The sequence below is a fragment of the Gymnodraco acuticeps genome, unplaced genomic scaffold (assembly GCF_902827175.1).
Source record: "Gymnodraco acuticeps unplaced genomic scaffold, fGymAcu1.1, whole genome shotgun sequence".
Classification (NCBI taxonomy): Eukaryota; Metazoa; Chordata; class Actinopteri; order Perciformes; family Bathydraconidae; genus Gymnodraco; species Gymnodraco acuticeps.
Genome location: NW_022989982.1, coordinates 1,010,967 through 1,227,351, shown reverse-complemented (window position 1 = coordinate 1,227,351; position 216,385 = coordinate 1,010,967). Strand labels below are relative to the sequence as shown.

At 41.9% G+C, this 216,385-nt stretch overlaps 9 protein-coding genes across 17 annotated transcripts; 4 read left to right on the top strand and 5 right to left on the bottom strand.

Annotated features, from left to right (window-relative positions):
• The first annotated feature begins 1,320 nt into the window (after positions 1 to 1,320).
• ipo4 (importin 4) lies at positions 1,321 to 12,058 on the top strand. The gene is made up of 30 exons (XM_034212092.1): positions 1,321 to 1,700; positions 2,010 to 2,096; positions 2,861 to 2,940; positions 3,042 to 3,083; positions 3,247 to 3,376; positions 3,535 to 3,714; positions 3,833 to 3,898; positions 3,998 to 4,099; positions 4,225 to 4,308; positions 4,559 to 4,714; positions 4,840 to 4,893; positions 5,054 to 5,163; positions 5,303 to 5,411; positions 5,643 to 5,772; positions 6,035 to 6,148; positions 6,369 to 6,482; positions 6,563 to 6,686; positions 6,843 to 6,954; positions 7,059 to 7,186; positions 8,470 to 8,547; positions 8,642 to 8,699; positions 8,839 to 8,944; positions 9,117 to 9,310; positions 9,438 to 9,488; positions 9,780 to 9,905; positions 10,173 to 10,399; positions 10,486 to 10,618; positions 10,706 to 10,810; positions 11,399 to 11,468; positions 11,574 to 12,058. Exons 1-30 carry the CDS (start codon positions 1,635 to 1,637, stop codon positions 11,696 to 11,698), a joined length of 3,261 nt encoding a protein of 1,086 aa, XP_034067983.1. The 5' UTR covers positions 1,321 to 1,634; the 3' UTR covers positions 11,699 to 12,058.
• si:ch211-196f5.2 (uncharacterized protein LOC556372 homolog) lies at positions 11,145 to 14,142 on the bottom strand. Its single transcript, XM_034212104.1, has 4 exons — positions 13,805 to 14,142; positions 13,631 to 13,730; positions 13,422 to 13,551; positions 11,145 to 12,646 (listed from the first exon to the last, which is right to left on the bottom strand). Exons 1-4 carry the CDS (start codon positions 13,930 to 13,932, stop codon positions 12,555 to 12,557), a joined length of 450 nt encoding a protein of 149 aa, XP_034067995.1. The 5' UTR covers positions 13,933 to 14,142; the 3' UTR covers positions 11,145 to 12,554.
• A 2,286-nt stretch (positions 14,143 to 16,428) lies between these two features.
• rec8b (REC8 meiotic recombination protein b) lies at positions 16,429 to 32,112 on the bottom strand. Its single transcript, XM_034211917.1, has 18 exons — positions 32,057 to 32,112; positions 31,828 to 31,896; positions 31,085 to 31,227; positions 26,341 to 26,416; positions 25,740 to 25,857; positions 23,896 to 23,971; positions 22,884 to 22,951; positions 22,135 to 22,216; positions 21,597 to 21,660; positions 21,108 to 21,282; positions 20,516 to 20,644; positions 19,957 to 20,032; positions 19,194 to 19,366; positions 18,893 to 18,932; positions 18,493 to 18,568; positions 18,238 to 18,339; positions 17,200 to 17,306; positions 16,429 to 17,047 (listed from the first exon to the last, which is right to left on the bottom strand). The coding sequence occupies exons 1-18, from the start codon at positions 32,110 to 32,112 to the stop codon at positions 16,971 to 16,973; spliced, it is 1,707 nt and encodes a 568-aa protein (XP_034067808.1). The 3' UTR covers positions 16,429 to 16,970.
• Positions 32,113 to 32,834: 722 nt separating this feature from the next.
• On the top strand, positions 32,835 to 50,511 carry pdcd6 (programmed cell death 6). Of its 2 annotated transcripts, none has more exons than XM_034211929.1 (6): positions 32,835 to 33,042; positions 37,487 to 37,548; positions 46,518 to 46,562; positions 48,070 to 48,228; positions 48,843 to 48,952; positions 49,621 to 50,511. In XM_034211929.1, the coding sequence occupies exons 1-6, from the start codon at positions 32,960 to 32,962 to the stop codon at positions 49,717 to 49,719; spliced, it is 558 nt and encodes a 185-aa protein (XP_034067820.1). In that variant the 5' UTR covers positions 32,835 to 32,959; the 3' UTR covers positions 49,720 to 50,511. The 2 variants fall into 2 exon arrangements, with proteins under 2 accessions (XP_034067820.1, XP_034067819.1); XM_034211928.1 differs by having other exon boundaries at positions 48,070 to 48,240.
• A 122-nt stretch (positions 50,512 to 50,633) lies between these two features.
• On the top strand, positions 50,634 to 70,604 carry zgc:101569 (uncharacterized protein LOC449822 homolog). Of its 6 annotated transcripts, none has more exons than XM_034211926.1 (8): positions 50,634 to 50,955; positions 52,320 to 52,490; positions 55,623 to 55,720; positions 56,370 to 56,514; positions 65,391 to 65,540; positions 67,309 to 67,424; positions 67,937 to 68,030; positions 70,484 to 70,604. In XM_034211926.1, exons 1-7 carry the CDS (start codon positions 50,814 to 50,816, stop codon positions 68,021 to 68,023), a joined length of 909 nt encoding a protein of 302 aa, XP_034067817.1. In that variant the 5' UTR covers positions 50,634 to 50,813; the 3' UTR covers positions 68,024 to 68,030; positions 70,484 to 70,604. The 6 variants fall into 6 exon arrangements, with proteins under 6 accessions (XP_034067817.1, XP_034067813.1, XP_034067818.1 ...); XM_034211922.1 differs by having other exon boundaries at positions 67,891 to 68,030; XM_034211927.1 differs by lacking the exon at positions 70,484 to 70,604 and having other exon boundaries at positions 67,940 to 68,246.
• An 848-nt stretch (positions 70,605 to 71,452) lies between these two features.
• bmp6 (bone morphogenetic protein 6) lies at positions 71,453 to 112,558 on the top strand. 2 transcript variants are annotated; one of them, XM_034211918.1, is made up of 8 exons: positions 71,453 to 72,345; positions 92,872 to 92,952; positions 97,172 to 97,364; positions 100,665 to 100,813; positions 100,990 to 101,184; positions 109,409 to 109,485; positions 110,387 to 110,497; positions 110,796 to 112,558. In XM_034211918.1, the coding sequence occupies exons 1-8, from the start codon at positions 71,937 to 71,939 to the stop codon at positions 110,943 to 110,945; spliced, it is 1,365 nt and encodes a 454-aa protein (XP_034067809.1). In that variant the 5' UTR covers positions 71,453 to 71,936; the 3' UTR covers positions 110,946 to 112,558. The 2 variants fall into 2 exon arrangements, with proteins under 2 accessions (XP_034067809.1, XP_034067810.1); XM_034211919.1 differs by lacking the exon at positions 92,872 to 92,952.
• On the bottom strand, positions 112,386 to 119,094 carry txndc5 (thioredoxin domain containing 5). The gene is made up of 10 exons (XM_034211920.1): positions 118,810 to 119,094; positions 117,445 to 117,597; positions 117,020 to 117,125; positions 116,832 to 116,928; positions 115,936 to 116,051; positions 115,533 to 115,619; positions 114,695 to 114,904; positions 114,458 to 114,540; positions 114,067 to 114,196; positions 112,386 to 113,383 (listed from the first exon to the last, which is right to left on the bottom strand). The coding sequence occupies exons 1-10, from the start codon at positions 118,980 to 118,982 to the stop codon at positions 113,261 to 113,263; spliced, it is 1,278 nt and encodes a 425-aa protein (XP_034067811.1). The 5' UTR covers positions 118,983 to 119,094; the 3' UTR covers positions 112,386 to 113,260.
• Positions 119,095 to 143,914: 24,820 nt separating this feature from the next.
• Positions 143,915 to 146,817, bottom strand: bloc1s5 (biogenesis of lysosomal organelles complex-1, subunit 5, muted). 2 transcript variants are annotated; one of them, XM_034212037.1, is made up of 5 exons: positions 146,515 to 146,817; positions 145,967 to 146,058; positions 145,472 to 145,592; positions 144,940 to 144,998; positions 143,915 to 144,720 (listed from the first exon to the last, which is right to left on the bottom strand). In XM_034212037.1, the coding sequence occupies exons 1-5, from the start codon at positions 146,531 to 146,533 to the stop codon at positions 144,547 to 144,549; spliced, it is 465 nt and encodes a 154-aa protein (XP_034067928.1). In that variant the 5' UTR covers positions 146,534 to 146,817; the 3' UTR covers positions 143,915 to 144,546. The 2 variants fall into 2 exon arrangements, with proteins under 2 accessions (XP_034067928.1, XP_034067929.1); XM_034212038.1 differs by having other exon boundaries at positions 145,967 to 146,049.
• A 25,651-nt stretch (positions 146,818 to 172,468) lies between these two features.
• On the bottom strand, positions 172,469 to 179,825 carry eef1e1 (eukaryotic translation elongation factor 1 epsilon 1). The gene is made up of 4 exons (XM_034212130.1): positions 179,718 to 179,825; positions 178,846 to 179,043; positions 176,381 to 176,476; positions 172,469 to 173,388 (listed from the first exon to the last, which is right to left on the bottom strand). Exons 1-4 carry the CDS (start codon positions 179,799 to 179,801, stop codon positions 173,245 to 173,247), a joined length of 522 nt encoding a protein of 173 aa, XP_034068021.1. The 5' UTR covers positions 179,802 to 179,825; the 3' UTR covers positions 172,469 to 173,244.
• Between the last annotated feature and the right edge of the window lie 36,560 nt (positions 179,826 to 216,385).

The following is a 216,385-nucleotide window of genomic DNA, read 5'->3' as shown; positions in this document are numbered from 1 at the left end:
ATAGCATTTGGATACCCTCTTCCAGGTGCAAACACAAGTCACCTTTTATTGTCCTCCTTCAAGAAGTTCAATCAGTAATCTTGTTTTGATTGATATCATTGCTGGGGAATGTACTTTGAGGTCCTTAACCTCAGTTAAAGTAGTTATACCCTGCACAGAATAAAAACATGGTTACAACAAGTACGTCCTGTGCTAATAATTTGAAATACGCAAAAATATACAAGTATTTCAGACACAATGTTACTAAATATCCAAAGTAAAAGTACTGGTATTGTCTAATTCAGTGTTATATTTTCATATCTGATGTGTGTAAGCATTAGTTTAATGTTGTAGGTGGTGAAAAAAACAACAACAACTCTAACCAGGGTATTTTCATAGTTTGGCCTTTGAGCGTATGTTTCATATTCAAAAATGTGTAAAAACTAGCAATGGTATATTTACAAGTACTGTGCAGTGATATTTTGAACTACTCTTACCTAACTTTAGTTAGTTAATGCATCTTTAAACTTCTACTGCATACATCTTTGCAGATTACATAAAACCAACTGATACATGTTAATTTATTAATAAGGATCACACTTCCAGAAAGTAGATACAATAATTAAAAATACCTAAATCTTTACCAGCTGCAACATCAAAAGTGAAACACTTTGATGAATCAATACTTTGTAAAATATTACTTATTATTCTTAAAAAAGCTTAAGTATATATTAATACCAAAATTGTTTCTTTTAATTTTTTGATTTTAGGACTTATAGGCCTTCTGGTATAATGTACTACAGGGGTGGGTATTGCTACTTTAGTAACATACCTGACTCTTCAAATACAAAGGAATAGTTAATATAGCTGGCTTATAAATGTAGTGGAATACAAATAAATATATTTTTAACTTGTAGTGCAGAAGAACTATAAAATAGTGTAGCAGTGTGCAATTACCTAAAAGTTGCAGAAGTATATTAGATGTACTTTTTCCCTTATCAGCATTGATTTATATTTGTTGCACAGGATTATTTTAGCAAAAGATCTAATCCACAAATGATGCTTTCTCAAAATGTCTCAAGTATTTCGTTTTCTGAAGGACATGATGGAACTATCTTCATTCCTGATTGATCACTTGTGGGGTTTTTTGTTCATAATGCCGTAAGTTTGAATTCATTTAATAAACGCTGATGTGATTTGCGTTTTTTCTGATGTATTTGAAAATAAATTCTATATAGTTGAACAAAAGTATATATATATTTGCTGAACATGCCCTCCTCTCCGGTGGGGACGCTGTTAGTTTCTGCCTGCAGGCTCACTCACAGCAGCATGTCCCTTTAACACATCTCACATGGAGCTCCTGGCCGGTTCTGTCCCGCGTGCTGGCAGTTGAGCCCTAACGGACCAGCCCGAGCTAGGGACTCAATTCTGCCGGACTCGCCTTTTCGGCTTTGACAGCTTCACACGTATCCGACGTTTTCTCTAATTTAACCTTTACGGGAAACTTGACAGCTAACACACAGAGTTTCTATTTACATATTTAACAGCTGTAACGCACTTGGTAACTACACCGGGGAACTCTTTTATTCAACCCGGTTTATTATAAATATTTCCGTTAACGGTTTCAGCAGAAGTGATAGCTCTAAACCGTCAAGATGACAGAGGAACTTGAGCTAATTCTTTCGCAGCTGACACAGCCGGATAATGCTGTAATTCAGCAGGTAAAGTCACACATAACTTTGTCCCTGTTAGCATTAGCGTTATTAAGTTTGTTAAACGAAGAAAAAGTTGGGAAAACTAAGTGTAACGGTTTACTAACGGTTAACGAATTATGCTAGCTAACAAGTAACGTCCGGCCAACTGTCCAACAGTTGGTCATGATATTCATCACCATTATGTCCCAGCTTTAAGAGATGTGCATTGTGACTGTGGCCCACTCACAACTTTATTTAAAAAGAAACCAAAGGCTTGGGTTGTGTGTCATTTGGCAGCCAGTCTAACATGGTGAGACCTCTTTTGTCCCCTTTTAGGCCACCGTCCAGCTGAAACAGGCTTTCAAAGACCCAGCCATTATCCCAGCCCTCTGTGCTGTCATGAGTGGCTCCCAAAACCCTCAGGTATTGTGTGTGGGTGTGATTTTGTTTGGGATAAGTAACATTTTCCGAATCATTTTGTGCAAGTCAAATGTTGAGTGAGTGTGCCATCTACTAGATAACATTTCTTTAAATCAGTGGAAACCAATTAATAGAAAAAGTGCTTTTACAATGGTGTCCTTCTGATACATAATGAAAAATAAGTTATGCAATAAAAAGTGTGAACTCAACATAATAATACATATAAATGTAACACAACAGTAAAAGAGTTACATTTCACATGGACACATGCATTAAGTAAAACAGGTCCTTACATTATATAAACTATCATTCAATAAAAGCATCAACACTACTGAGGTAAACATTTCTCTTTTTTAAGAGAGCTTATTCCATTTCCATGCTCATACATGGGCTTTTTTGTGTGCTTACAAGTATAGTATTCAATAAGTCTAGTTAGTGATGAACAATAACATTGTTAATTTTTAAGGATGGCTTTTTATGTAAAGGAGAGACAGCATTATTCTGTTCCGATGGTACGTGATGAACAGTGCACCTTCCCTCATGACAGACAGGTGCAGGACTCATGGGACACCGAGCAATTTAGATTAGTTTCACTTATCTACAAATGTAACAGTTAATTGTACTCTTACAGTAGGACCTTCAACTGATTGTTAATCTGAAGTCTAATGTTTAAATAAGATACCTTTTTTAAATTAAAGCGTATACGTTTTTCAACATGAGATTTGGAAGATCATTTCCCCCTGTGTGCTTTCACCTATGTAAACTAGATTCGTCAGTCAGCTGCAGTGATGCTGAGGTTGAGAGTGAAGAAACACTGGAAGAAGATTAACCCTAATGATAGAGAGAGGTTTGCTTTTTTGCCTTTTTCATTGAAGACTTTCACACAATTATGACACTAAACCCTGTTGAATACAAGTTGTAATGTGATGTATTTCTTTATTCATGCAGCCTTAAGACAGTGGTGTTGCAGGCCTTCATGCAGGAAACTGAGTAAGCTATTCAGTTTATCCACTTTCACTAAGTGTATCCAGTTTCTAGAGTTATAACCCACTCTTTCCTAAATGACACTGACTGAGGTATAGCAATGTGTATCCCTGCACTGGTGAAATATATATATTAATGAGCCCTTACTCAATGTATCTTTATTTTGCAGGCACACAGTGCAGCACTCACTCTCCCAACTGTGCGCAATGATGGTTAAGCATGAGACACCAGATCGCTGGCCTGACCTGCTGCAGCTCCTAAACCAAGCCACCAAGAGCAGCAACCCTCATGACAGACAGGTACAGGCGTCATGGAACACCTAAACATTTAGATAAGGTTCAAATATCTAAATTAAACTGTATCTTAATGTTAGGGCTTAACATCTCTGTGGCAACTGTGGTAAGTGATCTCTTGTCCATATCAAATTGGGAATATCAACTGTCTTTTGTCCTAACAGGTTGGCCTCCTGCTGCTGAATAAGGTGATGGAGTCTAATCCTGAGCCTTTCAAGCCTCACTACTGCCAGCTGCTACAGCTGTTTACTGTTGTCCTGCAGGACCTCCAAAACCCAACAGCCCTGTACTACTGCATCCTCACCCTCACAGCCATAACTGCATACACTGGCACTGAAGAGATGGTGAGTCGGTCTTACACTTTGAATTATTGCATTTAGCAGGAACAATTCAAAAGCCTGAATAGCCTGTACAGGTGGGATAGATTTGTTATTGACTGATGTGCATTTTTCTTTCCGATAGAACGTCATGCGTTCTATCATCCCACACCTGATTGTTGCTCTGAAACACCTCATCAAGGCAGACCAGGTACATTTTCATCACACACCTGTTTTCTGATGCCTGTAGTATTTATTGGTATGGATAAATCAGGTCCCTTAATTATTGTGTTTATCTGTGTCTGCACAGAGCCAAGCCAGCGAGGCCATGGAGGTTTTCAATGAGCTCATGGAGAGTGAGGTGTCCATCATCGTCCCTCATATTGCTGACATTGTCCGCTTGTGCTTGGAGGTGGGAGCTGCTGAATGTCTAAATGATCTCCTTACTTAATCCCAAACAAATATGTTTGAATATTTGAAATATTTTGAAGGATTTTAATTATGATAACATATGTTAAATATCTGTTTTTTTGTCAGGTGGGCAGTGACACCACTCTGAACGACTCAGTGCGGGTGAAAGCACTGTCTTGTATTGCTTTCCTCATCAAGCTGAAGAGCAAGGTAACGTCACCTGTCAGCGACTTTAAATAAATTACCTATATCTCTATTCTAGTCTTGATAAGATAAATGAATGTGGGATAATTGATTGAAAGAGAGAATGTGCACGTCCCCACGTTTTATACTAATTGTTTTTCGGCTCATTATATGCAGTGACAGCTTGCGTGTCATAAACAACGTTTTTGTTTTGAATTATGAATACACATTACATTGACTTAATAAAAACAATCCTTATTATTCCTCTACTTTATAGACTGTGCTGAAGCAGAAGCTGCTGACCCCCATCCTGCAGGCCATTTTCCCTATTTTGATTGCAGCCCCCCCGCCTGGCGAGCAGGACCCAGAGGACCAGGAGGATGACAGCGGAGATGGAGCAGACAATGACAATCCCAAGCATTGCTCTGCTCAGGTAGGGACACATCATGTGGATATCAAATGTGTTCTGTTGTGTAAGAACAATGACTTTTCAACAGCCCTTGTAGATTCACTGTTGAGCAATGAAGATTAAACCTATCTATTTCCTTGTATTTACAGATTATTGACACTATGGCCCTCCATATGCCCCCAGAGAAACTGTTTCAACAACTGGTAAGTCATGTGAATAAAGCTGTAAAGAATAACAGATATGTTGCGTTCAGTTGAACATTTTAAAACTGCATTGAGCGTTTAAGTAACTTGCGTTGAGTTAGAACCTTGACACGGGTACCTGCACCCTTCACACTGTATTACGCTGTGTGTTGTGCTTTAGATGCCCATGACCCAGACCTGCCTGGCCAGTGAAAACCCCTACGAGAGGAAGGGGGGGCTGATGTGTCTCGCTGTGCTGGCTGAAGGATGTGCTGACCATATACGCACCAAGTAAGTCTGGTTGACAGGAAAACAGTTCTCCATATACTCTTTATATTTTCACATGAATGTATTTTATTATGACTGTTAGCTAAATAATACCAAGCGTGGGGATTTGAGTGTAATCACCGTTGGTCTGTATCCATGTTAGGATGCTGTCATCAGTGCTGCAGACGGTGTGCCAGAGTCTCTCTGACAGCAACCAGGTGGTGCGCAGTGCCAGCCTGTTTGCCCTGGGACAGTTCTCTGAACATTTACAGGTGAGTTAGCACTGTGATGTGTTTCCTTTGCTCATACAGCTCAGACCGTAGAGTACTAATCTATAGTACAATATCAAATCCCTTTATATTGACTCACTTTGATACAAAATACTCCTTACTTCGTATAGTTAAACAAGTGCACCATTATATTTATAGTTCTACAGATACATTTTATATGATTGGAATATACTTTACACAGTTGTTCACTTTGTTTCCCCCTCTTCCCCACAGCCTGAAGTGAGCAAGTACTGTGCAGAGTTGATGCCGTTGCTGCTGGGCTACCTTTCGTCATTGAACCAGGCAAAGGTCGGCCATGTAACTAAGGCCTTTTATGCCCTTGAGAACTTCATGGAGAACCTAGGTAAGCTGAGAAAAAGACTGACACGGTACAAGTGGATCACTGCATGAGGAAACATGAAAATATAAAACGCATAAACCTTTCAGACAGGATTTAATAAAAATCCAATGAACCAAAAAAACATGTTATGTGAAAATGTCATGATTAAGTATTCAAAAGGATCCACCATTTTAGTAGTAGTTAGAATCATCCAAATCTATCTATCACTGGGTCTACATGCTCTATCTGGGTCTACATGCGCTATCCATTTCTTCACGCTAACCAGGAGCAGATATTGAGCCCTACCTGCCCACCCTGATGGAAACCATGTTGTCTGCTCTTAACAACGCTGAGAGCCTCAAGATCAAAGAGCTTGCCGTGTCTGCAATAGGTGCCATAGGTAAGAAGCTGTCAAAGGTTTATCAGTTGCAATTAAAAACACTTTTTGACCTTACAATTTAAGCTGAATTTTAAGCTTACCTCCTGAAATCTCTCTTTAGCAGTGTTATTCATTTTGTTGACTTCAAACACTAACTAGCAACCTTTTTAGAAATACGTTACTATGACACAAGCTTGGCTCAAAGTAACCCAAGCCCCATTGTAAATGACTTTCTTATCAGCCAATGCTGCCAAGGAGCTGCTGGTTCCCTACTTCCCCCCAGTCATTGAAAGCCTGAAGGGGTTCCTGACCACCACCTCTGAGGAAATGAGGTCTCTGCAGACTCAGTCTTTGGGTAGGTCAACCACAGAGACTTTACACCACACTCGACAGCATCATGGATGGAGGTTAATCATCTGTTTATGTTGCTGTTAGATACTCTCTCTGTGCTGGCCCGTGCCATCGGCAAAGATGTCTTCAGTCCTCTCGCTGCAGAGTGTGTCCGTCTGGGCCTCAACCTCACAGACACTATTGATGACCCTGACCTGAGACGCTGCACGTATGTAGCTTAGTGTCTGAACATGCTTTTTTTTACCACAGGATTCCCAGTTTCTAACATAATCTGAACAGATGTATTTGAAGACAAAAAAAGTGTTTATAATATCTTATATCCTGTAGTATTTACTCAACCTCTCTCTTTGCTTCCCTCCCTCAGGTACAGTCTGTACTCGGCTGTATCCACAGTCAGCCCCGACTGCCTCACTCCTCACCTCCCTGCCATCACTACCATCATGCTGCTCGCTCTCAAGTCCAATGAAGGCATCACGGTACTTAGCACACAGCCAGCACTCTGAGACCCACGGGCCTTTCATCAAATACACTATATTTAATACAGCATTTCACTTTGTATCCTCTCCTATTCTCTCTTCAGGCACACATCGAGGAGGACAAGACCTTTGTCCTGCTGGATGATGACGATGATGACGACGATGTGGAAGTCAAAGATTCAGTTGAGTTTCTGGAAGATGAGCCGGACACAGATCTCCATGATGTTGCAGGGTAGGAGTCACACACATACACACAAGTACAAATGCATTTACATTTAATACCCTTAAAGAGCAACTTGCAGGTTAGAGACCCCAGTGAATGAATGTGTAGTAAAATGATGTATACACTAGATTAAAAAAAATATATACATAAATATACACTACAGTGACATCTGGCGTCGTTTTTTGTAAGACATTTTTACTTCCGCATAAAAAAAAGACCACCCGCGTGTGACGTCACATCAGGGAGAGCGGCCGGTCTAACGTATTAATAAACATCACAATGCTAGTTTTGACACAGAAGAGGTTAAAAATGTATATTCGTATGCATATGACGGACCACAACCTTATAATTATGAGCCAGGAGCAGCCAAGGATTAGAATAAATAACGGCCATCGGAGAGAAATGGAGCTGTGTTGTGAGGAGAACCAGTGGAGAACAGGGCAGCTGTCTTGGTGAGTGACCGGCATTAGCTACAGTTAATGTTAGCTAACGTCGGTCACATCACAACATTATAAAGTTAGCTATCATATATCAGGCTATAACTAAAGTGGTATTGATAATATAGTAAAGTTACTGGCAGGACTGTTGATACTGATCCATAACCGAAACTAATGCGCAAGTGTCAGCCGTATCTCGCGTTACCTAATGCAATTCCACACTACGTCTACGGTGCTGTGTACCGGAGAGGAGAGAGAGAGGAGCGAAGGGGAGAGAGAGAGAGGAGCAAAGGGGAGAGAGAGAGAAGAGCAAAGGGGAGAGAGAGGAGCGAAGGGGGGGAGAGAGAGAGGAACGAATAGGGGAGAGAGAGAGAGAGCAGCAAAGGGGGGGAGAGAGATGTAATACGGTTTCCTGATAAACGTTTTGTTTGATAGGCCTCAGCTGTGGAGAGTATGTGCTGCAGGGAGGTAGATGCACCCAGGAACGAAAGCTAGCTCCGGCCCTTTTCCTGGGGGGGGGAAACTGGACTCGATGTCCTAACAGGCTGGAGTTTGTGCAACCTGCACAAACTCATGATTACAATTTTTGAAATGCAATGTGAAATTACTGAAAAAATACCAGCTCACTAAATCACAACCGCTCAAACCAACTAGCAACTACTACCGTGAATCGGGCAGAGAAGGAGTCCGAGAAAGTTGCTCCCCCGTGTGACGTGATATGACGCTAAAAAAACTTTTTTAATTGTAGTTTTCAGGCAAGGTTAGGCATAAATGTAGAAGAAAAAAAACCCTGCAAGTTGCTCCTTAAGCAAAATCTGTTCTCACTACGTCTGATACAATGTCTCCATCTCTCAGGTTTAGTGTGGAGAACGCATACATCGATGAGAAAGAGGATGCCTGCGATGCGCTGGGAGAGATTGCCTTCAGCATTGGGTAACAGATATTTACAAAAAAGCTTTTTGTAATAAAATCTCAGACATTTCTTGTGGCATGCTTTACCTTGCGTTGCTATGGTTTCCCCTGACAGTGCTGCCTTCCAGCCCTTCTTGGAGTCCAGCTTCCAGCAGGTTTACGAGATGAGAGATGTAAGTCCCTCTGGCTGCTCAGACCCATTATCCTCCTCCTCGGTCTAAAGTCATGTGAAGCTCCCTTTGTGCATGCATACTTCAACTTGACCTTCCATGCTGTTGACTTGATGCTTTTATCTGTATCCTCCCTCCCTAGTTTCCCCATGAGGACGTCCGCAGGGCAGCATTTGGAGCTATGGGCCAGTTCTGCAGAGCTCAGCATCTAGTGTGGAAGGAGATTCCCACTGAAGCCAACCACCAGGGTAAAGCCTCTCTTCTCACCAACTCCACACTACTGTCATTTCTTCAGGAAATACATAAATGGGCAGTGCTGCTTTCTGCTTAAAACACAAGTGTTCTCTAAGCATTTCTACTAGCTTCAACTCCTTTTGAACTTGCTTCCTCCCTCCTGTACATGTCGTCTCCCTCCACCAGCCTTACTGAAGTTGCTGGATGTGGTGCTTCCCTGCTTTGTGGAAAGCGTTCGAACAGAGCACGAGCGCCAGGTAGTGATGGGCATCCTGGAAACAATGAACAACGTCATGAAGTCCTGCAAGGAGGAGGCTTTCAAGAACCCTGCACGCCTAAAGGAGATCAGCCATGTCATCCGTGACGTGCTCAAGAAGAAGGTGAGAACACTGACAATCATCCCACGACGGCTTTATTTACTTTTCACTCAAATCATTTCACATTCATTATATTTGACTGTTGGGAGTTATTCTTCTAACCCTCCACTATGGATGTGTTTCTGCTCAGACGGTTTGTCAGGACGGTGGTGGGGATGAAGCTGATGATGAAGAACAACAGGTTGGTTTTCCTCTGGTTGCATATTAAGTGAGATCTACTCCTAAGTTACAGCCGTTTCCTTTCTATAAAGGATGTGTTAATACTAATGAATATTAATCAGCATTGTTGTGGACATATTGATTTGTTAGTTTTAAAATGAATGGATAAAACGTGGGACTGATAATTCAAGAATTTCAATTTCTTCTGCAGCTATGCCATCAAACCGCTTCAGTCAAAATAAATAGCATCCATCGTACTCTCTGTGTGTGAGCTGCTTCACTGCCCAGTGACTCATTGTGCTTCCTGGTTCAGGCGGAGTACGATGCCATGCTCCAGGAGTTTGCTGGGGAGGGGATTCCTCTGGTGGCGTCGTCCGTGCCTGCAGACAAATTCTCCCCTTTCCTCAACGACCTGCTGCCTCTGCTCATGAACAAAACTGTGAGTGTGGACCGACTGACAAAGAACCTCAGTTTAACATATCCTTTACTCGATCACATTTATTATCCTAGTCCTATTTCATTATGATGCTAGAACTCCTGACAGTGCAGCTACTTGCTTTTTATATTTGTTAGTCACTAGTAAATGACAATCACAATATTATAATGTTTCAAAGCGTTGATGATTTTAATCAACGGTGCATTTAATGCCTTTGATGTTTCCTTTTTGGCCAGTATCACACTAATGATTGTGTTCCTCCCTCAAAAGAAATCCTCTTGCACGGTGGCAGACCGCTCCTTCTCTGTGGGAACAATCGGAGAAATCCTGCAAGCCTTTGTGACCGCACCTGGGGGCGCGGGAGTGGCGGGCCGGCTGTCCAATCGCTTGCTCCCCGTGCTGGTAGCTGGGGCGAGGGACAGTGATGCCGAGGTCCGCAACAACAGCGTTTTTGGGCTGGGGTGTCTGGCCCAGGCTGCCGGACCCATCTGTGTCACGTATCCTTCTGCGCGTTGATGTGTCCAATACATATGAATTACATAAAGCATCACATGCAGCTGTTCCTTAATGAAGCGTTCTCCAGAGACTATCCCATGATGCTGTCTGTCTTCTCCAGCATGCTGACCAAAGAGTCAGACCTCAGGGTGATTGACAATCTGTGTGGAGCGCTCTGCAGGATGATCCACAGCAACGTGGACGCTGTCCCTCTCGAGCAGGTGCTGATTGTATATCATACATGCTGACACACATTCACAAACTGGTGATCTACCGGTAACCTGAATAATCTTTGTGCTCGCTAACAGGTTGTGCCCGCTCTGGTGGGTCGTCTTCCCCTCAAAGAGGACATGGATGAGAACAAGACCGTGTACAGCTGCCTGGCCATGCTCTACACACACAGCCCTGCTCTGGTACTGCACACACACACACACACACACACACACACACACACACACACACACACACACACACACACACATGTTACACCTGGTGTTATAGTCTGTGTGTAGAGGATTGTGTTGACATTCAGTCTCCATCGGCATACAACACACTCGGTAACTCATTCAGACACATTCTACAGTTTGTCTTCAAGACTTTTAGATGCCCGCCTCGTGCCTATATCAAGACACAGAGAAATTGGTAGCATACAAAAGCAGAAATGTATAATAATTATACATGATTGGAGCAGCTGTTGAAATGTTTCCCATGATCCCAACAAATATATTGACAAATCTCAGGCCAATCTTTTAAACATCTTTATTACATTTTGTTATGTTTTATAAAGTAGTTCAACAACACTTTGTGCATACAGGACATGTTAACTCTCTAGCTCACGCAGACTTTAGACATAGTCATTTAAAGACAACAGTCTCTCCCAATCTGTTCCAACGAGCTTCAATGATACATGGTGATGAATCTTTTCAGACATTGTGTGATGGACTTGGACCCTGATGTTGAACATTGTGACAACAATTTTTTAATCTGTTTTTCCCTTTCAGGTTTTGGGGCTAATGAAGCCCATCGTGGCCGCTTCCAGTCAGGTCCTCGGCAACGGCAAAGTGGATCAAGGTGAATTTAGACATTGTCCCTCATTAAGCTTCCTCAGTCACCACAGATTAATATTGCTGTGTTTTTGAGTCATCCCGTAACTCTTATTGTGTCTCTCCCCCTCAGAAACCCAGAGCACGTTGGCGCTGCTGATGAGAGACTTTGCTCAGCAGCACTCTGCAGCCTTCCAAGCAGCTGTGAGCTCACTTCCTGGAGAGCAGCAGGCAGCACTCAGCGCAGCCCTCTCGTAGCGCACTCACGTCCTTCCACTCGGGTCAAAAGCCAGCAAAAAAAAGACGTGGGGACAGTTTGTGACTTCTCCCAAAAATAATCTAAATATAGCACTTCAACCATTGTTGTTATCATTTCATTTGACATTTACACCTAGGAGGATTCACTTTTAATGTATTTGCTCAAACGCATGATATGTTTAAGTTTTATTATTTTAAGAGTTACCCTCCCGTGTTGTTCCCATTGTATTCTGTTTCCCTGTTGTTACTGTAAAGTGCTTCTACTATAGTCGACCTTTCTGACACGGTTTGGACTTCTGGCTTCTGCTGTCTGAGTGTGAAGCATTGATCTGCTGATAAATGTCATTATTTGTTCCAATCTCCCAGTGTAATTCAATTCACTTTAAACTCTTGATGCTTATTCTTTCTCCTAGGGTTGCCTTACTTACAGATATATCAACTGATGGGGAATTCTGGCAGAAACACAGTGGTTAAAACAACTTCAAATACTTTATAGTTCACACTATATAAACACTACTTTATCCGTATAATAGCTCATCCTATGACTGTTTGCAGCCGCCTCTATTGGTGCTATTTCTAGTCAGCCTGTTCAAACTATTTAACAGTATACTACAACATATATTTGACAAGTGCAAGATATTTTTTACAAATGCTACAAAGATTTAACATGATGCTACAATGCATGCCGTGCAGTTAATCGCCTTGCTCTAAAAACAACACTTGTTGAGTCCTATAATAAATGCAAACTTGCATCTTAGGCTAAAAGCGCAGTTAACAAAGTGATTTCTCGTGGAGTAGTTGCCGGTATATTGACATTAATTTGCTCTCTGGTTGGATGATGGCGACTCATCGTTCCTCAGATCTCCCGTTGCTCCTCAGTCATTTCAGGCTGCTGGTTTTCCCTGTCCAATGCCAAAGCCATCTGCACCGGGGTCAGCCCGTTCTCCCCTGACAGACAGAGAGGTCTTATTTTAAATGCATGTGCCACCTGAACCACATAGATATATCCGTATGTGCTAATAGTGGTAAATGCCACACATTCGTAGCGAGTGGAACCAGCCCTATGAAGCGTTTCACACAACTCAACTGAGAGGACACGTCGGGTCTATGATTATTAATATTATGAGTGTCTAAATCTGCCTGTTTTAACACAGTTGTTGACATCAGGCATCTTTGCAGTTCCTCATACACGAATGAACATCTACGATTGGACAGTTGAACAGATTTGTAAGCGAGATAAAGGCCAAGTTGATCATTAAAGTAATTATTCATTTTAAAATGGCTTAGCTTTAGAAATGTCCGGCTTTTCTGTTGTGAATCATAATTAACTGACATTTTTGGGATTTGAGACATTTAAATTAATTTCTGTATAATCTGATTAATTGAGAAAATAATTGGCAGATAAACCGATAATGTAAATAGTCTTTAGTAACAACTTTAACAAATTCCCGATGGAGGGTCCACGGCTTTCTCTGGACTCTGATGTATGATCTCATTGCAATGCCTCAATCTTTAGCAATGTGCTGTAATCTCAATCACTGACAGTTCCCCTCTCTGTAGGGCCGCTGCAGCCTGAGGCCGGCTCAGGGACTTGTGGGGCAGGGTTGTGCACAAACAGAAAATAACTTGGATAAACTGAGCTAACACAGATAATGACAATCCATAAACCCTGAGAGCTGGAACGGCAACCTAAGATACCGTATTGAATGAAGTGCTTACAGACCTGTGCCTCCGCTTTTCCAAGGCAGGATATTCATCCCTGTGCGACAGAAGGAGCGGTCAGTGTGGGCCTCGGTGCTGTACAGCACCTCCTGCATCTGTTTCTCTCCGGGCTTCTGGGCTTTCACTCTCACCTAGAAGAGCAAACAAATCATTTTGTAATCCAGATACACATTTGTTTTTTTCCATTCATATCTGGACAAAAAGTCATACCTCGAGGATGGTGACCTCTTTCTCCTTCAGCTTCCCTGCTTTGTTCTTAACCTGGGTCTTCTTGGTGTCCACCCAGACCACCCTCTCCTTCACCTCTGACCTGCACGCAGACACACATGTTAACACATGTACATGAAATATCTTTTTAAGACCTCTCACATGAAGCAAACTCACTCTTCGATGCCCAGGTCGGCCAGTGTGGTGTCCAGGAAGGGGAACGGCTGGTGTGCCGGGTCGGGCTGCACCTCTATGGGCAGATCCACAGACATGGGGAGGTCCCACTCCAGCTCCACCCGCACCATGGTTCCCCGTGGGGTCTCCCTGCCCACTGGTTCTCCATTGGCCTGCTCCACATCGGCCTCTTCCTCCTCCAGCAAGGTTTGTGTCTCGTCTGCTGCCAGCTTGACTTTGTGATCTCAAACAAAAATGAAGTTTTCCTCTCCCTCTCTGTGACAGATGCTGTTTCTGTTCTGCTGCAGGAACAGGCTGCCGCTGGTGATTCAGAGCTCAGCCTCTTGTGATGATGGAGGAAAGTGTGAGTCTGATGCGTACAGACTTGTGCCCTCTGATTTAAGCAGCCGGTGTGAATGTGTGTTATGTGCCACTCAGATGTTAGGTTTATTATACTGTCAGGGTGGTGATGGACGGGCGGTCTTTGCACTGCCAGGTGTCGTTGTTCATCAGTCTGGGTGAAGTCAGTGGCCTTAAGCACTTTTATCGTATCACTATTATTGTGATGAAACAACTGAAAACATAATGCTTTTTAAACTACACTTCATATTTGTTTTTAAATGGGCTTTATAACAATATTCCAGAGGTGACATCAAGTTTATTTATGTGTTATGAGGTGATTCTCTCCACCATACATCTACACCTCCACTCATCATTCACAGCACAGCGTCACATTTTCAGCTTTTGAAAAATGTGTTCTTGTTCTTACTTTACAGGGGGACACAAACATGGGAACGTGTGGATCCATGCATGTGTGGCCTAGCATTACTATACTTGTGGGGACCTAAATCTGTTTACAGTCACGTGTGGGGACTCGCCACCCTTATGGGGACATTCATTTTAGGGTGAAGACTTGGTTAGGATTAGGGTTAGGTTTAGGCATGTGTTGGTTATGGTTAAGGTTAGGATAAGTCTCCAGGAAATGCATGTAAGTCAATGTAATGTCCCCTGAAGTGATGTATACATGGTATGTGTGTGTGTGTGTGTGTGTATGTGTGGTGCTGTGCTGTAGTAAGTAAGCCATCTTTTTACCACTAAACTAGTACTCTGGGCCCAGCATGCCACATTCCAGGGACAGAGGACTCGATAAATCCTCTTCACGTCAGCACTGCGGACGGATACCGATGATGTAAAGGCTGGGGAATGTATAGAGCCAAAGGCAGAACTAAGCATCAGGGTATGGTAGCTGATTAAAGCAGTGTATTTCCACTAATAATGTACTTTGTTAGCACTTGATTATGTAAAGGGTCCCCATTTTGTATTCCCCTTAGCACCCTCCATATATTCTGACCACAATCCAGGCCAAATGCTAATGTTTTTTGAGCTCAACCGGATATTTTAAAGATAAAATGACAGGTTGAATCATTTCCAACAATAACACATTTTTCGACAAGGTATTTGTACCACCTTTTTTGTTCCATGCGAATAACATGATATTTTGGCCTCAGTAGTGACCCTGCTTTCCCAGCAGTGTAAACAAACACTCACATTTTGTCCTTCAGTGCCACTGATTAATTAATAGTGGAGGAGGTGGCCATGACTAACCGGCAAGCTGTTTCAAAGCAAGGCATTTAGCCCTTAACCATGTGGCTTTGTTGTTCACTTGATCACAATTAGGCGTTCCTTCAGTCAAAACCTTAAGTAGGGTATATGCAGGTATCCTGAAGTCAAATGTAATACCTTTTAAGACCTTTTTTAAGACCCTTTCCATGCATTTTAAGACCTCATCGCCACTTTGAGTTTTAACCGTTTACATTGGCGACACTTTACCTCACATTTACTACTACACAGAATCACACTACACACCTACTACACAATGCTTACATTCAGGCAAACCGTAGAATACAACCTCTTTGGACACTTTATATACTTATTGAAAACAAGCTACAAAATGTAATACCTTGGAAAATACCGTTTAATAGGCTACTTCTTAATAGCCTTAATTTTCGCTAAATTGATTTATCAACTTGTAATACTTTTTAAGACCCCGCGGACACCCTGCTTAAGGGACAGTGTATTTCCTGGCAGAGCAACCAGAATGTATCACAAGTAGTATCAACACAATCCCCATTCTGCTGTGTTGATGTGAGTGAGGGTTTCTGCGGCACTGACCTCAGCTCAGTCGCAGCGAGGTGCCACATGGATCCGCTCTACATGCAGTGCATTTAACAGGCAAACACTTTAATTGTGTGGAGTTATTGGAGCATGAGGTCAGGCAGGAGTTTTCTGCCAGAGCGGCACAATATGCTGCTGTTGGAGGGGGGCAGTGCTGATGTACTTACAAGTCACAATTCACTGGTTTCTGTATGTGTTTCTGCACCATAAGCTTAAATACGAGTGATGCTTTTCATTCCAGTACAAGCTAGATTCATGCCATTATTCTGGGATTTATCTCAGAAGATCAATATCTGTAAAAAAGAAACACGCTCATTTTTATCCAATTAGGGCGTAACCTGATTAAAAAATGTTTCCAGTTATCCTACTGTTAATGTAAGATGACAACATCATATGGAACATGAAAGAATGAAGTAATTTTCTTAAAAAACTGCAAAGTTTATTAGGCCTGAATGTGGAAAAACAATTCAACATCTTAAAAAATATTTGTTATTAAGTTAATTATTAAATATCATTCACAGAGCAAATACAAAATGCATAAAAGCTTAATTTAAAATCATTAAAAAAGTTAAAAATCCATTCAGAATTTACAAACTGTATAACATGTTCAGATGTTAAACACTTTAACAACAATAGATACAATTAATTTAGTAACACTAATACATTCAGTTGGTATAAATATCTTTAAATACAACTATATGAACAATAAAAACCAGATTAAAATGGTTAAAAATATCTTTTCACCAGTGAAAAGCAAATAATGCAGTTCAATGTTTCACCCTTATGAGTATTTTAACAATTAATATAAAAACATTTAACTTGTGTGATGTGTAAAATGAACACTATCATGAGTGGCTCTGATAATCTCATGTGTTACCGAAAGCCAAAGGTTCTCATTCATGCATTACATCCATCAATATAAAAAACTGTTCCTCAGCAGGTCGAGTAACAACTGTGTGTGAGTGTGTGTGTGAGAGTGTGTGTGTGTGTGTGTTCAGGCTGCAGGGCTTATGGTGATGCCACTGTAGGGCTCAGTCTGTTGTATGGTCACATGTCCAGCAGACAGCAGCTCTGAAGAACAGGAACATCACAGAATCATCAACATTTTCGTCCAGCCATCTTAAAATTGCATATTTAACTGTCAATCACTGTTTGTATGAAATTCATTATTAGGTCATCGATGCTTGTCAATATCTTAATTGTCATTAAACGTGCGTGCTCACCCAGCAGTTTGTAGAGTGTGTGAGCTGCAGTGGCGCGGTCGGCCTCTCGGGACACCAGAGAGTCAAAAGTAACTTCTCCAAATCTTTGCAGTCTGGAGGAGATCCAGCTGGGAAACACAAGCAAGGTGAGCAGTGCATCATGGGATCCAACCTCGAGGACTTGTATGGACACATTACGGGTTATACCCAATGAACTACATAGGTAACAGTTACACATCTAATGTAAAAATCTGTATGAGACTTGTAAGTTACTTTATTGTGTATACAGGCTTTATTACTGCTATGGAATTACACTTTTAGACATCACAGACAACCCTACTTTTATACAACAAATACTGATCGCACAAACTCCTTCAAATCTAATCTCTGAGTGGCCTCTGCGTGATATTTACTCAAAGTCTATGGACGTTTTAATGTGTAACCCTGTGCGGAGTTTAATATGCAAGTGTAGTGTTGCGCAGGTTCGTCCCTCGGGCTTGTTGCTCGTCTAATTTGAATTTCAAAGCAAATGTCCAACAAAGTAGGAAGTGGTCCACCTGTGATGCTGGGGGCAAGTGTTTGTCCGAAAATAAGCAACGTCACGAGGGAAGACGCAAATAGCTTTTTATATATGTATGAGCTGGTTTACCCTCCACAGCCACAGTCTACCTTTATTCAAATGAGCACTCACAAAACATTCATCACCTCAGGATGACGCTGACAACAATGCTGGAGTCAGGTTGAGGTTACTTTATTTGCACCCGTAGGTAGATTAAAAGCTTCTAGATGTCAACTCAAGCACCGGTGCAATTAAGTGGAACTGCAGTTTTTCAGCATGAATACAGAGAGGAAAAAGTAACTCAGGAGTCAGGATGGAAAACAATCTCAAAGGAAAGTCACACAGACAGAATACCAACCACCAATCAGGGCTTCGCTAACATTGAAAATTATATATTTCTTCTATTTTTCATTCAACAACATCTTGGCTTCAGGAAAACCTCAAAGCTGAAAGGCTTTTGCTAAATTCTTGAGTGTGTGTGTGTGTGTTGTAAGGAGTACCTCAGCATGTCCCTGCTCTCTGTGCTAGTCTGAGCCTCGGGCATCTCGATGTTCTCCTCTGCTATTGGCTCCATTTGTGGCTGGGACTCCATATGTGGAGACCTAAACACACACACACACACACACACACACACACACACACACACACACACACACACACACACACACACACACACACACACACACACACACACTCACAGTGATCTCTTTCTATATCCATGGAGCTGTGCATCTGTCTATACCCCTGAGACTCACCATCTGCTGACGGGAGTGATCACATCGGTGATGGATCTGTCGTCCCGTGACATGTCTATCAACGTATCTAATGCAGCTGTAGACACACAAACATATAGAAACACAAAGTCATGTGACCGTAATGTAGTTCCTTTATAACATAAAGCTCTTGGGAGTGCATTTACGCTTCAAAAAGCAGGACAGTGTGTGTGTGTGTTTGCCACCGAGCTATTTCCCGCAATATTCTAAAATAATGAAAACTGCTTTCTGCGTGGGGAGCCCTTGCGACGCTACCTTCCAGGTCGGCTTCCAAAAAAGACGTCATCACTGCACCAGTCTTTTGTGCTGCCAAAACATGATTTAAAATACCGACATATTGTGTGAGAGGGGGAGAGAGGAGGGAGAGAGGAGGGATGCTTACATGAGCCGTCGGCGGGTTGCAGTCCTGACTCACTGGATATCTGAGAGAGGGTCAGAGCTTCATGAAAGAGAATATTGTAATTTGTCTCACCACTGAGCTGAACACTCAGCCTGTGACCGCAGGCTAGCTGGCTAACCTTTATTATTACAGACACATCTTCACAAATACCCTCAGATTTTAGCATGGCACTAAAGCTTAATAAGAAATGCCATATTTTATTTTCACAGGTAAAACTTCAGGACATTATAGAGTAGCAGGAGCTGTAAAACAAGACTGCTCTAAACATACCACCTTCACACACCTCTCTCATGCTCGATTGCCTCCTCTTCCTCTCTGCCCTCAGTATTTCTCTGTCCTGCTCTGACCCCCCTCTCGCCCTCTCCTCCTCCTCCTCCTCTCCTCCCCCGAGTCCAGGCAGGGAGGTGAGCAAGGCACACTGTTTCCATAGTGACAGGAGGTCAGCATTGACGAGGGCTGTGGAGGGGTCAAAGGGCAGGTCAGGGTCAGTATTCGATCATTTCTTCACTAAAGCTGATGTTATGAATTTGTGAAAAGGTACAAAGGAATGTGTTCCAAAACAATGGATGAGTGTGTGGGGAGTTATACCTTCAGGCGCCTCAGTTTCTACAAGTCACTCTTACTATGTTTTACTATCAAGTTCGAATCTCACCTAAAAATGTTGATTCTATAATTGATAGCCGTTGAGAATTATTTAACTTACTAAAACATGGAAAATGTTTTCTTAGGACATTCATTTATCGGGTTATTTTCCTAAATATTTCCATGTATATTTCCCCAGCCAGCTTTCAGGCGACTGAAAAAACGTTTTAGCATCATTGTTGCAATATTACTGTACGTGATTCAGAAAGTGTTATTTCTCTTGGATCATGACACTGAATATTCATTTATTTAGTAAGGGTTAAGATTTCACAACAGAACTGTTCACTTGTTTTCTCTTTGAAATGCTTTTAAAATCCTGTCTTGATTTGTATTGTGAAAGATAGGAGTGAAGGGATAGTTGTTAATATGAAATAGAATGGCTAGGGGTGAAGTGTGGCGCTGACCTCCACAGGGGGCGCTGAAGAGCTGGGCAGGAGAGGCATGCTTTGTCACAGAGGGAAAATCCAACAATACCTCCGACTGAGAGGAAGAGAGAAAACATTAGCTTGATGGTACAGTGTCAGGTAGGAGTAGTTTGCGTAGTACACAGTGAAGAGAGGGTTAAAGTCAATGATAGTGTCTCAAAGGTAATTCAAGAAATGAGGGAAGGAAAGAAAGCAAAACACAATCGATGAGGTCTGCCCCAAAGGGCTCAGAGAGCAGGAGTTTAATGAACCCTCACTCGGATGAATACACACTTTGATGGCAGCTCTCTCTTACAGAATTGCAAAAGCTGAAAATCCAATGGTGTCAGTGAACGGTTGGCCCTCCTCAGTGTATGTTTATGTCTCTGCATATACAGCTTTGGTATGGTGTGTTGAGAGGCAGGAAAAGGGCTGTTTTTAGTGTGCCAGTATGTATGTTAGATCTCAGGAAAACCCAAGTGAACTAAGCGGAAGAACAGTGTGGTGCAGATGGGAAATCTCAATAGACTGAAGTCAGTTGATCCACTTGTGTGTGTACCATGCTCAGTGTCTCGGCGTGCGGGTTTACGATCTGTTCCTTCATTGCTCGCTCAGATATCTGGACCTCAGGATCTGCAAAGACCAGCTGACGCCTGCGCCCCCCACCGGGCTTCCTGAGCAGAGGAACCTGGTGGCAGAGAAAGTCAAACACACCTTTATTGTTGACTTCTTGGTTCTAAAAAAAGACATCAAACTTCTGATCTCTAACTGTAAATGATGAGACTGTGTCGACACACCCACGCCTCCATTCCATCCAGTTATGTTCCAACTTTGTGGAATGTAAATGAAAGTTGATCTGCCACGACAGCAAATGATTTATCACTTCCATCACTGTATTTTAGGGGTGCAATGGGTGTAAGGCCCTTCACTTGGAATTTTCTATTTAGTCCCGGTATAAAAGACACAGTACATTTTAATCAGAGAAAATGTATGCCTCTGGAAATCACACGGTATCTCCAATATATTTCTAGTCGTCATGTATGCTCTTAATTGATTGGTCAACACACACGGTTTCACCATTTCAGTTAGAATTTGGAAAAATACAAATCTATTACTTAACAACTGACTAATTTGATAACACTATTTCTCACCCTTGTACAAGAACTTTCTGTCCCCTCTTTCCCAGCGGGTGGAGTTGGCATGGCAACCTGCGGAGGGGTCATCTCTCGGGAAATAGATGACAGAGGAGCGTCCGCAAGGTGTCCCGCCTCCTGGTCCAGCTGCCACACACTGCTCTGCTCCGCTCTCAGCAGCGTCTCCTTCAGCCTGGTACAATCACACACACACACACACACACACACACACACACACACACACACACACACACACACTGCAAATTAGGAGCTAAATATACTGACTGATGACACAATATTCAGTCGCTGCTGTTTATGTTTGAAGTCTTTCTTGAAACTACAGCATGTGACGTGTTGTTGTTGTTGTTGTTGTTGTTCGTTTGCCTCTGTGTTAACATGTTGTAGCATTCACACAAAGGCTGACTGATAGTATCACTATGAAGTTCACATTGCTCTGAAGGTCATCAGAGCTAAAGTAGAGTTTTCTTTTAAGTGACTAAGACTCACTGATCAAATGGAGACATGCCTCCCTCACGTGCAACAGTCTGGTCGCCTGTCTGCCTCTCCGTGTCTGTTTAGTGGCACAATGTCACAATTACATCACACACCGACACGTATAAGACGTTCAGGTGAACACATTTCACCCACATCTTACCCCAATAGCATTCAAATCAAGTGCTTTATTAAAGACACTTGTTTTCATTGTTGTATATGAACAAATCCCTTTCCACTCTCCGCTGTTTGAATGCAGGAAGTGAATCAGAAGCGTGCCATGCACACGCTGCATGACCTTGGGCTGTCTTTGCTAAGAACAGGGAGCAGTTTTTAAGAGATGTTACTTCTCTGAAATAAAACAACCTTCTGAAAATAAAGCTTATCTTTGGGGCAGCAAAAGCACTTACAGTGGGGCCACACAGAGTTTGACCTGGTAGGGTGGTGTGCACACATTACACACTGTGGGCCTGATACAAACACACAGTAGGGACATCAGACTGAATAACTCAAACACAAAGATAGAAATGCTTTTGATACACAAAGCACGCACCTCTACGGAACTGGTCTGGTTGATCCAACAACAAGTCCAACTCTCTGGCTGTGACTTCAGGAAGGTCGTCCCCCTCGTAATTCTGAGAGAGAGAAAAGTAAACAGATGGAGATAGGAATAAAACAGCAACACAATACAGAAACAGACATTGGTAACTCCCTGACAGGCAGACAAAGAGAAAAGTCCAAACTGTGAGTGCAGACTGATGAAGTTAAGTCATATCCTATCAAGCCACAATGAGCTTCATCAGCGGATGGTGCTTCAGGAGGAGCATTATCAGTCGCTAAGTGACACCATGAGGAGGGTAATGGTGTGTGAAGGATGTACCGTTGGACATTTATGACTGACATGATTTAGCTCTGCTTTATTTTAAGCACTGAGAGGTCATTCAGGAAAGTCGGTTAGGCATCAGGTATTTTACGTCCACAATCCACTACACCATTAACTCCACTGCATTATTCACATTCAGAAAATTGATGTCATTTTTAAACATCTAAAAATAGCCCCTCCCATAAATACTGTCTGTTCTTTTTTTAGCATTATTGTCACTGGATAATATTCTGTTCTGCTCCAATGCTTCTTTCTCATGACAGCAAAGACTAACATAGAGCAGCTAGCTTGTGACAAAGAGCTTAACTAGAGCTGCTGTGAGCACACGGTTCACATCCAATGATTCACCAGGACACCTGATGTTCTTCAATATGATGACTGGGATGTTTGCTGTCCCTGCACTGTGACAGAGAGTTTACCTCGGCAGTCGGGATGACAAACGGCTCCTTCTCCTTCAGGGAGATGGCAGCCGGAGGTGACCTGAACCCTGGGGGAGCACAGGAGGACGAGGAGCAGGGATGAGGAACATGTTTGCAGACCAACAGGAATGTGAGGTTGGCTGAGGATGATCAAGTGTTTGTGCCTGATGCATTCACATACAGGGTTCATACACTTCTTCACCAATGATTTACAATGACTTCTCCATGACCAAAAACGACTCTTTCTCAGCGGTACCACAGAAAATGGTCCATTTGAACATGGAACAGGAAAATAAGGTCTGCATATGAAACATGTTGTGCCTATCTAAAACAAATCAAATAGTAGGCTGACTAGCTTCTACAGGCTAAAGCAACTAACATCTCTCACCAGCTAAATGCCATTTTACGTTTCATTACTATACGCTACAGCATGTATTATCATTATAGTATTACTATTTCGGCGATTAGATAACATATCAATTACATTTGATGCAACATTAGTTACATTTCCATGACTTTTCCAAAACTTTGGGAAAAATATTGTTTTCCATAACTTTTCCAGGGCCTGGAATTAGCATTTTGAATTTCCATGACTTTTCCAGGTCTTTAATGACCGTAAGAACCCTGGTAATATGTGTGGATACATGAAGATGAATTCACTGATTAGAGAACATGTATTCACTATGTTCAGGAGTGGAAAAAGCGATAAGTGGGCCAACATCCTCTTTTGGAATCTCAGCTAATGAACTGACCCAATTATAAATCCTCTGAAGATTATTTGATTATCTTGACTGGAAACATATAAAATGTTACCGAAGCGACTATCACAAATCATGAGAATTCTAATTCCTAAATAATGTGGGTATTTACACAAAGTGTCACAAAGCAGGGTGGAAGCATGCAGAGAAATCCTCTCATTGCCGTTATAAACATCGTTATAAAGTCGGTTATGTTCAGGTGAGGCTGCTTCCAAAGGATTTATGATATGTTTGTTTATAACATTTCGTCTCACCCTGATGGTCCAGTGTGGCGTTGGGACCGGTCAGCAGGGAGTGCTGTGAAGCTGCCTCTCCATTCACACACATTTGCTAGAAATATATAACAAATGTATCATAACAAGGCAGAATACTAACACAAAGGTATTTATCATAAGTGTGGACTGAGTCTGAAGAACACAGTAACAAACACAATGTGTAAGGAAACATGATACAGAGGTTATAGTAGGGCTGTCCCGAATACTATTTTTCGGGCTCCGGATATTCGGTTGTAATCAGCAGCGAATATTCGGCCCGCGGGGGGGGGGGGGGGTAGTAATCAGCAGCGAACCGCTTCAACACGTGTATTTCGGTTTATTCACGGCATTCATTTTGTTATCCAGTATTGTTGTTTTATAGTTATTTGTTAATGTTACCCAATTTGTGTTCTTTGAAATTGAAAAAGATATTTCATTGTGTTTGTCACTTTTGTTGCAGTTGTATAATGTCTTAAGTGTAATTTGGCTTGGCGTCTTATTTTGTATGGACATGCTTTTATTTTGAAGGAGAGTTAGCGCTGTTAATAATAATAATTCATTTATTTTATATAGGCGCCTTTCAAGGCTCTCAAGGTCGCCGTACAAACACATAAGAAACAAGATCCACAATACCTAACACCAGCATAAGAGACATAAACAAGACAATGCAGTTTATAAATCAATCAAATAACCAAATAAATTCCTGTTGACAGGAAGTTGTTGTTGCTATGGAAACAACGTGACGGAGATTAAGGGAGAAAAGTAATATCTACATATAAAGACGGAGAAAGTAAACGATACAGTTTATGGTTAAGTGTTAGCACCCCCCGAAGAGGCACAAGCTCTTACGTTGATGTTGGAGATTTCAATCAATTCAATAAAAAACGGAAAAAAACAACAAAAAACGAACATCCGAATAACGACATTGAAACCCGAATAGTACTCCAACGAACGAATATTCGGGTACAGCCCTAGTTATTAGTATTGTTTTCTTCCTCCTGTCTGATACCTGATGCACTTCCATATTTTTTAAAAGTTGAAATTCAAAAGCCAAACATACAGCTGTTTCTATTGTGCATTGTTAAAGGCACAGTCCAGTTAAGGGATCCTTTACAATTTATGAGAGAGTCCAATCAATTATTTTCACATCATGTCATCCACCATGTTATGTTCTGGTACACTTTGACTCTTCTGTGATTTAAGTCCCTCACGGTATTCCTACGATGAACGATTACAGGGAGGACAAAGTCCAGCCGTGTGTGCCAGATTGACAGACGAGCAGTAATAGGTTTACAAAGTGATTCACTGTTCCCCTTACGATAATACCGATGGACAGTATGGAGGGAAATTGCACATATGTTGCTAGAATGGGAATGACCTCCATAAAACAACGCCTCAGTTAAAGTAGTTCATGGTTTATCAATGATTGATAATAAACACTGGGAGATTGTCAGTTTGTAATGTCTGAGGTGGGGTCGAAAAACAAATAATGTTTGACACCACCAACAGGTAACATCACAAGAGCATATCTTTAAGCCTATATGGCCGTGTAGAGGCTAAATACAGTATGTTTACTTTAGATAGGTGTGGCATTGACGGTGTGTGTGTGTGTGTGAGCCAAAGCCTCAATTTGACTTACGGGCAAAGAGGGCTTGCCTTACCGTCATTAAGATGCGGGAATATTTCAGTTTGTCTTAGACATTATTGTTATACATGAGTACAGGATACATGAGCGTCTTTGGGTTCAAGAAAAGCGCTATAGAAATCAAATATATTATTATTATGAGACAGACATCAGATTATTGTGGGATATGCACTTCAGGGTGTAGATATTCTTGTTGTACCTGGTGTGTTTTATAGGGGCTGGGCAGTTGGTGTGATGCCATGAGGCCGAAGAAAGGGTCCTGAGCTCCCTCCGCATCCTCCATAATATACAGGTTTTCAGGCACATCCAAGGCCAACCTGCCAGAAAAGAGTGAATATGACTTATCAAACTATTGAAAATCACACATGTTTTGGGCTGTGCAGGCTAATGTAATGCTATGCATACTTTTATCAGTCTGTTGGTTTCATGACATGATAAAATAATACTAGAGTAAGGTTCATGCACAGCATCTATAGAGTGCAGAATGTAGGAAGATATATTACATCTGCAGGAGAGCTCATGCATTACCGCCGCTAAATGACACAGCTTATTAAACATTTACGAGCCATTCTTCACATGAAAGAAGCTCAATTTGTCCATCACTCACGCGATAAAACTCTACCATCTCTTCACAGGCTTTATTCCCCAAAACAATCCCCCTTCATAAATATTCCACTACATGCTTATGAGCTCAGATTTCTCTAACACATATAAAACCTCTGCACAGCTTCACATGTTAGATGCCCTAGGATACAAAACAGTCTTCCACTGCGCATGTGTGTGTGTGTGTGTGTGCAGACCTGTCAGACTCAGCCATGTCAATGTAAGTGCATCTTTTAGAGCGCAGCAGGCGGTCTATGGTCTGTTGAATCTCCCCTGGAAAACAGGAAGACAAATATGAAAAGTTTCAAACACACCTTTTAAGAAGTGCAGGTACTTCCTGCAGAAACAGAAGCAGAGGTCATATTGAGGTCAGGGTCTTACATATCTGACCTGGCAAATCTAATGAAGGTCATGTGACCATTCTTTCGCCTCCACAAACAAGAGGAGTGGGCAATGCATCCTAGAAATACATTGTTATAATTATCTAAGGTAATTTATAAAAGATTATTATGTATAAACTCAGGGTTTATTGAAATCCACCTACTAGTCTGGACTAATACAATAGTGGTATCATTTTCAAAGATCATATTAGGAAACTGGGAAGCCATGCTTTTGAAATACAACATAAACACATCATGCTCTCTACATTATATGTGACAGTTTTGCAGGTTCCTATTTTATTCTACTGATTGTAGAAATGAAATACCGTCGCTGAAACAGAAGGTGGATGCTTTCTTGGCATCTCCTGCGCTTATCATTATGCATTGTATTTCACTGTTATCATCCTCCGTGACAACAGCATGATTGTGAATCTGTCGGGCGCAATATCGATGTCGGGGTGTAATTTAAGACCAGATGAATAGGAACTGTTCAGCTGTGTTTGATGATATTGCATTCATTAGTGCTATATTGGCTTCTTAATGAGACTTGCAAGGGAGGATCTGAGAAAATTCATTGTGTAGATGTTTTGGTTTTATACCAACACAGCTGAGATTCTGCATTTAGAACTGACAGAGACAACTGGTGTACTGTGTTTTCATATTTTGGCTGAGCTTATCTTGGAAAGCCGCCTGAAAAAAAACCTGTTCGTGTTAAAATAAAGATTATTGCTGCTTGACTGCATTTTTTAACATCTAAATGCTGGCACAGTAACGGCCCGTCCACACACAGGCATGAAACAAATCTTGAAAAATCTTGATGCTGGGCGTGTCTGAAGCTTGGCGATTTTTTGCGAGCAACGCGACCAACAACCAATCACATGAATCTCCCGCCCCCGACATACAAAGCAATAGCAATGTTAAAACGAAGTAAACTGGATATAAAATCCCCAAACAGGTGAAAACCTACCAGTTTCACCCACTGTCTCTGCCACCTCCCTCCATGCCTGGTTCTTCCGGTTTGTATCCCGGTAAATAGTTCTGGTCGTAAAGAACCGGGTGATTTGCTACCGGAAATGAACTGCGGTCTGGCTCTCCCAGCTTGCACGCGGTTTGATTGGCTAGAGCTTGTACTGGCGGGATTTGCATAAACGGGATTTGATTGGCTGATGCCAGCTTCGAAAGCATCGGGAGCATCAAAAGTTGAACATTGCTCAACTTTTGATGCTCACGATGCTTGCAAAGCCATGCTCCACTCCCCACAATGCAGTTCGGCGAAGATTCAAAATCTTCTACGTCACCCCATTCAAGTGAATGGGCGAAGCTTTGAAAGATTTTTTTCATGCCTGTGTGTGGACGGGCCGTAACTGAACAAACCATATTTTTTTGCTATGTCTTATCTTGCAAAAGTAAGTCAAACATTTTTTCTTTTCACTTTTACTATGCCTTAAGTCAGTGCTTCTTAAAGTGTGGTCCGTGGACCACTGGTGGTCCGTGAGCGCCCCCTAGTGGTCCGTGAGTATATTGGTAAAATTTCACATTTGAAATAAATAAATACATTTAAGTTTTCCGCACTCTCGCGGGAATATCTCCGCAATGGAGCGAGCTTCAGTTTCACTTTCGATTGCATGATATAGCCCAGATAAACACCTTCATCACACATGTTGCCACTTGTTAGTACCATTTTCAGGCGATTTGTAAAAAACGATGTGTTTTTGGATATTTGTGGAGTTAGGTGGTCTGCGAGTGTTTTTTTATTGGTTAAGTGGTCCTTGGTATGAAAAAGTTTGAGAAACACTGCCTTAAGTGAACGTTAGTGTGCAGTGTTTCACACAGAATTTGATTCTATTTGTGGGGGCACTGCACCGCACCCCCCGGCAAGGAAATCCAAAGGCCCCTTAACCTATTCGGGTGGTCCACGCATCCAACCCCCCCCTCAAATAAGATAATATATGCGAGTTCATGGCTACTGCAGACAACGTTCTTGTTGCTCTGTGTTGCGTTGTTAATGAGTGAGACACACCGGAGTTGAGGATCTGTGGGGTTTTTTTCTCCCAAAAATATAATTTACAATTTAGGCATTTAGCAGACGCCTTATTCCAAAGCGACTTACAATGACCGATTACAGGGACATTCTCCCTGGAGTAACCGAGGGCTAAGTGCCTTACTCAAGGGCAAGTGGTGTTCCAGGCAGGATTTGAACTCGCATCCTTCCGATAATCAGGCCCACCTCACTATCCAGACCACCAAAAAAAAAAATAAAAAATAATATTAATATATATTTTTTTTTAATGAAATCCATTTGTGGCGGACGATATTTAATTGTGGCGGCCCGCCACAAATAAATCAATGTATGGGAAACACTGGTGTGTGTAGATAATGTAGCTTGGACAATGATTATTTTACTCTTTTTTTAAACGCTTGTTCCAACCAAGCGGCAAACTCTGGGGAAGAGCCGGGACGCCAATACGGAAGTGCCACACACTGCAGTTCATCTAGTGGCCAGTAGGAGCAGGCTGCAGAAGGGAGCAATTTCCATAGACCCCCATGTTAAAATGCCCAACTTTACAGCAGAAATAAACATGTTTACATCGTGGTTCAAAAAAACATATTCTCTGTATAGTTAGATTCCCCCTTCATGACTACTGTGTGCGGGGTGAATTTTTTCTCAACTCATCTGTTTAATTAATATTAAGCCTTAAAGCTTTTGCATAAATTAGGGCGTGGTCACTTTGATGGACATGTACATGCCTCACTGTCAGCTAACAGCAACTTGTCAGGGTTTCCCACACATAGACTATACTTGGGCGGGCCGCCCAGGTATATTAACGGCCGCCCAAGTCTATTTCGCGACCCATTTAGGTTTATTTTTTTATTCGTCCGTGACCACGACGCCATCTGCGATCGATTAACTTGTGGACAATGATCCCTTGCTCTGATCTCGCCTCCTTCTGGCCTGTTAAGTGGCCTGCCTCACACAGGGTGACTGACTGTCCACATGATGTGGCCTGCCGACATGGCCACTGTCATACAGATCATAAATCAAAGCCCTTGATTGGTCTCTGTGTGTCATTCAAGCTCGGGATAACCTTAGCTCAGGTGAGGTAAAGGACTCTCTGAGTGTTTAGATAGTTAACTTAGTCTAAGTTCTCAGTGGGTCTCAAACGGTGTGGTGCACCAGATTGATGCATTTAACTCCAAAATAAAAAGTTAAATTTTACGGGGGGGGGGGGGGGGCACATGCCCTTGGACCCCCCTAGAGGATTTGAGGTCGACCCCCACTAAAAATCACATGGATAGGTTCCTAAATACATTTATAAATACATTTATTTTTTTAAATAGTAACCCATTTCCATATGTTCATGTGTAGATTTAAACTATAGGGCTATCATTATGGGCCCTGCCTGTACCTGTACCTGTCCGCTCTGCCATCGCGTGAAGGGTCTGCTAACAAGCGACCAACAGAGAGGTTAATGTTGTTGCACGTCACCTCAACCCCCCCCCCCCCCCCCCCCCAATGAGCTGTTCTTCATGAAATCCCAGAAGGATGAAGTGCTCTGACAAACAGTGCCATCTTTGCGCAAAATGATTATACAGGAATGAAAAGTCAATAAATAAACATGTTGTTGCTGCCACCACCCGCCCAAGTATATTTATTTCAGATCTGTGGGAAACACTCTGCTAGGCTACAACCATAGAGGCTACAACGTTAGTTAGTTGTAGTTACTGTACTTGACCCTTTAGCCGTGTTCGTGGTGATTGTGCCTTTTAGGGAATATTGTTAAAAATACCAGACAATTAAAATGTCGTGCTGTGCGCTTGAATGTACTAACAGAAATTCCAAGAAGTCTAAAATTATACATGTTAACCCCGTTCGCAGGTGTTTGTGTGCTTGGTAGCTTAGCTTGCTACTTATTAGCCAGCTAAGGACGTAACCCTTTATACATACATATACATTTTAGTTTATGATTCAGCCTTGGGTAAGACTTTTATAGTCTATGGCTATGACGCCCATAATGCTAAACGGGAGCAAATGTCAATAGGGGACCCAATTATCCCAGTGGTGGCCGCCGGAGCTAACGGAGCCGCAGGGGGCTAGCTCCAGCCGGCGTCCCGGAGCTAGCCCACTGTGGCTCCGTTAGGTCCGGGCGGTGGAGTCCGTCTTTTCTCAACGTGTGAATGACAAGCATTAAGAATAACAAAATATAGCTAATTCTCTTGCAGATTGTCTCATTTAATTATGAATGTAATGTTTGTATAGGGGAACTACACTGTTAGCAGTAACTTGGTATGCATGTATTTCATGTTAGCTTAGCTTCTTAGCCTGAGCTAGCTCTGTTTACTTCCAGTTCGGAGGCAGCAGGTCCCGTCTCGGCTCCGCCTCTTTGCCCTTATTTGGAGCAGGCGGGATTAGACTCTGACGTCACAGTCGAGCCGTTAGTGGCCGACTCCGCCTACTAAGGGCTTCTCTGCAACTCTGCAGAATCCTATGGGTGACGTCACGGACACTACGTCCATTTATATATACAGTCTATGGTTCCAACTGGTCTTCTTCTCCTCTTACCCAGCAAGTAGCCACACTGCCGGTGGTAGACGACGACCACCCCGTACTGCAGCTGAGAGGACAGGTAGAGGGAGAAGCGAGGCCTCGGGAGGGTCGGCTGCAGTGGAGGAACCTGAGCTGTCACATAGTCCAGAATGTCCCCACTGTATTGTTGAGACATTTAACAAAATCAATGATGCAATTTAACATTGTATGTCAAGTCAAACTGGATGTAGGGCCACACCTAATGATTATTTTCATTTTCGTTTAATTTAGATTTTGTCCATCCCAGTTTCTGAAGATCCAAGGTGATGCCTCTAAATGTCTTGTATGGTAATTCCAAAACTAAAAGATATTCAGTTTAACATGATATAAAACAAAAAAGCAGAACATCTCCATAATTGAGGCTGAAAACAGCATTACTTTCTAACACATTATCATATAGATGGCGATTATTTCTATCCCTAACCCTCTATCAATTGTTCGATTTATATTGTATGAATTTAGGTTCAAACTCTGGTAGGATTAGCTTTACAGCTAACTATGCTAACCTAGCAGATTGCTGGATAGCAAGCTGCTAAAGATGCATTGTAGCACAATGATACACTTTAACCTGATTTAATGCTGTTTTACAAATTAATATGACGTTGAGATTGGCAAAAGTGAGATATGGGTAGCTGGTGGTAACAACAATGACTATACTTCTATCATTCACAAATCAAACACATATTTGATATTACTTAATTGCTTGCGAGCATTCTTACCATGTTCTCCCAACATTGACTTTGAGAAGCTCTCTGCGGGTGATCTTGATGCCTCTGGTTGCTGCTAACCTGAATAAGACAAACACATTTAGTTAGAAGACAATATAAAAAATAACATATTGTTGACAGTCTATTCTGTCATGTAATTGAGTTAGCTTAAGACTCCTTAGTTTCGTAATATAGTATATTTCATACTAAAAGCTAATGAGCTAGCTTCTTAAACACTCACCAAACTGTGGAAAAACATCCAGTGTGGCGCTTGAGGACATCTGGGTAGAAAAACATTTTTTTTTTAGATCAGGCTGAGTATTTGAAGGAAAGAGTTAAAAGGGTGTAGGAATTTATTAAGCTACTGTAAAATATAACAAAGAATTCTAACTTTCACCGCGATTTTGTTCCCGCTTCAGATCGCACTGGACCAATCAGGTTGAAGATCCATCACATTCGAAAAGAAACACTCCCGATCTATGCTCCCGATGCGTTCAATGACCTCATGAAAGTCGTACACTTGACTGTTAGGTGTCTGTTTTCTCTCTGATCGGTATGAAAAGAGTCACCTGGTTCAATGCTGCTGTCTCATATTCCAGAAATTAGCTTTTCCTTGTAAACTGATGCGTGCACAGTTTTTTTTTAATTTAAATATCTTGTTTTTATTAATATATTCCTTATCGTGTTTGGATGTATTTTATTTTTGCTTTAATCTTTATTACTAGGATATTATTTTATTCAGTTTTTTATTAATTTTTACAACACAATTTTCTCATATGTCTGTAAATGTCTCATTCACACAGTGACATTGACACATAGCATTGGCATTTAACTTGGCTGATGTTCCATGCATGTGCCAAGTATTTTAAAATACATTTATTGAATTGATTTGGGCAAGTAGAAATATAAGTTATGTGTAATTTTAGTTTTTGTAACTATTACAGTTTCTATTTTTACCCAGTTAAATGCAGAGGAAAGCGTGACGTCACCCTCCTTATGGGTAGTGGTGAGTGATTGGCCACTCCTCTGGCAGTGAACGTCGGGTGGTGGAGCCTGATTGAAGCGGCTCACAGAAGAAACTACAGCAGAAGGAAACACACTGTTGGCGTTAGTTGCTCAATTTTAGCAGAGCAATCCCTTTGAAATGGCGTACAACAGTCCGTACCGAGCTGCGCCGCAAGTCAACGCGCCTCCGGACCAGACTTTTCTGTGGAATATCTTCCAGAGGTGAGTGGGGGAAAGCGGGTTTGTCCGACCGCCTCTCACTCAGCCCCGCAGTGAGAACCGCTGTCGTGTGGCGCGGAGAGGAAGACAGGAGCGCTAGAGGGACATCTTTAATTCAAAGCTCGTTGTTTTTTACTCCAATGTCCTTATAACTATTTTTGCACCGCATTCAAATTAGTGTTTTGTGAGGTCTAAAGCTACCCTTCAGTTCCTGGTCATAACATGCACAGTGTAGCTACAACACATAGCTCATATAGCTATCACCCCGCTTGTGTGTCAGTGTCACAGAGCTTTATAATCGACTTTTAAGGAAGTGCCAGGCAATCAGTGAGTCTCCTACAGCAAGGCGAGTTGGCAAACTGGGGTCCAAAGACCTCCAGGAGTCCTTGAAATCCTTTCTTCTGGGTTCTTCCAGCTAAATTAAATTTGAGTATATCCATTTATACATACAGATGTGAGAGAATATTTCATGAATGGGTCTTTGAACTGCATGTGTCTGCACCATATCTGCAGCAGTCAAATCAAATCCTCTCAAGATGGGGTTTCCTCAAATATTCTGACAGTTGTGTGTCTTTATGACGCCACTTTGTATGGGAGGCTGCCATAAAGAGAGTGGAAAGCTCTCTCACACAATACATAACCATACTATATATTGTTTTTTCTTGAGCTGATGTAACAGTATCAGTGGCACTGAAATGCATCAATTTCACTACAGCCTGTGTCAAAAGTGTGTCAGCAGCTGAGAAGGTCGCAGTAGTAGGCAGAGAGGGAATTACTTGATATGCTATGACCCCTGGTAATAGTAAGCTATAGAGTTATGTAATACTGCAGTTTTCTGCTGCTTTGCTTCTCACAACATTGAGATTGCATGCATTGCAAGGTTTGTAGCAGCCTTAACAAATTATTAATGTATGGCTCAAAACCTCTGAGAAATCAGGTTGCATACACATTTTGTCTCATATCTTTTAACATCTCTCTTACATTCCTACTCTTGAATTCACAGGCACGCAAACAGGACCTAACATGACATCGCTTTACGCCATATATGTATAAGATAATGTGAACAAACACAAGTCACCTCTCACATGACAGGCATTGTGCAGCCTGATCTGCTGCCTCCTGGAAAATATCCATCAGAGCGGTGCTGGAGTTCCCTCAGTCATGTGAACAGAGTCAATAGAGCATAGTTGAAGTGGGAGGACTCTCATCTGTGTCACACACACACAGAAACACACACATTCAGCAATGTATGACTCACCGTCCAACTGTTGCACCGTCTTCTGGTATCCATTTAGTTGAAGCCTTACTTTTGAACTCCCTTATTCTTTCTAATCATAATGACAGTGGGACAAACATGAGTCATTCAATCTCTGTGGGTTTCAATGTAGACTAGTCGTGCTGTATTTGTCATCTAAATGTTGTCTATTTTTAAATGTATTAAAGTCCATGACTTGCCACTTTATGAATCATGAGGTAGTCATTTTGTACTTGCTTTTGAATGAGTGACGTTGGTATGTCTATACCCAACGCTTCAAGAGTCAAAAACAACTTCAGTTGGATTTAGATCACAACACAGATTTGTTTGCTGTCTTTATATATACAGTCTATGGTTGCTATGCAGGTAAAACACATTGTCTAATACTGCTTGATGAATACTGATCATTTTTTAAATGACAGCATATTAAACTTGTTAGTAACAGATTACAACATGTAGGAAGAACATGTGGCTTGTCTAGAATGAATTGAAAGTACAGTAAAGTTGATGTGATCACTGTCTCACCTGAAAACAGACTCATTATTTAATCCACAACTTCAACCATGGATCAAAAACGTTATTACAAAAAGTAGGAATGGAAACTGACTGGTGTTCAGCAGGATTTCCCTGGAAGGGTTTGCAAATGCGGCTTTAATTTTCTCCGCTGTGTGAGCCAGAAGGACATCGTTTAAAATGTGGAAAGTAGGGCAAGCTTTGTTCGCGAGCCTTATTCCAACGTGGTTGCCCAATGGGAAACAGTGAAACATGGCAAAATCTGAGCCATGGTGTTTGATGTCCTCCTGCTGTTTCACCTACAAGTTCTGTGTCTGACAGCGTGAAGATGGACACACCAGATGTCTGTGCTTCCCGGCACGAGGGAGATTTAATGATGTTTCACTTTTTAGGGTCTCTTACGTTAAGTCTGGCGAGGTTACTTCACCTCAGGCTGGATGAGATGGGAGGGAGAGAAGGGGAGAGTTTATTCTACATAGTACACATACTTCTTTGAGTTAATCAATCAGTGTTTGGTGAAGGCAGGGTACCCCCACTGCCTTCACCAACCCAACCACTCCTCACCTTCAGCGTGACAAAGCTCTCATTTATGGAGGCATGTTTGGAGCTGTTTTTCTCCCTGATGAGAGCAGTCAGGTCACTTGTGTTTGTTTTTCTTTATTTAAGTATGGAAAGTAAAGCGAGGAGTACACATAGGCTTATAGCTGATCACTGTAGAGACATGGAGATATATAACCGCATGTAAAGAATCACAGCTGGCAGCGGAAACCCAGCCCACAAAGTCAGCACTGGGCCGGGTCTGAGGTCTTATTTTGTAGGCCGGGGTTCCCCATCCCCCTCTGCCTTCTTCTTCTCTGCTGGTATTTGGTGTGTGTGTGTGTGTGTGTGTGTGTGTGTGTCAGGTTGGGCCAGGCTGGGCCAGGCAGCTTGCTGAGGACCAACTGAGTCACTGGAAGTTTGACTGAGCTACGTTTCATAACTTCAAGGCTTGTTACAGCCTGCTGCGACACAAGATTTCCATCAGCATAACTACACTCTAGCTATGTTCGTCTGACTAAATAAAGAACCTTAACCTTGTTATTTATGACACAGTCACAGTTGTTACTCTGTTCTATGAGTTTTGTAAGTGTATCTTAATAGCTAACTTTCGTGTACTAAAAGACATAGTTTAACACTTAAAGACACACATATTTCAAAAGTAATGTAGCTGTTGTTCATTTTTGAAACTAGATGCTCTTACAGTTTTCTTATATCTTCGTCATACATGTTTTAACTGAAGGGTTTCCCTCATGCTGGCTCATTCCTGGATGTTCAGAACACTTTTTAAAGCTCTATTCTGACTGATCAAACGCAAGCAGATAAACTAAACTCCTGGAGGTTATTGAAATGTATACACGACATTGCATCATCTCACTAATCTACATGTTTATTTGCTTTCATTCAACTCATGGATAAGAGGTGTTTAATGATCCTTTTCAGACAATGGAGACTACAAATAGAAGCCTCTCAGATTTTTCCATACCTTCACAGCCTACTCATATGTTCCTCTGACCTTCCTTTAGACACTTAAGTGTGGCTTTGCCGTCATCTGTTGGATTTTCTTCAGCCCCTCCCTGGAATATATTTAGTTGTACACTTAAGCCCCTTTTCAGTTCTTCCTTGAAATACTGACACAGAATTGAAAATGATCTCTGTGATAATAAACGAGTCATTGAATTCATTTATCTTGCAGAAATGCCAAACATGTTCTGAGGAGGCGTGTGGCGCAGTGGCTAGAGCGTTGGTGTTCGGATCAAGGGAGCACAGGTTCAAACCCCACTGCAGTCAGCATGTCGTTGTGTCCCTGAGACACTTCACCCCAAATTGCTCCTGTGGGGATTGTCCACAGTATTGAGTATGTAAGTCGCTTTGGATAAAAGCGTCTAACAAGTGACATGTAATGTTCTGGTTCTAGCCTCTATAATGTATTTGAGTGTTATCGGTAACTTTAAACTGAATGACTTTGATTTTAAGTCTGACTTCCCCTTTTCTAATGAATCTTTTTATACATTATTTGAAAAGAAACATACATTAAGGAATACTCAACAATGAAGATAATCTTTAGGTATATTGTAGCCCTATTAAATAAACTGCCACTTATTGGTTTTCATTACTGGTTGGTCTATAAAATGTCACACTGAAATGATTCGTATAATAAATTATAATTTCCCAAAGCCCAAATGAAAGGGTTTAAATGTCAACAAAGACCCATGCCCAGAATCGAACTGGGGACATTGTCGGCTAAGTGTTTAAGACTATGTTAACTCGTACGCTCTTTTTATATAATGTTCAGCTTGCCCATCTGAACCTTCTTTAAAAAATATGTAAGATTGTCTGAGATAATTGCATTCTGTCTGCTGGTAGCACTTTATCATTCCCCTCAGTTGCCAACATTCAGTTTCACTTTTTGCTATCTCATGATGAACACACACACACAGGTCCCAGGGGAGCCACGAGTGTACAAGCTGCCTTGTGTGTCCCGATCAGTGAGCTCCATTCATTCTCAGTGGGCTGTTGACAGGCAAGCACACACTCAGGAGGATAACGTTTCCACCGGCGAGTGTTTATGCTCGCTGCTATTGTGTGTGGGTGTGTGAAGTAGTTAATACACCGGTATCTAATCTTTGATTTCTTCCCCAGGGTGGACAAGGACCGGAGTGGAACGATATCAGACTCAGAGCTTCAGCAGGCCTTATCGAATGGTATGCATCAGTGGTGCCACTCCCTTTTTTTGTTTCCTTCTCCTTATTTCTGATCATTTCTGCTCCGTCTCCCACTCTCTTTCCACTTTCTTCTTTATTCCTCCATCCCTCTCGTCTCCTCGCTACACACCATTGCTCTCTGTCACTCTTTGATTTAAGCAGCTGCCACGCCTAAGGAGAGAAATGGATTGTGATTTTATTTGTATCCCAGGTTTGTCTGGTGAACTCTGTTAAAATGAATGGGAGTTTTATTTTTGTCTCAGGATAGCAGAGACGCAGGTGGAAAGTTGATCAGCTTCTAAGAGAATACATCACTGTAGCTCAGTGTCCCTGAGAAGACAGCCGACTCAACGCTGTGATGTCACTGTCAGGATAAATGACACTGCTTGTGGAAGAAAGTACCAATAAGTCAATATGGCAAGCACTGAGGATTTTTCCGATTACCGCCATCAACACAAATCCCAAATCTACATTACAGTGGCTGATTATCTTTTTAAAATGTAGAAAAAGGCATTCTCCTTATCGCTTTACACAGATCTGATGTAACCTTACTCACATTCTTACATGAAACACACCCATATGGCATATTTCCATTACGTTTTCCACATTGTTTTTCCATTTGAGGTGCATCTTGTTGCGCCCTCTTGAATAATAGTTATCCGACTGATTAATGGGCGTCAATATCCACTCATTTCGTTTCAAATGATCGCATAATAATAATAATGCATTTTATTTATATAGCGCTTTTCACAACTCAAAGACGCTTTACAGTATGAGGGAGGGTAGACAAACAAGGACAGGCAAACAAGTAAGTATAGTAAAATAAATAAAAAGGCAGTCAAGAGGAAGTTGATTGAGAGGGGGAGGGGGCTTATGGGTAGACAGAGTTGAAAAGATGTGTTTTGAGGCGGGACTGAAAGACTGTGAGGGACTCAGAGTCACTGAGATCTTGGGGGAGGGAAGTCCAGAGCCTAGGAGCTGCCACTGAGAAGGCTCTGTCCCCAAAGCTGCAGAGTGTGGATGTGGGAATGGATAGGAGTCCGGCTGCGGTGGATCTGAGGGACCGTGGGGGTTGATAAGGAGTGAGAAGGTTTGTGAGATAAGGGGGGGCCAGATGGTGGAGTGCTTTGTAGGTGAGGACCAGAACTTTGTAGTTGATGCGATGGGAGACAGGAAGCCAGTGCAGGTCTTTGAGGACTGGGGTGATGTGATGCCATGATTTGGTATGTGTCAGGAGACGTGCAGCTGCATTTTTGCATAATGGTAGTGGAAACACCAAGCTTTCATTTGCGTGGTGATCTTCCCAAAATCCTGCATTTTAAACTGTGTATGTACTGTGTGAGAACCGAAAGCTTGATTGGTACGAGTCGAGATAGTGATCTGTCAATTAAAAATTAAAAAAATCTTGTGACTCAGCGAGAAGTGTTTTCTGTGCTGCGGACTGGGAGTTGATCCGAGGAAATAATCAGCATGAAGAGGGAGTAGGGAGAACATGAGAATTACAGCCGCCTGTGATGGAAGTTCGATCTCTGTTCCTGTGTGTGTAGCTCAGGAGGAGGAGGAGGATTCAAACAGGATTAAGGGTTCAGTTCCCACCAGGGCCCTCTGAACAGCAGAAAGAGGGATACTTGTGATTCAGCAAGGCTGTTTGGGGAGAAGTGTTGAATTAATGATACCCGGTCATCTTCTCTACTCAAATCCTGCCGGTGTTACACTTTCACAGAGTGAGGAAAGTAACAGACTGATCACATGTCTGTTTTCATCCTGCCCACACACAACACTGCATCAGCAGCATCGCCTCCGTCTTGACCTTCCTCGCATCGAAACAGATGGGTTGACATATGGTAATGGTACATTTCTGAGCTTTGTAGAAATTAAAGCACAGGTGTAGTTTTTCCTCTTGTTATATAATTCCTTTTGAGCTGATGGCTTTTCAAAGACTTCTGAGCAGATGACTCTCCTCAGAAGGTCCTTTTTTCTGGGCACTACAGAGTAAAAAAAAAAGCGAAGTGTTGAAGCCAGCAGCAGTGAGAGAAGCTGTTATCAGGCTGCACAGTGGCTCTGGTTCAGCATACTGATTAGTGTGTGTTTGTGTATGCATGCATGAGCAAGTTTGATTATCTCGAGTGTTGAACATTTTGTCTGCATTTACAGCCAAGGGTCAGTACTGAACAGGCTTTGCGTCGTTTGTTTCCCAGTGTTGTGCGCCTCGCTGTGTACGTGGGAGAGAACGGCAGGTTTCCCGGTCCAGATTGCGCCGGTTCATTATTCTCACTGTGACATGAAACTGAGCCACTGAAGCTGAACACACACATCACTGCATCCTGTCCCCGCTGAAGCCACCAACCCTGTCACTGTCCGCACGTCTGTCAGGGCTCCACAGACCCTGCAAATAGTATACTGCTTTCATTTACATCACACAGTAGAGTGGTGCAGTGGTGACGTATTTTTTTAGGTGGACCCTGAAGCTAGCATCACAAGGGCTCCCTCAAAAAAAAGAATTTGGGGATAAAAAGAGCTCTGTGGCAAAAACATGTGTATGATACTTACACATTTTGTCCAGCAGGATAATCTCCACATATTAACACCACTTTATGATTTTTGAGGCGTAAATGCAATCACCAGATGTAAAAACGCTAGGCTATAAACATGCGTCCCCACCGCTAAGCTAACGCGGCTAATGTTTTTGCGTGCTAGTTGTCTCATTTAGTCACTTGTTAGCAACGGATCTTTTACGACACATAGACACTTTGGATACTCATGAGTGGGGTATTAACTGATGCATTTATGCTGCAGATCAAAACCTGAAAATCTTGAAAGCTTGTGCTAACTGCAGATTTTATTTTAGGCATCTAACGACAAACGCGTAAAAAATAACTTGAGTGAACCGGAAGTGTTAAAATACTAACTTGTTTCCAGGTTTTAGGACTCATTTCTGCCCCGCTCTCTGAAACAAGCTTTGTTTCCCATCCTGCTGTTGACCTCTGTCTATATCATTTATCTCTTCTATTCTCCTCCCCCTCCTCCCTCAGGAGAGCACAGTGTGAGGGAGGCAGGCTTGTTGGGGATGTTGCAGTTTACACTCCTCCATCCTCTCCGCTTTCTGCACCACACTATCTCTCTTATTCTTATCTCATCTCTTCCGTACTTGACTTTTTACACTTGTGAAATCTGTCAGCTCCCCCGCGGGTTATTTTCAATCGATTTTGACTAGTCTGTTTTTAAGTGTTTTGATGCTTTTGAGGCTCTCTGTTCTCTGTCAACATGAGTCCACCATTTCTAGTAATAACAGATTAGAGTATAAGCATGGCATTGCCCGTGGTGGATACAAATGTGACTTGTGTTAATCACAAACCAACAAAATGACATGACTACTCTACGTGAGACGTAGATGTAGCATTCGTCCTCTCCTCTCAGTCTCACGTACTTATTTCCTGCTGTGTCCCCTGTCTGTCTGTCCTCCCTTTTTCCTACTTTCTCTCCCTTTTCCTTGCTTATGCTACCTTAGTTAGCATAAGCTCTGTTATTTCTCTCCTCCCTCACTCCATCCCTCCATCAGTCCGTTTGGGTGTGACAATATAACCCCTGTTGAGACACTAATATGGCCGTCTTGTATCCGTGCCATTTGATATAAATATAGAGTTCCCTCCGCTCAGCAGTGAGTAGACATCATACCGACTTTCCGTCATGCTCTCCCACTCTCCTGCGCACACAGATTTATACTCCTCCTTGAGTTATGTATTCAGTGTGTAGGAGCGGTAATAGCCACTCAAATTGTTTATACGATTGAGAGAGCACAGGCTTGCAGGGCAGAATGCAGAGTTGGCTGAATAGCAAGACTCATTCAACTACTCTTCCCTTTACACATCTACATTTGTAGCATTTTGTAGAGCTTGGTTACACTGCAGTTGAGGTAAATGGCAGTGGGCATTTGTTTTAGATAGCCGGTAGGGCTGCATAATTAATGGACTATGATACAAATTGCAATATTCAAATAAGAGCAATATTTGGTGTTGGCAAAATGTGTAAAAATATCTGAATGAGGTATTGTGAAGCTGCACAGAAGTCCCAGCTTGGTTTAGGATGTTTTACAGACTAAAAATCCTTGTTTTGTACAGATCGTCCTAAACTCACCCTCATCCTTTTAATATGTGAATAATGTTTTATAAATTGACATTCTCTCTAATGTATCGAATCGTCATTGCAATAACAGTATATATGTTTTTTTTTCTTCAAATCTTACAGCCCTTATAGCTTATTTCAATATTCCCGTTCTCAATTCTCAGACCTCAGAATCAGAATACCTTTATTAGAAAAAGAGCCGAAGACAGCTTAATGATGTTACATATGTTACATGCATAAAAAAGTATTAAAGTGAATATATATAATACAAAATTGAATAAAATAAAAAGTTACACAATTTAGAAAATACACATCCTGTAACAGTTCTCAGGATTTAGCAGCCAGGTATATATTGCACAGTTATTGACGGCATATTGCACAAATGGCACATATTGCACATAGTTGGTTGGTATTTAACAGCAAGCAACTTGTTTATGTCTGTTATAGTTAATAGAGGATGAGAGGATTCATCCATTCACTAACTGGTTTACACTGTTTTTGTTTCCTTACAGTCTGAGGCGTTTATTAGTGACTAGATTCACGATCCCATCCTGTTGGTTTGTCTCACACATGACATGCTGTGCAATAATTAGTGTTGTCACGATACCAACATTTTGGTTTCGATACCAAGTCAAGAATTGCGATTCCGATTCTTTTTCGATACTTTTCTTAAAAAAAGGGAAACAGTCTTAAATGTAATTATTGTGCTTTATTTCACACCAGAACCATAACACACACTTTTAAACAATGAGAACAATAAACAAAATAAATGACAATAATTCATATTAAATAAAATTAAGCATCATCTCAAACAACTTTTTTGTTTTATAAAATATATATTTTTTTATATTTTATTAACATGTAATAGTACAGTAATATAAATAATTATTGACAAAATGTATATTGCAGATGTTGCCATATTAGACAGTTATCATTGCCATTAATTGCCTCGTCAAACTATGAAAACGTTCGTTTGTCACAATAAATTACACTTGTTTGACTTAGATTTGAGGGCATGGCTTGAGCATGATGTAATTACGTTATCTATCACATTCGCTAACCTGTCTGTCTTTAAATTCTTTAAACAGCTCTGGATGCCGGTCGGCGAGGTGCTTAGCCAAGTCTGATGTGTTGGCTCCCTTGGTTTGCAGGGATCTAAAACATGTCTGACAGACAGGCCTGGTGGTGTCCGTAGACTTGCCCTCACTGTCAGAGATATCGCTCAAATACTTCCAAATTTCGCTTCTGGCGTCTTTTTTGTCAACAAGCCGAGGCGCCGCGGCAGGTGCACTCCCACTTGCAGCCATGCTTCTCGTTTTCTCACTTGCTCTGGCAGCTAGCGCGTGCACGAGAGAGGGGAGGCACTTGGAGCGTGCTTGAGAGGGGCGGGACTGCAGGCATGGCTGCAGTGCAGGGAGTGGCTGAACACACACAGCTCTTATTAAAACAGCGCTTTCTCACCGGCGTACTTTTCCCCGTCATTCTTAAAGTACCCATACTAATGAAACAGAGGAATCGTACCGTTTTTAACGGCAGGGTATCGCGGTACCTTTCAAGTATCGGTACACCGTGCAACACTACTGTGCATCAAACACAAACTGAGAATGACTATAGCTGACTGATCCAATTGGTTAGTTACTATTCCTAAGAGGTATGACGCATGAGTGAACTGGTGATTCCAAAGTTCTGGACATCATTTTTCCTCCCACTTTGTCCAAATATAAATGTCAGCAGCAGAAAGACAAGGTGATGATGATTTGGTACAGATGATGCACGTCCCTTGATTCATCCTACCTTAAAGTTCATTATTGTAAAGTATAATTCATTATTTTTCTTTTACATCTGAAAGTCAAACCGTTACCTTGGGAAAAGTCTGAGAATCGACTTAAGATGTGTAGCTGAGAATGTGTTTGTGTTTAAAGTCAAGCGTGTGTGTACAAGTGTGTCACTGAGCTCCAGCACAGCCGTTATATGTGTTAGTATACGCTGCGGTCTGTCCACCCTGTTTTTCCAGCAGCCTCCCTCTCTCCTCACCTCCTATATTCCCTCTCTCCCCTCCTCCCTCTCACTTCTCTCTCTCAACCTCACCCCCAGTGAGAGAGCGCAGTGTGTGGACGGGACAGAGGGTGTATTGTGCCAGTTTGCAAATGCAGACGCACACACACATCTCAACCAGTACGACCACCTCACACTGGGCAGTCGCATTCTGTCTGGCATACATTGGTGACCTCACAGCTTGGTGTGTGTGTGTGTGTGTTTCAGTGAGGCTGAGAAGGTCACAGCTTGTTCTCTGCCTTTGGTCATTTTGCTGATGGTGCTAATGCTAGAGCAATGTATTCAGACATGACAAGCAGATTTGTGATGTCTCTTTTTCTGTTTAATCTGTGGGTATTGTTGCAGATGTTATCTTATAACTGTCTTTATTAAAATACATATGCTAATAAGTAACAAGCATTTGCAGTAGAAAAACATGCTCATGTTTGTTTGTAGCCTTTATTTAACCAGGTGAAAGCCCCTTGAGATCAAAATATCTCTTTTTCAAGGGTGACCTGCAGGACATTAGTTACACATGTAACATAGTTACCTTGTGTTACACTCTGTGTGCTAACACTGGCTAATTAGCATTAAACAAAAGAGAGCAAAACTAGGTCCGGTGGGCATATCATTGGTTTTGCAGTTATTCGGTCATTAACCAAGTACCAGACAAATTAATAAAAAACACCTGAATGCAGCACTAGTGTCTGGCAAAGTTTATGTCATTAAATCTGTGTTTATAGACCTAACTAATAATGCATCCCAAATGAGAAGACGTTTAAAATTCATGAAAGTCATTCCATAGTTACTGTATAGTTTCTAAAAAACTTTTTTTGTTTTCATTTGGTCAGAAAATGGTAAAAATAAAAAAAACTTGTGGGAGACGTGAGGTTTTCATCAGACTGCACTTCTAATACTTCATTTGTGTTGCTTTAGATCCCCACTCCAATAGAGAGGATAGGAATATAGATTTTGGCCCAAGCCCCAGCGTCAGTGTGAGCCTTGGGGCCCGGTCCCAGACAGCCTCGCTCATCAATAAAACAAAACCCAGGAAGAGGAAGGAAATGTTGAGTGCCTTCTTTGAACATTCAAATACAAAATCTGGAGTATATATTTAGCATCGTAAAATCCTGAGGCGTCTTAAAGCCATTCCTGCCTCTTTTTATAATTTATTTGGGCACTTTTACAGACTTTTTGAGGGGATTTAAAAAAGCCAATCATATCGCAAAGTATGGCAATATATTGATTCCTAACAATTTGATACGTATCCTATGCCCAGATTCTGGCCAAAACATGGCCATAAAAGCCACACAGTGTGAATAAGAATCTAAAAGTCTGCCGTTGTTTGGGGGGGTTTGCAGATAGAGTTTTAGTGATGAATCTTAGGTCAGCAGAAGTAGACTGAAGTGTTCAGGTTACTGCAACAGAAACTAAACGGCAAAGCTTTTGTGCTCCTTCCCGTCTCCTGGTGTCTTCTCTTTTGTTGCCGTTGCCATCTCTCCTCCGTCTTCTCTGTATTGTTCTCTCCTCTTGTGTCTTCCCATCTTCCTCACTCGTCTTTATTTCTGCTCCTGAACTGTCGGGCCTCTGTAATAAAGTGAGATGGTGAGTCAGCAAGGATCCCGACGGCTAGATAAATCTCAGCGTCTTGAGAGTGTGAAGAGAAAGCTATAAAGTATAAAACCCTGCAGAGCTAAAGCCCAGTCAGTCTTTTCCTGGTCATATAAATGACACTATATTCACATTCACAAGATTAAAGAGTTTTCCCCATGCGTAAAAAAAGACATACAATGTGGCAGACTGCTTTTGAGTCATTTGTTTTAATAACTTCCACTTGCGTTTTATTTCTGTTGTGATAAGATCTTAGGATGTCACTGGATTTAAACTTCCTGGTGAGATTAGATTCATATCTCACTCTCTCCTATGTGTTTTTGACATCTGGGCTGCATTATCAGTGTGTGTGTCTCCTGTGGGAACTGAACACGACCCACTGTGCACCATCAGTATGATTGTTTCTTCACTGACGGTGTCAACCAATACAAGACCAATGCCTCAATTGGACTCCGTTGTTTACTTCCACAAGATAGTGACATCTATATGTAGGACTCGCACTTCTATTGGCTAGCACTTCAACACATCGCACGTAAGGGGCGGGACATCTCTAAGCCGTTGACCAATCACACCAGAGCCAACCAGCTAACCAATCAGAGCAGACTGGGCTCTGGTTTCAGACAGAGGGAGAAAATAGCTTTTTGAACATAAAAGCATGGAAACATGTCGGGCACAAAATACAAATATGAAACAGAAAACGATCATATTGGGGCCCCTTTAAAGATGGATCATGATGTCTGCAGTCTTGCACTGGCTTCCATTGGATATCAAGTTATTATATATTTGTAATATTACTACTAAATGTCCTTTTCACTTATCTAACTTTGTCTGAAGAGACTTTATTGTCTTTACTAAACTGAAGACCAAAAGATGGATCGTTCCTGATCAAAACTCTGCTTTTATGCTATAGTTTAGCCGAGAGGTGTCATATGTCAGATAATATTGGCAACACCAGCTGCTCTCAGTTTCTGTGCTTGTCAGTCTTTGTGCAATCTTACAAATCTCTTCTGAAAACGTTTTATATGACCTTTTTTTCCATCATAATTCTCACCTGTGAGGCTGGATTATCTGTTGTATCACCTTCTTCTGTCTTTAATCTCAAGAAGTCATTTTATATCTGTTCTTACATTGGATACTAATGAACCCACTAGTCTGTCTTACTGTGTTGTTGTTTCTAACCTTGTATTTTGTTTGTCTCACAGGCACATGGACTCCATTCAACCCAGTGACGGTGCGCTCCATCATCTGTAAGTAGCCGCTGACCGTGACACGGCCAAATTCTACACAACCCCTCGTTGTTCTTTGTTATTTATTTGCCTCCTCTCCATGACAACTGGATACATTCATTACTGTTTGAGTAATCTGGAGGCATACACACACTTATCTCTGGCTCCAGTCACTGCTGCTGTAGTGGAAACCTGCAGACATTAATAACAGGAGGAAAGAGCATCAGCAAGAACAGGGAAAGTTTGTCTCGAAATGGAGCAGCCAATTCCCTCTCACTCCAAATATCGATCTGTGTGCAGTCCTAAAACAGTTGTCATGTGCTGACTGTGCCTCAACACATCTCAATAGGCTATGTAATAAAATCCTGGCTCATTTTCTGCTATTGCTTTTAAAATATCTTAAAGGGGACCTATCATGCAAAATGCACTTTTTTATGTCTTTTATACATAAAGATGTGTCCCCGGTGTGTCGGGGAACTCACGCAGCGTGAGAAAATAAAACCCTCTCTCTTTTCCTCCGTACCCAAATCTCTAAAAACGGGGCTACAACGGAGCTGATCCAGATTTGCGTCCGATATGACGTAATATCTGAAATGTGGATCCACGGCCCAATCAGAAACGTTGCTATCAGAAACAATGCCCGACTGTTTTGGACGTAATATGGTCGGTGTTTACATTAGCATCGCTAACACTCAGAGCTAACCTGTACTGGAGAGCATGTGTGTGAAGAAGCAGGAAGTAAAAAGGAACTCACCTTGTGGTATAACCGGCAAGAGAGAAAGCCTTTGAGCTCCAAACTGTTTCAGAGATAATCCTTGATAATCCATGATATGGCTTTTCATCACGGCAGAATCTGCCGGTAGAATCTCCCGTATGAGCTCAGCCCCCTCCTTTTTTTAATCATTTCTTTTTTATTTTTGTAAAGCTTTATACCCCAAATCAGCACTTTTGAAACAGGAAGTGAAATAGAGGGAGATGAGGCATGGCTAGAATGGGTGATCTGTTTGGTATTTGGAGCAAAACACTTCATAGACATGTTTTTTATATATTTGTATATATCTGAGACCTGTGCTATTGCCTAAAAATAGCATGATCTCTCCCCAGGTCTTATATGCACTGTTCCCTTTTTGTTGTGTGACTTGCAGAGTAAATTCCTCTAATCCCATCGCCTCCCCTTCCTACTCTTCCATACTCAGTAAAGCCATTGTTTAATAGTCCCCCAGCAAGGAGCATACCCCGTGATAACACTCCCTTTGTTGGGAGGTAATTGGATTGAACCGCATGAGGGTGAGGAGTAAAGTACTGGTGGAGCCAATGGAGCAGTTTTCTCTGTTCTAAAGTAGTTTTATGAGGCAGGAGTAAGTGAAGTGTGAGACCCACAGATTACACTTTTCAGCTCTGTGACAGCTCTTCAAAACTATATGTGGTGCTATTTCTGCTTTCTGGTCACACAATCTGCCCTAACTGCACTTTGCTGTGTATTGTTATAAGAGACAGAGAGTGAATAATGTCTTATTCTCTCCCACAGCAATGTTCGACAGGGAAAATAAAGGCGGGGTGAGCTTCAACGAGTTTGCCGGCGTGTGGAAGTACATCACAGACTGGCAGAACATCTTCCGGAACTACGACAGGGACAACTCGGGCTTCATCGATAAGAACGAGCTCAAGCAGGCGCTCTCTGGATTTGGTGAGACACAAAGTATGCTGGGATATTTACTTGGGGGTGAATGTGGTGAAGGGCTCTGAAGCTGTCTCTAGGAGTGTCTTTCCTTGGGGTCAAAAGGTCAGATTCTGTCTTTTTATTAGCTCTGTGTAAGTTTGAGTGAACCAGCATGCCGTTGGAAACGTTTATTAAAGAAATAGTGTGGAATTTCGCTCATGTAGTTTTACGACACAGACCTGCAGCTCCAGCTTGCTATTTACAATGCAGAACAAACTGTTGGGGACAAATCCAAATGTGTGATTGAGCGCAAAAACAATCATGTTTAAGACAACTTATTCAACAGAAATGTGTCATTTATTTTTGATATCCCATGATTTGTGTTTGTCTTTGTTTTTTCCAGGCTTTTGTTTATCTTCAGTAAATACAAGTCAGCCAAAATCAATACGTTGCTGAATATACATTTCAGTTACAGCGAGGGTAACTGCTCAGTAATAAGAATGTATCATATTAATGGTGGCAATTACAGAGGGGCCTCGGGTGTTTGGAGCTTGGGACTGTGTGGGTGTTTAAAATGCAGACTCAAATGAGTTCCAATCTATATGTAGTTCATTGTTAATGTCTTGTTTTCTTGTGTGCAGGTTATCGTCTATCAGAACAGTTCTACTGCACGCTGATAGAGAAGTTCGACCGCCAGAGGAAGGGACAGGTTGCCTTCGATGACTTCATCCAGTGCTGCATCGTACTACAGGTAACACATTCACATTAAATACAAATGTCACTCTTTATTACATGATGTATTAATTTATTTTCTCCACACATATGCATAAGTATAGGTTGTCTGTCGGTGTACTACCTGCAACACAATGAGGCTGCTCTGCAATTCAAAGGATTCAAAAGGGAGTTTTAATTATGCATACTTAAGAAACGCATTACAGTCCTCCCTTTTAGATTATAAATCTCCCGTTGAAGTTCCTCTTGATCCTTTATGTTCCGTTTCAGTGATTTCACACAGAGTGGTAATGGAAGCTGCCAAGCATAACTATAACCTTTCATTAATACAGAAGTTTCCCTTTCACCAGGATATAAAGTATCACCTGAGGTTTCAAAATAGCTCTAGAGGTGTCAACCATTCACTTTTTCGGCTCTCTACTCAGACCTAGATTTCAATGGATATCCTTGAGTTAAAAAATCTGCCTCTCCAGAAGTAAAGAGTAAAACCCTAAAACACTTCATATTTAGTCACCCAGTATTGAATCTATGTTAACTATAGTAGGAAATTAATGAAATGTGATAATGATACTGTTGTCAAATATTGATTTTAACATGTAATATGATACTTCATGCATTGGAGACTTTGGGGAGGAATTGAGATACAAACGATCATTTAACTCACTATTTCCCCCCTTCTTTCCGCAGAGGTTGACCGACGTGTTCAGGCGATACGATACAGACCAGGATGGCTGGATCCAGGTTTCATATGAACAGTATCTTTCCATGGTCTTCAACATTGTATAACGCACACGGATCGCCACAAAAGAGCACAACTGGACACAACTGTGCCAAAGCTACCCGGCAACTCCCAGATCTTTGTCTACGGTGGAAACTACAAGATTTTTTTAAACAACATTTGAAGCCCTAGTTACAGGTTAATTTCATACAAAACTTTATGAAATGAATACGGAAAAACTTAAAGCAGCCTTCAGTTCTTTTATGGGTGCAATACTCCCAGTATTTGGAGGTATGTCTACAATTCTTCATTTATTAAAAAAATCTTGTAGTGTTTTATTTGATGACGTATCGGATCTGTGTTGGTGTTGGGGAACATTATGGACACATTCTTTCTGTCTGTCTGTCAGTCTGTCTGTAATTGTCGGAATACTTTTTATCGTCTTAACTTTAATTGATTCAATTTAATAAAAAAAATTCTGTTGACAGGAAAATAATGCATTGTAAATATGATTTAAGATGCATTGCATGCTTTTCAGGGAAATGTATCCCCACGTTGAAGCATGCTTTCCCTTTCTCTTGTCTTTTCCTCAGCCCTATTTTGCTCCAAGCCATGTTTACAAAAACAGTGAAAGCAGTTGACGTTCTGCCTCGAGATTCACTGACATGCCAGCTTACATGCCATATTTGTACAAACTTATTTTTAACTGCAAAATCTTAAACTGTTAGGACATATCATTTTTGGTAGAGGGTAAGCATAATGCCTTTACTTTAGCTTACTTTGTTTGTGCATGATGCCTTAAAATGTGTATAAATAACACGAAAGATAAATCTTTTATTAAAAAAATGAAAGAAAAGTTATTACGAGTTTGTATTCATCATTTATATGACCACAGAGCTACGTAGCATTGCAGAGGTAACTGCAAAGTGGCTCAATGTCGCCATCTGCTGGACGTTTGGAGTGTGTACCACCGCATTGCACCAACACGGAACCTTTGTTTCCTTGTTGTGGGGAGTAAAACACTGTTACACCCATATAGTTGTGTTGAAAGTTAGGATACTGCGTTTGAATAAAAAGTAATGCTAAATTGTTGTCAGCCAATGCGTTTAACGTGTTAATGTATTAAGCTAGAGCTTCTAGTGTTTAATGAGTGAGTTAGCAAATGGCGCTAAAACACTTTTCGACATTGACGTCAATGTTAACGGCTTCTTTTCGCAGTAAAACATTTGGACATGCGATAAAAACGAGTTTGTTTCCAGTTAAGTCCTACAGCAGTGCAACGGGAGGTGAACACTCAGAAACAGGTATGTGTGGAAACATGCAGTTACTCAACAATGTCAATGGGAGGCACCAGAGCCTGCAATAATATCAGTATAGATATTGGCACACTCAATTTCAACTATAGATCTTAAAAGCAATATTTTATCTAAAACTACTCAATTTAGAGCTTACTTATGGTACATAATGTCCACACTTGTATAGTTAAACAGAGAGGCTTACATTTCCACTCCCCTGAACTCAACCTTAAAATGACGTCTAAGATACTGAGGAACAAGCTCAGGTTTAATTAATTTACTTAATGAGGTCGTTAGTCCCACATGTGGAGTTTCTGCCATTTTAAAACAATGGTTGCTTTCCTAACAAAGGTTGGTGTTATTGTTGTTATTGTGATACATTTAATGTTTATATTTAATGTATTATTAGTGTTTCATATATATATATATATATATATATATATATAATGTATCTACATTATTTATTATTATGTTAGTGTTTTGTCTTTGGAGGAAGTGAAATATTGTGACATGTTGAATTGTTGAATGTAGTATATTCAAACCCCCACTCATCAAGAACAATTGTTCAATAAATCAATATAGGGAAAGCAGTTTATTAGTTTATATTTTGAAAAGGCGAAACCAAATAATGATTGTCTTTCTTTTGCTTCTAAAATTAATGCCTTAACTACATTTTCAAAATAGTTGAGAACACGTTTTAGATTGACGAAATAGTTTGGTGCTAATTTTGCTAATAAGTGACAATTATTCGACTAACATGTTATCTGCTCTGCCCTCCAATGCATGTTGCTTAAACTTGGTGCTAAAGTATAACTGTAATGTTAAAAAAGCAAAACGACCCTACACACAGGTAGTAAACATGGTTCCACTGCTTTGCACACAATACACTGTGATAATTAGTTTGAGGTGTAGCAGAGTAGAAAGGCCTGCCTGAGACAAATTGCCTTTTCCCTCTCCATCACTTCACTGGCTTTTGTTTAGCGCTCCATTCTTCTAGAATAGCAGTGTGAGCGAGGTTAATGCGTTTTGTAGCTTAGTTCCTTTGGTTGACAGTTGGATTCCTTCGGAGGAGCCTAAACAATGTCAGGTCAAATGCCTGCTGCAACTTCAAGCCACAGCCACTGGCAAACTCACACACACTTACAGTATAAACACACACTGAGACAGAGCAAGAGCCAAGGTCTTCACATCAATCCAAACCATCTCTTCTCATTGTTTCACTGCCTGTCAGAGATATCTGTCCACATGAACCAATTTACATTCCATCTGCATGCCTCCTACAGTGGACGACGTTAAACCTTTTATGTCTCTGGGTCTGAGTGTTGTGGTCCATGTTGGTCTGTGTCTCTATCTTTCTCATTCTTTGTCATCAGTTGTGGGACAGACCGTGGTCACAGAGCGCAGAGGGGCTGTGGTTTCCGTGGCAATAAACCGTCCCGAGGTGCGTAATGCGGTGAACCAGGAAACGGCAAGGCGTCTGCTGGAGGAGCTGGAGGCCTTCGACCGGAACCCAGACTTAAACGTGGCTGTCCTGCATGGGAAAGGTAAGATATTGTAAGAAAGGAAGGATGAAACAGTTGCAGTATCTTACTCAGAGGTACTTGACTTCACAGATAACTTACTGACATGCTCCAGAGGGGTTCATCTTGTTGAGGGGCTTTCTCTCCTCAGCATCAGTCATTTTCTTCTAGGGTTTCTTATCCCTTCCTGTATTCATTTGAACCTAATTCTTTAAGATTTCAGATCCACAAATGGAGAGGTTCTCGGTATATCATGACACTCGAGAGCCTTATACCTGCAAGTAATAGTTTTGGTAAAATATGCTTATTCCCTTAAATGCAAAGCGATTGACGAGATGATCGAACACCTTGTTAAGTCTACATTTGAAACTACTGCCAGCAATGAGTTAGCTGAGCTTAGCTTAGCTTAGCAGAAAGACTGGAATCATTATAAAATAACAGCTTCTGGCCAGTTAGCAGAACGTCTAAACCTCACTGCTTCTTGTTTGTTCTCAAAACAAGTTGTGGTTTAATGGAGTATTACATGCCGGACTGTGGCCGTTTCTCAATCGCAAGTAAAACTGCTGCAGAGCAACTATTTCAAGTATACGACGTCATCGAGTGGCGCCGAAGGACTGTTTAAATGCATGTTAAATGCCCAGCATTCTGCGCCACTCTATGACGTGTATACTCGCGATTGAGAAACGGCCGGTATTTCTTGGCCAGGAGCAGTCACTTCCTGGAGTCTCCGCTGATTGTTCGGCAGCATTGCAGTGATGACAATCCTCATACTCTAGCCTCACATTGACCGTGTGGTATTGATCTAATCACATAACTCTGGGCAAGGAAAGTGAAAAAGCATATTTTCTAAAACTATGTCTAAAGAGAAAATCAGGGAACGGAAGTTATTGTATTTTATGTTAGAGAATTTGTTTTTGCCAAAATGTATTGCACCTAACTTCCTGGTTTTATAAGTGAAGGAAACCAGACTTTTAACCCCTTTTTTAGAATATTATTTTTGTCAAGTCAAACGTTATTATCCAACCAGCGGAAATGTTGTTGCAGCCCGGTATACTAGCACATCCATGGGCCAAAAATACTTTCAAACCAGAGGGGGAGAACATTGTGGCTCATGTTCTGACGCAGTTATGGAAAGTCACAGGATTGTCACTGAAGCTTCTCAGCTCTTCATCTCTTCCTCTCCTCTGCCTTCAAACCTTCCCTGCGTCACATTCTTCCTCTGCGTCTTTTTTTCCAGCCTTTGCTCCTTGAAGTCCTTAGATCTAACCAAAGTGCCGAAGTGACCAAACCGAGTGCACACACACAAAAAACATACACACCTGCGAGGTGGCCTGCACTGTGTCAGCCGCCCACAGCCAGAATCATGCCAGGGCTCCTAATACCTCTCAAAATAATCATCACACACACTGAATGACCTCCTTCCCCCAGTGGAAATAATGTCTTCAACCTGGATCAACCTGCTGTATGAAGTGCACCGTGGCCTACAGAGACAAGTATATACTTTGTTTGGTACTTCAGAGGTTGGAGCCTCTCCAGATGCCGGCTGCAGGGTGCCACTAGTCTCAGCTGTGAACAGAAAACAGTGTGGGGGTTGGAGAGTAATTAGCTTGTGTTAAATGGGTTAGCAATGAGCTGCACAGTAGGTCGCTCCAGCTAAAAGGGCTCTTCTGTGATTCCCACTATGTCTGTAATGTGCTTTTAATCGTCTCCCCACAAATTCCTGTCAGCAGGTTGTCCTGTGTTGCAGCCCCACTATAGCCAGGAGACTGACCTTCAGAGGTGATTAGCCGTCTGTCTGTGCTATAAGATGACAAGCAGGGAGGTTCTATTTTGGCTATACCCTCTGAAAACATAAGGGATCCATTTTGTTCAAATTAGCGCCAACACAATCACACTCTCGGCTCTCGTTTTTCAGTGTCGATATGTTTTTTTTAACCCGTGAAATTAAGAGTAATTGCTTTCTGCAGGTTTTTCTGAATATGCTGGCACATATTTGGAGCGTTTGGGATTCGGATTTCAGTGGGCGTTAGTGGTCAGGTACGATCAGAAGTCAAGCTAGCTGCGTCACTACGGCACATGTTCATCTGAAGTGAGAGGAAGCCAATATTGTGTTGTCTGTAAAGCATCACTAGTTTCATAAAACACATTGAATCTAACATCTTTCAGAGGTCAAAGAAATTAAAAACGGCAACATGCATGTAGTTGTATTAGTCCATTTGAGAAATACAATCAAATCTCTTAGTATTAGAGAACAGGACATTTGAAAACATTTATATATTTCATATTTGCATACTATTATCTAAATAATCACTTCAATGCAGGCTTTTTAACAGTTACAATGATCCGTTCTATTCAACATTTAGAGCCTGAAACTGAAGCGGCTTAATAGAATTCAGCTATCACTCATTTCAATTAACTACTTTTATTTGGAAATGTGTGTCATGCTTTTTTAAAATATATTTTGGATAAAAGGATCTTGAACCCGTATAACAACAGCCTCGTTTCACAATCATTGCCCATATATCTCAGTTTGGCCCCTCAGTTCATTCACAAACCTCCTTCAAAGTGTAAATGATGCTTTAAGATCTTCCATGAATTGACCAGCTCTTCACAGCTCTCTTTTTTCTCGATCAAGGTTTATGGAGCTGTGTCACATCGCTGCTCCCATAAACAGCATGACGCACAGTTTCTCTATAATTGCCCTGTGTTGACCCACAGCTGTAATCAAAGCTCCCAGTCGATGGGTGTCGCTGGCACATGCGTTCGTTATAATCATTTTCATTACTGCAACATTACGGAGAGAGGAGAATTGTATGAGTCCCTGCCTGAGACTGTGACATAGTGTTTGTAGGCCTCATGGGTAATGTTGTAATTACCACATGAATCCAACGGAAGGGGCTGTGGTCGGAGTATGTTAGTCTTTCATTAATGAGGATATTGTGTATGTGCACATGTGTTGGAGCACATGCGTGATTTGTGACTATGGCCTCTTTAGGGAAGAGAAGCTTTTGTGTGCCAGCCTGCCAAAAGCGAGCAGCTATCCAAATTGCAGCCCGCGGACTCCAGCTCAACTTGTTGTTTTTTTCATCCTCATCATTTTCCCTTCCTCTCTGACTTTCCATCTGCCATACTTTGTAATTTTGTGGTCTCCTCCAGGAGGGAATTTCTGCGCTGGTTATGATCTGAAAGAGCTGGCCAATCACACAGCCTCCCTCAAATTGGAGCAAGATGTCACCAAGGGTCCCGGTCCGATGGTGAGCGCTGTTTGTGTGTGTGTGCTAGTCGGGGTCACATCTATATTTCCTTACACTCTTACAGGAGGGCTCGTGTTTTACTATTAAAATATAAAACCAGAAGATGTGATGACTGGTGATTGAGAATACCTTTAAGAGTTTGTGAAGACAGGTAGTGGTGAAAATGGTGGTTTGGGAAATGCCTCCATATCTACAGCTGTGTGTGTGCAGGAAGTCCTCATCTCCAGCACACTGCTATCACTTGACAACAAATGAGGATTATGGTGTAATATATTTCCTGCAAGCTACAAAAACTGCAGCTTTGATTGCGTGTAAAGTCTTTGGGATGGAGAGGACCTCCTGTGCAGAAAATGATAGCGCTGGATCCCTCACAGAGTACACTGGGCTTCATTTGTTCAGCAACAGCCAGAACTCAGATCATTTGTTACTCCTTTGTTTGACAGTTTGGAATCTAGATTTTTTTTGTGTATAAACCATGGAAATCCGAGAGGTCCAAAAGCATCAAATAAAAGAAAACATGCCTTCATATATATATAGATGGTTCAAATATACCTTACAGTGTATATTTTCTACAGGAAGCAGTGTTAACAAGGTGTATTCCTCCTCTGCAGTGTGTGCTTTGATGGACTAATCTGTTATTTTGTTCCAGGGTCCGTCCCGCCTGCAGCTGTCGAAGCCGCTGATAGCAGCCATCAGTGGCTTCGCGGTGGCTGGAGGCCTGGAGCTGGCTCTGCTGGCAGACCTGAGGCTGGTGGAGGAGAGCGCCGTCATGGGGGTGTTCTGTCGCAGGTTTGGTAAGTCTGCCACCTCACGCTGCTGCGGACCTTACTGCTGCTACTATACTAACTGCACTGATCTTCTATAAGCAGTTGTGGTGGTTGGACAATAGTACTACTTTTTTGTTCATAACTTTTATTCACGGTAGTTTCACTGAACGCAGCAGCATATTTTTAAGAACGCCTTCTGGCATAGACACAGTTACACACATACAAACCCAAAAGCTGATCAATACAACCACAGTGTGATCTGTTTGCCCCTGAGAAGCTACACTGGATCTGCTGAGGGGTTTAGGGACTTGCTTAAGGGCAACTCACTGGTGATAATGAAGGATGTGCAAGCACTGCTTTTTCCCTTTCTCTGCCCAGGTTTATGTTGCTTGTCCAGCATGAAGTCCCTCAGGTCACAAGCCTGCTTCAGCCAGTTTTCAACTATAAATACATGTGTCTATTGCTGCAGGCTCCTGTACTAGTAGGACCATTTCACTACTACTGTCTCAGATTTTATTTTTTCGCAAATATTACTTCTTAAAATGTCTCAATTTTTGTTGGATATTTTTCTCTTTAAAGAAACCGATTGATAACATAAACTTGTCAGGAAAATGATAATTGCTATACATCCACAACTACTTAAATACATCTCTCTACTTGTCTACTCAGTGCCTCTTTCATTTAATGTATTGGTTTATTTTAATTGGGGAAATGATAATTCCACATTATTAAATACACCTAGAACATATATCAAGCCTTATCACAACATGACTGACTGAATAAACTCATACACTCTTACAGTATACATTGTTGCTTCTTCCACTATTACTACTATCACTGTAGTAACGGGCATAGTGCCCCCCCCATTCTCTGTTTTGCTGCTCCTTAAGCCTTTGTGTATCTGCTCATATAATTATATCTGTCCATGAAAATATGGTTGTGTTTTTCTTTGCATGCATCATCTGTCTCCTAATGCCAGGAAGTCGACACTGTTTCTATTTTCTAACTTCGTTACTCCGTCCTCTGTTATCAGCCTAGCCTTCTTGTTTGTGTCCGAGCGCGGCGTCGTAGTGCGATAACACCGGTGACCGTGACCTTTTGGCATCGCGGCCCCAGTCTGCTGGGCAGTCTTGATAAGTAGGAGAGGAAGCGACCCACTGCCAGGTTTCCACTGCGGGGCCGAACATGGCTCGCATATTATTTATGTGTCACAATTTCCTCATAAACAACATTTTCCTTTCCTCGCAGCTTACTGGCATGGCCTGCCCGCTGACTCGGCTATAGTTTCAAAAGAACAAGTAGTACTTTGCATCTTCTGCTGTAAACACTTCAAGCTAATCCTGATCCCAGGACGTCGTGGCTGACTTCACTTTGTAAAAGTAGCTCGTGTTGGACTGTTGCTCATCGCTTTAGCCATGGTTCTGGAGGGTTTGAAATACAACCATGGTGTTTATAAATAAAACTGTTGTACTATAATTTACTGGCTGTTCTAGATTTAGAGTGTAAACATGCAGGGCTTATCTTCTCAGGCCTGTAATTTACAGGAGAGCATCCTAGCAGTGCCCGTGTCTGTCTGTCTGTCTGTCTGTCTGTCTGTCTGTCTGTCTGTCTGTCTGTCTGTCTGTCTGTCTGTCTGTCTGTCTGTCTGTCTGTCTGTCTGTCTGTCTGTCTGTCTGTCTGTCTGTCTGTCTGTCTGTCTGTCTGTCTGTCTGTCTGTCTGTCTCTCTGTCTGTCTCTCTGCTGTCTCTGCCTGTCTGTCTCTCTGCCTCTCTGTCTGTCTCTCTCTCTGTCTGTCTGTCTCTGTCTGTCTGCCTGTCTGTCTCTCTGCCTGTCTGTCTCTCTGCCTCTCTGTCTCTCTGCCTGTGTGTCTGTCTGTCTCTCTGCCTGTCTGTGTCTCTCTGTCCGTCTGTCTGTCTCTCTCTGTCTGTCTGTCTCTGTCTGTCTGTCTCTCTGTCTGTCTGTCTCTCTCTCTGTCTGTCTGTCTCTCTGCCTGTCTGTGTCTCTCTGTCCGTCTGTCTGTCTCTCTCTGTCTGTCTCTCTCTCTGTCTGTCTGTCTCTCTCTCTGTCTGTCCGTCTGTCTGTCTCTCTGCCTGTCTGTCTGTCTGTCTCTCTGCCTGTCTGTCTCTCTGTCTGTCTGTCTGTCTGTCTGTCTGTCTGTCTGTCTGTCTGTCTGTCTGTCTGTCTGTCTGTCTGTCTGTCTGTCTGTCTGTCTGTCTGTCTGTCTGTCTGTCTGTCTGTCTGTCTGTCTGTCTGTCTGTCTGTCTGTCTCTCTCTCTGGTGGCATGGCTTCGGGGCCAGGCCACGCTCCATTCTCTCTGCTTAGTCGCTCCTCAGTGTAGGAGCTGTTTGACTATATCTAAGACAAATATGTTTATATTTATAAAAATTATGAATAAATACTTTTGGTGACAGTCCTGAGATGCTGGTATTATAACAGCACTTGTAAAAAAAGATTCAAAAATATAACCAGCTTTATTTATTACAATGCTTCCCCCTATACATTCTTTGTTACCTGCTGATATGTTTACGGCATCTTAGCTCTTTGCCAGAAACCAAAAGAGAAGCAGGAATACACCAGGATTGCAGATAACAGTTCAGATTAGTTGACACTGGAGAAGATGTATAGTGACACACTTCTTTTAACAGATTTTAAGGACCTCAGTCTAAACTCTGCATGTCCCATTAGGGAGCCTGCACTTCTTCCATCAGCTCAAAACTATGTTTGGGAGGCAGAAATTAGCGTTACTGTGGTTTCGACACATTGAGTTGCACATTTCCTCCCAGTCATTAATTATCTGCCTGTTGATGGCCACATATCTTTTGGCTTGTTTGTCAACACATTTGACTCGTTTCCCCCAGCTTAGTTGAAACCACTGTGGTCTTTCAGATGTGCATTGAGCAGAGTGAGTATAACTTAGACTGCTGGTTTTCAGCATTTATATACACATACACTACCTAGCTGTATGATACACAACCATCACCTTCCTGAAGCTGTAGTTAGTGAAGTCTCAATACTTACTTACCAGATTTAATGAAGGCTGCATTCCACAATGAGACAATATACATAAGACCTAAAGTAAGTTTGAAAAAAACATATTAACAGTGGAAATAAAGTGCATTTTCCAAACATTAATCAATTGAAAAACCGAACTTCCCTCCCATTTACATCAAAAGTAGCACTGCTCCGTGGGTAGCACAGTTTATTTAAAGATCCCGTGTTTCTTACAGATTGTTTCCTTTTAATGGTTGAATTCTGTAACCGTTTTGGGGTCGGGCACAGATGGCAGCAGCCGGAGGGAATCCCTGGTGGCTTTGGAGTCAAAAAACCTAGAGGCTCTCTGCACCGCTCTGATGTGGGCCAATAGCAACCAGAAGGATCTGACAGCTTTCTGGCATGTGATTGGCTGCCGAACCTGCGGCTTCCTGTCTGGGGCCCCTCTGCCTCGCCGAGGAGGAAATGAGAAGGAGGAGATGGTTGCGTCACGGGAGTCTGGTATTAGTGTCTAGTGCTCGTTGGATTTTGAGAGACCTGAATGAAAAACCACCGTGCTTACCTAATTCCCTGGTGTTATTCTGGTTCCTGAACCCAGAGGAACATTACAAAGCAAAAAAAAATAGTTGGCACCGGAAAAGGAAACTTAAAATAGTTCACTAATACTTCATTCAAGGATCTTTCTTTGGTGGTGAGGCTAAATCAGGCGAGCATGGAGGTTGTCCAGGATTGTTAGGATAGCGCTCCTCTGATTTTCCAGTTTGAAGTCAACCGCCAAATAAAGACCCCTCAAGCAAGTACAGCAATAAGTCATAGCAGTGTGTCCTCCATTTCTCTTCTTCTTCACAGTTATAAGTCCTGTCTCATACCTGGACGAGGGACAGACGTAGAGTGCCAAATAAGAAGAAGCCACATGTTGAATCGAAGTCAAACCTCCGTCCAAAGCCGACATACCATCGGCCAATTCAAACACCGCTCCGTGAGTTTGAAACTGAGTGACATAGTCCAGTGACTACATCGTCTCTCTTCAAAACCGACCTTTTGAAACGTTTTAATAAGGAGTGAATGGATAGAGCAGTTGTTTGTAGTGATAACATTTTAAGTGGATACACTGATGTGGACATTGTTTTTGACATTTACAAATAGCTTCATATTAATTTAAAGACAAATCATGGATAGAATAATTACAAACATTGTGCCTCACCTAAAGTTACTTGGGAACAGCCTGGGTTCATGATATGGGATGTTTAAACTATGATGTAATTTTCTTCTGTCTTATGATTTGATAGATCTGTTCCCCAGCCATTTTCCTGTTTTAAGGTGCTGTTTGCTGCCATGGTGGTCTCGTATGATGCTGCTCTGCAAACTAGAGAATGCACAGCCCTGGTGTTCACTCAGTGGGCTAAATACATGAAATCAAGTTAACTGTGTGGCGCTCGTGTTTGACCCAGCCCAGTGCAGCTATTTTCCTTAATTTTTTGTGAGGATTTCAAAGTAAGCTTCCGTTTGAAAGTCTGCTTTTTTCCCCTTTTATCCATTTAGTCTGGAATTGTCCGGAAATTGTTAATCCACATCAAACTTAATCGCATTACCCTCATCATGGGAGGTCATTGTAGTGGTTTTACTTTGATGTGGTGAGGATGCCAGCAGCACACGGGAACACCTCACTGCACCGTGTTTCACACTCTTGTTCTCAGGTTATTAGAAGCTGTAGATGTCGGATGTGATCTCTCCTTTCGTAAGACTTGGCACTAAAATCGCGTAGTAAAAATTATACTGTTACGCTTTGGCTTCCTAATTTTACAAGAGGTCAGCTACAGAGAAGCAAGGTTCAGCTGCTAGAGAGTCAATGTTTTGATTTGAAATACTGAGCAACGCTTGTCATTTTACAACAAGAATGGTTATGTTTGTACCAAACAGACCTGATCTGCAGCATTTATTCCTGCAGTTAAAACCCATCGATTAACCTCTTTCCCAGCCGCAGCAGTGAGGTATTGTTTTCATCTTGTGAGTCTGAGAATGTGTGTCATCGTGACAAAATGTGCTCCTGGAGACACCTACTCCAGCGAGAAAATAAGTGAAGCCGTTTTGAGTGGTTTGCCAGGTGTTTATATTTGTCTTAGATTTCAAAACTTCACAAGTATAACATTTAGATTAAAATGAAGGCCCCCGCATAATGCCCCATCGTGTCTGTGCGTCACTGCTGGTTTCATCTCTTATCACAAGATTGTGTCTCATGTCTTTTGATACCAATTTAAGCACAGTTAAAAACCTTAACTTTAATAAAAGGTAGTAATGTTTTTTTTAGAAAGCCACTGTGCATAAACTGTCTTTCAGAAGTGGTAGTATTTATATCTTTTATAACATTTAATATTGAACGTTTGCGGTTCTGTGGGTTTGTTTGGATGAGGATCAGCACCTCCAAATCTGAGGCCATGGTTCTCAGCAGGAAACCGATGGACTGTCCACTCCAAGTAGAGAATGAGTCCTTACCCCAAGTGAAGGAGTTAAAGTATCTCGTGGACTTGTTCTCGAGTGAGGGAACAATGGAGCGTGAGATGGGCCGGAGAATCGGAGCAGCGGGAGCGGTACTGCAGTCACTTTACCGCACCGTTGTGACGAAAAGGGAGCTGAGCCAGAAGGCAAAGCTCTCTGTCTACAGGGCCATTTTCGTTCCTACCCTCACCTATTGTCATGAAGGATGGGTCATGACCGAAAGAACGAGATCGCGGATACAAGCGGCCGAGATGGGTTTTCTCCGCAGGGTGGCTGGTGTCTCCCTTAGGGATAAGGTGAGAAGTTCGGTCATCCGGGAGGGACTCGGAGTTTAACCGCTCCTCCTTCGTGTCAAAAGGAGCCAGTTGAGGTGGTTCGGGCACCTAGTTAGGATGCCACCTGGGCGCCTCCCTAGGGAGGTGTTCCAGACACGTCCAGCTGGGAAGAGACCAAGGGGTAGACCTAGGACCAGGTGGAGGGATTATATCTCTTCGCTGGCCTGGGAGCGCCTTGGCATCCCCAGTCAGAGCTGGTTGATGTGGCCAGGGAAAGGAAAGTTTGGGGCTCTCTGCTAGAACTGCTACCCCCGCGACCCGACCACGGATAAGCGGGGGAAGATGGATGGATGGATGGATGGGTTTGTTTGCATTTTTGCCTCTTGCTAAACGTGACTGAAGAATAGACAAATATTTTAAATAAAAGGAATGGAAACCAAAATACCTAATTTTCTAATTGAAACAATTTGTCGTGACTCATAGTATTCAAAAGAACTGAGCTGCTATCACAGAAAAACACATTACATCCAACTCTGTAGCAACTAGATAAAACACAAGGTTCCTTCTTCCCCCCCCAGACCTCTCCAACACGTCAGTCAGATAAGCTGTGATGGCACTGTGATGCAGGAAGATAGCCACCTCTGATATCTAGTTATTAAACAATAGGCTTTGCTGACTCATGTTCAACCTTGTTAATAACAAGCCTTAGTCTTGACATTGGGCTTATCTACTTTAAAGTAAGGCAGAGGGCTCATTTCCAAATGTTCCGAGCATTACTGAAGAACAACAATGACAAATCCCCCCCAAAAAACCTTACTGATTATCTAGCATCAGGATCACCGCCAGACATTTTCCTCTATGGATCTTGGAATAGGGGATCAGAAGCCACCGCTCCGCCTCAGCCATCTTCTTTCAAGCCAAACATGCCTTTTGAGTTAAAACGACTTCAATGAGTTGCTTCCAGCCTCTCAGCTCCCATTCATGTGGGACAAAGCGCAGGTCTCTGTAAATTCCCGCAAACAGGACACATCAGAGACGGGACTATCAGACGGAGAGGAGGGTGAGGGCTGGAGGTGCTGGAGACGAGTGCTGCGGATAAGAAGGGAGATCCTTCCGGTTGCTGATAGCGATGGTGCCAACAGACTGGAGGTCAACCTGGCTCTTTATCTATCCTTTTAGAGTCGGCTCTGTCTTCCTCTCACTGTTTTAGATCCAGCCTCCTGTCTCCCGCTTCCTCTTTCTGGCTTTTGCTGTGACGGGTGATAGTGTTGGACCCAACACGTAGAAGCTCTTTGCACTAGTCACTGAGAAGTAGAACAATGATTTCTAACCAGAGCTACAAGTGCTTTTGCAAATGCTTACGTGGCAGAACAATTGTGATTTGGCAACTTTTATAGATATTAATGCAGTTAAATTTAGTGCGAGACGGAGCTCCATCAAAACCCTGGAAACACTCTTTTTTTTCTAGTAGTTGTCTGATTCAATATTGAAAATACCTTGAACCTCTCACACAAACCCAGACACACACCTGTGCAGCAAGGGTCCATGCTATTCTTAAAATTAAATTGCAGCAAAAATAATTTGTCATTTATGTGGCATTTAATCGTCTCAAGGTGCTCAGCACAGAAAAAATGAGTAAAATCTAGTTCATGGAGACAGTGTAACACCGTCCTCCCCCACATAATCACAATCTTCTGTCTTTCGGAGAACCATATGTGCCGACGGTTTGAGCCCCAACCAGGCCCCTGGAGAGGTCGCACTTGCATTAACACTGGTATTCCATGTATTCCGATTTAATTTATTTGAACGACACGGAGCAAGAGTCGAAGTCCCAGAGTATGAATAGAATCACAGTATTTCCACGACTCCCCACAGAATGAGAGAGGGCGGAGAAAAAAAGAAAAGAAAGCTAGCTTGATGATTTGGGGTTATGAAAACATGTCCGACACATGTGCTCTCAATAAGGGGCGGTCAAATAGAATCAGCGACTCTGAGGAATTAGGGAGTCGGGATCGTGGCGTGGAACTTGGGAGCCCCTAACAGTAGAACGCATGCCGGTTCCAGCTGGTGCTCTTTAGAAATTAGGACAGATGCCAGAAGCTTACTGTACCTCGCAGTGGACTCTCTCTGCTCTCCTTTCTCCCCCTCTCCCCCATCCCTCTCTCTCTCTAGTGTAGACGGTAATAATGCAAATGTGTCCAGTGAGACTGAGAGTTAGGAGGAGTTGGAGTTTACGCACTCACTGAAAGAAAGCAGAGTTACAGTTGAGGAGTAAAATTGTTTCTAAACTTTTTTCCCCTGCCAGCTGTAACCTAGATTAATGCCAGCGATATATTATGTCTTTCCAAGTGTTTCTATGACTGTTTTCACACGGTGACCTAAGCCAAATACACTGGCACAGTGCCTCACATTTCCTCTCACCTTTTACAGTTAAGAAATCCACATTTAGGTCTAAATGTAATTTTATAGAAAACCTCCAATTCCACTTTCTGGAAATATTCTTTACTTGGGCAGCAATCTCCCAATGTGAGAATTGTAAAGTCAAAAAGATTGCAACTCAGTTATTTTCATCTTTAGACTATCATTTTTTTCTGAATTAGTGGTTCTTATTTATCGGATGTGGCAGAATTAAGCTGACCAATGAAATCAGAAACAGGTTTATTGCCAGGTAGGTTCACACATACTAGGAATTTGACTTGATGTCACGGTGCATACATAAAATATAAAAAACAAGAAATCTAATATAAAACACAAAATCTTTTACACCGTAATAAAATACAGTTAAATAGCAAAAATAAAGCAGTAATTTACATGGAAATAGAATGCTATGAATGAATTTTAGAATATAAACTATGAAATGTGAAATATGAATATGTGCAGAAAGGAGTATGAACATTGTGTGCATTAATGTAATGCATATAGTCTATGATGTGGCAGAGGTCAAGTGTCAGCGCGGGGGCCGGTAGCGGAGGGGAAGAAACTGTTCAGGTGGCGAGAGGTTTTAGTCCCGATGGAGCGCAGCCTCAGGACATCAGGTACACCACCTGATGTTTGATTTGCAGTGGGAGAGGACTTTTAGTATAAATATCAAAAATGCAAGAAAGAAAGATGCATTTCATACTTCTTCTCTTTCTTTTCAGGAGTTCCCCTGATCGATGGAGGCACAGTGCGGCTCCCGCGTCTCATTGGACTGTCTCGAGCACTCGACTTGATTCTGACTGGACGACCAATCGGAGCGCAGGAGGCTCTCGCCTACGGATTGGCTAACAGAGTTGTTCCTGATGGCCAAGGTATTGGACCTGGTCTAGATTCTGTGTAATGTGTGCAGTTCCATGGATAGGACTTGGTGTCGCACCTGAATATGTGTCACGAGTATAGAAAATCTTTAGAAGATCTTAAACATTGGTATTGAATGCTTGGTCACATTCTTATTCTTTTGACCTCACCTTTGACTATATATATACTTTTTTTCTTTTTTTGATCATAACAAAAACAGAACAGGATCTCACCCAAATCCTCCCAACCAATCAGATTAATGAACAAGCTCTTCAAACCTGTGGACAATATCTCCCACTTCTTCACAGTTGATAAATGTATCTCCTTTCTGGCATTCTACCGAGCAAACATTGAGAATATCTACAACTTACTGGCCCCCCCCAACCTCCTCATTCTCCCCCAACTCCCCTTCAGACCTCAACAAATCACTGCCTGGCATGAAGACTCCCACTTGCCCCTAGGACCCCATCCCCTCCACATTACTCACATCTCATCCCCCTGCTCTCTGCCCGCTCATCCTCTCTGTAATCATCTCCTCCCTGTCTGTCTCAGCCCCCCCTCCTGTCAAAATGCCTCTGTTACACCTATCCTCAAAAAACCTGGCCTTGACCCTGAGATCCCAACAGATACAAACCAATCTACTATCTCCCTTTTCTGCCTAATATACTTTAACGCACCTTCGCCTCCCAAGTCAAATCCCTCACTCCCCTCTTTTTAAACTGCACTCAAAACCCACTTCCTTAAAGCCTTTTGATATGGGACCCCACCCCTGCTTTGTTCATTGTTATTATTAATGTAATTAATTGGTGTATAAGCTGCAACTGCGGTTTCCTTTGCGGTTTACTCCTTTTAAAGTGCCTTTTAAGTACCTTTTTAAACTCTATAAAATAAAATGTATTATCATTGTAGTTAGTATTATAGGACATTTGTTGGCAAAAAGAAGCGATGTGAAGAGCAGATATTGGGGAGGCTGGAAGCCCTCCATCTGTCTGGGGGAAGTAGAAAGTAGAAAAGATCGTTATTCACTTTGAAGACATGTCGACACCACCGAGAAAAAAGGCCTGTGACACATTTTTATTCAGGAAACATAGTTTTTAAGAAACTCTATTGTAGTGAAGATCAGACAAAATCCTATATAACGTACTTATTTTCCAGAGAATCTGTTTTCATTATTTGGCTTAAAAAACAACTCTGCAGCCATAACTCAGCATTAGCACTGCCCTCCTCACTCATCCCAGCAGCAGTCTGAGGATTTAGCTGTGCATGCATTTCAATGCAGCATTTCCTGTATTAAATTAAAGCATGAACGCCCCCGTATCCTTACAATCCCAAAAAAGCCTTTCCATGTGCAAATCTTTGACTCCCCCCTACTCCCCTTAGACATTAAAAGAAGATTAGCTTAATTCTTTTAGGAAGTTCCTCTTCCCACATTCAAGCCTCGGTCTAATTGGCCTCTCTGAAGGATGATGATCTAGCGGGTTTAACATCAGAGGGAAGCTAAGAAGTAGCAGCTTACTAAAACACACACACACATAGGGCATCAAAGTGTGGCATCATGATGCTTAGTTTTTCTCCATACGACCGATGGGGATGTAGTCCTGTGCTTCATGTTCGTGAGCAGCAACAGCAGGGACACGCAGAATAGAAAGGCTGCCGCTGAGAGAAAGGGTTATTAACACATTCACCTGTATGGATTGTCCCATATTATGAATGCATTTCCTTGTATATGCTGTGTGTGTTAATCTGTGTCACTGTTGGACTGACTTCATGTTGTAACCACAGCTTTGCAGGCAGCGCTGCAGTTAGCAGAAGAGATCAGCTGCTTCCCTCAGCAGTGTCTGCGGGCCGACCGCTCCTCAGCCGTCTACAGCTGCTACGATGCGCCCTCTTTCACTCAGGTACACGTGATATAAGAATATATATATATATATATATCCTTTATTTAACCAGGTAAAAGACTCATTGAGATTAAAATCTCTTTTCCAAGAGTGACCTGGCCAAGAAGGGCAGCATGAACAAAGATACTAGATAAAACACAGACAATACAGGCAGACAAATACAGCTGTAAAACACAAATAAAATGGCACATTAGCCAGTCAATATGCAAAATAAAAGAAACTATTAAAAATCATTAAAAACTGGCAACATTTCAAACGACTTCAATTTTTGGATATACGAGCACTCACATCTACCAATGGTGTCGTGTTCTCTGTCACAATACACATTAGCATACCAATATTTCAGCTTTATATGACGTACTGACACATTTAGTTGTTTCTAAGCCTTTTCTGCATGGAGATGATTTATGATATCTGGTCATAGAAGTTAGTTTGCAATGAGTTTAATCTGTGTTGCTCTGTGTAGGCCATGCAGTATGAGATGGACCACGGAATTCCTGTCATCCAATCAGAAGCTGTCAGTGGGGCAGCCAGGTTCACGACGGGAACAGGAAGAGGAGGACAATTCTCCTAGGATTCAGTTTGAAGAGGCCTTGTGACTCTCAGGTGATCTCTCACAACTCGCTGCTGCTCCACTGCTCTCCACAAATGTTTTACGTGTCTGATCGATGCTGCATTCAGATAGCGTGTTATCTTAGCATTCTTCCTACATTTCAAATATAGTGAGGTGAATTTGTGTGTATTTAAAATGTTTATCATACTACTATTTAGGTTCTGTGTGAGTTTAAACTGTGATCAATAAGCATAGAAAAAGCAAATAGATAAGCCTAACGTATGTACTTCTTAATATAAAAATGTATAATATAGAAATATAAACATGTATTGTTAATATATCAGACACATTTTGAAAAGGAAAAGAGCTCCATGTACAGCACACACTGGTTTTCACTTTTATTTTCTTGATGCAAAACACAAAGGTATTTCTGTTTAACTAAAAGGTTGAACCAAGCTGTCATTTTGTTGTTCAGTCTGTTCCTCTGGTTTCTTGTGAACTATATAAATACACATACTTAAAGATGAGATCTTGCACCTTTTTTATTTTTTCCAAAGCAAATCATCAAGGAGAATCACAGATATCTTTATGTTCTGCGCGATGCAGCGCTTTAGGAAGTCTTTGACCACAAAACTAATCCAACACAAAAGAGTAAAAAGGCATCAAAAGCACAACCTGCAGCAGCTCGCCATTGTTCCTTTGAAAAAACACTTGATTACTGGGATAAGACTTGTGTTCACGAACGTGTGCATGTGCGTGTGAGCAAGTAACCATAGCAATATACTGTAATTATTGCAGAAGATTCAGCACTTCTTGTCAGATCTGTCCCAGGTGTAAGCATTCCTTTTGGAGAACGCTTCATTGTGTGTGTGTGTGTGTGTGTGTGTGTGTGTTGTGTGTGTGGTGTGTGTGTGTGGTGTGTGTGTGTGTGTGTGTGTGTGTGTGTGTGTGTGTGTGTGTGTGTGTGTGTGTGTGTGTGTGTGTGTGTGTGTGTGTGTGTGTGTGTGTGTGTGTGTGTGTGTGTGTGTGTGTGTGTGTGTGTGTGTGAAATCATTAATTTTAGGGTGAAGACTTGGTTAGGGTAAGGGTTAGGCATGTGTTGGTTATGGTTAAGGTTAGGATAAGTCTCCAGGAAATGCATGTAAGTCAATGTAATGTCCCCTGAAGTGATGTATACATGGTGTGTGTGTGTGTCAAAACACGCGTTCAAGAATCTCTGTGTGCGCAATTTTCTGTGAATTCTTTTCTGACCTTTTAATGCTCTTTAATAAAAAATGTCTCACAGGAAAAGGGAGAACTAAAACCAAGATGTATGGGGATGTGTGAGTAAAAGAGATAGATACAGACAGACAAAGACCTCATTAGGTTTAGGAGGTGTCCTGTCTAGACAGTGTGATGACAGGACACAGAACCTCTGTTTAATGTTTCCTCCTCCCCCCTCGACTTCCAATTCACCCAGCGCACACACACACACATATACACACACATACACACACACATATACACACACACATCACCTGCTCTGCCTCCGGGGATCCACACACACGGTTGCTTAATGTCAAGCAAAATGTTAAGGACATATAGAAGTGTTTAAGTGCTTTTTCTGTGACAAAGTCCTGCAGCCTCTTTATCACAGGAATGTCGTGATAGCACTGACGAGCACCAACGAAGAAGAAGCTGTGGATGTTTTTGTGCTAGCTTGTTTGTTTAATATGAGGCATGCCCAAAAGTTAATGCCCAATTATGTGTTTAAAACATGGATTTAGTGCTTTTTTTTGTCAATGTGAGTTGTTAAAAAAGTACTCTTTTTCTTTTTTATCTGCAAAATTACAATTTCCCTCTGAGTTTGTTTCCAAAAAGGAACTTGAGGAAACGAACCATTCACTCTATATTTTGCCAATAGAAGAAGCTTGAACTTGTAGGGTAACTGAATATGTGTTCTACATTAGGAATAATCTCTCATTAAAGTAAATGGGTGTTTTGAGTCCAAGAAAAACTAAAGAATATGATAAATGACATCCTGGAGATATCTTATTCTAGTTAGGCCTCTTCAGTTTCTGTTATTTTAGAGTTTAATCTTTCGCTTACCTCTCCAACACACACACGGGCAAACAGGTAAATGCATTATTCTTCCCAAAACTCTTTATTATCATCTTCTTGTACTGACAGGATTTCTGCTTGGTAGATAGGGAAAACAACGTTTTAAAATCTAAATCTCATCTGCTTTGCTACGCCCTACAAAATACTTGCCAGAATTTTAAATAAAAGCCTACATGTGTTTTTAAATGAATGGACAAAAACATGCAAAACAACAGCTGTTCCTTTTTTTGACATGCTGTTCAGTTATTTATGTAAAGTTGCATGACATTTGGTTTTAGCTTTATGAGAGTGAGATGTTTATAGTTGGGGCTACCCGGCTGTGTGTGTCTGTGTGTCTCTGTGTGTGTGTGTGTGTTTGGTGCTGGTATGTGTAGCTTTGATGCTGGTTCTCACTCTTCACATGCAGATAAGATAGGCTCCGGCAGCGGCAGCAGTAACAGAGACACCAAGAGATATGGACACCTTTGGACCTTATCACCAGGACCATCACTGTCTGAAGGGCCATGAAGACACAACACAGGTTAGGGTGAGAGGAATGATGGGAGGAAGAGGGAGGAGAAAGGGACATGAGCATTTCATGAAGAGGATTCTAGGACATATGTTCTTCCTTCTATTATAATTATTTTAAAATATGTTTAAACCTGTAGCATGCATGGCGTTTAACAGCAGGCATTTTACTAATTGTTGCAATCTGTTCATATTCAACAAAAGTAGTGACTTCAAGGTGCAGCTGGTTTAGATTTAAAATGTGATGTTATTCAATGAATTAGAATACTTAAGACCGTTTATTTCTATAGTGTTTAAAGGAGATTGAATCACTTCTCCGTGAGTTGCTGTGCGTAATTGCCTGCTGTTTCCAACTCCATCGTCAGGGGTCGTGCCTCAACTGGGCAACATTTATTCTGCTTCAGCGGACACGCACCTTCATTCTGGACGTGTGTGAAGATGTAATTCACGCCTCATTTAAGCTGAAGTCATTAAATTAGCCCACGTTATTGTAAATCACTTGAAATACTTCCTGTAAAGTGCAACTACAAAACCTTATGAAACAAATGAAGTTATACCCAAATACTACTCATAAGGTGCAAACGTAAATTGAGAAATATCACAACTAGTTTTAACTATGTCTGAGAGGCTGTAAAATCATGTTAGAGGAACATTATGATGAATTAATGCAAAGGTATTTTATTAGAGTAGACAGGCTGTCATTCTGACGCGAACAAAATATGGAAATGTGATGTTAAGTTGTCCTTTGTAGCTGAAGAGCTCCACCTCTGGCTCAGTGCGCGCGGAGTGGGCGGTTTCAGAACATACACACGTACGTACACGCGCGCGCACGCATAATATGGACTGCAACCTGCTGATTCCAGTTAGACTTTCATACAGCCTGTAGGAGCACCGTCACTGAGAACACTTCCATTATTAAAGGGCAAATCTAATCAGTGCGCAACATTGGAAACTTTTATATTTCGGAGTAAATAATCCTCTAAAGTGAAATGGCTTCTTTCAGAGGACTTATGTTGGTGAACTGTGTATCAAACGGTGTCTTTTAACCGACTAACCGGAGCGCTCAGAATAAAGTTTCTCATGGTGCATTTTATCCTGAGGCAGCACAGCGCGCTACGGGACTCAGAAATGAAAGCAGCAGCGACACTATTCTGCCCATTTCTCTTTAGGAAGTATTTCAAATGGCTTGATTCACGAGTCTTTCCTCGCTTTTGATCTGTGGCTGCGACAGATAACCGCGCGCTTCGGACGGACTTTGGTTACCATTACGCCTATATTTCACATTTGGATAAGCGACTGAAGCTCCAAGCCAGACACACTTGGGACTCGGGACAGCAACGCGGGACTACACGATGAGCAGCTGCTGGCTTGCCTTGGTCGGATTGTGGTGGAGCGCTTGTTACTGCATGTTCCTGGTCTCGGGGAGTAATTATTCACTGGATGGAAACAACGAGGTGCACCAGGGTTTCATCCACCGGCGGCTGCGGACGCACGAGAAGAGGGAGATGCAGAAGGAGATCCTGTCCATCCTCGGGCTGCCGCACAGACCGAGACCGCATCTGTCACACGGGAAGTACAACTCCGCTCCACTTTTCATGTTGGACTTATACAACACCATATCTAACGAAGAGAAAAACCAGGTGGAAGGCATGTTGGACCGATACCAGTCCATGCGAACCACCCAGAGTCCTCCACTGGCCACATATCAAGAAACTGCCTTTCTAAACGATGCAGATATGGTGATGAGCTTCGTAAATCTAGGTGAGTTCCTTGAAACTATTTTTACTTTAACTTTTTGTTGGTGCTTATTAAGGCTCTCAATGTTTTTTTATTGGTCAAGTTGTTAGACAGATACATTCAATATTAAAATCTAAATTGTCCACATGAAATTAAGCCTGAACAGGTGTTTGGCACAAGCAAGATTAAAGTGCAGGCTCACTATAGGAACAATATTATTACGACAAAAAGTTGTAAATAATGGGATGATGGCGCATGAATACGGAATTATTTTTCACCTGTGCCCTTAGACCCCTGGAGTTTATTTGAAACCAAACTTACATTTTATTCCAAACACGGGCCGCTATCACACCAGACGCAGTATGCACGTTCAGTAAGGGATCCAGAACTTGCTCATTGCGTGAACCACACAGGCTCCCTCTTCTCCTCTCTGCCTAAGACAATCTGATGAGGCTTGTATTGTTTAGGAGTGATTTATTGTTACACGTCGTCCTCTCTCCGGGTAGATTGGCCCTCCTCAGCTCATTTAGAGGACTGACATTCTGTGGTCAGTGTTCCTGTTCAATCTACTCCATGATTTATGTGTTCGCGGGAAAAATAGACCTATCCTCAACAAAACATCAACCAACACCGCTGGTATTTGTATATAGGCGCTATTCCTGCTGTTGACCTCCAGCTCAGAGAGCTGCGGTTTCTGTGCGTAAACTGCGTCGCATTGTTTGTGTTACCCAAACTGATTTGTCTTTAATTAGCTCCAGTGACGATAAAGAGGGACACTTTAATCATAACGAGTTTGGAACATAAAAGCCAAAAGGCCTTCCTTCCATTAGCAGCTCCAGTGTTTACTGGGAGACTCTAAACAGAGCGCCTGAAGATAAACAGAGGCGCTGCCAGAGTCAGGCTCTGCCGGACAAGGAGGCTTAAATCCAGATGGATTGTCATTCTTCTTGGGAACTAAGGGCATTGTCATGATCTGAACAGTGAGGATGTTTCACTGCTGAAGAATGCAGTTTTCTATTACTCAGGCAGGCTCCTATTGAAACAGTAAATCCTTCACATATTTTATCCCTCACCTTTATAAACAATGTAACAGTGTCTCAGTACCACACATGAAGAGGAACATTAATATTTGGAGGAAAAGAAGGCAAATGGTTCTCTACTTATTGGTCCTGTGAGTATTGGTGTTGCAACATGCAGTGATGAAAACCAGATACTCAGACAGAAGGAGGCAGAGGCTTTGGTCTCAAATATCGAAGCCCCTCTGTTGGCTTCTGTGTGGGAGTGTGATGGTGGCGGCGTGGTGTTTGTGTGTCTGTGGTTTTGCTATTCCTGTGCTGTGTCAGTTTGGGTTTGTTGCACATCTGGCTCTCCACTTTGATTAATCGCGTCCTGTGCATCTTTTGCCGATTCCCTCAGATTTCTGCGGTGACCAGGGATTAGGTTGCCATCTCCTCCAGCCGTACACAGAGTCCTAACCGCCCTGGAGGAGGGACGGCTTCCTCCCTGAATGTGATTGTAATTAATGTTGGACAGGCCAAGGCTTTCCATCTGCTTTGCAAATAAGGCCTTGCACGACTACCGTGTGTCATCGCCATCCGATTAGTTTTGATTGCATCTCCTGCTCGATTGGAGCGGTTTGTGCGGATCGACAAAGCTACAGTAGAAAAAGGCCAGAAGCCCTCCTGGGTGGTCCTCTTGTTTTTAAAACCAGCCTAAAAATCTGGATATCATGTGTGGCCAAAGTGAAACTACAAATTAGAATCAAGGTACATGAAAGGAAGCGAAGCGAAAAAGCCAAACAATCTGTCTGAAACTATTTGAAAAATATGCGGCAGGATGAACAGACGGCACCTTAACTGCGTAATCTGTGTTTGTGAAGCCAAATCAAAGAAGAATGCAGCAGCTCCGTTCACAATGATGATCTCATTAAAACGTCTCACAGTTTTACATCGGCAAATCCTCCCTGTGTTGTAGATGTGAGAATCTTGGACTTTAAAACTGACCCACGGCAAATAAAACGATGACAGTGATTTAAGTTTCGGCGTGAACTGATGTCTTTCACAGCCAGCTGCAGCAGTAGCACAGATAGAGAGCTCATTTTCTGAGGGGATTCCCTTGGGGTTCGGACAGATTTAAGAGCCCCTGTGTTACATCCAGTCTCAAGTGCTCTCTGCGAACCATATGCCTCTTTCCCCCCCTCTGCATGATTCATGAAGACCTCTTGTTCAGGCATCCATTCTCCTTAGCTTTCATCGCTAAGGAGCAAGTGGTGGAAAACTTCACATCGGGACACGAGAAGCATATTTTCCAGTTCCTTTTTTTATCTTCTTTCCTATAAAAGCACCTTCATCACTGTTTGCCTTGCGGACGTCCTGCTTTCCACTGAGGTCTATTGAAGTGACACTGTGTGCTGAATGACTCATGCTGTCTGACACACTGCAGCTCCAAACATGTCCTGTTGCACTGCAGGGTCCCCTGGTAATGGCAGCGGTCACTGTTAGAAGTTTTAGACCTCTAGCAGTGCTATGGAGTGTTTTTTCTATGAGTCCCTGTTTTGATTATCTCATGCGTACGCCACGTGAGTGATGCCATACACATTCCTGTCAATGGTTTCACACTATTCCACTGATAAACAGGTTGCGGTAATTTTCCGAGATCTGTGCGACTAGCAAAAGCCGCAGGAAGACTGCAAGGTATAAACATGGATGTAAACAATACAGGGTTTACATTTTGGGAATTCTGTTTTGTGAGAAATTAAATGAAAAGCATGTGTTTTCATGAGAAACACTGGATATTTTGGTTGTTTACAAGAAATCTGGTAAAGAAGACTGTGTGCAGTTTTAAGTACAAATGCATCTTTTTTAATATTTATATTTGGTGAGAACTCCAGTTAAAACATCTTTAGTGGAAAAAGGATGACCTATCCTCTTTGCCAGTTGTCAGTCTCTGGTCACAGACCTATACATCTCTCACAAGGTAATATATTGCTGAGTGAGTGGCCAGACACTGCAAATATTGGTAAGGTGCATCCCAGTGGAAAACAAATAAATGACTTCATTACTCTCTCAATTAATGAGAGTTGACATATTGCTGAAAAAATATCTACCGCCACCGCGAGGGCTATAATAACCAGCAAGGGAAAATGTGCTATTCCTATCAGGCCTGGTTCTTGTGGTTGTGTCAAGGATGCACAGAAATGGCTTCGGTTTCACGGGTCAGAGAACAGGAACTCAAAATGTTGTTCCTGTGTCATCTGCATTTAACTGTGACGAGTTTGCTTGCTGCTGCTCTCCAGTGCCAGCCAGAGAGACAGGTGTGGAGGCCTCCCTGAGCCTGGCTAAAGCTCACATTGCTCGTTGGCTCTCATTTAAATCCATTCATTATTTAAAGTCAATCTTTATTCTACTGTTCATGCAGATTGAAATACCTTTCATGATTAACAGGTGGTCCTTGTGTTTTCCCAGGCTGTATGCATTAATATGGGTGTCTACTCCAATCAATAACATGGGTTTTATAGACCTGAAGCTGTTTGTTAATGACTTAAAAGTAGGGGTGTAACGGTACACGTACCCGTACCGAAATTATTCGGTACGGGCCCTTCGGTTCGATACAGGTGTGTACCGAAGTGTACCGAACGAATATAACGTTAAACGTAAACAATTGAGAACGTGAATAACTTTTTGGAAGTAATCTCAGGTACTGCGTCGCAGCAATAGGCGCTTTCACACTGCGGTACTTTTCCCACAAAGGTTCATGTGAATTTAGTTCATGAGAACTCTTTAGTTCTCATGAACTAAGTACAGATCGCGTTCACACTGGAAAAAGTCCCTGGGGGTGGATTAGGCAAATGAAGCCGCTGACGTCACTTGTTCTTCTTCTGCTTTGGGTTTACTGGCAGGCCGCAAACCACTTCACGGCGTATACTGCCGCCCAAAGTCCCCGGCCGGAAGTCCCCGGAGTTAGGGACTGGCTTCAGTAGAAGCTGCTGGGACTCCCAGCAGCTTCTACTGAAGCCTTCCGAGTAAATCGCCAGAACGCCGACACCTCCTCATCTCCACCACTCCCATGTTTTATTTTGTGTTGCCATAAGTTAGTCTATCTGCGTTTATGCGCTGGGTTAATGCTAGTGCTAATAATGCTAATGCGAGGATAATAAAATGGCGGCTTCACAAAACTTTTTGGGAGTTTTACGGGGCGTGGTTTGCAATCCTTCCAGCCAATCAGAAATTTAGCTCTTTTCTCACAAAAGAGCCGTTCGAAAGTCCCTGCTCTCTAGCAGGGACTTTCGAGGGGGTAAAAAGGTTCACATGAACTAATTTTAGTACCGGCTCTTTTTGGTGTGAACGCGATAAAAGAGTTCACATGAACTAAGTTTACATGAACCTTTGTGGGAAAATTACCGCAGTGTGAAAGTGCCTATTCAGAGTAATTTGCTCACATTGGGTTCAACGCGTCATAGAGCGAGCAAGTCATTTCATTGGATGAGAGGCATAGGTCAGAGGGATGCGTTCAAATGTAGTCAGTAATTTGAGGAACTGTCAAAAATTAATGGCGAACGCAGATAAAGTTGAGCTCGAAAATCCTCCAGCATCATTGAAGCCTCCGGTTTGGGAACATTTTGGTTTCGCAGTTACGTACAAGGATGACGGACAAAGACAGGTGGACCGAACCAAAGCTGTTTGTCGGCATTGTTCAACTAAAATTGGTTACGCGGCTGGCAATACATCAAACTTGCACACTCTTGAAAAGGCATCACCCGAACGTGAATATCACCGGTACCAAAAGAAAAAAGACTGAAGTGCAAACCCAACTCCCAATAGCATTTAATAGTGATGGGAATTCCGGCTCTTCTTGGTGAGCCGGATCATTTGGCTCGGCTCACCAAGAAGAGCCGGCTCTTTCGGCTCCCAAACGGCTCTTCAGTTTACCACTTATTATACCTTTTAATTAAATCAAATGTAGCCCTGTTTTGACTAATGATTTATATTTGTACACATATATCACTTAAATTATTCAATACATCCTTTGTACTGAAGTATTCAAAAGTAAAAATTACATGTTTAATATAAATGATTTGCTGTGGCCAATTGTTTTCATTGCATTTACAGACCCGTGCAACTCTCTGATACCACCCAATGAATGCATTGACTTGCTTGTAGAACCACACTACACAAAACAGATAGCAACACCCATAAAAACTATTTAAAAAAAGGGGCTACTGTATCGACCTATATAAAGTATATAAATATAGGTTTTTTTTCAAAATACCAAAAAGATCCTGCATTTTAGCCATGCCTCATTTCGCTCTATTTGCTCCATCCAGCGCTGTTTTTGCAGGGGGCTGATTCTGTGAGCTGCAGCTGACCACGCCCCCCTGCAGGAGAGGGGAGCGTGCTCTGAGATCAGCTGCTGGGCTGTCAGAAGAGGGGGAGAAAAAGAGATCTCCGTCCTCCGTGTTTTATTCTTATAGAAGTAAGAAGAGAAGTAATGGGGCAGAAACCCTCCTTTTTACGCAGCGGTTCAGACATAGACATCAAACGGCGACACATATTCAGTTGCCAGTTACTTTAGCATTAGGGCAGGGATATCTAGATACTTTCCAAGGTTTGACATAATGAATTGTGCTACTTTTAAAGCAAGCAACGATGTTTTAAAATCTGTAATCAAAAACACTATCGAAGCAGTTCCTGCCGTTGCTACGTTAGTTCAAACAGTAACAACGGACTACTTTTCTTAGCGGATGCATGTCAATTTAAATCGATACATAAAACTATTTTTTAAATCAATAAAATCATTTTCTAAATCCATAAAAGCATTTCCATTACTATTGGGAGTCATGTCGTTACTTTGTTGAGAATGTGGCCATGTAATAAGCGGGATAATGTGCACATTGCACATTGCATAATGTGCCTTCATGCCGATCTAGATCCCTCCGCAAAAATGGCTCGTTCGCGGGCGAGAGCCGGCTCCCGTCGTTCGCGTCCGACATATCACTAGCATTTAAGCCTCCACCACTCGCAGAGAGTTCAGACCGAGCCAAAGCTATTACAAACACCAAATATCCTTATGTTGCCATGTTAGCAAAGCGCTACCTGGCTGTATCTGCTACCTCTGTCCCTAGCGAGAGGGTTTTCTCCACATCAGGAGACATTGTTAGTGCCAGCAGATCTGCCCTTTCGGCAAGCAATGTGGACAAGTACATTTTTCTTTAAAAAAACATGAAAATACAATGACAAGCCAGTCCTAATGTCAAGCTGGCTGCTTAGGTGCTAGTACAGTAGGCTGCTACAGTTCAAATACAGATTATTTCAGTTCATCGAAATGCTGCACCTTAATGTTCATTTGATTATATTTTGTATTTATTTGAGTGAATATTCACAGTTTAATAATAATTAAAAACCCAAAACTAATAGTTTATGTTTTGTGAGTACTAGTACAGTAAAGTTCAAATACAGATTATTTCAGTTCATCGAAATGCTGCACCTTAATGTTTATTTTATTATATTTTGTATTTATTTGAGTGAATACATTATTCACAGTTTAATAATAATAATAAAAAAATATATATATATGTTTTTGTTTTGTGAAAAAAAATTCTGCTGTACCGAAAACGTACCGAACCGAACCGTGACCAAAAAACCGAGGTACGTACCGAACCGAAATGTTTGTGAACCGTTACACCCCTACTTAAAAGCCTTTTCAAGTTTGCAATTTATATATAAATCTAACCGTGACTACAATTTAGCTGTGTTGACTATGATCAAGACAAAATGTTTGTTTGTTTTAACAGCCCCTCACTTTGTTCTCACTCATACAGATCATTCAGTAGCTGAACTAACCAGGGATCAGAAACGCTTTATGTTAAGAAGAGAATGGCGGCTGATTTCAGGGTCACTTCAATTGTTGTAATCACAGTCAACAGGTGCTTTCCACACAGAGATTTACATTTTAAGCCGTCCCAAATGCTTTTTTGTTACCAGAAAGCCAAAAACAACATAAAAAAACTGCTCCAGTGTCTTAAAGGTTAATCACACATGCCTTCTAGCTCAAATATTATACGGTTATGTTGTGCTTTCTTTCACTTGTCTGTCATCACTGCTGCTCTCCTCTTCTTATTCTCTTGTCTGTCTCTGCACACCTCATTGCATAGCTATAGCTGGGCTGTCACTACAGCTCTTACCTAAGTCAACAGCCAAGCTTTCTACTAGCCTACCTCCCACACGTTAAAGGCAAACAAGCCAGAGAGCCTTAAGAAGTGGGTTTTCAGGAGATTAGCCGGGTCCAGACAGCCCTGGGCTTATTCTGAAAATAAGTGCCCTTATTAAGCGGCTGTTTTCCCTGTCTTATGATGCATGGCTGCATTTCTCAGCGCCTTAGCTCAGGTAAGCCACTTCCTTTGCTGCAAAACGTGTCCCAAAGCCCCAGCATGATCAAATAATTAGTCGGCCTCCATCAAAGAGTCAGTTGTTTGATGCAGAAGGGAGCTTTGGAAAAATGTCACTAAACCGCTTTAAAACACTTCCTGCAAAGATTTGGAGAACAGAACAGAGGACCACCCGTCACTTTCAGCATATCGTAAACAATATTAGCAAGAATTTTAAGTGAGGAATTCAAGTTATGCTGCAGCGGAATAAAGAAACTTTTCAGAGACATAAACTTGGCAGTTGAAACCCACTTGCGATGGTGAGAAAAATGATATTAACAAACCTCTGTGTTTGTTTTCATCTGTTTACAGAATCAGATATTTCACTGCTGCTACAAGCACACTTGAACTTGCAGTGATGTTCAAGAACGGCCCAAGATATACAAATAATTCTGCTTATTGGGTTACAGTGTTTTAAAGTGCTTCCTTTTTCTCCTGTTTTGATTGTATTGGTTGTCAAGCCTTTTGGCAAAACACACAGCCGCCTCGAGAAACAAACTGTGTTGATGGTGGAAACATCTCCGGTTAACCTGATTATGCTTTTTCCAGTCCAGCTTCATGTCTGCCGTAAAAGACGAGGTGTTACAGGACAACTCTATTGTCCATCTTAGTTTTCGCCACAGACCTTACATTGTGTATGAGTGTGTATATCCTTGGCAGCTAGCTTTTTTTGTGAGTGTGTATACATAGATGGAGATGTACACACACTGTTGGTCCACCCTAGGGTCAGAAGATAACCATTTATAAGAAAGCATTCCATTTACACTTGAAGTCGTCTCTGTCACACACCCTGCTCTTAACACCCCGCTACGCACACACACACACACACACACACACACACGCATCACTCCTCCACCCCAGCGCCCACCCACCCTGATGATATCTCTCCCTCTCACGCCATAACTCCCTGACTTGACGAGATGGCAGCAGAGATTGGGGCTAAGAACAGAGATTACCCCTCTTGCCTTGTTTGTACTCTCTGTCCTCATTTCTTCTCCTGTCCAGTCCCATGTCTCCATCCGACATTCCAGTTGGGAGCGATGGTTGCGTGGGATGGAGTGTGACGAGATAAGGAGGTGAAGTGCGGCACACTCGCGGCTGGTAACGATCTATCGAAGGGAGCAGATAACTCTGGCGGAACATCTGATTAGGGCCCACTGCTCCCATTTATCACCTCTGGGCAAGGAATTTGGTCCTTTGGCTGTGCTTCAAGCAGGATGAGGCAAAGCTTCACTGTCCTTTCACACATCTGTTGTTTTCTTTGTATCTATCTGTCTTTACATATCTCTTTCTCTCGTCTTTGCAATGCGTCAAATTATTGCTCAAAACCTCAGAGTCTTGAACGCACGCTATGCAACAAGAAGCAGACAGACATTGCATGATATTAGGCCAATGGCTCGGTAACCATTGATTATAGTGTTGGTTTCACCAGAGAATCATGGTCCAAATGCAGTTTTAAATACGTTTCAAGCCCTAAAAGAAAAAATGATTATAGTGAGAAAAGGCACAATTTAAGTCTGGCAAAAAGTTGAAACAAATGGCAAAGTCAATATGAATTCACATATATTTGTACTGGTAATCATTGCTTTTCACTGTGATCTTGTTGTAGTGTTCAGAAAGCCTTTTAAAAAGTCACAGTGATTGTTTTACTCCGTGCAAGTATGTCTTAATATTAGACAAAGAGAAAGAGTGTGTGTGCATGTTTACTTCTCCATTGCTCTTCCCTGCTATGAGCGCCGTAAAGCTGTCAGCCTTGTCTTGTGTTTAACTGTCTGAGGAGGCCAGGCAGACGAGATCATTAACCTGGGATTAGACTGTGTGCTCGTGTGAGGATGTTTGTATATACCAAGTTTGTATATGTGAACGAAAGAGACAAAGAAGGAAACGGAGAAGAAAATATGCAAACAAATTCATCTTTGTTTTGATTTCTGCATTTTTGCAAGATCTTTGCATAACCCAAGCCTCAACACCCGTTGTGTTGAAAGTTAAAACACCTGCTGTTTAGGTGGATGTGATGAGGTTTGGATTGACTGTATGAAGAGTTACATGTGGATGCCATCAGTGGCATGAGGGCAAACTGCATCAACATGTAGCTGTTTTGATTTGACTTAGTTACCACACACATCTGGTTGAACCTTAAATGTATCTTCTGTTTTCAAAGATGATATCGATGATGCATAGGTGTCAACTTTAGTGATAAGGTACGTAATCGCTAACAGATTTTTAAGGATCAAGTTCACAGAAGTTCGAATTAGAACCTGTTAAAGTGATTGAAACCTTTGTAAACACAGCTCAAGAAAATGCTGATAAGAGTGGGACACGATACAAAAAGTATCATGGTGCGTATAACCAATACAAAATAAACAAATGTATATGCTAAAGTTTAAAAACTATTAAAAACTGGCAGCTTTCACTGGTTTATAGGTACACGCTTATTTTCTACTCGCCTAATATTTTTGTTCAGGAGTGATGTTTCGAATAATTATTGCATTTATTTCAATGAAATTGCGTTTATTTATTGGAGATTAGTTCATTGACGTTTTGAAAATCTCTACAATGATACATTTTATGGAACATTTGATGTTACGCAGCACGGGACATGAGCTCTTTAAGTAAACACTGGTTGGTATGTCTTTGGAATTTCTCGTCCAATCCGGTGTTAAAAAGGTTGTGAACCGCTGAACTCGGCATGTCCTTGTATGCCCAGTAAACTCCATCCATTATCATAATGACCCCATCGTTTGCCCTGCCCGAGGACTCGCTCTGGTAATGGAGATGAACACAGCCAACAGGAATGGCGTAAATGTCACAGTAAACATTCCTGCAGTCGCATTCTTCAGTGAAGCCACCGGGAAGCCCACAGGGATTTATCTCTAGTAAATAAAAAAGCAGAGGAAGAAAGAGAAAGGGGGGAAGAAAGGAAAAAAAGTGGTGAGAAACTCTGGGACAGATGAAGGGTGATTTAAAGCCCTGGGTGACCTTGAATGAGCAGAGGAAAAAGGGTGTGAGTGTGTGTTTGCTCTGGGAGCCACATATACACTTTTATGTGAACACAAATGTCTTCATGAAGATAGTTTATAGTCAAAACAAGTACAAATATGATGGGAATCCTTTTTTAGCCATACATGCAGTATGTCGAGCGATCTCTCCAATACTTGGTCCAGATATTAATGCTGTCATTTAGGATACATAGTTTGGTGATCTTCTGACTTTTCCTCTTGCACTACCATGAGCTTACTATATTCAATTTGTATTTGCTAGCATTGCCCAGTTTGTTGGTTCATTGTTGCTAGCATCAGGACATTGCTTTAGGTCTTATGTTTAGAGGATAAAGTTGCTCTAACACATCACACAGCAGTGATGATATTGTGTTTGATTGTGTCATTGCTTTGCAAGAACCTTCTGCACAGATGTGAACCTGTTGCATTGAGTCTGACGTGTGGATGCTGGTGTCAAATCTGAGATGGTTTCGACACTGCATTTTGGTCCAGTGTATTTCTTCTGGAATGTTTAAACAGGCAGTGATTATTAAAGTCTGTTTCACATGTGTTGGAAATAAATACTCACCCAATCTAATCATTAGAAAAACACACCTCAATAAACATGATGAACCCAGGTAGGTCCACAATAGCTCCTCATTTGACGGTGATAAGTGTGTTAAGGGGGAGCTTTCCCTCAAAGGTCAGGGTCAAGGGTTAGGGAATGAATGTAATCACTCAATTTCATAAAGTCTACACAAATAGAGACGTATGCAGCCCCGTTTGTGTGTATTTGAATGAACTTGTTAGACGACAAGAACTCCCACCTCGTTATACGAGTCAAGTCTCCATCACATACCGGTGAAATAGAGAAAGCTGCACCCCTCGGCCCCTCACAAGTTCCCAGGCTGGTCTTCTCTCTAAAGAGGACATGCCTGAAACAACAACCCTAGGTCCACAGTGAGAAAAAGGCCCCATGTGAGCGCAGATGCTCCTGACCCTGCCGACCAAGTAGCCTCCCTTTCAACTGCGCTGCTGCTGACAAATTTACGAGCCCTAGGCTGACCCGCGGGATGACTTTCCAAACATGACACTGACAGGAAAACAGTCAGTCGGTTGGGATGGAGGGAGGCAGGGTGGAAGAGAGCGGAGAAGGGGGAGAGTGGCAAGACATGTAGATGCTGTGTTTTATTTTTCATTTTGCATGATTTCCATTAGGCTTTCCTATTTTGAAAAAACAACATGGAGAGAGTAGTTTAATTTGTTTGTCAGTGTGGTTACAACAGTGCAGCAATATGACCAGGGGTTAGGGGTTTGACTCCTAAAGAAGCCACCCATAACAAAAATGTACCTACTCCCAGTACTGTGAGGCTTTCTGGATGAAAGGATCTTATCACTAAGGATGTGCAGGGGAAACTCTACCCAGTCCTTCCTCCTGTACGGACACTTTCCACACCTCCTGGATACCTTATCTGACTGACTGAGAGTTTAAAAGTCCTACATAAATCATTTTCCAACAGGAAGTCGAGCATTTTTAGTAATATTATATATATCTCGATGTTTCAGTATCGGCACCTTATTCATTGTTATTTTCATACTGTACAATATGGTCAGTATTTGGATAACTCTTCTTCTTGCATTGCACACGCATGTACTGTATAACATCTCAGATGAGCTGCTGTCCACTTTCAAAGGAATGTATCTGTGACATTCATCGAAGTAGATAGCTTCTGTTTGCTTACTTTTCTCAGGCCTTTGAAGTGGACAGACAGTTTAGTTGGTTTACCACTTGTGTGATCGCATGTTGGTGTTAATCTACATCTGAGCTAGAGTCATTTGGGTTATTGTATCTATCTGTTGCTGTTTTATATGTATGAATAGAGTAGATAAACACACCTTCTTCCACACATTTCTGCAATTTTCACATCTATATATTCAAATACTCTTATTTTTAAAGTACGCTTTAGAAACACACTGCACTATTTCACAGCATTGTGTCTTTCGAGAAAGTTCCTTCTGCTGTATCTCGTTCTTAAATAACACATTTTAAAATGTAGTTTGGATTTGCATTTCTAGCTTTCAGCAAAAACTCAAGAATCATGAAGAAAGCCAAGTTCTCTGCACCTTCATCCCACCTATACTGTGTTGACATATTGGGCATATTATTAGAAACATTGATTATTATTTTCTTGATTTTCCTCAAGGCCCACCTGCTTTATGAATATCCAGGTATCTGGTTACCGTCGCTGTTTTTGGAGCTGTGCCCGTGTGTAAAACAAGCAGTAGGTCTTACATGTAAGTCAGCCCAGAGGGAAGATTGAGGCCGGCCCAGACTGATTTATCAGTGGATCATATGCTCTGCCTTTAAGCCACTGAAATGCGTTGTGGTTACCACTGACTTTCCAAAGGGAATCACACTGCGGCTCGGCTGTCTTCATGACAGAGAGAGTGTAGGAGAAAGAAAGGCAGACCGAGGTGAGGATAAGGAAATATAGTAGTAAAGAGGGAAGAAAAGATGTGCAGGGGCATAGAAAAGGAGGTGTTCAGAGAGGGAGGAAAGTAGGCCCAACATCAGCATCACAGAGTGAGCTGGCCTTCTACCTTGTGGCTGTGGAATGCAAAGCCACCAATATTTTGACTTCCCCATTTTGAAACAGCTGCGTTTCCCTTTTTCAAAGATATTTTTTCCTTATTTATCGGATCCCTCAGGAGAGATCCATCTCCTGGCCCTGACACCGGCTTCCTCCTCTAAATCTCGGACCAGACCGGCGTAGCTCAGACACACACGTATACACACACTCACACACCTGCTGCCTGAAAGCACATACTAACCACAGATCACTTTAGCAGGCCTCTTTACTGCCTGCACTGCTGCACTTTCATAAAGGCATACTAAAATACGTGCGATCAGACAAATAAAGACACACACATACAGGCAAAACAGATAAAGACACCTGAAAATAACTGATAAACCCCCTACATAGTAAAACCACTAACACTTACACATATACATATCTCTGTGTGAATACACTTCAGATGGTTTCCCACAACTCCTGACAGGCCAATAAAAGGAGATTCTTGATGACCATCATCACTGAATTGACACACCGTAAATAAAACGAGGCCTGGTAACATTTTCAAACCCACAGAAATGTTTTGTTTTGCTCAAAATGGACTCGCATCAAAAACTACGCGAGTTCATCTCTGTTTGTGGAATATTCACTTAGTTTTGAATGGGGGCGAAGCTCTAAAGCAGTCGAGGGAGCCGTTTCTGAGAGGGCCTGTGGTCACGACCCAGGAGGAAAGCAGTAAAGCAGTAAGTAACCATTAGGGATGGGTATCGTTTGAAATTTATCGATTCCGATTTCGATTCCGGTTCTGCTTATCGATTCCGGTTCTTATCGATCCCCCGTTTCGATTCCAAAATTGTAAAATAAAGAGGTCAAACGTTTAGATAACAAAAATGTATTTATTCTTAAAAGCTTTAACTGAAATTGTTACTAAAAAATATACATGCAATACAAATGTATTGCACAATAGCTGTGCTTTATTTTAACTGAGCTATGCCTGTGGCAAGCTATTAACAGGCATTACACTTTGCCTTTTCTTTTTCTTTTTTAGTGTAGTGGAGCCTCACTTCAGAGTGTTTACCGCGACCTATCTTTGGTGTTATGAAGTGACTGAGCTCGTGAAATGTCTACGGGAGGGCGGGGGAGCATCGCTGCGGGGCAACTGTGGACCTCTGTCGCCTGTCAGCGCAATTTATATGATGCCGTTTAAAAAAATGAAGGGCGGTGCCGGCCGTCAGCGAACCGAGCCGGCCGTCAACGGCCCGCTGACGACCGGCCGTTCTGTGATTCTCCAGGTCCGCCCTGTATTCCACCGGGTCACCGCAGCACCGCGGTGCAGACGGACCCGCTGGAATACAGGGTCTACCGCGTTTAGGAACCGTTAAGCAGAACCGAAATTGTGTATTTTGTATGGGTATCCGGTACCCGGCATTTTCTTATCGGTTCTCATCTGGAACCGAGTTTCGGTTCCCAACCCTAGTAACCATCATCAGTCATATAAATCGCAGAGGAATGGAGCCCAACGTCAAGGACAGAGAATATCGCAGGATGAAGGAACAAGATCAGAAGTTTTTTCTTTTCAAACGATCAAACCCCCTTTATGCCATGGTCAATGATTTCCCTAATAAATACTGACTTTTATGCATCTTAGAAAACTATTATGACTCCACTTGTTATCCTACATTTGGTTATTACATTTTGTGACCAAGCAACAGTCAAAGATTGCGTTATTTTCGTACATCGCTGACAGATTTGCTGCAACGTCTATTTTATAGCAGAGCATCATAGACCCAGACAAACCCTCCCCTGCTGGCCACCCGACTTTTTCCCCTGATTCTTTTGGCAACCAAAGGACAGTAAATCCAGACAATCTGATCAACTCTAAACAGTGTATCTTTTAGTGTGCAGTGTTTCGCAAGATTAATGATTCTGGTTTTGGGATTGTTGTTGTTAGTCACATACGTTAGACAGTGAAGTGTTTGGTGATGCTGGTTTTGTTTATGACTGCGGTGTTTGGTTGCGTTTATTTTCTTCTTCGTGTCTATATGAAACAGCCACTAGGATCTCGGCCAAATCGGCCTCCAAAGCAAACAAGATGTTGGAGAATGAACCAAAATACCTTATGCAACAAACTCCAGTAGAGATGTTGTGTTTTGTATCCAAAGCCAACAAGCACCATGGCTCAATTGAGTTTAATATTTTTCAAATTGTTATCGTAGCGTTCTTTCTCATGCGACAGAATCCTTTGTTTTGTCCGTCGCTGAAGGTTGTAAAGACTAGAAATAATTTGTTACATTTACCCCTCTTACAATTATTGTGTGGCTTTTTATTAAACTGGGAAATAAGTCGTGCTCTTTCCTTCCACTGAGTATTCGAGAAGTTATCTGGCTCTTCCGTCTACACGTCCTGTGTGAGGACTGCCGATCTAAGATGAAGTCGGCCATTAATCTGACCAGAGGCTGTTATGACAGCTGCTCTCCTGTTGAATTACATTTTTATTAACATCCCACAAAGGGGAAACAAAAAAATCTACTTTGTATATTTTCCAGCTCATTTCTTTCCTGATTTCATGGAATTTCCTTATAAATGTGAAAAAGATGTTGCACCGTCTTTTGTTGACAGCTTGTTGGCACGAATTGGTGTCCAATGAAACCAACACTTGTTTTTACAGGGACTTTTGGGGAAATCACAACTGGCCATTAATGTCAATGAGGGTTTCTCTGTGGCCATTTAGACTTGTAAGTGTTCAAAGAGACACAAATGGTGTATGAAGATTGATTATAGACATGGGTGTAAAGGTTGAATATGTTCCTGCACTCACAAGGCTACTCCCTTACACACACACATTTGACTTGTTAATCCTGTGAGGTCCCTGATCCTTGTCTCCAAACTGGGGTCTCAGCAATTGAGCAAAACTCAAGCTGCACCTGCAACATTATATTTTGACAGGTTTTATTTATTAAAAAACAAAGCCATATATGCGAGCCAATCATAAGCAAGACTTTCCAATGGACCTGCAGTTTGCAAGCAAGAACCATCACCTGAACTTTTGACACACTTGTGCAATTTTGGCATGTGGTACTTTGTTGCATTTCCTTTAGTTATATATGAAAATGCAGGCTTTGTAAATACAACTTTTTTGTTTGTCTGTCATAAAACAGTGCGTCACATTACATTGTTTCTTCTTTGTGGTGTCCCTACTGTGTTTGTTCTGAGCCTTAATGACAATTGTAATTTATTTTTTTCACATTTCCTTTTTTATGTATTGCAACATTTATTCTCCTATTTTTGCTCTACATGACCTGCACGTACGTGATACTTTATTGTAGTGGATAAGGAGCACAACTAAATCAGGAAAAACATTAACATGCCCTCCTTGTTTAAATGCCCCCTGCAGCCGAGTTAGTGGGTCCACATCTTAATCCTTAGTAATAGTGCTTGAAGAGATGGAATAAAATCTCCTATTGACACACAGGTATGGCACGTCCAGCTACCTGGAGGCCAACTGGAGACTCAGCAGAGAGCTGATGACTGCTACCACTCAGCTGTCAGTCTACCGAAGGCAACAAACTGAGACTATTCAGTCCAACAGCCATACCTTGGATATCTATCTGTTAGCAAAGCCCCAACAGAGGAGCAATTACAGCAAATTATCTGCCTACCCACGGGGTTAGACACACACGCACACAAAAACCCACACACATTGCACACTAGCTAAAAATCTCAAAATGACAAAAGATAGATGTGTGTCCAGACTTCATTTTATCATCTTGTATGGAATGCAGCACGGTGGTGATAGAGCTTTGGTAGATGGGAACAAAAATCTGATTTCCCCGCTGTGTGGATGTGTTTGAGTTTGTGTATGTGTGTGTGTCCTGGGACAGCACTCCTGACATTATGTGTGATGGTTTTGGATGGGTCTTCCGAAAAACCCAAATGGTTTTTCAAGGATTATATGGTGGACGATGACTGTAGAAAAATGTGATTATATGGTTCAAATGGGGCCTTTGTTTCTTGGGGATGCCTGTTCAGTGAGTTCATTGTGTACTGTAACCTGTGGGAGGTAATGGAAGAAGAGCAGGCTGGGTATCCAGGCCATTGATGAATGTGTGTGTGTCTGTGGAAATGGTCAAGCTCTCAGGAAGTTATGTGTTATTTGAACAGGTCACATTCAACAAGCTTAGGTGGAAGAAAAACTTACTCTAACTAATGCCACATTTTGTTATCTGTGCTACAGACAATCATTGTCTTGTTGTGACGTAAGGAATTAAGGGACAATAAGCCAATATTTAAAAGTGCTGTAATGTATCTGCAATGCATTTCCCTAGAGATCTGATGGTTATATATTTTGTAATATATATATAATGTTATCTATATATAAATATTATGTTATTTTTGTCTATTTAATTCAACCTGCTTGACAGATTAAACGCTTATTGCACCGGAGGAATTGTCCCAGGAAGATAAATCCCATACTGTACATACCATTTTGAGAAAATGCGAAGGCGTTCATGAACCGACTGTGGTTGAATAATTGTCTCCGTGGCAAAAATGGCAATCATTCATATACAATTGTTACAAAACGTTATATAGTACTAACTTTACAAGTACCTGGCTTGCTGACAATGAAGCTCATATCTTGGCTGTCTGTCAGGAAGTCATAACATAAATTAGTAATGTGCTTAAATCCCTGTACTGATTTTGCTGGACACAGAGTAAAGCTGTCCACTGCTGTTCTGTGTTTGCTAATGGGGCTTGACAGTCTGCAAAAGGGCTGGTCTCACTGCCTCATATCCTTGCTATGGAATGATGCTCCGGTCTGGCCTTGAATTCTCACACCACTGACATCTGGGACTGTGTGTGCATCACAAGGTGTGTGTGGGAATGTGTCAGTACACCCCTCTGTCCTCCTTTGCTCACATTCTTGGCTTGGACAGTTACATCTGTACCTGTGCATATGTCATGCTGATGTGTATTTGTGTGACTACATGCATCGGACATAAACTCTCGCGCCTGCCAGTGGCCCTTGGTTGGTCCTGTGGAGCTCAGTGTGTCGGCTTTGATGCTGGGTCAGGGGAGAAGATCAGAGCACAGGATGAGTCTCCAAAGGCCCACATACACCACACACCCTTGCTCAAAGTTAATGATGACTCCCAGCGGACTCCCAGCCCTGCGGGTTGTACCCTAACCCCAGGATCTGCCCTACCAGCTGCCTTACTACAAAGATCCAAAACACTCAGCAGAAGGTGGAAACAGCTCCTGATGGCAGCCAAGCATAGTGGCAACACAGGCAGCTCACACCACTGCAGGGGGGAAAAACTCAATATCTGTCTCAGTTGTTTTATCTTTCAACACGGCATCAATGCCAAACGTTTGAAGCATAGATTCTGGCTTGAGCCTCTTCAAAAAGACTGGTGTTTACAGCATAACGATTTCAACTAAATTAGATGTTTTTCTTTTTGAGGGAAAAAGTGGCTCAAGAGTTGTGATTGTATCAACTGCAAGAATTCCCTATGACATCTAACTGTCCAAACTTTTTATTACATGAGAGGAATTAAAGATTAATGAAACACAAGAAAGTATCCAACCTATCATCAGAAACCATCAAGCCTGAGATAAACCAGGCAGGTAATGGGCTGTTATTACACTATTACATAAACACTGATGGATTCTTGTCATACCTTGGATATCCAGAACATGTGTAATGGTTATCAATCTGCAAATTCTTTAACAATGTTGACAGGTTCTTGGTTTACATACTTTTAATTAAAGGGTGTTTGTGGAAATGTTTATTATTTCCCTCAATCTCTCATAACCTCTTCTTTCAGTGAGATGCATTATGGGTCAGATGAAATGGTAAATCACATATTTAATTAGATTCCAGAGATTTTAACGAGGGACTTCGGAATTCATATTTGGCATGGTCATAAAACTCCCACAAAACATGGTTATTGGGAAAATACTGGAATATTTGCTGTTATAAGGAGGCAACCTTAGCCATACTGTAATTGTCATGACTGTGTTGAAGAGAGACTTTGTAAAAGGTTGGCATTGAAAGTAGTTTGCAGAATCATCTAATATCTGTCATTTTCCTCAGAAAAATAGTCAGAAGTACAGTGCAAGACGCTTTTTCAACCCCTTGAAAAATCCCTCCAAGCTGTCCTTTGTGGACGGCATTTAACTTGTGAATGCTCCAGAGTTTTTCCCCAAAGCTCAGTGGATGGGTCAATTCTGTGTCTTTGGAAACCTTCCAAGGCAATGCATTAGCTTGCTACATAACCTCTAGTAAGACTTACTTGTATCTTTAAAGCAACTGACTCAGAAATTAAGGGCAGTTAAAGGCACCACTATCCTGTCACTTGTGGCTACAGTGGCAGCCCTTGAACAAAAGTTACATATTCCTGTTTAAAAAATGGTGTTGCAAAAAATACCACAGAACTGGTTCAGCATGGGTCTCTGTGTTATACATATCTGCAAATGTAGATGGATAAAAAACTCTTGTTTAATTGGCAGAATGTAGCTAATCTGTCATCAAACTGGAACCTAGTACAATCTTACTGACAGATCTAATAAGAGCTCCATACATAATCTAGACAGGTACTCTGTTCTCTGTTATCTACATTGCAGCACTTGATAATACAGGAAAGTGTACAACAGTTACACGTAAGAATTAAGATGTCTTCAGAAGCTTTTTCCTTAAGATTGTCTACAAGCACTGTCACGGGCCGGTTCTTGTCGTTCCTCAGTCTCACCACCATAGTGGAAAAGTTAATTGCTGATGTAGCTTTGAGGCTAAAAGCTTTCACTAATCGCCTCTCAAAAATAGATACATATCTGACAACATAATTAACTTTGAGAAACCCATCCGTAACTTTCCTTTTAGTTAATTTTACCAACTGAGTGTTGATGGAGGGCGAAAAAGTATTTTGGTGCGAGAAGGTGGTTGTTGGTTGTTTTCTCTGTGGTTGTGGGACGTGTGAGAGAAAGCTGGAGGGATTTGATGCAGGCGACTGCTCCCCGGCTGTGCCTCTGAGGGATTGACTGGACAGCGTTAGGAGTGTGAGCAAACTCGCTGACCACTGACCACGGACCAGTCAGCCCATCAACAGGGCCTCTGCTGCACAGTGCTGCTTCACGTTAAGAACACTGCTCCTCTCCTATCCAGTTTATTTTCCTGTTTTTAAATGGGTCTGTCTTCCTATTTTCCTTCTTTATCAAAGTATTTAAACATATTACCGGCAGTTGCTTTCCTTTAGTTTTACTCCAGAGGTTGTGTTGATAAATCACTGTCGGATTCATATCTGTCTGTTCTTCTATCTCATATTTGTCCACTCTGTTGTCGGCCTCCAGCATTCTGTCAGCACCTTTTTTTCCCGTTTTCTTTTTTCCATAATTCAGTTATCATAGTTTGTCCAACACTAATATACATTCTTAATTATTTTGAATTTGAAAAGCATTTTTAGAACCCATGAGCATGTGCAGGCTGTGAATATAATAACCCTATGAATTCAGTCCATATGATACTAACAGATTCTCAGGGTCATGGTAAATGTGTGTGTTTGTGTGTGTGTTGCCTTAGTACTTCCAGCAGCAGGACAGCAGCGACAGATGTTGCGCAGGTGGAAACAGGAATCAAAGCGTCCAAGAGAATCTGCCAATGGTCCGTCTCACTCTCTTTCTGTCACCAACTGTCTTCTTTCATCCGTTCTGTCTGTTCCCCTTTCTCCCACCTCTATCTCCCTCTTCGTAAGACAACCTACTTTGTCTTTCCTTCCTTGTCTGGTCTTGTCATCTCGTCCACTTCTCCCACAGTCATCTTCTTCTCCTGTGTTATTATAATAGACAAACGTTTTCTATTGACACACATTTAGCTGTATTGCTGTTTCCCTGCAGACTATCCATTTTGACACATAAATATTCATTACATCTTTTGTTTTCCCAAACTTTGTTTCATTGATGCGTTTGTTTTTCTCTACCTATATTACCATTACAACAGTCATCATTTATTCTCCTTTCCTCACGCCCCATTTCTTCCTTTTGTGTCTTTTGTTTTATAGCAGATTTAATCACACATGGTTTAGGTGAATCATCAGAGACATGTCCCATGTTTTCTGGTTACAGTTGGCTGCCTCTCTGTGTTCAAGTAAATGAAAATTAAAGAGAAACATTGACTTAGTAATTATGTGTATTCTGTTTGTGTATATTTTCTCATGAACTGGTGACCAAAGCTGGGAGTGCGGTAATAAAATAAAGCCATAAATTACACACAACATATACAGACGAGTATTCACACACCACACTTTCCATAGAGCACTGTTTGCACCAAATCACTAATATAATCACTCTTTCCCCATCTTTAGAATCACTCTGAATGAATTCCTCCCTGAATCATCCGAATCTAAATCCCTTTTCCCTTCTGTGTGTTCCTGTCTCAAAGCTCACGTCATGGTACAGTAGATTAGCACAAAGGTTACGCTCTCTGTAGACGTCGTGTGAAGACCTCGCTTTGATTTTAGATGTGAAATCTCAGTGGATTTCAATCGAATTTCAAGCCGAGAAGGTGGAGAAGCAGCTGGAATGCTACTTAGCCACTGTGGCTCTCAGGCAATCTTGCAGAGGACTGCGGTGATAAAGTGTATGATAATGTGAGACTGTGGCTGTCTTCATATTTCATAGTTTTAATTGTTTGTCTTCATCTGGAAGCTGCTTAAAACTACTCCCCACTCTGAGTTAAGAAAGAAAAGATTAATTGAACAGGCCAGTGAGTTGTTCGTGGAGCTTTAAGAGTGCCTTGAGATTTTGTTAGGATGTGAGGGGAATAAATTCAAGAATAAATGCGTCCTGTGAATTTCATTAAAGCTGAATGAAATTAGTGGATACATTTTTCCACCTCAAAGAAAACATTTTTCTGCTTTGGCACAATGTCTTTCACTTGTCGTGTATGATTGTAGTGTATTTTGTTGCATATTTGCAGGAAATACAAAGTTTAAAAAGTTGCTGATTGAATTCTCGGACAAGGCTGTTGACGCCCTTTTAGTTTCCCTTGCTGCTTCACTGCTTACTGGAAGAACAAAGCTAAACTGGATATCTATGTTTGTGTTGTGTTAAGAAGTCAAAGGAGTGTATTAATGCTGCATTAACAACAACTTAAAATAGTTGTTATTAACAGCTTGGCTAGCATACTGGTTGGGAATTGGGAATTTCTCTCTAACTTGTTGACAAGAACAACAGAGGTGGCAATGCACTCGGGCCTGGATGTGACTTTTGAATAATTCCAATATGAAGGGGAGCTCTAGCAATTCCTTTTTTGGTTTCCATAAAATGGGGGTAATGAGTGATAATAAAAAGTTCAAAATTGAAGCAACAGAGGCCGAGATATACTGACTTTAGTCCCTAGTATTGGCCAAGATCCAAAACCATTGTATTCTATACTCCCCATACAGCAACCAATAGTAGATTCCTCCTAATAAATAACCAATCTGATAAAGATTTATGATTGCCAGTAATGTCAAGTGCCTGATATATTGTACATTTACCATACAGTGCATTGCAGCAGATGTAATAAACATTTGATACTTGTGAAACTCTTTCTGACCTTCTCACCACCTACAGTCCGTTTATCAAAGAGCTTTCGTGCCAAAGAGTCAGTAGATTCTTAAACGGGGAATATTAAATGTCAAGCTGCTGGTCTTTACGCCCGGGGCTGTTGAAGGGAGTGTTGTAAAGTCATTTAGAGTACCATGACCTCTGCTTAAAGCCTCCACACACAGACACACAAGCTTAGCTGATGTATCTACCCTTCAACACAAGAGCAGACGCCTTATCACACACACTTACTGCGACATCTGTGTGTGTGTATGTTGTGGGTGGGCAGCTTGTGGAGTACGATGAGGAGATGGTCACTGTCAAATCTGATAGAAGTCACAGGGATACTGATGTGAATAACATCTCATTCTTTATATACAGTAAGATGGAAAGCATTTGAAATGCAGAGAGACAGCACTGGCTCAGACGTAAACTGAGAGGCTTCAATTATTGTAATTTGTTTTGACCAAGCCACAGCAATATGCTTCAGGATTAGACTGGATTGGGGCTAGAACGACACGCCTTCACTCCAAGTCTTTTCTGTGCTGTTTCTTACTTAACTTCAGCATTTATGTAACTTGGAAATGTCGGGGGATGAGGGGAGCTTTAACCTTCCTGGGTGTGGGGCTGGCACTTTTGGGAGAGTCTGATTGGTTCCAGTGTTCTCACATCAACACAATTTTCTCTTCGCATATGACTCTGGGAACTAAATGTGTCATTGGTCCATTTTGGGTGGGTCCCGACATCATAAAATTACCAGAATGTTTTAACAAGCCTGGCTCAGGTACAAAACTTCTTACCAAACCTTTGGACTCTCAAAGTATTCAAATGAATCTTCAAAATAAATGAAATAAAGTAAAAAAGTATTGGATTCAACCACTTCCTCCTTTACAGTTACGTTGTCTTAAATATACTGTATATGAAACTGCTGTACAGTAGTGCTGTTATCTGTAGTCGGGAAGAATCTTAATATTAGCTCTTACTCGTATAGTTATGTTGAAAATATTGTTTTAGCTTCGACTAACTACACTTATATGTCTTGCTGTCTGAATATGTCACAAAACCCCTGGTATGTGGTGCAACTTGATGTTTCACTTTACCATCGTCTAGCTACATATTTAGCATACTTATAATTTGAACTCTTGGCAAAAGCTAAAAATTGTTTCCTAAAATGTCAAACTATTTATTCAACCAAAATCGTGCAGGCTAGTAGAAGTAAATATGTGGGAAAATGCAATGCCTGTACACGTTGCTGCTGCAACAAAATCATTTCCCAATTTGAGATTAATAAAGTACATATCTATCGATCCATCTATCATCTTAGTTTGGTCCCACTGCAGGGGATACAACTGAAGTAGCTTTAACATCTAGCTTTGGTTCCCAGTGAGTCTACTCTTACAGTGATGGTGAAACCACCGCCTGTAAAACCACTCTGGTGGTGGAGGATAAAGTGTGTAGCATAGGGCAAACTTAAAATTGGTAAGATCCAATCATGGACTAAGAATAGTATGAATGTGCTGATGTATGTTTAAGTAGATACTATTTCAATGTTTGTAGGGTTAGCCTTTACGGTGTGTTTCTGCCTGGGTATTTCTGTAGACTTTCTAATTGCTCTTCCCATAATGCTCTTTATTCACTTCCCTCTTCTCACTCTGTGTGTGGGAGAGAAACCTCCAGCTGAGACAGGAACTGAATCCCCAGAGAGCACATTATCATTATGGCGCATATTGCACTTAAAAGTATAGGAGGGAGAACATTTGTTGGTTTTTGTCATTTCACGCCGTCAGAAGTGGTCGCAGAATGACTCTTAAGTTTGCTGCCGCCATGGGCTTTTGCTCCGGACTGATGATAACAGGGCTTTATTTAGGGAAACTGGAAGCCACACAAACCTATTAGACCTTAAGGATAAATCACATGTGAGCGTTTTAAAGGCTTTTATGGTCGACTCAGTGTCTGTGAGGATATCCGCTTATCACCCACTGTATGTTTACACTTAAATCCTGTTTGTAAATATGAAATTTGATCCCATTTATAGAAAATACAAGATAAACGCCAAGACAAGCCGCTAGAAAGGCATTAAAGGTCAAAGAAGGCCATGATGTCCATAGGAAAAGAATGTAGATAATACTTTATTGATCTGATAGTATAAACAAAATCAAAGCAGGATTTCTTCTGAAGAACAGGAAGAAGGTTTTAGGCAAAAGAAGTCGTGATTTTCTCTATGTATAATCTTTCCTGTCCATTTCTCTTTGTGCACAATGTAATGATCCCATGTGTGTGTTTCTATCCCACAGTGGAGTACGACAGGGAGCTCTCTCCGCAGCGGCGTCACCACAAAGAGTTTAAGTTCAACCTCTCTCAGATCCCAGAGGGCGAGGCCATCACCGCAGCGGAGTTTCGCCTCTACAAGGAGTGCGTGAGCCGCGCCTTCCGCAACGACACCTTGCTACTCAAAGTCTACCAGGTGGTCAAGGAGCACCCTGACAGGTAACACACACACACACACACACACACACACACACACACACACACACACACACACACACACACACACACACACACACACACAATCACTCTGTAAATTAGTTTTTGATTCGATTGTCCTCATCAAACTATTTTTCTTGTCGTCTTTGAAACTAGCGGTTCAGATTCACCATTGACTGTGCAAATAAAAGTCTTTGTTTATAAAATAAGTTATGATCAAATGATCTGTAACATACTCATACTTCTAAATGGACGCAGCTGTATTTGGTATCTTACAAAGCTTTAGCATATTGAGTGAAATCTTAAGTATATTTCTGAAGATTCATGTTCCAGTTCATTATTTGAGAAAAAAGCTGAAGAATATGAAAATAATAAAGTTGCGTCTCCCTGTGTTTCTCTCTATCTCTCTAACATTCTCCCTGCGTTACACAGACTCGGCCCTCGCTATGTTTATGTTGTAAAATCAAGCAAAACCACGTGGAACCGAAATAGCACAGCTTCAAAATCCTCCCGTCCCCCAAATGTGCGCAGCTAATACATGCCAAACATTTACATTACATCTGCAGGGGCAGATAAACATCCAGAAAGATTTCTGAATGATATTTGTGTTTTACCAAGCCCGCCCAGCGAGAACCAGCTCCAACATGAAGAGAATTCCTGATATACAACTTTAGACTAACATCTGTATATTGTGTTTCTCAATGAATACACATCAAAGTATCTTTCTCCATTAAATCTTTGAGTATGAAGAGCTATTTAACTTGATTAATATATTATTTTGAGCTGAATATCATCAAGAAACAAAACACCTTAAGGTGGGGTCTCTCAAACCAAATGTTCTCAGACTATAGTCCTCGGCTAAAGCTGATCCTCTGTAAGGTCCGTAGCTACAAAAAGTAGCTTTAGATGTTGGCAATGTATATTTATCTGTCTGTCAAAAAGTTTCTATGGGTATCAAGAGCTACTTTTCAGCTGCATTCCTTCATCCCTACAATGGGTGGTTTGTGCTCTCCAGCCTGGAGGTAAAGCCTTTTATTTTGGGAGATATTTGGAGATTAAAGGGCGCATATATCTCCGATTTCTGTATTATTGCAGGACTGTTTTTTTTTACCTTGAAGTAAATTATAGCCTGGATGGTGTGCTATCAGGTGGAGAACATTTGCGGCTGCTTTGTTTGTGCTTTGAATTCAAGATGCATCCACTGACAAAATCAGTAGTTTTTATACGACATTAAAGTTAGAAGTGTTCTCATTTTCCATTCTTATGTTCGCATCTTCTTGTCCTCGATACTGGAATGTAACGTCCACGGTTTGACGGTTTCTCTTCTGTTGAGTCAATTGTTGTAGTTTGTCCCCATTTTCTGCCTTTTTGCAAAACTGTACCTTCTGCAATGGCCCAGCTGGGAGCCTATTAACTCTCTGGTGCCCCTCCTTCCAGTAAAAACCCGACTCCTGTTTTGACTCTAAGCCATAATGATAGAGCGCTTAATTAGCCTGACACCCTTTGTACTTTTCACTTGATTGGGGCGGTTTTGGTAAATGCAGGCTAGGAATGTGAGAGATTACAATGCCAGAAATGTGTCAGGCCTGTCATCGTATTGAGAAAAGGCAGGTTTTTGCAAAGGCTGTTTTCACTGACCCATCCCCATTTAGCAGCATTTTAGCAGCTATTATACCGTCTGTAACCAGATGATTTAATTCCTTTTTTTCCCTTCTATAAGTATGCCTTCATTCTGATTCTCAAAAATTAACAAAAATTGAATATCCTAATTTTTCTGAAAACCTGTGCATCCTTTCCCTCCAGATGTCTGATGTGCATATTCTTTTTACAATCGTACACATTTTTCAGGTGTTAAAAGATGAAAGCACAAAGAATAACCCGGCCAGCTGTGAGCTACACTCTTCCATCTTGCGTTACATTTTTAACAGCATTCACTGACATGACTTATAAAGGAGATTTATTGTAGCAAAAAGGTTAACTTTCACCTCTAACCTTATTATTCCAGTTCATTTAAGCAGTCAGTCAATAACAAGTTTTACAGTGGGCTCCCGGTCGCCTTCGCCCTGCAGGCGGCTCTCTGATGGACCCCTGCCGTTCTTCGTCAGCCTATAGCGATATATAGCGATGAGGCGGAAACACGGGAACACGGACTCCTGCTGGGACAAACGTGTGAACTTAGCAGTGGGGGAGAGTGTGTTTGTGTGTGTGCGTGAGGGAAAATAGTGGCTCATACGGAAACTGTCAGAAACACTCTCATTAATGCCCAATAAAGAAGGGCTGCTGATGCATGACTGCAGGGGCATTCTCCGAACACCTGGATGATTGCGCTGCTTTGATGTCGGCTGTGGAGGACGGCCGACAGACCCGACGCTGTGTCATTACTACTGTAATGGGACAGTGGGAGGACAGGCCCTCTTATCACTCACACTCTGTCTGTTCTTTGCAACTCCCGTGCTCTCTTCTCACTCACTCGTCCACAATTGGGTTACGCGAGTCGCGTTTTTTCCCCTGCACGACACATTCTTCAATTATGTAGCTTGATCTGTTTACACAAAATATTGTAAATGATACAAACATACATGTAGCCTGATACCAAAGATGTAATACCTTCCTTATCTCCTGTCCCTCAAAGAGGTAGAGTGTATGGTCAGACTCAAAGTGGAGTGTGATTCAGTGTATCTCAGCATTTTCTGTTAAGTGCAGCTATCCATCTTTCTGTCATGTTGTTATGATACTGTTACCCTGATACAAACCATCAGCTCCTGTGTGTCCTCTGGTTTCTTAAAGAGATAGATCCGTCGTCTAGTGAGCTACAGTAACACCGCTGTACCGTACCACAGTTTATGCTATAGAGTGTAGATTAATGAATTTAAGCAATAAAATAGGATGCGCCAACCTACATTTCCTACATTCTTGTTTATTTGCCAGCATTAACTAGTATTTTCATGTGGATCCACCCTTCATGTCTCTTAGGGTTATTTTTTTGTTTTGTTGTTTGTTGCCTGCAACTTTATAGTTTTAACTGCGAGTGAATCAAAAGTTAAAGTCTTAAAAACCTAAAATAATTCTTAACCTGGTTAGCAAAACTCCAGCTTTGGATAAACTAGTTAATCTAACTCTTCTACTCTCTATTAGTCGGTGCTTAAATAGTATTCTTGGTAACGTTGACTTCTTTCCTACTTACTTGTTCATGTGATTCCCAAAACAACTTTCCTTGACAGTATCACCAGGTCACAAAACACATTTCTATTGTTATCTTGTATTAGTTGTTTATCTTTTGTGTCATCTCCTGTGTTCTCCCAGAGAGGCAGACCTGTTCCTGCTGGAGTCCCGCAAGCTGTGGGCGGCGGAGGAGGGCTGGCTGGAGTTTGACATCACTGCCACCAGCAACCTGTGGGTGATGAACCCGGGACACAATCTGGGCCTGCAGGTCAGCGTGGAGACCAGCAGTGGTAAGGGCCGCAGATCACAACAAAATACACATTTTAAAGAAACTTTTAGGATTGACCTCCCCCTAATCGTCAAAATAACCACGAAAACATAATGTAATTTGGGCAACTTCTGCTAATCAACACAACCACTTTGGTAAAGATAAAATTAGTTTTAAGCACTTTGTCTTCTGAAACAGGGCAGTTCATCAGCACCAAGGAGGCGGGCCTCGTAGGACGGGACGATGCTCTGGAGAAGCAGCCTTTCATGGTGGCATTCTTCAAAGTCAGTGAAGTCCATATACGCAACTCCCGCTCCACTGGCAGAAAAAGTCGCCAGCAGAACCGAAACCGATCCACGCAACCGCAGGAGGGATCCAGACTGGGCCCAGCAGGTCAGTCACTGAACCTTCACCGACCTCATCAAAGAATCCAACCATGAACACAATGAGACACCAAACTGCCCTCATACGTAACTGATGTCCGGCCTGTTGAGATGAATAGATGCGTAGCATATGTTTGAAGTATTCCTTTCCGAGACACTTGATGAATTGGATGTGACTTCATCCGGATCTCTCTCTAATCAGCCCGTCACATGAAAATCCTAGCCCAGGGAAGGATGTCCAAAATCAGTTTTTACTGTACTTTCTCTGTTAAGATGGAGGGTAGTGAAGTTTTTCCCAAAACCTGCATCTTAAGCAAGGACTATAGTGTTTTTCAGAAATATATTCAATGTTTACTTATGAAGGGGATTTCTGTGGCACACCTTCAGGCTGAGATTGTATCTAAAAATACAAAGAAATAGAGTATGAGATGCATGGGTGGTGTTAGGGAGAGAGTATAGAGGAAAACGTTTAAAAAGAGAAATAATGTGTGTATGATAAGAACTGAAGACGTTTTGATCACTTGCTTTGTGGAATAATTTAAATACTAGTAGAGTTTTGGACAGCTGCGTGATGGCACGGGCACAATGAGTGGACTTGAGAAGTTCAATAATTTAGGACGAATGAAGCTAATCCATCTTGACAGATTACCTCATCCTCTGAACTTCCTCATTAGTACTCCCCTACTCGACAGATGATGTAATGAGCAGGTATAAGCCCGATGTTATGAACTCTGCAAGCTTTTCAAATTAAATCAAACCCTAATCCGCCCACCTTTCACCTGCTGTGTAATTCTGGCCAGACTTTACAGTGCTTGAAGCTAAGCTGCTCCTGTGAGGCGTCTTTGTGTGACTAGCTCAGTACATAAAGCTAACGCTCAGGGAGCCTGCTCTTAATATTGGCCTGGTCCTTTGCTAATATGACAGATGAAGCATTATGTTAATATTAAGCTTTAGTGGCTTAAAGCTTAGACTCCACTGTATATCAGACCCTTGAATGCAGCCGTAAATAAAACGTTTAGTGCAGACCCCTTTTTATTTTAAGTACTACACCTAAATCAGTCTACCTAGATTTATGTAAGAAACCCATAGACTGGATTCCATAAACAGAAAGATGTGTAAATGCTACATGCGGTATCATAGTACACATAGTATTGTTGTATCTGCTGATCTTCAGGTAGCCAAAATGGCCCAGAACAGCCTAAGATCTGCACACCTGCTTGTTGGTCCCAAGGGAGACTTGTGATAGATGATGTGCAAGAATATATTTGATCTGACTGCAGAGGCTGAGACTGGCCCAAAATAAGTCGCTAACTGGAACTGATTTTCAGTCCAAAACGACTGAAGTCCGACCCGAAATAAACTGGCTAAATCTAGTCCAGAGCCGGCTTACATTTGGATCTCTTGTGCCAAAACACAGCTTAGTGCTCTGACACACAGCTGCAAACGGCCCCACTTGGCGGGGAAGCGATTTACCTTTGCTTCTTCTGCTGCCCCGTTTAATGGCTCTACCATCTGCGTGGTGTACAGAAGTATTTGTGGGACAAGTTGGGTTTGTTCTCGCTACCGCTCTGAAAAACCCTCGCTGAGGTTTCTTGGCTCTACTTCCTGTTTGTTCAGAGCATCTCCTTCGCTTACTCAGTAGGTTACTGTGCGCTGCGGTTAACACAACAGGTTGCAAGTAAAATTCCTGTGGGGCTGGTGCTCAGTAATTGCATTAGATGAAAGCTCTGGCAGAGAACAAAGACTCATCATTTGTTATGCTACAGGACAGCTAGAGTCTACCACATGTTCAGTTTTGGCCCGGACCTGTACTCTCTTCCACCCAGCTGTCTTTGGCTTGAGATGTCTTCAGACTTTAAGTCAAGATGTCTTAAAGAAGATTCTGATTGTGGGTTGCAAAGTGAATCAGAGGGCTAAGGTGCAAACAATGTGCTCATGATGTGGATTAGCGTTGTGCTAACGAATATCGTCTCTGCTCGCTTTAAGTATATAAAGGCACGTGTTTGTTAAATGGAAATAAAGTCATAAGTAAATTTAAGTAAATAAAAAAGCGAATTTACCTTCTCTTTAGCGAGTAGCATGCTTTTGTGTCCTGGATTAGATCAGGATTAAAAAACTTTCTCTGGAGTGAATCTGCTTGAAAATCTGCTCTAACAAGGACAAACTGTTAAATATGCGTCCTGGAAGATTGGACTTTACATAACCCAAAACATCAAGACCTCCCCGCCTCGCCACTCGGGACGACGGGGAGTGTAAATATTTAGATCCAACACAGGAAGCCGGGAGGCCCCCCTCGCGACAGCCGAGTGGCCGTGGCCAGCAGAGGATGGCTGGGATTGGACGGGATGGGAGGATCCGTGAGGAATTCAGGAGGGCATATGGTTTCAATACCGCATCACTCACTCCAGAGACAGGGAGGAGGACAGGATGGATGGGGAGAGCATCCGTCTTGTGGAGCGCTCATGGGGAGAAACAAAATGTGGACGTTGTCCCCTAGTTTCTGTTTGACACAGCGCTACAGTACATCAGTTCAGGCCACCACAGCTCCATCTAAAAGGAGTTTTTCACCCATAATTCACCCTGATATTTGTTTCCTGTGAAAACACGATATCTAAGGCAGGAAGGCAGCAATGTGTTTCTTTTTAATTGCTCTAGTGTGCACAACTTTCACATAGAGGCTTTTTTAAAAACGGTTTCTTTTGAAAAAGTTTCCCATCTCTGCCCAAATTGCACACTCCTGAACTGAGCAGTAAATCAATGCAGTGGATCTAGCTATTTTTGTCAAGTTTCATTTAGATTTTAAACATTTGGCCGCGCTACTTTGCTTTGTCATAAAGTACTAAAATGCCTACTTCAATCTGTTAAGGATAGTTAACAACCTTTTAACTTGAAATCTTTATTTCCCCTACTGTACTTCCTGTGAGGCCATGGGCCTTGTTATTTTCAAATTTTCACAATCTAAGCAAGCTGGATTTGAAAGGACATGTGATATTAAATGTCTTCCAGATGACAAAATAAGACTTATTCAGCCAAATACATTTCTGCAGCATTAGTTTTAAGATAATAGTTGTATAATACGTGTAATAAATCATCTTTGTTTTTACATTTTGGTCACAAAAGCAGACTACTTGCAAGCCAACGTCTTGGTTTCTTAATTATTGAGTAAATTGGTCTTTTTAGTATTGTTTTTTGTTCCATTTTGTATTCTGGACAGATGAGTAGTTTTGTCAGAACATGCTTCCGCCCCCTCTGGGTGTGCCTGATGTGGAAAATGCTTATTTGTAGCTCGCCAAAAGAACAATACAACACCTTTAAAGGTAATTTGGGGTTTTGTGGGTTGAAGAAGGTCGGGAGGTAATGGGAGTCGGGTTGGGCTTTGGCTGTGGGGGAAGTTAACAACCATCCGGGGAAGGAATATCACGTCCCGGCACAGCACAGGAGGCCTGTAATTAGACCTAGCCAGTCATTAGCCGCGCAGCTAAAAGACTGACCACGCTAACAGTATCGCTTAAAAAATTATAATAACACGGCGCTCGGCCAGCAATGTTTTTTCATCTGTCGCTCCTCTCCTCCCTCCACCTCCTCATTCTCCTCGCTCCCTCCCCACCCGACCTCCTTTGTTTACCGTTGGAGTAATTAGACATGGCGGAGCTCCCTCGCAGGGTTTAATAACCTCTGTGATGAAAGACAGGAAGAAAGATAAACTTCAGTGGTAGTGGTTTGTGGGAGGGGAAAGAGAGGAGAAACGTCAGCGACAACAGTGACATTCTCCTTTCATGTCACTGTTCATGGCCTCTCTCCTCTTGGGACTCTCCCCCTCCTTCTTCTGGGTTACTGATCCAGATTTTATGTTAAACTTCAGGCATATATAACTTTTCTGTCACCACCACCTCTATGGGACTATATGTAATCGATACTGTGAAAGCTGCAATCTTTCTCCCAAACTTTATTATACACAGTGAGGCGGTTTGATATATTGTGGCCCGCTGGGGTTGAAATGACTCTTTAAAAAAACACATACGCAGCGGCACACAGTTCCTACACCAAACACTCTGACTATAAAGCCTGAATCTGCACCAGTTCATTCTTGTGTTTTTGGAATAACGTGATAAATATAACTTATAGCCTTTTCCTTCTGACATAAGGGCTGGGGGAAGTGTTTTTCAGGGCTTAATGAATGGCAGGTAGTGTGGTGAGGGGTTAATATCAGGCCAGTACAGTATATCGAAAGTCTTGGTGTTAAAGAGCTACAGTGCTTACGTTCAGTAAGGAGCAGTGTTTCCCCTGCGGCCACCTCAATGAATTCAATGTGAATTGGCTTTATTGGAGAGTTTTAGTGTCACTTGGTGAAATGGATGCTTGTCTACTCACAGAGAAACATTTCCAGGTTAAAAACTGTTAGGTAAACTGTAATATGAAAGTATGGCTCAGTGCCACTGGCTCCATTCACATTACTGTGTTAGTAAAGGAAATCCTGCTTCATGTTGAAATTCAAAGTCCTAATAATGCACGTCACTATGCTATCTGCCTGCTAGCTTTAGCTTATATAGAGTAGAGACAGTAGAGTGGTATCTAGTTATTATATTTCCCAAAATGTGTAGTATAGTTGTCAGTAGTAGTATACAAATAAGAACTACAAGCATAATATGTAGAGCGTGTTCTCCTTCCCACCCCTGTTTTCTGTCCATGAAGGAAAAATATATGAATGGAAGTCTCCTGGGAGCCGGCGCTCAGCAGTAGCTGTGTGGCATTACGTTTTACAGGCAGGAAGGAGAGATGTGGTTTATGGGCACCACAAATCTGGGCCTCTACAGTCAATGAAAGCCCACAGTAAATATCAGCTTTATTCCTCCTAAAGAGCCCACAGACGGTTAATGCCGAGGGCTTTGAAGGCCAAGAGGTGCAATGAAAATGAGTTGTGTATCTGTGGGTGTGAGATAAGAGGAAACATAAATATGAGGCTAAATAATACACCTTATGCTGTACATATGGCAAATACAAATATTATTTTAATGCGTGTAACATTACAATATTTTAGTAAACATTATTCATTCAAAAGCAAGCAAATGTAACCAGTGAGCAGGCAGTTCATTCCCCCTGCGTTGTATTTGACCCGAAGCTGAATGTCACGCACCATAAACTTGGTGTGTGTGTGTGTGTGTGTGTGTGTGTGTGTGTGTGTGTGTGTGTGTGTGTGTGTGTGTGTGTGTGTGTGTGTGTGTGTGTGTGTGTGTGTGTGTGTGTGTGTTGTGTGTGTGTGTGTGTGTGTGTGTGTGTGTGTGTGTGTGTGTGTGTGTGTGTGTGTGTGTGTGTGTGTGTGTGTGTGTGTGTGTGTGTGTGTGTGTGTGTGTGTGTGTGTGTGTGTGTGTGTGAAGCATAACAAGCTCAAAGATATTAAAACCCCAGCGATCCATATTCCATTATAAATAAATAAACACGTTGAATAAGTGCAAGCCCTGTCTTCCTATTATCTTAATTTTGTAATGTGTCCATTCCTCTTTTTATAAACACACCTCAAGTTCATATCAGGTCAGCCAATCAGAATAGTCTTTTCAATCGCATGTGTTTTCGCCTTTTTCTGTCCTTGGATGTTTCCTGTATAAACATACTGTAAACACGGCAAATATGCCTGACAATGCACGGAAAAAAGTGGATTTCTTTCTTTATTTAAAAGATTATAGGATAAGTCAGTGCAAGCCTACAGCAACTGGTTCAGGGCCAGCCTGTTTCCTCATTTGTGGAGGTCTGCATACAGTAAATCTGTGAGATCTGAATGCTGTTGGAGACTCTGGCAGATCAGTCCGTCCACAGGGAGGCAGGACGAGCACATGTGGTCCGGTATCCATGGGTAGCATCAGTACAGAAACATGCGTGTCTGAATGCATAGCACAAACACAGACACACACATATATAAACTCTGTATTTCCACATTGGCAGACACCCAGTGAATTTCCCTTCCTATTGTAAAGGAAGGAACCTTAAACTGGGGAAACACCTGACTGTATTTGATGGTTACTGGCGAACATTTAACCTCCCTCTGCAGCCGTTTGTCGTGACCAGTCTCAGCTTCCATTTCCTGTCTTTTACAGAATCAAACCGTCTAATCAGATGACACATTTATGTTCTGTTGCCATAAAAATAAACTATTGTTATTGTATTCTACGACACATGCACATTTTGGGTGCGGGTGGTAGAAACTGAAGCCCGAACTCAGACAGCATTAGTGCTCCTCTCTTCTCTTTTACTTCAATCTGAGCTGAACCCAAGTGACAAATCCAACTTGCTCTCCCTCCCTCTGTCTGTCTCTTTTACTTACTTGAGACAAATCCAGCTCAAACACTCTGTCTGGACAGGGCGGTCAGTGCGTCTGTTCAACATGACATTTGATTTGATGATGAAATCTTTATGCAACTAGCTCTGGTTAATTTCAATTACAACTCTTGGGCAAAGTGGATTTGGCTGTTAAACAGATACACATCAGGGTGTGTGTGTGTGTGTGTGTGTGTGTGTGTGTGTGTGTGTGTGTGTGTGTGTGTGTGTGTGTGTGTGTGTGTGTGTGTGTGTGTGTGTGTGTGTGTGTGTGTGTGTGTGTGTGTGTGTGTGTGTGTGTGTGTGTGTGTGTGGTGTGTGTGTGTGTGTGTGTGTGTGTGTGTGTGTGTGTGTGTGTGTGTGTGTGTGTGGTGTGTGTGTGTGTGTGTGTGTGTGTGTGTGTGTGTGTGTGTGTGTGTGTGTGTGTGTGTGTGTGTGTGTGTGTGTGTGTGTGTGTGTGTGTGCGCGCATGTACACGTACGCACGCAAGTGCAGCTGACTAAACAAGGCTGCTGTAGGTGAGCTGGTGAGGTGAGTGGCTGTGACTGAGTGACAAACCTCCGTCTGCAGTCTGACTCACTCGCTCGTTCCTCTGACACATTGACTCAAAGCTGTAAATTGTTTTTTTTCCTTGCAGTGTGGATTGTAGCTTTAATATCCAAAGGGTTAACCGGACTAGGCTAAACATGCGGTTGAATGGTCAAAGAAATACGTCCCATTTCCTTTCCTAACCGCTCTTCCTTGACCTTGGTGGAAAATGACATGAGGTCAGGGAAAGATGTGAAGGAGAACCCTTTATGATTCAGGAAAATATTTGACATGACATTTGTAGAGTGCTTTGTTTAAATGTAGCTGCCACAAGGAATTGAGGGACAGTATTATCTCTTTCATTTAGTAAAGGATGGTCAGGTGTTCCCTAAGCATTGAAGCGCCTCTCCTGACAGTCAACCGTATTCGACTAGTTCTTATTATGCCACTTAGAAACTTCCGGTACATTTCCTTCCTAAGCAAAATAGACAATTTGACCGCAGCCTGGGGATCACAAACCAGTATGGTAACCTTAATAACAAGTGACACAAAAAACCCAACAAAAATAGGCAACTACTATAAGGTTTTAGTTGCTTAACAGTTTTATATCTAACCTCGCAATGAAAGAATGTGCAACCAACTACAATTTAAATCACTTACAGGCTTAAGGCTGAAGTGTTGCTTAAGGCATCGTGGGGACACTAAAAAGCCAAACTTAGTATGTCATAGGATGGTTGTTATGGAACAACACCACAGGGGTCATATGTTAGCTCTTTTGAGAATACAGCACTCATACCAGGGCTATAGCATTTCCCCGTGTCTTTGTCTGGGAGGTTTTTGAAGAAAAAATAATCACAACAATTAAATCAGTGAGGCGGGACAGAGAGAGTGAGCGTCAGTGGAAAGTCAGTGTCACCGTCTGGACTTCAGCGTGGTGACCGGTGCCAGCAATGACCTCCCTGTGAAAACCCAACCTATACCTGGGACTGTCTGCAGAATAGAACAGAGATAATTGAGAACGAACGGCAGGGCAGGAGGGCCCGTAAACACAGTTGTCACTCGGTCACCACTTGTGCTCGAGCCAAGCAATATTTGAATGCTGATGAATTCAATTAGGCATGCGTCCAGACCGATTTAAGAGTGGCTGAATGTGAGGCACGTACAGCGCAGAGACCGCTGTAATGAGCCTGAGCTCCGGTCTCCACCCTGAGCATTACATGAGGCGCACGGTGTTGTCCTTTTGCTCTCATTCTGAATGCCATGAGTCACTTTGGTATGGTTTAATTGGGTATCATTTACCCAGGGAAGGGTGTCAGCTGAGTGTGTTTTACCATCTCATCAGTCATGCAGTGAGACGTTTTGGGAAATTACAATATTCCTGATGATTTCTGTTGCAGATTACAACAGCAGCGACCAGAAGACGGCATGCAGAAGACATGAGCTCTACGTCAGCTTCAGAGAGCTCGGCTGGCAGGTAACAACACTTTTCTTATTTAAAACATTATTACATGTCCTAATACTTGTCTAGTAAACATTCAGCACTTGCCTAACTTCGCTACACTTCACTATGTTGATGACACTTAGGCAAAAAAAATAATCCTTATTACAAGGCAGAGGTGTGTGTGTGTGTGTGTGTGTGTGTGTGTGTGTGTGTGTGTGTGTGTGTGTGTGTGTGTGTGTGTGTGTGTGTGTGTGTGTGTGTGTGTGTGTGTGTGTGTGTGTGTGTGTGTGTGTGTGTGTGTGTGTGTGTGTGTGTGTGTGTTTTATAAGGAGACAGACTGAGGAAGAAAATAGAAGGCCAGTTACGTATATCCTTCTAACACAGTACTGACATCTAGAGGGAGACTGCCAACACTCACACACACACACACACACACACACACACACACACACACACACACACACACACACACACACACACACACACACACAGGAAAGGGAGCTGGACAGACAGAGCAGAGATAGACGTAGAGAGATTATTAACACAGACAGGAAGGTACACTAGATAAAAACACAAAAACAAGTTAAATGGAGGTAAGACATGCAGAGAATTTGACGGAGCAAAACAGTGAGTTGCAGAGAGGAAGGAAGGAAGGAGGGGAGAAGTATTGCTTCCCTGAGCGATTCCACAGACAGGAATCACAAACAGGAGCAGCAGCGTCCTCAACTCCAGATTAACACTGCATTTACCAACTCGTGTCAAGTATACTCTTTAAGATATAACTACCTGTTCTCATTAACGGATCATTCAGTTGTTTACAATGATGCAAACATAAGACAACTTTCCAACAAAGTGTCTGACCTCATTAACAGATCTGACAATATTATAATTAGGATGTTTATTTTCCTTCATTCCTTACATGTGTTTCTCTCAGGACTGGATCATCGCCCCTGAAGGCTACGCAGCAAACTACTGTGATGGAGAATGCTCCTTCCCCCTCAACGCCCACATGAACGCCACCAACCACGCCATCGTTCAGACCCTGGTAAACCCACTACAGTGCACCATGCTCACAAATCCAGGCTTCTGCTGCTGCATACAAAAAAAGAAAGAAGAAGCTGTGTCTTATTAGTTCCTTATCTTAATGAAAGTGTTGTGATTAATTACTAATGCTATCTTTAACAAAATAATATGTTGTGCCACAGCTGACATCATCAGAATAATTAGTTTTACGCAGCTACTCAAATGAAAAATGAAGGACCATTAATCAATCACATAAAACTAAAAGTGACTTTCTGGCTATTGCAGATTAAAATGGCTTAAAGTATATCTTTGATTTCTAGGTGCACCTGATGAATCCAGAGAACGTACCAAAGCCCTGCTGCGCCCCCACCAAGCTACACGCCATCTCAGTGCTCTACTTCGACGACAACTCAAACGTGATTCTGAAGAAATATAAGAACATGGTGGTGCGGGCCTGCGGCTGCCACTGACACCGGCCTCCAGGGCTCATGATGCTCGATTCAAAGTCGGGTTGGCAGAGGGCTGCAGCTTCACCAGTGACTCCTGGGTGATGCTGACCTCAACTAGACACCAGCTTCCTGCCCGAATCCTCCACCTGCAGGGAGGCTACACCCTGAAAGATCTTTTACATGTTCTACTCAAATCATCCATCTAATAACAGGAACATTTGTCTATAAACTAAGAGGGGACCATTATGGGTGTCACCCTGAGGCAACTTCCCCCTCCAGTGTCACCCCGATGTCAATGACCTTCTCTACTCTCTATGGAGTCTTCACTTCATGGGTCTGCAACTGAGTGAATGTCTGTGTGTTTGTGGAGGATGTAGTTTGTATATTATGTGTTTATGGAAGTGTGTGTGTGAACGCCTAGGAGGCTACTGCACCTTCTCCCTCAGTGAGAGGGAGAGGGCTAAACTGAACTGTTGTGGGACCGGTCCGAGTGCTGCTTTCTTTCCCCTCTCCGACAACGGAACCATGGATCAGTTCTCTGAGAGGCTCCATAAATGACTCATGAAAAACTTCTCAGCATGACCCTGGGGAGACGACTCGGTGTTATCACAGCTCTGAAAGCCAACAGTAGTCAGTGACATTGCATGGTCAAGTGACTGAACATTTCCTTTACAGCGCTAATGTTAACTTAATACTAAATGAATGACACTTTGGAGTCAGATTCATATTTCCTTTTTTCCTAAATGTACTTTTCTCCGTAAGCCATATTTGCCCTCCAAAAATATAATATGGACTGAACCAAAGTGACCGCAGGCTATTTTAGAACTCCGCTGCTCCAAATAACCCCTCCGTGTCAATATTTGCCGGGCTCACGCTGAGCTGCGATTCACCACGCTGCTCCGACATGATGCATGTTGTGGCTAAACTGATGTTTTTCTCCAAAGAACCGAAGAATACGGCCTTATCCCCTGGACATGCCGCAATTTGCCATTTCCATGTTGCTGCACTCTCAAAGTTAACTAACGCTTCCACCCCTGACAACCCATCAAGAGATTGTGGAAAAACATTTATGGAGTCAAAAACAGCGAGCAGAACGGCGCCTGTGCCAGCTTTCTGAAATTAGCCCGTTGCTTTTTCAACCCTGAGGGTCAAATGATGATGTTGAGTTTTGTGTCCAGTGGCAACATCTTTCCAATTGAACATGTTACTGTGAGCTTTGAATGACATGGAGCTTTTTTAGAGAACATATTTTTATGAAAAACTAATAAGATTTTAAATACCTTACGTGCCTAACCAATCATTAATTACAAAATATACCTCTGGTAAGCTGCTGTTTACATTTGTGATCATGTTTAGACTGTTTGTAAATACTTGTACATTCTCAGCTTATTTATTGCACCTTTTATTAAAAAGAAAAAAATCACATACCTTATTAACAGACCGATGCAAGAACAAAAAGTGTATTTTTTAATCTTTTTTTATTATGAAATCTCATGTTACAACTTGCCATTATTCACTCTTTTTGTACAAAATCCATGGGTAGTGCACCCATGACTCGCAAGGAAAAAAATACTTCTGTCACTGGAGTTCCTTAGACCATGTGCTATCCATAAAAACTTTTACTGACAAAAGAACTGCTGTGTTTGACTGTTTATACCTGGGTTAGACAATAAAAGATGCCCGATACTCTTCACATAACCTGGGTCAACGTGGTCCAGGCCTGAGACCCTGAAGGAGAGGAGAGAGGGAAGCTGGGGGGAGGTTCCCTGAGAGTTAAGTCAGATAGGCCATCACTGGCTTGAAAATAAAAACCCTCAATTCAACACTTAACTTCACATTTAGGTGACAGTACCATAATTGTGATTTTACAACAGATCCCATTTATAACATTTAGCATTTGCAAAAAGTCCAATGGCTTTAGAGGTTCATCAGAAACAATTACTTTTAAACAGCAGAAACTTGGACATCTGTCCTGTTGTGAAACCATTTCATTAAGACATGTATCTGTGTGAATATTGGTTCTGATTGATGGAGCAGTGCTTGCAAAGTGGTTGTCCGAAATACTTCATTTGCAAACCCAACAAATATTATGGTACTCTCCATATGAGGAGATTAAAGTTGGGTCACAGCAATGAGGCATACATTCACGTCCCAAACACTCCACTGAATCATTCTGTCTTTAACACTGGAGAAAGAACAGACTGCAGTCCGTCGTTGGCCGACTCCTGTCTGAAGAGAACCGAGTGGAGAGAAAGATAGAGAGGTTGGGCTACTGTAGGAGAGAGAGTGGAGTCCTACTGGCCAGATATGCAGAGTGGTGAGAGTCTTCACTGTTCCTACAGCTCGTCTCTCGCCTGCCGCATCACGAAGCTGTGCAGGCTCTCCAGGTCCCGCCCACCGTTATGCTCTTCTCCCTGCTCCCCCGCCTTGAACATGATCAAAGAGGGGTAACCCTGAACCTGAAAAACAGGATTATTCTATGAGCTTTGTCATCCTTCAAAAAACACCACATTTCTATGAAGCGCAGAAATATGTCATTTATATCTGTTAGTTACACAGTTGAGGATAACTTCCCTTCAGAATACTCTCTGGGGCGGAGAGTCATGATTTTGAGATATTTTGCTGACTGATGGACAAAAAAACATTGTTTGATGAAAGGTATCTAATCTCTAAAGTGAATTACTGGGGCGATATAAAAACCAATCAGATATTTAGGGATGTTTGGTATGCAAACATATCTTGGATATAAAAACACAACATAAAGGGCACATTCTATCTAAAGATAACTGATCTGTTGAACCCTGACGCAGCAATTCTGCAGGGTGAACAACTTATATTGTACACAATGCTAATTATCTTAGTGATCAAGCTGATACAGAGTGATGTGTGTCAACACTCTTTATCACCTGACTGTGTTAAAACTGCTTTAGGATTACAGTGTGCATCTAATTAAAGTATGTGGCAGTTATAAGTGTTTTATGGCTCTGTGATAAAACCTCTGTTTGCTTTATTACATCTTATACAACACATTATCTCGAGGAAATTAAAAAGCTGATTGAAAGGTACGTGAAGTAAAGAGTGCTGCGTGTTTAGTGTAGATGGAATCTTCAGTGTAATTTGTGGAAGACGCCCATATACTTACAGAGTACTTGTTGCAGATTGTGCGCTCAATAGTGCAGTCCACTTTGGCTATCTTGACGTCAGTGAGGCCGGGAAACTCCTTCTTGGAAAGATCCTCCCATGTTGGAACCAGGTTCTTGCAGTGGCCACACCTACAGCAGACACAGGACAACAGGGATGACATCACTCAAAGGGACTGAGACTGGGAGTAGGCGCTGGACAAGATTAACATTTCCATGACTAGGACTTTTCTTTCTGATATTTATACTTAGTATGACCTACGATATCATGACATGTTTAATGGCATACCATACTGTCTGATCCTTGGCCAGAACAATGTAGAGGCAGTGTTTGACTGAAATGCGAGTGCTACTACAAACAGGATGTTAAAATAAATAAAAAGAGGATCTTACCATGGAGCATAGAATTTAATGAAGGTGAGTCCTTTGGCGACTGACTCTTCAAAGGTGCTCTCTGTGAGGTCCAACACACTGGACTACAGAGGAGAGAAACAGGCAGAATAACTTTACTACCTTAGAGCAAATGAAGAAGAGTTTTTAAATAAGTTTAGACAGTTATGTAGTGACAGTTGGCACCGAGGCATATATTTCTTGTGTGTGGCATTTCTTCTTTGTGTCGTTCACACCCACCTTCACCTCCTCCTGGGCTGGCTCCTCAGTGGGGATCTCGTTTGCTTTTTCTTCCTCACTGCCTTGCTCCTTTTCTTTCTCACTGCCTTGCTCCTTTTCTTGCTCACTGCCTTGCTCCTTTTCTTGCTCCTGAGCGACGACAGCCTTCAGTTGGTTGTCCACAAAGTCTTTGAAGGAGTCCAGGTCTCTTTTTCCTTTGAACTGATCTACCTACAAGAACACATTCAGGCTAGAATTAATACCGTATAGATTTTGCCATATTTACTTAGGCTTATTGGATCATTTCTTATTATAGTGAACTACTTTTTTTTCACAGCAAGACAGTTTATTTTGGACGGTTGATTGATGACTATTAATCATTGTTTAAAGGTGGGGTAGGTAATTTTGGAGAAACCAGCTCGAGTGCGCTAGAATTTGAAAATACACAACCGGAAAAAATCTGCCACTTCCTTACAGAGCCCCTCCTCCAACACACACGAACGCGCACATGACCAATGAGGGCACGAGATAAGTTTGTGCACAGATGGAAGGCTAACAGGCAGGTAGGCCATCCAGTTACTTTAGCCGGGCCGGCTAAAATGATTGGTCGTGCTTTTTACAGTGCTACGGCTTCCACAGATTTTATGGATTTTTTGTCAAAGCACTTCAGATATTCATTGCTATCAGGGATGTTAAGAGCATTCCATGGAGTATAACAAAAAGTGTATCTCGAGCCGGTTTCTCAAACTTATCTACCCCACCTTTAACTCAGATCTATAATGGCCAATGTAATGATGGCTGTTGTGATTAACATGTCAGGTTTATCAGGTCAGATGCAGATCAAAAACACCTTTCTTACCTTCTGTCCGTTGTAGAAGAAGAGCAGTGTGGGATATCCCCGCACGCCGTGGTCAGAGCACGCCTCGTACTGCTGAGTGCAGTCCACCTAGAGCAAACATATGAAGATGGGTTATTAAACTAGAGTGAAACATAAATGCAAACACTGACTCTGCAAATTTGCTTAGGTGTGTCTAATAAAGAAGTATGCAAATAGGCAGCTTCTCATGTGACCAGCATCCTGTTCTGTCAAACAGGATGACTGCGTTTGTAGTGGAAAGACCTCAAAGAGAAACCTGGTGTGCTTCATGGCTGCCCTGTTTTTACTCGTGTCACAATCTGTTGAGTTTTATTGTTGTAGTTGTTTTTTTTACGAGTACTTGGATCAATAAACTGTGATCATGTACACAATCTGAAGGACCCACCTTTCCTATCTTGACGTCTTCAGAGTGCTCGAAGGAGGTGGCCAGCTGCTCCCAGGTGGGGGCTATGGCTTTGCAGTGACCGCACCATGGGGCAAAGAACTTAATAAAATGGGCACCTAAAGAAAGAGAACAAATATTTTAGAGAAGGAAACCAATAAGAAATGCAACACAAATACAAAAAGAAATAACGGACATATTAAAGACAACTGCACAATTATGTACTTTACTGAAGTCTATGCGTTTAGACTTTGATTTAATGAAGCAATGTAAAAAGTTGATTCCACAACAAACTCAACCCATAATGAAAATATACACGTCTTATACAGAGTTTATACGCCACCTATTATACAATGTTTATTGGAGCTCTGTTGCCAAGATGTGAAGGTGGGGCCTATAAACACTGTTTAAAAATACATATGTCATATCCTGCCTTTTTTAGAGAATTTATTTTTCCTCAAAACCAAAACAGTTGACTTCAGCCGAGCTTAAAAGCCACAATTCTAACGAGACAATTATCGTAAGCACTGTTTATTTTTGCAGGCGATTTCAGAAAAATCTAGAAGCGTGAGGTGACAGGAGACAAGTGTTGTACAGTCAGTTCGGGTTGACCGACGTTGTGGATTGTGGCTCTGGTGCTCGTGTTGAAATGTCAGTTATGTCAATCAAGGCAATGTTTCCATTCTCTAAGGAGGGGTCCGAAACACTACTGACTGTGGCTGAGAAGAGAACTGAAAGTGTGTTTTAAATACAGGGCCAAACAAGTTATCGGTTGTAGACTGGGTGCAGCTGCAGAAATACACAAGAATATGCCAACTACTCATTACCTAGGTTAAGTGGTAGAGCAGCATTCTTTTTGAAGTGTTATAATCAGCATATCTTCTACTCTGGATCTTTACCTTTGGCTATGTGTGCCTTGAAGTTGAGAACAGTCAGGTCGTACAGGCCCTGTTTGGGCTCGGGGATTTTAGGAGGCTCTGGTTCACTCTCTGGTTCCTGGAGGACACACAACAAGAAGCATGTATGAACACAACTGTGGGTGAATGGTTTATAAACCTGAGGTGCTAACTGAATGACCACAACTCACCGAAGGCTCCTCCTGGAGTGTCTTCAGCATCCAGGTCTCCAGAGACTCTAGATCTCTGGACCCCTGGTACTTCACTGCCTCCTGGTCTGGCCTGAACAACTTCAGCCTAAGCGTAAAACAAATGTATTTTTAATGCATGAATTGTGGCCTGACAATTCAATTATACAGCTTAACAAGATAGTGTACTAAAACTTCTGTCACTCATTATCCAGGGATTGCTGTGTTAGCAGGTGTAGCATGAAGTCAGCAGCCTTCAAGATTTAAGAGGATGTCATTAAGATACTGGCAGAATATTTAACTAAATATAGGCTGATGTATCACCTCTCTGTCAATCAGTGATGAAAACCGTTTACAACTTTGTTGTAAGCAGGCAGGTACAAATCAATGCTACATAATGAATATGAAAATATGAATCAAGTACTTACGTGGGGTAGCCCCTGACCCCGTGGACATTTGAGCAGAACTTGGTGTCCGGGACGCAGTCTACTTTCACCACATACACAGGGGGGTCCTCCATGCTGTTGTATTTGTCCCCCAGTTCATTCCATGCTGGCTGCAACCTCTGGCAATGCCCGCACCTAGAAACAACAGTGCAATTCAGTCAGTGTGCAATGTAATGTATGTTGGTCTGGTCTAAAACATGTTTTGTCCAAACTAATCTGTGATTCAAGTCAAAATCCACATGTGCCCACATTGTATCTAACTTTGCTACATTAGGGCCTATGAGAAAGAGATGATGGTGTAGAAAATGCATTCTTATAAATACCATGATGGTAGGCTACTACTGTTAGAATAATTATAAAAGGAACTCTTACTTTCTAGTTATGACATGTGTATTTCTTGCACTGAAGATCTTTTGTTTAATGCAACATTTAAAAAATAAATGAATACAAGTATCCTGTTATTGTGCAAACTGTCCTCTGATGAAAACAGACACAATAAATGTGCATCCTTGTCAATGAAAAATAAAAGTAAAGTCAGTGACAAAGTCAGAAATTAGAGTTTGAAACCTGTTGGTAATAGTGAGCTATTTGGGTCAATCTCAGAGAAGCCAGAGACTTTGCATGCAGCAGGAATACTCTGGGTTAGGACAAAGGTTTGGGCCTGGAAGAAATACCAAGGGAAGATATTTGAAACTTTTGCAGTCATCCTTTGACAACACTTTTGATCTTATCTTCAGACACATCTTACTCTCTCCCCTTCGAGTTATTCTACTTCACACTACAGTAAATTGATCGATGTTTTAACCGCTCTTTTAATGTAGCGTCCCCTTCCTTAGACCTCACCAAGTACCTCTGAGGGTCCGTGGACCCCATTTTCGGAACCGCCGACATAGCATCAGTCAATCAGTGTGTGCCACGTAAGCAGCAGAGTTCCAAAAACTATGACCTGCTTTCTGCACAAACTGCAAATAAGCATAGCGCCACAAAGAGTGTTTAACTATGTTGTGAGTCTCCCTTTCAACATTCACTAAACCGATTTTAATAAATATGTCGTGGACTGTGATATAACAGCAGTCTTAGCACCGAGGCCACTGTGAAAAGTACAGTAGCGGCTAACGGTTTGGCTAGTTAGCAGATAAGCTAACCTCTCCTGCTATCCAAATGAACGGGAAGGTAGCAAACTAGCATACCGGCTAACTTGCCGGTTAGCTCTAATCCCATTATTCAAACCCTCCCAACGTATTTCAGGTGAGTGTATCTAATTAAAAAAAGAAAATACAAAGTGCATTGCCAAAGAATGTATTTGACTTCGTCTGAAGAAAACTTAAGAACTAAGTGTTCACTTACCATGGGGCGTAAAACATGACAAAGTGGGGTGCAGTGGGCACCGCCTCGTTGAACATCTCCACTGTGTATGTATGCTTGGCATGCTCATCTTCTTCTGCATCAGCGTCGCAAAATACAGAAGTAAACAGTAACGAAAAATAAATAAAACACAACATAAAAGGTGCTGAGGCCATGGTGAATCTCTCGGTGGGTGCTCGGTGTCCCTGCTGGTGTGAAAAGACCAGCTCTGTGCGTGCACGCCCCTCTGCTCTGGCTGGTTAAAGTTGTATAGACTGTGGATGGGTCACATGCGGATGGAGATCGCTGTTACAGCAGCTGGGCAGGCACACGGCTGTTGTGTAGATCTGTGAAAGCCCGCAGGCGCTTTGCAACTCGATCCAACCTGACAGGTTTGAACAAATGGCATTCTTTAAATAAGTATGGTGGCTATTTTAGTAAAAGTAACTGTACTGGTTAGGAGTTAATGCATGAGTACAATACAATTCCCTGAAAATAAAGAAGATATAGTGCAGTGTTCCATGTATGCATGTGTGCATCAGTCCCTTTATTGTATCTATTGCTGCATTATAGGTCTAGGGGCCTACTATCCAGAAAAGTGAAGCGGTCATAGATTTCACTGAAAAAAACATAAACAAATGTTAGCCATTACTTTCAATTCATCTTTATTTCATTGGACAGAGTACAGGTAACAAGCCAAAGAAATGCATTATAATATCTAAACAGCAGCATACAATCCAATGTACTATGAACATGAGTATCCTTTTTACTGTTAGCCCCTGATGGAGCGCAAACAAAGAAAAAGCTGATCCTTAATATTTCGTATTATTATTATAATCCCTAGCTTTTGGTTATTTATTCAAATTGTTGTCAACTAATGTACCAACATCCAAACAAAAAATCGGTCTCTGAAATCAGCATGTAACAAGAGTTAGGCCTATGAAGCCCTGTGAAGCAAATTGGTGATTTGGACTTTAGAAATAAAATAGATTTTTGATTAGCATTTTGATTTAGAATTAAGTGGAGACAACATTCCCATACATCATTAGGTTTTGAAAAAGTTGGGTGATGGATGAGCCGAATCCCTACATCCCTAATGATATTATGGGTAACCTTATGGAACCTTCTATAGACAGGCAGCCACACGGTTAACAGTTTAGCACCCTATTCAAGATGATGAATATGACATACTACATTTCAATATGAGTAAATGTTAAAGGAGGGCCATTGAAGTCATATGAGGAAGCTTAGTGTGAACGTTTTTATTAGGATATAATTGAAGAGACATTTGAGAGTTTGTTCACCTACGAAAAGCCAAACTGGTTGATTATAAATGGCTCAGTGGTTCTGGTCCACTGCACAGCTCTGGCAGGCAGTCTAAGTTTCCTTCACACCTAAGGCTGTCTTTCTTGAACAAACTGGCTTCTCTTAATGGTACAAATATATAAAAACATGAAAATATGAAAAATTGTGAAAATACATTTAGAATTAGTAGAACACAAACTTAGCATTGGGCACCATATAGCTCAGGTGTCACATGATTGCTCAGACGACAAATAATGTGTTTTCTACACCTTTGGTAAGATGTGAGTCAGAGTTGCCTCCTCAACATGTGGAAACGAAGCTTGAGAGTGAGAACATTTTAAGGCAAATATAATTAATCCAATTTATTACACTGGATAAATAGTGCCTCTCGTGGGGGCTGAGCCTCTCGAAATGGCGACAGTTTATACTGTATAAATCATGCATCTATTCCCACTATGAGTGTGTTTGTGTGTCTGTTCCCAGAGCAGCAAGTACCTGGAGCTTCATGGATTGACAGCTTTTTGGCAAGTCCTCACTCCTCTTTTCCTCTTACTTATAACACAGTCATGGTTTCATGAAACTGTATTTAGACAGCCTTCATATGTACAGTATTTCTCTTTAATCATTGCCCTTTTTCTTTTCATCTGCACAACAGGAAGAGTGGGACGAGGAAGGGAAGAGGTTACAGCATGGAAACAGACAGAAGTGTCGCCCACAGCGCACTAACTCTTTCCCAGACTATCACATCTCTTTCAGAAAACCAGGACTTCTTGAATGTCTATATGCCAGAAGTTGGTGGAAAAGGATCCTACCATGCGAAGTCAGGATCTGAAGTCAGATGTTTAAGCAGAGATTTATGAAGTTATCTGTGTGTAAATGTGTGTTTGTTTTGGTACTTTAAAGGCAACATGTGTCGGTAGATTGTCCGGCTTTTCCCTCAACAACAATTGAATTCCCCTGTTAAACCAACACATCCTCACTCCCAGGTCGGCCTATGTTGACGTTATGTCAAGTCCCCCTGTCGGCTTTTTCCAACGCAAGGGGGGGGGCCTTAGCGTCCATTTTCAACGCAAGGGGGGGGCCCTTAGCGTCCATTTTCAGCTTTCCGGGATGTCCATATGCTTCTATGGACGCTCATGGAAGCACGGCATTCGTTTGTGTCGGCTGCCCTTAAAGGTAATGTGAGCGTCCATTCTCATTGGATAACGGAGAATTGTACACCCGGAAGTAAGTATTCCCCTTACTGTCGATTGATTTTACAGTGATATCTTGACGTCACGTGATCTTCAAATTTCTCCCTGCAGAAAAAAAAAACATGGCCGAACTTCGTTTTATTCTCGATGGAAAATGCCTATTTTAAAGTTAGTTTGGCCATTAAAATGCGTTTTGATGTAATTTGATGCGAGAAATATGAGTTGTTATTTCAGATTATGTGTGCAGTGGATGTACATGATCTTTAGTTTGCTAGTTATTACGAAGATTACTTCAGGAAATTGCGTCCATAACGTTTTCATTGTTACCAAGGTGGTTGCTAGGGACGCTGCTATCGATATTATTTCTGTTATGTTGTGTAACTGTTTAATGGTGTTATCTTTATTGCTACCCCCTTCCCCGTCAATGTATAGTGTTGGTCCACAGCGCAAACATATTAGTTTAACAAAATCCGCATCTAAAGATAACCTTCGTTATTTTCCCCTGTGCAATTCCAGTCTCACATCTCACAGCACATCGTCATTAACAAATAACGGAAACAGACCGAAAACATTTAAAAAAAAATACAATAATACTTTATTCCGAGTGTGCTTGCTTTTCTCTTTGGAAGTCATCACATAACGGCATTGTAATACACGGTTCGGCAGCATTAAATATTACATATCTGCCGTAGTTCTGTATTTATAGAGCCCTGATGAGAAGACTTCTAGACAAACATGAGGAACTGAAAACGTGACGTGGATCATAAATATATCAGCCATTAAACAACATCTTACATTTCTTTTCACACAATACGTCTCCTTGCAGTATCAACACAAATTCGGCTGACTTTTATATTTGATCCAATTGGTAGATAGGCTGTATTTACACCATAAATACAGCCTATATAAAGGGACACCTAGTGGTTAAAGCATGTTATTGAATTTCATTATTTTTATTATTAGATATTAATAGGATCCCTATAAAGTATATTCATTACTCGTTATTCTCTACTAATAGTTAATTAAAGACTGTATATAATGACTATTTTGCACATCCCTTTCAAGATTTCAAGATTTCCTAAGGTTTATTGACATATCATATAGGCCTATACAACTATGGTGTAGTTATGCATTGAATGAAAAACTTGGGTCGCAGGTTCCTCAATAGTGCATTACAAGACATCTATCAATATTTGTGCATACCTCCAGCAATGTTAACTATGTTGAAGCACTTATTTTAACTGATATTATACATAATGTATTATACTCTTATAAGATGTATGTAGATATTTCATCTCCGACCTTGTCAGGTATTGAACAATCAATAAATAAAGAACACAGAATTGTTGAATATAAAACACAGAATTTGTGTGATTATACTAAATGATTTACAAATAAACACCACTGCATATTTAACTGTTACACATGCTGATGTAACGCAAATGTTCCAACTTGAGATCAATAAAGTATTTCTTATCTTAAGCTGATCGATGGCTACTGCCATATTTGCAAAATGTGCCTCTGAACCTTAACAAGTGCATGTTTCAGGCTTATCAATTAATGTAATGTAATGTAATGTTATCAATTAACAACAGGGGTCACAAACATAAGACCAGCTGTTAAATAAAGCTCTTCTGACCTTAGCTGGCATGTGTGTAGGCCTATATATATATATATTAATGCTGCCCATTATGGGCACAAGCAATTTTCACCCATTTATTAATTATATGTTTTAAATGTGAGTGTTTCCTATCCCCTAAACCTCCAGGGATGTACACAGTTTAATACTGGCAACTTCTTATTATGGGAAATACGAAAACGTCTTTTAAAACTACAACTCCCAGTAGAGACGTGCCATAGATACAGAACATGTTGCGAAACAGAATAGCCAGCATGTGTAGTTCTGGGGACGGGGTGGGGGAGGGGGGGACGCGGTGGACCCGTTCAAATCCAGTTTTGGACAGTCTGCCGTGATTCCATCCCATTTCAAGTGCTGTTCGAGAATCGGCGTAACCCTCGGAGCACACTCTCCAATCACAGAGCTTGAGGACTATCACGGGGTTTGTCAAGCAGAGCACATGGTGTAGTCCAAACGATAGCTGGGGATTCTGGGTAGTGTAGTGTCTTCTGCCATCCTTTACTCCGAAAAAACATTTGTTTCTCCGAATCGAAGGGGAAAAATACAAAAGCATTGCACATAATTTAAACCAATCAATGTTGTGTAATTAACAAGGATAATCTGGTGTTTTTTAGTCGATGAGTAGTGCAGATATCACTGTAAAATCAATCGACAGTAAGGGGAATACTTACTTCCGGGTGTACGATTCTCCGTTATCCAATGAGAATGGACGCTCACATTGCCTTTAAGGGCAGCCGACACAAACGAATGCCGTGCTTCCATGAGCGTCCATAGAAGCATATGGACATCCCGGAAAGCTGAAAATGGACGCTAAGGGCCCCCCCTTGCGTTGAAAATGGACGCTAAGGCCCCCCCCCTTGCGATGGAAAAAGCCGACAGGGGACTTGACATAACGTTAACATAGGCCGACCTGGGAGTGAGGATGTGTTGGTTAAACAAGCATAGTGCAAACATTGGAAGCAATATACTTCCAAAAGACTCCCTCACAGAGATAGATGAGGTTACATTGACCTTAAGGGTGGAAAGAGCCGGTCTTTAACCTTCAGTTGTAAAAACCTAAATGTATTTTATTGAAATGATTACCTTTTGGCCATGACCTCCCTTCCAGGGGCCTCATTTATAAAGCGATATACGCTCAAAAAATGGCGTACTCCAGTTTCTACGCAATGTTTGCGAATTATAAAATACTAACTTGACGGGAGAACGTGCGGTCCTCCACGCAAACTCTAACCCATGCGTACGCACTAAGCACAACAACGGGAGAGACGAGAAACTGCGACACCGTTGGCAGAAGGAAGAATGGAGAGAAATATGTGGAAATAATACCATAAATAAAATGTTACCTCTCATTTATCATATATGAAGAATTCATTTTCAAACATTGATTAAAGACAATCTTAAAATGATTAAACAAACGCCTGTTTGCGACTCCTCAGTGCACACAAAAACATAACTTGGAGAAATAAATAAATACGGATATGTTATTTAAAACCACCTGGAATATGTTGTGTTAATGTTATGAAATGTTTTCTCATAAATTATGCGGTAAGCAGGAGGACAGAATTAGGCCTATGTCTAAACTGACGCCGTGTTGCATTTCTATAGGTTGTAGATACGAGCATGGTTTTATATACTATCACGTTTAATCATGTGTTATGCCGTTTGCTAAGACTTGATAAGTCGCTCGTAAAACACAGGAGGTGGAAACTAAGAACACCATATGTGGTAAATTGTACAGCTAATATAACACAACACATTAGTTGTATTTCCTTTAACTGGTGGATATAGGGTTGCTGCGGGGGGGTTAAGACGCACAGGCTGCAGTGGAGAGGCTGCGCACAGCTGATCGACAGCTGGGACACAAACCACCAAATACAAACAAATAATTCAGATCCAGTCGTCATGACTCCACTCCGGAGGGATTCCCCGATCACTTCTTACAGTCTCTCATCAAGGGGGGGTCTCCTGTCCCCGGTACAAACACACTGCCTGAGGAAGGATGTGTATTGTTTTTGTCATTAACCTTTTTCGGGCCATTTATCTATTTATTTTGGTGACGATCCGACCTCCATGCTGCTACTCATGGTTCAAACGGCATCCACCAAACAATATGATTTATCTCGACCTCCCCAAAATAACCAGAATCTGACACGGTGTGAGAAGTATTTTTTAGCTGTTCTGTCGTCATTTCCTGCGATCTTCTTCATAAAGTCAGTCAGAATGAATGAATGAATGAATGAATGGGCGTTTCTTTGACTATTTATAGGCAAATATGGGCGTTACGTGAACCCCGCAAAAGCTGCACTGCATTTCGAGTCGGTTGTGATTTATAAAGGGAAACCGGCGTAGGAAGTGCTGTACGCGCTTTCCCTCGCCGGTGCGCAATGTTTGGTGAATCGGGAAGTGGCGGAAAATGTATGGACCTATTTTTCGGATTTCTACTACATAAGCAACCTTCCCCCGTGAATCCTACGCACGGCGTTATACATGAGGCCCCAGGGCATGGAAAATAAAGCAATACAAACTTGTTTGGCCTCTCTATAGCATATATACACAATAACTAAGGCAATTTGGTCCATTGTGTGTTTGTTTATTGTGACATTTTGCAAAGTATGCTTCTTCATTTTGTTACAGAGAGTTCATTGATGAAAATAATACCACTCTTATGCTAAAAACCGTAGCTAAGCATGAAAGGGGAAAAGAGCTAGCTGTCAACAGCACGCCTAAAGATAAAAAAATTAAAAGTACAATATGCAATTTTAAGAGGGTCAGAACGTTTTCCAAGAAATATATTGCACGAAACCACATAAAATGTCTACTCTTTCAAAAAAAGTTCAACCCGGTGCCACTGAGGGAAAGAGCAGAGAGGGAGTTCTGCCTTCTTGAACCTTTTCCTTTTCACATCAAAGGTATTCTTGTCTGAACTGTTATGACTGCTACGATCATATTCCTGCTCTGATTTAGTCCAATGTGCTGACAAGAAAGTCAGCAGTACAAGAACTCCCACCCACAAAAGTTTATTTCAGCTATTATATCAAAAAACGGCCTTGACATCGTGACCCTCAGCTCTCGCTGCACTCTCTCACATTCCAACATTCAAGCATAAATGTCTTTATGGTTAATTAGAGGTGAAAATGATATATGAAATTATTTTGCTTGACTTTTGCACATGATAAATAACATCTACACATAGGCCCGACCCTTCCCAAAGGGGCTCTATTGTTACCATGGCAAGCCAATAACCACACATCACTATTTAATCTCAACATGTCATATAGCTGTGGTGAATATGACCAGATTGCTGCGGACACATTTTTACATTTTGCCTGTCGAAGTGGGGGCTGCATATTTGTGGGTGTCTACTGGTTACCCATTGTTGAGGGTCAGGCACCTTGCCAGGCCGGGTATAGCATGGTGTAATAGGAAAAATAAAGATTAATGGACCCTGGGGACCCGAGAACATTATGTTTATTTTTTTAATAGCTAGTGGCTGAGAGTGTAAGAGCCGGCAGGTGGCAAATGTGTGAAAGTGAAAGCTGAGAGACAGAGAAAAGCAATGTGTGTGAATTAAAAAACAGGCCATGCTATAGTTAGATATTGTTCTAGGCCACTAACTACAGAGTGAGCAATAACTCATAGCAGGGTGCCAAGACTTTTCATGAGGTGACTCTATGGTCGATATAGATATCTCTAAATAAGTACATTTACTAAATGAAAGCGTGTTTCAATCAAAGAAAAACACATTGTAGTGAAAGTTGTTTCAATGATATTTAATTGTTGAGATTCTTTGTACTTCTATACAAATAGGTGGTGTAAAAATGACTGTGTCAAGCTGTTTCTTATTCTCTTCCAGTTTAACTCCTGGTCAGATGACAGATTAGCATATTTCCAAAATTGTTGCATGGTTGCTCAAATGATGCCCTGACAAATGTATTCACTCTCACAATACTGCCACAGGTGAACATAAAAATCCTCATAAAGAAAGTTATCATCATAACATTGAAATACATTTTAGAAACCGTCTTTTCTAACAGCTGTAAACTATATTTCTCAGAAACAGTATCTATTTCAAATTGGGTCTGCTTTTTGGAACTGCCAAGGAACACCCTGAGAAAACCTCCAAGAGAAAACTTTCTGGAATATTTCAGAGGCTATTTCTGACCAAATCTAATTCTGTCATGTACCCATAAGGGGATTACCTTGTTGGACACTCTTTCTACAGTATAGAGCTGTTTTCAGCACAGTCTTCCCACAAAAGGACATCGTGCAATCCAAAGCCAGACGTGTTTCCATTAGGAACTCTGAGACTCATGGCAGTATCATATCTGGGACACAGGATGTGACCAACAGAGGAGAACCAATGTCATTTGCAGACAGCTTACTAAAGCCACTGCGGCAGGCACCTGTGCTGGGAAAAAAAACCTGGGATAGGACTCTCCCACATGATTGGAGCAATCCCAGAAACATACCTTCGGGGATGGAAGTCGGAAAATCTTGTGTCCTTTCATCTGAGGTGGCTAATAGAGGGAGAGGAAGTAGGAGAGGAGAGAAGGAGTACAAAGACAATGATGGAAATAAAGAAAGTGCTAAATCTTAATAGGATAAAGTGAGAAATCAGATAAAGGAAAGAAGAGGATGAAAGAAACGATTATTGTGGTTGTTGATTACCATGACGACTCTCACTGTATCCCAAGTGTTTTTATGCTCTACTGCTCTCTGCTGGATCCAGGTGGATGACTAAAGCTGTGCCAGGTCTCCTGAGGTATCAACAGTATTGGAACTGCCATCAGTTTCCACCAGAGCTGAACTTACAGGGTCTGCTGCTTTCCCACAGCTGGAGTTCACCTGCTGTAAACAGGTTGGATGGACTTTTTATTGACAGGTGCGACAGGAAATCGCTGCTGTTTGAGAAAAAAACATCCTCATGCAAGAATGACCTTTGACTTCAAACCTCATGAAATTGAATCAACGCAGGAATGGCCATAAATTGTATAAAGTTCAAAAGGATCGACATTTCAAACTGTAGGTATTTTCCTTAAAACAGCAGCATTACATGGATTAAAGAAACGTGTGTTCTATGGTTAAATATATGACTTTAGTGCTAATTCCAAATGTTAGCATGCTAACAGGCTAAACGGCAAACAAACGACCCATCCGCAGGCTCACCAAGGGGAAACCTTTAATTCCTCATAGAAACCCAGCTTTGAACGTCTTCTCGTGCAACAGGTGTCGAGAGGACCCACCCCGACACACACACAGACACTTCTTGGTCCAGAGCCTTCGCTATAAAAGCCCCACTTCCTGCTGGGAAAGCCATCAGTATATAGGCTACAGGCCAGATTGTGAGGGGGTTGAGGTGGCGCAGAGAGAGGTAGAAGTAGAAAGCGAACGAAGAGGACGGGAGAGGAGCGGTGGACTCATTGACCTCCACGTGTTTCCACAGACCAGCCACTTCCGTCTATCATGAACATTGGTGCCTTGGTTGAACATTTTTAGCTGAATGTTATAATAAAGCTGCCGAATGAGTCATTGGAAAGGTGTTATGTTTTTGAATGTTAACCATCATTAAAAGGAATTAAACACAGATTGATGTTTCACATGTTTTAAATCACTTATAATCCAGTTTTAAAAAGGGTTGCAATATTCCCTTAGCATTATTGTGCTACATGCTAGACATATCAATTTCGTGTTAAAAATAATAAAAGAGATCTCCTTGAAGCCCACGCATTGGAAAGCATCCACTCTTCTGAAGTGTCCTTCAGCAAGACATGAAATGCTACCAGCCCCATGGGTGACGCTTTGTAGCCGGGCCCAGCCTCTGAAATAGAAAACCGAGTTTCCACACGGAGATCAATAGAGGATGACATACATGCTAGGTTGCTCTCACATGTGTGGTGCATCTAAATATCCTTCACAACCCACAAATCAAGCGGCTGCCACGAAGGCTTGAAGCTAAAGTGATATTTCAGCAGACAGTATTTCATGTGAAGTGAGCCGTAAATGTCATCGATAACTAATGAGGCTTCACTTATTCTGAGTAAAAGCCGTATATAATGACTGTGGATGGTTTTATTCTTTTTGGACATGCTGCAAGACACGTTAAGTGTGCCCCAGTACCTGCCTTCATTGCAACAAGGTTTGTTTTTATTTCCCCCCGTTTAAAAAAAAAAGAAGAAATGCTGTCACCCACTTACTGGTACTCCCACTTGCTTTCATGGAAAATGTAAAAGGGGCCCAGCCTTGTTGAGGTGAGGCTGACTTTGCCAGTGAGAGGTGGCCAAGTCACAAAACAGATGTTTACTGTTTTTCTAAGAATGATTTGTCCTCTGCTCCATATTGACTCAGGTCCAACCACAACCCAGGTCCCCTCAACAGCGTTAGAGTGGGCAAAGAGGGGCACAATGCGTGAACCAGGTGTTTATGTTTGATTGTAAATGTATTTTATTACATGCATGCTTAATCAGTCCTTGGGTACTTGTACTTCAAGCGACCTTATGCTTATGACAGGTGTGTGAATGTATCCACCCTCAGACAGATGTGCAATAAAGATGATGGGATGGATCGCACGTAGGAAAGTTGTGCCTGTGTGTGTGCTCCCCTGGATGTGTCATCCTGTGTAGGCAGGGACAGTATTAGGAAGCCTTTGAGTGTGGCTGTGTGTCAGAGCAGCCTTCACCCCTGAGTGTCTGCAGAGGCAGTCATGGACCCGGGGAAGGTCTCTCCACAGAAGCCATTAAGCAGTGAGTCTGCTGGAATAATGTGTTTGACTTGGCTGTGGGGCAGCAGCAGGTGCTGGGAGGACCGGTCTGGAGCTGCTGCTCACCGCCTGCTTTGATATGCAGTCCAGGGAGCAGTGTTCCCTACTCTGTCTTCCCCTCCCATCTCATCTTTGACTTCCTTCTCCCCTGTTGTTCCTCTGTGTCTCCCTCCCCGTTTTCAGTTTATCTTTCTGTTGTCATTGCTTCCATTCCCTCTTCAGATGTGTTTTTCTTCTCTTCTCCTTTTGTGTTAATCCCCCGGCCTTCCTTACTCTTCTCCCCATACCATAGCTGTGAAAAAGCTTAGTTTTCCTTCAGGCAAACATCTGCTAGACCTCAACAACACTGCAGAGCAATGAGTTCAAGTTTGAATGTATGAGAGATGCAAAGACTTGAGAGTGACACAAAAAAGTGGATAGCTGGTGTAAAACGGTGTCTTTCTCCAACTTTATAAGCAATTCTAAAGTCTTTGTGTTCAATTTGGAACTAAAGCCAGAAATGCTTTGTCTTATTTTATAATGGAGACTGGAAGCGGGGAAACAGCTAACCTCAGAGCAGCAGTGGTGAAGTGCGGCCTTCGATCTATAAGTTGCGCACCGCATTTTACTTTGAATTATTTTTCAGCTGTCCCCCGAGAAAAGTATTGATGAATTATACGAAAAAAGGTCCTGTGTTTAACAACAAATGGTCCTATTGTGGGTGAAGTTTTCCTTTAAATATCAGCATTATCTGCTGAAGGACAGACAAAAACACACTGTGCTCTAACAAGATGTCATGACACCCAGTGCTTAACATGGGCATGCAGCAGGTCATCGTTTTGGCTCTGGACTATGTGTTCTGCCTCGGCCTCAAGGTAAAGCCATTACGTTTGAAACGAAGCAGCAGCAGTAGCAAAAGCAGCAGCCCACTTGGGTTTGGAGAGACAGGGGAGGGAAACGATGAAAAGTAAAGCCCAGGGCCGTCCCGGGGCCCTGAAAGAGAGTTGCCTTTTGTTGATGGAGCCCACTCCCATGCATTCCTCTGCCAAGAGCCCCGGCCTCCCTGGAGAAAGTCAGGATCAGAGACTGACTCTTATTCAAAGGGGGTTCGTGGACTGGAGCTGCTACACACGCAGACACAAAATCACATCCAGAGAAGCACAAACGAGTGTGCGCCTTGTTCCTTCATCTCCCGCCTGCCTCATTGTTCTGTCAGTCAGGATGGGTTTTTAGCAGCGATTCACAGCAGGGATCCTCTATTTCCTGAACGGGTAACATGCGCACAGGCTTGTAAAGCACAACTGATTGATTTATTGGGTTTCAGGGGCTGAGGTAGGTGGGATATTAGATGCTCCTTGGAGATCTCATTGTGAGATCATTCAGTGAGCGCAGAGGGCCTGTTCTGAGAACAACAGGGGAGAAATTCCACTGTCATGGGTCCAACTGAGATTTGGACAAAAGTATTTTTTTAAAGAGCGTTCTGCTTGCTTAGCTTTGTGAAATGTGCTCTACTTGGGGAGCTTGTCTTTTTCTCCCATTGCACTTTGGTTTTCATACCAAAAAACGTCCAGGGATAATCTTGTTCTTGAGATCATTTATCATGAGCTGGAAGGAATCCAAAAAGCTTCTGTTTATACTGGAAGAAAAGGACAATTACATTTACAGCCAATTCACATTTACTTTGTCTATAGTAACAATCATTTTGAAAGACATGATGTCATTAGATCTTAAGTAGGCTATGTTGAAATGTGAGGCTCAAAAGAGGCATGGAATACAGTGACACATTTTGCATTGAACATTTGTATTGGAAAGATAATTTCTTGACTTTCATTTCTTTCCATAGGCTGAAGGGAACAAACGTTTACGTTTTTAATTTAAATACATTCAATACTGCAACATATCTGTTTCCTCAATCACCAAGGCCTTGAATCATCCTTTATATTGCTTACCTTTCCACTCTGTTCCATGACTTATTTTAATAAATCAATACCCAGACAATGAGTTCTAAATACCTAATCAAAGAGCTCAAAGCAAAGTCTTTTTTTCATAGACAGTTAATCATACCGCTCATTTCACAACAGGAACATTTTCAAGGGAGGAAGATGTAAATCTAGAGTGCATTGAGTTGGCAGGAAGTTCAGTAATGAAGTCAAGTACAAATGTACTGGAGCTAAATCTCCTGAGCTTGTTCCAACTCGATATCTAGTGAGCAGATTATTTATTTCAATTTTTACGGCGTGGCCAATAAATGTACTGTTTTGGTTTACTAACCTCATTGTAGCATTTCCAGCCACTAGGTAGCTGTTTTGAGCGGGAAAACAGCATATTTAACGCAGGAATCGGTGGAAACCAAAACCAGAGCTTAAATTGGTTTAATATTGGACCACTCCAAACGAATGCTAACATTGTTTTAATCTGCTAGCTAAAAGTAGGTTTGCTATCAAGTTAGCCATTAGCTGAACAATGTAGTTGAGGCAAAGGCTGCTGTAAGAAACTCTGTTCAAGAGTTAGCACAGGAGCTAGCATTATTGAAATGGCACCAGCCAAAGAGAGATAACATTGGAAAAATACCTGCCTGGTACAGAAAACAGGGAAAATCAAAGACATTGAGAAGGTATGCGGTTGGCAGTGAAGCCAGACATTCCTCCACGGTTCAGGAATCTAGACGACAACAAGCTCTGTTGCCGCTGGTGACCACTGGCCGATGACAGGCAGTACTCCGCGTCCTATCTGGCTATTGTTTGTCCTGAGGTTGACTGAGGAAGGTGTTTGTTTTTGCTGGACTCTTATCTGTGTTTCTTGGACCCGGCAGGAACACGGAGCCGTTGTATTAGCTAGGCTGTCTGATGAAACTGAACAGACGCAAAACATCACTCACAGTTCTGCTAATTAGACCTTGGACGCTATAAAAGACGACAATGAAGTGTGTTTCTTTGAAAGAGAGATAATTAGAACAATAAATCTGGTCAGAAAACTACATTATGTTCATTTACAGAATAAAAGCGGAGGCCTCCATGTTACAGTGTCAGCCCTCACCGGGGGGAGCATGTCATTGCTTGTTAATAAGCAATGCTGGCATTAGCTAAATGTGGGACGTTTAATTTCTTTGTAATGATTGCTTTTATATGCCACCTAGCACACCGCGGTGAATTTAGTTTTAGGTTGGATATTCGACGGACATTCGCGGACCCGCCAGCAGCGTCAGTTTCCCCTGCTGCTGGCTGTATTACGACGGGGAGATCTTCTCCGCGAAACGAGGCTTTCACTTAGGGACCATCAACAAATGACTTTTCAAATACACAAGAACATTTTTCTTTTTAAAAAATCGACAGCTTCCCGATCGAGTGAATGTGAAGCAAATCCACGCCAGAGCATGCATTTGTTGAACACACCTCTTTTTATTGCATTTTAATACTTTAAATACGTTTTATTAATATTTGTATGGAAACATTTGCATATTTCTTCAATAACTTCTAGATCATGTGACCTAATGACTCAAAATCAGTGCTGGATAAAATAACTAAAACTTGCTGCATAGGACACACCTCTTTGTATTGCATTGTAATACTCTAAATATTTTTATATTAATATCTTTGTCAAGATCTGTCTATGTTGTGTTTTGTCTTGTCTTTTTCTGTCTTTGGTTTCCTGTTTTGTTTTGAAAAGTGTTCACCTCCTGTTTTGCCTGTTGCCTTCTGTCTGTTTTCTCTCCCTGATTACCCGATTGTTTTCACCTGGTGTCCCTGTGTTTTCTCCTCCCTCCTCACCTGTGTCTTGTTTGCATGATTAGTCTTGTGTGTATTTAAGTTCTGGTTTTTCTGTCTGTCTTTGTCGGTTCGTCTTGTGTTATGACCTGGTCTTCGGTGAGTGTTCTGTTCTGTCTTTGTTTATAGTATAGCCTTGAAATAAAGGAGATATTTTTGACACTTTAATCTGCATTTGGGTCCTGCTTCCTGCACACACCGTAACATTACGAACCGACCTGAGATATGGGCCCAGCAGATCCGTTTGAGCAGGAACTATTGGATTATACCTTTTCTTTGTCTGACTGCGCTCATCGATGGATAGGAGCGGTCAGGGTTCAACAGCGAGATGCTGCTCTGGCAGAAGCATTCAACCTTACAATGAAGAATCAAGATTTGGTTAAATTCTTACCTGCCTGGCTTTTGGATTACCTCACGGTTTGTTTTCCCGATCCTGATAGACCCAGGTCTCCCAATTCCCTTTTTGATACCACACGTATCTGTGTGGTCCGTCTGGCGTCAGCCCCTGCTTCTCACCCAGTGTTTGCTACAGTCCAGGAGCCATTCGCTGGTACTCGTCTGGCTTTTGGAGGTCCACGGAGCCTCCAAACGGCTCCTAAAAGAAGGAGTCGCAAGGCCAGGTTAGCAGCTCGAGCCCAAAGTGCCATGGTTCCAGCCCCAGTTCTGGCCCCAGCTGCCATGGTTCCAGCCCCAGTTCTGGCTCCAGCAGCCATGGTTCCGGCCCCAGTTCTGGCCCCAGCAGCCATGGTTCCGGCCCCTGTTCTGGCCCCAGCAGCCATGGTTCCGGCCCCTCTTCTGGCCCCAGCAGCCATGGTTCCGGCCCCAGTGCTGGCCCCAGCAGCCATGGTTCCGGCCCCAGTTCTGGCCCCAGCAGCCATGGTTCCGGCCCCTCTTCTGGCCCCAGCAGCCATGGTTCCGGCCCCAGTGCTGGCCCCAGCAGCCATGGTTCCGGCCCCCTGTTCTGGCCCCAGTAGCCATGGTTCCAGCCCCAGTTCTGGCCCCAGCAGCCATGGTTCCAGCCCCAGTTCTGTCCCCAGCAGCTATGGTTCCGGCCCCAGTTCTGGCCCCAGCAGCCATGGTTCCAGCCCCAGTTCTGGCCCCAGCAGCTATGGTTCCGGCCCCAGTTCCGGCCTCGGCAGCCATGGTTCCGGCTTCAATTCCGGCTCCAAAGCCGGCCCACACAGCCATGATCCAGGCTTCAGCTCCGGACCTTACAGCCATGTTTCCGGCTCCAGAACTGGATCTTACAGCCATGGTTCCGGCTCAAGTACCGGCCCCAGCAGTCATGGTCCCGACTCCGGCTCCTCGTCACCTGTTGACTCATCGGCCGACGCCAGCTCCCCGTGTCCTGTCGGCATACCGGCCGACTCCAGCACCTCGTCTCCCGCTGGCTCTCCAGCCGACGCCAGCTCCCCGTGTCCTGTCGGCGTACCGGCCGACTCCAGCACCTCGTCTCCTGTTGGCTCTCCAGCCAACACCAGCTCCCCGTGTCCTGTCGGCATACTGACCGACACAAGTTCCCTCTCAAGTCCCCTCTCAAGTTCCTACCCGAGTCCCCTCTCAAGTTCCTACCCGAGTCCCCTCTCAAGTTCCCTCTCCAGTCCCCTCTCGAGTCTCCTCTCCAGTCCCCTCTCGAGTCTCCTCTCCAGTCTCCTCTCGAGTTCCCTCTAGAAATTCCTCTCAAGTCACCTCTCGAGTTCCCTCTCTAGTCCCCTCTCGAGTTCCCTATCGGGTCACCTCTCGAGTCTCTGTTCAAGTTCCCTCTCGAGATTCCTCTCAAGTCACCTCTCAAGTCAACTCTCAAGTTTCCTCTCGAGTTCCCACTCAAGTCCCTACTCATGTGCCGTTGGAGGTCGCGCAGACTACTCTTCTGCCGGGGGTCCTGCCAACCCTGTAAGAGAATATTTTAATCTGATCTTGATTGTATAGAGTTTCTTATCTTTTCTTAGAATCTGTGATATTGCAAACATGCTTTGTATTAAAGTCAAAGATCCTCTCTGTAAGTTGAGGTCACAGGTCAAAAGCTTCTCCCTCTTTCCTGTGGGGGAAGGTTTCCTGTCTCCATGCATTTTGCGAGACAAACAGATTATTGTCTCATATCTGCTATTGATTAGGTAAAATACGGGCTTCTGTAGTTCCGCCTCTTATGTTGGTGCGTGCTGTGTCTTCTTTGTGGCAGAGATGGCTTGGTGGCTGCACAGGGATGTGTGAAACTAAGTAATCTCCCCGGCTGTATTAAATGTACTCTTAAATAAACTCTCAGTGCTGTGGCTAAAGACGATCCAGACTCCCTCATTTCACCGCGATATTGCAACACAGAAGTTTTCATCACAAACCCCATGTCCTGAGCCGTTGGAGGTCCCGCAGACTGCTCTTCTGCCGGGGGACCTGCCAACCCCATGTCCTGTGCCGTTGGAGGTCCCGCAGACTGCTCTTCAGCCGGGGGTCCTGCTAACCCTTTGTCCTGTCCCGTTGGGGGTCCCGCCGACTACTCTCATGCCAACCCTATGTCCTGTCCCGTTGGGGGTCCCGCCGACTACTCTCCTGCCGGGGGTCCTGCCAACCCTATGTCCTGTCCCGTTGGGGGTCCCGCAGACTACTCTCCTGCCGGGGGTCCTGCCAACCCTATGTCCCGTTGGGGGTCCCGCCGACTACTCTTCTGCCGGGGGTCCTGCCAACCCCATGTCCTGTGCCGTTGGAGGTCCCGCAGACTGCTCTTCTGCCGGGGGTCCTGCCAACCCTATGTCCTGTACCGTTGGAGGTTCCGCTGGGGGTCCTGCCAACCCTTTGTCCTGTCCCATTGGGGGTCCCGCCGACTACTCTCCTGCCGGGGGTGCTGCCAACCCTATGTCCTGTGCCGTTGGAGGCCCCGCCGACTACTCTTCTGCCGGGGGTCCTGCCAACCCTAAGTCCTGTGCCGTTGGAGGCCCCGCCGACTACTCTCCTGCCGGGGGGTCCTGCCAACCCTGTGTCTTGTCCCGTTGGAGGCCCCGCCGACTACTCTCCTGCCGGGGGTCCTGCCAACCCTATGTCCTGTCCCGTTGGGGGTCCCGCCGACTACTCTTCTGCCGGGGGTCCTGCCAACCCTATGTCCTGTGCCGTTGGAGGCCCCGCCGTCTACTCTTCTGCCGGGGGTCCTGCCAACCCTAAGTCCTGTGCCGTTGGAGGCCCCGCCGACTACTCTCCTGCCGGGGGTCCTGCCAACCCCTTGTCCTGTTCCGTTGGAGGTCAATCAATCAATCAATGTTTATTTATATAGCCCAATATCACAAATGTTACATTTGTCTCAGTGGTCTTCACAATGTGTACAGAATATCAGTATGACAATACGACACCCTCTGTCCTTAGACCCTCACATCGTACAAGGAAAAACTTCTGGAGAAAACCCACAGTTTAAAGGGAAAAATGGGAGAAACCTCAGGGAGAGCAACAGAGGAGGGATCCCTCTCCCAGGACGGACAGACGTGCAATAGATGCCGTGTGTAAATTGAAAAGATAATACATTTGCAACATAGGTAGTCCAAATGTTTGGTCCCGCCGACTACTCTTCTATCGGGGGTCCTGCCAACTCTATGTCCCGTGCCTTTGGAGGTTCCGCTGGGGATCCTGCCAGCTCTATGTCCAGTCCAGTTGGAGGCCCTGCCATCACCTGTCCTGCCGGGGGTACTGCCAACCCCTTGTCCAGTTCCGTTGGAGGCCCCGCCATCATCTGTCTCGCCGGGGGTGCTGCCAACTCCTGGTCCTCTTCCGTGGGGGATCCTGCTGAAGCCTGTCCCACCGGCTCCGGTTCCTGTTCGGCCGACACCGGGTCCTGCCCGGCCTCCGGAGCTGTTCGGCCTTCGCCCCTTTCTGAACTCTGCCTTGCCCCCGGGCCGTCCGCCCGAGACCCCTTCATTGAACTCTGCCTTGCCCCCGGGCCGTCCGCCCGAGACCCCTTCCTTGAACTCTGCCTTGCCCCCGGGCCGTCCGCCCGAGTTCCCCTTTTTGAACTCTGCCTTGCCCCTGGGCCGTCCGCCCGAGACCCCATCCTAGATCTCTGCCTTGCCCCCGGGCCGTCCGCCCGAGACCCCTTCCGGGTCCTCCGCTGTCAGCCCAAGCCCGTCCTCCAGACCCCCTCCACCCACCCTGTTGGCCTTAGTTTTGAAATAAAGGAGATATTTTTGACACTTTAATCTGCATTTGGGTCCTGCTTCCTGCACACACCGTAACAATCTTGATGGAAAAATTAGCTTATTTCTTCAATACCTTCCAGGTCATGTGACCGATTCACTCAAAATCAATGTTGGGTCAAAGAATTACACTGGCACATGACTGCTGCTCTCTTTGATTATTTTTTGACTCAACATGAGTTCAAGCATCATGTCATCGTGGAGCCACTTTTCTTCACTTCAGAGGATATTTTCTTTAACACGTCTTTGGTGAGGCTTCTGCTTATGTTACCAGCCATTATTTCCTCTACTGGTGTCTGTCTTAACATAGTGTAATAATAATTGCTGACACCACTGGTTAAGGCTTTGGAAATGGTTCCTCTTCTTGTGTATTTTGCTGGTCTAAATCGCCTTTGATTTTTATGGTGTATAACTTCACAAATGCGCATGACTTTAAAAATTATGTTTGTATCCGTTGATTTTGGCCTGTTCTTTTTTGAGAAACTGTAGACAGCGTTGCATCCATTAAATGTGCATTTTGCAGAGGCACAGAAAAATGGCAAATTCTTTTTACGGCTATCATTTGTCTTAACATGCTGGTATTTGAAAGCAAGTGTGCAGCATGGATTATGTTTCAAAAATTCCTGATAAAAGTTATCAGTCCAGGGGGGACGGAGTTTTTTTTTACCATGTTTAGGTTTAATTTTGTTCGATTGTTTTCTTGTCATGGCAATTTTGAACTTTTTTGGCCCTGCTTTGCACTTTCTGTTCATTTTTGTTGTCATTTTGGTGGCTGTCTCTGTATTTTGTTGGTCTGACTCTTCTGTGTCTATCTCAGACTGTGGCTGTGCGTTACTTATTTCCCTGTCATCCTGACTTGTGTCCTTGTCTTCCTCACATGTAGGTGCGCTGTAAGACTGTTTTCCTTCATTGCTCTTATCTTCATCTTTCCCCACAGGCTCTGTCCCTGTTTTTCGTTTGTTTCTTTTCTTTTTTTATCCTTTTCTGGCCCTTTCTTGTCCTTGCCTGTTTGTCCCTTTCCGTTCATTTTTGTTGTCATTTTGGTGGCTGTCTCTGTACTTTGTTGGTCTGACTCTTCTGTGTCTATCTCAGACTGTGGCTGTGCGTTACTTATTTCCCTGTCATCCTGACTTGTGTCCTCGTCTTCCTCACCCGTAGGTGCGCTGTAAGACTGTTTCTTGATACTGTGCTGTCCATCTCTCCCTCTTTCACTGACATATTTTCCTAAATACAAACATTACAAAAGTAAAAAATCTCATTTAATTACTGTATCTTATCGTAAGACTACAATGCAACTTTAAGCAATCTGCCATCCTTGGGTCAATTACAGTAAATTCTGTTAACATCCTACTGTGATGGTTGTAGTATTTAATTAAATAAGCACATTAACCCTTATGCCTCCCTAAGGAAATGTATTATCCATGCCACTGTTTAATTTTGCGAGCATTCTGATTGTGTTAAGAATATGGCACGACATTTGGTAAAGATGTGAGTTTTTTGGAAACATGTTCTTAATGTATGTCTAATCAAAATAGTGACTTTCAAATCCCTAGCGACAAAAATAAAAATGAATGAACATTTGATAATTATGATCAGCACTGAATTGGGTTAAAAGATGTAAGTAATTGAAAGTGGAACACAAATATTAACATAGCCTATAATATCTTTATTACAGTATTTTTAGATGCGGACATTTTTGTCGTTAGTGTGTTTTCAGAGTAACGTTTTTAAAAAGGGATTCACAAGGGTTAAGCTTCAACTTAAAAGCCTCTGGGGCAGAGTCCTGCATGGGTCCAGTTTTGCAAATCGGTCACATGACCTGGAAGGTATTGAAGCAATAAGCTATTAAATGCAATAAAAAGAGGTGTGTCCTATGCAGCAAGTGTAGTTATTTGACCCAACATTGATTTTGAGTGATTAGGTCACATGACCTGGAAGGTATTGAAGAAATAAGCTAATTTGTCCATCAAAATATTAATATAAAATATTTAAAGTATTACAATGCAATAAAAAGAGGTGTGTCCTATGCAGCCAGTGTAGTTCTTTGACCCAACATTGATTTTGAGTGAATCGGTCACATGACCTGGAAGGTATTGAAACAATAAGCAAATGTTTCCATCAAAAATATTAATAAAACGTATTTAAAGTATTAAAATGCAATAAAAAGAGGTGTGTTCAATAAATGTATGCTCTAGAGTGAATTTGCTTCACATTCACACGATCAAGAAGCTGTCGATTTATTAAAAAGAACATTTTTCTTGTCTATTTGTACAAGTCATTTGTTGATGGTCCCTAAGTGAAAGCCTCGTTTCGCGGAGAAGATCTCCCCGTTAAACTGACGCTGCTGGCGGCCGGGTCCGCGAATGTCCGTCGAATATCCAATCTAAAACTAAATTCACCGCGGTACCCAGCGCTCATTTTCTAAGCTGTCAGAGTCTGATATTATCCAGCGTGCCTTGCAACTTTCCCTCAGAGAGATATCAATTTCTTAATTAGTTTTACTGCAGCTTTGAGAGCTTTCCCTCCCTTATTGAATGATCCTGAGCGATCCACTGGGTGAACGTTTACTATTGCCAAAGAATTCATATTGCCACCTGCACTACCATCCGCCCAGGACCCATCATGATTCCCTGGTGTGGTTCTATGCCGGGTTATTAACTTGGAAACGCAGATATTTTGTTCATTGGCATTTTAATTTTGGACCCCTTAGTAATTGAGTAACAGGGGCACATCATGTAGCACAAAAGAAAAAGAGTGAGCATGCAGAGGCTGAACATTCCCATAAGCTGTCAGGAAAGCGGGGGGTGAAGGAGACCCACTCGCTTCTATTGTTCCAACACAAAACATTGAAATTGTGTTTCTGTTGGACCTGCTTTTTCTCACCACTCGACTGAAATGAAAAGGCGATCTCCCCAAAAAGAACACTTTTATTAACGCCAAGTTAGCTGTCAACTTTGTAGAAAGTGTAGCAGTCCTCTATATGATGAATTGGAAGATATGATGAATTGGAAATGGGGGACCCTGATGTAAACAAGACGAAAGTCTTTCTCTGGTCTGCATCCCCTTAACAATTGTATGTTTTGAGCTGTACTGTACTGTACCCAATATACAAGCTGTTAATAAACTTTTCAATCAATTCAATTCAAACCTCTTAGGTCATGTGAATTGTATTTATTCAAGGAGATAATAATGATATTTCACAATTTTCAAACAGTACAGCCGTAAAGTGGACATATAGGCTATTTAGGCTGCACTGACCTCACCACCTTAAAAAAACTCACAAAAACTCACCTCTTCAATCTGGCTTTTAATGTGTGATTGTTTTTGTATTATTTGACTTTAACTTTAACTATATATTTATTTGTTGTTCCTTCCTTTTCTTTTCCCTTCACTATATCTGTAAAGCGTCTTTGAGCATCTGTAAAAGCGCTAACAAATTACATCTATTATTATTATTATTATTTAAATATCAAGCCGTATATTTAGCTGTGTTTAACCTGTCTAGTGCTCATAAAAGTGTACATTGTGCCTTTTTTCACAGGTTTGAAAATGTGATACATCGAATGGTCTTTGTCATGATCTATACAATAAGTGAACATGTGAACCCAGCATATTTTACTGCAATGAAGTGTCTTTATGAAGCTTTAGGCTTATAATATGCAGTACTTCCTGTCTTAAATTAAAGGGTTCATATTGAGTTTGCACATAATTCATTTATGATTTTAAAATGGGGTGATTTGTTGTATCTGTATCTACATGAATGACCTGTACAGTGTATTGAGTGTATTCTTATCCAAAAACTACATATTTTTGGTTGGGTTGACATAATGTGTAAAACATAGCTCAAATATTTATATTTTTAATATACGGATGCAAATAGTGTCAAATATAGTTGTATTGCCATGATGCATTTTGGTCACTGTTACAAGCAGAAGTCAGAAGGCCTGCTTGAATGTAGTGCTGAGCTCTAGTGTGGGCTGATTAGACAGTTTTCTTCTGTGATCTACTGTGATTCACTTCATTCTTTTCCAGTGGATATGGAGCTTCAGATTGCATTAACCAACACACCCCTTATCTCCATTCGCTGCCTGGTGGAGCTCCAGCTGGGTGCTGCTGTTTCCTTTACCATTTGTGTTGGCATAGGGAACGGCAGCTCCATGGCCCGGGAGCACCGCTCTCTCTTCAAAACAGGAAGAGCACACTGCTCTCTGATGCTCACTGGAGACAAAAAACAAACCAACGAGGGTCCAGAGGCTTGAGGCACAAAGCTGAGGAAGATGATAACAGGAGATTTTAGCCGGTGTACAAACCCTTCTCTGCACATGGCGTAGTTGAGATAGTTCCTAATGTTACAGTTTTTCTTTACCACTAAATACAGCATTGATAAGTTATTAATTAACAACCTTATAAATCAACAATAACTTGTGTGGATATTCCTGGATTTTAACTTAGAACCACAGTTCCTATAAATGTAGAAATCTGTTGTTGTTGCAATCCCTTGATAACAACAAACGTTGATCTGGATACCAGATTTTTCGGTCAATTTAAATTGTCAAAGCACATGTTTCTATTTTCAGCAGTGGTTCTGTTTTGCCATTTGAAATAGCAAAAGGTTACTCTGACCTGGAAGCTTTAGGCAGGTCATTTCAGATTTTATGGATTTCAACCGAGCAAGAAACATTCCTGGTATCTACCAGAGAAATGAGCTCCTATTGTAGGAGAAAATCCTGGAAGAAAACAGTTTCATGTGCGCCGTTATTTACAAATCACTTTACAAAAGTATAAACCATGTATTTATCAGGCCCAACAAGTACTTTAAGCGTATGACTCTGCTCATGAATAGATAACACTCATATGACTTTAACTGTGACCTTTCGTGTACTCCGACTGTTTGTCTTTCTTTCCAATGAAACCCAAAAAATAAACAAGGGCAGATGAAAAGGTGCCCTGCTGGCAGAGGTGGGCCATGTTTCCGTATTGTCACTCCTCGTTAGCTGATGATGGGCTGTCTCCAAGTTGGACAGCTGCAGTCACCGAGGCGGAGGAAAGGCATGCACAAACACACACACGCACGCAGACCTCTCTCTCTCTCTCTCTCTCTCTCTCTCTCTCTCTCTCTCTCTCTCTCTCTCTCTCTCTATTGCTTGCAAAATGGAAAAAAGCTGCAGCTTCTGTGAAAGGGGATACAGAACTGAGTTGACTTCATCTCTGTGACACACGATGGAGGGACTCCACAGCCGGCTTGTTTTGTTTTATTCTTGTTTTGTTAAAGAAACTCTGTTTAACTTAATCTGATGGATGAGGTGGAGTCCAAGCCCACTTCTCCAGATGAGACTTTGGACAGCTGAGGCTAAACAATTGTGCGGTAGAGATGTGGAGGAGGAGGGGGGGATCTAAAAATATTTGTTCTATTACATTTCCTGAGATGAACTCTGCTCTCAGCCATGCCAGGAATGTGCCCAGTGTGCCCACCCATCCATTAACCTGTCCAACAACCCTCCATTGTCTGGAGGAAACAAAACACTTCATTAAAAGTGCTGTGAAGACCCTCAGAGGCTCTGAGCGTCAGAGTCAAGAATTTCATATTACAACTTTAATACATTATTGTGTTTGCTGCATAACCGTGACAACTAGTTGGCAGTGAGTCGTTTAATACAGTTATATTTATTCATGTTGTGTATGAGAATTTGTAAATGGAGAGTTTGCTTTAAGTTTACTGTCCATTTTATTTGCCATTCTTGTCTTTTTACTTATTTGTTAAATGTCAACCGTGACCGTTATTTTCTTAAATATATTTACTGTTGTGTCTTGTTTTTATTATTACCTCTAAATGTGTGTATATATATATATATATATATATATATTTATTTGTGTCTATGTATGTATATATAAATATATATATTAATGTGGGTGTAACGGCTTGTATGTATGTATAATATACACATGTATATATTTATTTTTAAATATTCGTATTCTCTGGGATGGTGAGAAACAGAATTTTGATCCCCTTGTCTCTGTTACAAAAATAGAGGAATTGAGAATGATGTTGACTTATGTGTATTTCCGCTGTGAAACATGCCTGTGTGCAATTCATCCGATAAACAAAACGTTTATATTTGTTTTTTTACTAATTATTTTGTGTATTTTAAGCACTCTTTGTATTGTTGACATGAACAGCAAGAAATTACAACCAGAAGAAAATAAAAAATGGTTTATTATCTTTTAGTTGCAACAGCCATACGAACATGTGTTATGTGATTAATTCAAATCGGATTTGAGCCAGCTAAACAAACAACAGCTGCTTCTGATCATCAAAATAGCTTTATTATAAAAGTTACTTCATAGACGGTTGGTTTACATGAAGCTCATGTCAGAGGTGAAGTGTTTGAAACATGGGAGAGCATGTGAGGGATGATTTGTTCTGGAAACAGTTTTGTTTGAGAACGTTTCTACAACACTTTAAACACACCTGCTCAGAAAGACTGTTCTAACATTTAATTATCTGGCTTTCAGTACAATATCTCACCTTGGTGCCAAACTCCAGGTTCCTTTTAACTTGAGGCCTACGCAAATGTATCATCAGCACCCTTCAGACGGGCATCCATTAAAAATCTTGAAATGTTGAAAACTTCACGGCCAAGGAACAATCAAATGATTGCTTGTTTAAAAATGACATATTCCAGACCTTTTAGGTGCCGTGAAAATTCCATGTGCTCCAGACAGAAATGTGCAAGTCTGATGGCCTGTGAAATGCTACATTGTTAATCCCACTTTCATATTTACGATTTGGAAAATGTTGAGTCTTGTGCAGGAGCAAAACCTCCAAATGTTATGCCAACCAACAGGTTCATCAATCAAAGCCGATAGCTTAGTTCTGCACGTGCAGAACAGACGTCCATAACAAACACCAGCATGGAATAAAAGAGTGAACTGATTAGAGAGGTGAGAACTTGGTCAAGTCCTTCTTCTTTTCGTTGTACGTGGTGCTCAGTTGTCCGACTGCCTTGGCGTGCTCCTCGTCCACCTCCTCCTTTAATCTCTGCTGCTCCTTCAGAAACTCTGCCCACTCCTCCTTCAGACGCTCCATGCTCCCCTGCAGCTGGGTGCTCTGGAAGGGAAAAAGAAGAGGAGAGTTACTGCCCTTCTTTTATATCTCTGTATATGCTGAATAACGCCGGGCAGTGTATGGGGCTCTGTGTCGCCTACAGGTGCAATCACAGAGAACACAATATCATAAATGCGGTGGGAATCTTCAATCCAATCTATTTTTCATGGCTATGTAAATGTGAACACCTGCTATCATTCTTTTGCCTCGAGTTGTTTTTACCTGCTGGGCCTCTAGCTCCCTCTGCTGGACTCTCTCCGCCATGTGATTTGCAGCATCCACTGTGGAATAAAGGCATTTTAATATTTATATTCCACATTGTCATTTACTATAACACTAAACAACATGTATATATTTAAATGTGTTTATTGTGATTGTCTAAGAAGGTTTCTTGTGTCATAGGGATTCAAAACAATTCATTACCATTACATGCAACTATTCATTTGCAAGTTAATATAATTTTAACTGAGTATGTCTCTGCCCTGTGGCTTAAACTAACAAATATTTTCATTATAGTCTTCATATTTATCTACATTAATCGTTGACTGTTTTTTCTAGAATTGTATCCATCCAAGTTTCTCAAAGTCCAAGGAGATGTGTTTAATGTCTTGTGATGTCAGTCCAAAACCCAAATATATGAAGTTAAATATGATATAGAACAGATTGGATGATTAGAAGTCATCTGAGGCATTCAATTGACACAATGTTAGCACAATTTACAAGATGAAGTGTGAATCTGAGAGATGAGACTCACACCGCGTAAACACATTGGACAGCATGCCCTCCAGATCTGTAGGCAGCATCTGCTCATTTGTTTCCGTAACTATTTTATTGAGGTTCTCCAGCAGTCTGCTCTCCCTGTGTCCACGTTTCTCCTAAGAAACAACAGAGGAAAGTGTTAGCCATACATAATAACATTAACATTTTGCATTACATGTGTAAGAAATGTGCATCCATTTATTGTCTATTCACCAGGTAATCCTCTTAATTGGAAAATAAAATGCAGTTCTTGATTAAATTGCTCATATTTAAGGTAAATACAGATGTACTGTATACTTACTGTGATTCATGTTTAAACATAATGACAAAATGTGTCTTATTAGTGCCAGTATATTGTGTCCCCTGCCCACCGACAATTTATTTTTCTGTAAGGCCATACTCATATTTGACGTTCTGATGTGGTGGGTCTAATGATATTTTTTTGTCTGCAGCTTTATGAATAACACATATTTTGTGACATAACCAGTACCTCAAACTCTCTCACAAAGTAGCGGATCTCTGCATTGATGACCGGGCGGTGGTCCAACAGCCGGGACTGGATGTCCCCTACATCTGCAGCACCAAAACAGCTCGGATTAATTTAATTTAAGCATATAGGACACACAGGATTAAAAAAAACACTATACATTAGTGTCATCATTTTTAACATGTAGACATTCTGCACACAGTTTGTGCAATGAAACTGTGAATGGCTCATTTAAAAACATTTGTCTCTAAAATTAACAATTTCAATGATGAAGACAGTTGCAAATGATAAGGTCTAAACTTGTTTATAAGTTGTTTTGTTTTTTTATCAATTATGATTAAACACATTATACCAGTAATTGAAGGGTATATTCCTATCATTATATTCTAATTCAAATAAAGTTTTGTATATTCATTATTCAACATGTTTGTACACCATAAAAGGAAACCATTCCTGATCACCAATTCACCAACGTTCATGGCAGTAAGCTGAAGAAACCACGCTGACATGCAGACTATGATAAGTATTTTTCTGCTGTGAAATTCACTCACCTTTAGCAATCTTGTCCATTTTTGAGACACGTTAATGTAAGGTGTCAAATCAAAGCTGTGTCTCTTGTTTAGCAGCTAGCTCCAACAGCTAAATGCTAACCACTTTGTTCCAAATGATAAGCTAACTAGCTGCTAAGAGTGAAAACGAAAGAGTTACTCAGCAGATCAGTCATTAACATAGCCTATATGTTAATTAAATGGTGATACATAAAAGCTACAATATAAAAAAAGTTTGTATAGTTTTTGTAAATTGCAGTCAGGTGAAAAAAAGTCAGCTGACAGCAATGTAAATATTTACTACTGCTTCCGGGTTCGAAGCCACTGGACTGAACCAATGGGCCGAGAGAGGGGTGTCACATTCAGCTCTGGTAAGAGTTCCTCACACGTAATGAGTTTTTGTTTTTTAAAACAACTTGAACAACTTTCTTCTGCAGTCTTGATTTGAGTTAAGCTACAATGACGTGCTTTTTACTCTGTAAGTCTCAAATGTCAGCAAGCATGTGTGTGTTTGCTGTATGAGACACAGTAGTGTATACCTATGTTTTGGACAGCAGATGGCAGTCTTGTTCTGTGCAGAAAAACCAAAACCTACCACTTCAATTAATTCTACACACATTTTTTCCAATAAAAATCACATCATAACGGTCGTTTCTTTTTAAATATAGACCCTAAATTAAACTTTAAAAAATAGTAGGGTATTTTACTAGCTTTTGGGTTGCTAAGATGCAAGTAGCTGATGTTTATCCTTCTACAGCAGCACATTTAATTAATCTTTTAGTTCTTTTGTAATAGGCTCCCTAACATGCATAGTACCTGAGCCAAATTCCAATATATGAACAACTTTGAACAATTCTTAATGAGTGAAAACTGAAGCATGTACACACACAAACTCTTCTTCTTCTTTGTAAGAGCTTTGCAGTCTGAATGTTGGGCTACAAATCAATAAGGACTTATGTCAGAAGAAATGTAGCATAGTGTTCTCTGTGTTAATCCTGTGGTTAGGATGGTTCAGTGGTAGTGACTCCGTTTCACATTGCAAAGTTGAATCAGTGTGGGTTCAATCCTCACCTCAGCTGCATCACTCAAAAAAACAATTATTGTGATCAATATGTCGTCATTTCAAATACTGTGCTCAATCAAACATGTACAAATGTTGTATCAATGTTTAACTTGTGAAATGAATCTCAGCTGAAGTTAAGCTGCTTTCATCTCTGGTTGGGAATCAACCTGTTGTGGGGATGGTGTGACAATGACACTGACTGGCATCAGAGAGAGCCATTCATGTTGGTTCAAGCCCTGTCTCAGACATGCCTCACTAACATTAGTATTTCAATCAATATGTTTAGGCTGCTGAATAAACACACTGAAAACTTTAAACCTGGTTCTATATACAACTTGGATTTTTTAAATATCTATATATGAATATGAAATTAAGCTTATTTTTCTCTGTTGTTGTACTTGTTCACCTGAGGGAGAGATGGTGCAGAGGCAGGGATACAGAACATCAGCGCTGAGAGGAAACAATGCGAGCTCAAGCCTAGCCGCAAGTATGGCACACTAAAATGACTTTTTGGTGTCATTATGGCGTGTGGTGCAGTCGGTTGTGTGTTGATGTTTGGATCAGGGGGTCACAGGTTCAAACCCCACTGCAGTCAGCATGTTGTTGTGGCCATGGGCAAGACACTTCATCCCAAATTGCTCCTGTGGGGATTGCCCACAGTATTGAGTGTAAGTCGCTTTGGATAAAAGCAAGTAACATGTAATGTAATGTAATTATGCAAAAATGAGTGTCTGCTATCAATACTGACATGGTTTCATTGGTCTGACTCAAATAACTAACTAATATAGAATTCGACTTGGGATTTCTAAACTTTACCTTGCCAAATTTCTGCATTTCAACTTGCACATTTATGCGTTCCCATCAGCACATTTTTTACTTGGGAACTTGCACATTTGTGAGTTTGAACTTGCAGCTTGTAGCATGGTTTTTTTTGGGATTTTTTTCTGTTCTAGGTTAGTGGACAAAAGTATGCAACAGTAGGTTCTTTACTTGAGACCAGAGACGATCCCAGGATGTTCATTAAAACAGACTTACAGAGCTGCTGGACATAAAGTTAGGTTTAACAACTGGAGCCTCCAAGTATCTCAAACTAAAACTATTTATTGCCAAAAGTATGTTAATCGATAACCGGTTCATATCTGCCTATTAAATACATACTTGTGGGTTATTTGCTTCAAACATAAGCTTGGAGTTCTAGTTTGTTTAATCCATGCACAAATGAGTGGATGAGTTATGCCCATGTTTGTTTGATGAGAAACAGTAGTGTAGACTGAGGGCTTGGCCAGCAGATGTCAGTCTTGATCTGTGTATGAAATAAAGTGACATCAAAGCCTTTACATTAGTTTCTCCACATCACTTGTCTATTCATGAACATTGTATAAAAAAGAACGTTGCTTTTTTCAAATGCATTTAACCTAAAAGCAATTAGTAGTCAATCCCAAATGTTCCCTAACCGTGTAATTTAAATCACTGTTCCATAAATCAATAAATCAATATAAATAAGTAGCCTCTCTAATTGACTCCTGCATTGTACTTGAACCAAATTCCTTAATATGAGCAACACAATATTTAAATGTAAATGTTACCTTGTAGTAATTACAAGGAGTCTCTCTCTTCACAAGTGAAACAAAAATCATGTTAAAAATAAATAAAATGACTGAGTAAGATTATGTTGATGGTGGTTCCCACGTTGAAATTCAGAAATTCGCAAGTTGAAAGTCGATGATGGAAATTCATAAATTCGCAAGTTGAAAGTCGATGATGGAAATTCAGAAATTTGCAAGTTCCCACGTTGAAATTGGAAATACCGAAATACGCAATTTGAAATTCGATGATGAAAATTCGCAAGTGGAAATACGGAAGTTGACATTCGGAAATACGCAAGTTTGTTTGACCACATTGTTTTCCTTGTATTTGTTATTTGAAGCAGACCCTTGAAACCTTGCACAGTTCATTCACACAGTTATTCTTGTGTGGCATACCTGCGGCGGTTCTTGAACCCGCATCGTGTCCTCTCAGCGCTGTCGGCTGCCACTGCACCATCCCAGCCGCAGGGGTATAGGTTACAGAGAGGGAGCCAGAGAGAGCAAGGACCTACATTTGAGCTGAGATATGCAAGATCACAAGTTAGAAGAGTTGTTTAAAAATGTTTTCTCCTCTACATCCTAAAAGATTTTAGACAGGTTGTCCACAATTAGAGACACCTACTGAAACAATCCTTTTAGAGTTGACAGAAGAAAAACTCAGCTGGGGTTCAGGTATGAACTGCAAAGCTGTTTCACTCCAACATGAGCTACAAGAAGGCTCTTTCATGCTTTACTTTTCACTTGTTAAGGGACTAGTTACTGCGATCACTCCAAACTGAAACATGTTCAAGGTGTCTCTTCTCATAGCTCTTCTGGAAGAGAAAGTGCTTTACAGTCTGAAGGTCATAGGTTCAAATCCCACTTTAAGCAGATGTTTCTTACTTGTGAATTGACTCAAATCAGCTGAAATGTAGTTTATTTCTCTGTATGTTATTCTGTCTCTATTAACTTGGGACAGGGCAAAGACACTAACTGACAACACAGAGTGGAATCAATGTTGGTTCAAATCCCCCTTTGCTAAATAGGAGGAGGAATTGATTCCTCCCTGTATATAATTTTTTCAAATGATTTTTTATAAAATAAAATGTAACTAATTCATTTAAAAATAATAAACTAGAAACCAATATGTAGCTTGTATTTAATGGCCGAGGCTATATACAGGACGGTCCTGTACACAACGCCAAATGGCTATATACAGGACCGTCCTGTACACAGCTCTCTGAAATGGCTATATACAGGACGGTCCTGCACAGAAGCCCTGAAATGGCTATATACAGGACGGTCCTGTAGCCTATATAAGGTATCTGAAATGGCTATATACAGGACGGTCCTGTATATAAGGTCTCTGAAATGGCTATATACAGGACGGTCCTGTACACAACGCCAAATGGCTATATACAGGACCGTCCTGTATATAGCCATTTCAGAGAGCTGTTTACAGGACGGTCTTGTATATAGCCATTTCGGAGCGTGTATACAGGACGGTCCTGTATATAGCCATTTCAGAGACCTTACAGGACCGTCCTGTATATAGCCATTTCAGGGCTTCTGTGCAGGACCGTCCTGTATATAGCCATTTCAGAGGGTTGTGTACAGGACGGTCCTGTATATAGTCATTTGGCGTTGTGTACAGGACGGTCCTGTATATAGCCATTTGGCGTTGTGTACAGGACGGTCCTGTTTATAGCCACTCCCGTATTTAATTGTTTGTGAGTATATGCACTTTGTTACTCTCCAACACTGTCAAGAGGATACAACGTGTACCTCTTGCTGCATACTGCTGAAGGATGTTTCACTTTTACTGACTGATTGACAATCCATATAGTTTTGTTCCAAGCTAGAGTAGATTTGACTTCAGCGTTGTTAACATTGACGTTCTCAATGACGCGGTCACGCAGAGTTACGTTAATGCGGAAGTGGGTGTGGTCAAATCTAAACTGGGTTGGAAAACGACAGACGCCACGGGCACGGATGTAAGGCCACGGGTTGCTTGCGGTGAATGTTGTTGTTAGCTTATAGTGCTAGCTAGCTACGCTAATGGATATAATAAGCTGTTTCTAGAACAATGTGGATGAGATACTCTCCTCTGATAACCTCAGCTCAGGTGAGGTAAAGGACTCTAAGTGTTTAGATCAGGGATGGGCAACTTGGATGGTGGTGGGGGCCACACAATTGATGTACTGTCCACCAGGGGCCCGCAGATTCACTTGGAACACACACATACACACACACACACACACACACACACACACACACACACACACACACACACACACACACACACACACACACGCACACAAATTCCATGTATTGTATGTAATTATTAACAAATATACTAAGTCTGACATCTTCATTGACATTTTACAATCTTTCAGGGAACATCCTCTAATAAGCTCACTAAACAAATATCAGTTCACATAAATGTTATTTAATGTTGGCATGTTGTTTGTATTGAACAGGTTATTTAACAGTCAATCAATCAATCAATCAATGTTTATTTATATAGCCCAATATCACAAATGTTACATTTGTCTCAGTGGAATAAATCTATTTTAAACTATTGGAAATCACGGGAAATGTGTGTGCATTAAGATTAACCATTAAGATGACATACACATGAAGTCATGAACCCTAACCCAAACATTAGTTGTCTAACTTGAACCTAAAACACAATAAGGGGAATGTCAACACAGACACCTGTCAACCCGCACTCTGCTGTTCCTCAGCGCCGCTCCGCCTCCCTCCCTCCCGCTGAAATGATGAATGGAAAGCGTAGTAATCATAGATAACACGGCAGGGTCCGTGACCGTTTGTTTTCCTCTGATTTCAAATAAACAAAGTCTTGGTTTTTAGAATATTAAACTTGTTTCGCCAAATTCAGATGATAAATACAACTTTTAAGTTTGTAAAGGCATAATTACAAGTGGTAACTTAATGTCACAGCAGGCATAACAACAGCCGGTGTTTCTTGTGAGTGTTTCCCCGGGAAACAAACACAATACCCTAGGGATATGCATCTCCATCGCTGAGGCGATGCGATGCACATCTCGATACGTTGCCAACGATACGATACATTAACGATACATTTGAAACACCAGGCGATGCAATACGATACGATTCACCCCTGTTGCGATACAGTTCGATACGATTTGATTCAACATTATGCGAGTCGGGGCGATACGATGTGATTCAACACGATGCAAAATAATGATACTTCAATATGGTACGACAGAGGATTTTTGTTTTATTCCTTATATGCAGCAAATCATACATTAACAAAAAAGTGCTTTACATATTTGGTTCTCTCTACTAGTACTGCACATCCCATCATGCTGTTTCTTTTTTACCTTAAAAAACTCTCCAGAGTATGCTACAGTACAATTGTATAACACCTCACAGTTAAACAATTTAAGGATGCATTGCCCAGGATTAACAATGTGCAAATAACAACTACCATAGTGCAATGCCCATACAGCTGCCAGCCTGATGTGCTTAACACTCATTGATAGGCTAACTCACCAGTGAGCAGAAAGCAGTGGGTTCTATATGAACTAGTGGTGCACGATAATTATCGGCCCGATAATTATCGGTCCGATATTAGGAATTATGACATCATCCCGATAAACCCGATAAAAGTATTAATAGCCCCGATAATATACAATATATTTTTTGGGTAAAAAAAAGAAAAAATACTGCGGTGTGGATTGGGATGAGAGGCGCTTGTTTTTTCCTCGGCTCCTCCCGTTTTGCCAGTACTGTGGTATTAGTGGTTTAGGAAGAGGGGAGTTTTTCACAAATCCAGCGCTCCCTAACTCATGCCTGGCTGTGACGTAAATGGTGTGCGGCCGTGAAGCCAGGACAGTAAACAAACATGTCGCCGGTAGTATGGGACTATTTCAAAGTTTCAGAGTTAGATAGTTCGCTATTTGTATTAACAAATGCAGAAGTTCCACGAGGAGGGAAAAAGGCAATGAGCTATAATACTTCCAACCTGATTTGTCACCTGAAACATCGCCATCGCTACGATGGTATGTTAAAAGCGTACGAAGACGCCTGCGCTGCTAAACTAGCGGCGAATCCAAAGCCAGCTGCAAAGGCACCGGGGCTTTTACCTATCGACGAGGCTTTTGAAAAAGGCAAGAAGTTTATTTGGGAAAATAAATATGGTCACTTTGAAGAGTCAAAACTGTTCTTGGCTTTGTTTTGTTCATAGTAGTAATGCTCATGTCATTTGCTCACTACTAGTCTTTTTTTTTACCACCAGGTGTGCAAAAACTACAGGTACATTTAATATATATATATTATATTATTATCGGTTATCGGTATCGGTCTTGAGAAGCAGGAAGTTATCGGTATCGGTTTTAAAAAACCAATATCGTGCATCCCTAATATGAACAATACAAAATACAAATAACCTTTCACAAACAGGTATTTCATAACTGCTTACAGTAAAAACGGCCCCTACGCACGGCGGCGTGCGTTGCCGCTTCAACGCTTCTGCCCATTCACTTTGAATGGGGTGACGTCACGATTCGCCCAACTGCATTGTGGGAGCAAAGCGTAGCTTCTCTCGCGGTGCTCGCTGCAAAAGTATAGCAATGTTCTACTTTTGACGCCTCGATGGAGGCGTCAGCCAATCAAATCCTGTTTATGCAAATCTGCCAGTACAAGCGCTAGCCAATCAAACCGCGTGTATGCTGGGAGAGCCAGACCGCAGTTCATTTCCTCATATGCCAAAAAATAGAGGAGAAAATAATCGTAGCGGTAGGGAATCACCCGGTGCTTTATGACCAGTCCCTGTTCACCTACCGGGATACAAACCGGAGGAGCCAGGCATGGAGGGAGGTGGCAGAGACAGTGGGTGAAACTGGTAGGTTTTCGCCTGTTTGGGGGGTTTATATCCAGTGTACTTCGTTTGAATGGACAGCTAGCAGGCATAGACAGTATTTAGCCAGCATGGAATGTTGCGTAACATAGCACCATAGACATTAATGTCATAAATGTTCCTCATATAAAGTGTGACATGTAAAACCTTTTATGCAATTGACGGGAGAGATTCATGTGATTGGTTGTTGGTCGAGTTGCTCTCGTAAACTCCCCAAGCTCAAGACACGCCCACCGCCAAGCGGCAACGCACGCCGCCGTGTGTAGGGGCCGTAAGGAAGACATTTAAACTATAATTGGCAGTCACAGGCTGTTGTAAACTAAACACCACTCTCTCTGACATAACACCTCACTGAGTGATTGAACTCATATGTCTAACTTTCAGGTTTCTCTTTTCAGCCGCAGACCCCATGTCGCCTCTTTATGTGCGTCGCTAAGTTCCTCGTACTACTTGTGTACTTTAAAGCGGCACGGAATCGTTTACAATTTGCGAGCGATTTTTCAAGTTGTCCATCCGAAGTGTCGCTAAACGTTTGATTTGTAGGTATTTTTCGGTGTGCTGTGTTTCTCTTTCTCCTCGACTTCCATGTGTGTTGATAACTGAGACTCTCGGCCTCCGTAGTGGCGAAGCAAAGATCAAAGATCGTCTCTGCTGAGTGCTGACAGGATGAGAGGATATTATATGAATGAATCGTTTTTTTTACCGATGCAAAGACGCTACAATCGATGCATCGCGAGTTCATCCCAAACTGTAGCCGATGTGCACTCTTTCAACCGGTGCACTCGCATCTTGAACGTTTTTGCCGGTGCACCGATGCAAATCTTAACATCCTTACAATACACACAAACGCGTCACAGATTATTTCGCGGTATTTGGCTGCCGAACTAAATCATGTACGCAGATCGCGACGTAACTAGGAGTCTAGTGGACGGTATCAGTACTACAAGTAACAACAAATAAATAAATAGTTTTGTTTATAGATTAATCTGAGGGCCGCAAAAAGATGAAAAAGCATGTGGCCGCCATTTGCCCATCCCTGGTTTAGATAGTTAACTTTAGTCTTAAGTTATCTCTGTGGGTCTCAAACGTTTTGGTCAGCATTAAAGTAACCATTCAAGTAAAATACACCTTTATCTATTTAATATATCTAGCTTAAATATTGCCTAAGGCAGCAAACAGGTCAGGGCTGTCCTTGGATACACATTTATATTAAAGGTCCCATGTCATGGCTATTTCTACTGATCATAATTCCATTGTTGAGGTCTACTAGAATAGATTTATACTGCGCAATTTTCCAAACTCACATTGGTTTCTCACAGCATCTCTGTATAATGTGTATTCACTAGGGATGCACGATATTGGTTTTTTGAAACCGATACCGATAACTTCCTGCTTCTCAAGACCGATAATAAAAAAAAATGTACGCCACTAATTATTTTAACGCGATTAACGCATGTGTATTTTTTTCCTTGGCCGCCCTGTAGTTTCAGAGCGCATCGAGTTTAAAATACCATCTACAAGTTGATGCTGACAGCCCCGCTCCTGCCGCCCGCTTGTGGCAGACCACACTTCCACGCTCACCGGCAGGCACCGACCATAGACTGTATATATAAAGGCACCGACTGGCCATCTGGAGGACCGGGATATGCCTTGAGTTGCACATAGCTCCAACGCCCATACCACCGACGACATGTTTGTTTACTGTCCTGGCTTCACGGCCGCACACCATTTACGTCACAGCCAGGCATGAGTTAGGGAGCGCTGGATTTGTGAAGAACTCCCCTCTTCCTAAACCACTAATACCACAGTACTGGCAAAACGGGAGGAGCTGAGTGAAAAACAAGCGCCCCTCATCCCAATCCACACCGCAGTATTTTTTCTTTTTTTTTTACCCAAAAAATATATTGGATATTATCGGGGCTATTAATACTGGTATCGGGTTTATCGGGATGACGTCATAATTCCTAATACCGGACTGATAATTATCGGGCCGATAATTAACGTGCATCCCTAGTATTCACTATCTGTCCTAAACGGCTTGTTGGAGCTCCTGCCCCCCCCCCCCCCCCCCCGCCTCCCTGTGAGCCCAGTGTGCTCTGATTGGTCGGGACGTTGCGAGGCTCGCTGCTCAGTGAGCTGGCTTACTGGTGTGGTTTCCGGGTCGGCGATACAGCGAGACAGCGCGAAACTCATCCTGAGCACACACAAACACTCACAGCCGAAGTAAAAACAATAAGTGTGGCTTGATATTGAGTAAGAAAAAGATTTATAAACGCTGTGAGAATGGGTCTGCGGAGAGCATTTCTCCGCGATCCCAACTCGTCTATTACCAGCTATGCAAGTCAATGGGACTCCCTGTTAGTTGAAAATGTACGCTAAAGGTCCCCACCCCTCCTGGTGTGTGAGGAGCTCCGCGGATAGGTCCATATTGGTAAAGAAACAAATGGAAAAAGAGAAATCTCCAACGAGGCGTTCTGGGGCAGCACAGACAGGTATTTTCTGTGTTAGAGTTGTACTCGCTACAGGGTGTACTTTGAGGGTTTTTGACTCTGCAGACCGTTTACATGCAGAAAAACCTTCATAACACACAAGGGGACGGGTAATAACCGGAAAAGCATGACATGGGCCCTTTAAGTATGTGTCTTTGAAACCACCAGTCACCACAAGATGGCACCATATGACTCACATTAGTTTAGAAAGTCCAAGGCAAGCTAAGCCCTGGTGACTGAATGAGCTTTTATTGCACTTTATGAAATGCTAATATATTGGCATTAATGTTTTAACACAGCACTTGTGGCAAGAACAAAGTATGTGCAGATATTCAGTCCGAGAGAGAAAAGGCATTGTTTGGGGCGAACGTTGCATAGTTGTCAAAAGTTGTCAAAAGTTTGTTTGTGAGCTCTAAATTCATTAGGACTGTCATGCTTAGTTAAGAGAAAAATCATTAAGGCACTACTTAAGTCCCCCACTGTCCACACTGTTTAGTTAAACACTTCTTACATGCACCATTAGTTTTGATTTGGGCCTATTAGGGAGATTAAATGATTGATCAACAGCCGAGGGATAAAGAGAGCTCTTCACTGCAGCCTCATGTCGTCTGAAGAAGCTCGAGAGGACACAACATGTCAGATCCTGCAAAGGCCTCTGAAACAGGAACGTGCATCCTGTTGTTTTGTTTATTCATGACTCTGCAGGGGGAAATTAAAAACATTTAGATCAACCCTGAGAATGGTAGAGAGGCTAGGTAAATGAAGCACTCATTACCATGTTTAAAGCAAAGCAGGGCAACATCCAAATCTAATTTGGGCTTCACAATAATTCATTTTAAAATGTAGAAATCATGAATTATTATTTTTAATATACTGTATATTTTGTTAAAATACTTTCAAGATTAATACAAAATGTGTAAAAGCAGTTTAAATAATGAAACAGAAATATAATTTTTGTAGACCAGTTATTAAATAAATATATAAATGTTTTCTAATAAATTGTTACATTATTAAGTCAGAAAGACATTTGGATGTGAATGTTTTATTTTGAAATTATATAAAGATTTAAATTGCATTTAGCTTATTTCACTGTGTTGGATATAATGCATTTTATAGAGGGAGAAAAACTGGGTCTACTTTCAAACCACTATCCAAAGTTGAGTTTTCCAAAGCATTAAATAATTTGGAGAGCGGATCCCACATCAACATAACGAGGAAGTATCTGTCCTCCTGCATCTCGATCTGCAGCGTCCTGATGCCCGGCTGTAGCCTGCATGCGGAGCTCGTTGCATGAGAGCAGCTCTTGTGTTTCTCTGTGTTTCTGTCCCACAGGTCTATTAAGGGAATTCTGCTTTTTATTTGACACCGCTGCGCTGAACATAAAGCCTTTCTGGGACACTCCAAAACTGTCACTACAAAAGAAAGACAATGCTCAAAGTTATAAAAGAGCATTACAAATGATATGTTAGATAAATATGCCTTTGTCTCATTCAATAATGTGATTACAGCAGCTGTACATGAAGTAGCATTTAAATCTGATTATTATTTTACTATAGTTAATGAATAAAAGTATTCACATTATTTTATTACCATGTATATTTTATATATTGTCAAGTTGTTTACACACATGATCATATAAATACTATTTAGCTCTGCCAATGAGTGTTTAAATGTTTGATGTTGCTTTGTTGGAAAAATATGAATATATCTGAAATAAAGAAATACATTCATCATAATTTGTTTATTGCATGACGTTTTTTATTTTCAACACTGAAGCAATAACTTTTTTTAAATCATATACATATCATATATTATCACATACTGGGTATTTAGGATATTTTTGTATTCAAAGTTATAGAGACTCTTTTATTTTGAAAGCAAATCCATTCAAGATTGCTATTGTGAATTGTATAAATATAGGCATAGTGAGTCAACACAATACAGATGTATGTATTTTCCTTCTCATAAGATACAATATTTCCCCCCCCTCTTCTTATCACTCTTCCACATATGATCTGTACACAGTGTGCCGGACCAGAGCAGCAGTGTCCCCCCCCCCCCCTGTGTACATGCTCTCCAGTATCCAGATGATCTCCTGCAGCACTTCCACACACGGTCTTCAGCCGTGCAGTGGGAGGTCTGTGATTGTGGTTTCTACCAAACATGCCCAGTGGCCCTGCGAGTTGTCCCGGTGACGCTCTCGCCTCGGTGTGCCTCTCCTCCCGGCCCGACCACACCGCCCCTGTAACGACGGTGCTCGCATTACCCACTGGGTATAATTATTCTGCATTTTACTGCTCTCCATTCTCTCTCTCATGTTTCCTCTGCGTCTCCCTCTCAGCTCGGCTGGGTCTCGAGCACCGAGGTCCAGGCAGAGGGCCGCGGGCCGCTGCTTTGTGTTCACAACACGCTGAACGCGACTCACTGCACCGTGGCTCTGAACAGGTGGGGGGTGGTGATGGGAGAGGGGTAAGGAGAACGAAAGGAGGGGGTGTTGCTCACTGGATGCCAAGGCCTCTGGGCCTGAGGGGAGGTGGGGGTGGAGGAGCGGCAGGAGAGGACCTGCTGTCCAGAAACCCACCTACCCACTCCTACCCTCTCTCATCACATCCACTCTCTCAGGTCGTTTGTCCCGGCGCCACCAACTCCTTGTCCCTCTGCCTGCTGGAGGCGGGGTGCTTCAGAGCCGCCCACCACGGAGGAGAGGTGGAGGGGGTGAGAGCAGAAAATAGAATAAAAGATAGTCAGTTAAAAAGTGCAGCAGGAAGGTAAAGACCCAAATAAATACACTGAAGTCCCTTATGCGGTGACACTTTACAAGTCACCGTGCAGCGTGACACTATCCTGCTGTCACTCTGTCCCAAGGCCTGATGGGAAGACACAGTGGCGGTACATGGCTCACAGCCTGAAAATCAACATATGTACTCAAACTCCTGCGCTTTTCAGGGAAGGGAGAATATTTCTCTTTCACAGCAAAACCTTGTCATCTTGCTATGATGGTGACCATTTCCCTCAGAGCTTGAGATTGGTACTGAGGCTTTGAGGGAGGACTGGAAGTGTGTGTGTGTGTGTATGTGTGGGGGGGGGGGGGAGACCAGTGTGTCGGCTATGATTAGAGTTCGATGTGGGCCCCTGCTGCCATTTCAGGGCTTGCCCTTTAGATAAACGGGGAACTGCACTGTCATTTCTCCCATGGGGGTCTGTCCCCCTGTCCTCTCCCGTCCTGACCCTGACACAGGGAGGGATCGCCTCTTTCTCCAAGAGCCAGTGTCAAAGTGGACTGAGGGCAACAGGCTGGGGGAGTCTACAGACCTGTGGAGGAAGAGCGTCCCGCAAAGTGCCCACAATCAAAGTGACAGACGTAGGATGGAGGCAGCACTGAAAGAGGAAATCTCTACAATTGCTTCTCCTGGCTGTATCTTTCAAATACACACACATATGCATTTAAATAACCCATACACACACACACTGAGCAGAGGAGGAGTTGAGACGATGAGGTTGAGCGGAAGCGTCGACTGAGCTCAACTTGATGGTTTTTGAAGTTTTTCTTCAGTTAGTGCTTGGGTGAGTGTGTGTGTGCGTCGATATTTGACGCGGGACAGAGCAGAGCAGAAAGGCAAAGAGTAGGAAAAAAAGGGGGTCTGCCCTGGGGTCTCACACACACACACACACAAGCACACAAACTCAAACTCACACACACACTTCTCGGGCTGCTGTGGCATGTTTGGAGCGGTGCCTCGTCAGATTAGGGCCATGCTGGCTGTGTTTGATGGCCAACCTGGACAGACAAGGCCTGCCAGGCACAAACTGCTCAGGCACATGATGTCAGGGCGGTCACACACACACACACACACACACACACACGCACACACACACGCACACACACACACACACACAAAAATTATCCCGCGCCAGACCAAAGAGACAGATGACACCCAGCATGAAGCTAAAGCCAAATCTGTAAGCATCCGCTGCGATCCAGCTGGCTAGCCCTAGGGTACCTGTCTCTGCGAAGTGGAATCAGCGTCACCCCCGTGAGCTGTCAAATTAGCTCACAGGGCTGGAAATGCTGAAGAGATTTGGCCCCTCGTAGTAGAAGAGCAAAAAGAGGGGGGGAGGGAGGGTGGTGTTAAAACATGTTATTAATTCATCCTCCTGTTGGGAAAAATGTTTAAACTCCCAACAACATACATCGCAAGAGGTGGGCTCATCAGTGTGCTTAGTGATGGAGACAAAGGACATATACACACACACATACACATGTGCACACAGCTACATGCAAACACATAAAAAAAGGCAGTTATTGCATGCACACATGCCTCATGAGTTGCACACACATATACACGTATGCACTCCACATGCTCATTCACACACACACACACGAACACACACACACACACACACACACAGTGCCAGGGGCAAGTTTTCAATTACTGCCAATGCTAAGCAGTCACCTGGGAGAGATGTACCATGTTTAAGTGGAAAGGCATTTCCACCAAGACCTTTTTTTTGTACCTCTTCTTGTCCCAGTTGTTAGACAGCTGTGAATGTCAGGCACATGATCAGAAATGACATGAAACAAAACATTTAATGTTTCCTCAGTGAACATTTACATCACAGGAAATGATCAAGGAAAGGCTGTCTGAGGAGTGAGATTTGAAACAACTGTTGAATGTGTGAAAAGTGCATGATTGAAAGCGCCCTGAGGATTAAGTTGTCAATCTTGTTGAAAGTAGACGGCGTAGCTGCTGTGCTGAAAAACTGAAAAATAGTTCATTTAGTTTCTGAGTAGTAGAGCAACACGATCGAAGACATCACACACTAAATGAACCTAAATACATAAAATACGTAAATAAATTAAAGAAATAAGACAACTTTTTCTAGTAAGAACTTTTGCCGTGCTTACCAACGGAAATAAGAAATGTAATTTATATTTTCAAAAGATTAAGCAACTGTAAATGACACAAATTATACAATTGTATTTGCTGTTGACCAAAAGTGAAGTAGGAATTTACAAGGATATAACCTTATTAAACCTTAGCATTAATGGACCAATCATTTACACACAGCACATTGACTGCCTAAACTCTGTCCTTTGGGCCTCACAAAAGCACATTTCATGTGACTGTTTAAGGGATTTAGGTATAATTTTATGAAGGGGAAAGAAATGAAATGATATTTTTAGAACCCTAAGGAAATCCTTTCCAAAATAAAGTATTTAAGAAGTCCAAAATGTCCTTAAGAAAGGTCACATAAGATGCAAAATACAAAATGTGGTTTTAAATGTAGCTTTTTCTTACAAAAAAATACTTTCACTATAGCTAGTACATTAAGCTATTTCCAGGAATCTTCCTAGAAAATAATAACGAAATGATGGACTCAAAAAGTAATGTAGAACGAAGATTACTTCAACATGAACAGCCTATTATTATTATTTTCATTGTATCTCATTATGTAAGCACCACTGCAGGCCTGTAATGTACCTAGCTCAAACATTAATTGGTACAAAAGCGGCTTTGTTCATTTCTGTCTCATTCATTAATAACTTTATATTGTGCACTGCCTGTGATCTATTCAGGAGGAAGAACTGCTCACTTATTCTAAGAAGTAGATAAATAAAAGATGGCAGCCAAGTTCTTTTTAAATCCTCCTGGACCCTCCGTGTCGGACTCTAATAGCCACAGCAGGTTCACTGCGTGTGAGGTGACATGGACAATAGTGAGGAGGATCGGACTGCCAACAACAACACTGCTCCCTGGTGTGTGTGACAACATGTTGACCCCTCTACAGCCTGCCCTGAGACAGACCAGTGTGTGTGTGTGTGTGTGTGTGTGTGTGTGTGTGTGTGTGTGTGTGTGTGTGTGTGTGTGTGTGTGTGTGTGTGTGTGTGCGTGTGTGTGTGTGTGTGTGTGTGTGTGTGTGTGTGTGTGTGTGTGTGTGTGTGTGTGTGTGTGTGTGTGTGTGTGTGTGTGTGTGTGTGTGTGTGTGTGTGTGAGGGTGTAAGATGGAACCTGACAGGAGTTTAGCGCTGATGACCACCGTGGCGAGAGATGGCAGCACTCCTCCTTCAGGGAGACGCTGTCACTCTTTGTGTTTGTATGGGTGGGAGTGTGTGATTGTTCTTTACTTGCAGAACATCTCCAGGCTCCAAAAGTGACATCCCTTTGCAAAATGTTTCTCAATATGTCTTTGAAGAAATATATTTATTTATTTTTTCTGGTCACTTTTTGCATTTCTTTTAAATAAGTGGATTTTTTTACGGGACATTATAACTTGAAACACAATGTAAATTGTGCTATTTAAATCATTTTAACCTGGTATCCCCATCATGTTTCTCTCTGAAGGGTTACAAATTGAGATGTACATAACTCTGGGAATTCATGGATATATATTTATTTTCCGTACTTAACCAGCTTAGTCCTAAGTTTGCAACTTATTTTGCCGACTAGGGCCAAAAAATAAATAATTAAATTAAATATAATACAGAAGCATACATCAGGTTGAACAACAGAATACTCAGATAAAATGTATATATATTTATATAATTGTCCCTTCATATTTTGTCTGTAAAGCTTTTGCTGTGATCAATAGGACACTCTGAAATCAATGATTGATTTAATTAGAAATCAGAGTTAGAGTACACTTGAATGGTGGACAGTAAATACAATATGAAAATGTATATTGTCTGGTTTTATTTTTAATTGCATACAACATGTTGAAACAGCTTAATAAATGCCACGCTAAAAACTGTCATCTGAACGTGCGGCAAGTTATGGATTGCAGCTTTAAGGCACTGCATCGACCTCATGGTTCTTCTCTCCTCTTCTCTTCTCTGCTGATGTTTTGTCCCTGGAGGAGCTCTCTTAATGTCTTTGACTAAACTTCAGCCAGTCTTGGCAGTGACGGTGCCCCATAGGAACACAGTTGAGAGGAGACCAATATGATTGTAATGGAGGGTTTGAGGGCAGGGTCTATCACACTGTGTCACCTATACAAAGCACAAAAGCCAACTGGCGGGGTGCATACCACTCCTGGCTACATGGATACAAAAAGTAATATAAGCTATTCAACACTTCTTTGGAGAGGGGACGTTTCCATTTGTGTCTTCCTGTTCACCACTGAAGCATTGCATACAGCGGTGACACATTAGCTGTTGAGGGGATATATAAGAAAATACTTTAGACATATCCTAATAATGAAGAATGTACTAGTTTTGAAAGCGTGCAGGGATCATTTAATTTGATGACATTCACTTATCTGAAGAATACAGCACTTTTATGTACAGTAACTACAAACGTTCAGTCATACATGATTGATATTTTTCAGATTAAACAGCCTAATTGACATTTTAACACACAGATCATTAAAAGTGGAGAGAGTTTCTAACCTTAATCATGTATTAATGATAACGTGAACTCTTAAATATAGACTTAATCATACCATAACAACAATATCGATACAAATGCTAAGACAGTTTACCCTGAAACACAAGTATGATTGGCATGTCATTAGCATTGCAACTGCAGAACAGTGTAAAATGACATTAAGACAAATAACACACCACATTAACACCATGTCAGCACTTGGTCTTAACATTTGACTTGTATCTATCTGTGTACGTATATGTGTGTGTGTGTGTGTGTGTGTGTGTGATGCGTCATCACATGCTCCCGTCCCTGAGGTTAGACGATGAATGAAGGCTGTAAAGAGGAGCATGACAGCCGTGAAAGTCACAAGAGGAGACCGCCAGCGCCGTACAGAATGCAAAGTTTCTCCCCCTCTGAGTGTCCATGGACATAATATATATATCTCTCTGTGAGGAAGTACAGTGTATGTAGTGTGTGTGTTAACAGAACATATGTTTTTCTGTGTTCTGTGAGCATGTGTGAAGCTGATCCTGGAGCCAAATGCCACACAGTAGAGTCTATTGTTGGTCCTATCCTCAACAGCATCTTTATTGCACCCTCCCACCTACACCCTGAGGCATGCAGTGTGTGTGTGTGTGTGTGTGTGTCTGTGTGTTTCTTCAGGATTTCACTTCAAAGACTCGTGTTTTTCGAATAGGTCAAATTTAGTTAAATGCTGAGGCATCTTTGAGATGAATTGATACTCCACCATGTGTGTGTGTGTGTGTGTGTGTGTGTGTGTGTGTGTGTGTGTGTGTGTGTGTGTGTGTGTGTGTGTGTGTGTGTGTGTGTGTGTGTGTGTGTGTGTGTGTGTGTGTGTGTGTGTGTGTGTGTGTGTGTGTGTGTGTGTGTGTGTGTGTGTACACATTAGAGGATCAGGAGGTACAGAGATGACTTTGTGTGTTCCTGTCCAAATGTCAATTTCACACCAGCCTTGTTTGCGGGTGTTTTTTCCGAGAGGCCCGCGATCAGCTGTGTGTCATGTGCTGTTAAATGTTGCCTGAATGAGGAGTGTGATTTGCTTTTTTATGGAGATCAAATGCTGTTAACATTGTGTTCAAACACACAGTGTGTACATCTGTGACTATCCCTCTGGGTCACTGACTTCAGGCAGGATCTTAACCATTTTTAATGGAGATACATTTCCTTTAATAAGTTTAAACATCAGTAATGTATTTCTACTCTACTACCACGCTCTTCACTGTCACTTCTGACATGCAACTGTTGGATTTGAGGCTCTGAATGGAGGCCCCTGGCCCTTCACTCTGACAACAAGGCCCACTGGCTATTGTACTACAGGGAGGCTGTAATTCATTTCATGGGATACAGCCAGTGAAAATAAAAGCGGCCCTTAACAGCACACTCTGCAAATTGGAAAATTAGCTTGTCTTTAACCTTTCAGCGATCTGTTTGTCTTCTGCTTATCCATGCCTGTCACTGTTAAACACACACGCCTGCGTACTCAAAACACTAAATCTACCCTTGAGCTGAACTTCTTTTATATTTGAACTGTTGTATTATTTTGTGAGAAAACATATGAATTGATTTTAACGGTTCATATTGCTGCCTTTACTCCACTTTAAACTGCAAGAAATGGGTTAAGGATGTCACTCAATCTTTGAAAATTGCTTCATTTTATTCACAAATAAATGTCTATGTATACAATATGATGTGAACATGCAAAAACTTGTGAAGAGCAAATCTTCTAGTAAGGTAATGCAAGTTTGTCTTTAAATTATTTAAAATGTTACGAGACGAATGTAACACCATAAATCATTTTAATTTGTGTCATGTATTTCTCTGTATTTGATATTTGTTGGACGAAAAGCTTCTATCTACAGACACAGAATGACTCAGGTCAGAAGCACTGATGGCGTGTGTGTGTGTGTGTGTGTGTGTGTGTGTGTGTGTGTGTGTGTGTGTGTGTGTGTGTGAGTTGGCGGGGGACTGTCTCTGCCAGATTGTAGCTCTATGCCCTTAGTCCAGTAGATAACCAGTCAGCAGTGAAGCCACCCTCGTAGCACACGTACTCAAAGAGTGAAATGTGTTTCTGCTTCATAATCACGTCCCTTCAAAATAGTATAGTGGAAGATAAGCCACAGAAGGATCATGGACTCTCAAAAGATGGACCTTATATTTTCATCTGACAATTTTGGCTACTTTCTGAAACAATAATCCAAGATTACATTACATTACATTGCATTTAGCTGACGCTTTTATCCAAAGCGACTTACAATAAGTACATTCGACCAGGAAGACACAACCTTGAAGAAAACAGAATCATATAAGTACATCAGGTTTCATAGAGCCAAACATTTCAAGTGCTACTCAACTGGCTTTAGGTAAGCCAGTCCTTTATTAGTATAAAAGTGCTTCGTTAATAGTTCTAACGCTCGAAGTGGAGTCGAAAGAGATGAGTTTTCAGTTTGATAATTCCCATTTTATGCAGCAGTTGGCCAGTGAGTTTCAAATTCTTGACACAATCATTTAAAGTCATTTTTCTTTCCAACAAATAAAGACTTTCCAAAACAGACCCATACTGTATATAATATAAATGATTATCATGCCTGGCCATTCTCTATGACTGCAGGCTTTAAGTGGGGTTGTTTGGATGCTTTTTTTTTTAGACAAATGATGGTTGGATTCATCTTTAAAATAGAAACAGAGCAGCTTATACCATTGTTAAGAGAAATACCTTGTATCTGTGTTGTTTGTGTGTTGTTGGATTAATCCCTGCCCAGGGCAAACTGGTGACTCTTCAGGGAGAGTTTACATTTAAATTACTGGAACTTAAGCGCATCCCTAAATTGTCTTCAGATGGATTCTCCTCTCTCTTTGTAATGAAATCAAATCTTGTAGTTTTTATGGGGAACGTATCGTGCCAGGTCATTCCTCACAGCATTCGTCTGTCAGCCGTCACCACAGCCCTGTCCTCATTAAAAATAACTAGCTGGTTCTCACACAAGAATGATAAAGTGAGGGGGGTCATTAAGTTAACAACTCATATTCAAAGTTAATGATATGAAACCTTGTTTATGTTCTATTACATTGTCGACATCGGGCCCTTGTTTTTCTAATCATTAGGGAAATGAGACGCGTTACAAAGGGAGAGTGCTCTGCATTTAACTCCAGGTTTAAATAAATTAGTCATCTCAAATTAAAACCAAAGTGTTATAATGAAAAAGGAAGGGTAAAAAAATCACCGCCATGGTGACGTATGCAGATGAGATGGAGGAATATGCAAATTGGGAGACTGTTGCTGTTTTTCCCATGGAGGTCAAATTACAGTAAATGGCTGAGGGCAGTGCTCGCTGCCCACCCAGGAGTCTCTCTATTAGCTCCTCACCCCCCCCCAAAACCCCCAACAGCCCCTCAGAATATCCTCTATGCCTATTTCAAATGCCATCCTCCCTGTGCTGCATTTTTTTTTTCAAGTACACCCCCCTGTCACAGGGTTTCAGCTGCAATTACTTTTAGTATCACTTCTCAGTAAGAAGTCCACTTCCCTGGAGGCCTCCTATCAGAACCTATTACAGCGGGGGGGCAGGCTGAAGTTAAGTGGCATGACCTGTGGGTTGGATGGAGTAGGGGGTGGGGGGGGATAAATGTATGGCTAATTTGTGGAACATTTGAATAAAGGGATGAGGATTGTGATGGGGCCGGCCACACAATGTGACGCGAATGAGAAGTCAGTTGAAGACCAAGCGTACCATAGCATGGAAGCACTTTAATAGTGAAGTTAAAAAATGTTTTACATTTAATAATATTTTTTAACATTTTCGACCTATGCTACAGGATCGTTTTCTGAACTCATTCAGCTGAGTGGGTCCCCTCTTCTTCGCTTTTTTGCCGACTTCGCCCGTTATTCACCTCTTACCCCCAGGCCAAAACCATAACCCCATGAATGGGTGCATGACCACACACACACACACACACACACACACACACACACACACACACACACACACACACACCCACACACACACACACACACACACACACACACACACACTCGTAGACTGAAAAATGCAAAGAAGCTGCAGCTGAGGTTGATCAGCAGAAGGGTGAGGAGCAATTGAGGCGGCTAATTCAACAACATTTATCCGTGTGTGTGCGTGAGAGAGACTTAAGGTGCAATCTTGTGCTATCTCCTTGCCCCGGGTCACACATATGTACTTAAGCACCATCGTGCCGAATCAGCCACCCATCTCTCTGATTGATGAGCTGAGTAGTTGCATCTCGTAAAAACTCTGCTCTCGCTGCACACCTGGGATCCTTATGCAATCCCAAGTGAGGCTGCAAGAGAAAGAAAGACAGAGGGAATAAAAAGCTTAGGAAGTTTTGCCGGCATAAATGCATACATATGGTAAACTGGTATTTGCAGATCCACGTTAGTGATCTAAAGCGCTCTGAGGCACAGTTTGAGGTAAGCAATCAAACAGATGTTTGATTCAGTTAAAATAATGATGTCTCTTCCACAGATGGTGACGAAAGAGAAGATCAGCATATATTTCCATAGGACCATGAGAGAAGCATTCGCTAGCTAATCATAAAGTTAAAGGAGAATTCTATTTTATTACAACTTTGGTTTTATTTTCTAAGCAATAACTGTGTTTACATTCTTTAATTTAGTTTATGGGAAGATACACCTTGTGCCATTACTGAATATGGGACTATTTTACTACCGTTGCCATTTTTATATCGATTCATTCAATTTTAGCCAGCTGTGTGTTACTAATAGGAGAGATTAACTGAGAACATATTTCCTTTTTTAACTCTCTACAACCTCTACTAGCATCAAAACATGTTTGAGAAAACATAAGTAGCCCATGCTAGGGTCCCCACATTGTATCTATGTTGCCGGCTTAGCCCTACATGTAGTTATCTGTACAAGTGTACGTTAGCTAGCTCCAGTCGTGTTTGGCTAACCTTGCTAACCTTGGGTTTTGTCTATAACCTGTATGAGGTTCTGGCTCTCCATGTTTCCTGCTCCTTTAAAGTTACATTTCTGTTCTGCACGTCTACAGGAACGACTTTACTACAAGAACGTGTTGTGAAAAACACATGCGCCCCCTCCCTCCTTGTGTCCGTCATAGCTGCATCCTTGCTCATACACTCGTGTAATTGCAATAGACAATCAGATGCCATCTTTATAGGCGCATGGTACAACTGTCACATAGTGTAAGGCCGCGATAAAGCACGGCCGATAAGTCCTGTCAAAAGATCTTACGGCATGCTAACGCTCCCTTCACCACCATGCAGTGTTGATTGTTCCTCTGAATCAGTCAGCCAGAGACGGGGGTCCTGTTCTGAGCAGATGTCGCGGACGATGTGCTTCCGTCTCCCTGATGTGGTTAATAAGATGTAATGAACGGTGGTGGCCGCTGCATGGCTGTTTGTTGTTGCGTGGGTGGAGCGGATCTGATATGGTTAGTAAACCCAAGGTGACAAAGGTGTTGGGATATGATGAGGAGGTGACATCGGGTAAAAGCTCAACACTTGACTTCCAGGGAGAAGGGAGGCCCGGCCTGCTTACTACACTCGGACCCCCGGAATAGACCCTTGCCCCCAGAGGCCTATCGCTGTCACACAGAAAACCAATTGCCTCCGATATTGTCCTGCTATGATCCCAATGAATCTATTAGTCCACGTCTCCTTCAAAATATTGTAGTGTTGCTGGAAGATAGAACTGTCAGATCATCAGCTCTTTAAAGATAACTTAATTTTAAGCCATATGAAATTTGACGGTGACTGGGAGGTGACACATGATGACATGCAACAAGGTTTCAAAACTTTGATTCGTCGACACAGTTCAGTGATCTTGTCACGGTGTTCCAGGCTAGTTCGATAACATCTTGATTTCAATCATGTGTCAGAGTGCATGATATCAATTTAAAGGCATGCCACTGTATAACATTTTGTTTGTTCTGGCGGATCGTACTGTAGCAGCACATTATAACACTGTGTTCAGTACAAAATGGGTATTTTCAACAAAATACAGAAACATACTGTTACCAAAAGAGAGTTGAGCCATTCAGTAAAAATGACCTTCTCTTAATTTGCTTTTAATGATATGTTGGTTTTCTTGTGCTTCTTCTCGGTGTAGATTGCATAAAAGTGCTTCGATGTATCTCTGTATATTACTATTGTGCCAAATGTAGGCTCATTATCTCAGTGTATTGGCCTTTAAAGAACAACGTCTTCAATGTTTTGCAGATTAAGTGGGTTAAATTGTAGGAGTCAGCAATGAAGACTGAATTCACACTTAAAATATAACTTTTTCATTTCAGTTAAACCTGAACTACAGTTGAAGCCACCAAAGTGTTCACAGCTTTTTAGACCTCTGCCCCTTTATGCCCAGCTGGAGAGAGACAGAGACAGAGTAATCAGCAGATACTGATGATAATCCTACCTGGTGAGGGAGAGGTCAAAGGTCAACAAGGCTGCCGGGGGGGTACAGTTGGTAAAGTGGGTGGCTCTTGAGTGTGTCGATCCAGGCCCCCCCCCCCCCCCCCCCCGCCTGCAGAGTGGAGCTCCTCTCCCCTTCAGAAGTGGGGGGGAAGGTCGCCTCTAATTGGCTGCTCTGTCCTGGTCACCTGCTGGGCCTCGTCCCTGCGTCCGGCTCTGACTGAGAGAACTCAACACACCAGCTTTTTAAAATTCTGCCAACAGTCAGCACAGTGACACACAACAAAAGAGGACTTTCAAAATGACTGACAAGATATATTTTAGAGTTGGATTTAATTTCAAGTACTTTGAAGAATATCCTGGAGTATATTTAGTACACTAAATGATGAAAATATGACCACATTTTTCAACCATTTGTGATGATCGGTTCCTGTTTTTTTAAAACCAAAGTCTGATTGACAGATGAAACTTAAAATATAAATGTACTTATTTTATTGACAATTATGTAAAATTCAACATCAATTAAAAAATGCTACAGTAAGTGAACAAATTCAAGCAAACATATTTTAAAGCATCTGTTTTATAGTGTAGAACTGTACTTAACTACCAATGGGCGTGTAGACGTAAATAACTTTTTTGCCTACAAATAAAGTACAGTTTCTTCTGTAACCATAGCAACACCACAAATACTGTGCATAAAGAACAACTTGCCCAGAAGCAACTTTTGTGGGCTCGAGCTTAATTAATTACATTTCTGAAATAAGAATAACTGTGTGACGCTGCACATTGGAAACAGCATTCCAACCAAATGTTAACATAACAAGAGGACAAGGGTTTCTTTAACGCGAAACCACATCATAAAGTACCCCAACGAGTCACAAGGCTCTCTCAAATGACTGCAAGCTGTTTTTATCCTTCACAACTTCACAACAATTGCCGCAAACACACAGCAGGCTGTCTTAACGGAAATCCATTGAACTCTGTCTTGTGGCTGGTTTTCGCAAAACAAATTCAAAAAGGATGCTTCACACTGACACATCTGCAGAGAAAAGGGGTCATGAGCTGTGGATGCCTTTGATTTATTTGCACCAGATGAACATTATGGCAGCATCAGATTATGAGGAGCATGTTAAGATTGGGGAAGGGGAAAAGTGTGTCTGAAAGCATTTTAAAGTTACAATTTGAAGATCTCAGTAATTGTGGAAATAACTGAAAGTGTGCTTTTGGAATTTAAATCCCAACTGTACATTGCTTATTGTTTTCCCCTACAAACGTCGCCACCAGCTATTTATATATTTCATTTTTTCCCTGCAACTTACTTGGACTTCTATGTTTTTTGGACTATTTAATCTTTTCATGTTAAGTAAAGTGGGTGTTGCATTGTTCGAGGAACCTGAAACTTAATTTTCTTGTCTCCAAAAACTACACTTTTGCACATTTGATAAATAATTTGAGTCCAGGCACTACATCCATTATCACACATGCAGTTGGGCCATTGTCAATCACCATTGAGTTACCTTAACTCAATGAGATTTATTTTTTAATGACTACTTATCATTAACAGGTCCTGCCCCCACAGGCACGACTTGGCCTGTTAACGGTGATAATAGCAAACACCCAGCCAGCAGCAGTAAGGCTTTCTGAGGCACGGATCATTGTTCACATGTCACAAAAAGATCCCTCGGCCTCTGGGTGCTCTTTTCCCTCTCTCTGTGGCCTCCCTCCCTCCCTCTCTCGCTGCCTCCCTGCGTCCTTCTCTCTCCAGCAGCCCCGTGGGAGCGCAAGGGTTGAAATGACACACAGTGGCTGCTGTCGCCCAGGGGCCCGGGTTCTGGCCTTGGCTGGCTGGATCTGTGTGGCAGCTGGTGAGCCCGCTGCCCTCCCTCTGGCCTGCAGCATCAACAGTGGTGGTAGTGGGACTGATTGGAGCCTCACTCTGATCTCTGAGCTGCTCACTGCTGCCCACACGACTGGTGGAGAGGCAGTGGGACGCAAAGAGGATGCAATCAGGAGCACTCACACTAAACTGCCCACTGAAATGGCTGTATGAAAACAATCTTAAGAATAAAATGTCCTGAAAGAGATGTGAGCTGAGAGATGACAGAACAATGTGGACTCAGTGACTGTGCACATTATGGGGTTATGGTTTTGAACCAGTAACCACTTTTATTTAGACAAACTGTTGCTGTAAATGCATTGATATGGCATGAAGGACGCTGCTTTTCCTAAGGACATTTTATTAAGTCTTGATTCTATTACATGTTCATAGCTCAGATTAAACAAAACAAAAATAATCACCATTTATAAATAGAAACACCTTTCAAACAAGCTAGCAGCACTTCAAAACCATACAGCCTTCCCTTTGTAAACAACTTCCAAAAGTCCCACAAAATAATTTTAAAAAAAAAGAAATTAGACCAATGTTGCTGTCTCACACTGATTCAAGGTTAAGACACCAAACGTCCCATAAATATTTTAATCAGGAAGGAAAATATTGAGAGGTTAAGACAACCTTCTTTCTTCCACTTCCAACTAATTGTTAAAGTCAGATGTTAATGGAAAAAAAAATATAATAAAAAATTAAAATGAAGTGAATTTCATTTTTATTAGCAGGCAATCCCTTAAAGGAGTTTCAGTACCTCAGGCTGTTAGGGCGGCGTTAGCTCTTCCTGGTTAAACACCATTTAAAAAGTCTAACAGGAAGTGTACAGGTTTGCGACCGGGACAAGACATTAAGGCAGGAATCGTGAAATAAAATACGTTGGATACAGATGTGGGAAAGTCCTCAGATAGGGATGATGATGTAAAACACTTTTAGATATTTTGCCCAGGTCTGGTCCAAAAGACAGACCAGCTCGTAATGTATCATGCTGGGAGGGGGGAGGGGGGGGGGGTCTCAGTGGTGTTTGCTGGTGTAGATTCTGTTCCTCAGCACAACGAGAGGGGGGAGGTGGTGTCGGACGCCGGGGCAGCGCTGAATGTGGTCGAACCATCGGGCGACGTTCACATACTGCTCCTTCTCCTGGACTGACAGATCCACCTGGGTGAAAGAGAAAGGGCTTTTTGATATAAAGAAAAAAAAACATAAACCACTTTTTTGTAATATATACAATATATACAGTTTGCTATAAATATAAAAGGCATAGTGCTGTAATACATGAAATACATTTATTTTGGACCAGCCAATATTTATTTGGAGCTGAAACAATTTGTTGACCAAAGAAAAATAATCACAAATATTCATATAATCAATTAATAATTGAATAATTGAATCTTCAGTGTTTCCCCTATATACAAATAGCAGCGGTGCCCGCTGCTAGGGGGCGCCAGCCAGGTACTTTTTAAAAAAAAAATTAAAATAATAATAAGTGGCGACCCTTTTTTATTTTTGATTGTTTGTTATGTGGATTTGTAGTCTTTGTGTTACTGTATGTTCAATAAAGGTGTATTTTTGCTAAATCTTGAGACATTGCCACTGTATGTACTGACAGGGCTGATTTTTGGCATAGGGTCGCCAGATCTGGGGGGCGCTGTGCTGGTAGCTCTGGGAGGGGAAAAAACATTTTTGACCGTTGGCGCTCATCCTAATTTTTGGCCTTGATGTAACAACATTCATAATTAAGTAAATGTAACACCCTTTTCACCCCGGTTACACTTTTAATTTGCCCTGTACAATGGACGCTGCAAGTGATGAAAGTGGGGGATGTTGGCTTAGCCAGCCAAAGTGCGAGCGTGGAAGCGAGAGAGCGAGCGAGGGAGAGAGAGAGAGAGAGGGTGCACCGGTACCGGCGCTGTTGTTATTAGAATCTGGTGCTAGCTGCGCTAATGGATATAAGAAGTAGATATTTTTCTACAACCAGGGTGGAGGAGAGCTCTCCTGTCAGACTGAGAGGCTCAGTGAGGTAAAGGACTGAGTGTTTAGATAGTTAATTTTAGTCTAAGTTATCTCAGTGGGTCTCAAACTAATTATGTAAACACATTATTTCCAAGGCACTCCTTTATAATAATTAGGATAAATAAAAACAGGTTTGAAATCATTCCAATGTATATTATAGGACAATAAACCAAAAATATATTTTAAAGTTGGAGAGATACAAAAATATGCATAAATAAATAAATGTTAAGGTAAAATAAGATATAGATGAACAACAAAAATAAAATAAGTTACATTTATTTGTTATTGGCTATGGTAGGTTATTGGTTATGTTCACATACTTATATTGATTATTAAAATGTAAACCAATCTTTTTCAGATGGGTGTTTAGAGTTGTACCCCCTGGATCAGGTCTCTAGTAATTGTGTGCACCAGATTGAAGCATTTTATTTTAAAAATGTTCAAACAAATCTTCCCGGGTGGGCAGACCCCCGGACCCCTCTAGAGGAGGTGATGTCCACCCCCCAATTAAAACATGTTCATACAATACTGAATACAGTTGAAGCCATTTTGACGTCTATTACCTATGTCAATAAGTTTCTGTTTTTGTAGTGTATTTGTCTTTTGCAGAGATTTTTCATTTATTCTTTATATATAAAATCTCGCCTTGGGCAGCAAATTGTCTAGAACCGGCACTGGTACTAAGCCTCAAGAGCCTTTCTTGTGCTGGCAGACACAAATAAATAGGTGGGGCGCACTTCGCACACACTAAAAAATTGCACGCGCTCCACGCTCACATTATACTGGACCCACGTGCCTTAGCACCGCTGCTATGACTCCATCCTAGGGGAAACACTGATCTTAAAAGATAAACTGAATATCTTTGGGTTTTAGACTGACAAAAACTAGACATTTAAAGACACTAACTGGGATCTAATAGTTTCACAATTTTGATTTACCATTATTTTGTATAAATGAAGGATAAATATTTCTTTTTTTTGCTTCTGACTTTTTCAGATTTTTGTTTCTTTTGTTTTTGCTAAAATACTTTGACTTCTTCAGGCTTCAAGTTAACTGTACTGTACTGCTTATTCACACCATTAAGGAGCTATCCGTTTAAAAATAATATCATATTAATGTTTTCTTCAATTTGGTGCTAAAATAAAACAAAAAAGGATAATACCAGAACTTATTGGGACATCTTTGGAAAAATCGTATTAGACGTGTTCCTTTTCATTCTCTCATTAACTGGACTGAGACAACCTCCAGGGTGGGGCTCGCTGACCCCGTGTCCCCGAGGTTAAAACCCGCACTGATTGAAACCAAAGTGACGCTCTTCTGCCTGGTGGCGGGGGGGCAACGTTCCATCTCCGCCACAACCACTGACATCTCTCAACATGTGAGCGCTCCCTCCCTCCCTCTGTCCCATCCCGTCTCCCCCATTTCTGGTCTCACTTTCTTTGAATACTGGAAGGCATAACGAACTTCCTTTTCCCTAGTCTGAGGCTTAAGACATCACTTTGTGCCACATTACTTTACTTCTCTGAAGAGAAGTGGGAATGTGTTTACAACCAGTGTGTTCTTTGCCAACTTGTTCTCGGTTCCCTTTGGCCATATGACTGGTCTAATTGTGTGTTATGCGCTGTGACAAATTGCTTATTAAAGTTGCGGTTTGACTGAAGTGAGTGCTGATAGGGAGGGAAAGGATGGATGAAGGGATGGATGGAGACCTTGGAAAATGGTGGTGAGAACGGCACAGAGACACATCAAATCAATCACATTTACCCCTCAATGTTCAATTTCATGTGACTGTAGAAAACTAGGGACATATAACATCTACGTCTTTCCAATTTAAGCGTCTTTTTTTAAGTTTCAGTCATTTTAACTTAAAAAAATATTGAAATGTGTCCTAGAGGTTCACCTGAATGGGCAACAGTTTATCTACATACACACAAGTTAGGTTACATATAAGGAAATATAAAATGTACCTTTTTTTTTTTTTAAAGTGAAAAGTTAACTGACCCTAAGCTAACTTGAATTAAATCCAAATCTCCTTTAACCATCTCGCTTCTTTTAAGACTCAACAATGTTAAAATGATAATAACCTACCAAATCTGAATGGTGTGACACTTAAAGATGTTAAAGAAAATGCACTTACTATGATTGGATGTATTCCAAAGTACATGAAAGTGTCCGCTAAGGTGAACTGGTTGCCCGCCATGTAGACCTTGTCTTGCAGGTAGAGGTTGAGGTCCTGCAAGAAGAATGTTCACAACATTACCAGCTATGCAAATGAGGTCATTAATTTATGCATCACGGAACGCATTTCTATGTAAACACGCTTGTCTTGACACAACTGATGAATGCATTAGGGGGGGAAATTACATTTGCATGAATCGCTAATGAAGACTGTCGTTGTTGTTGGCCATGAATTATATTGCATCTCACTAAACACTGTTATGGATTTATTGTACAAATTGACTCTTTAAGGCATTGCTTACAAAAAAAAGAGAAGGTAAATATATGCAGCTCCTTGAAATAAAATGTATATTAAAATCTCTTTCTGGACAGATCTTCAGTATAAGGGGGAATGACAGCAGGTTTGTTAACCTATATATCTGTGTGTGCGTGAGGTCCGTGAGTCCTAGCTAGCGTGTGTGTCTGTGTGCTATGTGGGTAGGAATAATATGTAACCTGAGGGGGTTTAGCATCCCTCCCCATAACTGGCGACCTAGCACAGATGCTGTACAAAACAGGCTATTTGTTTACTCCGCTACTAAACTTGGGCATCGTGATGTGTTTTTCTCAGTCCATGTCTGTGCAAAGTCGTGCATGGAAGTGCTGGTCCCAGGGGAAGGGACCATCTTTAGCACTTGTACATTGTGAGAAGGGAACACTCCACGCACACAGAGCATCTTGGGGGCAAATGGAGTTATTGTGCGGCAAGAGTGGGTGATGCCAAACAAGGCATGAAGACTGCAGACTTCCTCCCCTTCCACAGTCAGACCCTGGCTTCTCCTAGCCTACAGCCATGGAGCTGAAGCCCAGTGGAGCATCAGAGGACAGGCAGCTCTCCTTCCACCCCCACCCAGCACATGGAGCTCCAAACCTGGGTTCTTCTCCACCTGCCCCCTCCTCAACTGCACACTCTTATTGTAGACACATTTGGATAAAGCAATGCAGGCAAAGTTTATAACATAATTTACAGACTATTACTCCACAACAACCGGGTCAGGGGCAGAAACTTTCCGAAACTCATAACAATATAAACAAAGTGTTTGCCCTTTGGGTACGTTGTGTACAGGCAGGAAAAGCACAGCTGTTCATTTTTACATTACACAGAAATAGAACTAATAAATAAATATGAATACCCCAAAGTATATTTGCATTACTATTGCAATGCATTATATGTCTCTGGGCGCATTTCTTTGTGATATACTTTTCTACTCTTGATAGTTTGTGACTGCTGTCAGAATACTCCACAGACACTTCTCTATTTTAACCTCACAGTTACTGTCTCAACACAACGTTGAACTGGTCCTGTGCGTTCAGGAAACCATTACTGGTGTCCCCAAGCTCAGACATTTCTAAATTAAGAAGTTTGAATACCATAAGGCTAAATGTGAAGGGAGATTCTTGTGCAAAATAAAGTATGTATTCTTCCTTTAAATTGTGTAATGCAATACATCTATTCAAGATGTTGGTGGTCTCCTTTGACTAAAGACAGTGGGAACTGACCTTGGTGTAATTGGCTGTATTTTAGAAAATGTTGCTTCATAAAACCAAACAACTGCTGTGGCGGCAGGAAGCCACCCTGCCTAATTGGTTTAAGGTGACAGACATTCTCCAATATTCATTTAACTTCACATGACATGAGTGACAAGATGCCCACTTCAGAAACAGGTCTCAACTATGAGCTATTCTTATTTGCATCCTGGGGTGAGAAAGTTTAACAAGTCCTGCAGACAATTTCTGTGTCTGGACAATTTAATGGGAGATGACTAGTGTGCTTGAGAGAAGAGTGTTAAAGACGGAGCTAGAGCAGCGGGACAGGACAGGGGGCACCAGGCACCAGAACTGAGCTGCTCAGGGCGACTTCCTTCTGTAAGTGGCACCATTAAAATATTTAAGAGGCCTGTCCAGATAACATGCTGCCACACCGCATGACTCCTCAGCCATGCCTCAATAGTGTGTCATGCTGAGACACACACACACACACTTCATGCTGACATGACAGTGCCAAGAGGCGCCCAGCGTCCAGCAGACCAGCGGCTGCCGATCCATTTCACGCTGACTGGCGTCAGGCACATTAAAGCGTTTTCCTCTGTCGTGTGGGGCCATGTCACTGAGGGCCATACATCAGTCTGTATTCCTGTTGCTGGAGTTTTAACAAGACAAACACACACACAGTAGCCTCACTGGTGTACACAGAGAGTGGATGTGAGAGAAACTAAAATGCAAAAGTCGGGAATGATTTCTTTAAATTATTGTCCTTTCACAAATCCTAGCTTGGGAACAACCAATAAAATCAGGGAAAATCGTAGGTACAGTTTCATCAGAGTCTTAAGTTATAATACAACAGCTATTGCAATTCGGAAACAACAACAATTTCTTCTTCTCTACCTTCAGGATGGCCTTCGTGTCTTCCTTCGTGCATCCATCCAGCTTGGTGACCCTGTACTCCAGCCACTGCTGCACCACAGCCCTGCTCTCTGCAGAGTCTCCCAGCAGGTTTGGGCGCTTGGCCTCCTTCACCAGGTGAGAGGCGATGGTCCCCAGCCCTACCAGCGGAGGACCATTGTTATTCTGTAGCACAGGCACCTGCATGGAGAGGGCAATGAGATGGAGACAGTGAAAAACAGAGAAATCTATTTATTCATTCAAATTCAGACACAATTAACTATCAGACATCATCTTTGCTTTAAACACCTTTTAAAAAGGTGCTTAATGTTGATTTAGTTCTAAACACAGAAAAAAGCACCCTTGATCACTTTACACATGTATTAATAAAGTAGTATGCCTCTGAAGAAGTAAATGCATGTGAATATCCATTTTTCATTTATTAAAATTAATTAATTAAATGAGGTCGAGTTTCTAAAGTATTCATATGCAAGTAGGATAATTTATGGTGCTACAGAAAGTGACAGCTCTCCCCTCATCAGTTGACATTAATGGACGGGCATGCGCACAACATTGAGCTATTTCCATTGTGCCGAGTTGTAGAAATAAAACATCTGGTATTAAATGTTTCTGCCTGGTTTTTAGTATCGTTATCAAGCCCAACTGACGACAACACTACTGACTCAAGACTGATAGTAACATTTAGAAAAGCCACTGAACTGCCAGTATTGTAATAACACATGACTAGCTTGTTAGCACTCTCTAGCTAGCTAGTAGCTACTGTGTGCTAATTACATAGATTACAAGTGTCCTATAAGATAAAACACCGGTTTAAAGGCAACATTGGACCCAACAAGGATGTATTCTCGTGTCACCTTTTTGTCCCCCTGTGTGCTGTACTTGTTCGGCTTTTTCAATCCTAAATATTTCTCCAGCGATGATAGCTCCCGTAACGCCATGTTTCTGACTGTCGGAGGGGCAGTGCCGTGTGAGTGCGATCTGATTGGCTAAAATACTCAACTCCTGCCCACTATGATTTGACTGACGTGCAAATTAACCAATAGGAACACAGTAAGCAAGTGTGTCACAACATTGCATCAGTGGATGAGCCATCATCTCTTCAAATAAAAAATAGAATATAATTGAATAAAATAGAATAAGTTAATTATTATGAAAATGACGGGCAAACCTCAATATAATAATATAATAATAATACAAATAATAATACAAATAATAATATAACAAATATGATTTAATTACTTTTTATTTTCAAAGTTTTTATTAATAAAGTCTCAAGTGCTAGAGAAAAGTGTTCCTGTCTGTCTGTCTGTCTGTCTGTCTGTCTGTCTGTCTGTCTGTCTGTCTGTCTGTCTGTCTGTCTGTCTGTCTGTCTGTCTGTCTGTCTGTCTGTCTGTCTGTCTGTCTGTCTGTCTGTCTGTCTGTCTGTCTGTCTGTCTGTCTGTCTGTCTGTCTGTCTGTCTGTCTGTCTGTCTGTCTTGACAGTCCGTCCCAGCTGTGACATTTTGTGTGTTTTCTGTTTGGATTTGCACTGCACTCCTACGATTTCTCCATAATGAAATGTCCCCTGTCAGTCAAAACTGGGCTTATTAAGTATATATGTCCAAATGCGTGTGTATTCTCCGGTATGTACTTGTGTGTGTGTTTGTGACACTATAGAGTATGACAGCTTATTTTATCTTTCATCCCCAGCTGTCTCACTATGTAACAGCTCACCTGGATTACAAGGCTCGAGGTTATCGGTGACTGCAGCAATACAAATCAAATTAATATTTTATCTCTGGATTTTTATTGATGTTATTAAGACTGAAGTAAAAATATTCAAGACATGGATGTATTAAGGAAGACAGGAGAGGCTGGGAGTCCAAACTGAAGACCGCTGTGATTTTCCTACAGTGACATGTCAACATTTTTTCCATGGAAAAGGCCTTAGGGGGCCAACAGTAATATTAATTAAATTAATCTATATGTCTTCGCTAGCAAATCTTTTATCACAGCTAGACTACAAGGAAATATTGCTACTTGGAGATTTTAACTGGGACTGGTTAACTGCAGTGTCAGAGGATTTTAAAAACCTTTGTATCTCTTTGAATGTTACTCAGATTGTTGACAGTCCTACTCGCCCTAACATTAAGTCCCCTAATAAATCCTCCCTAATTGATCTCATTTTAACTAATGCTCCCTATAAATACTTATCTGTGGGAGTATTTGCGAATGATCTGAGTGATGTTGTAGCCACAATTAGGGACACTAAGGTTTAAAAGGTTAAATCTCGTATTATTATTAAGAGAGACATAAAACATTTTGTGGAGCAGGGTTTTGTACATGATCTGTTTGGGTTTGATTGGGGAAAAATTGATCTGTGTGCTGATGTAGAAACGGCATGGTCTTATTTTTTATCTTGGTTTTATGGAGAACATTGATAGACATGCACCCCTGCGTAAATTTAGAGTAAAGGGACGAGACAATCCTTGGTTTTCTGCTGAATTGTCTAGTCTCCTACATGAGAGAAACAAGGCCTGGGCAAAGGCTAGGAGATCAGGCTCAGAGGTAGAATGACTGCGTTTTAGGCAGCTAAGGAATAGCTTCACTTCAAATGTCAAAAGTGCTAAGTCGAAGTACTATTTGTCAGTTACCACAGAAAACCTAAATAATCCTAGGAAATTTTGGAAAGCCATAAAATCGATATCCACCGGTGAGATCCGTAATGAGCTACCTCCATGCATTACCACAGCATCTGGCTCTATATCGGACAGGGCCACTATGCTAAATTGCTTTAATGAGCATTTTGTGTCCTGCGGTTCTATGTTTGATTCTGTGACTAACTCTGCTGCTGTGAACACCCCAATCCGTGACTCTGAACAATGTGGTCTGGAAAACCCTTTGAGTTGTACTCCTTTTACTGTCAATGTTGTTCATGAAGCATTATCTAAGTTAGATCCTAAGAAACCGGCTGGCCCGGACAACGTAGAACCTTTGTTTTTAAAGATAGCTGCAGATTTTATTGCTCTTCCTCTCACTACTCTTTTTAACCTCTCCCTCAGCACAAATGCAATTCCAAAAGTATGGAAGTCAGCTTATGTCTTGCCTTTGCTAAAAGGAGGGGAGGCAACTATTTTAAATAACTATAGGCCAATCTCAAAATGTTCAGTTCTGGCGAAGGTGCTCGAACGCCTAGTGAGTGAACAAGTAAAGGAGTTTTTATGTAAAAATGACATCCTGTCTAAACATCAGTCAGGCTTCAGAAAACAACATATCACCATCACTGCGACAATGAAAGTGGTGAATGACATTACGAGTATTTTAGATAATAAGCAGAGTTGTGCAGCTCTATTTATTGACCTTTCCAAAGCGTTTGACACCGTCGATCATCGCATCTTAAAGCAGAGGCTACTCAGTATTGGTATATCCAGCCATGCAGTGGGTTTTTTTGTGAACTACCTCTCTGAAAGGTCCCAATGTGTTCACTTTGATGGGCTGTCTTCTGAGTGGTTAAACATTGCTAATGGTGTTCCTCAAGGTTCTGTTTTAGGTCCACTTTTATTCTCTATATATATCAACAGTTTAGGTGAAAATGTGGATGAAGCTACTTTAAATTTTTATGCGGATGATACCGTGATGTACTGTGCAGGTCCCTCCATTCAGGAGGCTGGTGTTAAATTACAGGCTGTTTTTAACATTATTCAGACTCAGCTCGCTGAGCTTAAGCTTCTTTTAAATGTTGATAAAACCAAGGTAATGCTCTTTTCTAAAGCTAAAAAGACTACAGACACTGCTTTGGATATTGTTACTATGCAAGGACAAGTACTCAAAGTGGTTACCTGTTATAAATACCTAGGTATCTGGCTTTATGATTGTCTTACTTTTAAACTTCAGGTCATTAATCTGCTTAAAAAGCTGAGGGTTAGACTAGGTTTCTTTTTCAGAAACAAGTCCTGTTTCTCATTTGAAGCCAGGAAAAGGCTAGTCACTGTGACCTTTTTACCTGTGCTGACTATGGTGATTTGATATATATGAATGCACCTGCCCATTGCCTGGAAAAGTTGCCGCGTATCACAGTGCTCTGAGATTTGTTACTAACTGTAAAGCACTTACTCATCACTGTACCCTGTATGCCAAGGCAGGTCTGCCTTCACTAACTGTACGGAGGCTCAGTCATTGGTACATGTTCATTTATAAAGCCATGTTGGGTAAACTACCTTTTTATATCTGATCTCTGGACGAATTGAAAGTACGCCTGAGATCTCATGATGTTGTTTTATTAAATGTGCCAAGTGCTAGGACTGTCTTAGGGAAGAAAGCTTTTAGTTGTGCAGCTCCACTAAATTGGAACAGTCTGCAAACATGTTTAAAACTGAGCACTTTGGTTCCCCTGCATCATTTTAAAACTCGGCTGGGTGACATGCTGTTTGATACTCATGGTAGCTGTCTGTAAATAGAGTTTGTAAACTGTACCCTGTACATTATGTTGTATGTCATCCTTATTGTTGTTCTGTTGTTTTTATGTTACATGTGTAACTAATGTCCTGCAGGTCACCCTTGAAAAAGAGATCTTTTGATCTCAAGGGGCTTCACCTGGTTAAATAAAGGCTACAAACATACTCATGGTATTTGATTGCTTGATTAACACTTTTGTGGGTTAAAGACTACTACATAGTCTACTTATACAACATCAACTATAACATCGAAAGCCAATTGTGAATATATTGCTTTTTGTTGATAACATAATAAGAAAGCAATCAAAACCTGGGCCATGGTCTAGTCTGGAGAGTAATCTAATGTTGAGTTTCTAGGACCTTTGAATCTGAGTTGTGCTACATGTGTACCACTTCCATTGATGTTTATTGCCTTGCACATATCCATGTATCCACATCTTTCCCTTTCACTGTGTGTACTTAATATAAAAGAACAGATGATATTTTTAAACCCAATTTGTTGGGAAAAAGCTGTCCCAGAAAACAAATTAATTATAGGAATGAGTACACAGACTATCACAAATGATTAGATGCCATGGAACAAGGCACGGCTAATTCTCTGTATTATTGTTTTTTCATCTAACCTTCCTTTTTTTTGCGGTTTGTTTATAGGCTCCAGTACGTCATACACTTTTACCATAGAGGGGCTTCCATAAATGAATGCCTGCAGCGTTAAAGTGTGTCTCCTTTAACTAAATGCCTCCAAGCTGCCACATCCTGTCTGTACTCAGGCGGGCTGAGGACACCGATCCCCAGTCCCCGGGTCTAACTGTAGCCTGTGGGAGTTTTCTCATGCCGATTGTGATACACAATCCGGGGTCACATTAGTAAGGAAAATCTACAGTGGGGGTCACCGATAGTGCCGTGGGGCTTCCAAAGGCAGGCATAGCCATAAACACAGCCTCAGTCCTGGTAGATATATCCCCCTCTTCCTAGTCTGTAGCTTACAATATGCTGTTACACTGATTTGTCTAGCTGGGATGCAGGGCCACAGCCCCGCCTGTCTCCTCTCTTACCTTTCATGACCTGTGAAAGCTCTCTGACTTAATATTGTATTTTAACCACAGATGCTCGCAGAAGGAGAGGGGAGGGATTGGTTGTGAGTGGTCGACATGAACGCTGTCAGCACGGATTGGTGAAATTGCATATTGGTGCTAGGTCGGATTCCCAGCGTGCAGCGAACACGGGGACGGGAGCCAGACGGCGGGGTGACAGTTTGGGAGAAGGCTGCGAGTTGTGAGATGAAGACAGACAGAGGTATGGGGTCAGAGGGCTGCCCTTACCTTCAGCTCCTGTCAGGTTTTATTTTTGATTTCCAATAGAGCTTGATGCATGGTTGACTTTTTGAAGAAAAGTAACATGAAGACAGATTTTGGCAATTGAATAGTTAGTACATTGAGCTTTACGTTACATTAACATCTATTTGGCAGAATAGCTTTATTCAACTAATAACATTATGCTAAATTGAGGTAAAAATTGAAAGAAACTAATTGCATTTTTGGTATATGTATTTTTCTTTTTTTGATCAATTGTTTAATATAAAAATTTTTTGGACATTGTAAAATAAGTCTAACAAAAGCCTGTCACAGTTTCCCAAATGCCCCTGGCATCTTTAAACATCTACTTACAGTCCGAAACCAAAATATATGAATTTACTATCACATAAAAACTGAGAAAAAGCAACAAATGTCCTTTTATTCCACTGATCTTAACCTAGTTTCAATGTTCCCTTTTGGAAACTTAATCTGAGAACAAATCCTAAATCTTATCCCCATGACATGTTTCTCATCCACTTCCAAAGCAGACCTACTCCTCAGCCAGTGTAGTATATATATGAGTAGTGATAGTCCTGCACACAGTGTGTCTTTGGCTCTGAAGCTTCTGGCTCTTGGAGCGGAGCAGAGTCAGAGGATGCCAGAAATGTCGCACCTGCAGGCCGGGCCTTTGGGCCTTTGTGACGACAACAGTGATGGGATTATAGGAACCACCCTGCTGCTCCTTGCAGAAACAGGCACCCATAGGCTAAAAACAACAAGCTGGTCCCCCCCACTCCATCACACACACGCACACATGCAAATGAGTGTATATTCAGATATGTTTACAAGGGGGGTGGAAGGGTAGGATGAGCCAGTGACAAGAGTGTAGTGATGACATTTTTGTGACATTTCATGTCTTTCCCTTAACATTTGTGACACAAGATTAGCATTGGAAGGCATACGTGTGTTTGTGTTTGTGTTTGTGTGTGTGTGTGTGTGTGTGTTTGTGTGTGTATAGAGGGAGGGTTGTGAGTCTCGGGCTGATCAGGAGAGGCCCCGAGTCAAAAGAACAAGTAATAAAGGCAGTTTCTCTATTTCCTCCTCCTCTGCTTATGCCAGCCCACAAGGCTGAGGGACACGCTGGGGGACACAGCACCAGCTCACCAGCCCTGTCCCTGCCTCCCATCCAGCAGCAGTCACTTAGGACTATTAATTACCGCTCTGAATTTCCTACTCCTTACCCGTAGCCATCCGTGTCCCCCTCAGACAAACAACCACGGTGGGAGGATCTTGATTATTATAGCTTCTGAAAAGTCAGATTGTCTTTTATTGAAGTTGCCCACTGGCCATGCAGGTTTCTCCCTCTCTCTCTTTCTCGTCTATGAATCAGACTAAATCTAGGAGGAAACGGTTCTGCCGGAGCTCTTGCCGTGGCCGGGAGGTTGATGAGGGAGACTCCCATGTTGTTGGAGGTTTGAACTCACACAACTTACGAGAGGTTGAAGCATGCACACAAACACATGCACATGCTAAGCTCTGGCTAGAAGCTGCTAAAGCCTGTGTTTGTAGCTTCAGAATTCTTCTTTTCTGTTCTGCACTTCACCAGCAGGGAGCACTGTGGGTCTTTCAAACATCACATAGAACAGCCCTCTTCAGAGTCTGGTTGCATCCAAACCAGGATTCTGCTTTGGAAAATTGAACTTCTTTACAATCTGAAACAAAAAAGTGACTATTACAAAGAAATGGGATCATGCGGAACTTATAGGAGTATTGAAACCACTGTAACTGCATCTTGAGAAATAATTAAACCAACATTTTCCGTTTACGTTTGGTAGACACTCAAACACTGGAGCAGTACAATTTGAATTTTACATTATAAATGACTTTTAAGACTTACATATATGTGTTGACAATAGCTAATGCAAATATTTTATATATTTATAGGAACATATTCAGTTTTTCATCCATGGTTGCAGTGGCATTTCTTAAGTGCTGTGCTCTGGGGCACATTCATAACTAAGCCACTTTTTGTTGTTTTTAAAAGGTTAAAATTAACCCTCATCTTTTTGATTGCAAAGTTTTACATTCTTAAGAATCAAAGCCATATAAGAACACATTTGGGAAACCTCTGCCCAGGTCCTAATCCTCCCTCTCATCCGTCTTCATGTCTTTAACCCATTAGTTTGATTCACTACCTCTGGAGCGGGAAAGTGAAAGCTCAGGCCGGCACTTGTCTCTCCTATGACTGTGTCCACTATATCCCTTCTGCTTGGCACTTTATGGCCTGCTGAAGAGGGGTGGAAGGGGCATGTGTGTGTGTGTGTGTGTGTGTGTGTGTGTGTGTGTGTGTGTGTGTGTGTGTGTGTGTGTGTGTGACTGAGAAAGAAGACGGAGAGTGGCGAGATAGATATAGGGAGATTCACAGGGTTATTTGTCCCTCTTCCCCGCTCTGAGAGCCAGGAATCATGGTCTGCATGACAGGTCGCCAGCTCCCGTCGGGGGTGATCTATATGAGACCCTCTTTATTGGCAATTTCAACCCAGGGACAGATGAGACTGCAGCCAGCCAGCCGGACAGCCAGACTATGATGAAAGCGCCCAGGACTCACCTGTGACTCTCGCACTGAAGGCTAGAGAAATAATGCATCAGAGGTTATATGTGGAGCTATGTGTGGTGTGTAGATGTGTAGATGTGTGTGTGTGTGTGTGTGTGTGTGTGTGTGTGTGTGTGTGTGTGTGTGTGTGTGTGTGTGTGTGTGTGTGTGTGTGTGTGTGTGTGTGTGTGTGTGTGTGTGTGTGTGTGTGTGTGTGTGTGTGGTAGAAATAATGTATGGCTGCTGTCATGCCCAGAGGTCTCTGTTTAGTATGGAGAAAATCACTGAGCTGTGTTGCAGGCAGATTTCTATTGAGATGGTTTGGATACTTTACATATTGTTGGAATGTTGGGTAAATAATTCAACTGAGAGCAACAGTGAAGGATCTGTCCATGACTTATTGCTTGTGGCTTCCTCGGAGGAACACGGCTGTTGAACATGCGTGTTCCATCAAAAAGCACACACTGCACTGCATGTGAACAATATGAATCAGTTCTTTGCTATACGAGCTGCATATCGTTCTGCCTGCACATTAAATAGCATTCTAAAACCTGACTGATTGTAATAAAACATTAAAGCCACCATAAGTACTAAAACATTACTTGCTGATTCCGATTGAACTGAAACACAACTCCTTTCTCCCACAGACTTTTCTTAACATCCTGCACTGGGTAACACTGATATCACATTCAACCCCTTCTCTCCCAAGTCTGCGAAACACATTTCCCTTTTTTCAAAGTCTCGAAACGCACGAGGCAAATCACTGGGAACTAGCATGACAACATTCAAGCTCTGAGCAGACAATATATCCCGAGGCCATTCCTCCATCCAACGCGCTGCTGAATGAAAGACAGAAGCTTGCAAAGTGACGAACACCATGAAATAGCCCTGTAATGAACAATTGCTCTCATATGAGAAGGCCTGTTCAGTCAGGACCAGCCATTAGACCGTCTCTCTCTGTTCACTCCTAATCGATTAGTACAGTCTGCAAAGCATTGATCAGCGGTTTGCTTTCAAGTGTAGAAATGGTGGAAGGATTTGGAAAATACAGATTTAAGGGTATTGAACAGGTTGAGAAAAAAGCACAGACAATCGAAATAGAAGACGAGTATGAGTTCGAGCCATTTGAGAAAGGAGGAAAATAGGGTCATGGTTTGCTTTAACATACTTTTTAAAACGTTGTGTTATTGACTTTTTGTCCCAAACAAATCTCTATTTTGCCACTTTCATCAAATGAGTAGTGCAGTTTTTAGCCATGGGAAGGGTCGATACTCAGAGGAAAATAATATTTGTATTTAAAGGAAACTACTTGACACTAACCCTAACCCTTACTATTACATATAGTATACTTGTGTACATAAAGCAGTGAGTGGACCCCAAACAATGGGAAAGTACATTAAAGTCAACAAAATACTTCTTGGAGGTGCTGTCGTGGATTCCCATCTACAATTAGACCCATTAGTCTCCTGATTGAAACAACAGTGCAGCAGCTTTTTAAACATAGCATTTCAGGCTGTAGAACAGAAAATAAAAGCTTTAAAAAAACAGTTTTACGTTTGTGTTGATGATGAAGGAATTTTGAAGAAATGTAGCTCTGGCATGAACTTGTAATATTTTGGTCTCAATTTTATGGATTTGTTGCGTGACACATATAATGGCTATATATTGCAAAAAAACATTTCTATTGGCCAGATCAATCCCACTATGCAGTCAATTGTGATGTCACGTCCACATTTGCAGTAATGACAGACATGCAGGTGCACAGGCTTATTTTCCGTGGACTTTATTAAGGTAATAAGCCACATTATGCAACATCATTTTCTGTATGTAGTTGCCTGTGAGTGTCTGCTTCATTGCACACAAAGTATATATACCGTATAGGTGAGGGTTCATATTTACATTCAAGTCAATGCATGATTTTTATATATATGTCTATATATAATTCTGTGTGTTTGGCTGTGTTGTATAATCTGCGGTGGCTGTCATCACTCCTCAGTGTTTGTCATTCTGTCTGTCTCCGTTTGTCGTTCCTGTCCCGGCGTCCACGTACACTCAGCCTCTATTAACTTAATAAAGTGTAGCAATTTTGACATTTAGGGGCCTAATTTGCTCCACAGTTGCGGACCGGCTGACCAGCGTTGCAGATAACGCGGACTGACAGGATCAGAGAAAAGTCTGTTTATCTGGGGAATTAAAGGGTAAAAGAGGCCTGGCTTGGTGATAGGTACTCTCCTGTACAGTGTGTGTTTGTTTGTGTGTGTGTGTGTGTGGAGATAACTTTTATGTTTGCATGTATGTGTTTGAACTTGGATCTGTGCATTTGTGTAAGTGAGAGACAGGCCCAGTTATTACTTAAATGGCTTATGATGTAGGCTGATACAGAGCATCCATTGTTTAAGCCTATCAACGTTGTCCATCCAAAAATTGTCCGAACTTGTGACCTTTGCCTCAGGTTTCTCTTAGCTTGCTGGTGGCGCTTCACATGCCCTGTGTTCTGTCTTTGCAAATCTGCCTCTTAATAAAGATATCAGATTTCCCAATAGAGGAACAGAGACACACTGCTCTGTTTGCAGATACAGCCAAAGACAATCTTCCCATCTACCTGGGGGGACCTGCTAGCACTAGCGCTTGCGGCTATACACATCCTCCATCAAAAACATCACTGACAGAGAAGTCAAGTCGCTCTCCCTCTCTTCCCTCCTGCCGCCTCCGACCCGTAACCCATTTATCTTGAGATAACTTTGTCAGATTGTCAACCAAACTCTCCGGTGGGAGCCGAGCCCAAAGCCTATTACTGGGGAATCAGCGCAGGCCGAGGCTGGTCACCGCTAAACGGATACTCCCTCCGAGATCCCCCTGTTTCACTGCATTATTCGGGCTGCTGTTCCCACATCAAGTTAGACAGGCAGCCGGTTATCATGTTGCTGAAATCCCTTAACATTTAAAACGGCTGGTTTATTGATTACATAAACAGAGATTGGTTATCAGCAACACATGTGATACTTGTAAAAATGTAAGTATAACCACGTTCAGTGTTGTTGCCTCCTTGTCTCCATCCTGTTTTATCTCATAGTAAAATGTGCCCATCGTGAATAACCACAACACTTAATTTAAGTGATTTGGTGGCAGTATAGCATCAGGGAGATGGTTTTGTGTGAGTGTGTGTACTTTTTCTTTAACCCGATGCTTTGTGACATGTCGCCCAGGCCACTCGGCGCTATTCCCGGCCAGGAGATCTTGGGTTCATGAATAATTTGCCACCGTTAATCTTGAGCGGTCTTGATTTACTCTGGGATGCCTTTGAAGCACCAACATGCTGAAGGCTTTACAGGGACAGCGACCAAACCGCGGAGACTAACAACAGCAATAAAGAGAGAGCAGGAAGGCGAGACACGGTGAGAGGGGAATGAGGGGAATCTATTCTTCTTGGAAAGTTTCTTCTCTGTATTCAGGGATTTAAAAAAAAAAAAGACAGCACTCGAAGGCTTTTCACACCAAGAAGGAGTTATATTATTGTTAAATAATGGCCAACAGTGATATGTTGTTTCTGACTTTGCAATAAGGTGAAGTTAGTATGACTTATTGATTCACCATCTGACTTTAAGATACCAAAGTTCTCTCGACTTGAACATTTCTAAACACACACATTTAAAGTGAAAACATGCTGGTGTTGACAGTATGGAGAGTTGTGTCAATGGATTTGAATACAATTAAGAATTAGCAGTTAAATGGGTCAAAATGGCATGACTCGACTGAGGTCTATAAGGCCTACGAGACAGCTCCATTAAGAAATACAACAGATAAGACAGACTTAACAACCAACAACAAACATTATAGAACAAATATAAATGGTTTGATAGCTATAATTATATTATACTGTACATACATTAATATGGGCTTGGAGTGAGAGTGAAAGAGAGATGTCCACCCATCTCATCTCCCCTATTGCCCCCTGTGTGACACCCCAGTTTAGCAGTGTAATGACCCGGAACTAACAACTTTCATTTGACTCTATCAGGGTCAACGTCAGCCCCTGTTCTCTGAACCAATGGCTGTTAATGAACACACAGACAGGTGTACCATGATATATAAAGTTGATTCATATTAATTGTTAATTTATTCCTTACTTGGAAAGTAGATTTAAGTGCTGCATCAACAAAAGTTGTAACTTCATGAAAAATTGAGTGTACAATATATGTATTAAATATTAACTTACCCAGTAGAAGCATTTAGACAAAGACGTATTTAGGATAGTAGATAGTCGAATGTTATTTTGCATATAAATCATAAATGCATGCAAAAATACATGTTGGCTTTTGATGGATGAACTCTGATGGCTACTTTCTTCAGTACAACCAGCCTCAAATGATGATAAACAACCAATTTGACCAATAAAGTGACCTACTCTACAGATTTGGTCCCAGGTGCTTTCCTCCTTGTTTTGGGACCAAGCCCCTGAAGGCCATAAGGCCTGTTGTTTGGGCTCGGGGGTCAAGCGCTGGATTCACTACACTCATCAACCTCAATAGGATGTAGGGGTGTTTACCGAACATACCTGAGGCAAAACATGGCAAACTGTTTGCTGAACCTGATCCACACACTAACAATGTCTGCGTTAACGGTTTTCTAACTTTTTATGAGGACGGATTTAAGCCCAATTTAGTTTTGCACGCAAGTCTGTTAACAAGTATGGCCTTGGTTTTGTTTCTCTAGTCAGATCTTTTTCCGACTCTGTCAGAAAACAAAGAATTTTAAAGAAATTAGCGTAACAACTATGGTTCAATAGTGTTTCTGTGGAGACGTCAACTGGTAGGCTATACTCCCTTTCTTGTCACATCAAATACTAATTGGCTTTTGGCTAAGTTTGAACACATTTCAGGGGAAAGGCCACCAAAAATAGGGGTGTCTGTTCAACCAGAGCTAGCTGTTTTCCCCTGCCTCAAGATTTGTATGCTAAGCTAATGGTCTTTAGGCTTGAGGTTCGTATTTAACAGACAAAACCGATAATGGTTTTGATCTCATCATCCAACTCGAACAAAGACCACAATGGAAAAAACTGCAAAATTCTAACTGTGCTCTCTGTCTCTATCTCTAAATCTATCCTTGTACAACAAAATATAACACAATACAAAGTACCCACAGTGTGCGAGTTTGTAGTATACAGTATAGAATAGGGTATTATTGATTTGAATAACATTTACTTTTGGGGAGTCGGTGATGATGGAGCCCTGAGGGTTGCAGACAGAGAAACAAAGCCTAAAAACACAAACACATATGCATTTAGGGGTTCTGCCTCTGTTAATTTCCTATCTGCATTATCCACTTACAGGCAGGAGAGACTCTGAGATGTGTATCAACGCAGACATAAATGCACTTCCTGGAAACACTTAACCAGGATGTCCTGTTTATTAGTCTTGTCACTCATCGAATGAATGTCAAATACAGTGCAAGCGGTTTATTATTACACATAAGGCAATACCCTTGAACTGGGAAATGTAGCATCCAATGAACAACTTTTCATTTAGAAATAAGGAAAAAGAGCATTTTATTTAACAATTTATAGAGGTTTAGTGTGGAATTTTCAAAAATAAATTCATGATAAAATGGTTATTGATATCTGTATGTCCTCGGTCTAGTAAGCTAGCCTGTTATTGCTTGTTAATTGGATTGGCCACCATGTTAGTGACAGTCAAATATTATTAATGCCACAGTGTAACAAGACAAAGCGTAACAAACAATAATAACGCTAACCTCTATGTGTTTTTAGAAGCAATAAAGCAATAACACACCGGAAAAATCCAACATGCGACCTGTCTGAGGACAACCAGACTATGTGTGCATTGGCCGTGACTAAACACACACAAATCATCTGAGAAACGAAAATGAAATGGGGAAGCATTATATCGATTTCTTCTTTTGGGGCTCTTCTGTTTTGAAGGCGAGCGGTAACTGAGCGAGACGGACAGCCCCATCATTACCCAGAGAGACGGAGCGGGGAGCCTCCACCTCACCTTCCCAGTCAACTGGCCCACAAGATAGGGACAATGGCACAGCAGTGGGGGGGTGGGATGGGATGGAGGACTCGTGGCTGCTGCAGAACGGGTAGCCTGCCTGTCATCTCTGTCTCCTCCTCGCTCGCCAATCTCACTAACTATACTAACTCTCCCATGGCCCGGCTCTCCCTCTCTCACTCACTGCCCGCGTTTTCTACCAGCGCTGACAACCCACATATAATTAAGGGCCATGAATGCAGCGCTACCTATGAGTGGAGATGACAGCGAGAGGCCTACCTATAGCTCCTCTCCTCCTCCTCTCCTCTGCACCGGTTGGGCAGCAGCTCAGTGGAGCGGCTGAGGGACGGTCGCGGACCCACTGGCCCTAATTGATGGTCTCTTATTCTGGGGAGGGTGGGTCTGGGTGGGCGTGAGGAGGTGTGGGGGTGGCTGCTCTTGGATTGGGGGGTGGTTGCATATCTAGACGTCCCCCTTTTCCAGTAAACATTTCCCCCACCCCCCTTTGGTGCATCTCTCGGTCTGCTTCTCTGCTAAGTCTGGCACAGTTGCTACAGAGTGTCTGTCTCACTGTTTCCATCTCCATTCTCTTAAAGGGCAGGAGAAGAGAGTCCTCAAGTTGCGGCGCTAGCAGAAACAACGACGTAAATGTGCTGTCTCTCAATATAGAGCATAGGAAGGATGCTAGCTTAGCATAATGTGCTTTGTGGAATCGGCTATAGCTTATCCTGGCCTCAGAGACAAAACAGGGATTGACATATAGACGAAAAGAGAAGAGGAGGAAAGATGTAAAGAGAAGATGGACAGAGAAGAAAAGAGAGTGACAGGGGAAGGCGGAGTGTAAAAAATGGGGAGCACTCTCAATGCTATACCTCAAGAGATCAGTGTTACCGCGTAGACGGTTGTGTATATGTGTCAACGCTGAAGCCACGATAATCACAGGACACTTCAAGAAGATCCATCCGGGCGCCGCTCAAGTCGCACACACCACGATGTTGTTACCAAGCCGACGAGCAAATGAAGGCCGTGGATGGGGGGGTCGGGGGGGCAATGGTGAGCCGTAGAGTGATTATTAGAGCAATTACTCGTCAAGGATCTGTCACAGCCAATCACATCTGTCCCTTCCGTCTCTGCAGAGACAGGCGAGGGGGTGACCCAGACCTGCCTGCGCCGGACCGACTACAGCCTCTACTGAGAGAGAGTGTGTGTGTGTGTGTGTGTGTGTGTGTGTGTGTGTGTGTGTGTGTGTGTGTGTGTGTGTGTGTGTGTGTGTGTGTGTGTGTGTGTGTGTGTGTGTGTGTGTGTGTGTGTGTGTGTGTGTGTGTGTGTGTGTGTGTGTGTGTGTGTGTGTGTGTGTTATGCGTGTGTGTTATGCTTGTGTGTTATGCTTGTGTGTTATGCTTGTGTGTTATGCTTGTGGGGTATGCATGCCTCCCATGCCTTGACTCTTGGTCATTATCTCTTACTACTGATTTCACGGTGCATAGGTGGTAATGGTGTTGCTATGGATGCTTAGTGATTGGGAGGGTAGTTAGCTTTGGTGGGGTCATACTGTGTCGCAATGTGTGTATTTGTGCACCTGAAAGGGTGCTCACAAGACATGAACTTGTATTATTGTATGTTGTCTGAAGGAACTTAATTCCCTTAAGAAAATTGAGCCAATTCCTGCCTGGGCAAGTGGCAAAGGCTGACCTCAGAAAAGTATCTGATTATACCTTTATTAAATATATACTGTAGGGTTTAATCAAGGCAGGACAGAACTCTCCACTGTACAAAAAACAAGAATCCAACAAGACTGAACAAAAACCAGTACTGAATGAGGGGATGAGGTGCAGCAGGTGTGCAGAATGGCAGGTGGCTGCAGGGCTGATTGGGAACAGGTGAAGCTAATTAAGCCAGGACAGGCAATGAAAACAGGCGGGAAAACACACAAAGATAGGAAGTAGAAACCGACACGACACGGGGGAGAAATATTTTCAAAGTAAAACAATAAACATATAAAACAAAAAATATAAATATTACAAGAGGTGTCAAATGTTACATTTATTAAGCCTGATACTTTCTTGACATTCAATGCTGACCTTGGATATTGAAAACTTACTCAAAGACATTTAGCTATTTGTGTAGTAAATATCCTCAGAGCTACATTTAAGGTAATCATGTTGTTGTTTTAGATAATCAAATTATTAAAGTGTTTTAGTGCAATACCAATCTCCTAATTTAAAACTAATCACACTTTGGTGTTCCTGTTTGTGATAACTAACAACGTACAACTGATGTATAGTACTCTGATGTTATTAAATCACAAAAAAAGAATCATAGAATTTCACAATCAACGGCAAGCATTCATTTTTGTTATCACTACACTCACTATCAGACTACAGCTGTAGTTCACTGTTTGTTCTCTATTTGATACTCCTCCTCTCCTCCTTTCCTCTCCTGCCTGTTTGACTCTGCTAAATTCAGAGCTGTGACACTAAACGAAGGCTTTTGGCAGCACCGCAGCGTTATGGAGGACTGACTGTTGGCCTGCGGATCCCCTGCTGCCAGAACCCTGTCCGAGATCACTGCGGATGACCTGCGTTGTTGCTGAACTGCTTGTGTGTCTATGCGCGCGGTTGTGTTGTTGTGCCTGTGTATTTCTCAGTCCTGCTCGACCTTCACTGCTGCAAGTGCACAAACATGTTATTTCAGTGTTGAGTTACAGTCTCTGAGGTACATCCGTTTTCAACGTTCTCACTATTTATTCCTCGCACATCTATCAAAAATACCTAGTCGCATGTGAGTTACAGCAGCAAACATGAACAGTGTAATTATGCCAATCCCAAAATGTACTGTATGCACATGACTAAAGCACTTAGGCCTATGATTTTCTAAAACATATTGTTTCAAATGGAAGATGGCAGTTTATAGCTAGGTACTTTATGTGGCATTCAAATCATGTTCATTTAAATAACAATGTCAGGAAAATCCATGGATGTTTGACATTTTTAGTAGCTTGTATACTTCTATAAGTAGTCATAAGTGTGTATGCATGTGTGTTTGTGTGCATACTTTCATGCTCCTGACCTCCCCCTTTGTGCCGTGCGCTCTCCTACAACTACTCAACGCCTGATCTTCACACTGCGGTGTGTTTTAAGTGATTCTAAATTCATGTGTTACAGTCTTACTGTGAGCATAAATGCACAATGCGGGTGACGTGCTTTCTGAAACCCGAGCATGAATAATTTCAGGTTATATATACATATCGCACCCTGTGTCTTGCAAATGGGGGTGATTACCAGTGATTATCCTCAGAAATCCCCGCGTGTAGCACATGTATGTCATATCTACGTGATTACATATGTGCATAAATACAAGGATTACATGTGTGCTGTAGTAGGCCTTTCCAATGTTAAGTGTACGGGCACAATGCCATTTCTTTCAACTCTGAACTTTCTCTTGTTTTTACGACCAAGGCATGAAAGAAGAGACATGACAATATCTGCATGATGTTACATATTTATTTTTGTATATGCTTGTTCCGCCTATGGACTGCGCTTTTAATTAATGCTTTTTAAATGTAGTAATTTGTTCATTGGCAGATCCATGTCTGTTTGTTAAGTGGGCTAATCTGCCTTTTAGAGAAACGACCACTAAGAATAGCAAACAGTGACAATCTGCCAGAAACTGTGACTGGCTGGGGCTCGGAAAATGTGCTCCAGGCGTTTTCCAGCCCTATCTCAAAACCTTACATCATCTATTATTCTCCTGCTCATATTGATATGTAATTTTTTCTTTTATCCATGTACAAATTGAACACGACAGACACAGAAGAGCAAAGAAGAACAAAATAACTCAATTTCCTCCACATTCCTCCTTGACTCCAAACAGACACACACATATTTCTGTATGATTGTTTTTGAAGTTGAAGTCAGATATATTGTTTGTGATGTCTCCATGCAGTCCGGCTGTCACCCGCCTCCAATGTCTACATTCGAGATATTATTTCTGGCTGTCCGTACTCCATCTTGGGGCACAATGGAGCCTCTTTCATTTTCTGTGTCATAATGCGATAGCACAAATTTCCCTGCGAGGCATCACACTATTGGAAAAGCGAATAACATATGTTGTGTCTCAGACTCACCCTTCTTCCCCTTATCCCACTGGTGCAGATGACCAGTGAGTCTGCCAGTGCCAAAGGCTGAGGACGAAGAGCGCAGGCAGGAGGAAGAAGAAGAAGAGGGGAGCTCTGGAAACATGTCACATGGACTATCATTCATCTCCAGTGAGCAGCAAAATAATATGAATCCTCACTATCAAAACCCACAAGAGGAGCCATATGCATTGCATTCAGAGTAGCACCACCACCAAACATGGCTCTGTAATGTATTGCGTGTATGTTTTATTGATATTGGAGGAGAATAGTCTGCGCTGCCTTGAGGAACCTTCACAAAGCAGATTATCTTTTCCTTGGCATGTACTCCGACTTGGTGCTGCTTTCCAGGAGGGTGTGTGTTTGTATCTGTTTTTCTTTTTGTATGGCATCATGTTTCACTAGATGGCTTGGCCATGCTAATCTTTCACTAACACCAAGCTTTCAGGGCATGCTGGCAGCTTTGTTCTGCAGAAAAGAAAAAGGATAAATAAGTGCAAAGCTAGAAGAGCAGCATATCCTGACTGTAGGCTCACTCTAATGCGCCTGTGAGGAGTGTTTCCATATACTTCTGTGAGATGGATATGACAGCAACGTAACTTCAGATGGCTCGACGATCCCTTGATTGGAGAACGAGCGGCGGTCATTAAAGCGAGATAAAGAGAAAGTGAAATGGAGAGCATTTGAAGGAGCCAGTGAGCGGGAAAAGAAGGAGAGTTGGTGAGTGGGTTCAGATGAGGCGAGAGAGATGATGAAAAGAGTAGCCACTTGGTCCTTTGAGACTCTTTTTCTTCCCTTGCCGCCAAATTAGCCCAATTAGTCAGAGTGGCCTCTGTTCAGGCTGCTGTCAAACCCCGACACCATGCAGCAGCGCCAGCGGTCATTCTCTCTCATTTAAGTCAGGCTTTTGACTCTCTCCTCTCCTGAGCCACCTGCACATGTCTCCGCTGAATGTGTGTGTGTGTGAAGCGAGAGCCTCAGTGTGTTTGCATGTGTTTGTGGAAGAAAGCTTGAAAGGGAGACGTTCGCTTCAAATCAATCCCCAGCTCACCATGGTGCCTGCGTGTCCTTCCAAAGCTGAGGTGTGAGAAACCTTTTCAATCCTCAGGTAAAATCTACCAAGTCTCTTTAAAGCTGGCTATCGTCATAACTCTTTTATCTTAACACATCTGAAGAACCAAACTTTTACACAGTGCAAAGGATACGATTTGAGAAAAGAGAGAGTATGAGTAAAGTCTAGGAAAAATGCCTTGAGCTCGGGTGTATCTATATGTGCTGATTTGGCAACACAATAATAATACTTCAATTTACTGCAATGGTTTACAGAAAAAGCTCCAGGTAAGACTAATGGGCACCTTCACCCTACAGCGTCTCCCATGACATCATTCCGTCACCAAAATGCACAAAACTCCCCAAACACCCGCCCGTTGTTTCCAAGATGAAGGAATCACTTAAAACTTGATAGCCACAGTCATCTTTCATTTCAAATCTGTGGAATTGAAGGAAGAACTGGTCTCTGATAATCACCTGCCCAACGGCTGTGGGAGAACAGAGGCAGAAGAAGTGGGAGAGAGATGGAAGATACAGAGATATAGAGAGAGAGAGGGGGCTAATTGGACGACCTCGTTGCATGAACAAACACACCTTAAGCCACATGAATGGTGGCGGTGAGACGTTGAAGTCACCGAGTGAGCCAAAGTGCACGCATTCATCTCTTTAATTTACCTCACCAGTGTTGTATTTCACCCTGGGCCCCGTCAAAGGAAAGCCAAACACAGTTCTGACCGGCTGAGACGAAAGAGGATGTCTGTTTACCTGTGTGTGAGTGTGTGTGTGTTTCTAATAATCTGTCAATGCTAAGAGGCGGTTAATGTATTTCATATACACACAGTGCCAATTAGATGCTGCTAGTTAACTTGCCTGAGGACACCAGTTCTACTTTGTCTGCAGCACATAGAGCTGAATGATTTAAGGCCTTTTCACACCAGGGGCGTGACGAATAAACGACATATACAATGCAAAATACTGGCTTGTAAATATAAAAAAATATAACTCTGCCTCAGTTTTCTATTATAAATGTTTAGAATGTGTCCGTTTCGCACAACCCTCGGGTTGATGCCTTTCTATCTATGTGCAAAAACTACGAAAAATGTATCTTGATCCGGAAAAAAATCCTATGTAATACTCGTAAGAGCTGTAAGTGGATAACTGGCATTGTCATATATCTACTATTAAACGCATTGTGTTTTTTTTTTTAAACATGTCAGATTAGCTTTCCTCTAGACACATTTACATGTACTGAATCAAGAATAAAGACTTGGATGACTTTAAAATCTTTCTGTCAGTGCAAGGAAACATTATTATTTTCATAGATCAAAGCATTTGATCTAATATATCTATCTACTGTAAATACTTTTATCACCATAATCAGGTTCCTTGTCTGATGACAGCCTGTCACAATCCTGTCTAAACAGGGTATCATTGCTGAAGGATAATGATGATACTGTTGGATTTGTGTCAAAACCTGTTTACAAAAATGATCTGAAAGGGGCTGATGGGAATGGATTCAAATCTGCACCGTGTTTGTCAAAAACATTGACATTTGGCAGATGATTTTATTTTGGAAAGGTAAGTAAAATAATGTAGATCTAGCGTCTGATTGGCTGTGCTCACATCCCATTAGAGTTGTGGTTGGCTCTCTGGCTGTGTGGGATGTCTCATTCAGAGGCTGTGATGTGACTTGATGAAAAGAGAATGACAGCCTTATAATAACCTCCCACTCCTCTTGTGAAGATGTATGAACACGCATGCCGTTGCACACAACGTGACCCCAAAACCCCTTTCCATACCACATGTCACTAAAGTGACCTAATTGTTTGAGTGAGGTCTTCATTCCCAGCCTCCTCCTCCCCTCCTCTCCACTTCTTGAACCCTGTCTCATTTCTTCTTCTTTTGCTCCTAATTTCTCCTCCCCTTTTTCACTTCTCTATAATTGCTCCTCTGCTCTATTCCCAACTAAACCCCTCCTGTCTTTCCTTTTCCCTTCTCACAGGAGCTTCCTATTTTCTTCTGTCGTCACGTTGTAGGGTTCTCATTGTCATTGTTCAACCTCGTGCAGGAGAGCTATAATCCAAAGACCACACCTATTCACACCTCCTCTTTATGCCTGATCAAATCCAGATCTTCAACATCACCTGGACCCTTGAGGGGGGTTCCTATTATACTCACGGCTGCATTTAAGATATCAGGATCGGGGTCTAATAACCAAAGACAATTAATATTTCTATCATATGGCGCATGTGTCAATAAATGTTTTTTAAACAAAAAAAGAAGTCTCTCCTGATTGAAATACATTTATTGTTGTTTATGATGTTTTTTTTCTTGGAACTCATTACATTTATTTTAGAGACATTGCAACACCAGTCCATAAACCAGTATGATGCAAAAGTGTTCCACAAACTAACCCTAACCCTAAAACCTACTGTCTCAAACAAAATGAAAGTTAGGACTCAGGCTGGTACGCAGATGCTCAGGTTCTAAAAGAATTTAGCTGCAAAAATAACCATTGATGTTATTGTGTGTGCTCCAAAAGCAACTTTCTAAACAGAGAAACACTGGCATTCTGTCATACTTTCAACCAATTTCCAATATGCTGTGTGAGCTCCAGGGCAATGAAACATGTTGTGTGCGCTGCGGATGTCAGCTCCCAATTACAGCACAGTAAACAAAAAGAAACTATAACAATGACTATAATGGCCCAACAAGAGGAAACTTTGACACCACTGTCTTTCATTATCAAACATTGGAATATTCATGCTCCCCATATCAATCTGCTCCACTCCCATTCTGCTTTGCTGGAGGGATTCAAGCGGACCACCTCTTAGGCCCTGCTGGCCACCTTTTAACCCCAGCCAGGCGTATGTCAGGCTGCTACCGGATCCGCCATGTGCTTCCAAAAGCCCACCGACTAATTAGGCCCTCCGCATGGGTCTGATAAGAAGAGCTCACCAGCGATGGAGAAACAACGCAGTCCTACTGAGCGGCCAAATGAGCCGGGCACGGAGACGGATGAACAGACAGATGGCTGCTGGCTCACTGGTGTGAAGGGGCCGGGCTGAAGAGAAGACCCAGGGACCGCTAGGGCTGGGTAAAAGGGGTTGAGGCGACCCAGGTCTGATGCCATATACATAATAATAAAAAGGGGAGATATTGAGATACAAATAAGAAGGAATTTATAGAAAAATGGATGAAGACAGACATGGAGCAACAGGACATCATCTGGGGATGTTTAAGGGGACAGAGGGAGTACATGTTTAAAATGAAACCGGGGTATTCTCATTAACCCTTTGTTTACCCTTCATATTGTTTTCTAGTTTTACCTGAGGCATCTATGAGTACAGAGACCTCTGACTTTGAAAGATGTAACATTTTCATGTTACATCTTGACATGAATAATTACAAATATTCACTTGAGACTTACATTGATGTATGGTGCCTACTCTGACAAGTGACTGCAATCAAGTTGTTGATTTTGTAATTTAGTTATTTTATCTTTATGTCCAGTGAATAAAAATAACTCAATAATATTATTTTGTGACACAAATGTTTCAACCAAAAGACAATAACACATTTTACACAGGCCGAACCCATACCTCACAAACACACATTTCCTTCATGTGCATCTGTTTGCGCTGGACAGTTTCTGTGCCTCAGCAGATCCCCTCCGAGCTACAAAGATCTCAGTGACAGAAACATTCAAACCTGTTCCTGAGTGTAGAAGTCTTTGTCTGTCAAACAGCCTGCAGACAGAAGCAGAGAGGGCATTAGCCTAGGCATCAGTCTTTGTGTATGTATGACAGCTAACGTCCACCCTGGTGACATGCTAGCAGCTAGCCCCCGAGTCATGCTTTGACAAACCTTCCACTATAAGAATGAACAGTACAGAGGTGTGTGTGTGTGTATGAGTGCTTATGTGTCATTCCATGTGTCATATGGGAGATGTTCAGCACTTTCTAGGTGGCTAAGAGCCTCAGTCCTGAATCTAAAAAGACAAACCAATCCACCTCCTGACATGCTCTTAGTAGCGCTGAGACACATTCAACATTAGTGATTGAAGAAGGGAAAAAGTGAGCTAATGTGCATATTTATGTGTTTACGATAGCTATTTTCGAGCCTTGCGCTAAGCTAGGCTCACCGAGTAACAGCTCTCACATTTAGCATACTGGCAGAGATGTGCTTTTTTACAATGCCATTTTTTGTTTCCTGCAGTTTAATTTCAGATATTTAAATGACTTACAACCATTGATCTCCATAAAATGACAAAGACGACCCATCGAACATGGTTACAACTGCGAAGAAAGCTGCTATATTTCAGTTTTAGTATGTTTATCTTTCTTGTGGAGCATGGCAGATCTCTTTATTTGCCAAGCTAGTTTTCAGTGTTTGACTACTGAACCATCAGGCAATATGTATGTGTGTGTATGTGAGAGAGAGAGATGCACTTAAACCTCTCCATTAAAGGCTCTCAGTGCTACACCCACCCAGACAACCCACAGTTCACCATTTCAGAAATAGAATAGGTTCAATCTTTCTCAAATTTGACTCGCGGTGCAGACGCACATGCCCTTTTGTTGGACGCTTTTATCCACAGTCCCTACAACACAGTAAGTATAGGAGGGCCCACAGGGAATCAAACGTTTCTCTTTTTCTCTCCGTCTCTCTCTTTTTCCTTGTTCTGAGGTGCGTGACTGAAGATCTGTATTGGCTTGTGAATGATCAGAGTTCAGCTACTCAGCAGTCTGTCTGAATATACTTACAAACAGAGAGAAGATGCTCAGGGGAAATTATTTCAGGTGCTGTATTTTGATAAAAGTGTTGTATTAATAAAGAATCATTCTCCAGATGCCTTTGTTTATATTTAAATCTCTCCCTCTTATTAACTCACAAACACAAATGTTGAACGTCTTCTTATCTGGTAGGCCTATTGATGTGTAGGTGCACATGTCATGTAGGTGTGCCGTGTGTGAGGTCTATGTGTGTGTGTTTTTGTGCGTACCCTCATTCCAGCTCCCCCAGGAGACTTGCTGTTCCAGGCTCTTTAAATTGGAGCTGCTGAAAGGCCTTTGGCACAAATGTCACCATGCAGAGTCTTTTCCAGGCTTATCAGATCATGTTCCACTTTTTGGACGCTTGTTTTTCGTCTCCTTACCTTCCCACCCCTTTCCCTCCAACAGGCTCTACCTGTCTCTGAACCAAAGCAGCTGCCAGGTATCCGTCTCACAGTCATTTTAAGTCCGGCCAGCATTCATTCGCTGCCTGGACTGTCGTCTGTTGCAATTTGTGTCTCTCAAAGCCAGCTTGATTTCTAAGTAGACGACCTGATGCCAGCTATTCTTTCATATTAAGGCTAAAGCACATCTCAGGTTCCGGCTAATAGCCTAGCTTCTGTATATAAAGGGTCTTTGTGAGCACCTGAGGGTACGAGTTGTCTTAAAAATCCCCCAAATACGCTGTAATGGATCCTGACTAAACTTTGATTCTAATAAAGTGGATTAATACCAAAACCACAGGTAGCTGAATTGAAAAGGCAGAACAAAACTGAAGTTAGTTGTTAAAAGTATTATGGAAGAATGGAAAAATAATAAAGGAGAAGATGCTGTTCCAATTTGAGGCACTGCCTTCGATGAATAAAGTTCCTTAGTGGAAGATTTACAGTGTGACAGTCGTAAAGCCTGAATATATTACGATTTATTCATTACAAATAAGCTTAACATTTCAATTTCTCCGCTTTCCACTGACTTCATGGTTACAAAGCGTTAGAAGTTTGACCCGTGGCGAACTACTGCATAAAAACATCAATCTAAACCTAGTCCATCTCTGACAACGGGTAAGTGTTGCACATTTCATATAAATAAATACATACACACCCCAGTAAGTGCTTATAAAGATGTAAAAATGCAAAAAACATTGCACATTAAGTACACAGTTGTTTGGAAACGTTACCCTTGCCGCATATGAAAAATGAGGGCCGTGCATGAATTTACAATTCAGATGGGTTTCCTTAGGGATGCCCATTTAAGATGCATTGGTATAATATATTTGTTGTCTTTACCGCTCACCACTGCCATTGAACATCATTAGGTAATGCGCACTCACTGGTGGAGGGGGAGCTTGTGTTTATCATCATTTACTTGGCAAGGAGTCGTTAGCCGGGGCCTTGGGTCGACTCTGTTGTGAACCGGGCGAAGTGTATTACCACCACCACTGAGTTCCAGCTCCGTCTCAGACGCTCATCTATCATATCAGTTTTACATACTAAAGACCAAGAAAGAAGAATACCATTAGCAGCAGACGTGTGTGTGTGTGTGTGTGTGTGGGTTTAGATGGTGGACAAAATCTGCCTGACGAACATGAATACTAGACGATCATTTATAAGTCTGTTTGCTGCAGACTGATAAATAAACAGGGAAAGTCTGGGCGGCCATGTTGGTTCAAGGAGCGACAAGTATACTGAGTGTGTCCTTCCTGCCCGCTGTGAGGGATTATGAGAGTCATTTTCGAGGGTCTCGAGAAGAGGTCTACATGGAACTAAACAATCCCTGTTTTAACTGCATTATACATCTCCCTGTGGGGTGCTAGGGAAAACCATCCATCATGTTTTGGGGGGGAAGAGGGAAATGAGGAATGGCCATAACAGTATTATAGAATATTTTTCCCTATTTCCAGCATTTTTGGTTCTTATTCATGTTTTATTTCAGTCTGACCACTACATTAATGTCATTTATTTGGTTTATTATAATTCTAATATGGTAAAACAAGATGTATAGGTAATTGCAATGCCTATTTGTTACCTTAAAATTCTAAATGTACTCCCTTTTTATATATTTTCTTTCTTCCTCAATGAATTATAATGACTGTCATGGTCCTAGTTTTGATAGATACAAAATGTTATTGCTCGATGTTCATACCAGTGAAAAATGGAGTGACAGATAAGAATGAATACACATGGACGTGTATGTATTCATGAGGGAAATAATGTTGACTATATATTTTGTTTTTGTACAGAAAAAGGCTTATTTGCTTATATTGGATTATGATGATTGAGGTTAGGAAGCTACCTACAAGACTAGAGTCTAACACTGCCCTGGAGCAAACGAGACAAAAAAAGGCTCTTTTTATCAATTCCTTTTTTTAACAGGGGCAGGCGGGAAATACTTCTGGATAATGGGGAGACTCATTTGACATGGCACTGCATGTTCAATGAGATTTCTTTCCCCCCTCTACTCCACTTTTTACACCACTTGTGCTGTTAATTGAATTAGACATTTAAGACTATTATGATACTGCAATTAGAGATTATTTAATTCCCTTTAATCAGAGGGCTCTTTAATTTAAGCCGCCCCCTGTCATTATGATCCAAACACAGAGAGAATGCCATTAGTGGGGCTAGCATCTTTATCCATAATATTTTAGGTCGCCACTAATTGCGCCATAAATTGCGTTTTCCCCCCTTTTTATGTTATGCTTTCCATATTGTTTGATTGTACTAATGAATGTGTCTCTCCAGCTTATACTCTCTTATTTTAATTAGATGGTGTAAAACTAAAAAAGAGGCCCATTTTTACCCGGATACATAAAACATTTCTTGTTAGTTGATTATTTAGGGTAGCAGACCTTGAAGGAATAGGAAAAGGGAATAAGATAGATAGTAGATCTAAATAAGATTAAAAAAGTATACTGTTTTTATTGTACAGTAAATAAGATGCTAATTCCAGTTGCTACTTAGCTTATAGTTTGGAAGAGACATTATCTTAATCATGTATAATTGTTAGTGTTGCTTCTGATAAATAGATTGCACCAGAAAGCGTCTTTTCTCTAAGGACTGAAGTTATTTTAGACTTCCTCGGAAAGTTTCCTCTTTCTTCACACATGCAACAAACACACTTTCTTCCTCCCTCTCCTCTTCCCTCCCTTTCTCCTCCGTCCCTGACTCTCCATGCAGCTTCTCCCACAGTGGGTAATGTGAATGGACTCAGTCTCCTGGGTGTCGTGGCCCCCTCTCTAGCCTCGCAGGCAAATCTGCGCCAGCCGCTCAGATGGGAGCAGCACACACGGAGTCCACAGCAGTCTGTAGGAGCAGAGAACAGACCGATGTGAAAGGACGATGATGGCTTTCTTCTGGGAGTTAGGAGGATTGTACCGCCCGCCGCATGCAGAGCCCAGCAGTGCAGGGAGCAGGCCAAGGCAGAGCGTTCTTGACAGTGCTTTGTTTTGAATCCACAAGGACTTGACATATGCCTCAAATCGTTTGCTTTCCCCACGCTGCAGATCCATGCTCCGCCGTGATCGGAGACAGGGCCCTGCTGTCTGCTGCTCACAGTGTGTGTCACTAGATGTGTGTGTGTGCCAAGAAGATGTGCATTCCAGTTACGTGTGTGTTGGCGTGTGCGTGATGGGGAGCATAAACAGCAACATCCGACAGTGCTGTTGCCTGCTTCACTTTGTGTTTATGTTCAGCTTGCCTTCACGGGGCAGACTCCGCTCTGCAAGGTGAAGCACAGTAAACATTCACTTGACAAATAATAACATCCACATCTAGAAACCCCTTGACCTTTTTCAGTCTGAAACTGTTCCCCTTTAGAACATTTGGAGTCTTTTCCAATTCATTGCACCATGAGTTGTTACATATGCAGCGGACAGTTTATCCCCTGAGTCGATTTACCTAACGTACACAGGGTCTCTTCCATTAATGTAGCAAAGCTGCCAACATACTAATTGATATTATTTCCTTCTTTTGTCCTTTCTTTTACTCTTTGCCCACCTCTATTATTTTTAAATAGCATCCATGTCATAACCATTTCTTGAATACATTTGTGCCGTATTGTTCCAGAATAACTTCCTTTTTCTCACATTCATAAAGCTTCATAAAAATGAATGATGTTTAGGTTTGTTCGTGTGCATGTGTGTTTTCATCTAGTGAGACATGTTAGCAGGGTTTCTTTGAAAAGAAACAACATAATGCATACTTTATTCCTGTGTGTTTATGTGCATATGTGTTGGAGACTTTGAATGCAGCCGGTATAACATGGGTCAGTTCTCAGAGCTTCTGATCGCTAGAGCATGGCCGCAGCATTTCATGCCACATTAGTCTGGTTTTAAGACCTAATATGCCTCTATTATTATGTTATGCTTAATTTCATGGAGGTGAGGACTGGCTGATGCTGCTTGGGCACCAGAACTATTACATGGTGGCAGTGGGTGGCATGGGTGAGTGATCATAGTGTATAGGTTCAAATTTCAACGTATTATTCTACGTATTAGACCTGGATTTGCATAGTTTTGGGTGCTTTTTATGATACAGTATATGTGTAAGGAACAATAATACCAGAGTGAAAAAGGTGCCTGTTTTTTAGTCTACTTTGATGGTAAACTGATGAAGAGATTAAGGAGGAGGAGGAGGAGGAGGAGGAGGAGGAGGAGGAGGAGGAGGAGGAGGAGGAGGAGGAGGAGGAGGAGGAGGAGGAGGAGGAGGAGGAGGAGGAGGAGGAGGAGGAGGAGGAGGAGGAGGAGGAGGAGGAGGAGGAGCATTTCAGAATTTCTTTAACTCGATGAAACAAAAGTAAATGAAAGGTGGAATTGGTAAAATTCCCTACATTTCATTCCTTTTGAAATTGCCTGAAACTGTTGCATGACCTAGACATTTCAGGTTCAATTTTGGCTTGTTTGGTTTTGTCGCATCAATTTGGCAGCTCCATAAACACACACAAAAACAAGATGAACAGAAATGATACACAAAATAAATCCTAGCTCATATATTGTAAGTCCCATTAAAGTAAAGTAGTCCCTTAAGTAAAACACATTTAATAACCTGCATGCGGTGAAGTTTAAGTTGCTGCTGTCACAGTGTATCAAGGTGCCGTGGCGCAGCGCTGCATAATAAATGACTCACATTGCCCTGAAGCAGAGTGCTAATCAAGGCTGTCCCCTAACTCCAATCTAATTGTCCACGTCCAGCTGATCAGGCATCGGAGGCCTTTTTTTTTACCCAGCACTTACTGAGATCATTGATTTGAGAAATGATCCAGTGGACTGTACTAACTCAGATATGATTGGGTGGGCATTTAATAGCATTCGGGGGATGGTCTTGTCGATGTCTGCTGCAGCGCTAATTGTAGCTAATTTACTGTGAAGCTAATCCCAAGCTGCAGTTGTTGGGGGAGCACCCATAATGGCTTTAACGCTCAATGTTTATCGGTATAAGTAGGAGAGCAGAGGAAAAAAGGGGGCTGGATCTATGTTAGTGAGTTTACATGCAAAGGTCCGTGTTTTGTAGGGTAAGTGACAATCCCCAGCTTTAAAGGCATGCAAACCACAGATATCCAAGACACCCATCTCCCACCTTAGCATGAGTGCAACAATATGCTACAATTGGACAAGGATGATAAAAACCTTGACTTAAACCTCAATAAGTGCAGTTATAGGTGATTTTGTGTTCAGCATAACCCATGCAAATGTAACGCAAACATCCCGCAAATGGCCTTCTTGTTGGATACTTATTAATCTTCTCCCTGCCCATGCCATCAGCTTTAAGGCTGTCTAATGACTCGTAACGAAGACAGTGCTCTGTTCTTAATGTGGGCCTACTGGGATCACCCCCATCTCGAACACCAGGCTGTCCACTCATCAGTTCCAAAGGACAACCCTTCCTTCCTCTTTCAAAAACATGTTAGTTATGCGATAATTATTTCTCTTTGTTCGTTTCTACTGTCATGTCATGTGATCCCAGTGCGAAAATATCGAAGCTGTGTTAAACAACGCACTAGTTTTTGTTGTTGGCTGGGAATAAACTAATATCATTCATCTGAAATATGCCATTGTATCATATTCTAACTTAACTTAACATCTCCTTCCTCACACTTCTATCCATCCAAAGATAAAGTCAGATTAGTGCTCCTGTCGCTCTCCAGGCGACCTCGTCACCTCTGTTTTACCTCTGGGTTTTCCCCCACTCCAAGCCCTAGCATTTATTCAGGCCGCATTATTCCATTTAAACTTCAATCCTATTTACGGCCTATCCTTTCCCCTCGTCGCCCGGGGCTATCAAACTATTCATCCAGCGGACCTCATGTCACTCTGCCCTGTCATAAAAGCCTCTGTCGGGATCTGTGTGCCGGCGACGGGTGTGTTTGCATGCATGATGCAGATGAAAGGTGTGTGTGTTTATGGTAGAGAAGTATGAGGGTGCAGGTTAGCGACACAAGTTGTTATAGGTCTGGAAGTGTGTGTAGGGTGGAAACAAAGGCTGTGAATGTACATGTGTCTATTTGGCAGAGGTGGGAGTAAGTCCTACATGTGCAAGTCATGAGCAAGTCTCAAGTCTTGACCTACAAGTATCAAGCAAGTCCCAAGTCACTGTGGTGAGAGTCAAGCAAGTCAAGTCAAGTCATTGCTCAGGTCAAGCAAGTCAAGTCAAGTCATACGAAATTCTGATGAATAAGCCCAGTTTCCGCATTTAAATCAGTTAAAAGACAGTGGTTATGAAAATGGATTCAACCCACACTATGATCTTCATTACATACAGTTAATCATTTGAAATCTAATTTAGACCGATGTACAATCATATTAGATTCATATTAACCCTAGCACTGCAGACAATATAGCTAGGACTCAAAAAGTCTGTTCAAAAAGGCAGAATTCCAGGTAAGAAAATCATATATGGCATTTGTCATTACACATATTTAATTTAAATTTCTGTTAACACTAGAACCGCCAACAGCGTCAGCACCTACATAGATATCATTTTCAAATCATTTAATTTGTTCCTCTTCATAATTTCCTTATAAACTAAGTAGGACGATATTTAAAACTCACTTAATTGGGTTAATTTAGAAATTGCTTCAGTTTATCATCATAATAATAATAATAATAATGCATTTTATTTATATAGCGCTTTTCACAACTCAAAGACGGTTTACAGTATGAGGGAGGGTATACAAACAAGGACAGGCAAACAAGTAAGTAAGTATAGTAACATAAATAAAAAGGCAGTCAAGAGGAAGTTGATTGAGAGGTGGGGGGGGGGGGCTTATGGGTAGACAGAGTTGAAAAGATGTGTTTTGAGGCGGGACTGAAAGACTCAACAGAAACAGATCAAAAAGTTCAGATTCATTTTACAATAAAACAATAAATGCACTTCTACAAACAAAAACAACATAATTAAAACATTTAAACAAACTACTAAAAGTAGATGAACTACATTATTCAAAAGTTTACAGTAACTTCTGATAATAACACAGGGGAAATAAACGAGGCATCTCTATCACTATCAGGGTTAGTAAAAATGAATCCCTTGGAGGTTATAGTGTTCATTTACCGTTTTGTCTTCTCTTTGCAATGCTTAATTGATTTGAAACCAAGTCTAACGTAGCTTAAATTTAACGTTAGCATTCTAGCTAACACAACACATGCACGCACCTTTCTCTGTGTTTTTTTTGTAGTGACGAATGAAGTTGGATGTTGTGGTGGTCGTGTCACTGATCTTTATGCTGCAGACCCTGCATACCGCTGTTCTCTTCTTATTACCGTCATCGACAACATAATCCTTGAATCCAAACTTCATTATTTTTGGAGTAAAGCTAGCCGCTGCCATGTTAACTGACACTCCTGCCTTCTAGTGGGTTGCCAGGTTTGCGCGCATGGTGCTATAATCACGTTTTTCGAAAAAACTAAACGTAATATCTCACTACAAAAACAAACGCCAATATTTAATTTTAAAAAGTCAAGTCCTTTCAAGTCATCTATCTCAAGCTTAAGTCAAGTCTCAAGTCATGAATACCAAGTCAAAGTCAAGTCAAGTCTTTTATCAATGTTAGTAAAAAAATATGCGACTCGAGTCTGACTCGAGTCAAGTCATGTGACTCGAGTCCCCACCTCTGCTATTTGGAAATAAGGAAATAAGTTAGTTTGTACCCATAGGCCTATGCTATGCTTTACATGCATTTAGTGCATTCAGGCGTTTTCCTTTGACTTTACAGCAGGTGGCCTTTTGTGTTCTTCTAGTTTGACAGACACAAACAATGCTAACGCTGCACTTAATAAAAGCGGAACATGCTTGCGTGGCAATATTTGGACACATGTCTCATGTCTGCATGTATTGTAAAATCCACGCCTGACATAGTATCACCAATTATCGTCCCGTTTTAAGGAAAGCTACCCCGCTGTCAGCCAACTTGGTTCAGCGTTGCTTCACGTTAAAGGTAGATATGAGGTAACAGAAGGCGTATTTCGGAGAAGACGCCTCAGGGGGGACGTGACGAGGAATGGCGGCAGACGGGGATGGAAAGTCTAAAGCAGAGAGATGGAGAGAGGTTAAGACAAAGTGCGAGGGTACTGAGGAGATTGACAAGGACAAGGGAGTAAGAGAAAGCAACAGAACGCTTGAACATGAGCTGTCAACTTATGGCTTAACAGGTTTTCCTCTTTGACTTCCTCCCTCAACCCAATTTGTGCCCCGGTGGAACCTCCCGGATCAGCAGAAAGAGGAAGTTAGGGAAGAGGCAGGATAAAAGATATGCCCATCACCGTCCTCTTCCCCCCTGTTTTTGTTGTTGCTTGTTGTTGTTTCCTCCTTGTCTTTTACGTGGCGTTTCCCCACCAATTAGTCTGGAGGATGCTCCTAATGGGCCGCTGCAGCGATGTTTCAGGCGAGGCTCTTTGCTCTTTGGTGTGCCGGAGTCAAGGGGTGCGGGTGATACAGCGAGACAGGCGAGATGAGGGATAATGTGAGATAGATTGACAACCACAAGAAGGCATTAGGCAAATGGCATCATTAAAAAGTGCAGTTACCTGCGCCAGGCTTCATGTGGCGTCAGATGAGAGGGAGAAAGGGGGGAACACATCGGGCCTTGAGCCCCAAGCTTCGCTGCTCTGGAAATGTTGATCTTCTTGCTCTTCTTCTTCTGTTTTAATATCCTCCACCACTTGGCTTTCAGGCACGCTCAGGAGCTAGAGACCAAAGGAGAGGCGCTTCGTCCCCTTTTGATGCGGTGTGAGCATGTGTGTGAGTGTGTGTGTGTGTGTGTCAGTGAAAGGAAGTACTGAGATCCTGATGAAAAGGATTAAGCAATTTAAACAAACAGCTAAAAGGTGTTATAAAAAGATATAAAGCTTTATGGGCTCACACATTGAACTCCTGTTTGATGTGGAAACCAATAACCATGACTGTTGAAGTGATTTGTAATTATGATAAAGTCATATTTTTACTATTATCTTTGTCTGGACATGGCTTGATTTAACATATGTATTCATTAAAGTGTGGACTGACAGCCACAAGGCCTTTAACAATACAATCAAAGACAACTGTGTGTATCTTTTGCCTTTGACACTGCATATGTGTAGGCACATATGACCGTCCTCTGTTAGTGCACTTTTTGTAAATGGCAGCCCAGGCAGCCAAGGAGAAAAGGGAATGTGAAATCATTTGACTGCAGAGATTCCTGCTGGGGTGCCTCTGGCAGCAAGTCACACACGCACACAGACTGACACACACACACACACACACACACACACACACACACACACACACACACACACACACACACACACACACACACACACACACACACACACACACACACACACACACACACACACACACACTGCAACACCTCAAACGGAATATTACAATGAGTAAGTAATAGTTCAACCTGTCGTTAAACCCTTTCCTGCGCTTTCCGACTGCTATTTAGTTGATTTCTTCTTTTATTTTACACCACAATAAATACTTCACAAATAGGACACTTACACAATCTAAATACTTGGATTGGGAACACTATCATTTGTATTTTGTGCCTCTACTGTGTCATGTTTATATGCTTTAATGTTCAAAAAGCATCTTTATTTTTCTCGTACTGCCTGTGCTGCAGCACATCTTTTCACCCCCTGTCTGAAACCAGAGCCCTGATGGTTTGCTGTCCGGGCTCTGTTGTGATTGGTCCACTGCTTAGAGATGTCCCGCCCCTTAGCCTATCAAGTACAATGTGTTGGAGTCCAATGGAATCCCATGACAATTGGTACATGCATTCCTGGTCCCTAGAGGATGGATCCTAAAGACTTCGGTGTTCTTCTGATTTTCCCCTTGTGCCACCAGCATGCCCAGATTTGCTGTAGTCCTTATCAGTTGTCACTTGCTACAGCATATTTGCAAATTACCATGAGCAATATTGATGTTGCATATGTGTGTCACTTCCAGAGGTCTACACCTGATGAAACAGTTTTCTCATTCCAAACACAAATTGGTTTCTGGCACTAAGCGTAGTCCAGGACTGAGGAAGTGTTCTCCTCATGATTGTCACAGACCGACAACTGGCTTGTTCCCGGGTGCAATAGACCAATGAATGAATAATGAAATAAATAAAATCAATGCCTCGCACATGTTTCAAATCCATAAACCTATCTAATCGGCTCGGCGGAGAAATGGAAAGCAGTTGAGGCCTCACTTTCTCAGCGTTCCACCATTATGTAAATTGAGGCCAATCAAACTGCCGCCATGGAGAAGCTTTGTAATAGAGCGTTGATTAGCTAGGCGGCTTTGAATCAGCCATAAAAAGAGTCATATAAATGGGTAAATTCAGCCCGGCATAATTTAGCCCAGTGAACTTAATTTGACTCTGAAGTCACACTGTGTTATACATAGGAACATTATGGTAACCATCAATGTTCAGTTGGAATTTATCTTTTAATCTTTGATGTTATTAATGGATTTAATGCTAATTCAGCTTAACTTTCACATCAGTATATCTGTATAACCAAAAAGTCCCCGTGACATTTTTAAGAAAAATCCATAAAACTCATATATAATCACGGTAGGTATATTCAGGGACCTTTCCAGATTTGACAGCAACCAATGAGATCTAAAATAATGTACCACTTCTTTTCAATCATTACAATTATAAGCATGCAGTTTGTTTCTGGCTTTCACCACTTCCAATCCTGCTTTAGCAAACTCTGCTAAACACCCTCTCTCCTCTCTGCCCTTGTTTGTTTTCAACGTCCCCTTCCAGAGTCAAAGATAGGTCTGGCCTGTTTGTGTGTCCTTGTGTGTCCCTCCGTCTTGGCCAAAGACATGTCCATGATTAGAAATAGGTGAGTGAGCACTTCCTCTAGTTGTGTCCCCTTTGACTTGCCGTTGTCCTATTTAGTGTTGTTAGCCAACGATATCACTCTGGCGTTTCCCCTTGGTGACGGTAAACTGCTGTTTCTCCTGACCTTGTTGCACATCGAGCCAGGTTGCAGTTTAGTTTGGTCTTCAGTGGACGTGTCCCTCATTTGTGTGTCTGTTTAGAGGAGGCATTGAGGTTACTGTATGTGAGTAAATAATGCCATGCCAGTGTAAAGCTGCAGCAAAATCATAAAGACTTGCGACTCGAGTTGGAGTCCAACACCAATTCCTGTCACTAGAAGCAGAGCGGGGGGGGGGGGGGGGCAAATGCAGAGGCAACAGGAACCATCAACATAGAGACTTTAATTTAAAGTATAACCGGTCAAGGCAAAAGAGAACATAACTTCCCAAACAACACAAACAAGAATCCAACCAAGGACAAACAACAACCAGGACCGAAATACAAGCAGAGCTAATGAGGGGGTGAGGTGTGCAAAAGGTCAGGTGGTTGCAGGGATAATTGGACACAGGTGGAACCAATAAGGCCAGAACAGACAATCAAGCCAAGCGGGAAAACACACAGAGATAGGAAGAAAACACACACACACCGAGACAGGGTTTTTCACAAAATAGAACAAGATAGAGAAAATACAAAACAGAAAATCATGCCAAATACTCGTAATGTTTCTTGGATTTGAGACCAATTTAAAAAAGTTATTCAAAAATAGTGCAACAAATTGATTAATTTCCTGTATCAACTTAAGCTAACTGTTCATTCCCAGCAGGTCGACACATAATTTCATAAATCCACCTTGTTTGAACCAACTTTTTTAAAAGTTGTGTAAAAAATCTACATGGTGGTCGAGGAAAACAAATTGTTAGGAAAAGTGAGGCTTAAAAGTAGCTAAAGGAGGCATGGTATGACTTGTTTTAGAACTTGAGACTTCATGTAGGACCTAGGACTTGAACTTGAGTTGATGGAAGATTTGGGATTTACTTGCAAACAAGAGATATGCCATGAAGAGATATGTGTTTATGACACTACTTTTATTAAACTGATCCACATGTTCTCTCCCGTCGATTACGGCATTCCTTCTTGTATTCAATAACTCCTAACTGAGGTGGACTGGTACACAGGGCAGTGACAGTGCATATCTGTTTTAGTGAGTCTTTGCCTCTTCTCACCTCGCACCCGCGAGCTTTTCTCATCTCGGTATATAAAGCCACTTTGTATGGCTATGTGCATATCTGCAGGCGGCACACCTTGCTGTACACATATCATTTGGTCTAGTGGCAAGACAGTAAAAATCTCTCACACACACACACACACTGATACATATCTGCCTCCAGAGGTCCCCTTCGCTCTCTTTCATCTTTTATTCAAAAGTGCTGAGTGGGAATAAAAAATTGGACAATACAGTGAGAGTGACGGGGGGAAGGCGGTGTATCTGTGGGTGGTGAAGACATTTGCGTACTCATCTTTTTTCCGCCTGCTGTCGGCAGGGGGGACCTCTAATCATGTTTTTAGTAGTGTTTACTAATGTTTCATTCATTAAGCGTCAGCCGCCACGCGAGAGTCATCATCCATCCGCCAAAGTGGAGGTTATTATCGCCTTAAATCATCTCACAGTGTACCTGTTTGGTCGGCTGTCAGCGGCCGAGGGAGGCCAGCCCGTTAGCTCCCGGGGGAGAGAGGCTGTCACTCTCCCTCTCTCTGCTCCTCTCCATCCTTCATTCTTATGCTTCCATATTACTGCTTCCTCTGATTGCATCCATTTCTTTCTTTCTCTGCGTATCACATACCTGATATTACTGTCATAATATACCATTATGCATTTCTAACTGCACTGCAAAACTATATTAAACTATATTGTGCTGGTTAGATTAAAGTAAATAT

Excerpts from the sequence above, each read along its gene's own strand:
- ipo4 (XM_034212092.1), top strand. The coding sequence starts at position 1,635 with ATGACAGAGGAACTTGAGCTAATTCTTTCGCAGCTGACACAGCCGGAT. Across the intron at positions 9,489-9,779 it reads CTGATGATGAAGAACAACAG|GCGGAGTACGATGCCATGCT; the intron begins GTTGGTTTTCCT and ends TTCCTGGTTCAG. Across the intron at positions 10,400-10,485 it reads GCCGGACCCATCTGTGTCAC|AGACTATCCCATGATGCTGT; the intron begins GTATCCTTCTGC and ends AGCGTTCTCCAG.
- si:ch211-196f5.2 (XM_034212104.1), bottom strand. The coding sequence starts at position 13,932 with ATGGTGCGGGTGGAGCTGGAGTGGGACCTCCCCATGTCTGTGGATCTG. Across the intron at positions 13,731-13,804 it reads GCCGACCTGGGCATCGAAGA|GTCAGAGGTGAAGGAGAGGG; the intron begins GTGAGTTTGCTT and ends GTCTGCGTGCAG. Across the intron at positions 12,647-13,421 it reads TTGGAAAAGCGGAGGCACAG|GGGAGAACGGGCTGACCCCG; the intron begins GTCTGTAAGCAC and ends TCTGTCTGTCAG.
- rec8b (XM_034211917.1), bottom strand. The coding sequence starts at position 32,112 with ATGTTTTTCTACCCAGATGTCCTCAAGCGCCACACTGGATGTTTTTCC. Across the intron at positions 31,228-31,827 it reads GTCAATGTTGGGAGAACATG|TGGGGACATTCTGGACTATG; the intron begins GTAAGAATGCTC and ends TCAACAATACAG. Across the intron at positions 21,661-22,134 it reads ACCAGACCAGTTCCGTAGAG|ACACGGAGAGGCAGACAGGC; the intron begins GTGCGTGCTTTG and ends GCCACTAAACAG.
- pdcd6 (XM_034211928.1), top strand. The coding sequence starts at position 32,960 with ATGGCGTACAACAGTCCGTACCGAGCTGCGCCGCAAGTCAACGCGCCT. Across the intron at positions 48,241-48,842 it reads TGGATTTGGTGAGACACAAA|GTTATCGTCTATCAGAACAG; the intron begins GTATGCTGGGAT and ends TCTTGTGTGCAG. Across the intron at positions 48,953-49,620 it reads AGTGCTGCATCGTACTACAG|AGGTTGACCGACGTGTTCAG; the intron begins GTAACACATTCA and ends TTCTTTCCGCAG.
- zgc:101569 (XM_034211922.1), top strand. The coding sequence starts at position 50,814 with ATGGCGCTAAAACACTTTTCGACATTGACGTCAATGTTAACGGCTTCT. Across the intron at positions 50,956-52,319 it reads AGGTGAACACTCAGAAACAG|TTGTGGGACAGACCGTGGTC; the intron begins GTATGTGTGGAA and ends CTTTGTCATCAG. Across the intron at positions 52,491-55,622 it reads GGCTGTCCTGCATGGGAAAG|GAGGGAATTTCTGCGCTGGT; the intron begins GTAAGATATTGT and ends GGTCTCCTCCAG.
- bmp6 (XM_034211918.1), top strand. The coding sequence starts at position 71,937 with ATGAGCAGCTGCTGGCTTGCCTTGGTCGGATTGTGGTGGAGCGCTTGT. Across the intron at positions 109,486-110,386 it reads TCAGAGAGCTCGGCTGGCAG|GACTGGATCATCGCCCCTGA; the intron begins GTAACAACACTT and ends TGTTTCTCTCAG. Across the intron at positions 110,498-110,795 it reads ACGCCATCGTTCAGACCCTG|GTGCACCTGATGAATCCAGA; the intron begins GTAAACCCACTA and ends TTTGATTTCTAG.
- txndc5 (XM_034211920.1), bottom strand. The coding sequence starts at position 118,982 with ATGGCCTCAGCACCTTTTATGTTGTGTTTTATTTATTTTTCGTTACTG. Across the intron at positions 116,929-117,019 it reads CACTCCAGGAGGAGCCTTCG|GAACCAGAGAGTGAACCAGA; the intron begins GTGAGTTGTGGT and ends TGTGTCCTCCAG. Across the intron at positions 116,052-116,831 it reads CAAGGCACACATAGCCAAAG|GTGCCCATTTTATTAAGTTC; the intron begins GTAAAGATCCAG and ends CTCTTTCTTTAG.
- bloc1s5 (XM_034212037.1), bottom strand. Across the intron at positions 144,999-145,471 it reads GTCCAATGTGTTTACGCGGT|TGGATGCTGCAAATCACATG; the intron begins GTGAGTCTCATC and ends TTTATTCCACAG. Across the intron at positions 144,721-144,939 it reads GGGAGCTAGAGGCCCAGCAG|AGCACCCAGCTGCAGGGGAG; the intron begins GTAAAAACAACT and ends TTTCCCTTCCAG.
- eef1e1 (XM_034212130.1), bottom strand. The coding sequence starts at position 179,801 with ATGGCGTTACGGGAGCTATCATCGCTGGAGAAATATTTAGGATTGAAA. Across the intron at positions 176,477-178,845 it reads ACACGAAGGCCATCCTGAAG|GACCTCAACCTCTACCTGCA; the intron begins GTAGAGAAGAAG and ends TTCTTCTTGCAG. Across the intron at positions 173,389-176,380 it reads TTGGAATACATCCAATCATA|GTGGATCTGTCAGTCCAGGA; the intron begins GTAAGTGCATTT and ends TCTTTCACCCAG.